Source organism: Amblyraja radiata, chromosome 5 (assembly GCF_010909765.2).
Source record: "Amblyraja radiata isolate CabotCenter1 chromosome 5, sAmbRad1.1.pri, whole genome shotgun sequence".
Classification (NCBI taxonomy): domain Eukaryota; kingdom Metazoa; phylum Chordata; class Chondrichthyes; order Rajiformes; family Rajidae; genus Amblyraja; species Amblyraja radiata.
In genome coordinates this window covers 32754998-33043355 of record NC_045960.1, presented here as the reverse complement: position 1 = coordinate 33043355, position 288358 = coordinate 32754998, and the positions used below count along the sequence as shown (strand labels likewise).

The following is a 288358-nucleotide window of genomic DNA, read 5'->3' as shown; positions in this document are numbered from 1 at the left end:
AGCCCGAGGGCGGGGGGAATGGGAGGAGACAGCTCGAGGGTTAAGGAAGGGGAGGAGACAGCAAGGGCTAGCAAAACTGGGAGAATTCAACAGTTCATGCCATCCGGACGCAAGCAACCCAGGCGGAATATGAGGTGCTGTTCCTCCAATTTCCAGGTGTTGCTCACTCTGGCAATGGAGGAGACCCAGGACAGAGAGGTCGGATTGGGAATGGGAGGGGGAGTTGAAGTGCTGAGCCACCGGGAGTTCAGGTAGGTTATTGCGGACTGAGCGGAGGTGTTCGGCGAAACGATCGCCCAACCTCCGCTTAGTCTCGCCGATGTAAATCAGCTGACATCTAGAGCAGCGGATGCAGTAGATGAGGTTGGAGGAGATGCAGGTGAACCTTTGTCGCACCTGGAACGACTGCTTGGGTCCTTGAATGGAGTCGAGGGGGGAGGTGAAGGGACAGGTGTTGCATTTCTTGCGGTTGCAACGGAAAGTGCCCGGGGTGGGGGTGGTACGGGAGGGAAGGGAAGAATTGACAAGGGAGTTGCAGAGGGAGCGGTCTTTGCGGAAGGCAGACATAGGGGGAGGTGGGAAGATGTGGCGAGGGGTGGGGTCACGTTGGAGGTGGCGGAAATGGCGGAGGATTATGTGTTGTATTTGCCGGCTGGTGGGGTGAAAGGTGAGGACTAGGGGGACTCTGCCCTTGTTGCGAGTGCGGGGATGGGGAGAGAGAGCAGTGTTGCGGGATATGGATGAGACCCTGGTGCGAGCCTCATCTATGGTGGCGGAGGGGAATCCCCGTTCCCTGAAGAACGAGGACATTTCCGATGCCCTGGTGTGGAACGTCTCATCCTGGGAGCAGATGCGGCGTAGGCGGAGGAATTGGGAGTAGGGGATGGAGTCTTTACAGGGTGGGAAGACGTGTAGTCCAGATAGCCATGTGAGTCAGTTGGTTTGTAGTGTATGTCGGTCAGAAGTCTGTCCCCTGCGATGGAGATGGTGAGGTCAAGGAATGGTAGGGAAGTGTCGGAAATGGTCCAGGTGTATTGGAGTGCCGGATGGAAGTTGGTGGTGAAGTGGATGAAGTCAGTGTGTGGGTGCAGGAGGTGGCCCCAAAGCAGTCGTCAATGTAACGGAGGTAGAGGTCGGGGACTGGGCCCTGGTACGTCTCGAACAAGGATTGTTCAACGTACCCGACAAAGAGGCAGGCGTAGCTGGGGCCCATGCGTGTGCCCATAGCTACGCCTTGTGTTTGGAGGAAATGGGAGGAGTCAAACGTAAAGTTGTTGAGGGTGAGGACCAACTCCGCTAGGTGGAGGAGGGTGTCAGTGGCTGGGTATAGGTTGCTCCTCTGGTCGAGGAAGAACCGGAGGGCTTTGAGGCCATCGTGGTGGGGGATGGAGGTGTAGAGTGACTGGACATCCATGGTGAAGATGAGGGGGTGATGGACTAGAGAGTGGAATGCGCGGAGGCGGCGGGGGGTGTCTGAGGTGTCTAGGACATAGGTGGGAAGGGATTTGACCAAGGGGGATAGGATGGAGTCAAGGTATGTGGAGATGAGTTCGGTGGGGCACGAACAAGCAGAGACAATGGGTCTGCCGGGAGAGCCGGGTTTGTGGATTTTGGGGAGAAGGTAAAAACGGGCCGTGCGGGGCTGGGGAACGATGAGGTTGGAAGCTTGGTCGGGCAGGGCGTGGGAATTGATGAAGTCGGTGATGGTGCTAGATATGGTGGCCTGGTGCTCATCAGTGGGGTCATGGTCCAAGGGTAAATAGGAGGAGGTGTCCGAGAGTTGGCGCGTGGCCTCAGCTTTGTAGAGATCGACGCGCCAGACTACCACGGCACCTCCCTTGTCAGCTGGTTTGATAACCCAATCTGGGTTTTTGAGGAGTGATTCGATGGCAGTGCGTTCAGGGGGGGAGAGATTGGAGTGAGACAGGGGAGTGGAGAAGTTGAGGCGGTTGACGTCGCGGCGGCAGTTCTGGATAAAGCGTTCCAGAGCCGGGAGGTGCCGTGGTAGTCTGGCGCGTCGATCTCTACAAAGCTGAGGCCACGCGCCAACTCTCGGACACCTCCTCCTATTTACCCTTGGACCATGACCCCACTGACGAGCACCAGGCCACCATATCTAGCACCATCACCGACTTCATCAATTCCCACGCCCTGCCCGACCAAGCTTCCAACCTCATCGTTCCCCAGCCCCGCACGGCCCGTTTTTACCTTCTCCCCAAAATCCACAAACCCGGCTCTCCCGGCAGACCCATTGTCTCTGCTTGTTCGTGCCCCACCGAACTCATCTCCACATACCTTGCCTCCATACTATCCCCCTTGGTCAAATCCCTTCCCACCTATGTTCTAGACACCTCAGACACCCTCCGCCGCCTCCGCGCATTCCACTCTCTAGGCCCTCACCCCCTCATCTTCACCATGGATGTCCAGTCACTCTACACCTCCATCCCCCAACGATGGCCTCAAAGCCCTCCGGTTCTTCCTCGACCAGAGGAGCAACCTATACCCAGCCACTGACACCCTCCTCCGCCTAGCGGAGTTGGTCCTCACCCTCAACAACTTTACGTTTGACTCCTCTCATTTCCTCCAAACACAAGGCGTAGCTATGGGCACACGCATGGGCCCCAGCTACGCCTGCCTCTTTGTCGGGTACGTTGAACAATCCTTGTTCGAGACGTACCAGGGCCCTATCCCCGACCTCTACCTCCGTTACATTGACGACTGCTTTGGGGCCACCTCCTGCACCCACACACTGACTTCATCCACTTCACCACCAACTTCCATCCGGCACTCCAATACACCTGGACCATTTCCGACACTTCCCTACCATTCCTTGACCTCACCATCTCCATCGCAGGGGACAGACTTCTGACCGACATACACTACAAACCAACTGACTCACATGGCTATCTGGACTACACGTCTTCCCACCCTGCCCCCTGTAAAGACTCCATCCCCTACTCCCAATTCCTCCGCCTACGCCGCATCTGCTCCCAGGATGAGACGTTCCACACCAGGGCATCGGAAATGTCCTCGTTCTTCAGGGAACGGGGATTCCCCTCCGCCACCATAGATGAGGCTCGCACCAGGGTCTCATCCATATCCCGCAACACTGCTCTCTCTCCCCATCCCCGCACTCGCAACAAGGGCAGAGTCCCCCTAGTCCTCACCTTTCACCCCACCAGCCGGCAAATACAACACATAATCCTCCGCCATTTCCGCCACCTCCAACGTGACCCCACCACTCGCCACATCTTCCCATCTCCCCCTATGTCTGCCTTCCGCAAAGACCGCTCCCTCCGCAACTCCCTTGTCAATTCTTCCCTTCCCTCCCGTACCACCCCCTCCCCGGGCACTTTCCGTTGCAACCGCAAGAAATGCAACACCTGTCTCTTCACCTCCCCCCTCGACTCCATTCAAGGACCCAAGCAGTCGTTCCAGGTGCGACAAAGGTTCACCTGCATCTCCTCCAACCTCATCTACTGCATCCGCTGCTCTAGATGTCAGCTGATTTACATCGGCGAGACTAAGCGGAGGTTGGGCGATCGTTTCGCCGAACACCTCCGCTCAGTCCGCAATAACCTACCTGAACTCCCGGTGGCTCAGCACTTCAACTCCCCCTCCCATTCCCAATCCGACCTCTCTGTCCTGGGTCTCCTCCATTGCCAGAGTGAGCAACACCGGAAATTGGAGGAACAGCACCTCATATTCCGCCTGGGTTGCTTGCGTCCCGATGGCATGAACGTTGAATTCTCCCAGTTTTGCTAGCCCTTGCTGTCTCCTCCCCTTCCTTAACCCTCGAGCTGTCTCCTCCCATCCCCCCGCCCTCGGGCTCCTCCTCCTCCCTTTTTCCTTCCTTCTCTTCCCCCACCCCCTATCAGTCTGAAGAAGGGTTTCGGCCCGAAACGTCGCCCATTTCCTTCGCTCCATAGATGCTGCTGCACCCGCTGAGTTTCTCCAGCATTTGTATGTCTGTATGGTGTTGGTACATTCTCCCCATGACCTGTATGGGTTTTCTCATGGAGCTCTAGTTTCCTCCCACATTCCTAAGACATACAAGTTTGTAGGCTGATTGGCTGAATATGATTGTAAATTTCCCCTAGTTTGTGTAGGATAGTGTTAGTGCGCGGGAATCGCTGGTCGGCACGGATTCGTTGGGCCGAAGGGCCTGTTTCCTCGTTCTATCTCTAAACTAAACTAAACTAAACAGTTCTGTCGGACTACCGTAGTTCCCAAAGATGGTTTTCAAAGAGTGATTAGGGATGGGCAATAAATGTTAGCCTGGACAGTAATGTGCACATCCCAAAAATAAATTAGAAAATCTCTTTGCAATTCCCTTTTTCACAAAGTGGCAGAAGCCGTGTCTTTGAATAATATTGAGACAGCTAGATAACTATTTGATAAGCAAAGGTCTTAAATGTGCTGGGCCAGACCTCATAAAAAGTTGAGGCTAAAACTAAATGGTGGAGTCGGCTACTTGGCCTACTCCCATTCCAAATTTGTATCTTTTATATTTGTGCAAATGTACCGCTCCACGTAGTTTACATCATCCTACTCTCTGTTCTCCTGTTTGTAATAAGCACCAATCCTCTTCCCCAAGCTGGTATACACTAGTTGGCCTTTGATGTCTTCCACTTTAGCAATGTCATGCTTTTAAAATTCTCATCCCTGTTTTCAAATCCTTCACAATCTCTGGAAACTTTTCCATCCTCTTCAATGTCTGAAGGGGATGGGGAGAATGAATGTGACCTTACTTGGTTGTACCAAGGACACTGGCCCACAGTAGAAATAGTTAGAATCTCTCCATGGAGTTACCATTGACACACGGCTGTGCCAGACAACGAGAAGAAAGATAGACACAAAATGCTGGAGTAACTCAGCGGGACAGGCAGCATCTCTGGTGAGAAGGAATGGGTGACGTTTCGGGTCAAGACCTGAGAAGGAGGTGTGAGGATTATGTGTCTGGGCTCAAAGTAAACATTCCATCTTACTGCAGTCAATTAGCCTCCGAAAGGGTGTTTAAATACAGCAGGAAGTAGAAAATTTGACAGAAACTACACATCATGTCCATAGAGAAATATAGAAATATTCACCAGGAATGGACAATAATAACCATATATCGAAGAAGAGTCCCGACCTGAAACGTTACCTTTTCATGTTCTCCAGAGATGCTGCCTGGCCTACTGAGTTACTCCAGCACTTTGTGTCTTTTTTTTGTAAACCAGCATCTGCAGTTCCCTGGACCTACAATTTAAGTGCATCGGCAATGTGTTTGACAGGCTAGATCGACTGTGAAATTATCCCACACTTGGAATGGTGTGCTTCCTGTATGCAATCTTTCACAAAACATTTCACTTGCAAAGCAAGACTCAAGAGAAACAAACAAGCAAAGCAAAAGTATATTTTATTTATTTTGCCAAAAGGTTTGACCCTCTTAATGCATAGAAAAGGAATTGTGGACCTGAAATTACTTTTCTCACAGCAGATGTAAAGAATACAGGTGTTAAACACAAACAATACATAGTGAAACCAAAATGTCCTGAGCAACTTAATGGCAAAGTTTTAACAGGACAATTTAACCTATGAATAATTTGTATTCAATAATAAAGCAATGGAGACAGTTTGTTTCACAAACACCATGATTGCAAACACCCTAACTCGAAAGATTTCATTTTGAGACAAAATCCATTGTAAAGAATATAAAATATTTTAAAAGATTAAAATTGAGAACATGTACAAATAAACGTTTTTGTAAAGGCTAGTGTATTTGCCAATATGCTTTGTATTTAGAAATATCGCGTAATATAATTTATATTCAACTGAATCAAGCTCACGGCTGCACACACATATCTCCATTTTTGCATGCTTAATTGTACACACACACTCTCACTCACTAATTTTATTTCGCTCCACATTAACATAAAGCCCTCCCTTTAATTCATTTGTGCATGCAAGCATACAGTGCAGACAGAAAGTGATTAAATAACTTCAACGTTCCCTTTGTATCATATAATGACTGAACAATGATACCTGGCACTGAGCACCATTTCCCCGAATTCACACAATACTACATATTTGTTCAATTCGCAGATGAGATGGCTTGGAATTATGGCTGGAGACACAAGAGACTCCGGCACTGGGATCTTGGGGGAAAATATTTGACTCCAAACCTTTCTTCTGCACTGAGAGAGTGGAATGGTGATAACCCGTTCAAAGAAGGAGCAAGTTGGACAATACTTGGCACGTTATGGCTGAAGATAGACACAAAATGCTGGAATAACTTACCGGGACAGGGGGCATCTCTGGATGGAAGGAATGGGTGATGATTCAGGTCAAGACCCTTCTTCAGACTATAGACCAGGTATAGATGAATGCAGGTGAGGATGGGTGGATGGGTGGCTGGGGTCAGGTATGGGAAAGAATGGTGGAGATAACAACAGAAGCTGGGATGTGATAGACAGAGGTAACCAGGGACTGCAGGTGCTCAAATCCGATGGGAAAAGAAGAGAGAGTTTGGGACCAAATAAGGGAGGAGGTGAAACGCGGATGGGAAATGTGGATAAGGAGCCTGGTGAAAGGAGTGTGGGGGTGATAGGCAGATGATGTGCATGAGGAAGAAATTGGGCGAGGCATGGAAGCATATGCTGAGAGAGAACATTCTTGAGCGGTTGCCCAGAGCTATATGGATAGAACTTGGAAATAGGAAGAGCATGATTACACTGATGGTACGGTATTGTAGGCCTCCCAATAGTCAATGTGAATTAGAGGAACAGATGTGTACGGAGATTACAGATGGTTGTAAAAATAATAGGATGGTTTTAGAGAGAGATATTGACTTCCTTTATAATGAAGGAGCTGGTTATCAACTTCAGGAAGCAGGGTGGAGTACGTGCCCCTATCAGCATCAATGGTGCCAAAGTGGAAATGATGGAGAGCTTTAGGTTCCTTGGCGTGAATATTACCAATGATCTGCCGTGGTCCAAACATATTTTGAAGTGGAGGAAGAAGGCACATCGACGCCTTTACTACCTCAGGAGATTGATGAAATTTGGCAGATCTCCATTGAACTCTTACAAAGTTCTACGAATGCACCATAGAAGGCATATAGTCAGGTTGCGTCATGGCTTAGTTTGGGCACAGCTCCGTCCTTAACTGCAAGAAGTTAAAGAAATTTGTGAAAGTAGCCCAATCTATCACACTGACCAGACTCCCCACCATCAACTCCATCTAGATATCATACTGCTTCAAGGATGCAGGCAAAACAAAGACTTTTCCCAACCCTGTCATTTATTTTTCTCCGCACTTCTATCGGGCGGAAGAGACAGAAGCTTGCACCACCAGATTCAGGAACAGCTTCTTCCCTTGTGTTATCAGACTTCTGAACTGTCCTTCTATAACCTAGGGTACAGTCAGATACTCCTCTACCTCATTGCAGACATTGGGATTTATCTTTTTTCACCACAATGGTGAGAACCATATGGCCTAAGAGAGACACAAAATGCTGGAGTAACTCAGCAGGACAGGCAGCATCTCTGGAGAGAAGGAATGGGTGACGTTTCGGGTCGAGACCCTTCTTCAGACCACTCTCCTTCACTACCTATTGTATTTGTATTTGGCTTGATTCTATTTGGGTGTAGTATTATTCGATTTGATTGCGTGCAAAACAAAGCTTTTCATTGTATCTTGGTGCACATGACAATAATAAACCTAAGCCTAAAACTAAATCTTGATCAACTACATTGCATCGGACTTGATCAGAATGAAATAGACACAAGCTCGCAGAGGTCCAGTAGGAGAGTCTGTTTGCAGGTAAGGGGGTCGCGAACAAAAGTGAGAGGATTTCAAAAGTAGGATAGCAAGAGTACAGGGGCAGCATGTTCCTGTTGGAGTGGAGGACAAGGCTGGCAAGTTTTGGGGACCCTTCGTAACGAGAGATGTTCAAGCTCTGGTCAGGAAAAAGATGACATATTTTAGGCAGGTTTAGGTTCAAGTCATTCGCTCCATCAGTTTAAGAGGTGTAGGAGTCCACGTAAAGGAAGCTATCAGGAGGGCAAAAAGAGGCATGAAATGGGGCTGGCAGGCAAGATAAAAGAAACTCCCAAGAGATTCTACGGGTATATTAAGAATAAAAGTGTGACGAGGGAGAGTATGGGTCCTATATAGTTCAGCAGGGCTGTCTTTGTGCAGAAGCTCAAGAAATGGGGGAGATATTAAATGAATATTTCTCATCTGTTTTTTATTGAGAAGATTATGAAAACTAAGGAATCGAGGCATAGCAGTTGTAGTGTCTTCGATTATTTACAAGGAGATATTAGTGACTTAAGGTGGACAAATTCCCATGGCTTGATCAAGACATCTGTGAGTATAGGTAGACACAAAATGCTGCAGTAACTCAGCGGGCAGCAGCATCTCTGGAGAGAAGGAATGGGTGATGTTTCGGGTCGAAACCCTTCGTCAGACTGTGAGTACAGATGCATGGTTCCATGGAACCATGTGAGTCAGGTGGATGGTGTGGTAACGAAGGCTTTTGGCATGCTTGCCTTTATTTGGAAGAGTATTGATGCTGCTGGTCAAGTCATTCATGAGCCTTATTTCATTGGAGCATAGGAGGCTGAGTGGTGACCTTATTGATGTTACAAGATCATGGGAGGCATGGATAAAGAGAATGCTCACCTCTTTTCCCCAGGGTAGACGATTCTAAAACTAAAGGCTATAGGATTAAGGCAAGAGAGGAGGAACTTAAGAGGGACCTCAGGGGCACCTGGAGTACACTGACAGAGGAAGCTATAGAAACAGATAGAGTTATGAGGACATCTAGGCAGATATATGAATAGCAAGGGTTAGAGGGCTATGAGCAATCTGAATGCAAATGGGGCTAGCCCAATATGCTGACTTGGTTGGCATGGACAAGGTGAGCTGAAGGGCCTTTTTCAATGCTGTACAGCTCCATGATGGTTTGTGTGAGGGTCCAGAAGGGTAGGGGGACTGAGGAGGGCACAGATTATCTAAAATTAGAGAATGTAGTTCATACCATTGCGTTGTTGGCTACCAAGACTACCTGATGGCATGAACACTGCGTTCTCTAATTTTAGGTAACCTGCCCTCTCCACACCCCCTCCTCAGTCCCTCTATCCACTCAGATCCTTCCACACGTACCTTGCCCTTGCCCCCTCTCACCCATAGAATATTGACCCACTCCCCTCACCCACACCATATGCCCATCAACTCCACACACCTCCCATTGAGTGTGCAGGAAGGGACTGCAGATGCTGGTTTATACCAATGATAGACACAAAGTGCTGGAGTAACTCAATGGGTCAGGCAGCATCTTTGGAGAAAAAGGACGGGTTGAAGAAGGGTTCTGACCGGAAACGTCACCCATCCTTTTTCTCCAGAGATGCTGCCTGACCTGTTGAGTTACTCCAGCACTCTGTGTCCACCTACACCTCTCATTGACCCCCCCCCCCCCCCCATTCCAACCAAATCCCCTTTCCTGTTCCAATCTTTCCACCCCATCTCCCATATTTGATCCCATACTCCATCAGTATGGATATCAATACTCCATCAAGCATTCCCATCAGATTCCATCATCTGCAATCCTTTGGTTACCTCCACCTATCAGGTCTCTGTTGTTATCCCCACCCTTCTCTCCCCCTTCCTGACTCTATCCACCCCTCCTCACCTGGTGTCTGTCATCTTTAGCCTGCCAGCTCCCCACCACCACCTTAACACTGTAATCTTCCCTTCACCCTTTCAATCCTGAGGAAGGGTCTGGACGTGGAAAGGTCATTTCCCTCATCGGAAGATTGACAGACACAAAATGCTGGAGTAACTCAGCAGGACAGGCAGCATCTCTGGAGAGAAGGGATGGGTAACGTTTCGGGACTAGGCCCTTCTTCAGACTGGTCTCCCATTCCTTCTCTCCAGAGATGCTGCCTGTCCCGCTGAGTTACTCCAGCATGTTGTGTCTATCTTCGGTTTAAACCAGCATCTGCAGTTCCTTCCTACAACATCCCTCCTCGGAAATGCAGCTGTCTGATTATCAGCGGGATAATGCACGGCGTGAACTAGCTGATCCGGGTGCAATCTCGCCCCCTGTGCATTCACAAAGGAGTCGCAATCTGATGATTACCTTCAGGAGAGAGATCCAAGCTCCCAAAGAGCAAAATAACACACAAGAGTTACATTTCAAAAGTACACGTTGTTTTTTTCTTTCAGCCAATGTTTAACACCAGACAAGCAAGACAAGGGGAGAGACGGCATCAAATGATAAACACTGGGAATAGTAACTAAAGACTAAAGACCAAATAGATACTTGTCTCCTACTCCCCATAAATCTTCGGGTTGGTGTTGGCCCCTTGTCAAAGGCGAGTGTGACAGAAATTGCATTGGGAAGTTCAGACGGCATTAGATTCGAATTTCAGGATGAAATTTGCTGCCTTTGCAAACATTCACGTGCATTATTCGTTTTATTTTTGCATTTCGCATAAACTCCCTGGGTTAAGGGGGGGTCACCGCCAAGGAGAATGTTTGTTGGACTCTTGAACCACTGCTGTGTAGATGATGTGTAGACATTCTCTCACTAAATGCCAGGGCAGAGGGCGGGGGAGTTGTGTTTCATGTCACCTGCTTGGGCAAGTATCTCGAAGCGGTCGGGCTGGAATCTTGCCCGGACTGATCTGACCCCCGGCGAGTAAGATTCAGCATTATCATGAAGATATATTACATTCATATCTCTTCCGAGTATAAATTGCACTTTACGTTGGGTTTACACCTCTGAGAAAGCACAGTGCGGAATCCGTGCTTGGTGCTATTCTGTCAGGGGCTAGGCCATTCTCACGTTACGAGCTGACGCAAGAGGTAACCCGAGCGAAGGGGTCGTGGTTGAGCACGATATAACAAGTGAAAGATCAAGAGTTTAACCGAGTTCCCACGGGTATGACAAGTTTGCCGTTTACTTGTCATTTCTGCGATGTTCCCAGTTCGTCTCCCGAGTTACTCTTGAGCCAATCCTGATTGAAGTTTTGTTTTAATAAGCAACAGTGTTATGTTTAATAAGCAACAGTGTTAAAGAAGACCTCTCCATCCTGTGGCTTTGTTTTAAAGATATAAATCAGAGTGGCCGCATCTATTGATGTGACCTACAAAGGGAAAATGTGCACCATCCAGTGCCAGAGCAGTTATACTTATGATTTGTTTGAAACACACAGGTTTGATATGTTTTAATTGAATTTACTGCCATGTCTACACACTGCGGGGAGACGGGAGATTAAATCTTTGAATGTGGACTGATGTGCACATCAGATTGTTGTGAGACGGAGCTCAAGGTTCGCCTCCTGAGTTGCTTTGGTGCCCAGGCGTGAGTTGAGATGGAGAGAGGTTGGGGGGGGGGGGGGGGGACGCCCCCTCATCCGCCACCCCAAGAACAAGACGTACCTTGCACACCATCAGCTTCTGCCCCTACGGGGAGCGTGTTCCTCTGGAGTTGGAACGGGGCTGGGCTGGAGTTGCTGCTGGCTGTGGGTCTCTGGGATCTCCGTGCTTGCAGTGGGCCTGGGGGTCGGTGTCCCGTTGGTCCTGACGTCTCCGGCCACCCTCTGGACAGGAGCTGAGACTGGGAACTACCGCCCTTGCCCCCTCCCTCTGCAACTGCAAACAACCACACTCTTCTGCTCATCTGCAAGGGCGGTACAGTTCCCAGTCTCAGCTCCTGTACAGGGGGGTGGCCGGAGACGTCAGGACCAACAGGAACCCGCTCCCCGATGGGCCGCTACGGCGACAAGTGGCAGTTCGCCCACAGCCCGAACTGCGCCCCCTCATCCGCAACCCGGGTTCCTCTGGAGTTGGAGCGGGGCTGGGCTGGAGTTGCTGTTGGCTGTGGGTCTCTGGGTTCTCCGTGCTTGCAGTGGGCCTGGTGGGCCTGGGGGTCGATGTCCCATTGGTCCTGACGTTTCCGGTGACTGGCACGATTCTGCTGGCATCGCCGACGTGAAGACAGTGCAAAGCCCCCGCGCCGGTGCAATGAGCGGGGAGCTGGAGAGGGGAGGAAAGGGGTCACACACATGGCCGGGAAGCAGAGGGGTGTAGGTGGGGGTGGTGACAGATAGGGCCAACAATGAGTGGACAAAGACAGAAACACCGACGTGCAAAGGAGACCTACAACAGTGCATGATCTCTCTCGCGTTATGGCAGGTGACTGTCGCTGGGAAACTGAAGGGAGCGACAATCTGCTGCTGCCTGCCCGCTGAGTTAAAGAGTTCCCAGTTAAAGAGTAGACTCACGATACACTAAGGTAAACGCACGGGCCACTACGTTCTTAAATCGAGTTAAAATGTTTCAATTATTAACCACAAGAGTAAAATTGACTCGTGGAAAATTTCAAACATGTTTGATTTTTTGCAAGAGTCGACAAGTTACACGAGAACCTGCCATTAGCGCCACGATGCACTACGTTGCGTCCACGAATGTCGTACGTTAATCGTACGTTATTACCACGAGGTTTAACTCGGGTTACCTCTTGTGTCAGCTCGTAACGTGAGAATGGCATTTTCTCGTGTCAGCACAGGTATCAATGGTCTGTATTTGGCTCTTCACAAAGCAACGCAAAGTGAGGTCCTGGTGATTGATTTACTGGGGATCCTGAGCTGAAAGGTCCTTTTTGAATACCCGTAAATGTCTTAATAACCTCCAGACGCCGACGTAGTTTTCCGTCAGCTGGTCGCGCTGGTGTCCCGGCGCTTCTGTGGACTCGCTCCCATTCTCCCTGGGCTCTGTCTCGGCATCTCCCTGAAGTTCAAACTCCTGGGCGGCCCCTGCGGGAGATGCTGTCTCTACCACCTCGTCCCCTTTGATCAGTTCTTCCAAGTCGTCGTACTTGGCCTGCTGCCTGGTGTCGAAGTATTTGGCCGCGCAGTAGGTGACGGAGCCCACCGTGTTGACCACCACGCCGGCGATGAACAGGGAGGTGGGCTCCACCTCTTTGAAAGCCAGCATGCCCACCGTGATGGTGGCGATGCTCTTCACCACGCCGACGAAGCTGGTGGTGACGGCCGAGTTGATGTAGGTGCAGTGCAGGGTGGTGAAGTTCATCAGGCAGCCGATCAGGATGCAAGAGGCGAAGGTGCAGCCGACCGCAGGATCCTGCCAGCCCGGGTACGACCAGACGTGGATGACATCCATGCTGGCGAAGCTGCATAGTAGCAGGATGGGCGAGGCGGTGACGGCGATGGTGTACTGGGCGGTCAGGGGCCCGTGGGCGTGCTCACCGCTAGTCTTCTGTATCACCACCAGGTAGGCAGCGTGAACCAGCACCGCCAACACCCCGGTCACGTAGCCGATGGGCTCTCCCGTGAGATCACCGGCCCCTAGGGGAAACGACAGGCTGGTGAGGGAAAAATATCCAATAGACTCCGGCCTTTGTGTAGGGAGGAACTGCAGATGCTGCTTTAAACCGAAGACAAGACACAAAATACTGGAGTATCTCAGCGGGTCAGGCAGCATCTCTGGAGAAAGGGAATAGGGTCGAGACCCTTCTTCTGAAGATTGGGTTCCGACCAAAATGTCACCTATTCCTTTACTTCTGAAGAAGGGTCTAGACTTGAAACGTCACGTATTCCTTCTCTCCAGAGATGCTGCCTGACCCGGTAAGTTACTCCAGTATTTTGTGTCTATCCAACTTCTGGCCTTGGTTCCAACCCTCGACAGTGTCCCCCCTGTAACCTGCCACGTTGCTCCGCCCCTCTTCTCTCCCAGCCCACCCCCTACAATCAGTCTGAAGAAGGGTCCCGACCCGAAATGTCACCTATCCATGTTCACCAAAGATGCTGCCTGATCCGCTAGGTTATTCCAGCACCGCTCACAATAAATGTCACCGGCTGCATTTCAGCGCACTGGTGTCTCAGTGCGGAACATGCATAGCGAGAAGAGACACAAAATGCTGGAGTAGCTCAGCGGGGCAGGCAGCATCTCTGGAGAAAAGGAATAGGTGACGTTTTGGGTCGGAACCCTTCTCTCTCCAGGGTCTGAAGAAGGGTTCCGACCCGAAACGTCGCGTATTCCTTTTCCCCAGAGAGAGATGCTGCCTGTCCCACTGAACTACTCCAGCATTCTTGTGTCTATCTTCGGTGTAAAACAGCATCTGCAGTTGCTTCCCACACACGCATGGCGAGGAACTGCAGATGCTGGAATCTCAAGCACATCACAGTGCAAGAGGAACTCAGCGGGTGGGGTCAGGCAGCATCTATGGAGGATGTTGGTGTTCCCCATTTTCATCCACAGATCCTCCCGGACCCGCCGAGTTCCTTCAACACCTAATGTTTTGCGCAAGATGTTACGGTTTAGTCATGAATAAATAAAGAGACGAACTATTCAACCAGTCGAACCAGTAACTGGGGCAGTGTTTAATTTATCTAAGCTTACTTTAGAGATATATCATGGAAATTGGCCCTTCGGCCCACCAAGTCCACATTGACCATGGATCGATCATCCGTTCATACTTGTTCTATGTTATTCCACTTTCTCACCCACTCCCAACACACTAGGGGCAATATACAGAGACCAATTAACCTACAAACTCACGCATCTTTGGGATGTGAGAGGACCGGGAGGAAATCCACGCGTTCACAGGGAAAACGTGCAAACTTCACACAGACAGCAGCCGAGATCAGGGTCGAACCCGAGTTTCTGACGCCGTGAGCCCTACCAGCCGCACCACTGTAATAATGAGCGTCAAATGGATAGATGTGTCTATATATAATGTCGATTTCTCTCCGTTTTAGTCCTGGATGTCTCTGGGAATGTGTTCATGCAACTAGAGATGTTCTCCAAAGATGCTGCCTCGTCCGCTGAGTTACTCCAGCACTTTGTGTTCTTTTTTGTAAACCAGCATCTGCAGGTCACTGATTCTACTAGTTGAACTATTCGATCTAGTTGGTTAGTCTGATTTATTTGATATGTCCCGTTACCCTGGAGCAATGCAAGAATGTCTATCCAAAGTTTTGGCGCAACTCTCGCGATTGCAAATTAACCTTCTCTAACGCTCACTTTCATGAATAAACTGAACGACACGCGTCTTCTGCAAAGTCAACGGCGAGAGAATAGACACGGAATGCTGGAGTAACAGCGGGACAGGCAGCATCTCTGGATAGAAGGAATGGGTGACGTTTCGGGTCGATACCCTTCTTCAGATTGAGGGAGACAGAGATAAGGAAGTGCAAGAGATCAAAAGAGATGCAGATCAAGGAAAATGTAGAATAGACCACTGTTAGCTAGGAGAAAGTGGCAACAAACAACAGATATACCATGTAATCAGGTGACAGTCAGACCGGTCGGAGAACTGGGAATGGGGAGGGATGGAGAGAGGGAAAGCAAGGGTTATTTGAAGTTGGAGAAGTTAATATTCATACCGCTAGGGTGTAAGCCAGGGAGGGTGGGGGAGATTGCCACAAGGTTACTGACCTGCCAGCGCGGCTCCGCAGGTAGTGAGCAGGACCGCTGCACTGACGCCGATGGAGGGAACGCCATTCTTGAGAAGGCAAACTCCGATGATGAGAGTGACGAGGGGTAGGCAGCGCTTGAAGACAATGTACATGGGGAGGCTGAGTCCCCGGAGTGACCACAGTGTCAAGCAAGACTGCAGGGTGGAGAGCAGCGTGACGCTAGCGAAGACCTTGGCCAGGCTCAGGCTGAAAGGCGGCATATCTATCTTGCCCAGTCTTCTGAGAACCTCCAGGGTCAGGGCGGCCGTGCTGCTGGTCAGACACTGGACTAGAGTCAAAAAGATAAAATCGTACCGAGAAATCAGAATTTTCAGCAGAATGTTCAAAGATCCGGAAAACACTCCATGGGCAACAGCCACCGAGATCCCCAGAGTCCGGCCTTTACAGGGCGGCATGATGCTTCGGCTGTGAAACCAATTTGGAAAAGGGGCTCTCTCGGCAGTAGTTAGCCTTTGGGTACCGATCGCCACGGACACTGAGCTCTGGCGCCGCCTACCTTCTCTCTGCCTCCATTCATTCAACTAAAGGCGGGGGCGGGAGGATTTACCGGACTGGGGTTGAAACTGAGCTGGGGTTGAACACTTTATTAATGACCGCCCATTCAAAAATGCTGCAAAGTCAAATGCAAACGATCCGGAGTGCTGACGCGTGGAAACTAGTTGCATGTGCACTTTTCCCCCCATTTATTTAATTAAGTGAGTAGCATTTTTTTCCTCTGCATTTCGTTTCGTCGCTGTATGGTACGACTAGCGGTGAGTCACTGCCCAAGGGTCGCCTGTCAACTAAATGCAGAAATCATTCACCACTCTTAAAACCCCCGTCCATAAAAAAAATCGACGCAGAATTCGATGTTTGGTTGAAATAAAACATAGCTCTAAGTGCACAAGATGTCAGGCGCTGGTCAGAATCCAGCCTCTGACAACTGGTTAGCATAAATGATTATCTCACATTAGCTGAGTAGATTTTCTCCACGCGAAGATAACACTCTGCGGGGCGTTAAACAGGGGTCTGAGCCGCACAGACTGGAGGCGCGTTAGAGCAGATTCTCCTGCAATCGGACATTAGTGCCGCTTATTTCCATCAACTTCTGTATTTTGTAACAAAACGTTGAAGTAGTACAAAGCGCTGTATGTTATAAACGTTCTCCCAAATGTGTACATATATGTATAATTGATTTATAGAATGAATGAAGGATTTTGTATAAGCATCATGTAGAGAAATATGGAGGAAGGAACTGCAGATGCTGGTTTAGACACAAATGCTGGAGTAACTGACCCGCTGAGTTACTCCAGCATTTTGTGTCTACTATTATGCAGAGAAATCTACCCAACACAATATCTGACTTCGATCACTAGATGAAGGAAAAAAAGTGAAATGTACACATTTAAGAATGATTTTGCACATGATTTGGAATCCAGAAATTACATTATTGGAGTCAAATATCCCTTTACTCAAATTGTTTTTTTTATTTTGGCGGTGACTATCTATCTCAGTTCCTTTAAGTGAGAGCCCATGTTACCACATTTGCTAACCTACCGTCGCAGCTTCTGGATGAACAGATAGAAGGGAAGATCTGCACTGCGAATTCATCATCAGCTCTCATTAGATTTCCACGTTGCTTCCTGACGTATGCGTTGGACATTAACGGAGTGGTGATGTTAATGGTCACTGCCTCTGCCGAGCTTTATTTCTTAGCATCATTAATCACCAAGGCAATTTGGCTAGTCTTGCCTCTGCTGATTCTTAAGGAAGGCTATCAAATTATTAGCATTGCGCACCCAGACTCCATGGCCGCAGCTTCCCCGCTTCAAACCACCTTCGCTTCTCCTGAGAAACTTTTCAAAATGCCACAATTTTCAAGCAAATTCCCAAATGTAACCCGAATATTTATTCTGTAACAACGGCTTGGTACTCATTTGTGGGTGTAGTACTTATTAAGGGCAGCCCTGAAACTAGAATTGTTATGGTGCAGAAGCTTATTTAACCCATAGAGTGCATGGTAGTTCCAAGGAGAAAATCTCTCAACCCTTTGAGTAAATCTCCATTGCATTTATCGGACCCTCACAAGCTTCCTGAAGTGCAGAAGACACTTCTTGACTAGTACGGGTGTCAGGGGTTATGGGGAGAAGGCAGGAGAATGGGATTGAGAGGGAGAGATAAACCAGCCAAGATTGAATGGCAGAGTAGACTTGATGGGCTGAATGGCCTAATTCTGCTCCTATAACTTATGAATTCATGAAATTAGAGTTGAAAGCAATATAGTAGTGTAGTTGTGATCTAATGTTGTTTATACAAATTCACCGATGCCTGGGTGAGGGTGTCTGATGTTTAATAATAATAATAATACATTTTATTTATGGGCGCCTTTCAAGAGTCTCAAGGACACCTTACAAAAATTTAGCAAGTAGAGGAAAAACATGTAAGCGGAATGAAATAAATAGTAGAGACATGACTAGTACACAAATTAAAGACAGAATTCAATTCAAAACACAATATGAGGCAATTCAAGCACATATGAAAAGGGAGGGGGACGTGGGGCTAAGGATAGGCAGAGGTGAAGAGGTTTAAAGACCCAAAACACCCAATGACCCCAGGTTACATCACTGATGATGTGTTCAAGAGACGTATACATCAAGAGATGTCTTTTTTATCAATCAGTGTACTGGCTAAACCAGTGGCGTCCAGGAATAGACTGGGTGACAACCAAGAATAGGGTGGTGACGACTGGAGGGACAGTGGACAGCTCGGAAAGAGGGCAACCGGGGCGGGGCGGGTTGGCAGCCCAAACCGCATCCTTTGAGAGGAGGAGACCCAATCAAGCTACAGATAAACTCATGAAAAAATATCCCCAGGGGTGCCTGAGAGAGGGGGGGGGGGGGGGTTGGATGAGCACCCCAACTTGACGGATCAAAGGCTAACGACTAATGGCAATGGACAACCGACTATGTGTATGAAATGCAGATGTGGTAAGGTCTGCAAAAACAGCCGATGCCTGAAGATTCACCAGACCCGGATGAAGTGTTTGGAGGGACTGGGAGTGTCACATTGCACAGGTATTTTACCTGGAGAGACGCAGGAGGAGCCGGGCCCGGAAGCACCCCATAGAGCCTGAAGCCTCCAAGTGGCACAACTAGTCCCTCAGAACAGACCTCCAGAGAAGGTTGGAGTCAAATGGCCTCAGGCCTGCAAGACGGCAGTCTGGCATCAGTTCGACGAGGACGTCGACAAGGTGCTAGAAGCAACAGTGAAGGGAGGCGTGGACCGACAATCATCATCAGCCTAGCTGTGGAAAGGTTTGGAGCAGTGGAGAAGAAACCGGCCAGAACACCTTTCACCATGAACCAACGAGCAACAAAGATCCACAAGATCTGACAGGAGCTGAAGTCCCTCAAGAAGCAAAGAGGCCAGCGAAGAGCAACGTCCCCCCTTGGTTGAACTGCAAACCACTCTGAGGAAACATAGAAACATAGAAATTAGGTGCAGGAGTAGGCCATTCGGCCCTTCGAGCCTGCACCACCATTCAATATGACCATGGCTGATCATCCAACTCAGTATCCCGTACCTGCCTTCTCTCCATACCCTCTGATCCCCTTAGCCACAAGGGCCACATCTAACTCCCTCTTAAATATAGCCAATGAACTGGCCTCGACTACCCTCTGTGGCAGGGAGTTCCAGAGATTCACCACTCTCTGTGTGAAAAAAGTTCTTCTCATCTCGGTTTTAAAGGATTTCCCCCTTATCCTTAAGCTGTGACCCCTTGTCCTGGACTTCCCCAACATCGGGAGCAATCTTCCTGCATCTAGCCTGTCCAACCCCTTAAGAATTTTGTAAGTTTCTATAAGATCCCCTCTCAATCTCCTAAATTCTAGAGAGTATAAACCAAGTCTATCCAGTCTTTCTTCATAAGACAGTCCTGACATCCCAGGAATCAGTCTGGTGAACCTTCTCTGCACTCCCTCTATGGCAATAATGTCCTTCCTCAGATTTGGAGACCAAAACTGTACGCAATACTCCAGGTGTGGTCTCACCAAGACCCTGTACAACTGCAGTAGAACCTCCCTGCTCCTATACTCAAATCCTTTTGCTATGAAAGCTAACATACCATTCGCTTTCTTCACTGCCTGCTGCACCTGCATGCCCACTTTCAATGACTGGTGTACCATGACACCCAGGTCTCGCTGCATCTCCCCTTTTCCTAGTCGGCCACCATTTAGATAATAGTCTGCTTTCCTGTTTTTGCCACCAAAATGGATAACCTCACATTTATCCACATTATACTGCATCTGCCAAACATTTGCCCACTCACCCAGCCTATCCAAGTCACCTTGCAGTCTCCTAGCATCCTCCTCACAGCTAACACTGCCCCCCAGCTTAGTGTCATCTGCAAACTTGGAGATATTGCCTTCAATTCCCTCATCCAGATCATTAATATATATTGTAAATAGCTGGGGTCCCAGCACTGAGCCTTGCGGTACCCCACTAGTCACTGCCTGCCATTGTGAAAAGGACCCGTTTACTCCTACTCTTTGCTTCCTGTTTGCCAGCCAGTTCTCTATCCACATCAATACTGAACCCCCAATGCCGTGTGCTTTAAGTTTGTACACTAATCTCTTATGTGGGACCTTGTCGAAAGCCTTCTGGAAGTCCAGATACACCACATCCACTGGTTCTCCCCTATCCACGCTACTAGTTACATCCTCGAAAAATTCTATAAGATTCGTCAGACATGATTTACCTTTTGTAAATCCATGCTGACTTTGTCCAATGATTTCACCACTTTCCAAATGTGCTGCTATCCCATCTTTAATAACTGATTCTAGCAGTTTCCCCACTACCGATGTTAGACTAACTGGTCTGTAATTCCCCGTTTTCTCTCTCCCTCCCTTCTTAAAAAGTGGGGTTACGTTTGCTACCCGCCAATCCTCAGGAACTACTCCAGAATCTAAAGAGTTTTGAAAGATTATTACTAATGCATCCACTATTTCTGGAGCTACTTCCTTAAGTACTCTGGGATGCAGCCTATCTGGCCCTGGGGATTTATCGGCCTTTAATCGATTTAATTTACCCAACACCACTTCCCGGCTAACCTGGATTTCACTCAATTCCTCCAACTCCTTTGACCCGCGGTCCCCTGCTATTTCCGGCAGATTATTTATGTCTTCCTTAGTGAAGATGGAACCAAAGTAGTTATTCAATTGGTCCGCCATATCCTTGTTCCCCATGATCAACTCACCCGTTTCTGACTGCAAGGGACCTACATTTGTTTTAACTAATCTCTTTCTTTTCACATATCTTCACAGGAAGAAGCTGATGACCCTCCGTAGAGCTGAGTGGACGCCGGAAGGAAAGAGCCAGGAAGCGAGCATCCTTCATAGCCAACCCCTTCGGCTTCACCAAACAACTGCTAGGAATTTGGCTTGGTCTAAGGAGGAGATTGACCGGCACATCCAGACGACCTACAGTGACCCCATCAGGCAGCAGGAGCTGGGCCAGTGCAACATCCTGATAAAACCACCTCCACCCATCAAGGAGTTTGATAGTAGAGAGCCACTCCTGAAAGAGGTCCAGGATGTTGTGAAGAGAGCATGATCTGGCTCAGCCCCTGACCCGAGCAGAGTCCCCTACAGGGTCTACAAGAACTGCCCCTTGTTACTAAACGGCTGTGGAAGATCCTGAAAGTCATCTAGAGGAGAGGGAAAGTGGAGCAACAGTGGCAATTCGCTGAAGGAGCATGGATCTCAAAGGAAGATTCCAAGAAGATCGATCAGTTCAGGATCATCTCCTTGCTAAGCGTTGAAGGCAAGATCTTCTTCAGCATAGTGGCGAGGCGGCTGACCAACTTCCTCTCCAACAATGGCTACATCGACAGCTCAGTACAAAAGGGAGGCTTATCTGGAGTGCCGGGGTGTCTAGAGCACACGGGAGTGGTGACCCAGCTCATCAGAGAAGCCAGGGAGAACAAGGGAAACCTGACAGTGCTCTGGCTTGACCTGGCCAACGCCTACGGCTCCATCCCGCACAAGCTGATCCAGACAGTCATGGCCAAGCATCATGTGCCGGGACAAGTGGCAGATCTCATCCTGGACTATTACAACCAGTTCAGCATGAGAGTCTCATCAGGGTCAGTAACATCAGAGTGGCACAGACTGGAGGTTGGGATCATCACAGGCTGTACCATTTCTGTGATCCTTTTTGCCTTGGCGATGAACATGATCGTCAAGTCTGCTGAGCCAGAGTGCTGGGGCCCTCGGACCAAGTCAGGAGTGCGCCAACCACCAATCAGAGCCTTCATGGACGACCTGGCTGTCACCACTGAGTTAGTGCCAGGAGGTAGGTGGATTCTGCAGGGGTTGGGGAAACTGATTGGATGGGCAAGGATGAGGTTTAAGCCAGGAAAATCAAGGTCACTGGTGCTGAAGAAGGGCAAAGTCATGGACAGGTTCTGCATCAGCATCGAAGGGACACCAATCCCAACTGTCTCTGAAAGGCCAGTGAAGAGTCTTGGCAAGGTGTTTAACAGCAGCCTGAAGGAAACAACATCTGTCCAGGCAACCTGTCAGGAGATGGAGAGTTGGTTGAAAGCGGTGGACCGGTCGGGGCTTCCCGGCAAGTTCAAGGCATGGATTCACCAGCATGGTATCCTGCCAAGGATACTCTGGCCACTGCTTGTCTACGAAGTCCCAATCTCCATCGTAGAGAGATTGGAGAGGAAAGTCAGCAGCTTTCTCAGGAGGTGGCTGGGACTGCCCAGGAGTCTTAGCAGCATCGCCCTTTACGGAAATAACATCAAGCTGCAGCTGCCCCTGAAGTCCCTGGAGGAGGAGTTTAAGGTGACTCAGGCCAGAGAGGTGATGCTGTACAGGGACTCCAGCGACCCCAAGGTGGCTCAAGCAGGGGTGGAGGTGAAAACTGGGAGGAAGTGGAGAGCCGGCGAAGCCGTACTGCAAGCAGAGTCCCGGATACGCCACAAAGTCCTGGTGGGAGCAGTGACTCGGGGAAGAGCAGGCCTGGGAATCTTCCCAACTCCCCAGTTTGACACGGCCATTGGGAAGGAGAGGCGCAGGCTGGTCCAGGAGGAAGTGAGGGCAGTGGTGGAGGAGGAGAGGTGTACCAGAGCAGTTAGATTGGGGCAGCAGGGGGCCTGGACAAGGTGGGAGCAGGCCATGGACCGAAAAGTCACATGGACTGAGCTCTGCCAGGCTGAACCACAACGCATCAACTTCCTGGTTCAGTCAGTGGATGATGTCCTGCCCAGCCCATCGATCCTCTTCATCTGGGGCAAAGCGGAATCTCCAGATTACCCGCAATGCTCAGGCAAGGGGACGTTGGAACACATCCTGAGCTGCTGCCCAAAGACTCTTGGGCAGGGCCGGTACACATGGCGTCACGACCAGGTTCTTAAACCCATTGCAGAAGCCATCAGCATGGGAGTCAGCAGCTGCAGACGAGCACGGCCCACCACCCAGATGATCACCTTCGTGAAGGCCGGAGTGCAGCTGCCAAGAACCACAGCAGCCAGGAATCCGTCAGGAATCCTGGCGACTGTGCAGGACTGGCAGCTTTCCGTAGACCTGGTGAAACAGCTGACGTTCCCACAGCACATTGCCTCGACTATCCTGAGGCCAGACATCCTCCTGGTCTCAGAGGCGACCAAAAACATCGACTTGTTGGAACTGACAGTGTCGTGGGAGGACCGTCTGGAAGAGGCCCACGAGAGGAAGATGGCCAAGGCAAGGTGTATGCCCATCGAGGTTGGCTGCAGAAATTTTGCAGGGCCTTGAATGCATTCGGCATCAATGGAATGGAGAGAAGAGCCATCAAGAGCACCACAGAGGCAGCGGAGAAAACCTCGAGATGGCTCTGGATCAGGAGGAGGTCCATGGGAAAGAGTGAATGCCACCTGAACACAAGTTGTGGTTTGATCAACCACGGCTCGGTCGCCTGGGTGAGGGTGTCTGATGTTGAAAGAGATGAAACACCCAATGACCCCAGGTTACATCACTGATGATGTGTTCAGGACCATCAAGAGATGTATTTTTATCAATCTCACTTGTAGTCCATTTATTTTATTCTTTTATTCTTATGGTCCATTTGTAGAGGTCTATTTCTGAAACCTCGAATCCCATTTGATTTGCTAACTGTTAACTCAACATGCCCCATTTCCAAGGAAATGTGTATATAGGAGACACGGGAAACTGTAGATGCTGGAAACCTGAGCAAAACACAAAGTGCTGGAGTAACTCAATGGGTCAGACAGCATCTGGGGAGGGAATGGAAAATAGATGATTCAGTCTGGTATATACACACAATTCCTGCATGTTCTTTAAAACTGTTCTATCTATATACTCTCATTTTGTTTTCTGCCAAAATGTTTCACTTCTGCAAACAGCCTGCTGTTGCTGTCAGCCTGTGTTATCTCGCAATAATCCAATACAACATTTCTATTGAGTTTTATTTCTTGATGCATGTTGCACATTGTCAAAGGCTAGACAAAGGCTACAATGCAACAGGATGGATTGGACGCTCTACTGGGGCAGTTCAGACAGGAATGAGACAACCTTTTGGCGAAGATACTATCTCACACTGGGAACACTCAATTAGCATCAGTGGAGAAACAGAATTAGTTACAGATCAATGATCCCTCGTTGGAACCTTTCTGATGAATGATCGTCAAACAGAACTATCCCTCGGCATAGCTGCTGCTTGACCTGCTGGGGATGGTTCAGCATTATTCTGTTTTACAATTGTCTTTTCAGCTGGGTCATTACCTAGTTTCTAAAATGTTAATACCTGTACTACTCAAGTCCATGTCTTACTTAGTTTAGTTTAGAACATTACAGCACAAGAACAGGCTGATTCTAGCGTGTCCAAACCCTTAACAATCTATGTGCCGATTCAAAAGTCCCTTAAATGCCATTATTGTAGCTGCCTCCACAACCACGCCTGACATCGCATTCCAGGGACTCAGTACCTTCTGTGTAAAAAAATGGCCCCGTTCAGCTCCTTTAAACTTTGCTCCTCTCACCTTAAAGCTATGCTCTCTAGTATTTGATTTTTACATTCAAGGAAAAAGGTTCTGACTGGCTACCCTATCTATGCCGCACAGAATTTTATATACTTCTATCAGGTCTCTCCACGACAATAGACAATAGGTGCAGGAGTAGGCCATTTGGCCCTTCGAGCCAGCACCGCCATTCAATGTGATCATGGCAGATCATCCCCAAGTAGTACCCCGTTCCTGCCTTCTCCCCATACCCCCTGACTCCACTATTTTTAAGACCCCAATCTAGCTCTCTTGAAAGCATCCAGAGAACCCATCTCCACTGCCCTCTGAGGCAGAGAATTTCAGACTCACCACTCTCTGTGAGAAAAAGTGTTTCCTCGTCTCCGTTCTAAATGGCTTACTCCTTATTCTTAAACTGTGGCCCCTGATTCTGGACTCCCCCAACATCGGGAACATGTTTCCTGCCTCTAGCCTGTCCAAACCCTTAACAATCTTATATGTTTCAATGAGATATCCTCTCATCCTTCTAAACTCCAGAGTGTACAAGCCCAGCTGCTCCATTCTCTCAGCATATGACAGTCCCGCCATACCGGGAAATAACCTTGTAAACCTACGCTGCACTCCCTCAATAGCAAGAATGTCCTTCCTCAAATTAGGAACGACCTCCAGTGTTCCAGTGAAAACAACCCAAATCTGTCCAAATTCTTCCTGGAGCTAATACTCACTAATCTAGGCAAAATTTTGGTAAACCTCCTCTGCACCCTTTCCAAAGCCTCCACATCCTCTCCTTAATGGGGTGACCAGAACTGCACACAAGACTCCAAATGCAGCCTATTCAGTCCTATAAAGCTGCATCACTACTTCCTGACTTTTGTACTCAATGCCGTACTATAGACCTTCTTTACAACTCTATCTACTTGCACTTGCACTTTCAAGGAGTTATGCACTTGGACCCCAAGATCCCTCTGTACAACAATGCAGTTAAGGGTCATGCCATTTATTGCATCTTTTCCCTTTGCATTTGATCTCAATGAAGACCAGTATCCTGTGTGCAACACTTCACGTTCGGATTCAATCCATCTGCCATTTCTCCACCCATTTCTGTAGCTGATGTATATCCCGCTGCATACCTTGAAAGCCTTCCTCACAGTCCATGACCCTAGAAATATTGGTGTCATTTGCAAACTTACTAACCAACCCATCTACATTTGCATCCAAGTCATTAATAAATACCACAAAGAGCAGAGGTACTAGCACAGATCCCCACGGAACTTCAGTTAACAAACCGTCACTTTGAGGCATTCTTCAAGATGCAACATGTGTAAAACTCAAAAACTTTTATATTTAATATTTTGAAGTGTTATCTTTAATCAACTGGTGAGAGGGTGATAGTCGACGTTTGCTGTTACAATTGGATTTTATTTAGAGATATAGCGCCAAAACAGGCCCTTCGGCCCACCGAGTCCGTGCCGATCAGCGATCCCTGCATATAAACACTATCCTCAGGACAATTTTTACATTTCCAAAGACGTACATACCTGTACGTCTTTCAAGTGTGGGAGGACACCAAAGATCTCGGAGAAACCCCACATGGTCGCAGGGAGAACACACAAACTCCGTACAGACGCACCTGTAGTCGGGATGAAACTCGGGTCTCCAGTGCTGCAAGCGCTGTAAGGCAGCAACTCTATCGCCGGTGGCTAGGATTGGTGCTGAGGACATCCGTGTTTGTAATATGTATGGATGACTGGAACGTGGGTGGCAAGGTCAGTAAATTTTTGGGTGACGCAAAGGTTGGCAGCATTGTTGATGGTCTTAGTGCTGCAGAGAAATATCAATGCGTTGGTGAAATGGGTTGACTAAGATTGAATCAAATGTAAGATTACATATTTTGGGAGCACAATGAGGCTTGGACATGCACCATGAACAGTAAGGTCTTAGTGAAAAACTCAGAAGTGAGGGACCTTGGAGTGCAAGTCTATAGATCTGTGAAGAAGGCAACATGGATTGATAACGTGAATGGGAAGACAAACGGGATACTGGTCTTCATTGGTGGGGTCTACCCACAGGCAGGTCATGCTCCAACTTTATAAAATCTTGAGGTGGAGTATTGCATTTAGTTCTGGTCAATAAGGCACAGGATGGGTGCTGGAGAGGGTGCAGAGGAGATTCATCAGCATGTTGCCTGGGATGGAGCACATCAATTATGAGGGGACGCAAGGGAAACCAGGTCTGTTCTTCCTGACTGCAGGAGGTTAAGAGAAGAGATGTAGAAAATTGCAAAGGGTACACACAGGTACGCTCCAAGAAACTTTTCCCCTAATCAGAGGTAGCTAAAATAGGGAACATAGGTTTAGTGGGGAGATATAGAGACCTTTCTTCACCATGACAGTAGCAAGTACCAATAATGCAATGTCTGAGAGAATGGTTGGAGCTGGATGCCAAGGTGGATAGTTCTGTCCTCCACCATGCACTGACATGAAACCTGCTGGAATCAAGTCTCCTTCTGCATCAAACTCCTCCAGAAACCACCCCTCTATGGTCAGATCCTCCTTCCATCAAGTTACAGCACAGTAGCGGAATCGAGAACCAGAGGACATAGGTTTAAGGTGAGGGAGAAACTATTTAATAGGAACATTTTCCTATTAGGGGTAACCTTTACTACACATAGGATGGTGGGTGTATGGAACGAGCTGCCAGAGGAGGAAGTTGAGGCAGGTACTATCCAGGGCCAGATTTAGATGAAGAGTGGGTGTATTCCACGTGAGGCCCCTCCCAATCCCTCACCCCCACGACGCGAGGAAGATGGAAGAGTCCACCAGATTGACACAGATGTGCAGCCGAGCGTGGCCAATGAGATAAGGGCTGGAAAGCTGCGCTTTTTATTTATTGCTAGTGCTAGTGTCGAGTTATCGGTTTAAAACACTATTATTCTGAAATTGAGGGCAAGGCGAATTACTGAGGTGTTGTTTAGAGACTACAGTGCGTTGTGACAGCATATGTAAGAAAGGCCTATGACAGTGTCAAAAATATTATACACCAGGCCCGTACAAAGCTTTTCAAAAAGGGGAGCGGCATGGCAGGATTACAAAAATGTTATGTGAAATAAGTGCACGCAGTGCATATCACAAGCGCAAAGCGCAAAGACACTTGCGGCCCTGAAGCGGGCACTGGAAACTCTGGGGTTTTAGATGCTCCCTGGTGCATTTTTTGCACCAAATTTATGACCAATATTTCAGAAATAATTTTGGTTGAGTCAAAAGAGTAATGAGTGGTTGGAATGGGATGATTGGGGTCATTGTTGTATACATTTTTTTAAATCAAGAATTGAAGCTGTCCTTGGTTTAATAATCAAGATGTACTGTAAAATGTTATGTAAAATGTTATAAAGGAGCATGCAAACATTGCAAATGTAATACTGTAAATTTTTGCAGTAAATAAAACCTTTTTTTAGAAAATGTTTCTGTGTTGATTTGATTGCCTGTTACTGTTCGACTGTGTTAGTGTGTGCACATTAAAAATGATGCAAAATGAAAGTCGAAAACTATGGAATACATATTTTTCAGTATTATCAAGGAAAAGAAAGCAGTTCCAATTGTTTGATATTATTCATATGGAGAAAATATAATTGCTCTAAAACCTACCTTCATTTTGCAATCTCACTAAAGATAATCCCCCTTTCCCTCTCCCCCTCTCTCTCCCCCCTTTGTCCCAACCCCCCCTTTTCCCCACTCACATCCCCCCCTCTCTTTCCCTCCCCCTCTCTCTCCCTCCCACGCAGCGAGGCTCCGACTCCGCGATGCAGACACCGCAGCCCGCCACCCGGCCCGGAGAAACGGGCACTCCCGCAACGCAACATACCACTACTTACCTAGGATCTTTGGTAAACACGAGGCATCGAGGTGATTGTATGGAGTGCAAATGGAGATCTGAACCCGCCCGGGCCCACTGCGCACGTGCGGAGAGACAGCGTCAGGTGCGGATGGTCGCAATTTTTTCCCCCACAACTTCCAGCGGGCCGGAACCAGAATTTCCGTCAAAGTGGAAACGCTGATAGCGCTCCAATTATTTTTTTCTCAGGATTTTTTTTACTCTGGGAACAAAACACCTTGGCCGGAGGCTCCCTAGATTTTGAGGCCCTAGGCTTCAGCCTATAGGTAAATCCGGCCCTGCCGAGGCCCCCCTAGATCTCGAGGCCCTATGCTTAAGCTTGTGAAGCTTATACGTAAATCCGGCCCTGGTACTATCGCAACGTTTAAGAAACATTTAGACAGGCACATGAATAGGACAGGTTTAGAAGGATATGGGCCAGACGGCGTAGATGGGAGACATTGGCCGGTGTGGGCAAGTTAGGCCAAAGGGCATGTTTCCACACCGTAAGGCTCTATGACACAGGAAGCTAGTTGACCTATTAATCCCTTGTTGGCTTTCTGAAAAATCTCTGCAAGCACAATCTGTTCAATCCTATTCTCCAGCACTACAATTATTTAGTACCAATCCAATTCCCTCACATTGCCCTGGTTCTTTTACCAGGTGTGTGCCCATTTTCTTGATGCTTCAGGCACCTTGTCCAGAACCTCCACGATTTTAAACACCTCAACGAAATTAAAATATAAATTTTGCAGTTCAATGACAGTTCTAACATCTTGCACTAATAACTATTTCACAGTCCTGACTGGAATCCTCTTCCCACAAGTCCAAAATAAAACAAGCTCAAAATGCAAGTTATACAGAGCACATTACCAGACCTAGATCATATTTCTATTGTGTTTTCGTCTTTGCAATTAATATTCAAAGCTGCTGTGATTTTTTTTTTTAAATTCGTATTCATATTGTGCTATTCAAATCCACTTCCTTTCGTTACAATTGTACATGCCAAATCTTGTAATAGCTGATTCCAGCTTTACTGGAATGGTTCTATTATAACGAGTTTTGATATCATTATCTTACTTAGACCAGTGCTCCTAATTGTCCAGGTTAGAAAAGATTACGGTCTCTACTGACAAAGAAATGTCATCCAAGTTAATGTTTGGTGAACATGCAGTTCAATTGGGTCTACTTCCTGCATGAAAAGGCCGAGCTCTCCTAATGGTTAATTTCCATTGCAACCTAAAACATCCCCAAATGGACAGACTAAGGAATGGGTGCAGGATGTAAAAGACATTAGGCATGTTGCCTGGGATGGAGCACATCAATTATGAGGGGACGCCAGGGAAACCAGGTCTGTCCTCCTTGACTGGAGGAGGTTAAGAGGAGACATGTATAAAATTGCAAAGGGTACGATCCAAGAAACTTTTCAGAGGTAGCTCAAATAGGGAACATAGGTTTAGTGGGAAGATATAGAAACCTTCTTCACCATGATAGTGGCAAGTACCAATAATGCACTGTCTGGGAGAATGGTTGGAGCTGGATGACTAATATTTAAGAAGGTTTAAGTCCAAGTGCTGGGCAATGGGACTAAAGTGTGTGTGGGGGGGGGGGGGCACTAGTCAGCGTGGATTAGTTGGGCTGAATGGCTTTATTTCATACTGTACAACTCAATGATGATATAAATTAATCAATCTATTCATTGCAATCGATCTTAAATTCCGTTTCTTCACACAATTCATGTTCACATTTATTGTCACATGCACCGATTAAGGTACAGTGATATTTGAGTCACCATACAAGTAAAAAAAGAATGCAATACACAATAATTTTAACATAAACATCCACCACTGTGGAATCAACATTCCTCACTGTGATGGAAGGCAATAAAGTTCAGTCATCTTCCTCCCTTGTTCACCCGTGGTGGTCAGGGCCTTGAACCCTCAGCACTGCCTCTGCTGACGGTCCGCTGTTCAACCCCTCGCATTGGGATAATGGCGACTCCAGCATCGGGACAGAACGGAAACACATGGAGCTCCCGAGTCGGCCTTTTTCATACCGGAGACCGTGGCTTCACGGTGTTAAATTCCACAAGTCCCCGCGGTCGGAGAACTTCCACGGCGATCCTCGGCAAAAGATCGCAGCTCCGCGATGATAAGTCCGCGCCGCGCTTGTGGCTTGAAGCTCCAGGCCGGTCTCCAGGAAAGGCCGCACTGATCCAGTTGTTAGGCCGCGGGGAGGGGATGGAGACGTGACACGGAGAAAGATCACATGTCCATCGAGGTAAGTGACTGAAAACGGTTTCCCCCTATCCCTACTCCTCCCCCACATAAAAACATACCGAGAAACATTAAAACATACATTTTGGACACACTAAAAATAACAAAAAAGTCGAAATAACACACAGGCTGCTGGCGAGGCTGCCATCTCGGCGCCACCCGATGACGAATATTTCTAAATAAACGAAAAAAAGCTTGAGTTTTGACTGGATACTGTGGGGTGCGGATGACCAAATCTTAAGCAATTTGTGGGGCAAAAGCTAAGAATATGAGAGATAGATAAACTGAGAGATGCCATTTAAATGCAAAACCTAGCTCCATGCTGCCTCCTTTGGCTAAACATCTATCTTTATAATTACACCTCAGAATTGCCTCAATGTATTTTCCATTTTGAAGATACTTTATAAATGTGAATTGTTGTTTCTAATAATTAGAAAAATATGGACAAGTTAGTCTGAAAATGTGAGTCACCTTGATTCTTATTAACATATATCCACTTCACGTCAGTGTTAACGATGACAACATCTGTAAATGGAACGGGACAGGACAAAATCATTTCTGAATAACAAAAAGTTCTTGTTGAGGCAAGAGTTTAAATTAAGATTTCTTTTCTCCATTCAATCATAATGAAAAAGTGTTGATAAAATCCCAGATCATAACAATTCCAAATCAATTTCTATTGAACATCAGACAAAGTGCTTGAAGAACTCAGTGACAGGCAGCATCTATGGAGGTATGGACAGACAACATTTCAGATCGAGAACCTTCTTCAGACTGAGACAGATGACGTTTTGGTCGGGACCTTTCTTCAAACTGAGCAGATTCTTGTGTCCCCATTTTCTATTAAAGCTAATCTTGAATCGCAACCCCACGTCCCTCCATGCATCAAAGCCTGAAAGGAATCCGGTCACAGTAATCTTAAGGCAGTGTGTTATCTTCACCGTCTGGATCAAGTCCCAAAGAAAAAAGAATAACAATTTTACCCTTGGTTGACCCAAGCATTAGGGAGAAATATACAAATTGAAGTACAAAATATATGTTCAGATTGCCATATACTTTCAAAAATTTAGCAATGGCTGGCCACTAATAAATTCACACAAGAAATAAATAGATTAACTAACAATGTTGAATTTTATCCACCATTTCCTCAAATACTCTGAATGATGGGCAGATTAAATGGAAATTTGTAGATCACATTGCTTAATCTTTATAGTAATTTAAATTACAAGGTATTAAAATGCAAGAAAAAATATATTTCTTCTAAGTGCTACTCAGCACATGCCCGAGACATCAAACTGTACATTTAGCTGAATATATATTATATTACTTTAGAACTTTTCAAATTCACTAAATAGCTAATGCCCTCTCTGAGTTTCAAACAACTGCATACAAAGAAATACATCAAACAGTACTTTTGGGAAACAGAACATGATGTCCAGTGATGCCAAATTTAATGATCAACTGAGAGGCAAGATGGAATATAGATCTTCACGGTCTCATCCCACGCACAATCAGCAACCTGCAAGTGCGAGAGAACTCCCAGTTAGACGTTTTTCTAACGATTGGCATTACCAATCAAAGAATGGTTAATAAAAGAACAAATCAAACTATGATGATGGCAACAACAAACTGAAATTTGAGATGTATCATGTCCAGTTGGAGTTATTCATAAATAAAACAGAAAATAGACCGGAAAAAATTGACAAATTAGTTACTTATGAATCTAATTGCCATGAGCTCTACTGGATCAGCACAATAGCAGCAAATATCACCAACACTGATTTCATGCTGATTTATATCCTTGCACAAACAAACAGAAGGATGCAACAGACTGACTTTAAAAAGAAAAGGTAGACAAAAATGCTGGAGAAACTCAGCGGGTGAGGCAACATTTATGGAGCGAAGGAAATAGGCGACGTTTCGGGTCGAGACCCTTCTTCAGACTGTCTGAAGCAATGAAAACAGTTGTGAATGAGAAGGATTAATGTAATTGAGCAAGCCTTTGATCACATTAAATCCAGCCATGTTCCTTGCCTGATATATACATATGTTGATTGCGATCAATATTTTCCTTGCTTACTATCTTGTGAATCCCATTACTGTATTAAACATGCTATAAAATGGAAATTATTGCAGGAGGCCACAGCCAGATATATCAGAGTGGCAGTGGGAGGAAAATTAAAGTTGCAGGCAACAGTATGCCCAGATTCACCCCTGTGAATCACAGCTGCCCCACAAAGTGCTTCACTCCTCTTGTTTTTTTTTCTCCATACTAAGGAAACCAAGTTGTGGATATAAAATGCAGTACACTAGATTGGAAGAATGAATCACTGCCTCAATTCAGCCCCGGGACATTAGGAAGAGGAAAAACTAAAATAGGTGCAGCATCCCCTGTATTGCATGGGGAAGTGCCTCAATGAAGGAGTGGTTAACGAGGACAGAAGAGGGGGTGAGGAGGATATGAAGAGAATGATCCCTTCCGAAAAATGAAGGAGTAGGTGAGGGGGAGGATGTTTCTGAAGGTGGAATCTTGTTGATGATGGATCTTTGGAAGGATGATCTGCTAAATGCAGAGCCTGGTGGGGCAGAAGTTGAAGAATGGGGAAACTCTTATCATCCATCTTGGAGAGCTAGTGACAACGGAGGTGAGGGGGAAGGAAGAGGAGATGGGGGGGGGTCAAAGAGTTCTCTCATCTATGGCAGCGAGGAAGCCACTGTGCAGGGAAAAGGAAAGATACCAAAGAGGCACATGTATGGAAAGCGTCATCACTGGAGATTGAGGAAGTGGGAAGATGTAATGGAGTTCTTACAGGGGAGGGGACAAGGGAGAAGTATATTCAAGATAGCTGTGGAAGTTCTGTGGGCTTGTAATGGAAGTTTTCCCTAAACTATCCCTTGAAATGGGAGACAGAGAGATCCAGGACGGGAAAAATTAGAGTTGTGAAGCTGAGAACAGGGTAGTCATTAGCAACCAAACCATGGCATTTTAATTTATGTGCACATGCACGCAGGAATATTGACGCAATTGCAAGTGTACCAGAAAGAAGTTGAGGGAGAGAGGACAAATAAGAGTAAAGCAAATACTGTTCCACATATCCCATATAAAGGCGGCACGGTTGCGCAACGGTAGAGTTGCTGCCTTACAGCGCTTGCAGCGCCAGAGACCCGGGATCGATCCCGACTACGGTACTGTCTGTACATTGGCTGGTACGTTCTCCCCGTGACCGTGTGGGTTTTCTCCGGGATCTTCGGTTTCCTCCCACACTCCAAAGGCGTACAGGTTTATCAAGAACAGTCTAAAGAAATTCCACATCACATCGAGCAACTGGCAACACATTGTACTGCACAGGCGCTCCTGGAGGAAATCCGTGCAGGAAGGAGCTGCACGTCACAAATTTCTGCCGTGTCACAGAAACAAAGTGACAGCACTGTAATGGATGAGAAGGGAATGGAGGGTTATGGTATGAGTGCAGGCAGGTGGGACTAAGGGAAAAAAGTTGTTCGGCACGGACTTGTAGGGCCGAGATGGCCTGTTTCCGTGCTGTAATTGTTATATGGTTAAGGAGGCCTGACAACTACCAACCACTGCCAGTCTCCACTGCCCACGTTGTACCAATGTGTGTGGATCGCAGATCAGCCTCTACAGACCACAGACACAAGTAGACGACCCTATGGAGAGGACAGTCATACTCATTTCGACTGACAGCCGATGATGATATAAAGACAAGACACAGCTTGAGCCTAAACGTGTTCCGTGAGTGACATGTTAAATGAAAGACATATAATTAAAAATTTTATTTGAACATATTGTCCATCTGTACATTTTCATTTGAGGGATCCTTTGAATTGGAGGCCTTTAGTCCATTTATAAGCATGCATCAGTGTATAGGCATTATGAAGTATACATCCAAAGCATCTAACAATCTGCAAGTTAACACTTCTTGAAACCTGAACATTCACTCACCCAAATCTAATCTTTCATTCGGACATTAGTAGATTGGAATCAGTCTGGTGCTAACTTCCTTCTAAACATTAGCCCAAATTAATATCTGAATTGGAACATTATGTATCTATTTCATGTAAATTGAGTACCACTCTGCTGATTTTATGATAACGAGCAATTTCCTTCTATCACAAAATATGTTTCAGCAGGGTGACACACTCCTGCACCCAATTCTAGTCCAGTGACACAATGAATGCAAAACATAACAAGAAATAACCTGGGAAAATATTTAAAACATTCAATTATTACAACCAGGCAACTCCTAATCTACATTCCTAATAATTTCCCAGCTATATCACAAACGCTCTGTTTTTCTTCATTTATCATTTTACTGCCTTACAAAATGTGCCAGTGGAATCTAACCACCTACACTTATCTTAATCATGTTTGTTCATTTTGATAAGTCTGCAGTGACTGTTGCCAACAGTTAGTTCTCCATTAATTCATTCAGGAGCACTACAACAGATCCATTAACTGATTTAATTCTGCTTCCACGGCTGCTGTCTCCAATTCATCAGCGTTCTTTATCCTCAGCCCCTAGGGAGCTTTCACAGCACTCTTGGGACAATCTGATTTAAAAAATCAGCTCTAGATTATGGAGCTAATTCACTAACTTTGTGTTCTTTCCTCGTGTTGAAGAACAGGAAAAGGCTTTAAAAACAAAAAGTGCTGGAGTAACATAGAGTGCAGGTACTATCATAACATTTATGAGAAATTTGGAGAAGTACATGGATAGGATAGGTTTAGAGGGTTATGGGCAAAGCGTAGGCAGGTGAGACTAGTGCAGATGGGGAATGTTGGTCAGCATGGGCAAGGTGGGCCGAAGGGTCTATTTCCAGACTGTATGACTAGAACTGAGAGGGTCAGGCAGTATCTCTGAAGAATATGTGTAGGAAGGAATTGCAGATGCTGGTTTGCACCCAAGAGAAACACAAAATGCTGGAGTAACTCTGAGGTACAGACAGCATCGCTGGAGAGAAGGAATAGGTGACGTTTCGGGTCAAAACGCTTTCTTCAGACTGGACCCGAAACGTCACCCATTCCTTCTCTCCAGAGATGCTGCCTGTCCCGCTGAGTTACTCCAGCATTTTGTGTCTACCTCTGGATAATATGGATAGGCCACAATTTATGTCGGGACTCCTATTCAGACTGATTGTGGTAGTGGGAAGAAAACTGGGAGAGAGGCGGGGGACAGGACAAAGCTTGGTAAGTGATAGGTGGATACACGTGAGGGCGGGGTTTGATAGGCAGATGGATGGACAAAGGCCAGAGATGAAATGACAAAAAGTGTGAGATAAGGATAGGAGAGGCGTTACAATTCTGTTTTCTGTGCACACAGACTTCACTTCCAACTAGGCACAACGTTTGATGTGATTGTTATTCCTGTCATGTTGTCAAGCAAATACTCAAGTGTATCTACAATTTCTTTGTGGTAATAGCGATAACATCTTACACACAATTGTACATCAACATTAACGTGCAAACAGCCCAACACCTATTGAGGTCTTTGTATTCACTATGAGACCGTTCAGGTGATGCATGACTAGATATAGCTTTCCAGAATTGAGCAGCTGTTCCAAATTGTAGAGATTGTTTATTTCAAGCAGTCAACTATATTTTCTAAAGCTCATTATTAAGTGACGTTTTGTAAAGTATATCGTTAATGGCTTTATTTTTTCAGTTTCCTCCTGTGAAAGCTTAGTCCCTTGCTCAAATAGTAAATGCCCAACATGTGCCTTGTGAGCTAATAACGACAGGTTGAGTATCGAAGGCATCACAGCCAACAACTGTTGTGCTATGCTCCATGATATTCCACTAGGAACATGATGGAAGCACATCTGGGGTGGAAACCATGAATCATTCTCCCACTGCCCCGGAGTATCGCTCCAATTGGCCAAACCACACGGGCAAATCCAAATCGTCGTGTAGCCCACCAAGATATGACGGAAACCAAATTTAACTGTGAAGTCACAGAAGGCACTCAAGCTGAAAATATGTGCTGCTTTCTTTCGGCTCAATATGTTGTTTCCCTTCAACATTTTGGCTCTGCTATTTGTTTCAAACCAGGGACCTGGAGCTTGTTTATGGGTTTTAGATTAATTCATTCTGATCACCATAGAAGCAGTTAGTCACGTACCTGACCAGGGATATGCATGCTGAAATCAAGCCCACATACAAACTCTGTGTGGTGCTCCAGTGTTTCAAGCACTGAGTCAGGCTTGGAAAGGTCCCAAAACCTATGAATGAAAACAAATAAACGCAATTAAAGTAATTGAATGGACTTAAAACTGTTTTTCAAAGTTATGACGCAGTTAGTATTCCATCGAACAATCTGATTCATGTGACATGCAACTGGACTGCAACTATTGAATAAACTGATATAATGGGTGCAACTGGTAGAGCTGCTGCCTCCCTGTGCCAGACACCCAGGTTAGATCCTGACATTGTGTGGAGTTTAAATGTTCCCCCTGTGTCCGTGTGGGTTTCCTCCAGGTGCTCCGGTTTCCTCCCACAACCCAAAGACATGGGGGCTTGTAGGTTCATTGGCATCTGTAAAATTGCCCCGAGTGCACAGTGAAAGAGAAAGTGGTATAACATAGAACTAGTGTGAACAGGTAATTGATGGTCGACTTGGGACAGTGGGCTGAAGGCTCGGTTTCCATGCTGTATATCTAAGGCTCCGTACATGGCAGCCGCGCCAACAGCACGTCTCATCTTTTTCTTCTTTTGTTCTTTTGGTCAGTGTTTACTTGTATGTTTTTAGTGTATCTTTATTTTTTGTATTATGTGTGTGTGTGGGGGGGGGGGGGGGGGGGGGGGGAGGGGACTTTTTAAATGCGACATTTTCATCTGGCGGTCCTTTAGTTAGGGATCGACTGCGGGAGCTCAAACTGCAGGAGCTGTGACCGTCCTGATCGTGGGAGCTTCGATCGCCCCAATGTGGGAGCTTCGATCGCCCCAATGTGGGAGCTTCGATCGCCGACTGCGGGAGCTTCGCTCGCCCCGACCGTGGACGTTTCGATTGTCCCGACGGCGGAGGAAAAGGAGGAAAGAAAGTTTTGCCTTCCATCGCAGTGGGGATGCGAGTTGGATGCGCTGCCTGCACTGGTGAGGACTCGAAGGTACACGTGACGTCAGCAGATATATTTAAGGCAGGGATAGATGCATTTTTGACTAGTACAGGTGTCAGAGAATATGGCAGGAGAATGGGGTTAGGAGGGAGAGACAGATCAGCCATGATTGAATGGCGGAGTAGACTTGATGGGCCTGAATGGCCTAATTCTATTCCTATCAATTATGATCTTATGAATACACCTTTTTTTAAATCAATGTAAATTTACAGCTGTATTTCCAGATTTTCTAAAAAAATCTAAAGATATAAATTGTCCTGATGGGAATTTAATTTGCATGCTCAAGAGTATCTTAAGGACTCTAGAAGCAAGAGGGTTTTGGAACACAGATACTATAAAGAGCCACCTCCCAGCTGATGATACTGCAACCATTTTAGATATTTTTCCAAAATCTTTGCAGAAAGTATGTTCACAATTCATTTCTATTCTGATAAAAAATGTAATATAATAATAAAACGAATGATTAGCGGATGCAGTTGGATCTGTAACATTCACAACCATGAACACATTAAGCATAATTTTAGACTTTCTTGTAGTGTACTTTCAAGCTAATAAAATAACTATTACACAGCTGGCAAGGAATTGTTAATTAGTATACCAAGCCCATTTACTTCCATTTCCACAATATTGCCTGACTTGATCCTTGCCTCAGTTCAGCAGCTGCTAAAGTACACAATCATCATTTTGTTATTTCTAGATTTAACCATTTTAATGCAAAACGGTCTGGCTTGATTGATTCTACCCTTTGCAGACTTGATGTCATTCAAAGTTACTGCCCATGCTAAATCATGGTATATATATATATATATCACCCTGGTGTTCATTGATAAGTGGCTAATCAATACCCAAGTTATGGCATTCAAATCTCTCATCATTGTTTCTCTGCAATCTCCTCTAAATATTTTAGATGAATGCCCTGATCAGCCGGGCAAGTGGGCTGAAGAATGGATAATGGAGTTTAATGCAGGTAAGTGCAAGGTGTTGCAATTTGGGATGTCAAACCATGTTGGGGCCTTCATTGTGAATGGTAGGCCACTGAGGTGTGTTGTAGAGCAGCAGGAGTACAGGTCCATAGTTCCCTGAAAATGACTGAAGGTAGATAGGATGGGGAAATAAGGCTTTTGGTACATTGGTTCTGAGTGTAGAAGTTGGGACGTTATGTTATAGTTATACAAGGCGTGGTAAGATATTAGGTGAATTCTGGAGGCTGAAGGTTGATGTTAAAGAGGTGTACAAAATCATGAGGGGGAATAGATGAGGTGAACATACAGATTTTAATCCAGGGTGGGGTAATTAAGAACTAGAGGACATATGTTAAGGTAAGAGGGGAAAGGGAGGAACATTTTTTTCACTCAGAGGGTTATGGGTATATGGAATGAGGTGCCAGAGGAGAGAGTTGATGCAGATACTCTGAACCACATTTAAAAGACACTTGTACATATACCTGGGCAGAGAGGTTTAGAGGGATATGTGCAAACGTGGGCGAAAAAGACGAGCTTAGATCGGCCATTTTGATCAACATGGCCAAGTTGAGCCGAAGGGGCCATTTCCGGTGCTGCAGGACTCTATGACTTCAATTGTCCTTTTTCGATTATCTCTAAATTTAACTGCTCTATAATTGCAGTCAGACACTCAACTTATAGCCCAGAGCTCTGGTATGTTTTCCCACAAACCTCTTCTTTTCACTTCTTCTACAATAAGATGCTTCAAAAAAACAATGGTTTACACCAAGCTTTTGGTCATTTTACCAAATATCTATTGTGGGGTTTATGTCAAATTTTATCTAATAATGTTCCAGGTAAACTGATCTGGATATTTTGCTATGTTAAAATAAACACAAGCTGTTTTGCACTTTACATTTGTTTACTTGAACAGATGTGGGGTCTTCCTCAAATATCTAGATTCAAACCGATCCCAAGATATCCAAGGTAGCCAAAAATGCAGGAGAAACTCAGCAGGTGAGGCAGCATCTATGGAGCGAAGGAATAGGTGACGTTTCGGGTCGAGACCCTTCTTCAGATATCCAAAGCATCCTCAAACATTAGCTTCAGATTTCAGGGTATAACATGAATCCGATAATCCAGCACTGTTGAGTCTTTGGCAAGTTTTAAACCCCATTGGATATTAGGCACATTTCCATTTCACATTTTTTTAATACTACACCTGAAACATCTAAAACGTATTTTATATTTTCTTGTGGACCCAGTGAGTTTAAAGGAAGCAGAAAATATTCAAGAATTTTCTACCCTCTTTCCCATCGCAATCCAACTTACTTACTTGTAGGAGGGGGAGGGGGGGGGGGGGGGGGGGGGGGGACAAGTTCTAGAGCCCATCCCTGGCTCCTGAAGTACATCCTGACTCTGACTACATTCCAGACTCCCAGCTCAGGCCACGCACGCTGCTGTTAGTTTAGTTTATTGTCACCTGCACCGGGTACAGTGAAAAGCTTTTGTTGCGTGCTAACCAGCCAGCGGAAAGAGAATACATGATTACAATCAAGCCATTCACAGTATACAGATACATGATAAGGGAATAACGTTTAGTGCAAAGTAAAGCTAGTAAAGTCCAATCAAAGATAGTTTTCTAGTGGAAACAAAGAACTGCAGATGCTGGTTAATACTCAAAATGATACTAAGTGCTGGAGTAACTCAGCAGGTCTGGAGAACATGGATAGGTGACGTTTCAGCCCCTGACCTTTATTCAGATTGGAGAAGGATCTCGCCCCAAAATGTCACTGATCCATGTTCTCCAGAGATGCTGCCTGACCCGCTGCGTTACACCAGCAATTTGTGTCGTTTCATGCTGCTTTCTAGTTCTCCAAGCTCACATTCGTGAGTAATGAGTGAAACAGATGCTATTTCATTAGGATTCCTGAACAACTAGATGCCAGATTATTCGAGTTTACCTATCACTGCCTCCACTGAACTGAAACTAAAATAGTAATGTTTATCATTTAACAGTGCAATAAGCTTTGGGACTTTATGAACAAGAACTGGAATACAAAATGTTGACATGTTATGAGATTCATTGCCTTTTTCTCTTTGTGCATCTGGCTAATTTATTTTCCTTCCTCCATTGATTTATTTCCGTATTGAACACAGCCAGCTGGATAAGCACTTTTTTTCAATTGAGTTAAGTACAAGAGCATATTATGGATTTTCTTACATGGAGTAGGTCCAAAAATCCACAATTTGCTGTGCAGCATAGGACAAGACAGCTTTTCAGAGCTCCCCAAGTGAAAATTTTACAACCATGAGATATTTAAGCACCTGTCACCACTGAATATTGAATGTTCTATGCTGAAGAATTTAACTCATGCACCCCAGCTGACTGGAACCATCATCAAAATGTGTAAAGACGCTTTGGTCTTAAGCATTATTAAGTTTTTATCAGTTCTTTTCTTCAAAATTATCAATTAAAAGTTAACTGCACTGAAAAATATAAATAAATCCTTGCACTCTGCATATTAATTAATTCAGCCTATGTGATATCAAGGAAGACAGAGTATTGAATACAGTGTGTACTGACATCTTGTGTTCTGGAGCCAGCTCCACTCAGCCCAATCTGTTCTACAGTTGCAATACTGGCACCCACCCTACTAAGTGGATAATTGCCCAGGTATATGCCCTGTTCACAAAAAGGAGGAAGACATTTAACCCAGCTAATTACCAGTGAAACAGTCAACTCTCAATCTTTTACATGAGGGTTCGGAGATAGAGTATGGAAACAGACCCTTCAGACCACCAAGTCCGCGCCGACCAACGATCACCCCGTACACTAACACTATCCCACACACTAGGGACAATTTACAATTTTACCCAAGCCAATTAACCTGCATCTTTGAAGTGTGGGAGGAACCCAGAGTACCAGGAGAAAACCCACAGGCAGAACATACAAACTCCGTACAGACATCACACGTAGTCAGGGTCGAACCTGGGCCTCTGGCACTGTAAGGCAGCAGCTCTACCGCTGCTCCACCCTTTGCAAAGTAATGAAGGCTGTTGTTAATGGTGCAATCAAGCAGCAGGGGTGCAGCAATAATGAGACTACGAGAGCAGGTCAGAGGCTAGAAATCCTACAACGAGTAAATCGCACCCTGACTCACCTCACTAAGCATTTAGTCCGTCACCCATAAGTACACCATTTACAAAGCGTACAGCAGTAGCTCTCCCCCGCTGATCTGATAGCATCTCCCAAACTCATGAGCTCTCCCATGCAGGAGGACATGGGGAGCAGGTGTACAGGAACATCACCACCCGCAGGTTTCCCTTGAAGTCAAACACCACCCTGACTTGCAAATCTCTCTCTGCTGGGAAAGGTTCAGGAAGGCAATGACCACGATCTTCTCAAGGTTAATTTGGATTACGCAAGGAATGCTGGCCTTGCCAGCAACATTCAGATCCATGAATTACAATTAAAACATGATTGAGAGGAATTTCTTTTGAATGATTGAATACTTTATTGTCACAAGTCACAGTTAATTTCTTTGCAAGGTATGCAAATAGTTGCCACATAGAGGGCGCTTACTAATTTACAAAGTAACCCTGCGATAGGCCCTCGTTTGTTCTCCCTCCCCCCTCCCTCACGGCGGTCCCGCCACGCTGGCAAAGAAAACGTTTTTGCAAGAAAAGTATCAGAACCTTTTGCTGCATCTCATGCCCATGCGTGACCTGCACCTGACATTGTAATGGTCTTGCTTGTACAGGCGGCCACATCGGGAACACCGGATACAGCACATGAAGTAAGACGAGGTGCACGTGAACATCGACAAGACCAATCGTAGACTTGGCAACCATTTCACTGAACATTTGTGATCGGCCTGCCGAGGCCTGCTGGATCTACCAGTTGCTAACTTTTTAAACTCCTCTTCCCATTCCCATACTGACCTTTATGCCCTGGACACCCTCTATTGCAAGAGTGAGGCTACAGGCAAACTTGAGGAACAACACCTCATATTTTGCTTTGGTAGCGTGCAACACAACGATATGAACACCAACATCCCCAATTTTAGGTAACTGTAAAACCTTCCACCTCTCCCATCCTCCCACACATTCTCCCTTCTTCCCCCTCCCCCCCCCCACCCCCCACCCTCTCTTGTGCCCTACCTAGACTCACACCTATTTCTCACCTCCCTCTCTGCTTCTGCTTACATTCCTTCCTCAAGCTTCACAATTCGCAACCCTTCAATCCCTCTGTCTCACACCTATCATAGGGTCTATCTGTATACTGTGAATGTTTAGATTGTAATCACGTATTGTCTTTCGGCCGACTGGTTAGCACGCAATGAAAGCTTTTCATTGTACCTCGGCACATGTGACAATAAACTAAACTGAACTGAAGAACATGGAAACAAGCTCTTTGGTCCAACATGCCCCACTTGACAAACCTGCCTGCTTTTGGCCCATTTCACTCTAAACTTATCCCATCCATGTACCTGTCTAAATGTTTCTTAAATGTTGCAATAGTACCAGCCTCAACTACATCCTCCGGCAGCTCATTCCATACACCCACCACTCTTTGTGTGAAAAAGTTACCCCAAAGATTCTTATTAAATTCCACCCCCCCCCCCCCCCATCATCTTAAATCTATTGGTTCTGGAGGCCCAGGACACTAAGGTCAGTAAGGGAATGATGGGGAGTTAAAATGGGCCTCCTCCACTATCAGAGTGCCTAACTTTGGTGTAAACCAGCATCTGCAGGTCCTTCTTACACTAAACATTGGTGAATTTGAAACTCTAGGTAAAATGTTGGAAATGAGTGTGCTTGTGTACAATGGTGCATGGTCATAATGGGAATGATGGATGAACAGGCCATATAGGAATAGGATTAGTGCTGCTAAATTCCAGATTCAGTAAATAATGTAAAGAATGAAAATCAATATACAACTAAAAGAATGGAAGTTAAACAAAATTTAATTTATTAAGATCAATTTTTTAAAATCGGTTTGCACAAAATAAAACATGAATTTGAAACAAAGGTAGACACAAAATGCTGGAGTAACTCAGCGTCTCTCTCTTCTTCAGATTGAGGAAGGGTCTCGACCCGAAACGTCAACATTCCTTCTCTCCAGAGATGCTGCCTGGCCCGCTGAGTTACTCCATCATGTTGTGTCTACCTTCAATTTAAACCAGCATCTGCAGTTCTTTCCTACATATTAATTTGAAACGGTTGCATGGGTTTATGCTAATCTACCAGCACCGTGAAGGTGCTTTAAAATATCAAACAATAATATACTGCATCCAGTACTGCCTCTCTTTATGAGGCTACCATTTAAAAACTGATGTGGAAAAAATGACTAAGTTAAATATTTGGCATTGGTTTTACACAATATCTATTTGCTCTCACCCATGTCCCTGTCCTGGATATCATGATGTCGTAATTCACTCTAAATGTACCATTTTTCTCCCTTCAATTTCCCTCTTCCACAAGTTCCTTCTGAAACACACTGATCTTCTAAGAAGGTGATGTGAAATGCCTCTGAAACCCGTGAAATTTAATAAGAAATACAAGTAATTCTTCAGCAGATCAATTACAATAGTGAAACAAACATACATGTCCATAATAGGAGTTGATGACTTGCTCTCTTAAGTCTGCCCCACCATTCAATATAATCATATGGATCTCACTGAAACTTTTGATAGACACAGCATGCTGGAGTAACTCAGCAGGTCAGGCAGCACTTCTGGAGAGAAAAAAAATGGTTGGTTTCGGGTTGGGACCTTTCAACTCCACATTCCCATCCATTTGTAGTATCAATTTTATCCCTTTTTTATTGTATCCATTTAACTCAACTTAAAACTAGGTAAAAATAACGAACTGCAAATGCTGATTAATGCACAAAATGACACAAAGTGCTAGAGCAACTCCCGCAGGTCCGGCGGGATCTCTGGAGAACATGGATAGGTGACGCTTCGGGTCGGGACCCTTCTTCAGATCTGTATAGTTACTCCAGCACTTTGTGTCGTGTTCCCTTAAAGCTAGGTGCCGATGCCATTGGTCTGCGAGCTATTCTTCACCGGCTGCAACACCGTCCAGTTGATGCAGCTACTGTTGCGGCTCACATAGTAGTCCCTGGCCGACAGTGCTTTCTCAAGGCCGCCACAACTGACAGGACCCATTCGGTCACTGTGGGGCTCCCTCCGGAGATGCTGCCAAGTACTCATTCAGTTATTCCATTGTTGTGCTTTAGTTTTTTTTGCACTACTTCAGATTGTACAAACAATCTTTGTACCATTCTGCAATTTTGCATTTGTCATTGTGTTTATTGTTGTATCTACCATTACTATGTATACTGTGTACTCTAGAGATTCTTGCAAACAGAATTTCTATGCACCTGGTAATATGACAATAATCTAAAGTGAAACTGAATCAGATGTTGGAGTAGATTGCTCCTGCTGTTTACAGGTACAAGAATGATTTAAGAATAATGATGCCAAACTGAATTCAGATTTATAATCCAAGTTTATTTGCTAAGAAATATTTGGAGCAGAAAATGTAGAAATAATGAGATCATAATGCTAACATTAATGATGTGTTGTCAATTTAAGATGGCTGCTAGAGTGCATAACACATCTTGTAGCATAGCTTGTTGCAATTCCTACTCTGCATGTCAGCACTTCTGTGTTTCTACATGTTTTACATCTAGCTTCACCACTTAGATGCCAAACTTCTACAATATTTGTTTTTTTAGGGTCACAGTCCCAGTCACGTTCATATTATCATAAATTTAAGCTATGCCTCAGAGTCATCAAAGCATAATTCCATGTAGAATATCAAGATTGCATACATATAAATCATCAAACAACAATCATAAATGATTTCAGGAAGCTAAACCATGCAAAGAATAGTCTTTAGAAGATAAAACTCTGAAGCATTTCAAAGGGTATGTGGAAGCTGGAAGTTATGTTAATTTCATACTCTTTTCCTAATCTTTAGTAATTGTCTAAATTAAATTTCTGACCTGAATGAGGCTATATAGGTGGAGCTGAGAAATAAAAAGGGAATTTTCACCTTGTTGGCCCCAAAATAACTAATAGGAATTAGAAGAACAAATACCCCGGGAGATTGCAGGCAGCTGAAGGACTAATAAGGTTGTCATAGTAGGGGATTCTAACTTTCCCAATATAAACTGCAACTGTCATAGTGCCACAGCCTTAGACAGGGTGGAATTTATCAAATGTTTTCACAAAGGTTTCCTCAGCCAATAAGGGCCGTACAAGGGAGAGGGCAAAGCTTGATTTACTCTTAGGAAATTATGAAAGGCAAGTGACTGAAGTGACTTTTGGCACCAGGGACCACTTCTATTAGCCCTAAAATAGTCGAGGTTAGTTTAGTTCAGAGATACAGCACAGAGGCCCACCGAGACCACGCTGACCAGAGATCCTGGGACACTAACGCTATCCTATACACACTAGAGACAATTTACAAATTTACCAAGCCAATTAGCCTACGCTATAGTTATGGATAAAACAGGGCAGGTCCACAAGTTAAAATTCTAAATTGGACCAAGGCCAACTTTGGTGGTATTAGACAGGAAATTGCTAAAGGTACACAAAAAAGCTGGAGAAACTCAGCGGGTGCAGCAGCATCTATGGAGCGAAGGAAATAGGCAAAGTTTCGGGCCGAAACCCTTCTTCAGACTATTGGGGGGTGGGGGGGGGCGGGAAGAAGATAAGAAAAAGGAGGCAGCCCGAAGGATGGGGGATGGGAGGAGACAGCAGGAGGGCTGAGGAAGGGGAGGAGACAGCAAGGACTAACAAAATTGGGAGAATTCAATGTTCATGCCCCCAGGATGCAGACTCCCCAAGCGGAATATGAGGTGCCGTTCCTCCAATTTCCGGTGTTGCTCGCTCTGGCCATGGCGGAGACCCAGGACAGAGAGGTTGGATACAGAGTGGGAGGGGGAGTTGAAGTGCTGAGCCACCGTGAGGTCAGGTTGGTTATTGCGGACCGAGCGGAGGTGTTCGGCGAAACGATCGCCCAGCCTCCGCTTGGTCTCACCGATATAGATCTGCTGACATCTAGAGCAGCGGATGCAATAGATGAGGTTGGAGGAGATGCAGGTAAACCTCTGTCGCACCTGGTAGGAAATTGCTAAAGTTGATTGGAGAAGGTTGATTGGGGTTAAAGGGTCCAGAATCTGGGATGCATTCACAAGTGTGATGACAGAAGTTCAGCGCTTGCATGTTTGTGTTAGAGTGAAGGGCAAGGCAGGTTGGAGAAAGCACGTTTGGATAACAAGAAAAATTGAGGCTCTGGTCAGGAAAAAGGAAGCAGCATTGGACAGGTATAGGCAGCTGGGATTAAGTTTACCACCAGAGGATATTTGGGAACTAAGGAGCATGCTTACAAAGGAAATTAAGAAGGACAAAACATTGGCGGGAGCTAGCTGTGGCAGACAATAAGAAGGAAAATCCAAAGAGATTTTATGTTCATTAAGTGAAATAGGGTAACTGTAGAGAGAACAGGACCTGACCTACTGAGTTACTTCAGCGATGTGTTTTGACCATTAGGACATGGATCAGATAACTATTTATCTTTATCCAAATGGTATATTATTCTTGCATACATCACAGTTCCTAAATCAGTCCATTTGGAAGATGTTGATTGTGCACAAATCATTCTTTATTAATCTTGTTCCCAACATAACAGAACAAAGTACAGTCTAATCATGCCCACCACTGCCAGCCACTCCAATTGTTCAGTTATTCAGAAGACTGACTCAAGATTACAAGATTACACTGTGAAAATTGCTCCTTTGTCAGAGTAGAACCTAAGATACCAAATATTTCAATGGAGATTTATAAGGACATAAAATGTATGTCACTTTAAAATGTTAATTATTGATGTTTTTAGTTAACTTCATTTTTATGTAATACAATTTTTTATTTTAATTATCTATTCCAACATCTTTCAAATATTTGTAATGTTGGAAACAGTTAAAACCTATCAACGTCACTCCAGCTTTAACATCTGAAAACGCCTGTTCCCACCTTTTCTGGCTATCAAAGGCATCGTGGAGGCAAGTTTTCTCTTTGAGCTACCCAAGGCTCTGCTGCCATCTTGACCATAGAGGGCCAGTGAGATTACTGATGCCCATCCAAACTGGCCAGTGTGGACACAGATGCAGAGAGAGATTCTGGACCAGAGCATTCCAGCCCAATATATAATGTTCCCATAACCTTTGACATCCTTACTAATCAAGAAACTATCAATTTACACTTTAAAATTACCCAATTATATTCTTTGAACCTGTTATTGACCCATTAAAAAGCCAACCACTTTGTTTTGCCTGGGGTCACTCATTGATCAGAGCAGGTAAGGATGAGACATTTCCTTCATAGATATTATTACTGAGACTAGCCTTTGATTCCAAATCTATTTACTTGAATCCAAATTCTCCAATTGCCATGGTGGGATTCAAACTAGTCTCCAGATCATATGATTTGGAGATCAAATGATTAAGGGTGGCGCAGCGGTGGCGCTACTGCCTTACAGCGCCAGAGACCCCGGTTCGATCCTGACTACGGGTGCTTGTCTGTACGGAGGTTGTACGTTCTCCCCGTGAGCGTGAGGGTTTTCTCTGAGATCTTCGGTTTCCTCCCACACTCCAAAGATGTGCAGGTTTGTAGGTTAATTGGCTTGATGTAAATGTAAAAATTGTCCCTAGTGTGTGTGTGGTAGTGTTAATGTACGGGGATCGCTGGTCGGCACGGACTCGGTGGGCCAAAGAGCCTGTTTCCGCGCTGTATTTCTAAAACTAAAAACTAAAATCAAAAGGTCAGGCATTGGAATAATAGTCCTGTAACTTAACTGCTGTGCTGGGGTCAAGGAAAGAGCGTTCACGTCGCGGCCCTGTTTCAACCAATCTTTCCACCACCACGCACAAGACGCACAAGAAGCGCAAGACAGACACCATTGTGCAGATGCCGAGAAGTGTGTTCAGCTCTGGCTGAACAACTTCTAATCTTGTGTGTGGACTCGATAAGAAGAAGACTGCTGTGCTGAGGTATCCTTAGATTCCATCCATGAAAATCACAAAGGAGCAAAATATTGATCGCAACAATGTCCTGGAAAACCTTTCGAAATTTAGTTTTAACTTGAGATGTTCATCAAAAAATCACATTCATAAACAAAGAAGCAAATACTAACTAAAGCCGATGAACGGTATTCAACAAATTGCCATTGCTTTCACTGAAGAGGACTGAATTGGGATTAGAGTGAGGGAACAAGAAAATAGATGAAGAAAAAAACGAATGTCACTTACCTGACGCTGAAATCATATGAGCAGGATGCTAATATGTTTGCATGGAAGGGTGAAAACTGCAAAGGGAAAAACTACTATTAGTGTAATGTTGCAATATTTCTGAAATTTCTGACCATATACTGACATCTAAAATTTATGTGCAGAATTTTATCCTGCAATATTTAAGCTTTTTACATCTAAAATTCTTAATTTGTTGATATTTCTGCTGTACCCTTTCCTCTATTTAGTTTAGTTTAGAGATACAGCGCGGAAACAGGCCCTTTCTGCACACTGTGTCCGCACCGACCTGCATTCCCCACACATTAATACTATCCTATACCCACTAGGGACAATTTTTACATTTACCAAGCCAATTAGCCTACATACCTGTCCGTCTTTATAGTGTGGGAGGAAACCGAAGATCACGGAGAAAACCCACACAGGTCACGGGGAGAACATACAAACTCCGTACAGACAGCACCCATAGTCGGGATCGAACCCGGATCTCCGGCGCTGCATTCGCAGCAACTCTACCACTGCACTACCATGCCGTAATATATATAAAATGTTACAGTTCACAACATTCATACATTGAACATGATTACCATGTTCTATAAACCACTGGAGAGAAAAATTACTTTGAAAAATGTTCCATTACAATCCATGAAAAATGCATTCACGCTTTGAAATTCCTTATCACTTACTTTCTTCCCTCGAGCCATATCCAAGATCCATCACTCTCTCTGTGAAAGTAGCAACGCTTAGCCATAATTGGAAGTGATGCCTATATATCCTGGAATTGTACACTGGTACCTCACTAAACACACACAATGTAATAATACAAACAAGAATGCTTGTGGAACTGGTGTTGAAGGGGCAAATTATTGCATTACCAATTGCATGATGCATCATTGTTAGAGCTAATGTCCCAAAAGCATCACAGTTTGCACTTGCTCAGCTGGGAGCCTAGTGCTAACACCTGCCTTCCCCACTGTGCTGTGCAGGATGGCGTGGCAAATCCCTGCCCTCTGCTGTGCTTCTGCAGCAATGAATCACCTATGGCTCAGTGCAAAAAAGCGGCTGACAGGTTTAGGGGAGATGGCAGGCACCCACCACCCTTTATGTGGAAAAGGTTACCCCTCAGATTCCTATTAAATCCTTTCCCCTTCATCTTAAACCTATGTCCTCTTGTCCTCGATTCAACTACTCTGGGCAAGAGACTTTGGCATCTACCCGATCTATTCCTCTCATGATTATTTCCATGATTTCATTACTTGAAAGGAACCTCTGCCTCATCTCCCTATGTTTGCCTGCACAGCACTCCCCTGCAATGGCTCTCAATGTTGAACTGCTGTCTGCCTGCCCAATACCAGCTCCACACCAACCATGTGATTCATTGCTGTGGGAGCACTAACAGTAAGCGGGGGTTCACACCAAGTTCTCAACAAAGAAACCTGTATTAGCTGGCAATGCAGGAATTTGTGCTGGGGTCCTGGCACTGGAGGGGAATAACAGAGGGAGATCAGGAGTGTGCACTGGGATCTCAGCACACCGCAAGTCAATGTCTTTTTAAAGAACAGGGAATTCACAGTACGAGTGTTCACACTGGAACAGCACTTGCAGCGCTGGAGACCTGGGTTCGATCCTGACTACGGGTGCCCTCTGAACGGAGTTTGGATGTTCTCCCTGTGACCTGCGTCGGTTTTCTCCGAAATCTTCGGTTTCCTCCCACAGTCCTGGTAGAAGTGTGTAGGCTTGACCCTAGTGTGTGTGTGTAGGCTTGTGTCAATGTGCAGGGATTGCTGGTCCATGTGGACTCGATGGGCCGAAGGACCTATTTCCGCGCTGTATCTCTAAACTACCTGGTAAACTACACTGGCAGACCAAGAGCACTGTAACGCCTCAGCATACTGTGGAATCGTGTAAAATACATTTCTGGCACAAATGTTCTTGATATTCCATTATGATTAACAACTTCATTAATTAACACAAATTGAACTCTTACGTTCCATTATTTTTTAAATTTTCAAATATGCTCACCTAATTTGCCTTTAAATTTCCTTGTGTAGATAATAGGCATATTTTATTCTATTGCTGGAGTTCAGTCACATCATTAAGACAGGATGAGGGGACCATTTCTTAGCATTTGACATAATATGCGTCAGTCTTGCAATGTGTAAACAGGCTCTTTGGCCCAACTTGCCCATGCCGACCAACATGTCCCATATACAGTAATCCCACCTGCCTCCGTTTGGTCCATATCTCTCTAAACCTATCCTATCCATGTACCTGTCTAAATGTTTCTTAAACGTTGAGATAGTACCTGCCTCAACCACCACCAACAGTAACTCGATCCATACCACCCACCACGCTTTGTGTAAAAACGTTACTCCTAAGGATAACAGCTGTGGTGCAACTTTTCCTTTTTTTTTTAAAGAATGGAGTTTCTAGACTATGGTTCTGGACAACATCAGGGTTAAGACCCAACATTATGAGAAACTAAAAACGATTGCTAGATGATTTCCACTCTATCTCGCTCCAGATGATAATGATAAATCAATAGCAATAACGTGTTGATTTTAAAAAGCTATTGATCATAAATTTCCAGTTAAAATGACAGAGAAATTTGGATGTAAGGGGAGAGGAAAACAAGAACTGACCCAACCATACAGCTCATTCTCATCTTCTATCCAGAAGGCACAAGATGACTTAAATTTACACATCAAGGCTCACAACTCTAGAATATCAAGTTCATAACTTTGTAAGACTTAGTAACTTGATATTCTGAGCTGAAAAGTGTGCTGTGTAAGTTTAAGTCATCTTGCATATTCCAGATAGAAGATGAGAAAGAGGTCTATGGTTGGGTCTCATGAGAATTGGAACAAAGATGTCAAGTGGAAAAGTTGTCTTTTATTCTTGGGACAAACTTGTGCTATTTGGAGTTACGAGATGTGTAGGAAAGAACTACAGATGCTGGTTTAAATCGAAGATAGACACAAAATGCTGGAGTAACTCAGTGGGACAGGCAGCTTCTCCGGTGACAAGGAGTGGGTGACGTTTCGGGTTGAGACACCCATTCCTTCTCTAACCCTAAGCTACAGTCTTGGAACTATAAAATATATAAACATTGTTCGCAAAAGGAGACCTAAAGAGACTGCAAATGCTGGCACCTGGAAAAAAAACAATGCTGGAAGAACTCAACAGGTCAATAAGCATCTGTGGAGAGTTACAATGCCCTCCATAATGTTTGGGCCCAAGACCCATCATTTATTTAATAAAATCTGACAATGTGCACTTTAAGCACATGTGATTTTTTCTATCAAAAATCTCAAATTGTGGAGTACAGAAGCAAATAAATAAATGATGGGTCTTTGTCCCAAACATTATGAAGGGCACTATATGCAGGATATTTGCTTCCAGTAAAACTCTTTCTGTTCATGTGTATAATTTCAAAATAAATAATAGTCTAAAGCAACCCATAGTGTACAAAAGGATCAACCTCTTAAGGGCCTGTCCCACGAGCATGTGACCAAACCGGTAGCGGGGGCCGCGCGGAGGTCTAGTGATCCCCGTACAGGGCCGGTCCCACCAGCATGCGCCTGCATGCTGCGAGCGCGACCAAACAGGAACGGGGGCCGCGTGGAGGTCGAGTGAGTGACGTGAAGTTCGAGCGAAGTCCGCGGGAAGTTCGCTTGTGACGTATGGCGTCAAGATGCTGTGTACTGCGTTGAAACGCTACGCACGCCCGTCGAGGCGGTGCGTATGGCGTCAAGGCGGCTGCGGGCCGGCTGGCCGTTGCCACACGGAATATTTGAACACGGTCAGTTTTTCGGAGCCCAGCGCGATGTCGGGACCAGCTCCGCACAACTCCATATGGCTCCGGCGATCGAAGTGGGACCGGCCCCGCGAGGCCGTACGGCTCAAGCGACCACGTTAGGTCGCGCTTGCCGCATGGAGTCGCATGCTCGTGGGACAGGCCCTTTAATGTTTACAAAATAGAAACGGGTGACAATCTGCAATGAGAAAACAAGTCATAATATCAGCATCGTACCCTTCAAATAGGGTCTCGACCCGAAACGTCACCTATTCCTCCATTGATGCTGCCTCACCCGCTGAGATTCTCCAGCATTTTTGTCTACATTTAAATAATCCAAATCTCTTTAACTGCTGATTCTCAAATCACTGTACACATAATTACATTAAAAAACACCCGTAGAAAATTCATTCATCAGTGACAACTTATCGTGGTTCACCCGAGTATGCTGAACAAAAATAAATGTACTTACTTTGACTCTTCGTATGGCATAGGAATGGCCAGCAAGGTGATGTACTGGCTGCCGGATATTTCTTAGGTCCCAACACCGTAAAGTGCAATCAACTGCTCCAGTAACAATCAAGTTCTGGGTTAAACAGAATATTCATATTCTTTAGACCAATTTTACATTACTATCTTGACTAACAATTTTGGCAACTAGCAAAGTACAATTGGTTTATTTAATTAAATGGACTCTACAATCTTACCTGATCATATTTATTCCAGTCACAGGTCAAGATCTCTGCTTGGTGAGCAGGAATTATTATTCTGGCTCCTCCTGTATTTATATCCCAGATTCGGAGAGTATGATCACCTAAGATTATAAATTCATAAATTATGGGAGAATTAGGTCATTCTACCCATCAAGTTTATTCCGCCATTCAATCATGGCTGATCTATCTTTCTCTCTCCACCCCATTCTCCTGCCTTAACCCCTGACATTCAAACTAATCAAGACTCTGTCAATCTCTGCCTTACAAAATATACAAATATACAGTGTTTTTTCATTTTACTTCCAATCAAATCAAAATTAGATTTAGGTTCAGGTTTATTATTGGCACTTGTACCGAGGTACAGCAAAAAGCTTTGTTTGCATGCTATCCAATCAGATCAGATAATACCATCCATACAATCAGGTCAAACTCAAGAACAATAGGTAGAGCAAAGGGTCAACATAGTGTAGAATATAGTTCACAGCATTTTAGTGCACCGGTTACATGCACAAAGTCCAATATTTGCAATGAGGTAGAGGTGAATTGGGCAGTACCCTAGCTATTGAAGTACCGTTCAGAAGCCCGATAACTGAGGAAAGAAGCTGTTCCTGAGTCTGATGGTGAGTGCTCTCAAACCTCTGTACCTTCTGCCTGATGGGAGCAGGGAGGAGGCATGACTGGGGAGGGACAAGTTTGAAGCATTTGACGAATTGCCATTCCCAATGGCAACATCTTTAAACTCATCCTTAGCCTGTTCACTGTTAATTTTTTTTTCACTATTTGGCTATGACCCATGTATTCTCGTGGGTGGCACTGAACAGGATAAACAAACAAAAGTAAAGTGCAGAAGATGTCTGTGCAAATAGAGATAGCACTACAGCTGACAAATTCTACATTCATACCAAGAAAGACAAGTCTGACTTGGAATTTTTCAACAAGAATTATTGATTCTGAGAATCTTACAACTACAGATGCTGGAAATCTCAAATAAAGACAGGACATGCTGGAAACATACAGATTACGCCCAGTCTGCAAGAAGAGCAACAGTTGTCATTTCAGTTCTGGGATCCTTCTCAGCGCTGGGGTAGAGAGACAACATGCCAGTTTTAGGCAGCAATGGGAGGAATGGGTAAAGGGAAATAAAAGGAAATGTGTTTAAATATAAGACCTCCACAGCTGATGACAGAAGAATTCTCTCGATAATAAAGAAAAAATCCCAAACACCTGTCCGACAGATCAGAAACACTCTTCATGAGTCAGATGTGGATTTGTCAATGATCACTGTTCGCAGAGACTTCATGAACAGAAATAGAGAGGCTACACTGAAAGATGCACACCGCTGGTTAGCTGCAAAAATAGGATGGCCGGGTTACAGTTTGCCAAGAAATACTTAAAAGAGCAACCACACTTCTGGAAATAGGTCTTGTGGACAGATGAGACGAAGATTAACTTATATCAAAGTGATGGCAAGAGCAAAGTATGGAGGAGAGAAGGAACTGCCCAAGATCCAAAGTATATCACCTCATCTGTGAAACACAGTGGTGGGGGTGTTATGGCCTGGGCATGTATGGCTGCTGATGGTAGTAGCAAAATGAATTCTGAAGTGTATAGACACATCCTATCTGCTCAAGTTTAAACACCTCCAAGACCAAGGAGCTGATTATTGACTTCAGGAGGTCACATAATGGAGAATACGCCCCAATCTCCATCTACGGGGACAGTGTGGAGCGAGTGTCCAGCTTTAAGTTTCTGGGCACTCACATTTCAGAGGACCTCACATGGTCCACCAACACCGCTGCGTTGGTCAAGAAGGCACAGCAATGACTGTTCTTCCTGAGGACATTAAAAAAGACTGGTCTGCCCCAACAGCTGCTGACAACTTTCTACCGCTGCACCACAGAGAGCATATTAACGTATGGCATCTCTGTGTGGTATCTCAGTTGCACGGAGAGGAGAGCTCTTCAGCGCGTCGTCCACAGAGCGCAGAAGATTATTGGGACACAGCTACCAGCCTTGGAGGGCATCTACCACACACGGTGCCTCAGGAAGGCCGTCAGTATCCATAAAGACTCCTCACACCCTTGTAATGGACTGTTCGAACTACTTCCCTCCGGCAGACGTTACAAGGCCTTCTACGCCCGAACCTCCAGACTCAGGAACAGCTTAATTCCCAGAGCTATAGCGGCTCTGAACCAGCCCTGCTGAGTGCCCCCCACCCCCCCTGGACTGTCTCCTTCGGATGGTCACGTCGCACAGACACATCTGCACTTTAGTCTGTTGAACAGTTTTGACTATTTTACAGTTCTTTTTACAATCCATGTTCTCGGGGTATCTAAATCTAAATTTTATTAGTTATTTATGTTATGACATCGGATGGAAGCTGCATACCAAATCTCGTTGCTCTTATGTTCAATGACAATAAAAGATATTATTATTATTAAAACTTATTGGCTGGCGGTTCATTCCACAGCAAGACAATGATCCCAAACATACTGCTAAAGCAACAAAGGAGTTTTTCAAAGCTAAAAAATGGTCAATTCTTGAGAGGCCAAGTCAATCACCCGATCTGAACCCAGTTGAGCACGACTTTTATGCAACAAAATACTAAACGTGACTACTTTCATTTACATAACATTGCTGTGTCCCAAATATTATGGTGCCCTGAAATTGGGGTCTATGCATAAACACCGCTGTAATTTCTACATGGTGATGTGCACTTTAACCACATGTTATTTTTTCTATTACAAATCTCAAATTGTGGAGTACAGAGGCAAATAAATAAATGATGGGACTTTGTCCCAAGCATTATGGAGGATGTCCTCTGGCCCTTGATTCGCCTACTCTGGGCAAGAGATGTTTATATCTCACCTTTACAACTCAGTATTAAATTTTCTAACTTTTGGTAGCTCACTCTTTCTGCCTGTAATGGAATACCCATTTCGAACTGTGATCATTTTGGCTCAGTTTTTCTTTTTTGTTCACAAGTTATAGGAGCAGAATTAGACCATTCGGCCCATCGAGTCTACTCCGCTATTCAATCATGGCCGATCTCTGCCTCCTAATTCAATTTTCCTGCCTTCTCACCATAACCCTTGACACCGGTTCTAATCAAGAAAGTGTCTATCAATCAAGAATTTGTCTATTTGGCTGGACATGTCCAATGGATTTACCAATAGCACTACATCACACAGACAATTAAGCTTAATTTGAACGCAAGTATATTTAATTGCCATATTAACTCGTGTAAGGAACTGCAGATGCTGGTTTAAACCGAAGATAGACACAAAAAGCTGGAGTAACTGAGCGGGACAGGCAGCATCTTTGGAGAGAATGAATGAGTGACGTTTTGGGTCGTTTGAAGAAGGGTCTCGACCCGAAACATCAACCATTCCTTCTCTCCAGAGATGCTGCCTGTCCTGCTGAGTTACTCCAGCATTTTGTTTCTACCTTCAATTTAAACCAACATCTGCAGTTCTTTCCTACCTATTAATTTGAAACGGTTGCATGGGTTTATGCTAATCTACCAGCATCGTGAAGGTACTTTAAAATATCGAACAATAATATACTGCATCCAGTACTGCCTCTTTGTGAGGCTACCATTTAAAAACTGATGTGGAAAAAATGACAAAGTTCAATATTTGGCATTGGTTTTACATAATATCTATTTGCTCTCACCCTTGTCCCTGTCCTAGATATCATGTCGCAATTCACTCTAAATGTACCATTTTTCTCCCTTCAATTTCCCTCTTCCACAAGTTCCTTCTGAAACACACTGATCTCCTAAGAAGGTGATGTGAAATTCCTCTGAAACCCGTGAAGTTTAATAAGAAATACAAGTAATTCTTCAGCAGATCAATTACAATAGATTAAACAAACATACATGTCCATATTAGGAGTTGATGACTTGCTCTCTTAAGTCTGCCTCACCATTCAATATATGGATCTCACTGAAACTTTTGATAGACACAACGTGCTGGAGTAACTCAGCAGGACAGGCAGCATCTCTGGAGAGAAGGAATGGGTGACGTTTTGGGTCATTTGAAGAAGGGCCTCGACCCGAAACGTCACTTCTCTCCAGAGATGCTGCCTGTCCCGCTGAGTTGCTCCCGTTTTTTGTGTCTATCTTTGCCATATTAACCCATCTGGTTTCACCCTTGAGATATTCCTATTCTAACCCTAGCCAATCCCTCTCTAATACCTAAAACAAACTTCCTAAATGTCAAATCAAATACAACTGCAGATGTTGGAAATCTCAAATAGAAATAGGAAATGCTGAAAAAACACAGCAGGTCTAGATAGCAAATGCAGATGAAGAATCAGTCTGTGTTTTATGTCTATGGCCAATGTCAGAACTGAGAAAATGGACAGATAAAATGTAAAAACAAGGAAGTGCAGATGCTGGTTTATACAAGGTGCTGGAATAATTCAGCAGGTCAGGCAGCATCTCTGGGGGAATAGGATAGGGACAGTGGACTGAAAATATTTAACGGGCAGCTCATCAAAGGACTCTGACACTGCCTGGCTTTAGGTTTCTCCAATGTACTATCAAATTATCCCATCACTGAACACTTAAAGATAGTTTTCTATCAGTGCTAAAGGGTACAAAACTCCCGTTAGGATTTTGCTTCTGTAAATCTCTGGATGTGGTAGATCAAACACAAAAGGATAGATATTAGTTTGGTGATAAATTGCCAAGAGGTTTGACAATTCATTCAGGCCAAGGAAAGATCCATTTATGAGGATAGTGAAAACAAAATGTTGGTGACATTTTGTGATAGAGTGAGAATTGAAGGAACCATTACAAGATAAATTACTTTAGAAACAGAAAACAACAAAGTTAGAGATTAAAGATAAACACAAATGCTGAAGTAACTCTTCAAATAAGCAGCATCTCTGGAGAGAATGGATAGGTGATATTTCAGGTCAGAACACTTCTTCAATCTGAAGTCTGATGAAGGGTTCCAAGCCAAAACCTTTTCTCCACTGATGCTGCCTGACTAGCCGAGTTACTCCAGAACTTTGTGTCTATCTTTGGTATTAACCAGCAGCTGCACTTCCTTCTCAGAGTTTGGGATTAACCTGCAAAAGTCCAATCATAGGTCCCACCTTTCTTGTACTTTTTCACACATCAATCTCTTAACCTGCGCAGTGAAACCGAGTGTCATTCCTTGGATGCTATCCCATCTACACGTCTGACATCAATATGTTGCTCATTGGTGCGTACATGTTGCATTTGTCAAGGCTACATTGCGTATGAGATCTTTATCACCAATTCAGAGGGAGCTTGGCAGCATTGTACATTCAAGAGAGCTGCAGTTGTAGATCAACTTCCTTGGCATGGCTATACAGTAAATAAAGGTCCTGAAATGAATCTAATCCGCAGGGTGAATTTTGTTATTCCTTCCATTGTTTCACAATGTTTATCCAGTTTAAACTTCTCCCCTCCTCTATTGCTCTTTCAGATATGTGAACACGTCATCTATATCACAAGATTGTCAACGAGATTAAGAAATGCTAATTTATAAAGGAGTACAAAATATTTGAGGGTCCAATCAACTGACAGGGGCTTACAGCTCCTAACAGTGCATTTATCAGATATCTCAAGAAAAAAAATATTCTGGGAAAACAGCTTTTCACCTAAGTTTCATCTGGAAACAATAATTTAACATATGCCTACATGTGCTGCAAGATGTGCACTTGTTATGAAAAGCTACTGGTGGCAGCTTTGATTGTAGCTGTGAGGAGAAAAAATACACTACACACACTGTCAAAGCTGAACCAATGACCAATGACCCAAGTGGTGCAATAACGAACACATCAGTACTCCAATCTGCTTTTTAACCATTTACATGCTGGTAGACAATCAAGGAGGGGGAGGGCATTGGCAGAATGCATTTTAGAACTTGCCATTTTCAGAAAATACTGAAGGATATTCTTGATTTTCAATAGAAGGCAATTCAAATTGAAGGAGGGTGATTTATTGATGCAATGATGATGTTATTGCTATAATTGAGGTAAGCGCTGGTAAGGGAGAATACAAGAAACAGATTCACGATAACTATGAGTGTAAACAGCAATTGCTGGTTTAGTCAAAAGGACACAGAGTGGTGGAGTAACTCAATGGGTCTCTGGAGAATATAGATAGGTGACGTTTCAGGTCAGTGCCCTTCTTCAGACTGTTGCCTGTTCTGTCTGAAAGGTCTCGACCCAAAACAGTATCCATCCGTGTTCTCTAGAGATGCTGGCTGACCCACTGAGTAACTCCAGCATTTTGTGTCCTCAGAGTAACTATGACTTTAATTTATATATCTAACGAAATGCAAAAGGTCAAAGAGCAACAGGCAGCATTGTAGCAGAGACACTGCACAAATGTTAACTTCAGCCCATCCACACGTGTTGGCACTGGGTGGATGGGAATGGATCTAATGTCCCATTTAGTGAAGACATTTCAAAATTAACTCTTTTTATTGTGCAAGCACTATCATTATAATCTCAAAGATTTAAGTTATCCAGCAAAGCCTAATTAGTTGTGGTCTATCAGAAAGTGTCAGTACATTCATTTTCATTTAATGATTATGGCTCAATTATGTTTTATTGTCACGTACGCACTGCAGGACGTACTCAGAATGTCACCAGAATATGCACCTAAGATAGCAATGACATGGCAACCTGACGGAAGAAGGAAAAGAGGCCGACCAAAATTCACATGGAGGGCGAACATTCCAGAAGGATTTGGAAGCCCGGGACGCAAATGGTGGAAGACGTCGCACATAACCGAACAGAATGGCAAAAGCTTGCTGTGCAACGCACTCAGTGTGGGAGGAACTAAGTCTAAGTCTAAGTGCACTGCACAGTGAAATTCTTTTTGCATATATCACACATGCACGAGTCACCATATTTTGGTATCATTTATAATAATCCCACGTGCTTCATCTCAAGTTAAATCTGTCATTTTACTTTTCAAGTCCTCCTGCCTGTTCTGCTATTCAGTGGGGCGGAACATTTGTAGCCCGTCTTCCCTGGACCATGATGTTTATTACTACTACAGGATTCTGGTTCACAAGTACATAAAAACATGGGCTGCAACATGGCACAGCTGGTAGAGCTGCTGCTCCACAACGCCAGCAAGCAAGGTTCAATCCTTACCTCGGGTGCTGTGTGGAGTTTGCATGTTCTGCTGGTTGCTCTGGTTTCTTCGCACACCACAAAGATATGCAGGTTACTGGGTTAATTGGCCACTGTAAATTGCTGCTAGTGTGTCGGTATAAACCACCAACTGTAGTTCCTTCCTGCAAATATTTATTGCTGCGCATAATGGCATGATACACATAAAGCTGCAAAAGGTGAAGGGCCTGTCCCACTTTCACGACCTAATTCACAACCTTTTTTACTCGTGGACATTTTTCATCAGGCTAGAAAAACGCCCCGACCTACTTGATGCCACGAGTACCTACAACTAGCATCACGACCTACCTACGACCTACCTACGACCTCGTGACAACCATGCTGCGAGTATGAGTCAAGGGCAAACTCGGCAAAGGTCGTGAATTAGGTCGTGAAAGTGGGACAGGCCCTTAACTTTCTGCATAATAAACATATTTCTAGTGACATGCAGGCACTTTTGTATTTGAAGCTATTTCATGAGATGAAACGTCAGGGTGTTGGAAAAATTGAACGTGACCAGACACAAAGTAAAATATATTTAAGGAGAGATGTCTCTTCAAATTTAGATTCAAATTTCATTCTTCTACCATATTCTTCAGGTGAAATTCAAAAGAGAAAATCGTGAGCATTGAAACAGACTTTAAACAGGCGTCAGGCTGTGAATGGAAAACAGATTTACAAATGGATTAATACTATGCTTAAGGGAATAATATTATTCCCTTAAGCGCGGTCACTGATTCAAATGTCAGATGGAAATTGTGATGATCCTCAGAACTTACAGACGCAATTCGACATAATTTTTTTAAGCACGTATAAAAAAAGGTAGATATATTTCATACCAACAGAATACACTTAGCTTCGACAGCTGCAGGCTAAAAAACGAGTGGACTACCAAATAGGTTACTCAGTAGAACAAGGAACAGCAATGTTGACATACCAACAAAAGACACAAAATGCTGGAGTAACTCGGCAGGTCAGGCAACATCCTTGGATAACATGGATGGGTATCATTTGGAGACAGGATCGTTCTTCAGACCCACTTGCTCCAGCCAGGGCAGTCTGCAGGTCCCCTATAACTGAGCAACTTTTTCACAAAGAGGGTGGTGGGTATATGGAATGAGCTGCCAGAGGGGTTTGTTGAGGCAGATACTATAACAACATTTAAAAGACTTTTGGACAGGTACATGGATAAGAAAAGTTTAGAGGGAAATGGGCCAAATATGAACAGGTGGGATGTGTAGATGGAGCATGTGTGGGATAGAACTACAGACGTGTCGGAAAGAACTGCAGATGCTGGTTTAAATCGAAGGTAGACAAGAGTCTCGACCCGAAAGGTCACCCATTCCTTCTCTCCTGAGATGCTGCCTGTCCCGCTGAGTTACTCCAGCATTTTGTGTCTACCATGGAATTACAGATGCTGGTTTGACCGAAGATAGACACAAAATGATGGAGTAACTAAGCAGGACAGGCAGCATCTCTGGAGAGAGGCATGGGTGACATTTTGGGTCGAGACCCTTCTTTAGACGTGGGTTTCGACGCAAAACAGCACCCATTCCTTGTCTCTAGTGAAGTTGGGGCATCTTAGTTGGCATGGGCAAGTTGGGCCAAAGGGCCCGTTTCCATGCTGTATAACTCTATGGCTCTATGAGACACAAGGAACTGCAGATGCTGGAAGCTTGTGCAAAAAGCAAATTGCTGGAGGAAATCAGCAGGTCAGGCAGCAACTGTGGAGTGAAATGTACAGACGTTTTCAGGTTGGGACCCATCTTCAGGACTGGATTCATAGCTTGGCCTCAGATAGACAATAATCGATAACCATATGAAGGTGTAGTTTCTGGTGGTCAAGCCTTGTTTGAAAACCATGCAAAAAATAAAATAAGAAAAGGGTTCAACCCAAAACCTCACCTATCAAGAGTCTGAAGAAGTGTCCTGACCTGAAACATCACCTGTCCATTTTCTCCACAGTTCCTGTCTGACCTGCTGGGTTACTCCCATCACTTTGTGTCTTAAATGAAACCATGCAGCTTGACTCTGGAAGATTGTTTTAATAAATCAACATTAACACCAGACAAGTCCATGTTCGAACAGTAGCTGAAATTAAATTTACTGAGTATCACCTGTTTCGAATGATTAATTAATAAGGGAAATAAAACTTAAGAGCTAGGGTTGATCGTTACTAATTCATTCATCACACCAACACAGAATTAAAGCATTACTCGTGATATTTTAGATTAAGCAGTTTACAGAATCTATTTAACAAAGCGTGAAAGCTGAAACTTAATCCGATAGAAAAGGTACATCATCAGGAGCATGATGAAAAGCAGATGGGAGTGAAATTCATGACCTGGGGCAAACTCTGACAATTTGCAAAGACAATTCTCCTGTATCCTCAGCTTTGATGCCACTCAGAGTTCAACTATATCTTTATAACATATGTTTTTCCACAGTGCACAATGGATTAAGGGGCAGGCAGTTACAGGTCATGTTACAATCAAGCCCTTAAGACGCACATCCACACTTTTGTCTCCTCTTCATTAATAAATAATACTATAAACTGTGACAAGAGGCTGATTATTATTTTTTAAACATAGAACCATAGAAAATAGGTGCAGGAGTAGGCCATTCGGCCCCAAGCCATCAGCGACATTCTATATGATCATGGCTGATCATCCAAAAATCAGTATGCCATTCCTGCTTTCTCCCCATAGCCATTGATTCATGTAGCCCTAAGAGCTAAATCTAACTCTTTCTTGAAAACATCCAGTGAATTGGCCTCCGCTGCCTTCTGTGGCAGAGAATTCAACAGATACACAACTCTCTGGGTGAAAAAGCTTTTCCTCATCTCAGTCCTAAATGGCCTACCCCTTATTCATAAAATCACCATAACACGTACAGTTCCAGTCAGATTTGTCTAAAATTGTCCAATAGTCTACCCCAGTTACAATACAATAATACAATACAATACCATTTATTTGTCATTTGAACCTCACGAGGTTCAAACGAAATTTGGTTTCTGCAGCCATACAAGAAAAGAACCAAGACACACATCAACACAATTCACACAAACATCCATCACAGTTAACCTCCTCACTGTGATGGAAGGCAAAGTCTTGTCTCTCCCCTGCTCTCCATTCTTCTCCCGATGTCAAAGTCAAAGCCCCCGGCGGGCGCTAGCAAGTCCGCAGCCATTTAAAGCCACGCCGGGCGATGTAGGGCCCTGCTCCGTGTATTGATGTTGGAGCCCCCGCCGGGCGCTAACAAGTCCGCGGCCATTTAAAGCCACGCCGGGCGATGTAAGGCCCTGCTCCTTGTATTGATGTTGGAGCCCCCGCCGGGCGCTAACAAGTCCGCGGCCATTTAAAGCCACGCCGGGCGATGTAAGGCCCTGCTCCTTGTATTGATGTTGGAGCCCCTGGCGGGCGCTAACAAGTCCGCGGCAATTTAAAGACGCGCCGGGCGATGTAAGGCCCCGCTCCAGGTCACTCTCAACCCCGCAATTCGAGCGGGAGAAGTCGCCGTTGCCGGTGCCCCGCAAAGCGGTCTCCCAGCGGGGACCCGCGAGCTCCCGGTGTCACCATCCACTGGAGTCGGGTCGCAGCCGCGCGCCACCGCAGCTCTCCACGCTCCGAACTCCTCACGCTCCGAACCCGGCCAGCTCCACGATGGTAGGTCCGCAGCTCCGCAGGCTCCGTGACTTGAGCCCCCAGGTCGTTCCGGTTGGAGGCCGCTCCACGGTGCTAGGCCCCAACGACAACGGAGACCCGACAGAGAAATGGTCGGGTCTCCGTGCAGGGAAGAGATTTAAAAGTTCCCCCCACCCACCCCCCACACATACACATTTAAAAGCCCACTACAAACTATACCCTTAACGGGACAAAAAAAACAAAAAAAACAGACAGACTGCAGAGGCCGCTGCGACGTCGGTCGCGCCACCCACAACAACAAGTGATATTAACTACTAACTAGTATTATCAGCGGCAATTAATAGATGGTGTAGAATATGTAGGAAATTCATTAATACTGCTGGACTATTTCTGTCCAATAACTTCCATAAATATACATACAATAAACTTGTACCATGTAACGTGATACCTTCTCACATTCAATCAGATTTGAAAAATAAAGCATTGGGAAATTACGATAAAATATGGGTAGATAATCCTCAGATGCAAAACTGCCGGAAAAGATCTCAAGGTCTAATACATCATTGTAGAAAAACATCCAAATGTTGCAGTGGTAGAGTTGCTGTTTTACAGCGCCAGAGACCTGGGTTCAACCCTGATAACAGGTGCTGTTTGTATGGAATTTGTACATTCTCCCTGTGACCACATGGGTGCTCCAGTTTCCTCCCACACTCCAGAGACGTGCAGGTTTGTAGGTTAATTGGCTTTGGTAAAATTTAAAATTATCCCTAGTGTGTCGGATAGTGCTGGTTTTCGGGGTGATCACTGGTCGACATGGATTCAATGGGCCCAATGGCCAGTTTCCACAATGTATCGCTAAAGTCTAAAGCAAAGTCTAGTCTAATCCAATAACCATTGGGCTAGAGTTTTATCATCAGGAGGGCAAAAGAATAATAAAAGAGTTCATAAGTTCATCAGTTCTAGGAGCAGAATTAGGCCATTCAGTCCATCAAATCTACTCCGCTATTCAATTATAGGTGATCTACCTTTCCTTCTCAACCCCATTATCCTGCCTTCTCCCCATAACCCCTGACACCTGTATTAATCAAGAATCTATCAATCTCCACCTTAAAAATATCCATTGATTTGGCTAGAAATTCCTCCTCATCTCCTTTCTAAAGATACTTCCTTTTACTCTGAGACTATGCTCTCTGGTCCTGGACTCTCCCACTAGTGGAAACATCTTCTCCACTTCCACTCTATCCAGGCCTTTCACTATTCGAGAATGGGGAATAAGAGAAAGGGGAGATCGAGAAGGGTTTAAGAAGGAACTGCAGATGCTGGAAAATCGAAGGTAGACAAAAAAGCTGGAGAAACTCAGCGGGTGCAGCAGCATCTATGGAACGAAGGAAATAGGCAACGTTTCGAGCCGAAACCCTTCTTCAGACGGATCGAGAAAGGTATTTGAAGCCTTTGTGAATATTAGGAAGGATGACCGTTTTGCGATTTAGAAACATTAAGGAAATCATGAAAGTGTGCTTTGAAGGACTGCTGGAGTTCAATACGAAAGCTAAAGATATAATTGTTGGGGTTTGGGAGGGCTGGCAGGAGATACTTCCCACAAGGATGCACCGATTTAGAGTGGCCTCAGTTATAATATACGTAATCTCCAGTACATCCAAGATCCACTTGCACCATGCACAATTTAATTTACATTACCTCTAATCAAGAAGATCTATACGTTTTCAATCTATGGACAATTTGTCAGGCCACATATTTTTGCCAAAAAGTATTTTGTTTCGTTTAGTTTAGAGAGACAGCGCGGGAACAGGCCGATCCTCGCACATTAACACTATCCTACACACAATAGGGACAATTTACATTTATACCAAGCCAACTAACTTACAAACCTGTACATCTTTGGAGTGTGGGAGGAAACCAAAGATCTCGGAGAAAAACCCATGTGGTCACGGGGAGAACGTACTGCAAACGCTGTAAGGCAGCGACTCTACCGCTGCATCACCATGCCCCCCTAAATATTTTATTTCTAAAATATATTTAAATTCCAAAAGTTTAAAGGAAGTTAGAGTTGCAGAGAACCTCATCTTTATCACACTTATATACGTCATTGGAAAACCCTGACTTTGCAGAAGAATTTCAAATGCCTTAAAATCCATATTCATTTAATCATCCTTTCCTTTCAAGAAATCAAAGCAAATATGAGGTTGATTGTATTCTTGTATGCTTGTATTCACTGGAGTTTAGAAGGATGCGGGGGGGGCTAATTGAAACATATACAATTATAAAAGGACTGGACAAGCTAGATGCAGGAAAAATGTTCCCAATGTTGGGTGAGTCCAGAACTAGGGGCCACAGTCTTAGAATAAAGGGGAGGCCATTTAAGACTGAAGTGAGAAAAAAACTTTTTCACCCAGAGTTGTGAATTTGTGGAATTCCCTGCCACAGAGGGCAGTGGAGGCCAAATCACTGGATGGATTTAAGAGAGAGTTAGATAGAGCTCTAGGGGCTAGTGGAATCAAGGGTTATTGATTGGGGACGATCAGCCATGATTGCAATTAATGGCGGTGCAAGCTCGAAGGGCCGAATGGCCTCCTCCTGCACCTATTTTCTATGTCTATGTTTGTATGATTAATTTTAACAAACTCATAACAATTAATATTTTGTTATTCAAAAATACTTCAGAGAAGCCTGACAGATGGATAATCTAAAGCTTGTTCATACTCACAAAAATATTTGTCTGAAACAAAGAATGCACATTTGAGATAGATATTTGTTTCTGAAACAGCAACTCTGCAAACCTGGCGCCATCATGTGGTATAAGCCAAGCAATGCATCCCAAAAGCAAAGTTGTGAGATTTAGCAACTTACATTTGTTATTCACCATCAAGTCAATTGAATTTTGAGTGTAGAGGCCTTTATCCTGCCTGGATAAAAGATCAGTTCCTATTCCTCAAGCTTCCGATGTGTAACATAACAGGAACAGCACTTATTTCCTGTCTGGGCATATTGAAGTGGTGTGGCCTCAATATTGAATTAAATCATTTCAGAATAACCTGCTTTTCATATTAGTGCCATGTCTAGCCAGATCCAATGCGTTCATCCACATTAACTCAGTCTTTCTCTCTCCACCGATGTTTAGTCATTTCTTGGGTCTCTCTGCACTCTCTTTTGATTCAGATTTCCAGCAACAGCTCGATTCAGCTACTGTTCAAACATATTGTTATTGTTTTTAATTCAATAACCATGTTATCTATTAACTAGATGGCTTAGAAAGCATTGACGGTCCTGGTTTTAACCCAATGACAGAGATTGAGTCTCTCTACCTCACTCTCTCTGCAACTTCCAATGAAGGGTCAGCGACTTGAAACATCAATGCCATCGATTGCTCTTACAGAAAGCATATGGACAGCAGACACTATCTTTCCCATCCCACCATCAGTCCAAACCAGTTATATAATTCCATACAACGCCTCCACTGGTACTTGTGAATAGACACAAAATGCTGGAGTAACTCAGCGGGACAGGAAGTGATTCTGGAGAGAAGGAATGGGTGACGTTTCTGTCTGCGCTCAGCGGCTCCGCCATTGCGGCTGCCAGTGCGGGCCTCCTTGCGTCACTGCGCCTGGGCGCCGCGGCCATGGGCCCGGGAGGTACCGGAGATGACGGAAGTGCAGGCCGGTTGATTATGGGGGAAAAAAATACGCCTGCGGGCCGGATGATTTCAGGCTACGGGCCACATCCGCCCAGAGGCCATAGGTTGCCAACCCCTGCTCTACATAATGCTGCATGATCTGCTCAGTATTTCTATCCTCTGTTGCTTTTTGATATTAATTAATGTTCGGGCTCTAATCATGTTTAAAATAGCATCAAAAGCCTATTCTTGTTAAACCTATAGTGCATTGGTGTGCAAAAGGATTACGGCATTAAAAAAAGTAAAGAATTCAAGGATGTAATAAAAATTAGATTATGTTCAAACAGTTTTGTCTCCTTGAAACCCAAAGAAATGTAACCAACTTTGAACACAGCTACATTGGCGAATAATTTCCCATTTTAAATAAAATCTGCAAGTAAAAAGTTTAATTCTAAATAAGTAGTAGATCTTCTTCAGAGTCTGAAGAAGGATCCCGACCAGAAACATCACCTATCCCTGTCCTCCTAAAATGCTGTCTAACCCGCTGAGTTACTCCAGCACTTTGTTTTAGCTGATCTTCATTATTGATACTAGCACATTGTATTGCAGTGACATTACACATGATTTATACTACACAAAATTACTGCAACTACAACTTACATATAATTTATATTATAATATCATATTTCAACAGATAAACACTTTCTTTAAACATTTCCAAACATATTTCCAGAGGGGTGAAGTGTTGGGATCCGGAATCTGAGTTGCATATCATATAAATATTTAAATATATATACGTAATGAACAAAGATGTACCTGCAGCTGAGGCAAAGCAGCCTGGTATATGCGGTGACCAGATCGTACTGTAAATCACACTTTCATGTCCCCGAAATGTAGAAAGAGAATCTTTTACCAATGGGTCCCACTACAGAGAATAAAAGCACTGATCAATTTCTCCATACCAGACATAACTAAGGCAAATGTACAATTCCCACACTCTATATATGTACAATGTCAGAGAATCTGAGGCTAGAGTTCAAATGAAAGGCCTTTATTTGGTAAAATGAGTTTAGCAATTGTTTTTGGACCATTTTGAAACGAGAATGACAGGAAATCCATGTGTGATAAACAACTTTAGAAATGGAAGCTTCTTTAAAATGTATAATGACGGTCCACAACAAATCTTCAAAGAAAGGTATTGAACAGATCTTTCAGCCAAACGGCTGTCTTGTTTAATAAAGCAACTATTAGCTTTGGAAAGAAACATAGAAAATAAGTGCAGGAGTAGGCCATTCGGCCCTTCGAGCCAACAACGCCATTCAATATGATCATCGCTGAGCATCCAAAATCAGTATCCCGTTCCTGCTTTTTCCCCATATCCCTTGATACCGTTAGCCCTAAGAGCTAAATCTTGAAAACATCTAGTGAATTGGCCCCCACTGCCTTCTGTGGCAAAGAATTCCACAGATTCACAACTGGGTGAAAATGTTTTTCCTCATCTCAGTACAAGACAAATTCTAGTTATAGGCAGTAAAGCTTATTTTACCAATTTATTTGCTGTAGCTAGAATTCATCTTGTACTAAATATAAGCTTCTTTTACCAACTATGTTTAGGAAGAAATCTAATGTCTGTGTTCAGGATTGTGGTGAATCGTACATCACTTTCGGTTATGTTGCTTTTTCGTTGTTCCATCTCAAATAAAGCCACATAATGGTCCAAAGCCAATGCTTTCTGAAATCAAGAGGAGTTCATGTGGTAGCACATGGCACAATCCTATTACCTGCTAACTGAGTGTAGGTTCCTTTATATTATATAGGTTTAAATTTATTATTGTCACATATATTGAAATATGGTGAAAACCTTTTAGTTTAGTTTATACAGCACGATAACAGGCCCTTCGGCCCAACGAATCTGCGCCAACCAGCGATTCCCGTACACTAGCACAATCCTATGCACTTGCTGAAATTTACAGAAGCTAATTAACCTATAAACCTGTACATCTTTGGAATGTCGGAGGAACACGGAGTACCTGGAGAAAACACATGCGGTCACGGGGAGAACACACAATCTCCATACAGACGGCACCCGTAGTTAGGCTCAAACTCAGGTCTCTGTAGGAGAGCAATTCTACTGCTGTGCCACCGTGCCGAATATTATGCAAACAGATTAGATAATACTACACATGAATATAAGTATAAAAGGTAGAGCAAAGAGTACAGAATATAGTATCTCGACATTAAAGTGTAACAGCTCCATAGGAAAAAGTCCAACATCTGAAATGAGGTGGGTTGGTAAATCGGGACTGCCCTGGCTTATAGAATCTTACTAGACTAAGTGGGACCCGTTGGGCCCCAGCATCACACGGGATGGCTGGTCCCCCAACGTAATATTCCAACTCTCCACCAATTCCAATATTGGTGGCCAGTGGGAGGGGGGGATTTCTGAGGCACTAGTATGGGTGTTGTGCGCTGAAGGGACTGTTTTCCAGAGGGCTAGTATGGACATCAAGCAGGGTGCAAGGGAACCAAATTCAAGTGCAGTTTCATACCATTTCAAGCAGGGTGCAAGGCCACTAAAGAAAGCGAGTCGTGACCTCACCCTCCCATATCTTGCAGAGACTGAGTCACTTCCGGGTTTTATTGTACCTCCCCCCTCCCAGCAGAAGGGGCGTGGCTTTCATGGCATGAATGACAGGAGAGAGAATCTCAACATTTTTTAAACACTAATAACTCTTTTAATTTTCATCGATGGGAAAAGTCCTCGGCACCTGATGAGCGGAGGGGGACTCTGAGTAAGATGGCCAAATATCACATCCGTACGTAGTAGTGCTTTTTCTAAAATCAATATAAAGTGCAAACAGGAAGTGGTCAAGATTAGACTTTTAATTATATAGAAGGCAAGGCAGCTCTAATTGGGCAAGGCAGCTCTAATTGGGCAAGGCAGCTCTAATTGGGCAAGGCAGCTCTAATTGGGCAAGGCAGCTCTAGTTAGGCAAGGCAGCTCTAATTAGGCAAGGCAGCTCTAATTAGGCAAGGCAGCTCTAATTAGGCAAGGCAGCTCTAATTGGGCAAGGCAGCTCTAGTTAGGCAAGGCAGCTCTAATTAGGCAAGGCAGCTCTAATTAGGCAAGGCAACTCTAATTAGGCAAGGCAGCTCGCTTTAGCACTTTCAAAACCAAAGGCAAGGCAGCTTGCTTTAGCACTTTCAAAACCAAAGGCAAGGCAGCTCGCTTTAGCACTTTCAAAACCAAAGGCAAGGCAACTCGCTTTAGCACTTTCAAAACCAAAGGCAACACAGCTTGCTTTAGCACTTTCAAAACCAAAGGCAACACAGCTTGCTTTAGCACTTTCAAAACCAAAGGCAACACAGCTTTAGCACTTTCAAATCAAAACACACTTTTGCATTTCCAAACTACATTTTCAAACCACATTAAGGGCACTGACAGGTCAGTAAAACCACTCACAGTTTAGTAAACATGTGTTCAGTGTTATTCACAGCTAAGACTGAGAATTGTGACCTCTCGCTCCCCCATCTTGCAGAGAACTGAGGCACCTCCACACTTCCAGGTTTTATAGTCCCTCCGGAAGGGGCGTGAACTTCAGGAGAGAGAATCTCAACATTTTTAAAACACTAATAACTTCTTTTTTTTAATCAATGGCAAAAATCCGCTTGTCCTGCGCAGCGGAGGGGGACTTTGAGTAAGATGGCCAAAAATCACAGCCATAAGTGGCAGCGTTTTTTCTAAAATCAATATACAGAGCAACAGGAAGTGGTCAAGATCATACTTTTAGTAATATAGATTGTAACAAGATCAAATTGTTGAGGTCCTTCTGCAGTTGTACATGGCTCTGGTGAGACCACACTTGGAATATTGCGTGCAGTTTTGGTCTCCTAATTTGAGGAAGGACAATCTTGCTATTGAGGGACTGCAGCATAGGTTCACCAGGTTAATTTCCGGGATGGCGGGACTGACATGATGAAATAATGGGTCAACTGGGCTTGTATTCACTGGAATTTACAAGGATGAGAAGGGATCTTATAGAAACATTAAAAATTCTTAAGGAATTGAGAGTAGGGAATAGCACCTTTGCAAGAAGCAGGGTGGGATGAAGTGTAGACCAGATAACTGTGAGAGTCCATAGGTTTGTAGTGGACGTCAGTCGATAGTCTGCCCCGTGATGGAGACATGGATCAAAAAAGTTGAGAAGTCTAAAGAGGTAATTGAGTTACTCCAGCACTTTGTGTCCATTAAAGTCGGAATGGGTATCAAGGAGAGGGGTGGGGGGGTAGGAACAGTGGTCGTGGTGGGATTAGAACGTGGAGGTGCTGGTATACCCATTAACCTCCTGCCCTTGCTTGCAGCAATGGTCATGACTTGAAGTTCTGTAGTATCTTGTAAAAAGCAGACAATTCCTTTTTGCCTTTTCTATTCTGCAGAAATGAACCCCTAAACAGCTAAAACATTTCCAGTAAATTAGTTTTGCAATGTCCGACTCTTCATGTACAATGAAATTATAAAATTTGATGCTCAACAAATTCAAAACTAGATTGCAACTAATCATTCCACTGGCACTCTGTTGATGGTAGTCTTTTTTTTAAATCAAGGCAACTTCAGTTAGATGATCAAACTTTGTGAGATAGTTTCCTAAATGCAGAGGACACCAACATCAATCACCCATCCTCACTAGTTCTATGTTATCTCACTTTCTTATCCACTTCCTACATATTAGGATCAATATTAGAGGCCAATTAACCTACAAACCCACAAGTCTTTGGGATGTTGGAGGAAGTCGGAGCACCCGGACGAAACCTAAATGTCACAGGGAGAACAAATAAACCACACAGACAGCACCCGAGGTCAAGATCGACCTGGGTCTCAGGTGCAGTCAGTCAGCAGCTCTACCCCAGCGGCGCCATTGGGCCAGAGTTTGTATGTTTTCCCTGTGACAGCTTGGGTTTCCTCCAGATGCTCCGGTGGTGTCCTCTGAAACTAAAACCAATGTCAAGATCTTTTGACAATTCAAACTGCTACAAGGCCCATAAGGCTGTGCATGGGCAAAGTCTCTGCCTGCATTACCCGAGGCTTAAGGGCCTGTCCCACCTGCATGCGATTGCATGCGTTTGGCGTGACCAAACGGAGGCGGAGTTCACGCGAAGTTCGCGCTAAGTTCGCGCGTGACGTCATTTGCGTCATACTTACCAATCAGGTGGGCAGGAGGCGGGCCGACTGAATTTGGGCGTCGCACGGCGTCGGGCGGTGACGTCATAACGCAATGCCACGTCGGGCGGTGAATGTCATCGCGCAATGCCACGCGCTAGGCGTACGCCGTCAAGACGCTGCGTACGACTGCAATGTGCCTGCGTGCCGACAGGACGTTGGCGCGCGAAGATTTCGGACACTGACAGATTTTCGGAGCCCCGCGCGATGTCGGGACCAGCCCCGCACAACTCCGCTTTTCTAAGTGGGACCGGCCCCGCGCGGCCATACGGTGCCTGTACGCATCAAGCGACCACGAGGTCGCGTAAGTGGGACAGGCCCTATACTCTCTGCTCGTCCACCTCGCACAACTGTAGCAGCAAAGACTCATGGTTACTGAGAGTCAAGCAACCACAAGAGGTCACCGCAGCTCAGGGCTACCACTGGGTGGGGGGAGCTCATGAGCTGGTTCAGTCCATCTGTCTGAATGCGTGTCAATTATTGTGGGCACTCCTCTCTCCGACAAAGTATGGCTTTATTACATTTGTTTTTGAAGAGTTACTTGAATGTAATTTTCATTTTTAGTATGTTCAAAATAAAAACCCTGGAAGAAAATCAACATTTCCCCATTTTTAGCAGAATAAAAAAATCAGGATATACTTACTACTTTGATAGTTTGATCCCACGATCCAGAAACAACCAGATGTTCTCCTCGTGTTTGACTCCAATCCACGCAGTAAACCTGCGACAGCAGAGGGGAAAAAACCCTCCAAATTGTTAAATAAGCAAAATGAAAGAATTAGTAAGTGTGTCAGCGGTTATGGGTCCAGTGGGTTTCCTTCACGTGCTCCAGTGTCTATTTGCTACTGGATATATTCAGTGTATACAGAATTTTCTGTTTTATTTCAGGTTGACTACATCTGTGTTTTTTTGCTTTTGAGAAAAAAACACCGATCAGAATGGCCTCAACAGCAACAACACAGGTGGAAAGAGCAGCAATCAAAGAAGATGATCATTCTGTGCCCTTTGATCATAGAGGATATGCCACTATTATATTATGAGAACTTGAGAGATGAATTCACAAAAGTTATTTGGGAAATTAGTTTACCAATGGATAAATAATGATAAACTGAAAATATTTCCCAATACAATGCACATTTCATTTTGCATAGAATTATTTTTAATGTTCTGAAAGAATAACAGCAGAGAAAACAGGTTCAAAATTCACTGCACTTAGAAGGTTGTAAATATGAAATGTTTTATTTGAAAGGTAAAACATATAGCTGTAGGTGAGTTAACCTACATCTGCTGTTGGCAACAGAGAGAGTTTTACTGGCCGTCTAAAGCTGTTCTTCAAGTGAATAAAGTTTCCACTATACTGCACTTAGCCAGGATTAAGGTCAAGGAGCCAGGTTTCCAACAAAATACTACCTGGGCCACATTAGAACATGTCCTAGCCCTTGTGAACAGCAATTTCAAAACAACAGTAGATGTGCCTCATTGGCAAGGACAGAGGACTGGTTAGGTACTGGTAGAAGCAATTGTTTAGGTACTGATTTAAGTCATTTTCAGAATGGCAAATTATTACTAGTGTGATACTGTGGGGATCAGGACTGGACCCTCCGTTTTCAATATTTCTATTAATGATTTGGATAATAAGATAAAAGACTAACATCCCAGTTGCCTGATAATACAGCTAGGCGAGAAGGTAAGTTTGAGGATACAAAGAGTCTGGAGAGAGATAAAGCCAGCTTAAGCTGTGAGCAACAATTTATAAATATGAAGTATAAAAAGAGGTTATTGACATAGGAAAAATATTAAAGGATAACACGGTGAGAAACTAGTAAATTGAGAGTGATCCGAGAAATACGAGTTCATGATGTGCAGGTTTGCAAGTATTAAAGGCAGTAAAATGTACTCTTTGGTGGTCGGAATGCAAAAGCAAGGAACTCTTGCTCGGTTTGCCCAGGGATTTGGCAAATCCACATCTGGAGTAGAGGGTAAAGTTTTGGTCTCCATTTCTGAAGAATAATTCTGTGTTTTTGGAAGTTTTTAAAAATGTTTCAGTGCAGTACAAATTTACTGGATTGATGTCTAGGATTAGGGAATTTATCAGAAGAAAAGAAACTGAGGAAGGTTGGCCAAAATTTGTTGGGGTTTTGGAGAGTGAGATGTGACTTCACTGAGAAATGCATGATCCAAGAGGAATTGTTGGGGATGAATCAAGGAACTGTTTCCTCCAGCTGGAGAGACTTGAACAAAGGAGCATGTTATCATGATAGGGATCAGCCATTTGGAAATGCAACGAGGAAAAAGCTCCTTTAAGCAGAGGAGCAATAATCTGCAGAATTTTCTGCAGGGGTCTGAAGAAGGGTCCAGTCCGAAACGTCACCCATCCCTCTTCTCCAGAGATGCTGCTTGACTCGCTAAGTTACTCCAGCACTTTGTATTTATCTGCAATAATTTTATCACTGTTATGGTTATTCAATCATTGAATATATTCAAGATTTTGATAAATAGATTTCTGTGCACCAAGTTTATCGGTTAGGCATATGGACTTAAGCTATGGAATCAGCCGCAGTTTTATGAAGGTCAAGGCAGGCTCACAAGGGCCAAATGACCAACTCATGGTTCACTGTCTTCCTGCGAATATTTGTTTACCATTTCCTCCCATCCAAAATGACCTACATATTCTTGTTGTTTCTTTTCATTAACAAAACCTCAATTCACACTAATACATTACCACAAACTGTAATCTTGTAAAACAACTTGTACATCATCTGATCACGCCTTACGAAAATACAAATACGTTACACCAACTGGTTCCAATTTAACTAGTGTGCCATGTACGTTCTCAGAAAGCTAATAGATTTGTCATACACAACTAGCCTTTCATAAGGCTGGCAGCCTCATTATATTGTGATTTTTCACTTTCCACTTTCCCTTATCATGTCCTAAATAACAGATTGTAGTAGTTTCCCTATTACTAACAATCCCAGTTTTTTCTCCTTTCTTTCTTGCCAGCTTCGAAGCCACAAGAACCACATTAAAATCTAGTGAATTCTGCACAATCAAAATAAATGTATCTATAACACCTGCAGCTATCTATTATAAAACCTCAAGAAATGGCCATTAAAGTTAAATAACCGAAGAGTATCTTTTCCTTTTATTTTACCAACTGAATATTTCTTCCTGATTCTCATCAGTCTCATGATCCTTACAATGTACCTTATCTTCATGTCTCCTCATGGAATGACAGGATGCAAAATACTTATTTGATAGAACAAAGAATCCCTCCCCTGTGAACTACACCATCAATATCTTGGAAGGGCTCATGCTAAATTTCAGTCACCTTCAGTAACCTGTCTTTTCTTCTTTCTTCTTTACTTTACAATTCTAATTTCTCTCTCTCTCAACTTATGGGTCGACTTTTGCCGAGTTTTCAAACTTTCCAAATTCTCAGTGTTAATACCATCTGAGTACCAACATTGTTTGCCTATTCTAATCTAATACCTTGTCTTCGCCAGTTGACCACATTGAATACTTACTGCAAGTGGAGCTCTTATTCCAAGAGAAGACACGAAATGCTGGAGTAGCTCAGCGGGTCAAACAGTATCTCGGGATAGGTGACGTTTCAGGTCAGACAGAGTTCTTATTCCTGATGGGAATGTATATTAAAGATGGACACAAAATGCTGGAGTAACTCAGGGGACAGGCAGCATCTCTGGAGAGAAGGAATGGGTGATATTTCGGGTCGAAACCCTTCACTGGGCATTATGAGAGTAGTCATCGCTTTATTTCCACGGGTACTAACGGTGATAGACTCTTCTTCATGAGTCCAGAATGTTTGAACACTTCACCCAGCTTTAATTAATTACTATTTAAAAGAGCGAAGCAGCAATCCCGAACTTAACTCAGTTACAATATCGAAGATAGACACAAAATGCTGGAGTAACTCAGTGGGACAGACAGCATCTCTGGAGACAAGGAATGGGTGACGTTCCGAGTCGAGACCCTTCTTCAGACTGATGTCAGGAGAGTGGGCGGAACAAAGATAGAATGTAGTCGGAGACTGGTGGGAAAACTGTGAAGGGGGAGGGGATGGAGAAAGAGGGAAAGCAAGGGCTACTTGAAGTTAGAGAAGTCAATGTTCATACCGCTGGGGTGTAAGCAGCCCAAGTGAAATATGAGGTTCTGTTCCTCCAATTTGCGCTGGGCCTCACTCTGATAATGGAGGAGACCCAGGACAGAAAGGTCTGTGTGGGAATGTGAGGGGGAGTTAAAATGTTCAGCATCCGGGAGATCAGGTTGGTTTAGGTGGACTGAGCGGAGGTGTTCAGCGAAACGATCGCTGAGCCTGCGCTTGGTCTCGCTGATATACAAGAGTCCACACCTGGAACAGCGGATACAGTAGATGAAGTTGGAGGAGGTGCAAGTGATCCTCTGCCTCACCTGAAAAGACTGTCTTGGACAGAGTCGAGGGGGGAGGTTTAGGGAAAGGTGTTCCATCTCCTGCGGTCGCAGGGGAAAGTACCTGGGGAGGGGGTAGTTTGGGTGGGAAGGGACGAGTTGACCAGGGAGTTGCAGAGGGAACGGTCTCTGCGGAAAGCAGAAAGGGGTGGAGATAGGAAGATGTGACTAGTTGTGGGATCCCGTTGGAGATGGCAAAAATGTCGGAGGATTATATGCTGTATGTGATGGCTGATGGGGTGAAAGGTGAGGACAAGGGGGACTCTGTCATTGTTACGAATGGGGGAGGGGAAGCAAGAGCAGAGCTGCATGATATCGAGGAGAGCCTAGTGAGAGCCTCATATATATTGGAAGAGGGAAACCCCCGTTCCCTAAAGAATGAGGACATCTCTGATGATCTGGTGTGGAACACCTCATCCTTGGCACTGATGCGGTGTAGAGGGAGGAATTGGGATTAGGGGATAGAGTCTTTACAGGAAGCAGGGTTGGAAGGAGTGTAGCCTCGATTACAGGAAGCAGGGTGGGAAGAAGAATAGTCTAGATTACAGGAAGCAGGGTGGGAAAAAGAGTAGTCTAGATAGCCATGGGAGTCAGTGGGTTTGTAATAGGTCAGTCGATAGTCTGGCTCCTGTGATGCAGATGGTTTCTGCAGTTCTTGCCTACACATTTTGTCAGTTACAATATCCCCTTTTTTGCTTTAATTGGGGAGATTTTATATTCTGTTCATCTTTTTAATACTTTTCATTTATCCTGTTTTCTTCCCCCTTATTGTGTTCTGTTTAACTCCCTCACTATTTCTCTTTCATTTGAACCTACATTCCCTTATTTCTTTTGTCATTGTCTACTATTTTTCTCTTTGTATTTCTTTCATTGGTTCACAAACTCAACAATTGGACATGGGCATCCCTTGCGGTCTCCTATTTGACAATACTTTGTTAACAAATCCACATGCAGCAAATTTCAGCATAATGGAATGATTATGACTATTTCACGTCAATCAAAGCCAAACCAGCCGTTACAACAATTTCTGGCTCGCTTAAGTGAAACCATTTCAAACGTCCCTACATCGAGAGAGGTCAGGAATAAATAGTAGTAGTATATATTTTATTTCGAACATGTAAAACAAAAAAATTTAAAAACAAAGCTATACACAACCCATTGAATAACTTCTCATAAACAACACAAATTAAACCGTACATATTCAAAAAGGAGTAGGAGAAAGTATACATTTATTTATTCCTACCCCTTCTCCGCTACTCATCAATTCATTCACAAACTTTATCTCATCTACATACATACATATACATAATTGTGATGTGGAAGGAAAATGATACATGGTTTTCAAATGTTTTTACAAATAAAGAACTGAAAAGTGTGGCGTGCAAAAGTATTCAGCCCCCTTTACTCTGATACCCCTAAATAAAATCCAGTGCAACCAATTGCCTTCAGAAGTCACCTAATTAGTAAATAGAGTCCATTTGTGTGTAATCTAATCTCAGTATAAATACAGCTGTTTTGTGAAGGCCTCAGAGGTTTGTTAGAGAACATTAGTGAACAAACAGCATCATGAAGCCCAAGGAACACACCAGACAGGTCAGGGATAAAGTTGTGGAGAAGTTTAAAGCAGGGTTAGGTTATAAAAAAATATCCCAAGCTTTGAACATCTCACGGAGCACTGTTCAATCCATCATCCGAAAATGGAAAGAGTATGGCACAACTGCAAACCTACCAAGACATGGCCGTCCACCTAAACTGACAGGCCGGGCAAGGAGAGCATTGATCAGGGAAGCAGCCAAGAGGCCCATGGTAACTCTGGAGGAGCTGCAGAGATCCACAGCTCAGGTGGGAGAATCTGTCCACAGGACAACTATTAGTCGTGCACTCCACAAATCGGGCCTTTATGGAAGTGTGGCAAGAAGAAAGCCATTGTTGAAAAAAAGCCATAAGAAGTCCCGTTTGCAGTTTGCCACAAGCCATGTAGGGGACACAGCAAACATGTGGAGGAAGGTGCTCTGGTCAGATGAGACCAAAATTGAAGTTTTTGGCCTAAATGCAAAACGCTATGTGTGGCGGAAAACTAACACAGCACATCACCCTGAACACACCATCCCCACTGTGAAACATGGTGGTGGCAGCATCATGCTGTGGGGATGCTTGTCTTCAGCAGGGACAGGGAAGCTGGTCAGAGTTGATGGGAAGATGGATGGAGTCAAATACAGGGCAATCTTGGAAGAAAACCTGTTAGAGTCTGCAAAAGACTTGAGACTGGGGCAGAGGTTCACCTTCCAGCAGGACAACGACCATAAACATACAGCCAGAGCTACAATGGAATGGTTTCGATCAAAGCATATTCAGGTGTTAGAATGGCCCAGTCAAAGTCCAGACCTAAATCCAATTGAGAACCTCTGGCAAGAATTGAAAATTTCTGTTCACAGATGCTCTCCATCCAATCTGACTGAGCTTGAGCTATTTTGCAAAGAAGAATGGGCAAAAATTTCAGTCTCTAGATGTGCAAAGCTGGTAGAGACATACCCCAAAAGACTTGCAGCTGTAATTGCAGCGAAAGGTGGTTCTACAAAGTATTGACTCAGGGGGGCTGAATACTTTTGCACGCCACACTTTTCAGTATTTTATTTGTAAAAAAATTTGAAAACCATGTATCATTTTCCTTCCACTTCACAATTATGCACCACTTTGTGTTGGTCTATCACATAAAATCCCAATAAAATACATTTACGTTTGTGGTTGTAATGTGACAAAATGTGGAAAAGTTCAAGGGGTATGAAAACTTTTGCAAGCCACTGTATATTTACAAATATATATATTTACTCATATAATGTATATATATATATATATATATATATATATATATATATATATATACACATATACACATATACATTTACATATATACCAGGCACGTGCCGTCAGGGTAGGGAAGGTAGGCACTGCCTACCCTGACTAAAATTATAAAATGGTGATTACTAAATATAAATAGTAAAGGCATGGGAGAATTATGCCTATCTAACAGATCGATCTCTTAGGTAGGCATAATTCTCTGTGCCTTTCAACCGCAGCACTTGTAACCCTTGAAGGTCTGTGCAGCCCACGTGCCGTCAGCGCTGCTTCAAGCTGTCATTTTCAAGCGGGACTGAAAGCAGCTGAAATTCTGCCTTTGTAGCACTGCGCAGGCGCAGCGACAGTTTCTTGGCGGGATTTTCAAATTTGGATTGTCATTATTTTAAGTGTATCTTAGGAAACAAAGAGAGAAGAATGGAGTTTGTGTACCGATAATGTGGTAAGTACATTTGTTGGTGCTTTATGTTTTTAAATACCGTATTTCCCGGGGTGTGGGGAGGGCGGGGGGGAGAGTTCCTTTCACAGCGTTTGGGGAGTCTGGATCGGGGTAAAGTTGTGGGGAGGGCACGAATGTTGTGAAGGAGGGGGACGGGATCAAGCCACTTGCGACGCTCCTTGCACGGAGCCACTGCATTGGGACCGGGGGGGGGGGGGAGAAGTAGTTCGGGTGGCTGTGAGCAGCCGCCGGGCCGGACAGCGGAACTGGCCGTCACCTCAGCTCCTTCTGCCGGCCCCCGCTCACCTCTGGCAGCTCTCTGTCTAAAAACCTCTCTCCAGCCGCTCGCTGGCCGCACTCATGTCAGCCGCTTCCCGCAAATTCTTAAATTCAGACAGCGGGATTGAGGTTACTCAGCTGTGGGAATTTAAGGATTTGCGGGAAGCGGCTGACATGAGCGAAGTCGGCGAGCCGCAGGTGAAAGGTGTTCAGACGGAGAGCACTGCCAAAGGTGAGCGGGCCGGCAGAAGGCGCCGAAGTGGCGGCCAGTTCTGCTGTCGGGTCCCGGCGGTCGCTCGCAGCTACCCAAGCTACCTCTATCCCCGGCTACAATGCGGTGGCTCCGCGCCCGGAGCGCCGCAGCAGCGGTGAGTGAGTGAGTTACTGGCATTATCTCCGACCCCCTCCTTCTCAACACTCCTGTTCTCCCCGCAACTTTACCCCTGGCCAGACTCTCCACACGCTGTGAAAGGAACTCTCCCCCCAATTGGTCCCTCGAACAAGTGTTGTCATTCAATAAGATGACAACTGATTCAACTTTGCTCCCGTTTTTCCCACCATCTCTCCACCTGCCATCACCCTTCACCCCCCACCCATTCAGTAATTCAGAATAAAGGAGACTTGGAAGCCTTGGGCAAATTGAATTGTTACTGTCTTTATTTTTATTTTTTATTTTTATGGAGAGAACAATCTGCTCTGGCACGGTTTAATTAAAAAAAAAGCCAACTGACTGCCTACCCTGAGTATTCACTCACGGCACGTGCCTGATATATACATATACACACACACATATATATATATGTACCGTTAAAAGTCTCGACTTGTGTGTCTGTCTGTCTGTGATTTTCAGGAGCTACGCCAAAACGATACACAATAGCGCAACATATTTTGCGGAATCTTACTCAGCTTTTTCCCGTCGTCGGTCTAATCAGGTTTTCTTCAGATTTGAAGTTTAATTTCACGTTATTGATATCACAAGGTTTAAAAAAAAGCTGACTTTAACGTGTGTGTGTGTGTGTGTGTGTGTGTGTGTGTGTGTGTGTGTGTGTGTGTGTGTGTGTGTGTGCATATATATAAACTTAACCATCATCACAGCCCTTCCTCATTCTTATACCTCTGGAAAATATATTATTTTTGCGCTTCTTAAACTGTGTAATGTTCGACATCCAAATAGTTCCACAATTTAACCCCACAGATTGAAATACACATACTCTTCATAGTTGTACGAACACAAAGTTTCTTTAAATTAAATTTTTCTTTCAAATTATAACCACCCTCACTGTTAAAGAACATGTTTTGTATATTACCTGGGAGTAAATCATTACTTGCTTTGTACATTATTTGGGCGATTTTAAATTCTACTATATAGGGTAGCTACACATAACCTATAGGGTAGGCTACACAGAACCTTTTAGCCAGAGAATTCCGGTTAAGACAACAATTCATTCAAACTGGAAGTTCACCAGATCTACTTCAAAAATTTCACGTTTACCTCTTGAGTATGTTCTTTGAAGACTTGTAGGGGTTCAGAAGGGCCTGCTGTGTCCCATATCTGCAGCGATCCATCACCACTACCAGTGACCAGGACATGTTCATTGTTCTCGCTCCACGTAACATCAAAAAGACTATCATTCCAGTCAAAACTAAACAGAAGGATAATTTATTTACATCTGGCTCTATAAAGATCATTTTATTTCTTTGTGAGAGTTCTGAATAGCAGGGTTAATGCACTCAGAAGGACTGATTATCTATATTACTAAAAGTCTGATCTTGACCACTTCCTGCTGTTCTGTATATTGATTTTAGAAAAAACGCTGCCACTTACGGCTGTGATTTTTGGCCATCTTACTCAGAGTCCCCCTCCGCTGCGCAGGACAAGAGGATTTTTCCCATTGATGAAAAATAAAAGAGTTATTAGTGTTTAAAAAATGTTGAGATTCTCTCTCCTGAAGACCACGCCCCTTCCGGAGGGACAATAAAACTCGGAAGTGTTGAGTACCTCAGTCAGTCTCTGCAAGATGTGGGAGCGAGAGGGTCACGTCTCTCAGTCTGAGCTGTGAATAACACTGAACACATGTCTACTAAAGTGTGATTGGTTTTACTGACCTGTTAGTGCCCTTTATGTGGTTTGAAAATATAGTTTGGAAATGCTAAAGCTGTGTTGCTTTTGGTTTGGAAATGCTAAAGCCGTGTTGCCTTTGGTTTGGAAATGCGAAAGCTGTGTTGCCTTTGGTTTGGAAATGCTAAAGCTGTGTTGCCTTTGGTTTGGAAATGCTAAAGCTGTGTTACCTTTGGTTTGGAAATGCTAAAGCTGAGTTGCCTTTGGTTTGGAAATGCTAAAGCTGTGTTGCTTTTGGTTTGGAAATGCTAAAGTTGTGTTGCCTAATTAAAGTTGCGTTACCTAATTAAAGTTGCCTTGCCTAATTAAAGTTGGGGGACCAGCCCTCCCGTGTGATGCTGGGACCCAACGGGTCCCACTTAGTCTAGTACAAGATAAATTCTCAAATAATACAAATATTTATACCTATGACAAACGGGTACAAAAAAAATGCAAAGTTGCAGGAAATCTTGTTTAACTAAGAAAGTAAGGGACTTTTCAAAATGAATATATGTCACAAAATGGAAAATCAAGGATAAAATTGTGTTGTAACTTGGGAAACCCATTTCTTTAAGGATGAACTTTATGAAGAGAAAGGTGAATCTAATTGATCCAAGCAGTTTTGTAACAGTTTCTTCTAATGTAATTCACTCAGCCTCCCAACTCCTTGATAGCTCCAGGAGCGAAAGTATCTCCTAAACCCATGGCTCAAAGTACGTTTCGCCTTCATCTTCTGATTTAGTGAAAACACAACTAGCAAAATGCACAAGAAGCAAGAATGCCTCAAGGCAGGAATGTTAGATTTCCATATCAAGCCTAGAATGTTATGGAAAAATTATTAAACATTTTTAAGTAATAGTTACTCATGTCTACGTTACACATTACATTAGAATTACATTACAGCAAGTTTGAAAATCTTGTCAAATCTCTGATTGTCCAGGTATGGTCTAACATTTTTAAAAATCCATTAAATGTTGCTTTCTTGATAGCCAGTTAGTTCATTTTATCTTGCAATAAATACTTGGTAAGGATCCCAATGTGTTACAACTGTTTTGATTGTGCCAGACTGGCAGATTTTCCCGATGTTATTCCTATCGCTACCCCACTTTTACTTCCCTGTTTTTTTTTAATGTTACTCGAAGGTTTTATATAATTTCCAGTAAACCTGAAAAGTTTAAAGGGGGCATGGGAAATGGGACCCCAGTGAATTGTAGGGGAGCACAGGAAAAGTTAGTTTCAAGTGTGAGGAAACGTACACTTAATCATGATTAAACTGGATTTCAAGGTGAGAACGTGAATCTCAGTGAAATGCAGGAAACATGACCCAAGTAAATTTCAAAGGAGTGCAGGTACCATCATCCAGTGAGTCAGATGACAAAATAACTGAACCTCTGAACATTCAGATAACAGATTATCAGAGTTTTACTGTGGTTGGCATTACAATTATAATATTCATCACTTGCCTTTTGATAAAAACTAGGCCGTAATGAAGAAAAGCCAACATTAACTTTACATAAAGCAGAAACCCAAATGTTATCATTTTATTGTCCCTGCCAACATTTAGGACATTATGGAAACTTTCAATTTGCAGTACCTCCTGAATATGTGAATTCCAGTTTCCGTCTGTTCCAACACCACTAATGTTCCACATCCTGAAAAGTAGTGCATGCAAAATAGTCAAGTACAGGCAACCACTGGAGCACCACAAATGAAACATGCAGGCAACCCCCATATTGTGAGGTTGCACTCCTAGAAAACAAATGAGAACCATAACACAAAGCTGCATCATCGCTGAACATATCACAAAATGCAAGTTGAAAAAAAAAATGTTTATTTTTTGAATTTATCTATTTATCTATGTATCCATCAATCTACCTGTTTATCTATCTATTTATTTGCCTATACATTTATTTATTCCGTTATTTACTTACCTAACTACCTACCTACCTATCTATGTTACACAAATCCAGTGTGAGCTAAATTTATTCCCTTTCTTAATTTTTTGGGGTATGCAAATTCTACAAGAGTAAATTTCTGTAACACAGGGGTCACCTGTATTTATTACTACTGTATTAAAAAGCCACATTCAACTTATACGAGGATCTGAGATTTTTAAGTACTACAAAAATTTCTATACCTCAATTTCGCAATAATTTCAAGCTACAGTTGTTTGCATCATGCAGCCAAACTGCAATGAGTTTGTTAATAATCTGATAGCGACAGAATTGTAATAATTGTAATTTTTCTACATAAATATTGCAAAAAGGTATGCACATTTAAAAAAATAAGGCAATATTCAATCCAGTTTACCACACTGTATCAGGTTAAAACTTTGTATGGTTCCCCGAACCAAACGCCAATGATTTACCTCTGGCAGCCACATGGCCTGAACATGAGCAAGCAGCTCTTTTATGTCTAACCAAAACCAAAAGGATTTTTTTCCATATTATTAATTTATATGGCTTTTAAAAGAATTATGAGATGCATTTTCTAATATCAATAGTTCAAAACCTGACAATTCCAACACAATCATTTACACTTATTTCAGAATGGGAATTTTACGTAATGATATCCCCAAATAAATAATTGTTCAAATAGTAAAGAAAAAGTAAACTAAATTTAGAAATATAGAACGATTATACCTAAAAATGTACTTAATTTATAATTAATTCATTTAATTTGCTGAAACTAAACATTCACATGGGGCAAGCAATTGAGGTCCGCAAACTTGTTCCATCATTCAGTTAGATAATGAAACTCAAGTTTGTATCATATCCTCACATACCTGCGCAAATAAAAATCAATCAATTGCAATCTTCAATGCTGCAACTGACCCGTTATTTATAACCTTCTTGTAAAGGCAAACTTTCAATTCTGCTACCCTGTATGAAGAGAGCTTCCTATCAATCATGAAAGGCCTAGCTCTAATCTTACTAAGCCCACTCACTATGTCATTCCTGTGAGAAACTAGAACTATCTACGTAACCTGTCTTGATAAATTATCTTTTAGAATTGGTTAACATTCTGGGGAGCTTGAGGGATAAGGCTCATTTAGGTAAAAGAAACCAGAAGACAAGGAAGGGAAGTATTTTGAATAGGGATGGCTGAAAACAAGACATTCAAACAATCTAAAGCAAGTATTGAGGACACAGAGATAGTCATAAATCTGGTCCATTAATCCTGAAGACACAATTTCGAAAACAATAATTGTTGCCACTTGTGAGCACGATCAAGCTAACTCCTTCTAGCACATTCTCTGAGGAGAAAGGGAGTTGTGTTCCGACCAAATTTTATCCTGCATATATCATAAAAAGATTAGTAATATAACGGGAAAACACTATTTTCATTTTGGATTTCAAGCATCTATGCTTTTCTGCCTTCTATCTAAAATTTTAAAAATGACCAATATGATGCACACCTAAAGTCAGGTAGATTATATAAATTCAAGTCTTCCATTTCTCGTTTTGTGATTCCACTTCTATACTGTGATTCTTTACTAGTGAGTGCAGCGTAGGTTTACAAGGTTAATTCTCGGGATGGCGGGACTGTCGTATGCTGAGAGAATGGAGCGGCTAGGCTTATACACTCTGGAGTTTAGAAGGATGAGAGGAAATCTTATTGAAACATGTTCAGATTCAGATTCAATTTTAATTGTCATTGTCAGTGTACAGTACAGAGACAACAAAATGCATTTAGCATCTCCCTGGAAGAGCGACATAGCAAATGATTTGAATAAATAATAATAAGTGATAATAAGTGTCCGGGGGGTGGGGGGGTGATTGGCAGTCACCGAGGTACGTTGTTGAGTAGAGTGACAGCCGCAGGGAAGAAGCTGTTCCTGGACCTGCTGGTTCGGCAACGGAGAGACCTGTAGCGCCTCCCGGATGGTAGGAGGGTAAACAGTCCATGGTTGGGGTGAGAGCAGTCCTTGGCGATGCTGAGCGCCCTCCGCAGACAACGCTTGCTTTGGACAGACTCAATGGAGGGGAGCGAGGAACCGGTGATGCGTTGGGCAATTTTCACCACCCTCTGCAATGCCTTCCGGTCGGAGACAGAGCAGTTGCCATACCATACTGTGATGCAGTTGGTAAGGATGCTCTCGATGGTGCAGCGGTAGAAGTTCACCAGGATCTGAGGAGACAGATGGACCTTCTTCAGTCTCCCGATGTTGGGGGAGTCCAGAACCAGGGGCCACAGTTTAAGAATAAGGGGTAAGCCATTTAGAACGGAGACAAGGAAACACTTTTTCTCACAGAGAGTTGTGAGTCTGTGGAATTCTCTGCCTCAGAGGGCGGTGGAGGCCAGTTCTCTGGATACTTTCAAGATAGAGCTAGATAGGGCTCTTGAAGATAGCGGAGTCAGGGGATATGGGGAGAAAGCAGGAATGGGGTACTGATTGGGATGATCAGCCATGATCACATTGAATGGCAGTGCTGGCTCGAAGGGCCGAATGGCCTACTCCTGCACCTATTGTCTACTGTCTATTGTGATCAGATTTGAGATTTCAGTCACGTGCAACAAAAAAGTCCCTAATGTGTAGGAAGGAACTGCAGATGCTGCTTTAAACCGAAGATAGACACAAAATGCTGGAGTAACTCAGCGGGACAGGCAGCATCTCTGGAGAGAAGGAATGGGTGACGTCTCAGGTCGAGATCCTTCTTCAGACTGAGAGTCAGGGGAGGGGGAGATCAAGGAAAATGTAGAATAGATAAACCGAGATAAAATTTAACCAGGGAAAGTTAGACTGTTCGAAGAACTGGGAAGAGGTGCTGTTCTTCCAATTTACGCTGGGCCTCACTCTGACAATGGAGGCCCAGGACAGAAAGGTCAGTATGGGAATGGGAGGGGGAGTTAATGCGTTTAGCAAACAGGAGATCAAATAGGTTTAGGCAGACTGAGCAGGTGTTTAGCGAAACGATCGCTGAACCTGCATTTGGTCCACACCTGGAACAGCGTATATGGTTAATCGAGGTTGGAGGAGGTGCAAGTGAACCTCTGCCTTACCTGAAAAGACTGGTGGGGTCCTTGAACGGAGTCGAGGGAGGAGGTGTTGGGACAGGTAAAAGTACCAAATATGATCCCTGCAGGATTCGGCTTTGGACCAACACCAACCATTGCTAAACACAAAGTGCTGGCATAACAGTGGGTCAAGCAGCATCTCTGGAGGAAAAGGATGAGTGATGTTTCTGTTTGGGACCCATCTTCAGGCCCAACCCAAAATGTCACCCATCCTTTTTCTCCAGAGATGCAGCCTGACCTACTGAGTTACTCCAGCACCTTGTTACTATCTTTGGTATAAACTAGCATCTGCAGTTCTTTGCTTCTTCCTTCAGCTGCTCAAAATAAACAGAAAACTATTAATATTTTGAGTGAAAATAAATCCCATTTTAATGCCTGTCTAATGATAATCATTGTTGCATGCTTTATTTCACAGCACTAAGCTATGGATGGTAAATGTTGCAATCTGACAGGCGCTGTCCATCAAACCTTCATACAACAGATTAATTATAGCAAAAGCATTAACATACTTATTCGGACATCTGATACATACACAAAGGCAAGAATAATAGATGATGACATGTGTCAGAGATGTGTTTGTAATAAGGACTGAAACAGGCCGTTTGGGCCAAATGGTCCTTTTCAGTGCTGTTTAAACGCTGCATCCACAGACACAATGTCTGTGTAATAATCAAGTTTGATATTCCTACTGCGCATGCCCAGGTCATTGGTCACTAGCTATAAACATTGTTGGGTGCGGATCTGCAGTGTGTTATCTTTGGTTATCAGACCTTAATTTCAGTGAGTGCTTTGTGCTTCGTGCTGCTCCGTGGGGTCGGGGTCCATGGTCGGGGTCGGGTCTCCGGCGCCGTGGGTGCTGCCGAGCCGACGCTGGGCCGTCCCCATCCCCAGTTGTCCCGTCCCCATCCGGAGGCGGCTGGAGGTGGCGGGCCGGGCTCGCAGCCGGCGCGGGGGGGCTCAGTGCTGGCTCCAGCCCAGCTCCGCTTCCTGGGGGGTCGGGGACCGCCAGTGGCGCCTCTCTCCCTGTCCAGTGGCAGTCGGTTTGCCCCCTCGGTGGAGGGCATGAATCATTACAAGTAGTCATTACAACTACACTGGAGCTCTTCGTGTAGTCTTCCGGCATCAAAGACCCTGCTGTCTTTAAACGCTGCATCCAGACACAATGTCTGTGTAATAAGCGAGTTCGATATTCCTACCGCGCATGCCCAGGTCATAGTTCACTCGCTATAAACATTGTCAGGTGTTGTGAATCAGTCGGAGAGGTTTGGTGGCGGTGGGGATCAAGCGGCGGCCACCGGTGGGAACGCATACGGCGGGCCACGGAACATTTCCTGAGAAGGGTCTCGACCAGGAACATCACCCATTCCTTTTCTCCGGGGATGCTGCCTATCCAGCCGAGCCGCCGCAGCACCCCGCGTGCACCCCCGCCGACAGCCCGCACTTGGCCCCCGCTGGCGCGTTTGGCTGGTGGCCACTGAGTGGGGTGGGGGACCCGGCCGGCCAAACCCCCCAGGCGCCGACAGAGGCTGAGCGCCGGCCATCGACGGGGGTGCGCCCGGGGTGCTGCCACTGCTCAGCTGGACGGGCAGCATCCCCGGAGAAAAGGAATGGGTTCCTCGGGAGGAGGAGCCGGGCCGGGCTGGAGCAAGCGCCTCCTCTCCCCTCCCACCCCCCGCCCCAACCACGGGCCTGTGGGCCACCGCTCTGGGGTCACCCTGGAAGTCTCTGACCGCCCCCCTGGGCGAGGACGGGATACCCGGGGGGGTCCAGCGGCGGCTTGGCAGCATCCGCGGCACCGGGGACACGGGCTCGATGCAGGCTGCGGATGAGGCGCGGGTCTGTGCAGCCTCGCATCCCCGTTCCTCAGATTAAATATATTTTTACAGATAAATCATCAATAAAGATAAGAATTTAGTTTTTGCAGCCAGCGCTTCGTTAGCTTTTTCTTTATAACGAGTGACCTTTAACAAATCCCATGATTCCTTGCTTTTTTTGGAATACCGAACTCGCTTATTGACAACCAAGATTATTTCTTAAAATATCATATGGGATAGATAAACTGTACCTGACCACACTGAGCACAGAAACAGGCATTTCGGCCCAACTTGTCCGTGCTGACCCATTCACGAGTCCCACCTACCCGCGTTTGGCCCATATCTCTCTAAACCATTCTTATGCATGTACCTGTCAAGATGTCTTATAAATAGTTATGTAAAATACCAATAAATCCAAAACAAGAATAATCCTTACATAAATTAATCGAACTGACTAGATAAACTGTTTGGGGGGCTGTATATACAACTTCATTTTGCATGAGTTTCTTGTTCTTAAAGCAAAATGCCAAACTTAATCACAAACGATCTCTTGTGTGTCGGCCACGGTACCTGCGATTCCGTAGTACTGGGAGGTAGCGCAGGCCACTCTGGAGGGGAAATAGGGAGATATTTCTACTGCGTAACCGTGCCGGGCTGGCACCCGGAAGGTTTTAATCAATGCAGCGTCCGTCATTCTTCATTGTTGAGCAGTGAGAGAGAGAGAGCGAGCACTATGCAACCTGCAGCACTGCCCGCGATCCACGTCTGCTGCAACGCACTCTCGCGACTTAGTTGTAAACAAAGATTATAGCTCCTCTAGGTATATTTGGTCGTAAACACGCAACAGAACGCGGGCCCAGATCCAGCGGCGCGTGGCCGCTGCTGTAGAACGCGGACCCAGATCCGGCGGCGCGCGGCTTCGACAGAACGCGGCCGCTGCTGTAGAACGCGGGCCCAGATCCGGCGGCGCGCGGTCGCTGCTGAAGAACGCGAACGTGAACGCGGACCCAGATCCGGCGGCGCGCGGCTCCGACAGAACGCGAGCCCAGATACGGCGGCGCGCGGCTCCGACAGAACGCGAGCCCAGATACGGCGGCGTGCGGCCGCTGCTGCCGAACGCTAATCAGTGCTGGCGGTCGCACGGCGAGGGGTAGGGTCGGGTTGCTTTCATGTAATTGGTGTTAACATTGTAAAATTAAAAGAACCTTTGCATGAAAGGCAGCAACAAACTGTTCATTTGGACTGTTGTCTGGAAAAGGTCTTCTCTCCAGCGCCTGACCCGCTGAGTTGCTCCAACATTTTAGTGTCTCTTCGGTGTAAACCAGCATCTGCAGTTCTTTCCTACACAGTGCTCATTTAAGGGGCTGTCCCACTGCGGCGACCTAATTGGCGAGTTTAGGAGAGTTTGAAAAAGTGTCATGTTGAAGACCTCCTTTGACTATGTTGAAGACTAGCTTCGATTAGCTTTCGGAAAATTGGACACCGAATAGTGGAGAGTGAAGACGATCTCCTTCGACCTCCCTTCAACCATGTTGAAGACTATCTACGACTGCCTTAGATTACCTTTGACTACACTCGATTACCTACGAATAACATGCCGACCTACTACGGCCTACCTCAACTAAACCTACGAGTAAAAAAATATAGATTTTTTCCATGGCGACCTTTTTTTACTCGCGGGCATTTTTCAACATGTTGAAAAATATGCCGCGACCGAGCTGTGGTCTTGAGTACGCGGGGACTACTGTCGAGCATGAAGGAGACCTCAAGGACCTCCTAGGAACTCGTGTCGTCAATGCTACGAGTATGAGTCGAGGGCAAACTCTTCTGAACTCGAGGATTAGGTTGCCGCAGTGGGACAGCCCCTTTAGTGTGTGTAATCACTATCAGCTATATTAGACGTAAGAAAAACAGGATGTTTACAAGCAAAGGCATTTAATAATAGGGAAAATAAGCAAGATTTAACTAATGCTTGCAAACCTCTGCTTGCTATTTCCAAAGTTTGGCTCAGGATCGTTCACATTTTAACATTTACTGAACCTAATTTGTAATCTATAAATACCTCCACGGCATGTCATACCATACCAATGTAGTGGAATCTTTCTCATCCCCACCGCCCCCCCACCCCAAAAAAAATATTCTACATATAATAATCAACTACAAACAGGTCATGGTTCTTGGCATGCATATCGATATATTCACACAATATTTACAATATGTCAGCCTAATGATTTCTTGCCAAATGAGCCAAATGGTTTAGTGATGACAACATGGCACCTAGTCTAATTGATTAATTGAAAGATACAGCATGAAAACAAGACGCTCAGTCCGAGTCCACCCCGACCATCAATAATAATAATAATAATATCTTTTATTGTCATTGCACGTCAGTGCAACGAGATTTAGTATGCAGCTCCAACCGATGAAAAAGAAAAGTAAAATAAATAAATAAGCTGTGTGTCGTGACCATCCGAGGGAGACAGTCCAGGAGAGGTGGGGAGCACTCAGCAGGGCCGGTTCAGAGCCGCTATAGCTCTTGGAATAAAGCTGTTCCTGAGTCTGGAGGTTCGGGCGTAGAAGGCCTTGTAACGTCTGCCGGAGGGAAGTAGTTCAAACAGTCCGTTACAGGGGTGTGATGAGTCTTTATGGATGCTGACGGCCTTCCTGATGCCCTCCAAGGCTGGTAGCTCTGTCCCAATGATCCTCTGCGCTCTGTGGACGACGAGCTGAAGAGCTCTCCTCTCCGCCTCCGTGCAGCTGAGATACCACACAGAGATGCCATTCGTTAATATGCTCTCTGTGGTGCAGCGGTAGAACGTTGTCAGCAGCTGTTGGGGCAGACCAGTCTTTTTTAATGTCCTCAGGAAGAACAGTCGTTGCTGTGCCTTCTTGCCCAGCGCAGCGGTGTTGGTGGACCATGTGAGGTCCTCTGAAATGTGAGTGCCCAGAAACTTAAAGCTGGACACTCTCTCCACACTTTCCCCGTAAATGGAGATTGGGGCGTATTCTCCATTATGGGACCTCCTGAAGTCAATAATCAGCTCCTTGGTCTTGGAGGTGTTTAGTGACAAGTTGTTACGTGTGCACCAGTCCGCCAGGTTCTGCACCTCCGCCCTGTATTTTATTTCACCACCGTTGGTGATCAGCCCAATCACTGTTGTGTCGTCTGCAAACTTCACGATGGTGTTGGTGTCGAATGCAGGAACACAGTCGTGAGTGAAGAGGGAGTAGAGCATGGGGCATAGTACACAGCCCTGTGGTGTGCCGGTGCTCAGAGTGATAGTGGAGGACAGGTGCGGGCCCAGTCTCACTGCCTGTGGTCGCTCCGTCAGAAAGTTCAGGATCCAATCGCATATCGGCGAGCTGAGGCCTAGCTGGTGGGGTTTTGTGGTGAGCTTGGTGGGGATGACCGTATTGAATGCAGAGCTATAGTCAACGAAGAGCATCCTCACGTACGTGCCCTGTCTGTCCAGGTGAGTCAGGACAGTGTGAAGAGCCAGGGAGATGGCATCCTCTGTTGATCTATTTGCCCTGTATGCAAATTGATGAGAGTCCAGTGAGGCAGGGATGCTGGATTTGATATGGGAGAGGACCAGCCTTTCGAAGCACTTCATTGGGATTGGAGTTAGGGCAACCGGGCGGTAGTCGTTCAGGTTGGTGACTTTGGACTTTTTCGGCACCGGCACTGTGGTGGCTGTTTTCAGGCACTTGGGGACCGTTGCCAGAGATAGAGATAGATTGAAGATTCTCGTGAATACCTCCGCCAGCTGTACAGCACAGTCCTTTAGTACCCTTCCCTGTACTCCATCCGGGCCTGCAGCCTTGCGTGGATTGATCCTACGCAGAGCGCACTGTACCTTCTGAGTGCTCAGTGTTAAGGCCGCCATGGCTGGGGTTATTCCACTCCTGGTGGTGTTGCCAGTTTCGAACCGGGCAAAGAAGGTGTTCAGTTCGTTGGCTAGTGTGATATCACCGTGGGGGCAGGCGGGGCTGCTCTTGTAGTCAGTGATGTCCCTGACACCCTGCCACATGCTTCTGGTGTCCGCGGCATTTAAGTGTTCTTCTACCCTTTGCCTGTGGATGTCTTTGGCCTTTTTTATGCCTTTGTTCAGGTTCGACCTGGCCGCACTGTAGGCAGAAGTGTCCCTGGATTTAAAGGCATTGTTGCGTGCCCTTAGCAGATCCTGAACCTCCTTGTTCATCCAGGGTTTCCGGTTTGGGAACATCTTTATTTGCTTGTCCACTGTGACAGTCTCCACACAGCAGTTGATGTAGGAGAGCACAGTGGACTGTGTACTCCTACAAGTCTACCTCTGTACCACTGGTAGCCTGTTGTTGAAACAGGTCCCAGTCGGTGCGATCAAAGCAGTCCTGGAGTTGTAGAGTGGCGTCCTCGGGCCATATTTTGACCGTCCTTATTGCAGGTTTGGTCTTGCGGATGAGGGGTTTGTATGATGGCAGTAGAAACAGTGAGAGGTGATCGGATTGCCCCAGGGATGGGCAGGGGAGAGCTCTGTAAGCGTCCTTGATGTTGGTGTACACTTTATCCAGTGTGTTTGAGCCCCTGGTAGGGCACTGCACATGCTGGTGGAATTTGCGGAGTGTGGCTCGTGGGTCGACCTGGTTAAAGTCCCCTGCAACAATGAAGGCACCGTCGGGGATGAGCATCCTGCTGCTTACTGATGGCCGAGTGCAGCTGTGCTAGTGCTAGGTTAGCATTAGCCTGTGGTGGGATGTATATGGCCATGATGATAACCACAGTAAACTCCCGAGGCAGGTAAAACGGCCTACATTTAAGCAGTAGGTATTCCAGGTCAGGGGAACAGTAGCTCTCTATTGCAGTGTGGTTGGTACACCAGTCATTGTTGATGTAGATGCAGAGCCCACCACCCTTGCTCTTATCGGAGTCCTTTGTTCTATCAGCACTATGCAGTGACTGGTTGGTTAGGTCCACAGCCCCATCGGGAACCAGCGCGCTGAGCCAGGTCTCTGTGAAGATCAGCACACAGCAGTCTTTCAGGGATCGCTGGGTGTTGAACCAGAGCCTTACCTCATCCAGCTTGTTGGTGAGTGACCGGACATTTGCGAGAAAGACGCTTGGTAGCGATGGTCTTTGTGGAGCCCTCCGTAGCCTGTCCTGCACCCCCGCTCGCTTTCCACGCTTCTGCTTTCGCTCCCGGCGCTTGCTCCGTCTCCTACCCTCCGGAGTGGTGATCCAGGGGGCTGTTCTGCTCAGCTCCATCGGGATTTTGGTAAGGGTACTGTAGTACTCACAAGCCAGTTTCTCGCAGCCACGTCCGATGTTGAGCAGTTCCGTGCGGCTCCATGTGCGACCCGTCGGGATTGCGATGCGGGTCCTGGATTTCCTCGTCCTGGAGGTGATTTTTTTCCTATGGTTTCTGGGGTTACTGGGGTTTCTAAGGGCTCTAGGGGTTCTGAGATCTTTAATTACCAGGTGCCGGGCTGCTCCGAGTTAACTTGGACTTGGGAGCGCAAAGCCGCTGCGTCTGAACGCGCCGCCATATTTTCCATATTTTCCAAGCACCCGTTCACACTAGTTCTATGTTATCCCAATTTTGCATCCATTCCTCACACATTTGGGGTAATTTACAGAAGCCAATTAACTTACAAACACGTCTTTGGGCTGTGGGAGTAAACCGGAGCACCTGGAGGAAACTCTCACAAGTCACAGGGAGAATGTGCAAACCCTATTCAGACAGCACCCGAGATTTGGATCAAACCCGGATATCTGACGCTATGAGGCAGCAGGCCCTGGAGTTTAGCGCTAGAAGGATACCATACTGTGACATTCCCCCGCTGAGCCTTGCAATGGCCGCACAAAACTTTGCTGCATCATACAGCATGGGTCTGCAGCTTGGAACTCGCCAATTGGTAACATTTGCTTGCAATGTTCTCCAAACGCTGGAAGGGGCAGAATAAACACAACGCTATTTGTGTTTGAACAAAGTGCACCATTTCCAAGTTAATAATCTTCCAGCAGAGTTCAACATGTGACTCAGTTTGCATCTCTGGGAACAGACGCCAGAATCCTTTGTAACACAGCAGGTCGGAATGAACTTGAACTTGCATCCCCTTCCAGGTCTTACAAACAGAACAGAAAATGCTGATAATACTCAGTTGGTCGGGTAGCAACTGTAACAAATGAAGTAGAGCTAACATTTTAGTTTGGAGACCAGTTCGAGATGAATTCAGTGGAATATTCTGACAGAGGTTCCTAACCTGAAAGAATTACTGTTTCTCTTCCCACAGACACGGCCTGACCTGAGTATTACCACCTATTCCTGTTTTTTTAGATATGACTTTGACATTCTGCTCGGGTAACCATCTGTCAGGATCTACCGGCTTCTACTGCCAAGCCTTCAGTTCAATTCAATTCAGTTTAGTTTATTGTCACCTTTAACGGCCTGTCCCACGATGCGAGTCACCCAAGAGCTCTCCCGAGTTTAAAAAAAAATCAAACTCGTGGTACCGCATCACGAGTATTTTTTTACTCTTGGAGATTTTTCACACTGTTGAAAAAACTTCACGAGTTTCCGCGTTTCCCGAGTACCTGCCGTTAGCATTACGAGCCGCTACGAGACATCCACGAGCTCCAACGTACCTGCTACGTACATTCTACGTACTTACCACGAGTTTGATTTTTTTTTTAACTCGGGAGAGCTCTTGGGTAAACTCGCATCATGGGACAGGCCCTTTACTGAAGTACAGCGAAAAGGTTTTGTTGCATACTATCCAGTCAGCAGAAAGACAATACATGATTACAATCGTGCCATTTACAGTGTATAATAAATGTTGCTGTAGGCGTAGAGATTTAACAGTGTGGAGCGATTGTAATATGTGATTGTAGATCTGCTTCTGTGGTTAGCACGCAAATAGTGCCTGGGATGGGCGCCACCTGGGATGGGCACCACTTGGGAAGTGACATTTCCTGGACACTCCATTCAGACCATTGTCTGGTTAATTGGCTGCTATATATTGCCCCGAGTGTAGGATGCAAAAGTGTGGCAATGTCGAACTAATGTACGGGTGATCGTTGGTCGGCATAAAATCAGTGGGCCAAATGGCCTGTTTCCACACTATATCTCTAAACTAAGCTAAACTAAACTAATCATATACGTGCGCGATATTCTGTCAAAGACCTTCTCCTGATCCAAAATGATGAGGCAATTTCTTTTCTGATGCAGGGGGGAATAGTCAGTGTCTCTTTATCATCTTCTGTGCGTGCTAGTGTCAACTCTCTTTCAGACTGTATCTTCAACAGTAACAATGACAGTATTGAACTGGAAGGTGAATATGAAAGGTTTGTGAACATAATCTTTTTAATCGATCACAAGACTAGTAATAATAATAATATAATAATAATAATAATAATATCTTTTATTGTCATTGCACTTCAGTGCAACGAGATTTAGTATGCAGCTTCCAACCGATGTAAAAGAAAAGTAAAATAATTAAATAAGCTGTGTGACGTGACCATCCGAGGGAGACAGTCCAGGGGGGGTGGGGAGCATTCAGCAGGGCCGGTTCAGAGCCACTATAGCTCTGGGAATAAAGCTGTTTTTGAGTCTGGAGGTTCGGGCGTAGAAGGCCTTGTAACGTCTGCCGGAGGGAAGTAGTTCGAACAGTCCGTTACAAGGGTGTGAGGAGTCTTTATGGATGCTGACGGCCTTCCTGAGGCACCGTGTGTGGTAGATGCCCTTCAAGGCTGGTAGCTGTGTCCCAATAATCCTCTGCGCTCTGTGGACGACGCGCTGAAGAGCTCTCTTCTCCGCCTCCGTGCAGCTGAGATACCACACAGAGATGCCATACGTTAATATGCTCTCTGTGGTGCAGCGGTAGAACGTTGTCAGCAGCTGTTGGGGCAGACCAGTGGATATTATTTAAATTTCATACTTAAAAATAGATAAAGAGACCCACATTAATATTCTTACAGGCTTTTCCACTGAACGAGTTACTGCTACAGCATGGAAAAGCAGCAACCAAACTGTGCACAGCAAGTTCCCAGAAACAACAACCCAATAGGTCATATGTATTTAGTGACATTGATTGCATTGAAAATCTTTGCCAGAGGTCTAGGGAGAATCTAGCTTATCACTTTGCCTTCGACACAGTGTTAAGGCAGTTTACATCCATCTAAAAATAGAAAGATTTTTAAACTGAATCCAAAACATGATATCTCTGACATTATAATAAATCTCTGACTACCATTTACTTATTTACTAATTGTCTAATATACCACGACGATCAAGATCTTCAGTGTAAACCAGCATCTGCAGTTCCTTCCTAAACATAGTAGCACGATCTGCATCCTTTAAGAAGAATGAGAGACTCCAGCACTTCACTAGATGTAAACAGTCCTTTACATTTTATTTTAGTTAAATACTGAAGTTGAATCACAAAATATCTACTCGTCATGGGTTTATTAACAGAAATTGATTCCAGTTCCTTTACAACAAAATAAAGCTTTCAAGCCGCCTATACATAGTTGCCAATTGAGACAACTAGGAGCGGCCAATGAAGAAACCCCCAAGTGATATGTAATCATAAGCAATATGAAGAGAATGAACACGCTGTGATTTAACTCTGGCAACTTCCATTAGACACAATTATGCCTGGTAATGTAACAAAGAAAACTAATAAGAAAGTAGAAATAATGATCAAAGAAATGATGGAGGTGGCTCCTAATTTTTCACATGATTTTAAATGAAGACAGCACTTTCTTCTCATTATAACACAAGAAATAGAGTAGAACTTCTGTGTCAATATTCTGAACATGGAGAGGATAAATATATTTTCACAAACTACTGGAGCGGCATGGTGGAGCAGCGGTGGAGTTGCTGTCTTAAGCCCCTGTCGCACTTAGGAGACCTAAACAGCAATCTCTGGTGACCTTGCCCGCCACCCAAAAAAAAAAATCAAGGTCGAGGTGACCTGCAACCTCCTACCACCTCCCACACATATGTTGAAACCCTTCCTCGACTATGAAGAAAACCGGCTTCGACTAGACCTGCGACTAAAAAAATGATCTATTTTTAAAACGGCAACCTATTTTTAGTTGAGGCCGGTTTTAAACACGATGAAAAAATAGCAGCAACCTAGATGAAGCCTCGACCACGCAGAAACCACTTTCGACCATTACGGAGAGTGGCCAAAACCTCCGGTGACCTCATGGAAACCTTGGGTTGTGGGCAAGGTCACCAGAGGTTGCTGTTTCGGTCTCCTAAGTGGGACAGGGGCTTTAAGGGTCTCCCACTTTCACGACTTAATTCACGATCACTGACGACCTTAAACGATCTAAAAAATCAAGGTTGCGGTAACCTACGACCTCCTATGATTATGTCTACGGCCTCCTACGACTATGTTGAAGACCTCCCACAACTATGTTGAAGACCTCCCACGGCTATGAAGAAGACCTCCTTCGACCATGTACGTTTTACTGCTGTTTGCAGTAGCCCTTTTGCTTCAGCAGCCTTTTAAGAAAGGCAGAAGGGGAAGAGCAAGGGTGAAGAGGAAGCACAAGAAGAGGTCTCAATAGGTGAATGGAGATGGTGTGATGGACTGTCCCAGTACACCAGCACTATCACCTCATGTGGCATCACCTCCTGACACTCCTCCTCTTGGGTGGGCAACACCTGCATGGCCGGCTTTTTTGAGGGCTGTGCCCTCCCCCTGCTCTGCTGTCTTTTTGGTGCCATCTCTAAAACACAAGTCTCCTCTCCAAAAAACTCTCCAGCTATGAATGAACATGTCTTGGAGTGACAGAGGTCACGGTTTTTTTCTACAGACCTTTTTTTCCCACCCCAGAGCTATTATCTTAGAATGCCTCTGACCACCTACGACTAGCATCATGACCTACCTACGAGTAAAAAGTATCAATTTTTTCTATGCTGACCTTTTTTTTACTCGTGGACATATTTTAATCATGCTAGAAAAAACGCCCCAACCTACTTGATGCCACGAGTACCTACGACTAGCATCACGGCCTGCTACGACCTACCTACAACCTCGTGATGACCATGCTGCGAGTATGAGTCAAGGGCAAACCTGGCAGAGGTCAGAGGAAAGTGGGACAGGCCCTTAACTGCACCCGTGACCCCAGTTCAATCCTGACTACGGGTGCTGTCTGTACATAGTTTGTACGTTCTCCCCGTGACCTGCGTGGGTTTTCTCCGGGATCTCCAGTTTCCCCCCACACTCCAAAGACGTAGAGGTTTGTAGGTTAATGAGTTTGGTGTAATTGTAAATTGTCCCCAGTGTGTGTTGATAGCGTTAATGTGCGGGGATCGCTGGTTGGCACGGACTCTGGACTGTTTCTGTGCTGTATCTCTAAACTAAACTAAACTATGGTACTGCAATAATAGCTGCAAAGTGGAAGTGCAGAATTGTACATTGATCACAAGTAGAAACAAGAAACTGCAGATGCCGGTTACAAAAAAAAAGACACAAAGTGCTGGAGTATGTCAGCAGGTCAGGCAGCATCTCAGGAGAACATGGATTGGCGATGTTTTAGGTCAAGAGCTTTCTTCAGTCTGAAGATGGGTCTCGACCCAAACCGTCACCTATCCATGTTTTCGTGAGATGCTCCCTGACCCCCTGAGCTACTCAGGCACTCTATGTCTTCTTTTGTACTTTGATAATGAAAGCTATGTATCTTTTAGTGTCTTAATGCCTTAAATGACTAAATCTGTCACAACTTGTCAAAATTTGAAAGGTTCTTTTGTACAGAAAACTCATGTCTCTGGCATGTCTAATGGATACAATGAAATTTGTTAACTCCATTCACAACATAACATAAGAGGAGAGCAATGTGATGTACGTATTGTCTCTGCTCTTTGGACATAGTTATTGTACCTGCTGATCAATGTGAGGGTCGACCCATTCATAAAGGATCTTTTAAACAACTTTTTTTTTCTGAGGCGTCTCTCTTAAGTATACTTCCATTTTATTAAAAACATTTAGAATTGATGATGTTTCCGTGATGAAACAATTGCTTGTTAATTTCTTACATCTGCATTATCGATCAATGTATATACTACATGCTGAACATGATTTTGTGTTTAAGAAGGAACTGCAGATGCTGGAAAATCGAAGGTACACAAAAATGCTGGAGAAACTCAGCGGGTGCAGCAGCATCTATGGAGCGAAGGAAATAGGCAACGTTGCCTATTTCCTTCATTTATTTCCTTCGCTCCATAGATGCTGCTGCACCCGCTGAGTTTCTCCAGCATTTTTGTGTACCTATGGTTTTGCGTTTCCTGTGCTTAGTGATTTAGATTTAGATTTAGTGATATAGTGATTTAGATTTAGTGATATAGCCAAATGTTTAGAATCCAATGAATAAATGCAATGGTATACTAAGCATTAAAAAAATAAAATGATACATCTTTAATTTTTAGACATACTCAGTATTTTTATTTATTTCAGAGCAGAGGCTGAAGGGCACTAATCTGCCCCACTGACACTGATTTGCAGCTTTAGTAGATATTTAGGAAAACAGCATGGAAACAGGCTCGGGCTTTCTGAGTCCATGCCAACCACTGATCACCCATACACTAGTTCTGCGTTATCCCACTTTCGCATCCGATACACTCGTGGCAATTTACAGAGGTCAATTAACCTACAAATCTGCACGTCTTTGGAATGTGGGAGGAAACCAAAGCACCTGAAGAAAACCCCTGTAGCCACAGGGAGAACGTGCAAACTCCACACAGACAACGCCTGTAGTCCGGAAGTGGCGGCGCTGTTGAACGGCTGCGGCTCGCCTGCAGTCCGTCTGTCTTTACTTGTTTTTGTTGTTTTTTTGTCTTGTTTTAGTTAAATATTTGGTTATTAGGTTGTGTTATGTGTGGGGGGGGGGGGGGGGGGGGGCTGAAACATGGTTTTCTGTCTCTCCCTTCGGGGGAATGCGACTCTTCTGTCGTATCCCCCCTTCTCTGCCTCCGTCTGTGCTGAGGCCTAATGGTGGAGCTGGCGGCCTCCAACCTGCGACCGACCTCGAGGCTCCGGAGGCAGAGCCAGCCAGGACTCACCAACACGAGGCTGGTCGAATTCGGAGCTGTGGCGGCGTTCGGGCGCACATGTGGCAGCGGCACGACTCGGGGCTGAGACGTGGCTCCGGCGAGGGCGGCCCGGTGCGGGGCTGAGACGATGCTCCGGTGGCTGAGGCGGCGTTCCGGCGGCGGCGACATGAATCCGGGGCTCGGCCACGGGCCAGTGGACGACATCGTCGGGAGCTCGCAGGTCACAGGCTGGTGCCTGTTTTCCGGAGCTCCTGCGGCAACAGCTGCGTCCGCTGGACTGGAGGGCGGCAGCTTCGACCACCCCGGGCCGCGGAGCTTGAACCGGCCCGTTCGCGGAGCTTGGTGAGCCGCGGGACTGACTTACCATCGCCCGGTGGGGTAACAACATATCGCCTCAGTGCAGAGGGAGAACAAGGAGGGAAGAGACAGTAACCCTAAGACCTTTGCCTCCATCACAGTGAGGAGATGCCTGGTGAACTCACTGTGGTGGATGTTAATTTGTGTTTATTGTGTGTTTTGTTGTTTATTATTATATGTACGGCTGCAGGCAACGACATTTCGTTCAGACCGAAAGGTCTGAATGACAAATAAAGGATCTAATCTAATCTAATCTAAAAAGGATCGAACCTGGGTCTCCGGTGCTGTGAGGGAGCAACTCTACCACTGCACCACTGAGCCGCTCTAGGAGAGAAGAGAACCAGCACTGCTGTTTATTCATGATTGCTGATCAGTTCCTGATGGAAAGTTAGCATGTACTAACATGGATGATAATAGCACTGAGTTCCAAATGGAGGCCTTCCCTTCTATGTGTAGTTACCTCGAGGATGCCAAAGAACGAAGCCTGGAAAAGTTGAAGAGTTTGAGGGGAAGGAATGCATTCTTTAATAATAGGTTTTCCTCATTCCACACGTTATCATAAACTACTTCCCAAGTCAGTCAACCTGCTCTGACTTGCTACCAATGATGTTCCAAAAAGCAAAGAAGCAGGAGTTCAGTGCAGCAGCTACTCTAGGCTTGATTTTCCCAAATCATGGTCTATACTTTACATGAGGAGAAGCCATTGACCTGAAATCAGTTTGTCTCTCCTGCTGCATGACCTCCCAAGTACTTATAGTATTTTGTTGTTTGTTTTTATTTCAGATTTTCAGGATCTGTAGTATTTTGTTGTAGTTTATTGCAATCCACAAGAATCTATGCAACACACATAACTGACAGAAACGTGTAGGAAGGAACTGCAGGTGCTGGTTTACACTGAAGACAGACACAAAATGCTGGGTTAACTCAGCGGGACCGGCAGCATCTCTGGAGATGCCATGCCTTCTCTTCAGAGATGCTGCCTGTCCCTCTGAGTTACTCCAGCATTTGTGTTTAACTGACAATGACCACTGATACAATATGATATGACAATGTTATATTTTCCAGGTTGCTGCTTTAAGGATGAATATGAGAACAAGTTTTAAGTTAACTTTATGAGGTATTGGGGAGGATGCTCCTCAAATTGCGGAGCATTCTGGACAATACAGCTCACCCCCTCCATGACACACTGGTCAACCTGAGGACTATCTTCAGCAACAAACTGATTCTACCAAGATGCAGGACAGAGGGCCACAGGAGATCCTTCCCTGTGGCTATCAAACTGTACAACTCCTCCCTCTTCTGTCATGGGGTAGACTGAGACTGACTCCCCTCTTCCCCAATCTTAGCACATCCCCAATCCTTTCCACTCATCACTTTAATTTCATGTTTCATGTATTTTGTGTTTATATGACTGTTGGCAGATCAATTTCCCTCTTGGGATAAATAAAGTTCTATCATATTGAAAGTATGTGGGATTTATGAAAAGTTATCAGTGAATCAAATTATTCATCTGCTTTCAGGTTGCCCAATATGATTTATTTGTCTAATGTGTAAAATGTGTCAGCAATCTTTCTCAGCATCACATCTGTCAACAATTCCCTCCTCATTAACCTTTCTAAAAACTACAGATTAACAATCTCACTATTATATGTAAACAAAATTAATGCAGTCAGCATGTGTCGACAACTGTACAGACACAGTCTGGCGTTCAAAGTCAGCTTTAATCATCAGTCATAATGGTGCAGTACAATACGTTGTTAGTTCATCTCTACCACTGGTGTCATTACGTAATATGGGAAGTGAGTGTTAATATAAAGTGTACAGTAAGGTGGAGTTAGTGGTAGTACATTACTCTGATTGGTTCACATGCAATAACCAATCTACATCCTTCCCCGTTGAGAAAAAGAGAACAGATGTTAAAACACATGCGGTTAAACATACACGCCGTACCTGTCAGGCGGTCTGCTAACCCGACCCGAACGCATATGGACAAACCCTTCCCCCTCCATTCCTGAAGAATTAGTAGGGGTGAGTGGTGGAGAACCCGAGAAGGAGAACGCAGCCGGGGAGCGTGTAGTGGAAAGGCTGGGCGAGCATGCAGGACTAGGCGCACTGGGGGACGAGGGATTCGAACAAAGTGGAGAATGCATGCCGGGGTCAGGGGGTCTGGGACGAACAACAGCAGCAGGTGTCTTGATAACCAACGGCAGTGCATGAGGACCGGGAGGAGCTGGTTGCGGTTCGTTCACGGGCAGAAGATGTTGACGGCTGCGCCAATACAGAACACCATCGACGTTGACAAGGTAGGAACCCAGTCGGGTATGTCCAACTGCCGTCTGCAGGTGAACCACTTGACCTTGCAGTAACGGTTTAAGTTGTTTGCTCGACCTGTCATAGGAGCGCTTCTGGATCATGTTTCACCTGAATGCGCTTCTGGACCGCAGCTGGTTTTAGCACCTGTGGCTTCAGCTGTTGCTGGGCGATGTGGAGCTGGGGCCTTGTCGTGCGAGACATCAGGCGCTGGGCGGGAGAGCCTAGAACACCTAGAACCTGGAAATGGTTCTCAGGTTTAACAGATCCAGGTAGACGTCGGAATTGGCAAGATGCAAACATTCCATTAGCTGTTTAGCGCTCCTGACAGCACGCTCAGTGAGGCCGTTGGATTGAAGGTATTCAGGGCTGCTGGTGACATGCTGAAAGTTCCAGTGTCTGGCAAAGTTTCTAAATGCCTGGCTGGTGAATTGTCTTCCGTTGTCAGTTTGCGGTCGAACCGGTACACCGAATACAGAAAAATGTCCCTGAAGCTTCTGTATCACCATCTCAGACGTAATGGTAGGCAGCAGATCAAGTTCAAACCAATTGGAATAGGAATCAACTGGGACTAGATAGTGTTTACCTTGCCATTCAAAAATATCCGCAGTGAGGGATGTCCAAGGTAGTGCTGGGGTGGGTTGTTGCAGCAGAAGAGCAATCTAACCAAGACCTCAACGGTGGAACAGGCGGAGGATGATGGCTGACTTTAGTGGAGCATCACAACGGCTGGGAAAGCGGATGAAGGCTGCAGCAGAAAAGGGTCCCCGATCGTCTTGGACTCCATGCCACTGGATCCTGACCCAGATCTGTCAAGGACCGTGTGGTGGCTGTCTGTCCACCAGTCTCCCCATGTTAAACAAAGTGAGGCACGGCATCCTAATGAGGACAGTCATACTCGTTTCGAGTGACCGCCGATGATGATGACTAGAGCCAGGATTTTGCCATAAATGCCATGTGCCTTTTCATGCCGTTTTTGATGATTTCACCAGGATAATGCCTTTTTCACGATCGATTGGCTAAATCAGCCTTTTTTTGCCGTTTGCTAAAAGGTTGTGCTATATTCTCTAGCTGTACCGTGATTACAATGGTGTTTTCTATGTTAACACCTTAATATTAATAAGTTATTATTAACGTGTTAACATAGTATAACTTACAAGAAAACTTCCACCACCGGGGCGAAACCGAGGACGCTACCGTCGGTCATTCATTCGATCGTGCCACTGCCCGCTGGTTCAGTCTTTTCCAAGATCTATTTAAGAAAGTACTGCAGATGCTGGAAAAATCAAAGGTAGACAAAAAATGTTGAAGTAACTCAGCGGGTGAGGCAGCATCTATGGAGAGAAGGAATAGGCGATGTTTCGGGTTGAGACACTTCTTCAGACTGATGTGGGGGTGGGGGCGGGAAAAAGAAAGGAAGAGGCGGAGACAGTAGGACTAGAAGGAGAGCTGGGAAGGGGAAGGGGGAGGAGGGAGAAGACAAGAGCTATCTAAAATTAGAGAAATCAATGTTGTAACCTGTCAAAGAGGATTCTCCTAAACCTGTCAAAGAGGATTCTCCTAAACGGCATGTCAAAGAGGATTCTCCTAAACTTCTACAGGCGCATGGTAGAGAGCATTCGGACTGGTTGCATCGTGGCCTGGTTCGGCAACTTGAACGTCCCAGGAGCGATAAAGACTACAAAAAGTTGTGACCATTGCCCAGTCCATAACCGGTTTTGACCTCCCCACCGTCGAAGGGATCTATCGTACACGCTGCCTCAAAAAGACAGCCAAAATCATTAAAGACCCACACCATCCTAGCCACACACTCATCTCACCACTGCCATTGGGAAGAAGGTACAGGAGCCTGAAAACTGTAACGTCCAGGTTCAGGAACAGCTTCTTCCCTAGTTAAACACAACAACGAATAAGCTCTGAGCTCTGAACTGCAAAAGACTATTAATATTGCACTATATTTGTTATTTATTGAACCTTTTTTTCTCTTCCCCCATTATGTACTATGTTTACATATTCACATATTCTGTTGTGCTGCAGCAATTAAGAATTTCAGTCCCATCCGGGACATATGACAATAAAACACTCTTGACTTGACCTGACATTTTGTGTATAATCATTATACCTTGGCTTCACCAAATAAATACATCATTAAAGCCTGACTTAGCCAAGGGAGAACCCACGTTCTATCCTGATATCTCAATGACCTGATCTCAGCCAATTCATAAGTACAGGAGCAGAATGTACACCACCTTTCAATCATGGCTGATCTACCTCTCCCTCTTAACCCCATTCTCCCCATAGAAGGCAGAAGACCTGCCTTCTCCCCATAACCCTGACACCCGAACCATCATATCCTTAGTCCTAGCATACCCTAAAATTCGCATTGATGGCCAGGTTAGTCGGATGGGGAAATAACAAACAATCCCCATAATTGAACACACCCTGTCTAACCGCACACAGAATAAATGATTATTATGTTTTAAAAGTGTCTCCTCCTGAATCGTGTCTCACCAGGAAGCCACACGGTAGCGGGGAGAGGAGGAGAGTGCGGAAGGCCATTGGGAGGCGGAGCGAGGCTCGTCATCGTTTCAAATATAATTTCAAAGGAGTCCTCTGGGAATGTAGTCGAAACTCTGAAAAGGGCGGGAGCTATTGTAAATAGCCCGTGTAAATATTGACATTTCTGGTTGAGTTGCAATTGGAACGTCAGACGTCTTTGTCGGTTTCCAAATACTGGCATGCAATGTTACCCAACCGAAACCACTTCATACTTAAACAAAACTCTTGCAAGGGTAACAAACTAAAAATTGCAATAAAGAAACAAGTCTGAAGTATGACGCGAATGTATAAAACATTCCACTAGAGAATAGTTGGAGGCGGCTTATTTGCAAAGTTCTTGTGCCCTGTGATTTTCCCACGCCCCCTGCTGTACTGCAAGCGACCATTAGGTTGCATCAAGTCCTATTTTGGTAATCGGAAGGCCCCTAAAACTAGACTGAGAACTGACTCGCCTGCGCTTGTCAGTGGCACACACACACACAGTCCGGAGCAGATGAAGTGCTGCATAAACATCGCCGACTTGGACTCCAGCGCTCGGTTGCTAACTTTGAAATTTGTGCTTGGGTTTTTTTTTTAATTTTGCAAATTAATGCAACTGATTTGTATTCCCGGAAAGAGCGGAGGATGCTGAGGAGGAACTGAGGAACGATCCTTTTTTGTTAAAAAAGTCTCTCATGTGGGCCAGAGGAAGCCGGATCGGTAGACTCGCTGTGTTGTTGCAGTCAGAGGCTGTTCCCTCGGCGGCTCAGCTCGCAACATGAATGCAGACAGGGACAGCTCCTCGGCGGCGGCGGTGGTAGCCCCGGCTCCCGCTGAAGGAGTCTCTGGGACAATGCTCTCCCCGGCCTCCAGCAACGTCCCAGCCGGCACTTACTGGCAGGACCACACGGCGGTCGCCACCTCGCCCGCCTTGGTGCCCGTAGCCCGTCTCAAGAACCGGCCGACCACCGTGGTGTATGTGGTGAACGAGGCGGCCCCGCTGCAGGTCGCCGAGAGCCTGGCGCTGCAGTGCCTGAGAGAGGCATGCGAGGGAGTCAGCGCCGACCTGCAGACCTTGCCTTTCGAGAAGCTGGACTTCGGGGAGACCGCCGTCCTCGACTATTTTTACAACGCAGGTAAGGCGAGTGAGAGCGGAGAGCTGCCGGCGCTACACGCTCTATACGTGAAGCTTGCTGGCAGCTCTCTGTCTCTGTCTCTCTCTGTCACCACAGCCTCCTCGCATAGTCCAGTGGAAGTTCACGGGCAAGAACATGTTCAGAACACCATGGTGACCCTTTAACATTACCCACAGGGTCATGCCATTCACCTAGCCGATACCACTGATACAGTAAGCAGCGTGAGATCAAACTCTTGCACGGACTATCGCCACGTTTAAGAAACATGTAGACAGGCACGTGGATTGGACAGGTTTAGAGAGATATGGGCCAAAAGCAGGCAGGTGGGACTAGTGTAGGTGGGATATGTAGGGCGGAGTATGTTCCTCCATCCGAGAGAGGACAGTTTAACTCCCTCAGTAATGCGCTGTTGCGTTAGCTGTGATTTTTAAAAAATGTATTACTCTCCAGAGAAGTGCATTAAAGCCGCAACTTTCACTGCCTTTTCGACGAAAGTGTTAAAAAGTAAGTTGGATTCACTTAAAACTCGTCGGATCGACTGTTACTCGACTGGCGCTGATATGTTGAGACTCCGAACCAGTGTGTGTTTTAACTTGTTTGGCACAGGGCCGCCTGTCTAAACGACACCAAGCGATTGATGTCAAGGGCTTAAACGTGTTTCCACACACTCGCCTTTTTTTCAGAAAATTGCAGCAACAGCGATGATGAAATTGGAGAATGAAACGCGACAGGTTGGAGTTGAATGAAGTAGGCGAAGCAGAGAGAAATCACGAGAAAAAGACTCGCTCGGCTCAATGTATTAATAATAGTTTAAAAAACTGTCCAGCCCAGTCCCACCTTCACCCAGTAAATTAACAGCGAGACTGCAATAAATTCGGTAACATTGTGTTCCTGTCTTCTGTATTTGTTCTGGAGATTGATGAAACTGGCAGAAGTAATTGGTTCTAGGCTGGTGTATGAAGCTATAGCTGGATTTTTTGTGCCCTTGATCCAGATTTAAGACAATTTTGCTCTGTATCTAAGATTCTTGCAGAGGCAGCACAAACTAATTCAGGGAGATTCGGTTATAGGCTGAGAGATTAAAGGATAGACACAAAATGCAGCGGGTCGGGCGGCATTTCTGGACAAAAGGAATAGGTGACATTTCGGGTCGAGACCCTTCTTCAGACTGAGTCAGGGGAAAGAGGAACAAGAGATATAGACTGTACTAAGGACAAATTAACGGAAGATATCCCTATATCTCCCTTTTCCTTGACTGTCAGTCTGAAGAAGACCAGTCGACCCGAAATATCACCTATTCCTTTTCTCCAGAGATGCTGCCTGATCCGCTGATTTACTCCAGCCTTTTGTGTCTGTCTTCGGTTTAAACCAGCATCTGCAGTTCCTCCCTGTACAAGGTATGTGCCGTTTTGTGTGTGTTAGGTGATGTCCAGTTAGATTAACAATCACACAAGTTTCCACACACACACTTACTTCAGCAAATAGCGACCAAGGCAGTGCAGACAGTGATGGGGGGGAATTGATGAGGTTATGAGACACATTGGAATTGAAGCAAGTGAATCATGGAAAATTAATAACTAGGAAGACATCCATTTGGCCCATGGAGTCTGAACCAGTTGGAATGGAACTTGTCAGCTTACTCTTCCGTCTTTAGTCAGTGGGTGATGAGTGTGGAATTAATTGCCACAGAAGGTTGTGGAGGCCAAATCGATGGATATTTTTAAGATGGAGATAGACTCTTGATTAGTATGGGTGTCAGGGGTTATGGGGAGAAGGCAGGAGAATGGTGTTGAGAGGGAGCGATAGATCAACCATGATTGAATGGCAGAGTAGACTTGATGGGCCAAATGACCTAATTCTGCTCCTATCCCGTATGAACGTATGAACATCCTTAGCGCTGCAAGACACAGCTGCTCAAGTGAACATGAAACAAATTCTGAAACATAATGAAAATTCTACTTGGATGAAAACATGTTTCCTTATTCCCCCTCTAACCTTATGGCCAATTCCTTTTAATTCAATTGCCTCTGCTTTTAAACCCATTGCTAAAGAAACAGGGTTCTTCGTTCTCCCTTTAACTAGAGCCCTCATAATATTATATCCTTCTATTAAATCTCCTCTCAGTTCTGTAGCCAGAGGGTGGTGATTCTGTAGAATTTATTGCCACAGACAGCTGTGGAGGCCAAGATATTGGGTGTTTTTTAAAGCAGACGTTGATAGGTTCTTGATTATGAAAGGGTGCCAAAGGTTATGGGGAGATGACAGGAGTATAGGGTTGAGAGGGGAAAATAGATCATCCATGATTACATAGTATAGTAGACTCGATGGGCTGAATGGCCTAATTCTGCTTCTATGTCTTATAGTCTTATCCTCTGTTTCAAAATAAATAACATATTCATTCTTTATGCTGCTGCAAGTAAGAATTTCATTTTTCTGTTTTTAGTACATATAATAATGAAACACTCTTGGCTCTCTTTCCTCATAACTACAACATAATATATTTTAAATAGTCTCTGCACACTCTCCAATGCAATCACATATTTCATGTAATGTGGTGATCACAGCTACGTATAGTACTCTAGCTGTGGCCCATATAATATTTTAGCCAGTTCTAACAGTCTCACTGCTTCAATATTCTATGGCTGGTCTCATAAAGGTAAGCATTGTTAACTTTCTTGTTGACCTATCTTCTACCTTTAAGCATCAGTGGACATGTGCTCCAAGGTCTATTTGCTCTTACAAACCACCTAATTGAGATGAGAAAAACATTTTTCACACACAGAGTGGTGAATCTCTGGAACTCTCTGCCACAGAAGGTAGTTGAGGCCAGTTCATTGGCTATATTTAAGAGGGAGTTAGATGTGGCCCTTGTGGCTAAAGGGATCAGGGGGTATGGAGAGAAGGCAGGTACAGGATACTGAGTTGGATGATCAGCCATGATCATATTGAATGGTGGTGCAGGCTCAAAGGGCCGAATGGCTACTCCTGCACCTATTTTCTATGTTTCTATGTAATATCCTTTTATTTGCTGTACATTTCCATGCCACATTGCAGTTCCTCAAATGCATGACCTCATATCTCTGGATTAAATTTCATTTACCACCAATGTGCATGGCTGATCGAACCCTTATTATTTCATACAATCCTAAGCATTCCATGGCTGACATTTGTATCATCTGAAAACGGTGTATATATTCCCTTCATTTCAGTTCAAATCAGTTATTTAATAAAAAGCAAGGGGTCAAATGTTGAACCCCACTGGTAAAAGTGTTCAAGTCACAATCTCCATTCAACCATTATCAAGTTGAGTTTATTGCCATATTCACGGGTAGAGTGAGATACAATGAAAATCTTACTTGCAGCAGCATCACAGGCACCTGGAATCAAACAACATACAAAAACATAAAGCATGTATATTTTAAATAAATTACCCATACATTCTTGACTGCTTGACTTGACTTAAGCTGATCTTTTTTGCCATCTTTCACTGAACCAATTTTAGATATAATTTCACAGTCATCCTTGGATCCCAATGAGTTTTGCTTTTTGGAAGAGCGTGCCTGTGGGACTTTGTCAGAAGGTGATATCAAACACTCTGCCCTCACCATCCCTCCTTGTTACCTCCTCAGAATATCCAATAAAGTCATTCAGCCAGGGCCCCCCATTAACAAATCCATGCTGATTTCCCCAGATCATTCTGTGAAGACTTATAATGTTCATTTGAATGGATTCCAATAACCTGCCATGACCAAGTTAAATTAACTGGCCTTTAGTTACTTGATTTATACTTTTCCTATCCTCTGACACTACTCCTGCAACCTGGGACAATTAAACGACTGTATCAGACCCATTGCAGTCTGAAGAAGGGTTCAGACCCGAAACGTCACCTATTCATTTTCTCCAGAGATGCTGCCTTATCTGCTGAATTACTCCAGCATTTTGTGTCTGTCTTCAGTATAAACCATCATCTGCAGTTCCTTCCTACACATTTCCACTGCAGTTTCTCCCTTTCTGCTTTTAAGTGGTGGAGGTTTATCTTATTGCTAGTGCCTTATGTGTAAAGTTAAAATTGTGAGAAATTCAGTTTTACTTTTTAATTGCATGTGATCATAAGGAGATTCAATGGGGATTATTTGCAAGTTTTCAAATTGCCCATCTCTCCATATGTTCCTTTTTTTTTTTTTTTGTATTATATTTTTTAATGACCACACAGCCAGGCTGGTGGAATTTGTTCTCAGTACAGCTCGATACAGGTTCCAACATTTCATCAAACATTCAACTCGTAACGTAGATATACATACAAACAGACACATTTCATAATACATAAGGGCCACGCTTATTCGTATTTCCTCACCGTACGGAGTTTAAAAAGTTAATTGCGGTAGGAATGAAACTGTTTTTGAAACGGGTTGTTTTGGAGGCAATTGACCTGTAACGCCTCCCAGAGGGCAGTAGCTGAAATGCATAGTGTGCAGGGTGAGTGGGGTCAGTGATGATCTTGCGGGCTTTGTGAAGTGTCCGTTTATGGTAGAGTGATTCAAGTGATGGAAGGGGTAAGCCAATAATTTTGGAAGCTCTGTTTATAATGCGTTGTAGTTTCTTCCGGGAGAGTGAGTCGAGGCTGCCGAACCAAACTGTGATAGATGAAGTGAGGATGCTTTCAATAATGGCTGTATAGAAGCAGAGCATCAGATGAGGCCTTACTCTGAACTTCCTAAGCTGCCGAAGATGGAAAAGTCTTTGCTGGGCTTTTCCATAAATGTGGTCTGCGTTTGTCCTCCATTTGAGATTGTTGCTGATGTGGGTGCCAAGGAGTTTGAAAGTGTCAGTGATGATGATGGATTCACCGTTGATGAGCACAGGAGTTTTGGGGGGTGGCTGGCGTCTGAGGTCGATGATGAGTTCTTTTGTTTTTGATGAATTGAGTGAGAGGTCATGGTCTGTGCACCAGGTCACTGCTTGGTTGATCTGTGCACGGTATTCAGTTTCTTGGTTATTGGTGATGAAACCTATGATTGTTGAGTCGTCGGCGTATTTGTACAAGTTGACAGAGCTGTGGTGGGATGTGAGCTGGTTTGTGTAAAGAGAGAAAAGCCAGGGTGAAAGAACACAGCCTTGGGGTGTGCCTGTACTGAGGAACAGAGGGGAGGATGTATTATTGTTGATCCTCACCCTCTGTTTCCTGTTCCAGAGAAAGCTGTGAATCCAGTAACAAATGCATGGATCAATGTTCATGTCCAGTAATTTATTAAACAGTATAGCCGGGTTTATTGTATTGAATGCCGAGCTGAAATCCATGAACAGGATGCGGGCATATGTGTTTGCGGACTCCAGGTGGTTCAGGATGTGATGAGTTGCTAAGTTGACGGTGTCCTCAACTGACCTGTTGGCTCTGTAGGCGAATTGGTATGGGTCCATGAGTGGAGTGGTGACAGTTTTCAGGTGATTGAGTATGATGCGCTCAAATGATTTCATGACTGCCGATGTCAAGGCAATGGGTCTGTAGTCATTGAGGCTGGAGATGGTCTTGGTCTTGGGAACCGGGATGATATTGGTGTTTTGGGAGCATATGTACACTTAAACCACTGAAATAGTGGAGGGAGGAGATTTGAATCACCCTTAGCCGATAGCCAGAAAACATGCATTCTGTGCAGGGACACATAATTATTTCCTATCGACCCAATTCAATAGCAATATCACTCCTAAAACAACCAGTTGCTCATGCTCTCCTTTTGACTGTTCACATCCACTGTGATTTAAGTTCACTTGTCTACCCTGAAAGTTGGGCACCCGCATGTAGAATTAATTCCTGTATTTAGCCCATACTCAACAATTGTGTAGTGGAGGATGGGAGGGGTCGTGTGTGGGGAATAGTTACGGGAAGGGAGACCATGTTTTCCAGGGAGATCTGGAAAGATAAATATTTTTTTGTGTTAGGTTGGCAATTTACTCCTTTTAAATAATAAGTTTGAAACATACATAAAGCCACAAAGCAGGCAATAACCACTGAACTGCTTTTCTCTTTACAGGAATAGCTTTGTATAATACAGTCAAGTTATATTTTATTCAGTTCATTAGATATTTGTACGTTTCAACATTTGTATATGTTGTTCAATTAAAATGTTGTCCAAAGTATTTGGACTGAATTTATTCTCTAAATTAAAATTGTGTGGATGTACATTGCAGTTGGCATCTAATTAAAAGTGGCTAATGATTTTGGGAGGAGCTGGATCAAGAATGAATATGAAATTAGACTGTCATAATCTTTTTCCCAGAGTGGAAAGATCAAAGACTAGAGGACATAGGTTTAAGTTTTAGGTTTTAGTTTAGTTTAGAGATACAGCGGGGAAACAGGCCCTTCGGCCCATTGAGTCCGTGCTGACCAGCGATCCCCACACACTAACGCTGTCCTGCACACTCTAGGTAACACGTACAATTTTTTTGACCAAGCCAATTAACCCACAAACTTGTACGTCTTTGGGGTGTGAGAGAAAACCAGAGCTGTAAGGTAGCAACTCTACCGCAATGCCTCCGTGCTGCCCGGAGCGAGGGGCAAAGTTTAAAAGTGATGTGTGGGTGAAGTATTTCACACAAGGGGTGGTAATTCCCAGCGCTGGTGGTGGAGTCTGATAAAATAGTGGTATTTGAGAGGCTTTTAAATATGGAGCGAATGCTGAAATATGGATCGTGCAGGCAGATTAGTTTATCTTGGCTTCATGTTCGACACAAACATTGTGGTTGAAGGGCCTGTTCCAGTGCTGTACTGTTCTATGTTTTATGCATATAATTAAGGAGGATTTTTAAATCGACACAGCTGAACAAGCAGCCAGCGTAACTGAACAAACACAGAGATAAGTGTTGAACCTTCACTTTGTACCCAAGGAAAAAAATAATTGTCTCAAATAACCTGGATAGTTTCCACACCATTTTATGTTACACATGAATAGATGGAATGCCGGATGAGAAAGATTGAAACTAGTTGGGATTTCCTTAGACTCTTAACTTTCATGAAACAATTTTCTGATGTAAACTAAATGGGATGAATGGAAAGATGGTGTAGGTAAATGGTTTTTAGCGGACTTTGTTTTTAAGTTGTCTTAAGTTTGCCACGGAGAGAGTGATCATTGAATGTTTAGCAACGCAAAGGTCAAGTTTATTTTTCTTTCCCCTGATTATAGTTTGAAGAAGGGTCTCGACCCGAAACGTCATCCATTCCTTCTCTCCAGTGATGCTGCCTGTCCCACTGAGATCCTCCAGCATTTTGTGTCTACCTTCGATTTAAACCAGCATCTGCAGTTCTTTCCAACACATAAGATTGAAAGTAGTTCTATATATAGTTATGTGGTAAATTGTTCATGTCTTGTTGCAATGAAAGCTAGATCTTTGTTCCGTTGAACGATGGAGCTGATAGCATGTGTCATTTTATTATTGTACTTTATGGACAAGTTGCATTTTTTTAAATGCATACTTATTTTCTGAGGTATATGTCTCAATTTGTAACTGTTGTTAATCCACAATCATCCTTTAAATGATTTTGAAAATTTGTGTTATGCAGTTGATTTGGTGTGGTGAAGTAATACATAGTAATATAGGTGGGGTTGTGGATAATGAAGTAGATTTTCAAAGTCTACAGAGAGATTTATGCCAGTTGGAAGAGTGGGCTGAAAGATGGCAGATGGAGTTTAATGCTGATAAGTGTGAGGTGCTACATCTTGGCAGGACAAATCAAAATAGGACGTACATGGTAAATGGTAGAGAATTGAAGAATGCAGGTGAACAGAGGGATCTGGGAATAACTGTGCACAGTTCCCTGAAAGTGGAATCTCATGTAGATAGGGTGGTAAAGAAAGCTTTTGGTGTGCTGGCCTTTATAAATCAGAGCATTGAGTATAGAAGTTGGGATGTGATGTTAAAATTGTACAAGGCATTGGTGAGGCCAATTCTGGAGTATGGTGTACAATTTTGGTCGTCTAATTATAGGAAGGATGTCAACAAAATAGAGAGAGTACAGAGGAGATTTACTAGAATGTTGCCTGGGTTTCAGCAACTAAGTTACAGAGAAAGGTTGAACAAGTTAGGGCTTTATTCTTTGGAGCGCAGAAGGTTAAGGGGGGACTTGATAGAGGTCTTTAAAATGATGAGAGGGATAGACAGAGTTGACATGGATAAGCTTTTCCCACTGAGAGTAGGGAAGATTCAAACAAGGGGACATGACTTGAGAATGAAGGGACAGAAGTTTAGGGGTAACATGAGGGGGAACTTCTTTACTCAGAGAGTGGTGGCTGTGTGGAATGAGCTTCCAGTGAAGGCGGTGGAGGCAGGTTCGTTTTTATCATTTAAAAATAAATTGGATAGTTATATGGACGGGAAAGGAATGGAGGGTTATGGTCTGAACGCAGGTGTATGGGACTAGGGGAGAATACGTGTTCGGCGCGGACTAGAAGGGTCGAGATGGCCTGTTTCCGTGCTGTAATTGTTATATGGTTATATGGTTATCTGTTTATTTTTCTACTTAAGTTTTTTATGGTTGTCACCTTTTGTTTAACATTCAAAGTATTTTACTGAAAAGGCAGTAAAGGCTAAAAAAGAACAATCAACTACATTCATTTTCAAACAAGTTAATGCCCAGAGGAATACGATACAATTGCAAAAGCTTGCAATTATACAACAAAAACAGGAGTTGCTGGAAGCGCTGAGAAATGACTGAAACTGATGGAAGCATTAACTCGTGTCTGTGGGTTTTGTGTGGGAAATGGCCACGCATGGTGCCAGAGCCCCTGTTTGCTTTCTTTCTTGCCTGTGTGTGCTTGTGCAGCTGGGATCTGTGACACGTTGCTTCAATTGTAGGGCTCCTTTTGACACAGAGAAATCTGTTTACTGATCAGACATTTTATTCTTCATGGTCAGGCAGTTAAGATGGTATGCATTTTTAACATTAATAAGGAAGGTTTTAAAATTATACTCTTTTAGTTGTATGATGATTGATTTGTTTTTGACAGTATTTGGAAATAATAATGTTCATCTGATTGGAGCTGTGTGTGGTTAATACTTTACGCATGCCGTTTGTTTTAAAAATCAATAGTTTGACTGGCTTGACTTCAAAACCTCTTGAGACTTTGACCCACATTACCTGCCAATAGCTCATTTGCTAATATGTACCTACCTTGAGAAAACCTGTACCTGGAGTAGAAAGAAGGAACTGCAGACACTGGTTTACACCAAAGGCTACAAAGTGCTGGAGTAACTCAGTGGGTCAGGCAGCATCTCTGGAGAACATGGATAGATGACGTTTCAGGTCGGGACCTTTCTTCAGACCCGAAACGTCACCTTTCCATGTTCTCCTGAAATGCTGCCTGACCCACTGAGTTACTCCAGCATCTTCTGTTCTGTCTCTAAAGCTACTTGTTAAACTCGCATTTTGGTCTGACAATGCGTCTTCAATCTGAAACTTTAAATCTGTCTCTCTTCTCACAGATGCAGCCTGAGTATTTTCAGTGTTACTTTTTAATATCCAGAATTTGTTTTTCATTCATTGTATCTACAATTAACGTAACTATCATGGCACAAGGCACATTTATTTCAGTTTGAATCATAATGCAGTTATCTGGTCCATTTTTGTGTTGGTGTAAAATTGTTTTGGGTATACCTCAAAGCTGTGGTGTCACTGAACTCATTTGCTCTCAATTTGTTTTCAACTTAATCTATAACTTTATCTTTCTCCACTGCTCTACCTCGTGTTGCCCTTCACCTCCCTCTTTCTTATAGACACAAAGTGCTGGAGTAACTCAGGCAGCATCTCTGGAGAATAAGGATGGGTGATGTTTTGGGTCGGGGCCCTTCTTCAGACTGGTCAGACATCTCCCATTCTTTTTCTTCAGTGATGCTGCCTGACCCGCTGAGTTATTCCAGCACTCTGTGTCCATCTTCGGTATAAAGTAGCATCTGCAGTCCTTTTCCACACCCTCTTCCTTAAGCTGTTCCTTCGGCCATTCCAGGTCTGAGCTGGCTGAATGGTCCTATGTACGATTCACAGATATTACCACTGGTGAATTGGATGGAGCTTGACTGGGTGGGTAAGATTTGGGATTATATATATTCTCCATTTGATATTTATCCATGGCCTCTGCATATTCCTGCTTAGAGATTCGAGATACTGCATCTGCATTTTTAGAGATCTTGTACCAGGGATTCCCATGAATCAATTATGCTTTTTTAACCAGGTTTTTGACTCACTAAAGAGGGCAGAGATCACTGCTCCTCAGCAAAGCATGGGCTTGGTACCAGGTTTGAAATCCCCTTTGAGAACTCCTTTCCTTGGACAGTGGAAGTTGTGCAGCCAGGTGCACCGGAGGCGAAGGTGAGTCTCCTTGATATCTGCCTTCACTGATATGGAAAGTTTAGTTTAGGTTTAGAGATACAGTGCAGAAACAGGCCCTTCGGCCCACCCAGTTTAGCTATCCCTGCACACTAACACTATCCTACACATTAGGGCCAATTTACAATTATACCAAGCCAATTAACCTACAAACTTGTACGTCTTTGAAGATACTAGAGATCCCAGAGAAAACCCACTTGGGTCACAAGGAGAACGTACAAACTCCGTACAGACAAGCACCCTTAGTCAGGATCAAACCCGGGTCTCTAGAGCTGTAAGGCAGCAACTCTACCACTGCACTACCGTGCCACACTAGGATCTATGTTCTCCAGATCTTTTCATGGATCTAGATTGTTGGCCAATGAAGTTGCTGTAATTACAGGGAACTTCATCACAAAAAAAAAATCCTCCACAATTATCACCTACCAGTGATCGATGATCTCCTGAAATCAGAATTCTGCCCGTCATGATGTCCAATGGGCATGAACGTTACTGCTGGAAAAATCCAGGAAATTGTAGAGGGGAGCATCAACTACTGCACATTGGCTTTTTCAACCTCACAAAAGCCCTTGACTTCATCAATAAGCCAGGGATTGTGGGGATTCTTTCCCAAATATGCTGCCCTCAGAAATGTACTATTATTATTCTGTACCTGCACTGTTAGATGAAACACAGCTGAGATCCTAACTTTTGTGATTTAGTCTTGCTGCAAAATGGAGCCAGACCGCTTTTCAATCTCTATTGCTGTTGTTCTATACCAACCAGCTCCATGCTGCACTGGAATAAGGCTTGTTGAGTGAACAGTTATTTTTTGTTTTCATCCTTTGTTGCCTCCTTTACTAGTGGAGATGGGACATGTTGGTCGGCGTGGGCAAGTTGGGCCAAAGGGCCAATTTCCACCCCATATGACTCTATGACTATTTACCCTTATGACCTAAAGAGATAACCGTGTTGCACTAATTCTGGTCTCCAACACTTCCCTGATTCTCTTTTCTACATCACTGGTGGTTGTGCTTGGCGCTAAAGGCATGAAGTATGAAACTAAACCTATGAGACTGCCCTGAGTGTAGTTGTAGCTTCTGGCTAAATGAAACTAAATATCTTATGGTGCTTGGTGTTAAATTTCATTTGATTAAGTTGATCATTGATGATTGAATGGAAGTTTTTTTTATTGCTTCCGTGTATCATCTTACTTCAGCATGGATGATCTGTGTGCTGTACCTCTATTTCTATTACTCTACTTGTAAATAAAGGCAAAACTCGCATTGCCTGTGGGGGTCTGACAGTGATAACTGTTACCAAAATATCCCAACAGCACATATACATCAGTAGAGGAATGATTATTTGTCAGGTTATTAATGTCTTTGTTTTTAAACAGAAGTACTGTTCCACTGCTGCCATTAGAGACGGTCCAGAGGTGGTTTATTAGAATAATTCCTCCTATGTTGCAAAACATACTTGGCCAATAAAGTATTATTGTATTGTAATCCCGGGGGTGGAAGATTGCAACTTTCATGTGATCCACCTTGTTTCGACTAATGCAATTAACTTGACGTGCACAAATGGAAGATCAAATAGAACAAGTTGTCCAACAACTTTAGGCTGTGCACGCCACACGGAAGAAGAAGAAGAAGTATTGTAATCCTGGGGATGATTGGGTTAACATATGAGGAGCGTTTGATGGCTCTGGATCTGTACTTGCTGGATTTTAGGATGAGGGGGGGGGGGGGGGGGGGGTCTCATTGAAACCTACCAAATAATAAAAGGTCTAGATAGAGTCTAGAACCAGAGGGCATAGCCTCGGATTAACCTTTAGTGGCATCAGACGTACCTTTAGAATGATGAGGAGGAATTTCTTTAGCCAGAGGGTGGTAAATCTGTGAAATTCATTGCCATGGAAGGCGTTGGAGGCCAAAGTATTGGGTATTTTTAATGCAGAGATGGATAGGTTCTTGATTGGGAAGGTTATCAAAATTACGGGGAGAAGGTAGGAGAATGGGGTTGAGAGGGAAAAATAGATCAGCCATGAAAAATACAGTAGACTGGATTGGCTGAATGGCCCAATTCTGTTCCTGTAACTTATGATCTTATGACATGATCTTGTGGTTTTGAGTGGTTTCATAAACCAGAGATTGGTATTGATAAACCATTAAAAGTAATCTATCCTGGTGTCTGCCTGGCTGAGAAATCAAACAGTATACATTAATTTTTATATATTGAGTGTTTTGCATCATGCTGGTTTGGAATTTCATGTATGCAATCTAGTACAGGATTGTTATTCAAATGCATCTTTGCAAAGGTGTGAAGACTAAACCTGAAATAGAACCCATGAAATGAAGTACAAAATGAAAATAAGATCATATCTTCCCACATGCAAGATTTCACATAACATTTCAGCGATTAATATTCACTTCTCACAAACCACATCAGGCCGTAAAAAATATGTTGATTTCACACTAAAGGCAGTTGATCCGACTACATCTTTGAGTCTAACACCCACTTATCAATATTGAAAGGTTAATCAAACACAGTCAAATTGTGCTCGGTAGGACTGATGTGAAACCAGCAGAGTCTGCAAATGAAACTATCTTCCACCACCAATTGGTCTGTCTTCTTTCGTGTCCACCATCTATGTTTCAAATGTTGGGCCAGGCTCTTGCACAGTGGACAGCCTTCTCATTTGCCACCGCTGGATCTTCCAGGCAGCATTGTTCACCAAGAAGTGGGCATCTTAGTAGGTGTGGCATGGGTTGTACAGATGTTCCTCATTCACATTCTGTGTCTGCCGCATCTGCAAAGCCCCATTTGCTCATATTGGTCTTGCATTGGCCCATCCATGTACGAAGCCAATTGAGGGACCTCCAGATCTTCCAGTCACACCAGTGATCAGGTGGTAGCTGTTCCTTGGTTGGGATTGGCATCTTTACGTGGTGGTGGTTTTCACTGCGTTTCTTTTCCCACGAGGCTAGTCGTTAAATTGTTCTGTAAAATAAACGTATTCACTTCCTTGGGGTTGGAGATTGCAACCTTCACGTGGTCCGCCCTGTTTCGACGAATGAAATACATGACTTCATAAGTCATAGGGGTAGAATCAAGCCATTTGGCCCATCGAATCTACTCTGCCATTCAATTACGGCTGATCTATCTTTCCTTCGCAACCCCATTCTCCTGCCTTCTCCCCATAATCCTTGACGTCACAACGAATCAAGAATCTGTCAATCTCCGCCTTAAAAATACATAATGACTTGGCCTCCGCAGCCGTCTGTGGCAATGAATTCCGCAGATTCACCACCCTTTAACTAAAGAAATTCCTCCTTTCAAAAGGAACTTTGTATTTTTTAGATCCAACAGTAAAACTGCACTGTGACTAGAATGTAAGTTAATAGCCAGACATGCCAGTTACCCAAATATTGCAGTCATAATGTCCCATTATGTTTTCATTTACTACTTGGCCATGAGTAGAAAAATGTGGTTTTTAAATCAATCCTTACATTATTAAAACTGTGATACTGCAAAAATGTCTACTTGGGTGAAATGAGAATGTGCTTAGGTTTATATGCACCATTAGCATTTTCAATGTAATCATTCGTGAGTGGGAAGAGAACGTACGATGACTGCTGAGAGCTGTACTGTGGGCAGAACATTAATTTCAACCAATTAGCAATGCTAATGTAAAGTTATTTGGCATTTATGAAATTGAACAACAATTAAGGATACATAAAAATAAGAATTAAAAATTAAGTCATGCCTGGCAGTGTTGGAGCTGAATATTTAAGAAAGGGTAAAAAGAGTCTTAAAACCTATTAAGTGAAATAAATACTCTAGACATGATCAAGTGTTTGCCAGTGGCTCTGCAATTTCGTCCCTAGCTTCCCAAAGTATCTGAGGAAACACAAAGATATTTGTATCATCAGTAGCCATGGGGCAGGTACCAGAATACTGGAGCATGGCTGAGTGTTGTGCCTCTATGTAAAAAAGGCTGCAAGGAAAAACCGGTGAACTTCAGAACAGTGAGCTTTCCATCAATGGTGGGTAATTTATTTGCGGGGATTATGGGAGATAGGAAGTACATGCATTTGGAAAGAACTGATGTGGGATAGTCAGTATTTGACTGAGTTATTTGAAGTGGCCAAAGAAGATCAATGAGGCCAATGCGGTCGATGTTGTCTACGTGGACTTTTGCAAAGTCTTTGACAAGGTACCTCCTGGTCGGGTGGTCTGGAAAGTTAGATGACATGGGATCTAAGATGTTATATTTTGGAAGGACAAACTAGGGCAGTAAATGGTATGGCCCTGGGGAGTGTTGTAGAATAAAGAGACCTGGGGTTGCAGTTAATGTGTAAGAAGGAACTGCAGATGCTGGTTTAAACTGAAGATAGACACAAAAAGCTGGAGTAACCCAGTGGGACAGGCAGCATCTCTGGAGAGAGGAATGGGTGAAGAAGGGTCTCGACCCAAAACGTCACCCATTCCTTCTCTCCAGAGATGCTGCCTGTCCCACGGTGTTACTCCAGCTTTTTGTGTCCATCTGGAGTTGCAGGTACATGCTTCCATGAAGATGGTGACACCGATGGACTGGGTGGTGGAGAAGGTATTTGAAATGCTTGCTTCATCTGTCAGGGTAGAGTGCAGGAGTTAGGATGTCATTATACAGCTGTAAAATACATTGATAAGGTCACAGTATACAGAGTCCTGCATGCATTTCTGGTCTCCCAGCTATAGGAAGAATGTAATTAAACTAGAAACGATGCAAGAAAGATTTACAAAGATGATACCAGACCTGGTAGGTTTGAGTTGTAAGGAGAGGTCAATAGGTCAAAAGCCACAGTTTTTCCTCTTGGTTCTTCTTGGTTTCTTAGTCCTCCAAAATATTCCAAATGGAATTTAAACTGGAGGTGGTGGAGGGAGGACTTAAGCCAGAATGGTTATTGGGAAGAAAGAGCTACCTTAAATTTAGTTGCATCTGGTTGGGTAACTATAGTAGGGTGGAGATTATTCCATGCTTTAATTGTGCGGGGGAAGAACGAATTGCTGTATACATCTGTCTTGGTAGCTGGAACCACAAATTGGATCGAATGCCCTCGTCTGCTCCTAATTGGTTTGGGTTTGGTGTTGGTCTTGTAGTCTATGTCGAGCTGACCATTTAACATCTGGTCAGGCGAATGAGGACATGGGAGGAAGATGAGAGGGAAAAGATTTAAAAGTGACTGCTTTGCAGACCATTTCCATTCAGTCCGCAACTAATGTTTTCAAGAGAGAGTTAGATTTAGCTCTTAAGGCCAAGGGAATCCAGGATATGGGGAAAAAGCAGGAAGGGGGTACTGATTTTGGATGATCAGCCATGATCATATTGAATGGCGGTGCTAGCTTGAAGGGCCAAATGGCCTACTCCTGTATCTATTTTCTATGTTTCTACGACCTTGACCTGTCGCTTTAGTCCTCCCTCCCAATCTGACCTCGTCATCTCTGACCTCGGTATGTTCCAACATTGTGTTCCAAACAAAACTCTACATACATTTTTCTTCTTATGTTCAAGAACAAATGAGAGTCTTTTACTCTTTAATTAAAATAAATATTTTGTTCTTTAACATTTTTTTTAAAATTCTTTATTTAATATTTCATACATTATTTAATATAAAATATTCTTTATATTATATTTTGCTTTATTTAAAATAGTTGCTCTTTATTTAAATTTTTTATTATTATGTTCAAGAACAAAAGAGCATCTTTTGAGTATGGGAAGCATCTCATCTTGTGTCTGTCACCACGTAGATGTCTAGTCTCAATATTTATTGCCAACTTTTTCTGTTCTTTCTCCGCAATTTGCTGCTGACTTTGCTCTGTGGTTCCGGCATATTTTGTTTTGGATTTCAAGAAACTCCCTGTAACCACCTAACAGTCCCCATTCATCTATTGTGTAGGAAGGAACTACAGATGCTGGCTTCAACCGAAGATGGACACAAAAAGCTGGAGCAGCTCAGCGGGACAGGCAGCATTTCTGGAGAAAAAGGAATGGTGCCGCTTCTTCTGAAGAAGGGTCTCGACCCGTAATGTCAGCCATTACTTCTCTCCAGAGATGCTGCCTGCCGCGCTGAGTTACTCCAGCTTTTTGTGTCTACCTCCCATTTATCTACTAATCTGACAGCTCAGAATGCACGGACATCTCCTTTGTTCTCTCCTCCACCATAAGACATCCATGTTTTCTCACTTCTCTAGTTCTGCTGAAGCTTCATTGAAATAACAAGTTAACTCCATCCACAGATGTACACGTTTTTCAAAGAGCCGGCACAAAAAGAATGGGCAGAATGTTCTCCTTATGTCCAGTTCCAATCTCTCCTTCTATAAGTAAAATATAATTACAACTCAGAATATTTACAATCTGTTTCTAAATTCAAGAATTATTTTAAAATTTTTAAAATTATATTACCCCAAATTATTCCAGCCCTTTAACAGAAGCTATCAAATGAGAAAGATCAGAACAAGTAACTTCAGATACTGGTTCACACAACAGGACACATGGTGGTGGAGTATTTCAGTGGGTCAGGCAGTGTCTCTAGAGAACATAGATAGGTGACGTTTCAGGTTGGGACCTTTCTTCAGACTGATTGTATGGGTGTGGGGGAAGAAAGCTGGGAGAGAGGAGAGGCAGGACAAAGCCTGGCAAGTAGTAAGTGGAGGAAGGAACTGCAGATGCTGGTTTTATTCAAAAATAGACACAAACTGCTGGGGTAACTCAGTGGGACAGGCGGTGAGAGAAGGAATGGGTGACGTTTTGGGTCAAGACCTTTCTCAGTCGACACAGGCAAGAGGGATTTTTTGATTGGCAGATGTTTAGAACAAAAGCCCGAGATTGAAGCAGAAGATGTGAGACAGGATTGAAAAGTTGTAAACTGTGACGTCAGAGATGAAATGAGAAAGGTATTATGCTCCTCCTTCGATATAGCTGCATGCGCTGCAGCATTTTTCTACACGATGTCCTCCAATACATTTTGTTGCATACTTTAGTGTTTGTTGTTAGGCTGCACATTGAGAGGATGTCCTCATCATAGATACACTTTGCACATGCATGGAAGGAGCCTGGTTCAACAGTACCCTATGGCCCCTGAAATCAGTAAAGGTTATCAAGGAATAAATCACATTGTTAGTTCCTTCCCAACACAATTGCACGCTTCTCTACAATGATTGAAAATGAAAATCATAAGATCCTCCAACTGCTGTGCATAGCGATCCAAAAGCTTTATCCATTTATTTGTTAATTTATTTGAAGGTCACTGTCACCCGTCCCACTCACTCCCTCCACAATCATTTACACTTGTTGGCATCACATTTAATTTACCTCTGTTCCAGGTGTATTTATTTAACTACTTTTGAATTTTTCTGAAGGCCCGAAATGTCAACTATTCCTTTTCTCCAGAGACGCTGCCTGACCCGCTGAATTACTCCAGCATTTTGCGTCTATCTTTGACATGTTCTATCTGTATTCTTGCTCAATAATCTTTATCTTAGTCCATTCTCCTGCATTCTCCCCATAACCTCTGACACCCGTACTAATCCATAATCTATTTATCTCGGCCTTAAAAATATCCACTGACTTGGCCTCCACAGCCTTCAGTGGCAAAGAAATATAGAAATGTAGAAATAGGTGCAGGAGTAGGCCGTTCGTTCCTTCCAGCCACTTCCCTTGATTTCCATTGCTTACAGCTTAGCTCCTAAAAAGTAATTACTTTTTGTTATTTGCATCTGAAGGGTTAAGCAATCTTTCTGCTGCCTTGCTGCATGGTGAGCGGTTAGCAACCTCCACGGTGTCAATGACTAACCCCACCCAGGGTGTGGCATCCATACATGTCTAGCATCACATCCGTTTCTCACATGCCAGCCTCATAACAACGATACTGTTACTGGTACAATGTTTTTTAACCTGCACTAAACGTATGATCTATTTCTGTTGAATCTGACAATGATTGTTCCCAGCACAAGTTGTGTCGTTTGTAAATGAGGTGTGGAATAAAGTTGTGAATATAAAGCATAGGGAAGTCTTCGGACAAAATGTTGTCATTGAATATTAAAGTTGAAACATCACAGTGCAGAGATGGTAAGAGCTGGTATGTGCTTTATAATGCAGCCAGTAAGTCGGCATGGCGGCACAGTGGTGCAGCGGTAGAGTTGCTGCCTTACAGCATCAGAGACCTGGGTTCGATCCTGACTACGGGAGCTGAATGTATGGTTTGTATGTTCTACCTGTGACTGCCTGGGTTTTCTCTGGGTGCTCTGGTTTCCTCCCACACAAGCCCATTAACCTACAGGTCCTAAATTGTCCCTAGTGTGTAGGATAGTGCTGGTGTACATGGTGATCACTGGTTGACGCTGACTCGGTGGGCCAAATGGCCTGTTTCCACACTTTATCTTTAAAATCTAAAAATGTAAAGTCAAAAGGCTCTGGATTGGCAACTGATAGTGTTGTGGCGGCTCCCAAGGGTCGTGCCATCATACTGTCGAACCCCTCGGCACGGGAGTGGTTCAGTCCGGAGGCGGCCTTTAGCCAGAGGGTTTAAAGGCAGGGGTTTGGGTGCCATCGTTCTCTTGTTTGGTCTTCCCTACAACCGGGAGGAACATAATAAAAGGTGCCTCTCAAAACACTGGACTTCGTGCTTCCTTTTGAGACCCACGCACTACAGTGTTTTATTTAAAGGTAATAGAAAATATTTTGCAGACAATGGTCCCTGGCTAGCCAGCATTGACTGAGAGGGGAGAGACAGTAAGAACAATAACTGCGATCACCCTACTGCGCATTGTGGATCATGATCAACTTTGATCTGTGGATTGTCATCCTGATCAGGATTTAGAGCAGACTAATGAGGAGGTCCTATGACATTTCCACCTTCACCAAGCTGGATGACCTTGTGTAGCACAGTGAAGATAGACACAAAATGCTGCAGTAACTCAGCGGGACATGCAACTTCTCTGGAGAGAAGGAATGGGTGACGTTTCGGCTTGAGATCCTTCTTCTGTGATTGGGAGTCAGGGGAGAGGGAGACATAGAGATAAGGAAGGGTAAGGTGTGAAAATGAAGTTCAAGGAAAATACCAAGGAATCAGTTTAAATAAGTTCAAAGACTAGATCATGATTAGCTGGGAGAAGATGACAACAAAACATTTAGAGATGAAATTTAATTAGGACAGTCAGACTGGTCACAGAACTAGGAAGGGGGAGAGATAGAGAGAGAGAGAGAGAGAGAGAGAGAGGGAGGGAAAGCAAGGGTTGCTTGAAGTTAGAGAAGTCAATATTCATACTGCTCTGGTGTGAGCTGCCCAAGTGAAATATGAAGTAATACCCCTGGGTACTGGGTGGTGAGGAACAGCTTTTCAATTAATGTAGAAACAAGGAACTGCAGATACTGGTTTACACAAAAGGGTACAAAGTACTGGAGTAAACCGGGCATTTTTAAGTAACCCCTATAACCCCCTCCCCTTTCTCCTCCTCTCCTGTGCCCCAACTGGACGTACTTATTTCTTCCCTGCCCCATCTCCTACATTCCTTCCTCTGACTTTACAATTTGCAACTGTAGTCTGTCCTTACCTTCTCCATCTGGTTTGGCTCAGCCACCAAGCATGACATCCGGAGGCTGCAGCGCATCGTTCGATCAACCGAGAAGGTTGTTGACTGCAACCTTCCCCCCCCCCCATCAATGAACTGTACACTGCAAAGGCCATGAAGCGAGTGGGTAAGATCATCTCTGACCCATCTTACCCTGGCCACAAACTCTTTGAAGCATTACCCTCTGGAAGGCGACTCCGGACTGTCAAAGCCGCCACAACCAGACGTAAAAACAGCATTTTCCCACGAGCAGTAGCTTTACTCAACAGCCAAAAGTATGTAGTTTCCTTTTGCTCTGGTATTTAATTTCATTTTTCACATGTTTAAATTATAATGTTTTATTCTTAATTGTCTACTGTATATCGTGTTGTTACTTGCGAGCAAAGCACCAAGACAAATTCCTTGTATGTATCCATACTTGACTAATAAAATGCATTCAATTCAATTCAATTTAATCAATCAATCTGTCTCGCAGCTGCCCATCTGCCTGTCACAAACACCCCTCGCCTGTGACAACCTACTACCTGCCATGCTTTATCCTGTCTCTCGTTTTTACCAGATTTATTTTCCTCCCTGCCCACCCCCTCCATAATCTGTCTGAAGAATGCTCCCAAACTCAAACGTCTCCTATCTGTGTTTACCAGAGATGCTGCCTGACCCCTGACCCGATGAGTTAGTCCAGCACTTTGTGTCCTTTCTTCAATGTGTAGGCTTTGTGCATGAACATTTAAGCGTTGGGATTTATGACTGGGTTTAACGTACGCATAATGCTGCTCGTGCATCAGAATAATACTGTAAAACTACCCTTTTCAATCACTTTGGCCTCAGAAGAGCATTGGCAAGATATGGTCTCATTTTGAGTATGGAACAGGAAACTTTCAGAATGCAGCTTCTGTGTAAATTGTGAGCATTAAGCTGCAGGTTAAGAATTCTCTATTTTTGGAATCAACCACGCTTGAAGTAAAGGTACGGCACAAGGAACCACAGATGCTGGTTTACAAAAAAATAAATAAGGTGCTAGATTAACTCAGCGGGTCAGGCAACATCTGTGGAGGGCATGGACTGGCAATGTTTTGGGTCGGGGCCCTTCTTCTGACTCAGAAGAATGGTCCCAAACTGAAACGTTTTTCTGTCCATGTCCTGCACAGATGCTGCCTGATCCACTGAGTTATTCCAGCACTTTCTGTTTTTTACTCGTGCTTGAAGCAATCTGTTCTGACTAAAGTAGATATATTGTTTTTGATTATAGTGCCGAAAAAGATGTCAGAAAACAAGCTTTCTTTAGTATTGTGGAAGAAAACCATTCTCCTCCTGTCGGGGAATCTTACCATGTTGGCAACTCATACCTCCATCTATTATGGTGAAGTGGGGATGCAATGTCACCAAAGGAAGATGAGTTAGTTATGTCTTGTAGATTAAATGGCTCTTTTCCAACACAGATCTAACTTCCTATGAAAGTCATGCAGAGGAAAATAACCTAAGAAAGTTATTAAGTTTAGTTTAGAGATATAGCACGGAAACATGCCCTTCAGACCACTGAATCGGCATGGGCCAGCGATCGCCACAGACTGACACTATCCAACATGCACTAGGGTCAATTTACAATTTTTTACCAAGCCAATTAGCCTACAAACCTGAGGTGGACACAAAATGCTGGAGTAACTCAGTGGGACAGGCAGCATCTCTGGAGAGAAGGAATGGGTGACATTTCGGGTCGAGACCCTTCTTCAGACTAGTTAGGGAAAGGGAAATGTGAGATATAGATGAAGATGTCAAGAGATAAAGAACAATGTATGAAAGATATGCAAAAAAGTAAAGATGATAAAGGAAACAGGCCATTGTTAGCTGTTTGTTGGGTAAAAATGAGAAGCTGGTGCATCTGGGGTGGGGGAGGGATAGAGAGAGAGGGAATGCCAGGGTTATTTGAAGTTTGAGAAATCAAATTCATAATACTGGGCTGTAAGCTGCCCAAGCGACCTACAAACCTGTACATCTTTGGAGCATAGATGCACCTGCAACTTCTGAATTGCAAGCATCTTTAGAATTGCATACAGCCAAACAGCAGACAAGTATCATCATGCTCACATGTATAAAGTATGGATGAGATTTTATCATCATGCTCTTTGCTGTTCTTCAGTGGCGTCAAGATACAGTCAAGGAATCAGAGGCAACAGTGGAGCTTGAGTATATTGTGATAATGTGAGCCTCTGACTGCAGAGCTGGCCTTCGTCCTCGAACCACACAATCCACCAAGATTCTGCCTTCGCTGTTGGTTTGGGGCCAACATGGGGCATGAAGATTACATGAGCTTGTGTTTGAGAGTGCCAGCGGGTGAGCCCACATGCACTGTCACTGTTAGAAACAAAGACAACAGTGATGTCTAATTTGACAGGCCCCTTGTTTCTGGGTCTGGAAGTTATGGAGTGAACCCTGAGCAGAGAAGTGTAGGTTGACATTCCAGTGTGGTTGTGAGAGAGTGTAAAACCATCAGAGGTACCTTCTTTATGGCAAAATTATTGAAAGATACCGCATGAAAATAAGTCCTTCAATCCATTGAGTCTATGCTGACCATTGATTATCAGTTCATACAAGTTCTATGTTATCCCACTTTCTCAACTACTCCCTGCAAAATAGGGACAATTTACAGTCACACTCACATGTCTTCGGGATGTGGGAGGAGCCAGAGGACTCGCTTGATCTTATTGAGGTGAGTGAGTATAAAATCATGAGAGGAATAGATCGGGTAGAGTCTCTACCCTGGGGTAGGGGAATTGAGAACCAGAGGATATAGGTTTAAGGTGAAGGGGAAAAGATTCAATAGGAACCTGAGGGGTACCTTTTTCACACAAAGCATGGTGAGTGCATCGAATGAGCTGCCAGCGGAGATAGGTATTATAGCAACACTTAAGAAACATTTAGACAGGTACATGGATAAGACGGGTTTAGAGGGATATTGGCCAAACGCAGGTAGGTGGGACTAGTACATATAGATGGGATATGTTAACTGGTGTGGGCAAGTATGGGCAAGGAAAAAAAGCTGAAAAGTGGAGGGGCAGGACAGAACATGGCCAGTTGGATATACAAATCTTTGAACGAAGGGCAAAAGACGGGTATAATTTCATTTATTTTCATGTCTGGCCCTTAAAAAAGAAAAACTCCAGCATGTTGTATCTCTCCTTTCAGCACAAGATCATAGAGATGGCATGAAGTATATTAACTCGACTTCCATCTATGCAATCTGTCCCAATTGGATATTTCTCATTGTCTGAGAACAGCTGGATGTGATGATCTAGGATCTTGGATCACTAGCATCTGTACCGATAGGATCAGTATTCAGGACCTTGCATTCAGGCACTCGACAGTTGGGTGGTGGAAAGCAGAACTCTCACAATATTGAAAAGTCTTGTGGCTGTGACTGTGGATTGAAGCCGACAGATGCAAAAGTTCTTTATTAGTTTTGTTTATTGGCATGTGTACCGAGGTACAATGGAATGCTTTTGCTGTGTGCTAACCAGTCAGCAGAAAGACAATACATGATTACAACATATAATCCTCCAACAGGATCCCACTACTGGCCACATCTTCCCATCTTCCCCCCTTTCTGCTTTCCGCAGAGACCGTTCCCTCTGCAACTCCCTGGTCAACTCGTCCCTTCCTTCCCCAGGTACTTTCCCCTGTTACCGCAGGAGATGCAACACCTGTCCCTTTACCTCCCCCCTCAACTCCATCCAAGGACCCTGACAGTCTTTTCAGGTGAGGCAGAGGTTCACTTGCACCTCCTCCAACCTCATCTACTGTATCCGCTGTTCCAGGTGTCAACTTCTTTACATCGACGAGACCAAGCGCAGGCTCGGCGATCGTTTAGTTGAACACCTTAACCTACCTGATCTCCCGGTTGCTCAGCACTTTAACCCCCCCCCCCCCCATTCCCAATCTGACCTTTCTGTCCTGGGTCTCCTCCATTCGCAGAGTGAGGCCCAGCACAAATTGGAGGAACAGCTCCTCATATTTTGCTTGGGTAGCTTACACCCCAGCCGTATGAACATTGACTCCTCCAACTTCAAATAGCCCTTGCTTTCCCTCTCTCTCCATCCCCCTCCCCTTCCCAGTTCTCCCACCAGTGTTACTGTCTCCGACTACATTCTATCTCTGTCCCGCCCACTCCCCTGACAGGGTCTCGACCCGAAACATCACCCATTCCTCTCTCCTGAGATACAGCCTGTCCCGCTGAGTTACTCCAGCTTTTTGTGTCTACTTGATTACAATTGATCCGTTCACAGTGTGCAGGTACATGATAAGGGAATAACATTCAGTGCAAGGTAAAGCCAGCAAACTCTGATCAAAGATAGTCCGAGGGTCACTAATGAGGTCGATAGTTGAGGTAGATTTTTTCGACACAAGCAGCTCTTCTGGTGAATCTATTTTTCTCTTTCCCGATACTTAACTCGTGTTTTATAGTTTTCAAAAAAGTCAACAATAAACGATTAACCACCATTCCAATAGCTATAATCACCTCTAGTTTCCCTCTCCCATGACTCAGTTTGAAGAAAGGTCTCGACCCGAGACATCGCCTATTCTTTTTCTCGAGAGATTCTGCCTGACCCACTGAGTTACTCCAGCATTTTGTTTCGCTCTTCACCATAATTACCTAAGAGGAGTTAGGTAATTATGGCGAAGAATTATGGTGAATGTGGGCAGGTAACTTTGTAGATTTACACTCTTCTATTGGGATCACATCCCACTGACAGAACTCCATTGAACATTCAAATGTTGGTGGTGGACACAAGAGACTGCAGATGCTGGAAACTGAAGTATTAAAAGCAATGCCTCTGGAGGAACTCAGCGGGTCAAGCAACATCTGCAAGGGGGGAAAGAGCAGTTGATATTTCAGGTTGAGACCCGACATCAGAACTGAGTGCACTTTCCATCTGGCTCCATCCGTCCATCATCCTTAACCCCTCCTCAGTCACATACTGGCAGTGAAATGTTGAAACGAGGAACTGCAGATGCATGTTTACAAAAGAAGACTTATAGTGCTGGAGTAATTCAGCGGGTCAGGCAGCTTCTCTGAAGAACTTGGACTGGCGACGTTTTGTCGGCTTCTTCAGACTGATTGTAGGAGAGGGGGGGGCAGAAGAAAGCTGGAAGAGAGGAAGGGCAAGGCAACACCTGGCAGGTAATAGGTTGATACAGGTGAGGGTTTTTATTTAAATAGCAGACAAAGGCCAGAGACGAAACGATAGAAGGTATGAGACAAAAGGATTGAAGAGTAGCTAGAAGAATGGGATGGGGTGGAGAGAAAATGGTGCGAGTCCTCGTGGGGCACATGGGAGGAGGGGTGGATTTGGGAGGAGGAAGGGAGGAGGAAGGGAGAGGGGGAGGATTTTGTAGTTACATAAAATTGTAGAATTCCCAAGTGGATTATGTTCCAAGTTCCTCCAGGTTGCATGTGGCCTCACCCTGGATCTATTGGATCTCCCGGTTTCCAACCATTTTAACTTCTCTTCCCATTAGAAGCAAGACCAAGCTTAAACTTGGCGACCGCTTCGTCGAACACCTGCGCTCGGCCCTGCCAAGGCGTACGGGATCTCCTGTTTGCTAATCATTTTAACTCCTCTTCCCATCCCCATGTATGTCTTTCTGTCCTGAGCCTCCTCCATTACCAGTGCCTGATCTCATCATGAGAGGCTCAGTGAGGATGATTAACGTGAACATTGATATTGCTGTTCACTGCATAGTTACATAGTACAGAATCATAATGTCCTCCCACATTCAATTACTGGTTTTGATGATCAGTGGAAGTTACATTATGAACAGATTTGTTTTTATGACTGGTTCTCATTTGAATTAACAAAATTTAATTTAATTAAGTAGCTCCCCATATTCCATAACTGCTCAAAGATGTCCCCAGCAAGAAATATCAAGATCAGTACTTGAATGATTAATGCGTAGAAAGTTAAGACCAAGTGCCAGTATCCTGTGCTGAATGAGTCTAGATTCTATGTGTGAACTTTCAAAATGATGATCCTGGGGCAGATTTGTGAGGAGCCTCTATCTTCAGCACAAGTGCCTGACTTATGCAACATCCAAATGCACATGCCTAACAGGAATTTGAATTAAAAACTTGCTTAGCATTTAATCATCTCCAAATCAGGTTTGAAGTAACAGCAGATAAACACAAAATGCTGGAGTAACTCAGCGGGACTCGCACCATCTCTGGCGACAAGGAATGGGTGACATTTCGGGTCAAGACCCTTCTTCAGACAGTCTGAAGAAAGGTCTCGACCCGTCCCGAAATGTCACCCTTTCTTTCTCTCCAGAGATGCTGCTTGTCCCACTGAGTTACTTCAGCATTTTGTGTCTATCTTCGGTTGAAACCAGCATCTGCAGTTCCTTCCTACACATGAAGTAACAGCAGAATATGTTCCCAGACCTTCCGTTTTAAATGGTGAAAAATGTTGACTGGAAAAGTTTAGAAAGCTGATGACATGTCCATGGGACAGGCGCTGGGTGCCGTGAGAGAATTCTTTGAGTAACAATAATAAATATTGATGTCGGGTGAGTTCCTACTTTGGATTTCTTTAGGAACTAATCTAGTGGTATTAATCGGAAATCCTTCACTGCCTCTAATATTGTGCAGTACTCTTTCATTAAATAATCTCAATAGAATGCAGCTCTAAAGTTGATTTGGGTTGCATTAACCTAGATTGTTTATGCTCCAAGTAATAAGAGCTGTTTTCTGCTGTTCAATCTCTTTGCTTGACATTGTCAGGTATATCATACGATCGTTAGGGTATAATATCCTATGTTAAATAGGTGTAATGTGAGGGGGGGGAGATTTAATAGGAACATGCGGGGTAACTTTTTCACGCGAAGGGTGGTGGGTGTATGGAACGCGCTGCCAGAGGAGGTCGTTGAAGCTGGGACTATCGCAATGTATAAGAAACATGTAGACAAGTACATCGATAGGACAGGTTTGGAGGGATATGGACCAAATGCAGGCAGGTGGGACTAGAGTAGATCGGATGCTGTAAGACCCTATGACTCTATGCGTGCGATAGAACTTTTTTAAAAACTTGTTTGACTGTTGCCTCTGGTTACGCAATGCGGCCAAAAAATGTCTCACTTTATGTGTATCTAGTTGGAATATTTGCTTGCAGCACTCTTTAAAATTGCATCTGGGAATGATGGTGATTTTTATTGAATAATGATGAGAATGATGGGTCTTTATCGCATTCGACCAAATAATCAAATGTCCAGTATTTGAAGCCCCGAATCTGCTCTGTGTTCTGTGCGATTGAGTATTTTCTTCCCCCATACATAACTACTTGTTCGATGAAGGCTGGTGAGAGCTCGTAACTGCCAAAGCTCCATTACATGCAGCTGTGCTGATTCATCTCTGAGTAGAATAAAAACAAGAATGTGTGAAATCAAAGCAATCTTTCATGCTAATACAGAAAGAGGCTCTCTCAGGCAACTGGATGGAAGAAAAATCAGAGCAAGATTAATTTTCTACTGTCTATGACGGTGACATTTAGAGCTCCCATTGTCTTCAAAATCCTTCCAGTGGCGCAGAATAATTCTTCCCATGGGTTCTAAATGAACTATGCATATAGTAGAGCTGGAACTCTGCCAAGGTTATGCATCTTTTCCTAGTCGGTGAATTAATTTTTAAACTGTTAATCGGGACATTATTGAATTTGTCATTTGTTGCTTGCAGATATCGCAGTGGTGGAGATGAATGATGCTTTCCGCCAACCTTCCCTGTTTTACCATCTTGGAGTGAGGGAGAGTTTCAGCATGGCAAATAATATAATTTTATATCGTGATACAAATTCAGACACACTTCAGTCCCTGCAGGTAAAGCTACTTGGAACTCACTCATATCTTCCAGTGCATTTTGTTGTAGATAATAAAGTACAAAATTGGATTCTCTAGCGTGCTTAATAAATATGTGTTAGGCTTTGTTTATATATTAAAATAGTGGCAACATTCAAATTGAGCTGAATGACTAGTTAAACATTCTAGTACAGGTGCACAACCTTTTATCCGAAAGCCTTGGGACCAGACACTTCTCGGATTTCGGAATTTTTCGGATTTCCGAATGGAAGATTTTTAGCGTAGATTAGGTAGGTAGCGCAGGCGGCTTGAAAAGTCTGGAGCGGCTGCCTCCTCCCCGGAGACCGGGGAATCATTGTAAATCATTGCTTAAATGTTAGTCAGTTAGTTTGGAGGGATTTTATGTGGTGGGGGAACTTTAATTCTTAGTCCCCTACCTGGTCGGAGAGGCGGGGAGCGGGCAATGCCTTACCGGGTCGCCGAGCAGTAAGCTCCGGAGCGCTGTGGCCGCCGACTCCCAACATCGCGGAGCTGGGGGCTGCGGGCGTCCGGCCGCGGGCGGCGCCGGTTGGAGCTCCGACCCCGGCAACTCTACCCCTGGCTGCGCGGCGCTCCAAATCCAGCGCCGCCCGCGACCGGACGCCCGTAGCCCCAGCTCCGCGATGTTGGGAGTCCGCGGCGTCGCAGCGCTGGGATACCAGCGGGGAGCGGGCAATGCCATACCGGGTCGCCGTGCGGTAAGCTCCGGAGCGCTGTGGCCGCCGACACACAACATCGCGGAGCTGGGGCTGCGGGCGTCCGGTTTGGAGCTCCACGCAGCCAGGGGTAGAGTTGCCGGGGTCGGAGCTACAACCGGTGCCGCCCGCGGCCGGACGCCCGCAGCCGCAGCTGGGAGTCGGCGGCCACAGCCTCCGGAGCTTACTGCACGGCGACCCGGTAAGGCATTGCCCGCTCCCCGCCTCTCCGACCAGGTAGGGGACTAAGAATTAAAGTTTCCCCCTTCACCCCCCCCCCCCCCCCTTCACATAATAGCCCTCCAAACTAACTGACTAACATTTAAGCAATGATTTACAGATGTTTAAGTGTCTCCCCGGTCTCCGGGGAGGAGGCAGCCGCTACAGTAGTACAGACCTGGGTTGACCGTGGGTCGTTTCGGGTCAAGTTTGGCGCCAAACGCGAGCTTTGGTGTGCAGACGACATCCTGGAAAAAATGTCCGGTTTTCGGAGTTTTTCGGTTTCCGGAACTCCGGATAAAAGGTTGTGCACCTGTATTAACAAAAATAATGAGTTGGATTGCTTGGGTCACTATTATACCCTATTAAATAACATTTAATAGATCCTTATAAAACGGTTACCATTAAGCAATGATACTATGATATTTAACAATAAGGTGCCAAATTTACCTTGTGTAGAAAGGAACTGCAGATGCTGGTTTACACAGAAGATAGGCACAAAATGCTGGAATAACTCAGCGGGTCAGGCAGTATCTGGAGAAACGGAATAGGAGACGTTTTGTGTCGAAATCCTTCTTCAGATTGATTCACCTTGTTGTGTTGAATTAGTTAATCAGATACCATTGGACTCAGGGCCCTGTTGTAAAATGTAACTGCTTTTAGAAAGTACCATTAAGGAGTTATGTGATTTTTACAATGCAGTCGCTGAACTTGTCTGTAAAGTCCTGCAAGTAGTATGAGAGGAATGTGGCAGTGCATCTGCTCGTTTTCAATAGGTAATTGTATTGAAAATAGCACTAACTTAGCCATGTAAAATAATAGTCTTGAGGCAAACATTTTTACGAAGCCAGAAAAGGTGAGGAAAAATATAAGGAAAATGTTTGAAAACCATACTTGGTCAGTTGGTCAGAGGGGGAGTTAAAGTGTTTGGCAACTGGGAGATCACGTGGACAAAGGTGGACTGAGTGCAGTTGTTCAACGAAAGATCGTCCTAATTGCGCTTGGTCTCGTTGAGATTTAGGAGTCCACACTGAGAACATGGAATACAGTAGATGAGGTTGGAGGAGGTGCAAGTGAACCTCTGTCTCACCACCTATGTCTGCAGGAAGTGGGTCCAGCTGCAGTTCCTCTCAAACCAGCTGGATCAGTTGGAGCAGCAGTTGGACGCTCTGTGGAACATAGAGACAGAGAGGTTTATAGACAATAATTTCACAGAAGATAGACACAAAAAGGTGTTCAGTGGGACAGGCAGACCCTTCTTCAGACGCGTCTCGACCCGAAACGTCACCTATTCCTTCTTTCCAGAGATGCTGCCTGTCCTGCTGAGTTACTTCAGCTCTTTGTGTCGATCTTCGGTTTAAACTAACATCTGCAGTTCCTTCCTACACATAATTTCACAGAGGTTAAGATTCAACCAGATAGATGCATGATTGCCAGGAGAGGCAGGTAGGTAGTGCTTGAGTCTCCTGTTACTTTTTCCCTCTCAAATAAGCATAATGTTTTGAATGTAATCATGAGGATGGTCCTTCAGGGGAAAATTAAAGCGACAATGGCAACAGATCCAGTTCTGTTTTAACAGCACAGTAGGGCTAGATCGGGTCAAACAATAGTGCTAGGGGACTCTATAGTCAGGGGGTATACGCCAGTGTTTCTGTGGCTGCAAGTGAGGCACCAGAATAGTGTCATAGGGTTAAAAAAAAAAAGGAACTGCAGATGCTGGTTTACAAAAATAGACACAAAGTGCAGGAGTAACTCCGCGGGTCAGGCAGTGTCTCTGGATAAAATGGATAGTTGATGTTCCGGGTCGGGAACCTTGTTCAGACTGATTCAGATGAACTGGGTGTGGTGTACATAGGATTGCCAACTGTCCCGTATTAGCTGGGACATCCCGTATATTGGGCTAAATTGGTTTGTCCCATATGGGACCGCCCTTGTCCCATATTTGACTGCTACTACTCGGGTCGAGGGGACTGTCGGGACTCGCCCATGGCCCCGTCGGTCAGCAGCCCGGCCAGCTGTCCGACCTTTGGACCTTCGCTTACCGCCGACACCACCACCCCTCCTTCTCATGGCCGATCATCGGTTCATGAGTTGGATGGGGTGCTGGACGTTGCGTGCGACGTCGCGCGCAATGTCCGGCGCTCGGGACAAAACTTTGCAGCTGGCCCACCGGCTGGGCTCTGTGTGCAGTCCAGCACCCGGGCCAACTCATCATTCACCCAGCCACGGCCGAGTCGGTCAACGAATTGCCATCGGGAATTTGTCCCTATTTGACCATTTACTTATATGACCATTTGTCCCGCATTTGTTGATATTGGGTCTCGTAAAGAGCATTAAGCCAAATGTCTGCAAGGTGGGATGGAATCTATCACATGGTATTGAGAATGGCAAGAGGGGTAATAGTTTGGGCCTTGACAAATTTTTGCATCCTTTCTAACCATGAGCTCCCAGAGCACTGTAAAGTTGCCAATGTTGTTCCTTTGATGGAGCTGCGGATGGTGAATTAGACTGTTAATGGATATAGCAGGATACAAATCAGTTACAGATAAGGGCAAGTAAATGGCAGATGGAGTTTAATCCAAGCAAGTCTGATGTGATGTACTTTGGGAGGAAATTATAGAATTAATGGAAGAAACTTGCACTGCACTGGTGTACGAGGTAACCTGGAATTCAAGTCCAGTTTCCTGAAATTAGCAAAACAAATAGAGAGGGTAGTAAAAGAGCCATATGGTACGCATGCCTTCTTCGGCTGAATATTGAGTATGAGTCAGGAGGTCAAGTTGCATCTCTATAAAATTTTGCTTAAGGCACATTTAGAGTATTATGTGCAGTTCTGGATACCCGTTACAGAAAGGATTTAAGGAGCTTTGGAGAGTGTGCAGAAGAAGTTTACCAGGATGCTGCCTGGATTAGAGGGTATTAGCTGCAAGGAGAGGATGGATAATGTTGGATTGTTTTCTCCGGAGCGTCAGAAGCTGAGGAGAAACCTGATAGACGTATATAAAATAATGAGAGATATAGATAGGGTAGACAGTCAGAATCTTTTTCCCAGGTTGGAAATGCCCACCAGCAGAGGGCATAGCTAAAGGATGAGAGGGGGAAAGTTTAATGAAGATGTGTGGCGCAATCTCTTTTTGCACAGAGAATGGCGAGGGCCTGGAACGCATTGCCGGTAGTGGTGGAGGCAGCAGATGTGATAGTGGCATTAAAGAGGCTTTTCAATAGGCACACGAACACACAATGAATGAAGGGATATGGATCACATACAGGCAAGAAGAGATTACTGTAGTTATATTTGGCATCATGTTCAGCACAGATGCTGAGACCCGGGTTCGATCCTCACTACGGGCGCTGCCTGATTGGAGTTTGTACGTTCTCCCCATGACCTGCGTGGCTTTTCTCCGGGATCTCCGGTTTCCTCCCACACTCCAAAGAAGTACAGGTTTGGAGGCTAATTGGCTTTGGTAAAAATTGTAAATTGTCACTGGTGTTCATAGGGTAATGTTAGTGTATGGGGTGATCGCTGGTCGGTGCGAACTTGGTGGGCCAAAGGTCCTGTTCCTGCATTGTATCTCTAAACTAAACTACACTAAACAGGCATTGTGGTCTGAAGGGCCTGGTCTTGTGCTGCACTGTTCTATGAGAAAAAAACATTTTTATGCTGATGTGCTTGGAATCTGGAAGATGCAGTTTGCAGGTCAGATTGAGGGAGGGTCTATTGTGTACTGGTAGAATAATTTTGATAAATATTTGGTGGTGAAAAATGTGCAAGCCTACAGCTATGAGGCAAGGGTGCAAAATCACCAAATTGCTCTGCTGGGAAGCTGACAGAGACGTAATGAGATGAATGACCTTCTCTCTGCTGTAAACCTGATTCTGACCAGAAAATGCCATCTGTTTCTTCCGTCACATTTAAAAGTTAATATTCTATGAAATGTTGCTCATATCACCTGGATACTTTCCAGCCACATTTCCAAGAAATAGATCTCACTTTTTTTGGCTGAATAGAAGCATGAAATCGAATTATCGATCGTTTGCTTGGAAGATTCAAAGTGCTTGAGGTCCGGATACTTATTTTCTGAAGAGTAATCTTTGTTGCCATTGCTGGAAAATGTAGACTGCCTAAGACACCTTGAGCACTCCCATTCATTTTGTTAAACATCTGGAACAAGAACATGGAACCTCTGAAATATTTTAAATTTAAATATGACCCCCAGCCAGACATGGCTTAAGCCTTGGAATCGAGTTTGAAGTGGAAAGGTTTTAATTCAGAGGAGGTTATTAACAAATCGGGCAAAATTATAATACCTCTTGTTCATAGGAAACAAGATATTTGATATTTGAAACAAGATATCAGACAATAATCCTGTGTTTTAGCAATGCAACAAAGGGGGAACAATAGCCTTCGGACTCTTGGAAGTCTTCAACATATCAAGATCCACTTTCAACAGACGGGATTAATCACATTACAGTAAACACCTCGTTATTACAGTCCTCTTCATAACTGATTTTGGTTATAGTTAACTGTCTCTTTAAGAATACAGGCTGCTAGTTACACTGTGGAGGCTGTTGAAATTGACAAGACATTGACATTAACAAGGCATAGAAATTGACAAGGCATAGAAATTGACAAGGCATAGAAATTGACAAGGCATAGAAATTGACAAGGCATAGAAATTGACAAGGCATAGAAATTGACAAGGCATAGAAATTGACAAGGCATAGAAATTGACAAGGCATAGAAATTGACAAGGCATAGAAATTGACAAGGCATAGAAATTGACAAGGCATAGAGATTGACAAGGCATAGAGATTGACAAGGCATTGAAATTGACAAGGCATTGAAATTGACAAGGCATTGAAATTGACAAGCAATTGTTCGGATCCACACTTAACTCTATTAAATAATGTACCAAACGGCCATTAGAACAAAAATACATTTTTGGTTGTTAAAAATAACTTTATATTTAAAAACAATTTGTTGTTTCACAAAATGACCGCTAGCAGTTTGGAGTGAATCCCAACCATAAAAAATGTTTTATGCTAATATTAGCTGATTTGTTTTTTTTTACAGGAGATCATATGTCAAAAGAAAAACGTAAGTGCAAATTTGGCGTGACTTATTTAAATAGTTGCTTGATGGTGCACCCTTTAACTCTGATATTTCAGTGCTATTTTCAAGTACTGGTTGTAGTGAAATTAATGACATGCTGGGCTTAATTTTCAATAAGAATCTTTATATTATGATATCAAAACATTATTACAGAACTATTCAAAAATAACGCTTAGGAACGGGAAGTAAAATTACCCAAGGTTTATAATATAGCTGTAATAATATATAATATAATACAGTCTTTACAGCATTGCAAAGGTTTAAGTTACTGCAGAAAATGAGTAAGAATCTAGCTGAAAATGTGTGTCTTTTAGATACTATTAAATTCAAAATTAAAGGTTAATATGCTGGAGTTTAGTCTTTGCTGTTCTGGTGTTGAGCATCACCTTGGCTGCATGTAGGAACACAGATATGTTGAGGACTACGCATTGATATGAGATTGTGACTGATTTTCTAAGACTAAAATACAGCAGGTGAGACAACAGTTGTCGCACCCGGGCCTCTCCCTCTTCTCCCCTCTCTCATCAGGCAAAAGGTATAGAAGTGTGAAAATGCACACCTTCAAATTCAGGGACAATCTCTTCCTAGTTGTTATTAGGCAATTGAACCATCCTATCAACTACTAGGGAGCAGTCCTGAGCTACTATCTATCTCTGGAGACGCTCAGACTATCTTTGACTTTGCAGCACTTTATTTTGCACTTAACGTTATTCATGTTATTCCCTTTAACATGTATCTGTACACTGGATGCCTCGATGGTAATCATGTATTGTCTTTCCGATGACTGGTTAGCATGCAATAAAAGCTTTTCACTGTACATCGGTACATGTGGCAATAAACAAAACTATACGCAAGTGAAAATTGTAGAAATTGCAGATACTGAAAATCCGAAATAGAAATAGATAATGTTGGAAACACTCAACAAGTCAGTGAGTATCGGTAAAAAAGGGAAATCAATTAATATTTAGTGTACTGTTTCACTTTCCACAGATTTCTCTGACCAAGGCTTCATCTTCCCTTGAATCCCACAGATTAGCTGTCATTTTAGTCCTTGTCAAAAGTCTTAGGGGAGCAATGTAAGAAGGAACTGCAGATGCTGGATTACACCGAAGATAGACACAGAAACACGGGAATAATCCAGGGGGCCAGGCAGCATAGAAACATAGAAAATATGTGCTTAGTAGGTTATTCGGCCCTTCGAGCCAACAATGCCATTCAATATGATCATGGCTGATCATCCAAATTCAGTACCACATTCCTGCATTCTCCCCATATCCCTTGATTCCACTAGCCCTAAGAATTATATCTAACTCTTGAAAATATCCAGTGAATTGGCCTCCACTGCCTTCTGTGGCAGAGAATTCCACAGATTCACAACTCTCTGGGTGAAAACGTTTTTCCTTATCTCAGTCCTAAATTACCTATCCCTTATTCTTAATCTGTGACCCCTGGCTCTGGACTCCCCCAACACCAGGAACATTTTTCCTGCATCTAGCCTGTCCAATCCCTTAAGAATTTTATGTTTCTATAAGATCCATCTCTGGGTAGAGGGAATGGGTGACGTTTCGAGGACGAGGTCCTTCATCAGACTTCACCCATTCCTTCTATCCAGAGATGCTGCCTGTCCCATTTTAGGGGAACAGTCGTGTTTCAGATTAATATAGGAACAGAAAAACAATGTATAAATCTGCCCCAGTGATGAATTTATCTCCAAATTGGTTTGCTCTTTCTGAAATGAAAATAAGCAATTAAAAGAGCATTTCAAATTTAGGAAAATTAACTCCTATTATTGGTGAACCAAAAGTTATTTTCTGTTGAAAGCTTGGAGACTTGAAACATTAACTCTCCACGGAAGCTTAATGGCCAGCTGTGAACATTTCCAGAATTTCGTGTTTCAGTTTAAAAATGTGGTTTAATTTTCAAAAATAGCTTCTGACGCTCAGTTATTTTTAGACTAGGGTATGAAACAAATGTTTTAAAAATTCACCAACTAATCTTCAATTTCAAAGAATGACTGCATTTAAACTGAAGACAAAATGAATTCATGACATTTGTGAATAGTTTTTAAATCCAATTCACATACTTAATACACTCAAAGACAAAAATGAAAGTTACTATATAAAGTAGAGTCATTTATTTTCCTTTTCTTTCTGATCCTGAAAGCTAATTGTATAGGCTATCTGTCTATCCTTGTGCCTGGTTCGACTGCTAAGTTGGGCAAAGATAATTTAATCGAGGGAAGTTTGAGGTGGTGTCTTTGGGAAGTTGCAACAAGGCTCAGTAAATGAGGTTACAAACAATTCATTTGAGTAGCATTGTTGTAACATGGCATGCCAGGTTTATAAGAGCATGCCAAGTGCTGCATCAGAGACTAACTTCCTGTTTATTTGACATGCCTGATCAGATTAGAATAGATGTCTGCTTCAAGGTCATATTCTGAATGAAGAAAAAGTAAGATGGCATCCTGATCTTTGATAGTTGACCTTCCTATGTTCAATTAAATTAGATTTTACAAAATGGAAAAATGTGAGATATTGTTGCTTTACATTAACTGACATTCTTATAGTAATGTTTTTAATAAAAGTAATTTTTGGAATTGTTCTGCTGAATCACATATGTTTTGAATCCAGTTGATAAATAACATGTTTGTCATAGTATTAATTAATATCTTGTTTTATTTTTAACAGGGCATTATATACAGTTATTCATGTTTAATACTGTTGTGCTTCCCAGAAATAGTGTCAATATCTGGCTTCCTTTAATATTATTTCATGAGATAATTATCACAAACCCTCTTATAATCCATAATTAAGGCTATTGGCCTCACAATATTCACCTGTGCTTTCAGATAGTTTGGAAACAATCTAGTCTATATGTTGAAAAAAACTCTTTTGTAAGTAAGGCTAATTGCATAGCTTACAAATGCATATTTTTAAAGACCTCAAATGTTCCATACTGAATCCAGAGTTTGCATTTAATATGAGGCAGACATAAGAAGACATTTTGCTGATTTTTTTATTTTATTCATTACTACAAACGAATTCTGACAATTGTAATTGTCTTCGCTGCTTGATGCTTGCATACATTGTGCAAAAGCATCTAACCTGGCAGGCTGAGATCTTCTTCAGTGATCCTGTTAAACACTGCAGTAGATTGCTAATTTGTGAGGCAGGCTTGGCAGTAATTTGCTCAACCTTTGTCATATCTCCATTGCCCACCTCAGAGGAAGACAGATGCAGTGATGCATTTCCCTGATAGTATTTCAGCAGCCTCTTCGTGAAAGCCCACATTGCACTTTTCAATAGAGATTTTTTTTGCATCTAGAATGTCAATATATGGTTATGTGGAAATAACGTTGTCAGCGGCAAACCGTGGCGGCACTTGTGTACTGTCTAGGTGAGGTCTGCTCTCTGATTCTATCGGGTTATATGGAAAACAAAACATTTCACTGCACCTAGGTACATGTGACAATAAAGTATCACTGAATTTAAATGAGAGGGAATTTGGAAAAAGTAGTCATGCTAGTAAAACACAGCAAAATAATTGAGAATATGTTGGTGACAATGGTGTAACAATGCCTTTTGTTACAGACATCGTGTGGAAACTACAGCTTTATACCATACATGGTGACTCCACACAACAAGGTATACTGTTGTGAGAGCAGCTACATGAAGGGCTTGAGTGAGCTAATGCAGCCCAACTTTGAGTTATTGCTTGGCCCTATCTGCATGCCACTAGTGGATCGCCTTGTTCAGTTGCTGAAAGCTGCACACAACAGCTGCTGGTAGGTGTTTCTTTACATATACATCATGTTTCTGCACTTTAAAAAAAGTGTCATCAAGCAGGCCTCTGTTTTTGCTGCATTGGTTTTCACATGTTCCCATGATTGGCTCTCTGTAGTTAATGTGCTTATCTGTGGAATGATTTTCCTCAATGTACCAATGTGATCATCCGGTGCCATTATATTCTACATTTGTTCTAAAGCTCTGAGTACTGAGCTCTGAGGTGGAGGAAAGGGCACTGAGATGAGAAATATAGTAGAGTTGTTGATGGTTTTGGTACTGATTTGGGTTTCCCTTCATTGGTGTTTGATTGTTGTAATCTAAAGGTGCAGTAGAGGAGAGCTGTATGCAAGTTTCATTTTAACCCTCCACTCCTCCCCCTGCCCACCTCATCTTCTGGGTCACTTAGCTGCCCGCACAAAGATGGCAAATAACATTTATATTTTCCAAGAAGATGGGTTGCGATGAAGGTGCATGAGGATTGCTGGAGGAGTATGAGCTCTTTTGCATTTGCAATCACTTCTCAGAAAAAAACCACATTATTAATTCCTCTACCCTTTCAATCTACTTCTCCGCCTACAGTTTTCCATTACCATCCATTATCCTGGAGTGTACTGAGCACAGATGAACCCATCTTTTCACATCTAGCAATAGAATCAGTTCATTCTAATTTCTACCATTGCAAAGAGTGGAAACCCTCCTCAAAGTCACAAACCATATTTCTTATGTTAGACACAAAATGCTGAAGGAACTCAGCGGGTCAGGAAGCTTATCTGGAGAAAAGAAATAGGTGACGTTTTGGTTCGGAGCCCTTCATATTTCGCAGTCTGAAGAAGGGTTCCGACCTGAAAAGTCACCTTTTCCTTTTCTCCAGAGATGCTGCCAGCATTTTGTGTTTATCTTCAGTATAAACCAGCATCTGCAGTTTCTTCCTACTCACAATATTCCTTCTGTGGTAAACTATCCCTTGAGGCCTTTCTCAACCTTAGCGCGCCCTTTGACACACTTGATCAATCCATCCACCTGCTTTTTTGTCCAACTGGGTGGAGTTGGTCCTGTTTAGTTTCATTCCTATTCATCAATTTGTGGCAATGACATTTCCTCTCCCATGTCATCACTCCCAAGGATTTATATTTAACCTATTTCTAACCAAGCACTACCGTACATGAAATAATTTAAGGACACAACGTCATATTCCACCTGTCATTTGTCTTGGATTTGGCTCGGTCGCCCTGTTTACCTGATGAACAATACCAGGCGAGAAGAAGTTCCCTAAGCTGAATAGTCAGAGCATCTGTCGAAATATTCAATTGAGATACATTATTTTTCATTTTGTGTTATGTTCTGCTTTCTGGTTTCCAAAGAGAAATGCAATAGCTTCCATTTCCAGGTAAATGTCACTTTACTCCAGATATTTAGCAGGAAATTTACTCCAGAAATTTAGCAAGTGGAACTGTTGTTGGTACCCTGTTGTGGCATCAATCTAGTGTACTCAGAATTTCAGCACACCTCTCTCAACCCCCTTTGTAAACCTGGCTCCTTGTTCACTGCTATCATCTGAGAAAACTACCTGAAGCTGAGCCAGAGGTGAGAATGGAACTGAACTTCGATACACATGTTATCTACTGCGATGCCTATTTGAATACTGGAACTTATTATTTTAAAGTTGATCAGGATAAGAGCTGCATTTTATCAGACATCAAGTCTAATTTCAGTCCTGCTGATCTTCCTGTTTGGGTTTTCCCCCTCAACAACTCAATGCCTGTCACGGCACCCCTGAACAGAAGCGTATTGTGACGCTCATCCAAGGGACGAAAATCCCGCCTAAACTTCTTTTTGTTTAGTTAACTGCTTCCCTTTCCTCTGGCTCAGCTCCAGATAGATCCCTCAGATGATAGTAGTGAACAAGGAGCCAAGTTTATGAAGGGGGATGAAAGAGGTGTGCTGACATTTTGGGTGCATTAGATTGTTGCCAGAGTGCACTGCAGATGAACCTGCCAACGGCCTCTGCCTGTTTAATCTTGGTACAATTGTTTATGACGTTTTCTTAATTTCAGAACATAGTCAGGGTATTGTTGAACAACTATAAATATTGCTTCTACATTTCCTTCATCTACGTTATTGCACCAACTATTTAAAATGTCAGGTTGTCATTAGGCTGCGTTGACTGTTTTCTTCCAAGTCCATTGTTTGAAAATCCCTTTTTATTTGAATTCATAATTGCGAGCATGTGGGAGGATAAAATTTCAGCCAGGGCACATTCATATCAAAAACAACTCAAAGGTCTTTACACAGTTCTTTTAAACTTTTAAAACATGGTGGGGGAGTCAAAAGTTTAGTTTAGACATACAGAGCGAAAACAGGCCCTTTGACCCACCGAGTCTGGGCCGACCAGTGATTCCTGCACACTAACACTATCCAACACACATGAGGGACAATTTACAATTTTTATCAAGCCAATTAACCTACAAACCTGTACGTCTTTGGAGTGTGGAAGGATACTGGAGCACCCGGGAAAAATCCACGCACGTCACGGAGAGAACGTACGAACTCCGTACAGACAACCACCCGTAGGCAGGATTGAAACCGGGTATCTGGTGCTGTAAGGCAGCAACTCTACCGCTACTCTTTGTTGTCAGTTCTTTGTTGAATGCAAAGCACTTGGGGATGTCGGAAGGTTACGATGGGTATTGTAGATGCATGACATTGATTTTTTTTATACTTATCCAGTTCTAAGATGTCTTGCAGTTCTAAGATATTGCTGTATTCGTAAGCAAGCTGAAAAAGAAAAACAAAAACTGGATGCTGGAATTCAGAAATAAAAATAGGAAATATTGAAAATATGCAGCAATTGAGACAACATAAACAGAGAGAGAAACAAGAGCTAATGTTTCAGGTTGAAATGACCATTGAGCACATAGAACTGTTTTGATTAGCCAGCCACACTCATTGATAGCAAAGTTTTTTTTGATTGATGTGTTGATTTGGCCAGAATAACAAGAACTGCTAATCCAGTTACTTAAATGCAAGAGATCCTTCAATATGGGAATGAGTAATTGTGATCATGAATTGTTTGTTGAATTTGCTGAAAATAGCTGGTGTATTGGTGTTGCCATCTTTGAATGCTTGAAAGGAAAGCCATCCAGATTTCACTTTCCTCACTCTTGTCCATTTGGCTCCTCCTTGATGATTTACCATTACAGTATAGGGCTTGGATGAGGATGGGATTGGGCTCAACAGAGCAGTGACTTGATGTCATGCTTGGATGGCCTGTTCTCATGCCTTGCTAAGCTGGCACATGAAAAATAACCACTCTGATTCCAGGCCTGAAATGTGGCAGCAAGGCCAAGCATCATTCATCAGGAAACCAGAAGGTTGGTGGGGATGAGTGAGAGGTTGGAGGAGGAAGTGCCAATTCAAGAGTATTTGAAACTTCCTTTGCTCCCAGCAGGAATAAAGAACAAAACAGGTTATATTTCACTGCGCTATTAAAGGACTCATGCTGGTTAGTTACAGGATCCCTTTTCAAAAAGGAGATTATGTCCCCACTGAAACGCCCATCCCGTAACTGAAATGTCGCCATTCTCCCTTGATTTAGCTGTGATCTTTCTGACATTTTTTTACAGAAGAAATATGTTGACATTTAAGACACCGTGACGGTGTTACATCAAAGCTGCAGAAAGTATCAGCACGTCAGCCACAAATTGCAAAAGATCTTCATCAAACATCAGAGGATTAGAGGCAGTAGTTGAAGGGAGGTGGTCAGGCAGGTAGTACAGGATTCTCCCGTGGCTATCTCTCTCTCTCTCAAACAAGGAAACAGTTGTGGATAGACACAGGAGTAACTCAGCGGGACAACCATCGTCTCTAGAGAGAAGGAATAGATGAGGTTTCGGGTCGAGAAGCTTCTTCAGTCTGAAGAAGGGTTTTGAACCAAAACATCGCCCATTTCTTCTCTCCAGAGATGCTACTTGTCCCTCTGAGTTACTCCAACATTTTGTGTCTATCTTCGTTGTAAACCAGCAACTGCAGTTGTGAATTTGTGGAATTCCCTGCCACAGAGGGCAGTGGAAGCCAAATCACTGGATGGATTGAAGAGAGAGTTAGATAGAGCTCTAGGGGCTGGTGGAATCAAGGGATATGGGGAGAAGGCAGGCACGGGTTATTGATTGTGGACGATCAGCCATGGTCACAATGAATGGCGGTGCTGGCTGGAAGGGCCAAATGGGCTACTCCTGCACCTATTTTCTATGTTTCTCTGCAGTTCCTTCATAAACCGTAGGGGATACTATTGTGGCTGATGGCCTCTTGGGGGCAAATAGTAGCTGCAGACAGGACAGTGGCCATATATCTGCTCCGTTGAATAGCACACCCGGGTTAAATCTGGGGAGCGCAACAGTGATAGATGACTCTATAGCCAGGGGTGTGTTGCCTCATGGTGCCAGGGTCAAGGATGTCCCAGTGCCCACAGAGGGGAGAGCAAGCAGCCAGAGGTCGTGGCCCCTATTGGTACCAATAACTTAGATAGAAAGGGAGATGAGATCCTGTTAAGAGAATTTAAGGAATTAGGTATTAGGATAAAAACTCAGAACATCCAGGGTTGTAATCACAGGATTAGGACACATGCCACGTGCTGGTGAAGCGAGGAATCTAAAATACCTTCACACGGTTAAACTCTGAGACAACAAAAACTAGGCATGTAGATGCCAGTGTATCATTGGAGCTATCAAGTGGGCACCGTCTTTCATGAGTGTTTCATTGAGTTAGGCCCACAACATCTCAGGTAGGCTCAACAGTTAGTTCTTGCGTCCCATAATTACCCCCACCCCCCCCCCCCCCCCCCCCCCCCAATACCTGCTCTCACATCATGTTCAGCACAGGCATTGTTAATCATTAATCCTTCATTTTCACTGTTCTGTGAACCTGCATGCTGTTCAAATGTCAAGTGTGTTTATTTGTCATAAGCACCAGATATGAACTGGAAAATGAAATACTTACTTGCTGCAGCTTAGCAGGCACATTCATTCTGTCACATTAACTGCAGTATGATAATGAATGGTTGTGGATATACTTTGCTTGGAGCAACATCTACTCAGGAAAATGCCCATCTAAATGTCTTGAACGGGAAATGTGTTTCAATGTTTAGATTAAAAATCTGTTCATCATAGTTTTTTTATCGTGTATGACATTTGAAAGTCAATGTTGAAATGTGAGGATATCTTCAAACGACAAGTAAGTGAAAGAATTGCCACCCAAAATGATCATTGTCTGCTTGTGATTTACAGTCAGTACTTCAGGGAAACCATCTTGAATGACATCCGGAAGGCCCGTGAGCTTTACTGTGGTAAAGAATTGGCTGCCGAGCTTGGAAGAATAAGGAAACGCCTGGACAATGTTGAAGTTCTCGCTGCTGACATTATCATTAATTTGCTTATCTCCTACCGTGATATTCAGGTACATGTTACGCAAGGAATACACCAACTTTTCATGGCCATTTATCTTTCAGGTGTCAGGGGTTGTGGGGAGTAGGCAAGGGAATGGGGTTGAGAGGGAAAGATAGATCAGCCATGATTGAATGGCGGAGTAGACTTGATGGGCCGAATGGCCTCATTCTGCTCCTAGAGCTTATGATCTTAATATCTAAGGCAATACTTTCAAATACTTTTCAATAAAATCAGACTTTCATGAGCATTTGCTGCATTTTAAATAAGCTCCACAACCTTGTCTGAAAGTTTACATTAATTGTTTTATCTTCTGAGAAAAAAAAATGTAAATAAGAGGTAGAAATGAGTACCTTGTCTATTATCTACACCAAAACCAGGATGGGAGAGTACAGCTTCAGGTTGTGGTGTCTCACTACTGTCTGGCAGCCAGTGACTTCTGATTGAGAGAAACAACTGGCTGAAACACATATTGTGACTCCTGACAATGCAAATTTAAGAGGCTTTTTGATAGGCACATGGATATGCAAGGATATGGACTTTGTGCAGGCAGAGGGGATTAGTTTAACTAGCATCATGTTGGGCATGGACATTGTGGGATGAAAGGGCCTGTTCCTGTGCTGTACAGGTCACTGGCATTGTGAGGTAGCAGCTTTAACCAGCTGTGCACAGTGGTGCCCCCGACGCAATGGGAAATAGGAGTGGGATTATGGATCAGCCATAATCTCAATGAATTACAAAGAACAGGTTGGCAGGGAGCAACATCATAGAATATGGAACATGGAACATAGAACAGTACAGCACAGGAACAGGCCCTTCAGCCCACAATGTCCATGCCCAACATGATGCAAGTTAAACTAATCCCCCTCTGCCTGCACGATATCCTTCCATTCCTTGAATATCCATGTGCCTATCTAAAAGCCTCTTAAATGCCCCTATCGTATTTGCTTTCACCGCCACCCTTGGCAGCATGTTTCAGGCACCCATCGCTCTCGTGAAAATAACTTGCCCCGCAAATCTCCTTTAAATTTTGCCCCTCTTACCTCAAAGTCATATCCCCCTTGTCATTGACGTTCTAATATTTCTCTGCAAGAGAAGAAGTTCCCAGAAAAAATAGACACAAAAACAGCTAGATATTTCTGTAAAGGAACATAACCAATCTGCTTTTAAAACATCTCTTATTTTAAATTAATAGCTTAGCATTATATACTCCAGATGAAGAACGATTTAAACAGGAGGTGCATGAAATATTAGAGCCCAAACTACTGTAGCAGAAAGTACACTCCAGTACCTTTTCCCAAAGTAATTTTGACTTGATGTTTAGTTTAGTTTAGAGATACAGAGTGGAAACGGGCCTTTTGACACACCGAGACCGCACCGACCAGCCATCCCCGCACATTAACTCTACCCTAATCACACCAGGGACAATTTTACATTTATACCAAGCCAATTAATCTACAAACCCGTGCGCCTTTGGAGTGTGTGAGGAAACCGAAGATCTCAGAGAAAACCCACGCAGGTCACGGGGAGAACGTACAAACTCCGTACAGACAGCACCCTTGTCCAGGATCGAACCCGGGTCACCGGCGCACTACTGTAGCTCTACTGCTGCGCCACCCTGCCACCCAAGCATTTTCTGCTTCAACGAGGCGAAATGAATGTGATGCAAAAAGAGAAATAGTATTTGGGTAAAAATGGGGAAGTAATCTATTCCAATTCTGTGGGCACGGTTGAGGTTACACACTTGCAGGTTGCATTTCACTGGTCACAGGTATGAGCTTTACTGATGACTGCGATCGAGTTCTTGATACAGAAATACTATAAATGACAGTATAAATACTATAAATACTATAAATACTATAAATACTACACACTATATACTAAATGCTATAACCTTCAGTCTAAAAGCTTGCATTTGTAATATCACAATGCACTGAGCCACTAATATAATATTATATTAGCTTTGCATCTGATTTTCTCTCCATAAGGACTATGATGCCATTGTAACATTGGTGGAGACTTTGGAAAGACTTCCAACCTGTGATCTGGTGGACAATCTTCACATCAAGTTTCATTATGCCTTTGCGCTGAATCGGTAAGGCAAACCTTTAAAACTTGCTAACATAGTTCTGTGATTTCAAGGAGATTATATTTTTAAAGGAGTTTGTTACTGAATTCTCATTAGTTTTAGTTTTATAGGAACTGTTCATTTTTTATTTGATAGTGACCTTCTCTGCCGATAGGTGGTAATTTGTTATTCTAAGAATGTTTTCTCAGTCTTTCACTGCACCATAGATCTTATACAGTGTACTTGCAGGTAGAGCAGACAAACCAGTGAAAGGAAAGCATTTTGCTTCTCTGCTATAGAATGATAATAAAATAACTATCTTGGAAATCTTGTGAGAGTACATTTCAAGATTTCTGCGTCTTTTAAGATGTCCGGTGAAAACATACTTTAAAGTGAGTAAGTAACTATTAACAATTTAAGCTACGTGGATCTGTTTCAATTAACAGCAATAAAAATGTAGAAACATTGAACTGCAGATGCTTTGTTTTAATCCCAAAGATAGACACAAAGTGCTGGAGTAACTCAGCGGGGTCAGGCAGCATCTCTGGAGGGAAAGGATAGATGACGTATCAGGTTGGGACCCTTCTTGAGACTGTCTGAAGAAGAAGGGTCCCAACCTGAAACGTCACCTATCCTTTACCTACAGAGATGCTGCCTGGCCCGCTGAGTTACTCCAGAACTTTGTGTCTATCTTTGGCAATATCAATGCCTTGGATAAGAGCACCAAGCACAATCTATTCACAATTGCTGATGCTACAAAGCCGGGTGGCAGCATGAAAGTTTGAGGAGGATGTAGAAACATCAAGGGGATACAGTACAGATAGGCCAAATGACTAGTTGTTCTACCATGCATAATCCCTTGTAGGTTATGCAGAGTGAAATATTTGAGGTCCCCTCACTGGGCTCAGACTGCAATGTGCTGCAATTTAGGTATTCCTGCTCTAAATAAGTACAATTGTTGTTTAACATTGTTGTGGCCCCAGTGTAGTCTATGCAATCTGTCCTTGTGATGTTACACTTTGCATCTTGATCTCATCACGGTGATATATTCTCTGTAACTAGGATATAGTTCAAGTTTCCGCTCACATTTATTGTCACATGCACCAATTGAGTTACCATACAGCCATACAAGTAAAAAGAACACAGCACCCGATAGAGTTTAACATAAACATCCATCACAGTGGAATCAGCGTTCCTCATTGTGATGGATGGCGATAAAGTTCAGTCAATCTTCCTCCTTTGTTCACCTGCGGTCGAGGCTTTGAATCCTCCGCAGTCGCCACTACGGACGGCCCGATGTACAAGCCCTTTCGTCGGGATGATCGAAACTCCGACGTTGGGACGGATCAGAGCACACTCCGTGGCTTGGTTCCCGAATCGGCCGATTCTTACCGGAGACCGCGGCTTCATGATGTTAAAGACCACGGGCCAGCGGTCGGAGCACTTCTTCTGGCGATCCCCGGCAAGGGATCCAAGGCTCCATGATGGTAAGTCTGAGCCGCGCCCGCGGCTAGAAGCTCCGAAGACCGCTGCAGTCAGCAGGCCCCCGCGGTCGGAGCTCCAACACTGGCGACACTTGGCAAAGGATCCCGGGCTCCACGATGGTAAGTCCGCACCGCGCCTGCTGCTGAAGCTCCAGGTCCGTCTCTGGTCTGGAAAGGCTGCACCAAACCAGTTGTTAGGCTGCGGGGGGGGGGGGGGGGGGGGGTCGAAGAAGCGACAAGGAGAAAAGTCGCATCTCCGTCGAGGTAAGTGACTGAAAACGGCTTCCCCCTATTACCCCCCACCACCCTCCACATAAGATATACCGAGAAACATTAAATCATTCATTTAGACGTACTAAAAACAACAACAAAAAGTCGAAAGGACAGATGGGCTGCTGGCGAGACTGCCGCTCGCGACGCCACCTGATGATGTAGTTATCTTTTCATGAAAGTTTACATAAATCCTCCTTCTAGTTGCATATTTTACCTATCCCTGTGTAGACTATATCTACTCTCTGTTTCTATCCCTTTGTTCTACCCATTTGGCTGGATTGTATTTACGTATGGCATTATCTGATTTGGTTGGATAGCATGCAAAACAAAGTTTTCTACGGTGTCTCAGTACATGTGACAATAATAAAACATAAACCTAAAAATGATTCTATTGTTTTTTTTTGCCTAATAGTCTTTTGTGATTCATATGACAGTACAAGAACTGAGTCAAGAGCAACAGCAGTAAAGCTGCAGGATTCATTTAAACTAATGTATCGAATTCTACTGGAGACTGGCCAATGTGATCGTGAAGCACAAGTCGTCTGATGACTGATGCTATACACTGGGAGGATAATGTTTGATTATGATTTAGTTTCAAACTTCAGCACAGTATTTTATCCCGTATTACAGCAATTGTTTTATTCATATCGTGTTTTACTGATGAATTTAGTTTAATTAGGGATAGCCAGCACATCTCTTGTGCAGACACACCCGTGTATGAATAATCTTGGCTTTCTCAGTAAGTGAACATCACCGAGATATTTATCCAGCGCTGAATGAATTGTTGGATGTTTCCTGTAATCTGATTTATGATGCCAGTGTTAATTTGGGTCAAAATATTTCAAGGCTAGGTGCCCCAAATAGAACATTTCGGGCTGTGAGTATTCGATTTCACAACTGTTTTATTTCAGAAAACTATCCCCGTAACATGGTGCCAGTAACCTTTCCAGTACTTGGCATTAGTTTAGTTTTTTTAGTTTAGAGATACAGCGTGAAAACAGGCTCTTCGGCCCACCGAGTCCGCACTGATCACCCTGCACACCAGAGACAATTGTACAGAAGCCAATTAACCTACAAACGTCTTTGGAATGTCGGAGGAAACCGGAGCACCCGGAAAAATCCCACGCGGTCACGGGGAGAACATAATAATAATAATAATGGATGGGATTTATATAGCGCCTTTCTAATACTCAAGGCGCTTTACATCGCATTATTCATTCACTCCTCAGTCACACTCGGTGGTGGTAAGCTGACGGAAGCGTGGCTGCCAATCTGCGCCTACGGCCCCTCCGACCACCACCAATCACTCACACACATTCACACACATTCACACACAGGCAAAGGTGGGTGAAGTGTCTTGCCCAAGGACACAACGACAGTATGCACTCCAAGCGGGATTCGAACCGGCTACCTTCCGGTTGCCAGCCGAACACTTAGCCCATTGTGCCATCTGTCGTCCTCTCTGTGCAAACTCTGTACAGACAGCACCCGTTGTCAGGATCGAACCCAGGTCTTTGGCGCTGTGAGGCAGCAGCTCTCCTGCTGTGCCACCCAGAGTGTTGAGTGCTGAATGCTGTTGAGTTTTAATCAGGAGATTAGTCCATTCAGCAACATCATATGTGATCCCTCTACCTCAGCGTCATTTTCCTGCCATATGCCATATCCTCTCAGATAATAAAAAACAATCTCAATTTTGCAAGAAATCAGTGACTGCTGAGGTAGAGAGCTCCAAAAATTTACCACACATTGAATGAAGAGAATTCTCCTCATTTCATTCCTAAATAGCTGCCCCAACTATCTAGACTATTTTGATCAATTTTTAAATGAAGCAAAACAGAAGTAAAAAAGTAATCACCAGTGCCAATATTAGATATGTAATCACCTGGTTATCTTTAAATTAATTTAACCCCATTGTTATTTCACAAATATTACCTGCAAGAAACAATGGGATTGAAACGCCGACAAGTGAATTTCAATATCATACACTAAAAATTAACTGCACTTAATTTTTCATCCTCATTTGAAATGAATAGGCAGGGATGCAAATGTTAATTAAAGATGCTAGGTATCATAAATAGAAATGTTCGAAACTCAGCAGATCAGGCAGTAACTGTGGAGATAGAAAGGAGGTTGATGATTTGGATGTGAACTGAGTTATGATGAAAGGTCTCCACGGATGTTGCTTGACATGATACATGGCAATTCATTTATATCATTATTTATGTTAATGTTCATGACATTTGCTCCAGCTTACACTGATCAGTTGGCCCCCTTGCTTCCTGCAGTAATTTACTTCTGTGTGAAACATCTAGAAGATCTAATACCTATCCATACTCTTGCATGAGTTTGAATTGGTGGGTCGATGGCAGATAGAGTTAGCAGCTTCAAATTCCTAGGCATTAACATCTCAGATGACTAAGCCTGTGCCCAGCAACTCTACCGCCGTGCCCCGTGCGGCACGGTGGCGCAGCGGTAGAGTTGCTGCCTTACAGCGAATGCAGCACTAGAGACCAGAATTTGATCCTAACTGTGGGTGCTGTCTGCATGGAGTTTGTACGTTCTCCCCGTGACTTGCATGGGTTTTCTCCGAGATCTTCTGTTTCCTCCCACACTCCAAAGACGTACAGGTATGTAGGATAATTGACTTGGTATAAGTGTAAATTGTCCGGAGTGGGTGTAGGATCGCTGGGCCGCGCAGACACGGTGAACCGAAGTGACTGTTTCCCTGCTGTATCTCTAAACTAAACTAAATAGATGCAATCATGAAAAAGGCATGCTTGCATCTCTAGTTTCTTGGAGGTTTAGAGATTTGATATGCCACCGAATACTCTAACAAATTTCTACAGATGCACTGTAGAAAGTATCCTGGCTGGCTGCATCACGTCCTGGTACAGCAATTCCAACGCATAGACCACAAGCGGCCACAGAGATTTGGGGACTCAGCCCATACATCACACACAAAGCTCGTCCCACCAACAAAAGCATCCACCTGAGGCACTGCTCCAGGAAGGTGGCATCTTTCTATAAGGATCCCCTTTATCTAGGCCATGCCCTTTTCTTGCTGCTATCTTTGGGAAGGAGGTACGGATGCCTGATGTAGCACACCACCAGATCACCAGGATTAGGAACAGCTACTTTCCTACAACAATCAGGTTCTTGAACCCACCTGCCCTCATCCTACTTTGGCAAGTGAACACGACAACCACTTCTTCACTATCATGGATTGTTTTATAATTGTATTTGGCATTAACGTCTTGTTTTTTTGCATGGTCTTTGTTCTTTTCTCCGTCATTCAGTATCTGTGTAATTTATGTTTAATTTGCGTTTTTGTGTGTTGTCTGATTCTGTGTGCCTGTGATGCTGCTAAAAACACAATTGTCATTGTACATGTCAGTGCTTATGCATTTGACAATAGATTCGACTTGACTTGAGTGACATCTATCCCAACTGCAGTATTAAATGCAAGAAAAAAATGTTTTTTCACCTTTTACACATCTCACTTTTGTCAGTACTGGCATTCTGAAGGGTGGTACTTCTGTTATAAAGCATGACTACGTTTTTGTAGCACATTAGCAGACCATTATCCTAATGGAATCATATTTGTGTGGTGCAGTGGTAGAGTTGCTGACGCGCAGTACCAAAGGCCTGGGTTCCTTCTTGACCACAGAAGCTGTCTCTCCCGAGTTTGTTTATTCTCCCTGTGAGCACTTGGGTTTCCTCTGGGTGCTCCGGTTTCCTCCCGCACTTCAACGAAGGGCAGGTTTTGTAGGTTAATTGATTTCTGTAAATTGTAAATTGTACCTAGTGTGTAGGATAGTGCTAGTGTACGGGGTGATCGCTGGTCGATGTGGTCTCGGTAGGCCGAAGGGTCTGTTTCCACTCCAAATCTCTAAACTCTACTGTTCTATGGCCTACACTAAGTTTCTCCCACTCTTCATAAGTCTTAGCATAATGCTGCTCTTCCTCTTCCATTTGTGTTTTCTTTTTTTTTCATTCTTGCAGGACTATAAGTCTAGAACCTGCTTAATTTTCCAATAGCATTAGCCAATCATCTCCACAGAAATTCTGCAAATTTTCAATATCTTGATCTGTGAACAATTTCTGAACCTTCAACAGCTTAAGTTTTAAAGTAAAACTACATCAAACTATTAATCTTAGAAGATAGAATGATGCCTGATAAGCCCCCTGTTTGTTGATTCTATTGTATAAGTAAAACTTAATCAGCCAATGATGCACAATGTAAAAGAAGTAATTTATGCAGAGAAAAATAATATTTTAAAAAGTCAGGTTCTTTAAAAGATCAAATGTAAATAACAAACTAAAGCTAGCTGCATATTAGAGTGCCTAAGTGATCATGCAAATACTTACAGACCTGGGCTTGTTCAGCAACATTCCATTGACTAATTATTTCTTTAAAACTTCCCTTTGCCATTGATTCTGGAGGAAGAGTTTGTGGTGAGTCATAAATGTGGGATTTGTGTAATTTAACCTCTTCCTTTCTCTCTCTTCCTCTTCAATCTTTGAACTCAATCAGACCACAGTCTCCCCCACTCTAATTGCTACGCATTGTCGTCGACACTAGCCCCCTTCTGCTAGTTTGCTGAGTTAACTAAAGGGCCTCTCCCACTTGGTGATTTTTTTCGACGACTGCCGGCGTCATTGACTGACGTATCAGAGTCGCCGAAAGATTTTGAACATTTCAAAATCCAGCGGCGACAAAAAAAATGTTGCGATACTGAGGAAACACCGCGCGTCAACATGTCCTCACGCTGCGACCTTTTCGTGACCTGATACGTCAGTCAATTATGCCGGCAATCGCCGAAAAAATAGAAATCTGAGGGGTAACTTTTTTTACGTAAAGGATGGTGGGTGTATGGAACAAGCTGCTGGTGGAGGTAGTTGAAGCAGGTACGATTGCAACTTTTAAGAAACATTTAGACAGGTACATGGATAGGAAAAGTTTTAGAGGGATATGGGCCAAACACAGGCAGGTGAGATGAGTGTAGATGGATTGGACAAATTGGGCCAAAGGGCTTGTTTCCACACTGTATGACTCTATATCATGTTGGTTGGCTTGCTGGCTTCCAGGCAAAACACAGTGGATGAAAATGATGAGGATGTCTTAGAATGTTATAACATTAACATTATAATGTTATAACATTATAATGTATTATAATGTATTATAAATTTTGCCCATTGATGTCATACTGACTCCCACGGATTAATGCTATTGTAGAGTCATAGAGCCACAGAGTGATACAGTGCGAAAACAGGCCCTTCGGCCCAACTTGCCCACACCGGCTAACATGTACCATCTACATTAGACACACCTGCCCTTGTTTGATCCATATCCCTCCAAAACAGTCCTAACCATGTACCTATCTAACCGTTTCTTAAACATTGCGATACTCCCTGCCTCAAATACCTCCTCTGGCAGCTCGTTCCATACACCCACCACCCTTTGTGTGAAAAGGTTACCCCTCAGATTCCTATTAAATCGTTTCCCCTTCACCTTAAACCTATGCCCTCTGGTCCTCGATTGACCTACTCTGGGCAAGAGACTCTGTGCATTACCCGATCTATTCGTCTCATGATTTTATACATCTCGATAAGATCATCCCTCATTCTGCGCTCCAAGGAATTGAGTCCTAGCCTGCTCAACCTCTCCTTATAGCTCAGACCCTCTAGTCCTAGCAACATTGCAGCGGCACCTAGTGGTGGGGTGGGGAAGTCAGAACCCTCGTCATTGGTCGGCATGGTCACGTGACCGTGGGGGTTCGTTCACGGGCTTTTAGCCAGTTATTCAGCGCTCCTCCATGTTAGCTATGTCAGGCATGCGGTTTTCACGAGTTTTAGTTCCGTTTTTTTTGCGAATAAAAATGACTTTGCTCAACCTGCCTGGTCTCGCTTCAACATCCTCGTAAATCTTCTCTGTATCCTTTCCAGCTTGACAACATCTTTCCAAAAATGTGGTGTCCAGAACTGAACGCAATACTCTAAATGCGTCCTCACCAATGTCTTATACAACTGCAACATGAGCTCCCAACTTCTATACTCTATACATTAGTATATTTCTACACTAATTATATACTATTCTATACTGTACTATTCTAAACTATTCTATACTATACATTAGTATACCTCCTTATTTCCTTGTACCCTGCGACCTACTCTCTTTCATACCTGCCAATATCCCTTTGACTTTATCCTAAAACTAAGGATGATTTACAATAGCCAGTGAACACTGTGTCTCTGGGATGTGTATTTGTTGTATCTGGTGGCAGGCAGTGCAGTCACAGGGTAAACATGTAAACACAGCTGTCTTTGCAAAGACAGCACCTGAGTTCAGGATCCAACCCAGGACCTTGAGTTGTGGTTCAATTCTCCTCATCTGGACAAAGACAATCTTTGGTTGTTTCACCTTTTGCAGAAGCACCACATTCCTGAATTCAGAACAGAAAAATGCATAAACTTAAGCCCCCGTCCCACTTTCCTGAGTTACTCACGACTTCTCCCCAGTTTTCCCCTTGCTTCAAACTCGGAGAATGTCCGTAGCGAGTCCGTAGGAGGCCGTAGGCTTCCGTAGATATTTCGTAGCGGCTCGTAATGCCAGCCGTAGGTACTCGGGGCATCAGGTAAGTTGGGAGGTTTTTTCAGCATGTTGAAAAATGTCCACGAGTAAAAAAAATAGCCCCGAGTACCTATAGCTGGGTATACCGTAATTATCCGAGTTTGAATCAAGGGGAAAACGCGGGAGAATTTGTGAGAAAACTCGGGAGAGATCGTGTACAGTACACGATCTGAAGAAGGGTCTCGACCTGAAATGTCACCTATTTCCTTCTCTCCATAGATGCTGCCTCACCCGCTGAGTTTCTCCAGCATTTTTTGTCTACCCTAATCAATCAATTTTCTATTGCTGCTGCAGACTCTTTTAACCCAAAGTCTTCAAACCTAATGACAAAACCATCAGGTGGCACCTTGATAGGAAAAGTTGGAAGGGGCGTTTGTGGGCACTGGGCCTGTATTCGCTGGAGTTTGGAGGACCTCATTGAAAAGTACAGAATAATGAAAGGCTAGGATAGAGTGGATGTGGAGAGAATGTTTCCACTAGGACTAGACATTATAGCCTCAGAATTAAATGATGTTCTTTTAGGAAGGAGATGAGGAAGAATTTCTTTAGTCAGAGGGTGGTGAATCTGTGGAATTCTTTGCCACAGAAGGCTGTGGAGGCAAGGTCAGTGGATATATTCAAGGCAGAGATAGATAGATTCTTGATTAGAGCAGGTGTTGAGGGTTAATGGGAGAAGGCAGGAGAATGGGGTTAGGAGGGAAAGATAGATCAGCCATGATTTGATGGCAGAGTAGACTTGATAGGCCGAATGGCTTAATTCTACTCCTATCTCATGACCTTATGATCTTATGAAGTGTACACCAGAGATTCCCAGCAGTTGGTAGTTTGAACACTGCTTGACTTAATATATTTACCTGGATCAGGGGCAGTTCAGAGCTTCTAGAATGCGGACCAGACTTTGAACTTTTCTTTGTAAACGGCAACTGTGCATTTGTGGGTTGTGCAGTAGAATTTCACTTTGCTGTGCATATATGACAATAAAGAACCACTGAACCACTGCATATAAACCCCGTACACTAACGCTATCCTACACACACTATGGACGATTTATAATTTTACCAAGCCAATTTGCCTACAAACCTGTATGTCTTTGGAGTGGGAGGAAACCGGAGATCCTGGAGAAAACCCATGCAGGTCACGGGGAGAACGTACAAACTCCGTACAGACAGCACTCGTAGTCAGGATCGAACCCGGGTCTCTGGCGCTGTAAGGCAGCAACTCTACCGTTGCGCCACCGTGGCACCCATTATACAGTAGTATTATACATCAAGGTGTTACAGGTTGCATGGTGAACTGGTGGCCGATGAAATTTAATTATACCAAATGCGAGGTGTTACATTTTGTTGGTAAGAATGAGAAGAGGCAATATAAGCAAAGCAGCACAATTCCAAGCGGAGTACAAGCGGAGTACAAGCAGAGTACAAGAAGGAGGAGATCTGGGGACATTTACACCGCTGAATGTGACGGGGCATGTTGAGAAAGCGAGGTGTAGAAATAGAGGTAAAGAGTTCAAAAGCAATGAAGTCATAATGAGCCTTTATCATGCATCAGCCTCAACCGCAATATTGTGTCCAGTTCCAGTTACATAATAAATAATGGAAGGAAAAACGTTCAGTGGAGTTAGTCCCTGGTGAGATAGGCGTTTACAGTCCGAATGGCCTCTGGGAAGAAACTCCTTCTCAACCTCTCTGTTCTCACTGCATGGCAACGGAGGCGTTTGCCTGACCGTAGCAGCTGGAACAGTCCGTTGCAGGGGTGGAAGGGCTCTCTCATGATATTGTTGGCTCTGGAGTTGCACCTCCTGATGTATAGTTCCTGCAGGGGGGCAAGTGAAGTTCCCATAGTGCGTTCGGCCGAACGCACTACTCTCTGCAGAGCCTTCTTGTCCTTGGCAGAGCAATTCCCAAACCAGATGGTAATTTTCCCGGACAAGATGCTTTCCACCGCCGCTGCGTAGAAGCACTGGAGGATCCTCGGAGACACTCTGAATTTCCTCAATTGCCATGAGGTGGTAAAGGCGCTGCCTTGCCTTACTCACGAGTGCTGAGGCGTGTGATGCCCATGTCATATCCTCGGAGATGTGGACTCCCAGATATTTAAAACAGTTCACCCTATCCACAGGATCCCCATTTATCCTCAATGGAGTGTACGTCCTCGGATGCATCATTGGCAGCTATTTTCATGTCTCGCTAATGATGACATGTGGTTTTAAGTCACTGAGATATAATAATAATAATAACTTTATTTATAAAGCACTTTAAACAACTGCAGTTGCCACAAAGTTCTGTACATGAGAACTCATGGACAAAAAGCTATTACAAACCATTAAAAACCGTAAAACGAAGGACTATAAAAAACACACTAAAAATTAAAAGGCATTAAAAGCACTAAGAACAGGAGCAATGCCTCAGCCAGTGTCGAAAGCCAAAGTATAAAAATGTGTTTTTAGGGAGGATTTGAAGATGGACAGTGAGGGGGCCTGTCTGATGTGCAGCGGCAAGGTGTTCGAGAGTGCCGGAGCAGCAACAGAAAAGGCTCTATCCCCTCTGAGCTTCCGCTTAGACCTTGGTACCTCAAGGAGCAGCTGATCAGCTGACCTGAGGCACCGGGCAGGAGCATATAGGTGGAGCAGCTCAGAGAGGTAAGGCGGGGCGAGCTGTCAATATGTAATGAGTCTTTCTGTTGAGTTCCTATAAGACACTCAAGAATTTGGTTTGGCCATGCAAAACAGATGTTGCAAAGCGATACCACTTGCTTCCTGTTTTGTAATATGTGTCCTATTCAGATTTTTTATACTTGTCAATTAATGTATCCTTTGTCAATGGCTAGACAGTCTTACTCTTATATAGTCCTTTCAGAAGATCATAGTCTTTCCTTGAAGAAAGTAATCATTGGATTGATAGTAAATTGAAGCTACACGCTTAAAATGTTTTGATATTGCTCATGGTTTGCAATGTTGTACCAACTCAAATGTTTTAGTTTAGTTCAGAGATACAGTGCGGAAACAGACCCTTCGGCCCACCATGTCCGCGCCGACCAGCGATCCTCGTACACTAACACTATCGTACACACACCAGGGACAATTCACAATTTTACCAAGCCAATTAGCCTACAAGCCTGTACTTCTTTGGAGTGTGGGAGGAAACGGGAGATTGCAGATAAAACCCACGCAAGTCACGGGTAGAATGTACAAATTCTGTACAGACAGCATCCATGGTCGGGATCGAACCCGGGTCTCTGGCGTTGTAAGGCAGTGACTCTATTGCTATGCCACCGTGCTACCCTTTTCGAAGGGAAATGTTAGCGTTTCACAAAACATTGACAAAGTTACAGCATTAAAGTAAATTCCCTGTGAGGACATTTACTTTGAGCTTTATGACCATTTTACTGAGTTTGGGTAGCTGTGTAAATTATTAATGATGGTGCACATTGGTGCAGTTAATTTAGTTATAAAATAAACTGCTGAAATTGGAAGTAAAAACAAAAACAATAGAAATAAATTCTCAGCAGTATGACCACACCTCCAACTTTCGTTCAAGTGCAAATTTTGAAATACTACCCACGCATTCTTGCATGTAATTAATACATGCAATTATAAAATGCTTACCTCCGGGAAACACGTCTATCATCTTCAAGGCCAAACTCAAATAGTTACAACAATTCTCTGCTTTTAGAGGTGTATAAAATCTGGAGGAATTGAAGGAGTCTTTTTCCCTGAGTAGGGGAATGAAGAACTATAGACCATAGATTTAAAGTGATAGGGTAAAGATTTAATAGCAAATATTTAATAGAGTAGGTTAGCATAAGATGAGCGTATGACTGGGCCTCTACTCGCTGGAGTTTGGAAGGTTGAGGGGGGGGCCTCATTGAAACTTACACAATAATGAAATGCACAGATAGAGTGGATGTGGAGAGGATGTTTACACTGGTGGGAGAGTCTAGGACCAGAGGTCATAGCCTCAGAATTAAATGGCGCTCTTTTAGAAAGGAAGTGAGCAGGAACTTCTTTAGTCAGAGGGTAGTTAATCTGTGGAACTAATTGCACAGATGGAGGCCAAGACAGTGGATTTTTTTAAGGCAGAGATAGACAAATTCCTGATTAGAACGCGTGTCAAGGGTTATGGGGAAAGGGCAGGAAAATGGGATTTGGAGGCAGAGATCAGCCATGATTGAATGGTGGAGTAGACTCGATGGGCAGAATGGCCTAATTCTACTCCTATAACTTGTGAACGTAGTTGAGGCAGGTAAAATAAAATAATTTAAAAGACATTCAGACAGGTACATGTCAAGAACCATTAGTTTAAAGGGGAAAGATTTAATAGGAACCTGAGGGGCAACTTTTTCATTCAGATGGAACAAGCCATGAGAGGAGGTATTTGAGGCAGCTACTATATCAGTGTGGGAATTGGAAGGGGAATTAAAATGTTTGGCAACCGGGAGATCAGGTAGGTCCAGGCAGATTGGGTGAAGGTGTTCAGCGAAACGATCGCCCAGTCTACGTTTGATCTCGCCGATGTATAAGACTTCACATCGTGAACAACAGATACAGTAGATGAGGTTGGAGGAGGTGCAAGTGAACCTCTGCCTAACCTGAAAGGACTGTCGGGGTCCCTGGACGGAGTCGAGGGAGGAGGCATAACGACAGGTGTTGCATCTCCTGTGGTTGCAGGCGAAAGTACCTGGGGGTGGGGGGTGGTTTGGGTGGGAAGGGATGAGTTAACCAGGGAGTTGCGGAGGGAACGGTCTCTGCGGAGGGCTGAAAGGGGTGGAGATGGGAAGATGTGACTAGTGATGGAATCTTGTTGGAGGTGGCGAAAATGTTGGAGGATTATGTGTTGTATGCGACGACTGATGGGGTGAAAGATAAGGACTAGGGGGACTGACCCTGTGCGACTAGGGGGAGGGGGAGCAAGGGTGGAGCTGTGGGGTACAGAGGAGACGTGTGAGGGCCTCATCTATGATGGGAGATGGGAACCCCCGTTCCCTAAAGAATGAGGACATCTCGGATGTCCTGGTATGGAACACCTCATCTCAGGCACAGATGCGGCATTGACGGAGGAACTGGGAGTAGGGGATAGTGAAGCCTATGGGCCAAATGAGGGGTAAAAGGGACTAGCCTAGAGGGGGCGTCTTGGTCAACATGGGCGTGTTGGGCCGAAGGGCCTGGTTCCGTGCTATATGGCTCCATGACTGCGAGCAGGTAGAATTGATTTAGACTGGCATCATGGTAGGCGCAGACATGATGGGCTGAAGGGACTGTCTCTGTGATGTAATGTTCTATGTTCCGTATAATTGTATGTGTTAGTAGCAAACCCATTCTCAATGTGTGGGTGAGATGCCTCCGTGTGCCACTGTAGCCTATGAGGTTATGCTACTCCCACAGAGTCTCCAGGTAGGGAGTGCTAGAATCCCGACCTGCAACAATTAAGGCTCGATGATCTTACAGAGGTGTACAAAATCATGAGAGCAGGTAGATCAGGGTGCACAGGGTCTCTTGCCCAGAGTTGGGGACATAGGTTTAAGGTAAGATTTATATAGGAACCTGAGGGTAACTTTTTCATGCAAAGGAATAGTTGAGGCAGGGTATATCGCAAAGTTTAAGAAACATTTAGACAGGTACATGGATAGGACTGGTTTAGAGGAATATGGACTAAATGCTGGCAGGTGGGACCAGTATTGATTCCCAGGTTCTTCCATTGAACAAACACCTTATCTAAAGTAGACGGTTTAAACGAGGGATTATTTGCAATAGGAAGAAGGAGAGATATATTTCTCAATTTAAGACTGAATTTCATCTGTTTCCAGATACGGATAGTACTATGTATTATTGGATTTTGCTCATACGTTGGATGTATTGGAGATAGGAGGATCGAGCCTATACTAAAAGGCAAACAAACTTCCCTTTCCATTTTTAACCAATTTACATGTTGACATGTATCGTCCAAGCAGAAAGTTATATTTTTAATATTAGTTGCCCAGTAGTGAATAAAGAAAATTAGGTAGAGCTAATCCTCCATTTTCTTTGGATTTGCACAAATGTCTTTTGTGTAATCTGTGGGTTTTGTAGTCCCAAATAAAGTTAGTGACAATAGAGTCAATTTAAAAAAAAAGCTTTTAGGGCGATATATCGGTATTGATTGAAATAAATATAAAGGTTGCGGAAGGAAAATCATCTTTATGGCATTTAATCTACCAATAAGGGAGATAGGAAGTGTTTTCCAAAAATGGATGTATGCATACAGTTTAGTGATTAATGGTAGAAAGTTTATTTTAAACAGAGAGGAATACTTTCTAGTCACGTAAATTCCAAGATATCTGAACTTTTCAGTAACAATTCTGAAAGGAAATTGTTGGAGTTGAGAAGGGTCTTGTTCTTTTATTGGCATGATTTCACTTTTATTCCAATTTATTCTGTATTCAGAAAAAGAACCAAGTTGTTCTATAATGTTTAGAACATTTGGAATACTAACTTGGGGATTAGTAATGTATAAAAGTACATAATCTGCATTTAATGAGATTTTATTGGAGGTATATTTGGTATTATATCCATAAATGCCTGAATGGTACCTGATACTCTCGGCAAGAGGTTCTCTGGCTAAAGCAAATAACATTGGAGAAAAAGCACATCCTTGTCTGTTATCCCTAGGTAAGTAAACTTTAGGTGAAAGCATTTGATTTGTCAGTATTCTAGCTGTCGGATTAGTGTATAAAAGCTTCACCCATAAAGTAAAGTTTTCTCCCAATTGAAATTTTTCCAACACTGTGAAAAGATAAGACTATTCCACTTGGTCGAAAGCTTTTTCTGCATCTAGAGAAATAATTGTTAGATCTTCATTTGGCTTTCTCTGTGAATATATTATGTTAAACAAACGTCTCAAATTATAAAACGAGTGTCGCTTCGGTATAAACCCAGTTTGATCTGGATGTATTAGTTTACCGATAACTAAGCTTAATCTACGAGCCAATGTCTTAGTTAGTATCTTCTGATCCGTATTTAAAAGGGCTATGGCCCTATAGGATCCAGGCACCTCGAGATTTTTTATCTTTTTTTGGATTTAATGTAATAGTTGATTCAGCAGGAGTTTGTGGTAAAGTCTGTTCTTTAAATGCTTGAATATAAAGGGCTTGTAAGCGTGGATAAAATTTGTTACTAAACCCGTATGGGCCAGGGGTTTTTCCACTTTTCAATGATTTAATAGTCTCTACGATGCCTGTTGTTGTTGTTATCTCTGCACCTAATTCATCCCGTCCCCCCTCATTAAGAAATGGAAGATTGCAATTCTCAAGAAAGCTTTTCATCTTTGCAGGATCGACTGTTGTTTGTTGATGAATATAGTGTTTGGTAGAATTGTAAGAATCTTTCATTAATATCTTTAGGCAATATAAGCAAATCTCCTTTTTCTGATCTAATGTTGTGTATTGTACGGTCATTCTCTAATTTGCGGAGTTGACGTGCTAGTAGCTTGTGTGGTTTATCACCAAATTCAATTTTTTTGTTTGTTTAGTATATTGAAATACCCTAATAATTTTTGCAGGGAGAATCTGGTTTAATTTAAATTTTAATGCAGCTATCTTATTATGTTTTGCAAAGGTTGGGTCAGCTGCGTTTTCTAGGTCTAACTGTTTTGTCTGTTTTTCTAATTCCAATTGTTCAGTCTTATTTTTCTTGTTTTGAAAAGCTTGGTATGCGATAATACAGCCTCTAACATAGGCTTTAAAAGTTTCCCACAGCAAAGATGGAGAAAGACCGGGGTGTCGTTTGTCTCTAAAATGTTTTCATCTGTAGCTTCAGATAGTCACAATAACTTGCCTCAGCTAGTATTTGTGGATTAAATCTCCAAAACGGTTGTTTATTATACATTCCTTCCAATTTTACTGAAAAAGTGAGAGGACAGTGATCCAAAATAATAATAATGGTGTGATATTTTGGGTTGTAGGTAAAAGGAATAAGTTTGGCATCAACCAAGAAATAGTTAATTTGTGTATAAACTTTATGAACACCTGAATAAAAAGAGTATTCTCTTCCAGACGAATTGGCAATCCTTCATATGTCTCTTATGTTTGTATTGTTTATATAGGTGTTTAAAACATCACTCGATTTTGATGTACTTTTCCTTTGAAGTGAAGATTTATCCAAGTATTGATCTAATACACAATTTAAATCTCCCCTAATTATCAAATTATGCTGACCAGAGTGGGAAATTGTATTAAATATTTTATTAAAAAATTGAGGATTATCGAAATTAGGAGCATAAATATTCACCATGGTCATGGAGTTGAATACAATTCCCCGGATATTATAATGTACCTGCCTTCCTTATCAGCTATAGTGGATTTGTGTTTGAATGGTATACCTTTACGAATTAGAATTGCTGTTCCTCGTGCTTTGGAAGAAAACGTAGAGTGATATAATTAATAGATTTTAAATGGGCTAATACTTTACCCCTTTTAATTGGCTCTTTAACGCCCCTAACATTCCAACTACAAAATGTGATTCCTCCTATTTTCCTAGCTACACCATCTTACATTTTAAAGCTTACATGGTCTCTTTTGATTTAAATGGTCCAACACATTATTTGAAATATTTCCTTTAAATGCTGGGTGGGTGAGCCCTATCACCTTTTCCCCTAGCCCCCAGAGATAACTCCAAAAAAAATGTGCATTAGTAAAGATAGATAAGATATTTAGTAATATTTAGTAATGGTGGTTGAGTTAGTGAAAGCTTCCGTAAGATAGATAATATTAAATAACTCCGCACCTTAAGGACTTAATAAAAACTAAACAGAACATACCTTAAAAATGTTTAACAATATTTAAATCCGTCAGGGAATCACCATTCCCAAGAAGTTAAGTATCTTGGTGGGCTCTAACTAAGTAGTTGAATATTGAGAAGTTTAACTAACATACGACACTTATTACTTAACTTTCTATTAATACTGTTTTGTCATATTAACCGACTCCAAGTCAGTAGATTTATAACAACTTATTGATTACAAACACAGTCTCACACACTCATTTAACTAGGTATTCACACTCAGTTATTCATAAGGTTAGGTATTCATAAAGCATTTTGCAATGGACTATTGCATTTTAAAGTTACAATTAATGTCTTTGAGTCTGTAAGTTCATTTTACAATTTTCTTTGTATCCTGCGTTGAACTCTTTGTGATTGTACAAGAGGTTGGAAATGCACGGGTCGAAGATTATCGTACGGCATCTGGCTGATCTCATTCCAAAGGAATTATCACATTCCTAAACACCTCGCTGTCTTATTTTTGCAGGGCTCTTCCAGATTACTTTGTGTTTATTGATTAAAGATAGCCACCCTTCTTTACCACGTTCACCACCACTGCAGCAGTTCCACATAAAATCTATTTAGAGTGCTATTGTGATGTATAATATTTTTAATATTATAGACAGGCATTCTGATGTTTCAGTCTAGACTTTCAAAGGAAACTTTTATTGAACCTGGATCTTAGCAGACATTTCCCCAATCAGAAAATTGACTCACTTAGCTTAGCTTCTGATTGCATATTTCCATCAAAACCACTGTAATTCTCCAATCACCTGCCTATAATTTCATGGATTGTTATTTTTCTTTTCAGGCGAAATCGTGCAGGAGACCGACAAAGTGCCATTGCTATATTACTGCCAATGGTGCAGTCAGAGGAGCAGGTTCCGTCTGACATATATTGCCTTTTGGGAAGGATCTACAAAGACATGTTTCTGGACTCTGTCTTCCAAGACACCGAAAGCCGAGATAATGGAGTTCTCTGGTGAGCACCCACCCCCCACTACTCGCAACACAAATGTACCATGCTTGAATGCAGTTTGGGCAAAATGAACATAAGAACAGCCCAGTTCATTTTGTTTTACTCCATAGAAAGATGGAGGAAAGAGCCATTATTATTTTAGGGCGTGAAAGATAAGGGTAGTCAAGAAGTAGGGATGGCATAAAAAACCTATCGTGTAAAATGAAGTTTATGTGCACCACTCCATAGAAGGTTATTGGAAAACGGTCTGCGGAATGTCATTGGATGCATGATGCTTCTCCATCTGAATGGCACGCTAATGCATGGAGGCATCTGGACATGCACGGTAGCAGACAGCAGCACTTGAAGTAGCTGCCGGCCTTCATAATAAATGTGAGATCCACCTTGGGGATACTGAGAGATGGGAAATGTACAACACGGGAGGCCATGTTGCAACAAAAAAAAAGTGTCTGGAGAAACTCAGCGAGTCAAGCAGCATCTGCGGAGGGAAATAGATAGTTGACGTTTCGGTTCAAGACCCTTCATCTAGACATTATCTATTTAGCTCTATGGATGCTGACTGACCCACTGAGTTCCACCAGCTGCTCTCCTTTTTTTGCCACGGATTCCAACAGCTACAGCCCAGCTGGTAGAACTGACACCTCACTGGGCCAGTGACCCTGGCCTCAGGTGCTGTCTATGTGGAGTTTGCACGTTCTTGTGATCACATGGGTTTTCTCCAGGTCCTCTCACATCCCAAAGATGTGTGGGTTTCTAGGCTAATTGACTTCAGTAAAATTGCTTACAATATGTGTAGGGATTGGATCAGCAAGTGGGATAACAGAACTAGTGTGAACAGTGTAGGAAGGTACTGCACATGCTGGTTTAAGTCGAAGATAGACACAAAATGTTTTGGGTCGAGACCTTGACCTGAAACGTCACCCATTCCTTCTCTCCAGTGATGCTGCCTGTCGCGCTGAGTGACATTTTGTGTCTATCCGTTGTGTAAATGGTGGTTGATGTGGACTTGGTGTTTGAAGGGACTGATATATATCATTGCAAAATGATATATAAATCAGGAGCAATGATACCCATGGATTGAATAGGTACTGGTAGATTTTTGAAAGGATTTATTTAATGTGTAGAAGGATAAGCATATTTATCGTGCTCTCATTATCCTACCTTTTGCTTCCATTAGATTGAACATGTTAGATTAAATAATATCAGAGGTTATACTTGAGCACTAACTGAGGGCTTGATGGATTGATGAGTAGACAAGCTTGTGCTCATGTTTCCTCATTAGTTCTAAGTGTTTATTGATAGGCATCGGGTGCTTAAAGGCTTAATGGGACTGTCACGTTGCCGGCAGTCGCCTGAAAAACCGGCAACTGGAACGGCGACTGTCAGAGTGGAACACGCACACATACACACACACACACACACACACACACACACACACACACACACACACACACACACACACAAACACATCGCTTCCTTCACCAGCCCGTTATGCAGGCGGGGGACAGGGCAAGCGGGGGGAGCGCCGTCTAAAAAATGAACACGGTGCAAAGCCAAGGTGAAACAGACACACATCACGATGAACAGGAAGGTTGGCCCTGCAAAAAGACGGCTAAAGCACAGTGTACGGTATGTCCTTTAAAAGAGGGGGTGGAGAGGGGAGAGAGGGGGGGAGAAGTAGTGGACACAACTTTTCAGAAGCCAGAGATACACGGCTGTGAAGCTCAGCGGACATTAACATTACCGGTCGGTTATTCTTGGTTCTGAAAACTACTGCTTACCTTTTTTCAGCACCGGCTACAACCTACGAGAACCTTCGACCTCCTGGCAACCCATTAGGACCTCCTGGCGACCCACCTACGGCTCGTTATAATTCTCGTTACTCTCCATGACGGCTTCATTCTAGTCGCCGCTAATTTTACAACATGTTGAAAAATTCACGGCGACCATAATGAGGCCGTGACTAGTTCCCAGAATGTGGGAACTCCTCACGACCATGAAGGCGACTCCCCGGCAACCACCCGCGAACATGTGGCAACCATGTGGCGACTGCATAGTCTCTTGCAGTCGCCTACGTGGGACAGGCCCATAAGGATCTCTCTGCATTTATGGGATTTTATGAATATTCATATTCTACTGGTGCTGAGACTTAGGTGGAAGTTCAACCCTAGCTGGATATAGAAATTCTCTGAAATTCATGTCTAGTTTAGTTTAGTTTATTGTCATGTGTACCGACATACAGTGAAAAGCTTTATGTTGTGTGCTATCCAGTCAGCGGAAAGACAATATGTGATTACAATCGAGCCGTCCACAGTGTACAGATACAAGATAAAGGGAATAACATAGAGTGCAAGATATAGTCCATTGAAGATTTAAAGATAGTCTGAGGATCTCCAATGAGACAGGTGGTACCTCAGGATCACTCTCTAGTTGATAGGATGATACAGTGGCCTAATGACAGCAGGTAAGAAACTGTCCCTGAATCTGGAGGTATACATTTTCACACTTCTGTACCTCTTGCCAGATGGGAGAGAGGAGAAGAGGGAGTGACTGGGATGAGACTCATCCTTAATTATGGCGGTGGCCTTACCGGGGCAGCGTGAAGCGTAGGCGGAGTCAATGGAAGTGCGATGGTCGGGGCTGCGTCCACAATACTCTACAATTTGCAAGCATAGTTGGCACTCTAGACGACAGATGAATTTGTAGAGAATTGGAATTCTTTTCAAAGCCTAAATTAGTTTGGAGCAAATAATTCTTAACCACAGACTCTATTGGCATTTTTCAAGTTGTATCTATGCACATTTACTAACAATCGGCGAGAGATTAAATGCTGAGAGGTTTTTTTCTGAAGTTGATTTACTATGTCAAACTCTTTTAACATTTGAACATCTGTTTAAGGTACGGGAAGGCTTTTGAATCCGAGCCAACGATACATTCTGGGATAAATTTAGCTGTACTTCTCCTCGCAGCAGGGCACCAGTTTGACACATCCTTTGAATTACACAAAACGGGTAATTAGTTTTGCTTTCTGTGTGTATAGATTTTTTAATAAGTTATTTAAGAACACTGCAGCTGGTCATGATTGAACATTGAAAATGTTGGTTCTCATTGGATCTGTTTTTCTCTTTAAGGAGCATTATCTTGGTATACACAATACTCTCACTCCCCCCCCCCCCTCAAATCACAACCATCTTTCTCCCCCACAACCTCCACCCACCATCCCCCCCCCACCTTCCGCTCCCCATTCCCTCCCATGCACCACACCTGGACTCACACCTATTTATCACCTCCACCCACCATCCTCCCCCCCCCCCACCTTCCGCTCCCCATTCCCTCCCATGCACCACACCTGGACTCACACCTATTTATCACCTCCACCCTCCATCCCACCCCCTCGCCACTTTCATCCCTTTGCCTTCACAATCCACAGCTCTCCACACCTGGCTCAAACCTTCCTTATCTCCGGCCTTTGTTCCAACCATCTGCATATCAACCCCCCCCCCCACCCCCCCGCATCAAACCCTCCCCTGGCCTGTGTCGACCTATTCCCTGCCTTGCTTTGTCCTGCCTCTTTCCCACCCTCACTATTAGTGTGAAGAACGGTCTCAGCCAAAACCTCACCTCTCCATGTTCTCGAGAGATGTGACCTGACCTGCTGAGTTACTCCAGCACTTTGTGTCCTTTAGCTAGTGCAATACATTTCTTTATCAAAGTACGAGTAATACTGAGTGGTCATGGAGTCATGGAGCACAGAACCAGGCCCTTCCTGCCAATGCTGACTGAGTTGCCCCATCTACACCAGCCCCACCTGCCCATATCCTTCTAAACCCTTCCTATCCATGTACCCGACCAAATGTTATCTCCTGCCTCAACTACCTCATTGGGCAGCTCCTTCTATATATCCACCACCCTCTATGTAAACGCAGAGAGCATATTAAACCTTTCAGCACCTAATGCTTATCTTTAAACACTCAAAACCAAAGAGGAAACATGAGCATGTGCTTGCCCACCCAGCCAATCAATTGATTCATCTGTGTTCCACTTCAACTGTGTAAATAGGGAGAGGAAGTTTGACGCTGTGCTTGAGTGTTGGCCTTCTGATCTTGATTTTAAATTTGTTCTCAAAATGATGCACTTTGAATACGTCTGAAGAAGGGTCCCACCTGAAAGCTTGCCTATCCATGTCCTCCGGACCCACTGAGTTTAGTTTAAAAACCCAGAGTGGACACAGGCCCTTTGGCCCATCAAGTCCACGCAGCCCAACCATCAGAGGAAGGAATGTGGGTGGAGGGGGAGCGGAGATATAGGTGCGAGTCCAGGTGGGGCACAGGAGAGGGGAGAAGAAAAGGGGGGTGTGGGGGGGGGGGGGGAGAAGGAGGGGGGGGGGGGTGGTTGTATTGGTCAACTGCATGTGGAGCTGTGAGGCAGCTCCTTCACAAGCAGTGCCTCTGTGCCATCCTGTGTTCTTTGTCAGCAGGTCTCAAAATCTTCTGATAGTCAGCTCACAAGGATTGAAATGCTTGGAGCTTGTCTTAATGCAGGTTGTGTTGCTGCATTTCTGTTCAGCTGCCGGAGAGCCCACTGATTGTACACATCTCTGCAGAGAGTGTTATTGTGTAATGGTCCGTGCAGATGTCCGTGCCGGAAGATGGGCCCAAGCTGATGTGTTGCTGGAGTTTAGTTCAGAGAAACAGCGTGGAAACAGGCCCTTCGTCCCACTAAGCCCGTGCCGACCAGCAATCCCCGTACACTAGCACTGTCCTGCACTCATGAGGGATAATTTACAATCTTTACCGAAGCCAATTAACCTACAAACCTGCACGTCTTTGGAGTGTGGGAGGAAACCGGAGCACTCGGGGTAAAAACCCATGCAGGTCACGGGGAGAACGTACAAACTCTGTACAGACAGCACCTGCAGTCAGGATCGAACCCGGGTCTCTGGCGCTGTCAGGCAGCAACTCTACCATTGCGCCACCGTGCCGCCCTGTGATTTAAATGGACAGAACAACATCATGAAACAGAGCCAGAATTATTTTTCTCATATTATCAAAAGCGCTGAGCTGAGCAGGTGCTACTGAGCAGAATTCCTGAGTACATGCAGCAGTACGGCGCAGAAACAGGCCCTTCGGCCCACATTATGCCAAACGTAACGCCAAGTTAGGATACTTGGGACAAGAGCTGAGTGCCAGAGTACACCAAGAAGATATCCTGAGGGATTAGTGGGCCAAGCAAAGCACTTCCTTTCCCTTCCATCTTCTCCCTGATCTGCACCATCGCTATCCCCCAATCCCGCTCAGAAACATTTCAATAACCTATCCCCAGAGTCAATGAAAAATGAGTTTCAGCAGAATGCAAAATGCATCTGCAGAACTAAAAATAAGTTTTCTCAACCACAAACCCCGGAAACGAGAGCTTGTGAAGATTGACAGACTTTCTTGTTTGCTCTTGAATCAGCAGAAAATATGTTCAGTTTGTTCCACTGTTGAGCGTGTCAAATTGTACTACTACATGTGTTAAGAGAAGAGGGCAGGAGAATTAATCTGAACGGGGATGAAGTACGACACAGGTGTTAGTGCAAAACAGATGGGGGACTTTTGTTTCCATTGAAACCAGTGAAAAATCAAGGAAAATTGGACACAGTTTATCATGGTTGATCTGCTGCTGTCTGCCTCCTGCCATTGCCAAGGTTTAATTTCACCCCAATAAGTTCATAGGTTTTGTAGCAGAATTATGCCATTTAGCCCATCAAGTCTACGCTGACATTCAATCATGGCTGATTTATCTTTCTCTCTCAACCCCTTTCTCCTGCCTTCTCCCCATAACCCCTGTCACCCGTGCTACTCAAGAATCTGTCAATGTGTGCCTTACAAATATCCATTGATTTGGCTTCCACAGCCATCTATGACAATGATTTGATCAACTCCGCTGCATGTTGCTTATCGGGAGGTATAGATTTATAGAAGTATGGATTAGTTGCAAGGCAGATGGAGGCCATTTGGCCCATCATGTCTGCACAGGTGTTGTTCCAGAGCAAATCACTAGCTCCTATCACTAGCTCCTTCGGACTTTATTCCTTGGAGTACAGAAAGCTTAAGAGTGATCGATAAAATCATGAGGGGAACAGATAGGATAAACACATTTTGCCCAGAATATGAGAATCAATACCCAGAGGACAAAAGTTTAAGGTGAGAGAGGAAAGATTTAATAGGAAGCCGATGAGCAGCTTTTTCACACAGGGACATGGAATGAGCTGCCAGAGGAGGTAGTTGAGGCAGGTACTATCACAACATTTAAAACTAATTTGGACAGGTGCATTGATAGGATTAGAGGGATATGGGTCAAACGCAAGCAGGTTGGACCAGTGTAGATGGGGCATCTTGGCCGGCACGGTCAAGTTGGGCCGAAAGGCCTGTTTCTGTGCCGTATGACTCAATGACTATAACCCCACTGTGTTTTATTCATTATATATTTGTTCAATTTCCTCTTGAAAGCCACAATTGAATGTGCCAACATCATCAGCAGGTTGCAAATTCCAGGATCCAATCCAGCAAAAAAGAGTAGTTCTTCATTTCACTTTTAATTCTCTTCCCCTTTATTTTCCAGCAGTAACTTCTTCTATTAAAGTAATTATTTTTTTAATTTTCTATTCAACTGAAGGTTAACTGCCACTCAGTGTCCACTTGGTTTAGACTCCACACAATTTTAAATATCTCTATTAATCTGCCTCTCAGCCATCCCCAGAGAGAACAGTTCCAGATCATCAAATCTGTTCTTGAAATTGTGATCACTCATGCCTGGAACTATTCTCATTCATTTTTTTTTGGACCCTGTCTAATGCCCTCACCTCTTTGTTATAAATTCTGGTGACCATAATTGAACGCAATAATCCAGATGAGGCTGGACCTGTGATTTTTGACCATTCAGCGTGACTGTCCTGCTTTAATATTATTTGTCTCTAATTATAATTAAAACCCAGGATAGACACAAATTGTTGGAGTAACTCAGCGGGTCTGACAGTGTCTCTTGAGAAAAAGGATGGGTGACGTTTCGGGTCGGGATCCTTCTTCGGACTGAAATTAGAGGGGAGGCATCTGAAGAAGGGTCCCAGTCTGTGGATCCCTTTAATAAGTGAATTGAGATTTAACATGTGTTCCATATTCAACTAAAGCAGGGGGCAGTGGGCACTGTGTTATCTGTTCCGCTTAAAATATTGGTTACAGCGCTTGCCATCATGTCCAATGGAGGGTAGGCCAAATAGAAGATTTTAATGCAAATTGCATATGTGCACATGTTTAAGTACACATGTGTTTCAGTCTGTAGTGAACTAAAACTATTGTGCAGCAAATGCAAAAAGATTGCATTGGAATTTTTTACCATGCCTTGCATTTTAGACTATTTTATGCTTTGAATCCTGGCACTATTTGAGTCTCTTCAGAATATTAGGGCTCAGAGTAACTTACCATGTAACCCTTGCGATTGGATCAAAGGTAGTTATAAAGCAATGGATCATATTTGTTATTGATATGACAATTTTGCTTTTTGGATAACTAGCGAATATTGTTGTAATTAAATATTAGGATTTCATTTCTATGGTCATCTTGTGGTTTGAAATTTCTTCTAATGCCACACATTGATGGCAATATCCCACATAAAGCTAAGGGGGAAATGAAATGTTATCTTTGTGACTGCTGCCAGTATTACAAATTACAGACTCTTTGTTTGAAAAGGGTCAAGTGGTCATAAATTTAAAGTAGAAAATTTGATCACATATATTCTCGCAAAGAAACCTCTTTTGAAATATATTGTCATTGTCTTTCCATTTTGACCACAAAGCTGTAATAAATCAGGCATGTGTTTCCTCTAAATTGGGCAAGTGATCATCAAAATGTGATTTAAGAAATTGGTGGCATGGTGGCGCAGCAGTAGAGTTGCGGCCCCTTTTACAGTGCTAGAGACCCGAGTTCGGTCCTGACTACGGGCGCTGTCCGTACGTTGTTTGTACTTTCTCCCTGTGACCACGTGGGTTTCCTCCGGATGCTCCGGCTTCCCCTCACATTCCAACAAAGTGCATGTTTGTAGGTTAATTGGCTTCAGTAAAAAATGTCCCTAGTGCGCAGGATAGTGTTAGTGTACCGGCAGATCACTGGTCGGCACCGAAGGGCCTGTTTCCGTGCTGCATATCTAAAGTCTAAGTAAAATTGTTCAGCATTTAAATTGACATCCTCCAAGTGAACTGCTTGAGTTGAACTTTGAAATGTGTGGCTACACTGAAAGAATCAAAAGACTTCAAATATTCATGTCCCTCCAATTTTGCTTAAGGGGAGTTCCTTTACTGTAACACAATGTGCCTAATTTCTGTATTTGATGTTAACATCAGTGATACTTTTATTTATGCAGGTGTGAAACTCAGCAGCCTACTGGGGAAGAAGGGAAACTTGGAAAAAATCCAGAGTTACTGGGATGTGGGCTTTTACCTTGGTGCCAGCATGTTAGCAAATGATCCTCTCCGAGTTATTATGGCTTCTGAGAAGCTCTTTAAACTCAAGGCGCCTGCCTGGTAAGTTTAGATGCCTGCAGAATTAGAATAATAGGCCTGTTTTGTAAGGATTCTCATAAATATAAGACATAGGAGCAGAATTAGGCCATTCTGTCCATCGAGTCTGCTCCTCCATTTGATCATGGCGGATCTATTTTTCCCTCTCAACCCCATTCCCTTGCCTTTTCCCCGTAAACGTTGATGCCCTTACTAATCAAGAACCTATCCATCGCTGCTTTAAGATGCATAATGACGCCCTCCACAGCTGTCTGTGGCAATGAATTCCACAACTTCCTCACCTTCTGGCGAAATACTTCATCCCCATTATAAAGTCCTTTTGTTCTGAGGCTGTGCCTTCTGGTCCATGACTCTTCCACTACTGGAAACATTGGGCCCCGATTGGGCCCACTGTGAAATGATGAGGCTCAGTAAGTGAGTGTGGAGTTACGGTGCAGGGGGATGTAATTGAGGCTTTCTCATTGACTTGTTCATGACTGTACCCTTGAGAAGTCCCGAGGTAGAGTGTGGTTGAAGCAGTTACTGCAACTGTACAAGTGGCAATCTGCACTTCAGTTTGCAGTTCAGTTCTGCTTCATTTTAGTTTAATGTCACTTGTACAGTGAAAAGCTTTTGTTGCATGCTAACCAGCCAACGGAAAGACAATACATGATTACAATCGAGCCATTCACAGTGTACAGATACATGATACAGGGAATAACGTTTAGTGCAAGGTAAAGCCCGTAAGCACAATTAAACTGTACAGGATCAGACTAATATTGATAAGTACAATTCTATTACCATGCCTTTATTAACATTTAGGCTGTTTATCAAGGTGCGGGCAGATGAGACATACATGCATAGATTTAAAAATAAATATCCAAATCTTATGGGAAAGAAATATCCATAACACAGTGCAAAGTGTATCAAAATGTGATGAATGGAATTGAGGCAAAAGGGATATGGTTGCTGCAAGTTTCTAATCTGTCTGCATTAAACATGGCAGCTGGTGAGTTGGGACTCAGTGTCATTAAAGAAGAGTGGTTTGGTCAGAACAGGTACCACTGAATAGAGTGCCACAGCCTGCCAGCCACCAGGCAGAAGCTACAGTGGTCAGCCGTACACTGGCTTCAGTGGAGATCAGGAACTGGGTCTGACAGGTTTAGGAACACCACACAACCCTGTTATTGCTGTTGGGACAAAACCTGTGGAAATACTTAACAATAGAAAGAAGGAGGTGGCCAAATTATAGAAACGGGAGAAAAGAGTAAGTAGGAACAGCTGATATTGTTTTAAATCGAAGATAGACACAAAAAGCTGGAGTAACTCAGCGTGACAGGCAGCATCTCTGGAGAGAAGGAATGGGTGATGTTTTGTCTTTAGAGAGAAGAAATATTTTGTTTGTATCTTTAGATAGAAGAAATATTGTCTTTAGATCTAAATTCAGTTCAGCTTAGTTTATTGTCACGTGTACAGAGGTACAGTGAAAAGCCTTTGTTGCGAAAAGTCACCCATTCCTTCTCTCCAGAGATGCTGCCTGTCCCGCTGTGTTACTCCAGCTTTTTGTGTCTATCTTTGCCATAAACCTATATGAGTTAGTCTGTGAATGGAACTTTAAAATAATCTGTTAGCATTTATCTTTTCCGATCAGTTTTTGATTGCGTTTTTCTGTACTTGTAGGTATTTGAAATCTGTTGTACAAACTATCCACATATATCAACGGTTTAAGAAACAGACTCCAGAGCAGCCGTTCGAGAGTCAGGACCTGATGGACTTCTGGATGGACTTCATTGTCGAAGCCACCAATGAAGCTTTGTCTTTGGTTCGATTTCCAGTATGTAATTTTACTGAGAGTTTTATTTTTTACTGAAGCACAAATGCGTTCTAGTGTGTATACCTGCATTCCCTAAGTACAGTGTAGGAAGGAACTGCAGATGCTGGTTTAAACCGAAGATAGACACAAAAGGCTGGAGCAACACAGCGGGTCAGGCAACATCTCTGGAGAGAAGGAATGGTGACATTTTGGGTCGAGACCCTTCTTCAGACTGAAATACTCCAGCATTTTGTGTGCATCTTCCCTTAGTACAGTATATATGAACCACACTTTTATATTAAAGCCTTCTAGAGTCTGCAGCTTTCTAATGCCATAGGTATCAGAAGCACTCAACTGGTGACCTCCAAACTTAACTCCACTGAAGTCTGTGGAGGCCAAGTCTATGTATATTTTTACGGCAGAGATTGATAGATTCTTAAAGGGTCTCGACCCGAATCATCACCCATGCCTTCTCTCCAGAGATGCTGCCTAATCCGCTGAGTTAATCCAGCATTTTGTGTCTACCATTGATAGATTCTTGATTAGTATTGGTGCTGGGGTTATGTGGGAAAAGGGAAGAGAATGCGATTGAGAGAGAAGGGTAGAACAAGCACGATTGAATGGTGGAGCAGACATGATGGGCCGAATGGCCTAATCCTGCTCCTGTAACTTTTGAACTAATGAAGCATGCAGAATGTGGAGGAAATCAACGACATTGAGTGCCCAGATTTGTACTAAAAATGCAGTGGCCAAAAGTGTATAAAATTCTTCTATTTATTCATTTTTTGAAATCTGCCCATTGGTAGCAAGATTAGCAATTATTATTCACACCAATGGTTATGTCAAGTCATTCCCGATAGGGTGCTAAATCAGTGCAGGTTGCCTGACTGATGCATATGATGCCTGATTTTCAATCCGTTCAAATCCATGACATGCCAGATGCATGACAAAGCTGCCCCAGCATTTTGGTTACTGATCGTGGATAGCAATGTCATCCAAGATTCAATTAATGAGTTAATGCATGTTATTATATGATAAAACTCTGCAGGATGCCGAGAAAATTAGCATGATGTGTTTGTGTTTTGGTAAATGAGTAGCAGGGCATTCACACCAATTCTCGCACATCTATGTCTATTGATGGAGAACAAACTGGTGATTCAGATATTTTGCAGGTCTGTTTGAATGGTGAGACTGGGTAATGATACTAGTTCATGAATACTCATGCGTGCAGAAAAAGGTGTTCACAGTACTTTTAAACTCTTGAACATGGTACTATTTAAACATACGGAAAAGATTCCCATATTTTTACGTTTGATTTGCTAGGTTTTAATTTTGGAGCCAACCAAAGTCTTCCAGCCTGCTTATTTATCCATAAACAATGAGGCAGAAGAGAAGACTGTGTCTATTTGGCATGTATCACCCAGTGATAAGGTAATATGTTGCGCTTGGCACAAAGGAATTGAATGAATGAATTTATCGCTGTTCATTAAATTCTACCTATAACGTGTGTTTGTACATCTTGTTTCTTTCTTCCCGCATGGGGAATCACAGAATGCCATATATGAGTGGAACTTCAATGCTACTTCAATCAGGGGTGTGAGGTAAGTAACTGACTGATGTCAATGCCCAGTGAGCTACAGTGTTATGAATTGAATTGAATTGAATTGAATCCTTTATTATGGTGGCGAATGTCATGCAGTTTAGTTGAATTTAGTTTAGTTTACCGAGGTATAGTGAAAAACATTTGTTCCGTGCTAATCATGTATTGTCAGTGGAAAGACAACACATGATTACAATCTAGCCATCCGCAGGGTGCAGATATGTAAACAACATAATAATTAAATGCCACTATTGTAAAATACCTTTTTTTTAAAATAAATGTTGATAATATATTATCATGTAGAACCATTGTTAGGAATATGCATTAATTAATTCATTTGCATATGTTGCTCAAGAATCAAGAGTCAAGACTATTTAATTGTCAAATTCCCAACAATAGAACAATGAAATTTTTACTTGCAGCAGCATAACAGGCCTAAAAATATTCATCCAGTCCCCTCAAGTATATATGGCTACATAGTATACGATCCTAAAGATAAAATGCAGCAAATTGATACAGCTCGTCTGGCTTCACAATTAACAACTCGTCAATCCTTTTGTCTCACTCCCTCGGTTTTAATCTCCGGCCTTTGTTCCATCCATCTGCTTATCAAAACCCTCTCTTGCCTGTGTCCACCTATCATCTGCCACATTTGGCACTGCCTCTCCTCTCCCAGTATTTCTTCCCCTCCCTCCCCCATCCCCATAATGAGTCTGAAGAGAGATCCTGACCCGAAACATCTCCTATCCATGTTCTCCAGAGATGCTACCTGACCCGCTGAGTTACTCCAGTGCTTTGTGTACTTTTTTGTAAACTAGCATCTGCAGTTCCTTGTTTCTGCATTTCGTCTCAGCTTCTTCATTAGTTCCCACCAAGTCGGTGATCTCTACCATTCAGATAGAGAGACATCGGCAGAGAGCCTATGGAAATGCCAGCACCTGCAAATTCCCCTCCATATCAATCTTTGTACTTCTCCGGGATATTCAAAATTCATAAAGTGATGATAATGTAATTTTGTCTCTATCCTTATATTTGTGAATGTTTTTTTTAATGATTTTCATTAATCCAGCTAAGATAAAACAAGCAAAAAGCAACCAAATGTATTAATTTTTTTGTGGAAGGCTTCTAAGAATAATAGATAAACACTCAATACACTAGCAGGTATACATGCAAGAGTAAGATTTGGGCTGCCTCTTCCTAGGGAAATAATCAATAGAGATCCCATTTTGATTAAACATATTCATTGCACTTTCCTCCTCTCAGTTAGGCCACACTGTTAACACAGAGAGTGGAAGGAGAAATGAGAGAACTGCAGAATAACATTTTTATAATGGATGAGTTACTAGAGTGTGGATGAGTCTTGTGTGAACCACAGGTCGTTCAAAAATGAAAGAGAGTGCAATTTAAGTAGGTGTGTGTGTGATCTGTGATCTAAGTTGTGTGTTCTGAAGATTAAGGTAAAATGGACGACTGAATATTGACCTACTGAAGTAGCCTTAAAATTGTCCTTTTTTCTGTTTCAGTGTTTCCAAATGTGATGAACGCTGTTGCTTCTTGTATGTTCTGCATAATACAGATGACTTTCAGATATACTTTTGCACAGAGCTTCATTGCAAAAGGTGTGTATATTCAGTTCCATGAAGTCCCAGATCCTTATCCACAAATCATGTGCAAACTAACTGACTAAATAACTAACTGAACACGTGTGTTGATCTCAGCTGATTTTCTCCTTTCCTGTCTTGAGGTTAGAAGTTAACACTGCAGGGAGTAATCACTATATATAATTGTATGAAATGTTGTGCCATTCAGGCTCAATAATTATGTTTTTGTGTAAAAGTAAAATTCTACTTTTCAGTGAGCTACTGGTTTAATAATTTGGAGTCCCTCATTTGCAGGAGTGAATCTTTATTGTCTGTCCAAATCTATCTAAACTATGCTACTGGAAAGTTAAAACAGAAGTGGACTTGTTAATATATTTTTAAGCTTCCATTTTAATTACATTCCCCGTTTCATCCACAGGAGATTAAGAACTATTGGAAGAAAACTGGACAATTAGTTTATTGTTGACTAGTCAGAATTTGCAGTTAAATCCTTCTGAGAAATTAATATGGAAAAAATAGATTGTTTTCCAATAAATCTAAAGATGAATGCTGTCAAAGGCTTTGAACTTTTCATGAGATTAAAATTACTTATCTTATATGGTCAACATTTTAACAATGCAGACCAAATATAGTCAGGGAGCAACATGTTAATGTTTTCTGTTTAATTGGGGAAAAACTGTTTTATTGGCAGTAAAATTACTGTTTTGTAACTACAAGTTCAATGAGAATGTAAAGAGAAACTGTATGATATTGTTTCGAAAAACATAATTTAGCTTCATCCAGCATCACTGGCCAGGTACGTTTAAATACATCTGAGTTTGACACAGCGTAATATTTTGCCAAAAAAAAAATGTTTGCTGAACAGCAAAATTATTTTGTTTCAGTAACATATTCATAAGCTGTTTAGTGGTATCTTGTTTTCAACGTGATGTGATGTGATGCGTAATGAAAAGTGTAGGTGGCAAATTGCAGAATGATGTGTTATTGCAAGGAAGGGATAAAGCAAAATACTTTGGCTGCTGGAAATATGAAATAAAATAAATTGCTGAGCAAGTTAGGCAACAGGCACGGAGAGGAAAGCAGATTTAATCACAGGTTGATTGGAACTGTTATTGCTAGGCAGGATTTCATTTTGCACAATAACAGATTTATGGGCGATTGGAAGAACATTGAAATTACAGATTATACATTGAAGATTTGAATCAATTTGACCATAATCTTGGTGGTGTGATTGCTTTTCAGATTCTGTGAAATGGTGAACTGTATAACAGATGAGGTGGGGAAAGGTGCTGAAGAAGGAGACTCCGAGGGAGATGCATTGGAGGTAAGGCAGATGTTTTATTTGAAATACATCAGAAAATGCCCAATATATTCACCTGCAACTGTGGAGTGAGAAACAAATTAGCATTTCAGGATTTCGTAATGATAATGCGAATATATCAGACCTTTGCACTGCCTATTGATACTCAATTGAATGCACAAAGATACCTTTTCGGTCCATCACGTCTGCCCAGCTCTTTGAAGGCTCACGACCCTGATAGATAGTTACATTGAGAAAGTAGTTGAAAAGGTCAAGTACATGGTGGTCCCACTGATTCCAACAATAGGAGTCCTAAAAGCAGCTTTGATGTTGTAACTCCAAATGTTGCATGGCCCAACCAGTGCAAGTGAGGAATCCCCAATGGCATCAGCCGGCTGTGGTTCCTGTCGTTGTGGAATAGATGCCAGCGAGGGGAGGATAGGAGTTGACCATCGGGAGAGATGAAAGCCGAGAGATTGGGTTGGCAGTGGTGGAGGAAAGCTGGCAATGGGGATAGATGGGGAGGGGCTGGGTAGTGAGTGGGTGGCGCAGCGGTAGAGTTGCTGCCTTACAGCACCATACACCCGGGTTTGATCCTAACTACATGTGCTGTCCGTAAGGAGTTTGTACGTTCTCCCTGTGACCTTGTGGATTTTCTCCTGGCTTCTGTCATTTCTGTCATTCAGTCCCACATGATTCATCTATTAGAAGTACTCATCGGTAATGATGAACATTAATACTAAAGGACAGCACGGTGGCGAAGCGATAGAAATGCTGCCTTACTGCGCCAGAGACCCAGGTTCGATCCTGACTATGTGTGCTGTCTGTACGAAGTTTGTACGTTCTCCCCATGACCTGTGAGGGTTTTCTCTGGGTGCTCCAGTTTCCTCCCACATTCCAAAGACGTACAGGTTTGTAGGTTAATTGGCTTCTGTAAATTTCTTATTGTCCCGGGTGTGTAGGATAGCGCTAGTGTACAGGATGATCGCTGGAGTCGGTGGGCCGAAGGGCCTGTTTCCAAGCTGCATCTCTAAAGTCTAAAGAGAGAGCTGAGACAGGGGGTTGTCTGCTTGCCCACAGACCCTTAAACAGGATGAATCCCCTCAACTCTCTCCCCATCCCTTCCACCTATATCCATCTCCCTGGCTTTACATTTCACTATCCTTCACTCCATATCTGATCGCTTTTGTCTCCTTTTCATCTACCCATCTGCCAATTAAAATCCCTCGCCTGTATCAACTTTTATATGTATCCACCTATCAGTTGCCAGGCTTTGTCCTGCCCACCACCTCATTTCCAGCTTTCTCCCCCCCCTAATATTGATCACGCTGAAGATGGGTCCTGACCCCGAAACGTTGCCTATCCATTCCCTCCAGAGATGCCGCAGTTACTCCAACACTTTGTGCTTTAGCTCAATTCCACCTGGTTTTCAGAGAGGAATCTGAGAAAATCACTCCTGATCTGTCAGCATTTTCCTTTTGGATTTCTTAACCCTGAGGAAATCCAATCAACACCAATTAATTTTAGCTGAGGCTTGCAACAGGACCCATTCCAGGTAATGTGTAGGAAAGAACTCCAGGTGCTGGTTTAAATAAAAGGTGGACACAAAATTATCAGGAAGTCTGTAATGAATTGGTAGTGAACATTACCTGAAATGGAAGGTAGACACAAAATTCTGGAGTAACTGAGCGGAACAGGCAGCATCTCTGGAGAGAAGGAATGGGTGACGTTTCGGGCCGGGACCCTTCTTAAGAAGCGGATTGTATTAAATTACTTAGCAGCCTGGTCTGAAGCCCCTTGCCGTTTTTTTTCGCATGCTTGCAGGGAAAGAGCTTGAAGGCTTTTCCAGCAAGTAACGAATTATGTATAGAAAATACAGCTACCCATGCCATGATGGCTGGACAATTGTCCCTGGATATGTTTATCACTGAGATATTCACATTCATTGCCTCCTGAGGACTGACGGGCTCATCCATTTGTTAAATTGCTCATCCAGTGCTCTGTATCCTGCCTGATCTCATATGTCCTGAATCCTGTCCACTGCCCTGAGTTAACGGTTAAACTGCATGTGAGACCTTTCTGGACCCGGGTTGTCATGGTGGCGCAGCGGTAGAGTTGCTGCCTCACAGTGCCAGAGACCCGGGTTCGATCCCGACTACAGGTGCCGGCTGTACGGAGTTTGTACGTTCTCCCCGTGACCGTGTGGGTTTTTTCCAGGATCTCCACTTTCCTCCCACGCTCCAAAGACGTACAGGTTTGTAGGCTAATTGGCTTGGTATAATAGTAAATTGTCTCTGGTGTGTGTAGGATAATGTTAGTGTGTGGGGATCGCACTCAATGGGCCGAAGGGCCTGTTTCCACCCTGTATCTCTAAACTAAACTAATCTAAAACATTTCTGCATGCAATTAACCATTTATTGTCTCCATGTTCTCTTAACACTTTCAGTATGTGTTCAGTTGAACTGACTTATCGTCCTTCACTAACAAACAGTGCCATGTTGGCAGTGGGTGCATTACTCTCATTTAACCGCAACCACAGCTCTGTCTAATCCTTTACTTTTAGAATGGAAGACCAGTAGTGCCAATTAATGAAGGTGTATGTTCCTGGCATATATTAACCAGCTCTCAGCACTGCAGAAGGGATTAGTTGTATTGTGTGGCAAGACCTTCCACCGACTGGGCTTGCTACTGGTTTGGCCTTGGAGTTAAATTGTATGGAGTTATAAACCCAACATTATTAGTTTAAAGGTAGACACAAAATGCTGGAGTAACTCAGAGGGACAGGCAGCATCTCTGGAGAGAAGGAATGGGTGACGTTTTGGGTCGAGATCCTATTCCGTTATTAGTTTAGTTCATAAATACAGCGTGGAAACAGGCCCTTCAGCCCACTGAGTCCGCGCAGACCAGCGATAATAATAATAATAATAATAAATTTTATTTATTGGGCGCCTTTCAGACATCTCAAGGACACCTTACATAGGTTAACAGGAAATATAAACATATAATCAGAATAAAATAAATAATAAAGACATCACAGAAACACAAATTAAAAACAGAATTCAGTCCAAAAACTAAAATCAAAAACACAATGTGAAGAGAGAGCAGCGGCAGCTAAAGCGCGCCAGCGTCCACTCTCCCTTCACGGCTGCCATCTTGGACAAAGACTAACAGGATTACATTACAGACAAAAAAATCATCCCCCCACAGTGGATACCACTGTGGGGGAAGGCACAATGTCCAGTCCCCACCCCAAGTTCACCCCAAAGTCAGGCCTATTGAGGCCACCACAGTTGCCTCTACGGCGGCCCGATGTTCCTGGCCGTTCTCACCGGGTGGTCTTGCCCCGGCGTCGGGAGAGTCCTCTCAGCGGCTGGGCCACCTGGAGCGGCCGCTTCCTAGCTGGGGACCGCGGCTTCCGAAGCCGACAAGGCCGCGCCGGTTTGGAGCTCCCAGGCTCCCGATGTTGAAGTCGGCGCCGCCCTCTCCGCTCCGCAGACCCGCAGCCCGGGGGTGATGAACTCGGCGGTCACAGCTCACCGGAGCTCCAGCGCATCGATCCAGCGCGGCGACCCAGGCAAGGCATCGCCCGCTCCGCTCCGCGATAGCGCTCCAGCGCTGTCCCGCCACCGAGGCCGAGGTGCTGGGTGGTCCCCGCCAGGAAACGGCGCTCCACGCCCGCTGGTAGGCCACGAGGACGGGTTGACGGGGCAGCCCGGAGAAAAAGCTGCCTCACCGACCAGGTAGGGACCTAGAAGTAAAATTAACCCCTACCCCCCACATTAAAAAGTGCATTTCTCCAACGGACGAAACACAGAACTTACTAAAAACTTTAAAAAAGCGAATTAAAACGGACGGCTGCTGGTTAGCAGCCATTCCCCAAGATCACCCCATACACTAGCATTATCCTACACGCTAGGGACAATTTACAATTATACCGAAGCCAATTAACCTACAAGCCTGTATGTCTTTGGAGTGTGGGTGGAAACCGGAGATCCCAGAGAAAACCCACGCAGGTCATGGGGAGAACATACAAACTCCGTACAGACAGCACCCATGATTAGGAACAAACTCGGGTCTCAGTTGCTGAAAGGCAGCAATTCTACTACTACACCACCGTGTTTCAGGATTTACTTCAGGATCTCGATTTGAAAGCTCATTCCTGTCATTTTGTCCTCCAAATACATATAAAGGCATCTGATAAGGCATGTGTTCTTCTTGTTGCACACCAATTATTCCTCAGTCAGTGAGATTTCCATCAACTAAGTCTGGACTTTGTTCGAGTGAATAGTCCTCTCATAAATTTGATCTAAACTGGAATGACATTTGCCCTATTTTCTGACATTGGTTAATCATGAGGTATCTGAAAAAGGTCTGTGACCCGAAACATTAACTCCGTTTCTCTTTCCACACGGTACTGGCTGATCTGCTGACTATTTCAGTTTTTATTTTATAATCTTGAGGTGTTATTATTTTTACAGTTTTCTTTTCACTGTTATTCACAGCGATTTAATATAGAACTATAGAAAATAGGTGCAGGAGTAGGCCATTCGGCCCTTCGAGCCAGCAACGCCATTCAATATGGTCATGGCTGATCATCCAAAATCAGGACCCCCGTTCTGGCTTTTTGCCCATATCCCTTGATTCCCTTAGCCTCAAGAGCTAAATCTCTCTTGAATTGGCCTCCACTGCTTTCTGTGGCAGAGAATTCCACAGATTCACAACTCTCTGTGTGAAAAAGTTTTTCCTCATCTCAGTCCGAAATGGCCTAGCCCTTATTCTTAAACTGTGACCCCTGGTTCTGGACTCCCCCAAAATCAGGAACATTTTTCCTGAACCAGCCTGTCCAATCCCCTAAGAATTTTATGTTTCTATAAGAATCCCTCTCATCCTTCTAAATTCCAGCAAATACAAGCTCAGTCGACCCATTCTTTCATCATACGCCAGTCCCGCCATCCCAGGAATTAACCTGGTGAACCTACGTGACACTCCCTCAATAGCAATAATGTCCTTCCTCAAATTAGGAGACCAAAATTGGACACAATACTCCAGAAGCGGTCTCACCAGGGCCCTGTACAACTGCAGTAGGACCTCCTTGCTCCTAAACTCAAATCCTCCTGCAATGAAAGCCAACATGCCATTAGCTTTCTTCACTGCCTGCTGTACCTGCATGCTTACTTTCATACTTACTTACGTACAAGCACACCCAGGTCTCTTTGCATCTCCCTTTCTCCTAATCTGACACTATTCAGATAATAAATTCCTGTTCTTGCCACCAAAGTGGATAACCTCACATTTATCCACATTATACTGCATCTGCCCACTCACCCAACCTATGCAAGTCACCCTGTAGCCTCATAGCATCTTCCTCGCAGCTCACAGCTCAGAGATGTTACATTTATTTCCCTCATCCAAATCGTTAATATATATTGTAAACAACTGGGGTCCCAGCACCGAGCCTTGCGGCACCCCACTAGTCACTGCCTGCCATTCTGAAAAGGACCCGTTAATTCCTACTGTTTGCTTCCTGTCTGCCAACCAGTTCTCTATCCATGTCAACACCCTACCCCCAATACCATGTGCTCTAATTTTGCACAATAATCTCTTATGTGGCACCTTGTCAAAAGCTTTTTGAAAGTCCAGATACACCACATCCACTGGCTCTCCCCTAAACATACTGCTTGTTAGATCCTCAAAGAATTCCAAAAGATTTCTCCTGCATAAATCCATGCTGATTTTGACTGATCCCATCACTGTTTTCCAAATGCGTTGCTATAACATCTTTATAACCGATTCCAGCATCTTCCCCACTACCGATGTAAGGCTAACTGGTCTATAATTCCCCGTTTTCTCTCTCCCTCCTTTCTTAAAAAGTGGAGTTACATTGGCTACCCTCCAGTCCACAGGAACTGATCCAGAGTTGGGAGAACATTGAAAAATGATCACCAATGCATCCACGATATCTAGGGCCACCTCTTTGAGTTCTCTGGGATGCAGACCATCAGGCCCTGGGAATTTATCTGCCTTCAGTCCCACCAGTTTACCTAACACCATTTTCTTCTTCTTGTGTTTGAGGCAGCAGAGTTTATGTAGCCAGTTCAATGTCCTGTTGTCGAGGGCCGTGAGGTCTACCTCTCCACCATGGGGGCGGAGGACAGCGATGTCGAAAATGACGTGCTGCGCTGTTTGCTGGTCTGCTCCACACATGCAGGCTGCTGATGAATGCAGCCCCCAGCGATGTATGTTGGCGTTGAACCGGCCGACTCCAGGAAAGGCCGTTCCAATCCATGCTGTTAAGCCGAAAGTTTGGAATTTGAGAGATTTTCAACTGTCCAAGCTACTCATTCAGGCTAATACTTCCATGAGTTAACTTCAGAAAATAAAATAAAAGGGAATAAAATATGCTTGACATTTGTGAGAAAAGGCATCAAATTTGGTTATATCACTAATCATAGAGGAAATAAAAGATGACGAATGAGGGGGAGAAAAATTATATGTTAACTGGTTTTGTAGAATTGCCAATAAATGTGCTTAACGTGCTGAGCTGTGAGAGAAGAGGTGGTCTATTATTCGCAACAGCATGGTTCTTGATTTACTCTTTTTTCTAAATCTTGTACTTTATCTTTCATCCACAGGCCCTTCAAAACCATTCAAGTAGCTCAAATAGCTGTTCATACTCATTAGTCAGGCAAACATTCATGAATGGATTCCCAATTATCTGTCACTACAAATAGAGATGCTAAAGGAAGTCTTGAAACACATGCACTCAACTAACATGGGGGGGGGGGGGCAAACTGTTCACAGCAGCATGACACAGAAAGTCATTCGAGTGAGAGAGGAAAAGAGAAATGTAGGTATCATAGGGGGATAGCATAGTCAGGGAATTAGACAATGTTTTCTGCAGCAAAGTCAGAGTCTTGAAAGCTGCATCGCTTGCTTGGTGTCAGAGTTAAGGACATTAGTTTAGTTTCATTTATTGTCACGTATACCAAGGTACATTGAAAAGCTTTTGTTGCGTGCTAACCAGTCAGCGGAAAGACAATACATGATTACAATCGAGACATTTACGGTGTACAGATACATGATAAAGGGAATAACGTGAATAATGTTTAGTGCAAGATAAAGCCAGTAAAGTCTGATCAAAGATAGCCCGAGGGTCTCCACTAGAAATGTGTTTTGATTCACTGGACACTGGCAAGGAGACTGTGGTCTTTTGGGATGGGCTACAACTTGAACTTGTGATGCATATAATCTCTTGCCCAACATAGGTGAATCGAGGACCAGAGGACATAGGTTTAAGGTGAAGGGGAAAAGATTTAATAGGAATCTGAGGGGTAACTTTGTCACACAAATGGTGGTGGGTGTATGGAACAAGTTGCCAGAGGAGATAGTTGAGGCAGGGACTATCCTAACATTTAAGAAGCAGGTAAACAGGTACATGGATAGGACAGGCTTGGAGGGATATGGACCAATTGCTGGCAGGTGGGACATGTTGGCCGGTGTGGGCAAGTTGGGCTGAAGGGCCTGTTTCCACACTGTAATACTCTATGACTCTAACTGTGTAGGCAACAGTTTGTTGGTGAATGGCATAACCATGAATATTGATAGGGCTTGAAACTAATTAGGAGAGGGAAGTGTTCCAAGAATGGTTTAATAAATCAGGAAGAAATGAAGAGCAGTGATGCAGGATGACAATTAGAATGTGATAAACCTGGGCGGAAGATGCAAATATGCAAAGTAGAACACATCTAGAGTTGCAAATAACTGTTTAAAATAATCAAAGCTTAATATTCTTTATTTGGATGCAGGTAACATTTGCAACTACGATGAGTTGATAGCATAGATAGTAGACAATGATTATGATGTAACGTGTGTGCAGAGTGAGCGGGGGTGGATGCGCAGTGTTTTAGGTTATACACGTCCCAGAGGCAAAAAGAGATATGATGATGCTGCTGATGATACTTTATGGTCACTTGTACCTAGCGAGAGAGACGCCACAAAGGCGCTGACAAAGTTACAAATAGTACTCACCCCTCCCCCTCCATCCCCACTCCGGGCCACAGAAGGCTGTGGAGGCCAAGTCGGTGGATATTTTTAAGGCAGAGATAGATGGATTCTTGATTAGTAGAATCCAAGGGGAGGGAAAGAAGAATGGAGGACCCGTCGTGGGGGGACTGTTGGGGGAGGGGGGGGGGGGGGGGTGCGGGAGAAAATGGGGAGCCGGCGTGCTTTGTAACTTTGTCAACGCCGTAGGTGGCTGCTATTTGTATACATTGTGTAAGCAAGCAAAGAATCTCAATGTGCTTCGTCACATGTGACAATAAAGTATTCCTACTCCTTCCTAGTACGGGTGTCAGCAGTTATGGGGAGAAGGCAAGAGAATGGGGTTTGGAGGGAGAGATAGATCACCCATGATTGAATGGCGGAGCAGACTTGATGGGCTAAATGGCCTAATTCTACTCCTATCAATTATGACCGTATCATCTTATGACTCTTCAAGGCTGCGACCCGTCCTAGTCCTCAGCCTGACCTGACCTTGAGGCTCTGATCCCGACCCGTCCTCTTTCCCCCCCACAGACATTACACTAGCAGCCTCCCACAGGGTGCCTTGTCAATCATGGAAAGTACCAGAGCAGGGATGAGACGTGATATAAAGACAATGGATAGTTTTGTGGAATCGTTTTGGGTTGAAATGACCAAGAGCTTGGATGGGAATGGTCCGTGCACCCCGAAAATATGACCTCTCAATAGGTCAGAGCATAACTTGGGAAATATCAAGGACATGTTTGAAGCGATCAGCAATTATCATGAGAGAGATTTGAATCTACATATTGATTGAACAAACTAAACTGGCAAGGTTATCATGAAAGAAGAGCTTGTGGAATGCGTCAGAGTAGCACATTGCAAAACCAATCTGGGAGTGGGCTATTTTAAATGTGGTCTTGTCTAAAGAGGAAGGGAATAAGGGATCTTGTGGTCAAAGATCCCTGAGGGGATACTGGCCGCAAATATTTTTTAAAATCCCGAATGCATCTTGAGAATAAACACCATCGATCCAAAACAAGTGTCGTTTTTCAATTGAAATAAGGGCAATTCTAATGTGGAGTAGGAGGAGTTGTCCAAGCTAACGAGCTAAGAAACAGGTCAGTGGATGAGCAGAGGCAGATATTCAAAAAAACAGTCTGTAATGCCCAGCAACTTCAGCCCAGTCAAAGAGAGGGACCCCATGAGACAGTGGCACAATCTGTGGTTATCGAAGCAGGGAAAGGATATTGTTGAATTGAAACCACGGGTGCACAAAGTGCTAAAGGCTTGCGGTAGAAACAAGGAACTGGAGATGCTAGCTTATACAAAAGAAAGACACAAACAAACTCTGAAGAAGGGTCCTGATCTTAAACGTCACCCATCCTTTTTCTCCAGAGATGCTGCCTGACCCGCTGCGATACTCCTGCACTCTGTGTCTATCCTATCTTTATGTGTTCTTGTATGTAACTTCGAACACATCTAACATAATTCCCCATGACTACAATCTTATGAAAATATCTCAATTTTTAAAAGTCTTACTTCAGAATTGTACTTCACTGTATCAGGAGAAATCCACTGTGTTTTTCGTGAACACCATGACATGTTTTGATAGCATTGCTGTTGTGTGATTTGCAGTATTCTAAATAGCATTCTGACAAGTTATTGTCTTACATACAAGGCTAAATGTATCTACTGGCTTTTGGATCCTACACCCTGTGATTAAACCTAGAAACCCATTAGCTTTGCTTTATGGCCTTGGCTGGGTTCTGAGTTTGTAGCCTTGTCCTTCTGCTCAGTCTGAGCTTAATAACATCAATTCAGAACGCATTTACTGCCGTTAACTTTTTGCCAAGTGCCAATCTCATTGCACTGACAGTCCATGCACTGACACAGTATTCCAAATGTCTATTTTTGATAGATTGCTCCTTTGGACTCGCACAGCTTCACATTTACTTTTGCTTCTTTAAAAGTACAAACCAACTATTTTGATTCGTTGTAAATTTGCTTATAAGTCCATATTCAGATATTTCATGAACCAAACGAACAAGACTCCACTGAACTCAATTGCTCACAAATTCCATCTATCGGGAAAAAAACTGATCCCAACTCCAGCTGTGTTCTTCTATCCACTTTTTGTTTAATTCTCTTTGAAATACTCCCAGTTCATCTTCACTAATGATCTCCTGCATGCTTGGCCAGCAACCTATTTCTGGCAATCATGCCTCAACGCATCAGACAAGATTATGTGTTTGCAACCAAGAGCAGGATTTAGATCCACAGCCATCTGACTCAGGCACACGGTTGCTGATAATTGAGCCAAGTAAATGTTTTTTTCAGGAAGATTGTATTTTGTCTAAATTTGTATCCATGAACTCAGACTTTATTTATGTACATATGTACAGTCATACAACATGCCCCATCTGCACTAGACCCACCTGTGTGCATTTGGCCCATATTCCTCCAAATCTATCCTATCCATGTACCTGTCTAAATGAATCCTAAACATTGTGATAGTGCCTGCCTCAACTACTTTCTCTGGCTGCTTGTTCCATGCACCTACTACCCTTTGTGTAAAAAAAAATAGTTGCCCCTCAGGTTCCTATTAAATCTTTCTACCCTCACTTTAAACCTATGTCCTCTGGTACTCGATTACCCTACTCTGAGCAAGAGACTGCATTTACCCTAATTCCTCTCATGATCTTGTGCCCCTCTACAAGATCACCCCTCATCCTCCTGAATGTCTGAGTCTGCTCAACCTCTCCCTATAGCTGAGGCCCTCATGTCTGGCAACATCATCGTAAATATTTTCTGCACCCTTTGCAGCTTCCTATAACAGGGTGACCAAAACTGAACACAATACTCTAAGTGTGGCCTCACCAATGTCTTATAGAACTGTAACATGACCTCCCAACTTCTATACTGAATACTCTGACTGATCAAGGCCAAGTACTGAAAGCCTTCTTGACCACCCTATCTACTTGTGATGCAACTTTCAAGGAACTATGTACCTGCACTCTTCAACACTCCCCAGAGCCCTGCCATTCACTGTGTAGGTCCTGCCCTGGTTTGACTTCCCAAAATGCAACATCTCACACTTATCTGTGTAACTACATCTCCATGAACCATTTCTCAGCCCACCTGCCCAAGCAATCAAGATCCTGCTGCAATTTTTGACAACTCATCTACCATACTACCACTTTAGTGGCATCTGCAAACTTAAGATCCACTAATGCATGCTTAGAAGTGGAGGAAAAAGTCCCCAAATACTTATGTCCAGTATGGGATTACTTTGTTAATTTATTTCCAGTTATTGAGCCCAATTGACGTTTGTGAAAATTGATGTAAATGGGACAGTAGGGTGGAATATTGGGGCTTCTCATGAATCATCAAATAAGGACCAGTTTATGGAAGCCTACCATAGTAGATTGAAGCATCTCCCTGCAACACATTGTTAGCCTCTTTCCTACATTAATTAGGGTCCTAATGGCAAGAAAAGAAAATGCTACAACTACACTACAGGTTAAACAACATTTTATGTCAGAGATAGAAGGATTCTTGATTAGTACAGGTGTCAGAGGTTATGGGGAGAATGCAGGAGAACGGGGTTAGGAGGGAGAGATAGATCAGCCATGGTTGAATGGCGGAATAGGCTTGATAGGACAAATGGTCTATTTCTACTGTTCCTTATGACCTTATTTTAGGAAGAGACACATAACAAGCATTTCAGATCAAGTACACTTCACCAGAACTGGAAAAGTGAGGAAGCAAGCACGTTAAGTTGCAGAGAAATGGCAGGTGGAATTTAGCTTTGAAACCATGAGCCAATGCAGTTTTGAGAGAACTAATCTGACTAGGACATACACAATGAATAGTATGAACCTTAGGATTATTTATGAGAAGAGAATCCTAGAACAGGTCAACGAATCCTTGGAGGCAACAATATAGGTAGATAATGTGGTGAGGAGGGCCATTAAATATGCGAGCAGAGGTTTTGATACAAATATATGTTCGATCGACTCTTTGCCTACTATGCATTGAATGCAAAACATAGAATTTCACTGTACCAAGTGCATGTAACAATAACGAACCAATCAATGCTATTGGAAGGATGCAACTGTATTGGAGATGTTGTCTTATAGGAGGGGTTGAATTATAAGAAGTGACTGGATATGGTGGGTTTGTTATGCTTTGAATGGAGAAGGCTGATTGAGGTATATAAAGCTGTAAGTGTAGCTCGTGAGATATTTCCCCTTAGCAAAAATGTGTACAATCAATGGGCGCAGGTTTAAGGTGAGGGATAGGAGATGTGGAGAGGATTTAAGGATGAATTTTTTCACCCAGAGTGTGGATGGAATCTCCGTTTTCCAGCATTTTGACCTTAGCTTTAGCGTTTCAAGCATTCATCTAAATACCTAAATGTTGTGCGTGAAGGGGTGGCAGAGGCGGGTTCTCTCACAACATTTGAGAAGTCTTCAGATGAGTGGTTGAAACGCTAAGGTTCTGGACAACATGTTGAAAACAAAATTAGTGTCGAGAGATAGTCAAGGACATGAAGGGCCAAAGAGCCTGTATTCCTGCTGCATAACTGTGACATGCACTGGAAATCCAATCAGGTAACTACTGTGCCAAAGGGGATTAAAGATAAACAGTTGTTTTTTGTATATGGAAACCGTAGAAACAGGAGCATTGTTTGCTGCAGCTGGCTCAGCCTAACCTTGTCTTGGCAACACTGCCTATGCCCCGCTGAGCACCACTATGCTGTTATCACAGCTGTTCGAGGCTATTGCCATTCACATTGTGACTGCTTTATTGGATGTGTCCCAGACTTCAATAGCAGCCGCAATTGACTTAACAGTTTAGTTTAGTTTGTCAGGTGTACCGAGGTACAGTGAAAAGCTTTTGTTGTGTGCTAATCAGTCAGTGGAAAGACAATACAAGATTACAATCGACCCATCCACAGTTACAGATACATGTTAAAGGGAATAACGTTTCGTGCAAGATAAAGTCCAGTAAAGTCTGATCAAAAATAGTCCGAGGGACTCCAATGAGGTAGGTAGTAGCTCAAGACTGCTCTTGAGTTGTTGGTAGGATGGTTCAATACCTGTCATTCAGTTGATGTTCCGAACATAGCACAGATTGGTTTCCAGATTCACATTTGCTACTATTAAGTTAATTAATGTCGTCTATTATTATTATTACTCTGGAATATACCCTAGCAATGTTTTTATTGTGTTCCCATTATTAATGTACACCACAAGAAGTAAGTTAGAAAGGGCAGTGAGCATTTGGCATTGGCAGTGCCTGCACTTGTAAGGCTTCATACACAGATGTACAAGGAATAGAGGGATGTGAATTATATGCAGGCAGATATGATTAATTTATCTTCACATCAGGTTTAGCACAGACATTGTGGGCCGAAGGACCCAGTCCTTTGCTATAGTTAGTTCAATGTTCTTGCATGCTATTCATCCTAATTAAACAAATGGAATAGGTATTGTTGTTAATGAATACCATAAAACATTTTATTATTATTATTATTATTTTGATAAATGGTCTAAAAATATATTGGAAAATCTGCGTAATGGAGATATCCATAGATTGAGTCTTTTGTAACCTGCCGAGGCTTTGTATATGTTGATGTAGGTCATCAAGCTGTACAAGCAAAGTTAAATTCAACTTGGAGGAAAATGTAAACTGAGAATGCTTACGTTCATTTTCTTGTGCCTACAGTACGACTATGAATATGATGAGAATGGTGAGAAGGTCATACTGGGCAAAGGTACATTTGGAGTTGTCTACGCAGGTAGAGACTTGAGCAATCAGGTCAGAATTGCCATCAAAGAAATCCCGGAGAGAGACAGCAGGCAAGTAACTGACTCGAGAGAGGAAACAATTGCCCACGGATAACGGCATGAATGAAGAGTGTGGAGTATCTTTCAATTTAATGTTTGGTATAGGTTTCTTGTGATGACTGATGTGCTGGTAATGCTGTTAACAGCATGACAATAAGGTGGAAGGTTTGTCTCTGAGGGGCATCCAAAATATCGCTGTATGACGTGCAAATTATCGAATTTCAGTTTAGTTTATTGCCACGTGTACCGAGGTACAGTGAAAAGCTTTTGTTGCCTGCTATCCAGTCAGCAGAAAGACAATACATTATTACAATTGAGCCATTTACAATGTTTCAATACATGATAAGGGAATAACGATTAGTGCAAGGTAAAACTGGCAAGGCTGCTGGCCCTGACAATATTCCACCTGAAGCCCTGAAAGTAGACATAGACTCATCAACAGACATGCTCTATGGATTTTTTGGGATAATTTGGGCAGAGGGATACATCCAAAAAAAGGTGACGTAAGAAAATGTGACAACTACCGAGGGATCACCCTACTTTCTGTACCCAGTAAAATTCTCAACCGGGTCATCCTCAACCGTCTTCAGGAAGCTGTAGACAAGAGGCTACGGGACCAGCAAGCAGGATTCAGGAAGGATCGCTCATGCACAGACCACATAGCAACATTACGCATCATCATTGAACAGTCTATTGAATGGAACACATCCCTGTACAATAAACTTCATCGACTTTGAGAAAGCGTTTGACAGCTTAGACAGGACCACACTATGGCGCCTAATGGACCACTATGGAATTCCCACCAAGATCATAAACTTAATCAAGAACCCGTATGATGGAACCTCATGCAGTTATGCATGCTGGCCAGCTCTCTCAGAGCTTTATTGTCAGAACGGGCGTCAAGCAGGGATGTCTATTGTCAACATTCATGTTCCTCCTGGCAATTGACTGGATCATGATGGAAACAACTGAAGGGAAAAGAAATGGAATTCAGTGGACAATGTGGGAGCAGCTAGATGATCTTGACTTTGCAGAGGACATAGCTCTCCTTTCACACACATACAGATACAAATGCAGGAGAAGACGGACAGACTCTCACAAGCTGCAACTAAACTTGGTCTTACACCCAATATAGCAAAGACACAGGTGATGAGGATCCACTGCAAAACCAGCCACCCTATCCTTATGCACAGCACTGCTCTAGAGGAGTTAGAAACATTCACATACCTAGACAATGTTGTAGACATCACTGGAGCGGCAGAGGCAGACATAAAAAGTAGAATCAATAAGGCTAGGGTGGTGTTAAACATGCTCAGGTAGATCTGGAGCTCAAAACACATCTCAATCAACACCAAAATACGCATCTTTAACTCAAATGTGAAACAGGTGATGCTGTATGGATCAGAGACATGGAAAACAACAAAACACACTACAAACAGGCTGCAAACATTCATTTACACCTGCCTTAGGAGAATACTTAACATCTGGTGGAGAGACATAAGCAATATGGACCTGTGTAAAAGAACAAGCCGGGAGACAACTGACTTACAAATTCGAAGGAGAAAATGGAGTTGGATTAGACACACCCTCAGGAAACCTGCCACAAACATCACCCGGTAAGCCCTGAAATGGAACCCCCAAGGAAAAAGATAAAGAGGTCGCCCCAGGAACAGCTGGAGAAGAGGTGTCCAGACAGAAATGTCTGAGAGTGAGCTCAACTGGGGAGATCTCAAAAGAACTCACAACAACCTAGTGATGTGGAGGGCATTTGTCAAAGGCCTATGCTCCCTCAAGGAGCAAAGGGAAGAAGAAGAAGAAGAAGAAGAAGAAGAAGAAGAAGAAGAAGAAGAAGAAGAAGAAGAAGAAGAAGAAGAAGCAGAAGAAGAGAGAAGAAGAAGAAGAAATATCAAAAAGAGCTATACTACTACGCCGAATACTATCCTCCGCGCATAATCACCGCCTAACTCATCATCAGCCTCGCATCCTCCTCCCGCCCTACTCTCCTCATCCTCTCCTATCCTCCGCCTCCCCTCAGCTCCGCCTCCTCTCCTCCTCCTCCTCCTCCTCCTCCTCCTCCTCCTCCTCCTCCTCCCCTCCCTCCTCCCTCCTCCCCTCCCTCCTCCTCCTCCTCCTCCTCCTCCTCCTCCTCCTCCTCTCCTCTCCTCCTCCTCCTCCTCCTCCTCCTCCTCCTCCTCCTCCCCCCTCCCTCCTCCTCCCCTCCTCCTCCTCCTCCGCCTCCTCCTCCTCCTCCTCTCCTCCTCCTCCTATCCTTCCACGGTACCCTTCCTAGTAGCTCAGCACTGCTCTCTGGTTGTGGTACGTAGTGTTGGTCAGGGCCGTGCCACAGCAATATCCAACAATGCACATTGCTCATCACACTGAATGACCCTGAGGAGGGTGCAGAGCCAAGTCTGAACCAGAAGAGAGGTTGGGTAGGGGGTCAAAGATTAGATTATGACCTGGGATGGATTGGAGGCTGAATCTTTAGACTTTAGAGATACATCGTGGAATCAGGCTCTTCGGCCCACCGAGTCCGCACCAACCAGCGATCATCCCGCACACTAGCACTATCCTGCAGACTAGGGGCAATTTACAGTTTTAAAGAAGCCAATTAACCTACAAACCTCTATGTCTTTGGAGTGTGGGAGGAAACTATAGCACCCAGAGAAAACCCATACGGTCACAGGGAGACCGTACAAACTCTGCATCGACAGCGCCCGTAGTCGGGATCAAACTTGGGTCTCTGGTGCTGAGAGACGGTAACTCTTACCCCGGCACCACTGTGCCGCCCAGTCAGAGATCAAATTAGGGCCTGGATAAGAGATGAGAGTCGTGGCAAGATTGATGAACGAGAACAACCCACAACCCTCCCCCAACCTTCCTCATATCTCTGCAAATTAATTTGAGTAGCCATCGGGCTCCCTTTTAAACAATACACTTTCACCCACCTCCACTAACACATCATGACGGCTATTTTTGATCCAAACCATTCACTGTGTAAAAAGGCTTTTCACTCATGTTACTTTGGTTATTTTCATCACATTCAGTATATGTGCCTCTTAGTTCTTGATTTCTCTGCCCAAAAAAAAGTTTCTGGCTATCTATGTCCTTCATGGTTTGAAATGGGTCCAGCAGATCCCCTCCAGAGCTACTCTGTTCCAAGGAGAAAGCTCCCAGCATCTCCCAGATATCCTAATGCATAAAGCTCTCGTATGCTAGAAATAGAAACATAGAAAATAGGTGCAGGACTAGGCCATTCGGCCCTTCGAGCCTGCACCGCCATTCAATATGATCATGGCTGATCATCCAACTCCGTATCCTGTACCTGCCTTCTCTCCATACCCCCTGATTCCTTTAGCCACAAGGGCCACATCTAACTCCCTCTTAAATATAGCCAGTGAACTGGCCTCAACTACATTCTGTGGCAGAGAATTCCAGAGATTCACCACTCTCTGTGTAAAAAATGTTTTTCTCACCGCAGCCCTAAAAGATTTCCCCTTTATCCTTACACTGTGATCCTTTGTTCTGGACTTCCCCAACATCGGGAACAATCTTCCTAATCTTTTGTGTCATTAAAATTTGGTGTTTCCATTAAACGCATGGGCGCCTGTTTCCAACACTTCTTTTAAACAAAGTGTTTCTTTTTCATGTTCACTCAGCTGTCATAATCTTCAACAAAGTGGACCCATTCATAGACCAGCAAGTCTCAATGCACCTCAAAGACAATTAAATACTTCTGCAAAATAATACAAGTTGAAGCCAGCTGCAACATGCAAATATAGTGGGGTAAAGCAACACAAACAGCAGTGAGATCAAGAGTCACGTCACAAGTGTTTTATTGTGTAGGAAGGAACTGCAGATGCTGGTTTAAACCGAAGATAGACACAAAAAGCTCAAGTAACTCAGCGGGACAAACAGCATCTCTAGAGAAAAGGGACGTGACGTTATTGTCATATGTCCCCGATAGAACCATGAAATTCTTACTTGCAGACAGAATATGTAAACATACATATGTAAACAAACAAACATACATACAGTACATACTCAGTATTGGCTGAGGAATAAGTATTTGGCAGGACACATGGACGAACATTTGACTGTATTTCAAAAGCTGCCCTGTAATCTTTTATATCCTTCAGAGGCCAAACAACCCCTGGTTTCATTTTTTGTCAAGTGGTAACACTTCTGTCAGCGTGATGTTTCACTGAAGTGTCGGCTTAGATTACACTCAATTGACTGGAGTGAGAATTGTAGCCATGACTTTCTGACAGCAAGGGTGGATGTTATGGTGTGGCAAGTCTAGAGCCAAAGGGCTGTGATGAAGGAGTTTACGAACAAGAGTTACAATGGATTTTGTTTAAAGCATTATTTTCTTTGTAATGGCTTGACCAGCAGATTCCATTTTAAGCAAATTTCTTTCTTCTTCCTAGTCGGTCCCTCAGAATGGAGGATGACTTTCAAGGATGATTGGGTTAACATATGAGGAGTGTTTGATGGCTCTGGGCGTGTACTCACTGGAGTTTAGAAGCATGAGGGGGATTAGATTGAAACTTACTGAATAATGAAAGGCCTGGATAGAGAGGATGTGGAGAGGATGATTCCATAGTGGGAGAGTCCAGGACCAGAGAGCAAACTAAAAGGACGTACTTTTTAGTACGTGAGATGAAGAGGAATTTCTTTAGCTAGATGGTGGTGAATCTGTGGAATCTATTGCCACAGACGGCTATGGAGGCCAAATCATTGCGTGTTTTTAAAACGGAGATTGATAAATTCTTGATTAGTAAGGGCGTCAAAGATTATGAGGAGAAGGCAGGATGATGGGGTTGAGTGGGAAAAATAGATCAGCCATGATGAAAAGTATGCTCAGTGGCCCGAATGGCCTAATTCTGCTTCTATGTCTTATGATCTTCTGACTTGCTTCCACTCTTGTTGTGTTGATTTGAAGGTGGCTAGTGACGCCAATGTAGAAATCCCAGATGAGACAGGGGATGTAGGTGCATTTATCCTTGCGATGAATTTGGAGGATTTTGCAGACATCATTGGTATTATTTTTGTCCAGAGCATTGAGATGTTTGTTATAGTAAGTCCAGGTTTCAGAAGTATATAACAGCAAGAATGATAGCTTGTATGCTGCTAGATAGCCAAGACAAAGGTGTGGCGGCTCCCAAGGGTCGTGCCACCATAGTGTCGAACCCCTCGGCACAGGAGTGGTTCAGTCCGGAGGCGGCCCTTAGCCGGAGGCTTTAAAGGCAGGGGTTTGGGTGCCATCTTCCTCTCGTTTGGTCTTCCCTACAACCGGGAGGAACAGAATAAAAAGTGCCTCTCAAAACACGACTTCGTGCTTCATTCTGAGACCCACGCACTACAAAGGTACATTTTCATGGGCAAACAAATTTGTTCCAAACCTCCCTCCTGATTGTTCAAGTTCAAGTGAATTTATTGTCATGTGTCCCTGTATAGTGCAATGAAATTCTTGCTTTGCTTCAGCACACAGAACATAGTAGGCATTTGGACCCTCTGCGTCAGGGCTCTCTTGATGGAGTCAAAGGCTTTTAGTGAGGTTGAAGAAGCCCATGTGTGATGGTTCTTGCTGCTCTCTGCATTTTACATTGTGTTGTCGCACAGAAAAAGTCTTGTCCACCATGCCCCTGCACATTGGAATCTATTGGTGCCCGGAATGACTTTGAGCCCCACCGCGGGGCATGGACTTAACATCGTAGCTGATCCCTTGCTTGGGATCGCTCCAACCGCGGCCTGCGGACGTTACATCGAGAGCTCGCAGTCTCAGGAGAGGCCGAGTCGGGAGCTCAAACGACGCAGAGGTTCGACACCCCGAACCGGGGTCCAAGCTGACATCCCCCGTTGCGGAAGCTGAGAGCCCTGACGCGGAGGGTCCAAATGCTGATGGCATTGGGAGTCAAGATCGTTCCATCAACGGAGGGCTCGAGGCCCACGGCCGAGGGAGAACAAAGAAGGGAAGAGATTGAACTTTTTTTCGTCTTCCATCACAGTGAGGAATGTGGAGGAGTCACTGTGGTGGATGTTTATGTTAAAATGTATTTTGTGTGTTCCATTGCTTTTCATTTGTATGACTGACTTGGCAAATGAAATTCCTCGTATGTTGCAAAACATACTTGGCTAATAAAGTATTATTGTATTGTTTTGTACAGAGTGGTTCAGGGAGCAGGTCTTAAGCCCCAGTCAGAGCCTCTTAAAGTGGACCATGATGTTAACAAGGTCGTAGTGAAAATCCTTTGCTGGCTACACTGACATAACAAATTTGTAATAAGGACTCAGAGATAAATGCTGACAGATCTGCCAAATCCTATTAAACGTTGGAGCATGCTTGAGGGGTTGAAGAGCCTATTCTTGCTCATATATTGTATGTTTGTGTGTATTGAAGGCTCAAATTTGTGGCTGCTTAATGATGCAATCCACTTAAAAACAGGATCAAAATTCACAAGAAAATGGTGCTTTATTGAAACCAAAAAACTAGGGCTTTCTGGACTGTCTCTACATAAGAATTGTTTAATGATCATTTTAGTTTAGAGAAGGTTTGTTTGCATTCTGTTCAAAGTGGGCTGTTCTGAATCCTGGATCACCAGCATCATATGCATTGTAGAGAAATGTTGGATTTATAAAATAAAAAGTTTGATCTTTTTAAGTTAGAAAATTAAGTGAGGGAAACATTATTTATATTTATTATTATGCCTCTCAAAATGTTTTCAGATATTCCCAGCCCCTCCATGAAGAAATTGCACTTCATAAGCACCTCAAACACAAGAACATTGTGCAATACCTGGGCTCCATTAGTGAAAACAGCTTCATTAAGATCTTTATGGAGCAGGTTCCTGGAGGTAGGTTTGTTTGCATTCTCTTTAAAATGAGCTGTTCTGAATCCCTGATCACCAGGGTCATTTCAGAAAATGTTGGATTACATTAAAGAAAAAGTTTGATCGTTATTCAAACTGAGGTGGATGAAACATTAAACGATACCTTAGGACATTTTTTTAAATGATATCGCCAATATTTTGATGTTTGGAAGAGGCTGGTGCTTTGACTCGTGACAGATATCTGTGACTTCTGCCATGTACGTGCTTTAGATCTGTAGTTGTTAGATTGTGGCTTCATGTCATGGGATTCCTAGTCTCGTGGTCTACACACTGTACTGCCACCATATAATTAGATTTAGAAATTATCAATGAATATTACTTTAGTCTAGACTCTAGAGGTCTAATTCTAGAATTTATATGTTTAAAATAGGACTGATGTTGTAATACAACACTTTTAATGGATCCCCTTCTTCTCTTGACTGCAATCATTCATTGGCAGTGTTACTAGGAGAGTAGGGTGAATGCTCTGGAAGTCCTACTTAACTTAAATAAAACATAGAAACATAGAAAATAGGTGCAGGAGTAGGAGTAGGCCATTCGGCCCTACGAGTCAGCACTGCCATTCAATATGATCATGGCTGACCATCCAAAATCTGTACCCCGTTCCTGCTTTCTCCCCATACCCCTTGATTCCATCAGCCCAAAGAGCTATATCGAACTTCACTGAAAACATCCAATGAAGTGGCCTCCACCAACTGACAACCGAGTAAGCATGAGGTGCCTTTCAGCTGTTTATTAGACTGTTGTGTGTGCAAACTCAGTTTTCCTTAAATCAGACTAACACCACTTCAGAAGCATTTATATTATTAGTAAAGCACTTTAAATGCTCTTGACGTATTGTTTACTCTTATTTTGTGGCAACGAAAACTCAGTTTGCACACAGAACGGCCCTATAAACAGCTGATATGCTAGCTCATGCTTATTTAGTTGTGGGTAACGTTTTGGGTTGAATCCCTTCCGAAGAAGGGTCTTGACCCAAAACCTCACCTATTCCTTTTCTCCAAAGATGCTGTCTGACCCCTTGATTTCATACAGCCTTTTGTGTCTGTCTTCGGTTTAAAGCAGCATCTGCAGTTCTTCCACTCATACTTATTTAGTTAGGTTGCTTAAGGAAAACCAGTGAAGTAAGTAAGTGAGTAATTTTTATATATTAAATCAAATCACGTTGAAGCCAAAGTGCTTTACAGAGTAGATCTCCTGGAGCACTCAGCCCTGCCCTCCTAGAAGAAGCGCTAATGATTCCTTGCCTCCAAGAGAAGTAGGGATTCCATTAACACAATAGCATTACAACACCATTCCCTATATCATAAGGACAGCACAAGGCAGCATACATTAATACGATACGATAGAACTTTATTCTTATAGAAACATATAACATTATTACGGGATTGGACACGCAGGATGCAGGAAACATGTTCCCGATGCTGGGGGAGTCCAGAACCAGGGGCCACAGTTTAAGAATGTGGTGTAAGCCATTTATAACTGAAATGAGGAAAAACCTTTTCACACAGAGAGTTGTGAAAAGGCAGTGGAGGCCAATTCACTGGATGCATTCAAAAGAGACTTAGATAGAGCTCTTAGGGCTAAGGGAATCAAGGGATTATGGGGAGAAGGCAGGAACGATGTACTGATTGTGGATGAACAGCCATGATCACATTGAATGGCGGTGCTGGCTTGAAGGGCCGAATGGCCTCCTCCTGCACCTATTGTCTATGTATCTATGTAACTTGAATGAGTAGTTGGATCATCCCACAGTTCCAGGCATCCGTTTGATCCTGACCTGATGTGATGGTTTTGCATGTTCACCCTTTGACCACCAGTGTTGCCTCGTGCTCCGGTTTCTTCCCGCGTTCCAAAGACCTGCTTGTGTAGATTATCCCTCGTGCAGCTGGGTGGGAGGTAAATCAGTGTTGATGGGCGGGTAAGGGAGAATGGGTCGCAAGGGAATAAGTGGGGGAATAGGATTGATGGGAGTGCTCTGAAAGCCGGCATAGATTCAATGAGTAAAATGGTCTCTGTTGCAAAAATAAGCAGCATTGTAGATCGGCAGACGTGGTGCATGGCATGTCATGTTTAATCATAAAGAGTTGAACAGTCTGCTTTTAATTTCCATGTATGTTCTCCTGTTTGCCTTTGTAATTTCAGCTGAATATTTTCTGATGCCGAAGAAATAGCTCATCCCGTTTAAGCACATATTTTAGCTGTTGCATAAGAACTTTCGGTCAAATTCGAGTAAATGATTGAACGAAGCTCTAACGAAGTTCACGTATAAATAATTATTTTTCATTGATGATTCTTTTTTTGCCTTTTTATAAATGAACAGGTAGTCTTTCCGCTCTCTTACGATCCAAATGGGGTCCTTTGAAGGATAACGAACAGACCATTGGCTTTTACACCAAACAGATCCTTGAAGGACTGGAATACCTTCATGACAATCAAATAGCGCATCGAGACATTAAGGTATTGATTATCCAGAAAATCCATCACTGAGTTTCCATTCTAATTCATTCTGATTCTTCATTCCCCTACTCTGGGTGAAAGAATCTGTGCATTTACCCTGTCCATTCCTCTCACGATCTTATACACCTCTAGATCACCCCTCGTCCTCCTGCATTCCAAGGAATGAAGTCCTTCACTGCTCACCCTCTCCAGGTAGCTCAGGAACTCTGGTCGTGGCAACATCCTTGTAAATCTTCTCTGCACCCTTGCAAGCTTAACAACATCTTTCCTATAAAAGGATGGCCAAAACTGAATGCAATATTCTAAATGTGGCCTAACCAGTGTATGTTTCAACTGTAACATGCCTCCAAAACCTCCCAAATTCTGTACTGGATACTCTGACTGATGAAGACATCTGTATCGAAAGCCACCTTAACCACCCTATCTACCTGTGATGCCACTATCAAGGAACTACTGTATGTACAAGTACCTGCACACCTAGATCCCTCTGCTCCACAACACTCCACAGACCCCTGCCTTTCACTATGTAGGTTCTGCACTGGTTAGACTTCCCAAAATGCAACACCTTGCACTTATCTGTATAAGCATATCTGCATTAACCATTCCTCAGCCTACCTGCCCAACCGATCAAGGTCTTGTTGCAACTTTTGATTACCATCTTCACTATCTACAATACCACCCACTTTAGTGTCATCTGCAAACTTGCAAATCATGCCTTGTATATTCTCAGCCAAATCATTGCTATAGAGGACAAATAGCAATGGGCCCAGCACCGATCCCTGAGGCACACCACCAGTCACAGGCCTCCGCCTACTATGGCAGTCAGCTGTCATGTCACCTGAAGCTGGATGTTTGCATCAACCCATGATCAATGCAGTCACAAGGGTCCTCTTTCTTGTCATCACTGCCAGAGCCTAACCTGTCAGAGCACCTTTCATAGTTAAAATCACCCACACCGACACTGCTATAGAGGCTAAAGCCTTTTGAAGTGTTTACAGATGAAGCATTGACTCTTTATTCATTCAATCTGCAAGAAAATGTTGAATGTCTTGTCTTGTTTGGCCTGGCAGGAAGGCAAGAATATTTCCCTTTCAGACAAATTCGCCTTTTAAAAGCAAATTCAGCCATTGGTTGTGTTGCTGAAATAGCCTGTTGTTTTTGTTTCTGAATGTGCAGTTAATGTGCATTACACTTCTCCTTTCTTTGTTCAATTGCAAGTATAGAACAGCACTTTGTGTCCTTTTCCTTTGGAAAATTGCTCAGGGCTGCCCAAATTCCTTCATCTTCAGACCTTTGCCAGCTTTGGAGATGTGAGTTTGTCCAACCTGGCTACACATGTACTTGGATCCCCTTCAGTATTTCCTTGTTTGTTTGTGCTTAATCCCCAGCCTCATCCTTTGTTTCCTATAAACTGTTTTTACTTTATGTTCATTTATCCTGCTTCCCCATATGGGGAGTTTAACATTGGCCTCATCTAGCAGTAATCCCACACTTCCTACATTGTAAATATGCATCTGTGTCTAGTTGAAAAATAACATATTTATTGTAAAAGGAATGAAATATTTTTCAAAATAACCTTGAAAACGAAATGATTTTAGTTATAAATGTATAGAAATCCTGTCAATTATCTGCCAATTCTAAAGTCACAAGCACCATATATTTAACGATCATTTTAAGCAATTTGTTTATTTAAACATATAAGGTGGCACCAATGCTGGTAAATTCTTCCTTGCCATTTTTAACTTTTCCTTTTCGCAGTTCAGTCTAGTTTAGTTTAGAAATACAGCGTGGAAACAGGCCCTTCAGCCCACCGGGTCCGTGCCGACTAGCGATCCCCGCTATATCCTACGCACCAGGGACAATTTACAATATCACCAAAGCCAATTAACCCAAAAGGCTATCCATTTTTGGAGTGTGGAAGGAAAACGGAGCACTCAGGGAAAACCCGCACGGTCAAAGGGTTACAAAGTCTGTACAGACAGCACCTGAGATCAGGATCGAACCCGGGTGTCTGCCGCTGTAAGGCAGCAATTCTACCGCTGTGCCACCTTGCCCCCCTTTTTCCTTTTTTAAATGAGCTAATTTTGTGAATCTTCTCGACTATCAGTAGATAGGGCTAGTTTTAAACAAAAACACAAATTCTGGAAACATCCAGTAGGTCAGGTAGCATCTGTGGAAAGAGAAGCAGTCAACATTAATCTGCTTTCAGAGTGAGAGGTTAGAGGGTGCGATTTAAATGCTTTGCACACTCTGTACCTTCTTTAAGAAAATCTCTCCATAAGGTCCACACACACTTCTAACTGTGTAGTAACTTTTTTCTACCCTTATTCTTTATCCTGTTCTTTTATAGCTTGCTGGACATTGCAAATCAGACTTTAAAAACATCAAAATGAAAAAGCTATTTAAAATTAGACTTTCTGAATCTAAATCCAAAGTGTGGGAAATGATATATAAATTAATCTTACTTGACATCCAAAAATTGTCAATAAAATTGTCAGGTTTAAGGTGAAGGGGGAAAGATTTAATAGGAATCTGAGAGGTAAGTTTTTCACACAATGGGCGGTGGGTGTATGGAACAAGTTGCCAGAGGAGGTAGTTGAGGCAGGGAATATTGCGACTCTTAAGAAACAATTAGACAGGTATATGGACAGGACAAGTTTAGAGGGATGTGGGCAAAATGCAGGCTGGTGGGACTAGTCTAAGTGGGATATGTTGGGCCGAAGGGCCTGTTTCCATGCTGTATGACTCTATGACCCTTTACCACAGGTTTGTGTGAGGATCGTTTAATAATTGCCAGATGTCTTTTACGCAACAGGTTGGCTGCTACACTAACAGAACATATTTGAGAAATGCACAGATATTCCTCCCATTATTAACAAAACATTAACTGATTATTCCCCCAGGGCGATAATGTGCTGATCAACACCTATAGTGGGATCTTGAAAATTTCCGACTTTGGAACCTCAAAAAGACTGGCAGGAATCAATCCCAGTGCTGAAACATTCACAGGTATGTAGCGATGAAGCATTTGTGGTTAGGAAGCTTTAGTGGTTACGGTGTTTTTATGAAGCATGGCTGGTGTAATTTTGAAGAAAGGTCATGCAGTGGCTGCTTTTAAAATATGAGTGAGTGGGCAGAACAAATGAGGGAGTGGGCAAGCAAAGCATTCATTTAGAAACTGCAGGTGAAGGTGAAATGCCGTGGGGGGGGAGGGGGGGGGGGGTTCCAATATTAGTTTACACCACATAATTGAGATGCTATCTGTGCCATTTACTTCATCACCATCCTTCGTGTATCTTAACTGTAAAAACTGCAGTTTTATGAAATCATTCATCACCAAAATTAATAATTTTCATACGTTGACACCTCACTGTAGTGCTGCTGATGAAGCTGAGCTGCGGCTTGAAGATTTCAGAGGGTTTTTTTGGCGGTTGCCAAGGAGTCAGAAACGTAATAGGACAGAATGTGATAGTTGCAGCAATCAGCCGGTGTGAGTCTTGCTGCCTGTGTTGACAACAGCAGTAATGTCAGGAATGTGCCTGATAATGTCAGCTGCATTCACCTCATAAAATGCAGTTTTGGACACAATACCGATGAGTCATTATTTCAGAAGTCATAAAAGCATGAGACAAATTGGTAGCTGTTTAAAATGGACATGTCGCGGGGGAGAAGCAGAAGGATTTTGTTCAACAATGCTATCAGATATGGAAGAAGTGCATGCTCAGAGAGTGGAATCTCATTGCAGGCAATCTGGCCATAGCCCAAAACCTGGCCTTACTGATGAAGATATTGGCTGCAAGGATATGTCAAAAGAGTTTAGTTAGTTTGAATTGAGTATATTGTCACGTGTACCGAGGTACAATGAAAAGCTTTTGTGGCGTGCTAACCAGTCAGCGGAAAGACATGAATACAATCGAGCCATCCACAGTGTACAGATATACTGATAAAGGGAATAACGTTGGAGAATAACATAAGAGATTGTATTCGATTGTTTGCTTCACGGGGGAAATTTCACGTAGTTAAATCATTGCAGGCAACAGCTGAAACACAGATGATTTTTCCTGTTGATCTGATAGTCACACTTCCATTAATCTTTCATATAACTTGGTTATTCAAAGTCAAATCAGTCATTGTCACTTAATAACACGTCTGTGGACAGCAAAATAGAGTGGGTGAGAATTTCAGTTGTGCAGCACTTATCATTTAATTATCATTTATCCTGAATTGTTCAGGAGCATCAGTAAGCCGGATGAGCTGATGTAGTTTGCAAATAATAAGTCGGGTTGGTGATGTGACCATACCAGTAAGGAATTAATTTGCCTTCACCCCTGGAATTGTTGCATGGAGAAATATTGCGAGTTGCAGCATTTATGTGCTCTGGGTGTGCCCGTGAGAGACTTTCTCCAATTTGCAAAGACGAACACGGATTTCCCACATGGGGTGTTGTTCGAATGACATTTCATGTGCTAATTAAAATTGTTATGAGCATTAAAGAACCAGGACCTTGAGAAACTCGGTTCTCAAGACTTTGGACTATCCTTGATTGGACTTTGCTGGCTTTACCTTGCACTAAACGTTCTTCCCTTATCATGTAAATATTATACACTGTAAATGGCTCGATTGTAATCATGGATTGTCTTTCTGCTGACTGGATAGCACGCAACCAAAGCGTTTCACTGTACCTAAACTGTCCTGTAAGCCTGCACCTCCATTCCATATGCTCATGTTGATCTGTCCCAACCCTCATCTTCTCTCCTGTGCTAGTTCCCCACTGGCCCTCACTTCCCAAATCTCTCAAACATGTATCTGCTTTCACTTTATATGGGCCCAGTGATGTTGCCTCCACAAATCTCAGTGATTCACTGCCTTCTGCAAATAGTAGCTCTTACATACCTCAGTTACCTATAACCGCCCCAAATCGTGCACAAAAGAACACAAAGTCCTGACGTAACTCTGCAGATCGGGCAACACCTCTGGAGAACATGGATAGGTGACATTTCGGGTCGGGACCCAAATCTTGTGTTTTCCCCCGAAGTGGTTTTGTGAATATCAGAGAGTGATTGTCATGCAAAAACTGAACGAGATTAAGTGGGCGTGTGCAGCTTCTTTATAATTTCCCTCCATCCTATCATTGCTCCAATGCACCCTCTAGAGTAATAGCACGCAATTTACATGTGTATGCAGCTGGGATACTGAAATAATGTAATGTGTGAAAGCTGGTGAATATCAGCAAATCGTACATGTATGCAGCTGCATTGTTGCCATTGGTGGACACAGAAGCAGCCATTGCCCACATCAGAAAAGATTATCCAAAAGTATACATTTTTTTGGACATTTCCAGCAATTGCCTTTTGTGCATCCATTGTTTAGATTTTTTTTGTTCTGTATTACAGCCAACCATAGTATTGTGAGCACACAAACCAGCACACATACAAATTATGTGCAGGAGTGTGCCTCTTATCCCTGCACGGCCATTTAAATGCCTCAGAGCTAATCTAATAGTAAACCAAAGTCTGCATTCTTGTCAACTCACAAGAAGATAGACACAAAATGCTAGAGTAACTCAGCGGGACAGGCAGCATCTCTGGAAAGAAGGAATGGGTGACGTTTCGGGTCGAGACCCTTCTTCACACAGTTACCTTATCCCACTTGCTCATCAAGCCTTAAAAACATTCAAAGACTCTACTTGCACTATCATTTCAAGAAGAGAATTCTAAAGAATCATGACCCTCTGAGAGAAAAAAATCTCTTCAATATTAATCCCCTTATTTTCTAACAATGATTTCTATTTCTAAAATGTGATGGAAACAGGATGGAAAGCAAGGAAATAGTTGATATATTGTAAACCATGAACCAAAGTAAACTGCTTATATATTCATATACAAACTGTGGGATTTCAAGTTAAGTTTATTGTCATAGGCATGAGTGCAGTGAGGTCCTGGTACGATGAAAAATCTTGCTTGCAGCAGCATCAGAGGCACATAGATTCACAAAAACAAATCGCACATAAATTATACATCAATTACCCATATTCTAAAAGAAGATTGGGAAAACAACAAGACATCATTGCAAAAACATAATTAGGAAAGAAAACATTATAAATGTTGGTGTGATATATTTGATATATTCACAAATCTATTTCAGATTAAAATGGAACCTAATACTAAAAAGATTATATTTGGAGTAATGGGAGATGGGAACAAATTATATCCCAAAATTCATTCTTTAATTATGGGTTAATAACAGCAAAAAAATTCATACTTAAATTTTGGAAAAATGCTACTATACCAACGCTTAAAATGTGGATTAGTAATATGTTGGACACAGCACACCTGGAAGAAATGAGACTCCTCCTAATAGATAAACAACCAATTCTTAACGAGTTGGTCTCCATTTATTGATTTCTTGGATTCATGTTGTGCAACAGTATCGTAAAAATTAATGGTGTCAGGTATGGGTGAAAGATGATCAATAATATAAAAACTCATCTCCTTGCGGCGATTTGATAATCTCCCTCCTGCTTTCTTTTCTTGCTTATTTCTTTTCCCCACTATCTCTTTTTCCTCCTTTTTATTCACACACACACTAGACTTTCCTCTATTCTTTACTATCTCTTTCTTTCTTATTTCTCTCTTTAAAATTTTTTTTTTTTTTAAATGAAGTTGTACAGAGAATGTATTATGTTAACATAATTTTGGGAACCTGTAAAAAGGTACCATTGTATTGTACTTCTAATAAAATAAAAAATAAAAAAAAATAAAAGAAAACAAGTCCATAGTAGTGTAAGGGGGCAATGCATAGTATGCCATTATCAAGATAGGATTACTGTTGTACAGATAGACACAAAGTGCTGGAGTAACTCAGCGGGTCAGGCAGCATCTCCGGATAAAAAGGATAGGTGACAAACACTTTGTGTCTATCTTTGGTATAAACCAGCAATTGCAGTTCGTTGTTTCTATGTTTTTACCATTGTGTAGGTTGTTTCACAAACCGGAAAGTTGTAGGAAAGTAGCTGTGCCTGAATTTAGTGGTGTGGGACATCAGGCTTCTGTAACTCCTGCCCATTAATAGCAGTGAGAAGAGGGCATGACCCGGATGGTGGGGATTCATGATGATAATGCCATCTTCTCGAGGCAGCTCCTCAAGTAGAATTGTAGATACTTTTGATGAAGGAAAGGGATGTGCCACGATGAACTAGGTTGAGTCTAACACTCTGCAGCCTCTTGCGTCCTTTGTGTTGGAATTGCCATATCAGGCTGTGATGCAACCAGTCAGGATACAGTGCATCTGTAAAGGTTTGTTGAGTATACGGGAACGTGCTGAATCTCATTAAACTTGTGAGACAGAGGCGTGGGGCACCTATGTGATTGCATCTATATGCTGGGCCCAGGACAAGTCATCTGGGATGTTCACGCTCAGAAATCTGAAGCTGCTAACTCTCTCCATCACTCACCCATCAATATAAACTCGTGACATGCCTGGAAAATGTCGCCTAAGTGGGACAGGCCTTTATGTTTGTCTTTAGAAGAATTCTTTGTCTCCATTTGTTACTTTTTATATTGATTAAGTTCAGATTCTTGATTAGTACAGGTGTCAGAGGTTATGGGGGAAGGCAGGAGAATGGGGTTAGGAGGGAGAGATAGATCAGCCATGATTGAATGATGGAGTAGACTTGATGGGCTGAATGGCCTAATTTTACTCCTATCCCTTATGACCTTATGAAATTCAAAAATGTAGCCACATTTCTACACCCAATTTACGGAATGTTCTGGGGTGAAGGGGGAGGGATCAGTGTTCTGTGGAAGTATATGAAATGTTCACTGTGTCTTCGGTCAAGATGAATTTTACAGTCAGGGACATTTGTACTGCTGTACTTAAATAATAACATTACTATTTCATGTTGTTAAACAAGATGATTCTCTCATTGGAACATTGGGTATCTTGCTTTAAAAAAAATGTTTCTCAGCATTCAGGGCACAGCGTGAAACATTTGCAATGTAAATCCATTTAGCAAGTATATTCAAAGAATTATTAGCCTCCAGTTGGCATTGCAAAATTTCTCACAGGCTACATTGTTGATTGCTTTGACGATAGGCACAAAATGCTGGAGTAACTCAGCAGGTCAGGCAGCATCTCTGGAGAAAAGGATTAGGTGACGTTTCGGGTCGAGACCCTTCATCAGACTGCTGATTGCTAATTACTTTAACTTTAGCAGGGTTTGGTGAACATCCTTTAGGATGCATTTTCACTCACCCTGACCAGAAACCTCGCTGTCATTTTAAAATAAACTGTTGCTGAATGGAGACAGCCTTAAACATTGTGAAGTCCAACTTCTGCAAGAGTTGCCTGGACACTGTGCCAACTCATGTGATTGGCCCAGTAAATACACAATCTAGCAAAGATCTAACAATTCGTATTTTTGGTGAAATTTTATTTCATCGCATGTAAAAATCTAACATTAGATTTTCCAGGTAACTCCATCACACAACAATTATCGAGATATGAAGTCAAATTTGCTCACCCCTTGGAGAAACATCAGGGCCGTTCTGAAGAGATTTTGAAATAGCAGATCATATGGGGGAAATGAAGTAGATATGTAATAAAAGCACTGAAAAATATAGGCCTGCAGATAATGAAATATGGATTTGGAGGAATATAGCAAAAGAGTACAAAGCAAGGGATTGAGGTAAAAGGAATACTGAAAATATTGTTGTGTGGGATAGAAAATGAGGCTGAAATATCAACAAGTTGGGAAGCAAGGATTGACAAAGCCCAATGGGGGGAGTAGTGTACAGTAGTAAGGGTGGGCTGGGTCTATTTTAGCTGGCAGTGAGGGAAATAGATCAGCCATGAGTGAATGGCGGAGTAGGCGGATTGGGCCAAATAGCCTACTTCTGCTCCTATGACTTATGAACGTACGACTTTATGAGCTAACATTTTGCTTTGCTTTTTAAGAGTTCAGAGGGCAGGTGAAGCGGATTGTGGATGCTGATAAAATTCCCAGCAAAGGGTGGGCAATGTGAAAGGTGGGAGCGGCAAACATTGGGAGACTTGTGGAAACATTGGAGATGCTGTTTGATGTAAATAGAATACATGGATACTCTCTAATTGGGGGTGGAGAAGAAGGAGCTCCCTCAATGAGCTGGATGGGGATAAGGAAGGATTGGTTCAATGGCTCTTTATTGTCACATATTCACAGCACAGTGAAATTCTATTGCACAACCACAAATGCACGGTCACCACAATTTTGGCGCCGTTTAAAAATAAAAGGAAAAATAGATATATTTGCTTATTTTTGCATATTATTACTTAAGGGGCGGTAGAATCAAATGGTTGGTCATTGTTCAGAGTGGGGAAAGTCTAAATATTTGATAGTGTAAACTACAAAGAGGCAGGCATAGCTGGGGCCCATTCGGATGCCCATGGCTATGCCTCTACAAAGAGATAGGCCCATATTTGAGGAGTGAGTATTCTACTGTGAACCAGGGCAAGGATTACTCAAGGACAATGATTACTCTTGTGGAAGAAATGGAACTGAGGTATGAAGACTAGACCTCAGAGTGTGTGATGCAGTCGGACGGTGTGATGTCCAAAGTTCTGGAGACAATTAAACTATTAACAGACAATACAGTTTCTTGGACTACATGCGAAATCCCCTCAAAGTTTCTGTGAATCTATCCAACTGCTCAGTCACGGGGTCAAGTGGGAAGTTGTAATTTTGACAGGACTATAACATTGGAGAAGCACAGACCCTCTTCCCATTAATATGGCAGGTACATGCCCTTCCAAAAGCCAAGAGGACTAATATCTCCCGATCATTCTGCATTTAATTAAAAACAAAATACCATTGTGGCTTTTTTAACATGGCCGGTGTCTTGGAAATGTAGGCCAATCTACAATGACACATGGTGCTGTAAACATGCAACTGCATGCAGACAGCAGTTGGATTTCTGGCATTAGCCTACAGGATATTTTACAAGGCGTTGGGGAGAGGAAATGGGGTGGGCGGGGATATGCTTGGGCGACATGGAGGAATTAATCAGATTCCAAGTGAAGCATGACCAAGTGTGGGAAGTGAAGATTAGACTGTTATGTAATGTTCGATCTGTCATGTAATTCTTATCTTTGGCATCAGCTAGAAGCGCGAGACTCTTTTTAATAGACACAAAAAGCTGGAGTAACTCAGCTGGGTCAGGCCGCATCTCTAGAGAAGAGGAATAGATGGCTTCTTGGGTTGAGACGTATCTTCAGACACAAGACGGGTCTTGACCCGAAATGTCACCTATTCCTCTTCTCCAGAGACGCTGCCTGACCCACAGAGTTACTCCAGCTTTTTGAGTCTATCTTCGGCATCTGCTGCTCCTTCCCACACACACACTCTTTTTACTATGTGCTTGAGAGAGATGGCGAGGGAAGACAGGGTATTTATAAGTTGCCAGATAGTCACGAAAGCCTGCGGAGAAACAAACCCACTACTTCTCACCCAGAGTGATCTTCACGTGACTCCAGTTCACACAACTGGGTTGTTCTTGAGTGTGTGTAAGTGATAGTTTTATAATGAATGCTTTTGTCTCAAGCCAGCTGGTGAGGAGCAACAGAGGAGGCCACACCACTGCTCTTCCCATCCTAGAACAAATGTAGAGGGAAATAAGCCCAAGCAAAACCTTTATGCGTCAGCTTAAATTAATTTTTTTACTTTACTGTTCAGGAACACTTCAGTACATGGCACCTGAAATAATAGACAAAGGACCACGAGGTTATGGGAAACCTGCCGACATCTGGTCACTGGGGTGTACAATTATTGAGATGGCCACAGGGAAACCTCCATTTTACGAACTGGGGGAACCTCAGGCTGCGATGTTTAAGGTAAGCTGTTGGATTTATGAAGTGAAATGTAGGATAAGGAACGAATAGTCCAAACTTGTGCAAAGCAGAAATGTTGCTACGAGGTACACAGAAGATGCCAGAATCACAGAAGAGGCCACTCGATATTGGCAATGAGAATGAACAAGTTTATCCCCTCCAGCTCCAGCCTCCTTTCAGAACTAAACAAACTCACAACTGCACAATGGCGTACGGCAGAGTTGCTGCCTCACAGCGCCAGAGACCCGGATTCGATCCTTACTACGGGTGCTGTCTGTAGGGGGTTTCTATGTTCCCCTGTGACCGTGTGGGTTTTCTCTGGGTACTCCGGTTTCCTCGTACAATCCAAAGATGTACAGTTTTTAGGCTAATTAGCTTGGTAAAATTGTAAATTGTCCCTACTGTGTGTAGGATAGTGTTAGTGTGCGGGCATCGCTGGTCGGCGTGGACTTGGTGGGCCGAATGGCCTGTTTCCATGCTGTGTCACTAAATTAAACTAAACTAAACAGGGTGGCACAGTGGTACAGCGGTAGAACTGCTGTCTCACAGCGCCAGAGACCCTACTTCGATCCTGACCACGGGTGCTGTTTGTGTGGAGTTTGTACGTTCTCCCTGTGACCGTGTGGGTTTCTCCGGGTGCTCTGGTTTCCTCCCACATTCCAAAGACATGCAGGTTTGTAGGTTAATGGGCTTCTGTAAATTGTCCCTCATGTATAGGATGCGAAAATGAGATAACATAGAACTAGTCCGCATGGTCTGGCTGGACTGCAGGGCCTGTTCCACCTCTGCATCTCTAAGCTCGAAAGAAGTAAAAGGGATATTAGCCATTTAAATTATATATAAAAACCAAAGTCGCAGACGCTGGCAATAGGTAAAATGGTGAAACTATACCGGGAAAGTGTATTGTTTGTTTACTTTTCGTTACTTTTCGTTCAGGATGATGGCTGACCCACTGAGCTACTCCAGCAGACACTGCCTGACCTACTGAGCTACTCCAGCAGATGCTGCTTGACTCCAGTACTGCTTTTGTAAACCAGCATCTGCAGTTCCTTGTTTCTTCACAAGTTCGGTACTTTACTGGCATCTGCCTGGAGTCCCTCTAGTTTTGCTTGTGCTTGCTATTCTGTGGCCTGGCAGCAGCTATTCCTATTAGTGTAGCTCACAGCACCCCTCTCCGTTTAAGATGTAGAAACAAGGAACTGCGGATGCTGGTTTACAAAAAAGGACACAAAGTGCTGGAGTAGCTCAGCAGGTCAAGCAGCATCTCTGGAGTACATAGATCGGTGATGCCGTGGGTTGGGATCCTCATTCAGACTCCATTTAATAGTGCTTGTGTTTCTCTCGAATTGTAGACAAACATTGTCAAGTAGCTGTCCCATGAGCAGCAATTTAACCTTGTGGAGGCACAAGAGACTGCACATGCTGGAATCTGTCACAAAGAAAAGAGGAGTCAGACAGAACTCAGCAGGTCAGGCAGTATCTGTGGAGGAAAATGAACAGTCAACGTTTTGGGTCGAGATCCTTCATCTAAACCTAATTATGCCCCACACCACCTCCCATCTCTTTATATACATTTGATCTTGATATAAGCTACTTTCCCTCTATTCTTTACTCTGGGTGAAGAACTGGGTAATGCATTGGTAACATTGATAAACACTTTCCAGTGGCCCATTCACCTACTAGTTTTGATGTCTTTCCACTGACTTCCATCAATCATCAGGTTTAGTTAAGTTTAGAGATACAGCGCGGAAACAGGCCTTTCTGCCCACCGGGTCTGCGCCGACCAGCGATCCCCACATATTAACATAATGCTTCACACTCTAGGGACATTTTTTACATTTACCAAGTCAATTAACCTACAAACCTGTATGTCTTTGGAGTGTGGGAGGAAACCGAAGATCTCTGAGAAAACCCACGCCAAGCGTCATGGGGAGAACATACAAACTCCGTACAGATAGCACCCATAGTCGGCATCGAACCCGGGCCTCTGGTGCTGCAAGCGCTGTAAGGCAGCAACTCTACCGCTACTGTGCAGCCCTTCAACATAAAGGTCTCCAACATATGTTTTCCGGAAAACAAGAAGAAATTGCTTCCATCTTGCATGCCGTTATTTTATAACTCGCTTTTCTTTTCTGTAGGTTGGAATGTTTAAAATTCATCCAGAGATTCCACAATCCATGTCACCGGAAGCCAAAGAATTCATTCTTCGTTGCTTTGAACCAGAACCAGATGCGCGTGCTACTGCTGCAGAGTTGCTATCAGATGCATTCCTGAAGGTCTCCAGCAAGAAGAGAAAGACCGCATTAAAACAACAAGGTAAACAAATCAGAAACACCAGGCTAATGTTGTCGTACCATTCTCACAGTTCAGATTGTAAACTTGCTTTTTTTTTTCAAACCTTCTTTTCGTAAGATGTGGAAATAAGGGGTGGAAAGCTCAGTAGTGCAGCGGTAGTTGCTGCCTTACAGCTCCAGAGACCGGGTTTGATCCTGACTACAGGTGCTATTTGTACGGAGTTTGTACGTTCTTCTTGTGACCGAGTGGATTTTCTCTGGGTGCTGCTGTTTCCTCCCACGCTCCAAAGACATACAGTTTTGTAGGTTAATTGGCTTTGATAAGATTGTGCAGGACAATGTTGGTGTACGCAGTAATCTCTGGTCGGCTCAGACTTGGTGAGGCAAAAGGTCTTGTTTTCACAAAGTATCTCTAAAGCCTAAAGTCTAAAAAGAAGTGGTTGCAAGTAAGTGGTGCCCCTACTGGGAAAGTAGGAGAACATAGAACTTGGTTTATTTAACTTGATTTATTCTGTGTACACTTCTATTTTCAGTCTGCAAGAAGCCCTTAATTAATTTGGATGTATTCTCAGTACAAGCTGTCCTCTAGATTCAGAAGTTATGCAAAATGTTACTTGGGGCGTGTGGAATGAAACATCCTGTTCCTCAATATGAACACCGTTACTTCCATTGACATTATAAAGCACATTGCCATTTCTGATTTTTTTTTGGCTTTTTTTAAAGAGATGCCAAGTGAGGTCATTTTTGCCAGAACCATCTCACTGATTTGTCTGCTGTGAAAAATGCACCCTTTACTAACAAAAAATTGTTTTAATTTGTTTGTCATTGTGAATGTTTTAGCCCATGAAATCAATGGTTCAATTGTTCCTTTATTGTGACGTGTAGCAGGTACAGTCAGAGTCTTCCAGTGGGGAAACCGGCCCAACCTGCCCACACCAGTCAACATGTCCCATCTATAATCCTACCTGCCTGTGTTTGGGAACTAAGGGTGAACCATTGGGGCAAAAAAAGTTACTTTATAACTTTGGCAGTGCCTTCTACGTATGCCTAGGTGTGCAAAACAAAGCATCTCGCTGTGACTTGTCATGGGTGACAATAAAAGTATTTAATCTCATGTAAAAGTATTTCTCATCAGGTTGGAGTTGTGTCATCCCAGAACATGAAGAATGGAGCCGATTATTACTAAACACCAGGAGACATGGGGGCAGTTAAAATACATTGAGAGTCATTGAACGTTTTAAAGGGCAGCAGCATAAATATGAACATGTGTGGCTTCTCTTAGCATCTCCTGAGATTCTATTTTCTTACTGCTCCATTTATTTCCAACACAGATTATCTTCGCAGCATCTCCCTTCCAGTTCCAGTTGTTGTGGAGGAATTGAGTAGCGGCAGTGAATTTGGCTCAGTTTCGCCAGACTCTGACATGAAGCAGGAACCTTTCTTGTTCAAAATGAGGGCAAAATCCTGCATTGAAAAGGAGAGCAAACCAACAAGACAATTGTTTCTCAGGTAAATACAATACCAGCTATTCTTACAAACCCATTTGGATTCACTTCAATGTTGCTGATCTTATTTGTCAGGAAGTGAGGATACAATTGTCTTTTCTCAAGATAATTTTTCTTTTTATTCTTAGGTTCTGTTGTTTTCACTACAGTTTTTGTAAGCTAAATGTATCATGTACGTGCACTAACATTTGTATTATATATATGAATAACTGTGGACAAAAAATTCACGCAGTTTTGGTAGAACCCTATATTTTGTATGCAGCCCAGCTGCACGGTTCTGCACGGCAGTAGTGCAGGGACCACACAGTGGCACAGCGGTAGAGTTGCAGCCCTACAGCGCCAGAGACCCGGGTTCGATCCTGACTGCGGGTGCTTATCTGTACAGATATTATACGTTCTCCTCGTGACCTGCGTGGGTTTTCTCCGGATGCTCAGGTTTCCTCTCACACTACCAGGTTTGTAGGTTAATTGGCTTAGTATAATTGTAAATTGTCCCTAGTGTGTGTAGGATAGTGTTAATGCTGGTCGGCATGGACTTGGTGGGCTGAAGGGCCTGTTTCCACGCTGTATCTCTAAACTAAACTAAAGCTAATGTTACAATTTATTGAGGAGAAGGAAGTGGAGAGTCATTCAGTGATGTAATTTTCTGTAACTCAACCTCCTTTGTTCACCTTGTTCCATGTGCACTCTGACCTTATTCATCAGTTGAGTCTGTGTTCGTTGATCTCATTTGCCTATTTCCTAATGCTCACTGACATCATTCGCCTTTTGCTTCTGTGTTCTCTCTGTCTCGAAGGGAGCATAAAAAGTCAGTATGAAGCATTGCATACTCTCTAGAGGAGCAATTTTATGTTTGGCTGGTTTAAATGGTTTAACCTGCGACTCTCTGTCGCTGGGTGTTATAAATTGCATTCTTAAATAATTTATTTCTTGCGCAAAGCACAAAAGTGCTGGAGCAATTCAGCGGGTCAGGCAGCATCTCTGGAGAACATGGATAGATGACGTTTCGGGTCGGGACTGAAGAAGGGTTCTCCAGTGATGCTGCCTCACCTGCTGAGTTACTCCAACACCTTGTGTTAATTAATCCATGTTTTCTGAATAAATTGGAATTAAAATCTTTCATTTGAAGTAAAACAAATCATTTTAAATTATCTCTGATTTCCATTTCAGTGCTGAGTGATAGATAAACAGTAGGCAAAGGTGACTAATTTAATTCACAGTTTATATTAGAGGTTGGATTAATAAACTAACAATTCAGACTCGTGGGCTAATAAATTAAATATCTGAATTCAGATCCCACCAGAACAGTTGTGGAATTTAAATTCAGTTAATAATCAGGAATTTGGGATAGCATCAACAACTATCCTTATCAAGGGTGACCATGAAAACCACTGGAGTTAAACTGATTACTATAGTTTAGCGAATACGTCACGGAAACAGGCCCTTCAGCCCACGGAGTCCGTGACGTGTAGCGATCTACACACACTAACGCTATCCTACACACATTAGGGACAATTTACAATTGTACCAAGCCAATTAACCTACAAACCTGTATGCCTCACAGCGCCAGAGATCCAGGTTTGATCCTGACCTAGGTTGCTGTCTGTGTGAATTTTTTACATTCTCCCTGTGTGACCGCATGGGTATTCTCCGGGTGGTCCGGTTTTCTCCCACATCCCAAGGATGTGCAGCTCTGTCGGTTAACTGGCCCCTAATTTGTAGCGAATGGGATAACATGGAACTAATGTGAACGGGTGGTCGCGTGGACTCGGTGGACCGAAGGGACTGTTTTTTCATGCTGTTACTCTAAACTAAACCAAACTGAAATCCATTCTAGTCACTAAAAGGAGCATAATGCATCATTATTTATTTCTTAACGTAAAATAATAAATTGTACAAGAAGCAAGTGAGTTTGTGCCTTCTGCTGATCCAGTGTGAGGGAAATGAATGCTGCTGGTACTGCTCTATTGCCAGTCTACGAACTCAGCTGAACTTGTCAGCCGGCCTTATTTAAATGTCGACAGTGTTCTGTAGGCACTTAATGGGCAGTCGACTGGAAGTCGCCAACCTGGGAAGCCAATAGGTTAGCACTGTTCAGCAGACAGCTGATTATTTTTCTTTTTCGGTGTCTCCAGAAAGAGCATTGAAAATTGGCAGGAGACATTTATGAGCTTGTTGGAATTGGTCCTTTTAACTTGAATTCTTGTTTCCAAGTTTTCATGATGCAGGAATTAATTTCTTGGCTAATGCTGAGACTTGGCATTGCTCTCAGTAAATTGTTGATATTTTTTCAGTCTATGAGATCCTGTAATTGGAGGGCTAGAGAGGAATTACTGTGCAGACTGAAAACAGCAGGAGCTGTGTATTGGCGCACACTATACATTCTCAGCTGGATGATGAATGCTGACAATTTCTGTAGGGACCAGGGTGCCGGGAAGCAGTTGGCAGAGGCCAAACACATCATTAACTCTTGAATTATGTTTTGATTACAAATATCCACCATGCAGAAAGTTCCCATGAGTGAGGTCTGTCAAGAGCATTTCATATCAAGTTTCATGCGATGATTTTTGCTTTTTATGCTGGTGTCTTCCCGTTTCTTCAAACTGGTTATCTTTATTTGTTTCCACCTGCAGTATCCCCGATGACCATTTTGAAGATCACAGTGCACCACCGTCTCCTGAGGAGAAGGACGCCGGGTTCTTCATGCTGAAGAAAGACAGCGAGAGGAGAGCCACTTTACACCGGATACTCTCAGAGGACCAGGACAAAGTTGTGAGGAACCTGCTTGAATCTCTGATGCAGGTAAACACCCATTTCCATGAACTACGGAGAAAGCTTTATATTTCAAATTATTTTCACCCTAAAACTTGGATATTCCATGCCAAAAGTTAGGGGGGGAAAATCAGATACATAATTATAGCTCCATCCACTTCGTACACCAATCAAAAAAAATACACACACAAAGTGCTGGAGTAACTCAGTGGGTCAGGCGGCATCTTGGGAAACATGGAAAGGCAATGTTTTGGGTCAGAACCCTTCTTCAATCTCACTCCCACCACCCTTCTTCACACTTCTTACTCCCACCACCCTTCCCTGTACCCCTTTGGAAGTTCCGTTGGCAATGGTAATTAATGTATTACTTTATCCCCACACAAAATCAGCCAGGGTCATTGAGAAGTGTGTAGAGGATTATGTCAAAAATTGTTTCAATATCCCTAATCTTTTCGGGGGAATAGACTGGCTGGTCTGTTTTTTTTAACATATGTTGACCCTTCACTTCAAGCTAAAAGAGTTGTCACCTCCACTTTAGAAGATTTTTCACGATTCTCCAAACTAAAAGTTTTGTCACGAATCTCCAAACTACTTTTTTACCCCATCAAATATCATCGTAACCCATTCCTTGAATTTTCGCATGCCATTCTCATTGGATGCATGATGATCATGCTTCCAGCAAGAAACTCTGTGGAGAACATATCTCCAATCGGAATAAATTGGAAGCTGACTGATTTTCGTAGTGGTGAAACATGATATTTTGTTTAAATCATGAATATCTTGAGCTCTTTTGCTGGAAGTTTTATTCAGGTAACGAAAACTAAAGGAAAGATAGACTATTTCAGATCACAGTCCTCTTACTCAAGAGCAGCAATGTCTCTAAAGCCCTATTAAGTGGCCAAGAGTATTGTAGGATAAAAAGAAACACATGTTGGAAAAATATGCAGATAATTAAAACTTAACACTCTAAGAACATGTAAGAACTATAACAATATAACAACTTAAAGGAATAAAAGGAACCCTATTTCTAAAATACTGACAATACCCTTCTGTGGAAAAAGACACAGAGTTAATGTTTCAGTTTGAAGGCCGTTTGTCAGAACCCTATTTTATTAATGGTGAGATTGTGGAACCTAAACATTTAATAGGACCCTGATTGTATTATCTGATTCTTTGGATAGCATGCAAAACAAAGCTTTTCATTGTACCTCAGCAAACGTGACAATAATAAACCTAAACCTAAGATGGCGGAGCAGGCTTGAGGGGTCCAGGAGCCTATCACTCCACCATTTCCATAGGAGCAAGAGTAGGTCATTCGGTGCATGAACCTGCTCCTCCATTCTATAGGATTTTTAGCTGATCTTCTTTCTCAAAACCATTTTCTTGTCCTCAGCCCGAGGAAGCATCTTTCCCACTTCCACCTTGTCAAACACTGTCAGAATTGCATACTTTTCAGAGATCAACTTCCATTCTTCAAAACTAGGGAAGAGAGGCTTAACCTACTCTATATCTGCTCATATGACAAACCTGCCATTCCAGGAATTAGTCTGGTGAACGTTTATATGCACAAAAGGCATAGACAGCAGTTCGCTGATGTGTTATTTTAAGAACTGACATTCCTAATGAATTCTGTCCAAGTAATGTTCCTGAGAGTTGAATATTAGACAAGAGCTGGGAACTTTGCCAGGTCATCACACGCGGGACATCAATATCACTGCTGTTCCATATGTTTGTCGTATGCTTCTAATTCAAACAGGATAAACTGATAGCAACAGTGCTTGTAGTGGAATAACAACTGTAATAAAAACCATTATACAATGGGCCACGGTCACTTCATACTCTCTTTTGTTATTTCTTAACAGAACAGGTTAAGTTACCCTGAACACAAATCAATTGATCTCTGTTCCCATACAATAAATAAGTTTAGTTTAGTTTAGAGATACAGCATGGAAACAGGCCTTTCGACCCTTCGAGTCTGTGACAACCATCAATCCCCACACACTAACACAATCCGACACACACTAGGGACAATTTAACCAAGCCAATTTACCATAAAACCTGTACATCTTTTAAGTGTGGGAGGAAACCGAAGCCCCCCGAGAAAACCCTGCAGATCACGGGGAGAATGTACAAAATCCGTGGGCAGTGGTAGAGTTGCTGCCTTACAGTGCTTGCATCGCAGGAGACCCGGGTTTGATCCCGACCACGGTTACTGTCTGTGCGGAGTTTGTACGTTCTGCCCGTGACCACGTGGGTTTTCTCCGAGATCTTTGGTTTTCTCCCACACTCCAATGACGTACAGGTTTGTTGGTAAATTGGCTTGGTAAATGTAAAAAAATTGTCCCAAGTGTATGTAGGATAGTATTAATATGCAGGGATCGCTGGTCGGCGTGGACCCGGTTTGTACGAAGGGCCTGTTTCCGCACTGTATCTCTAAATTAAACTAAAGTAAACTCTGTACAGACAGCACCTGTTGTCAGGATAGAACCCGGGTGTTTGGCGCTGTAAGGCAGCAACTCTACCACTGCGTCATCATGCTGCCCTATTTATAACACCACTATTTGAAATCACCAAAAATTTGGAAGAAATTAATCTCTAATGGTTTTCTTTTTTACTCTCTGAGGGCAGTCGTTTTAACTACAACTTCTTCTCCACATTGAATGGTTTGATATATATTGTCATCATTGCCAACAGTGAGGAATTTATTTTATATTACCCCATTTGGAAGCACATTTGAGAATTATCTCAAAGTGAAAGCCAACCCTAAGGAGATGCCGGAGTAGGAAATGGTTTAACTCAGCTTGTATATATAGAGAAATTGTTATTTGTGGACCAAAAACAGTCAAGCTCTTCGCATACACCACAAAAACAAGGCCTGTGTAGTCTATCAGGTACAGTCTTTTCCCTGACTGGATAGTACGCATCAAAAAGCTTTACACTGTACTTCAGTGCATATGACATTAATAAATTAAACTTCACCCCAACTTGTCCATGCCAATCAGATGCGCCGGTATATCTCGAAACCTTTCCTATGCGTATTAAACTGGCCTGTTGTAAAAAAATATTGATTTTAAATCATCCATCACTGCAATTGTTGCTTCAGTTTTGCCTATAGCTGTCTGTACAATTTGATTATGCAAAGTATCCACCATAGATGCTGCCTCACCCGCTGAGTTTCTCCAGCATTTTTGTCTACCTTTGATTTTTCCAGCATCTGCAGTTCTTTCTTAAACATTAAATACTTTTACTCTCTGTTCAGCTTTCAGCCACGAGGTGCACCAAAATTCAACTCTGACTGTTTCACTGCCCCTTGAACTTTGGTGTCTTGTGTACACTTAGTCATCTTTGACTTTGCATAGCACCTCATCGTTTATAAGCATTGTAAGCAGCAGTGCCTTGGCATTGATCGTCAGGTCACCTTCCTTACAGATGCATACAAATAAACAAACGTGGTGTTGAGAGTAAAAGAAACAAATGACCCACTGACTCTGTTGCAAAATATCACAGTCCAACTGCGATAGATAATCCCCTTGCTTTCTCCCCACCAACATTCCCTGGATGACATGAGAAATTGAGACTGGTCAGGAAAAAGGAGGCATGGGGTCAGGTAAAGGCAGTTGGGATCAAGTGTACAGTGCATTCAGAAAGAACTCAGACACCTTCACTTTTTCCACATTTTGTTACGTTACAGCCATTCTAAAATTGATTAAATTCATTTTTTTTAATTATCAATCTACACAGAATACCCCATAATAAAAAAAGTGAAACAGGTGTTTAAACATTTTTGCAAAGTAATTAAAAATAAATAACTGAAATATTACATTTACATAAGTATTCAGACCCTTTATGCAGTACTTTGTTGAGGCACCTTGGGCAGCGATTACAGCCTCAAGTCTTCTTGGGTATGACGCTACAAGCTTGGCACATCTGTATTTGGGCAATTTCCATTCTTCTCTGCAGATCCTCTCAAGCTCTGTCTGGTTGGATGGGGAGCGTCGTTACACAGCTATTTTCAGGTCCCTCTAGAGATATTCGATCGGGTTCAAGTTCGGGCTCTGGCTGCGCCACTTAAGGACATTCGCAGGCTTATCATGAAACCACTCCTGCGTTGTCTTGGCTGTGTGCTTAGGGTCATTGTCCTTTTGGAAGGTAAACCTCCGCCCCAATCTGAGGTCGTAAACGCTTTGGAGCAGGTTTTCATCAAGGATCTCTCTGTACTTTGCTCCGTTCATCTTTCCCTCGATCCTGACTAGTCTCCTGCCACTGAAAAACATCCCCACAGCATGATGCTGCCACCACCATGCTTCACCATAGATATGGTATTGGCCAGGTGATGAGCGGTGCCTGGTTTCCTCCAGACGTGATACTTGGCATTCAGGCCAATGAATTCAATCTTGGTTTCATCAGACCAGAGAATCTTGTTTAGGTGCTTTTTGGCAAACTCCAAGCGGGCTGTCATGTGCCTTTTACCGAGGAATGCCTTCTGTCTGGCCACTACCATAAAGGCCTGATTGGTGGAGTGCTGCAGATATAATTGTCCTTCTGAAAGTTTCTCCCATCTCCACACAGGAACTCTGGAGCTCTGTCAGAGTGACCATCGGGTTCTTGGTCACCTCCCTGACCAAGACTCTTCTCCCCCGATTGCTCAGATTGTCCGGGCGGCCAGCTCTATGAAGAGTCCTGTTGTTTCCAAAGTTCTTCCATTAAAGAGCCAACTGTGGTCTTTGGGACCTACAATGCTGCAGAAATTGTTTTATACCCTTCCCCATATTTGTGTCAACACAATCCTGTCTCGGAGGTCTACGGACAATTCCTTCGTCTTCATGGCTTGGTTTTTGCTCTGACATGCGCTGTCAACTGCGGGACATTATATAGACAGGTGTGTGCCTTTCCAAATCATGTCCAATCAATTTAATTTACCACTGGTGGACTCCAATCAGTTGCAGAAACATTTCAAGGATAATCAATGGAAATAAGATGCACCGAAGCTCAATTTTGAATGTCATAGCATAGGATCTGAATACTTATGTAAATGTGATATTTCAGTTATTTATTTTTCATTACTTTGCAAACATTTCTAAACACCTGTTTTCGCCTTTATATAGTGAGGTATTGTGTGTAGATTGATGAAAAAAATAATAATTTAATCCATTTTAGAATAAGGCTGTAACGTAACAAAATGTGGAAAACGTGAAGAGGTCTGAATACTTTCAGAATGCAATGTATTCCTGGAGAAGTTTGGCGGATTAAGGAGCACAATTTAGAAAGAAATCCGGAGGCTAAAAAGGGGACAAATAAGCTTATAAGTACATAAGGGAATAAGGATAATTAGAGAGAGAATAGGGCCTCTCAGGAGTCAAAGTAGTTGCCCATGTGTGGAATTGCAGGAGACGAGCAAGGTCCTCAATAAATATTTCTTCTCTGTTTTTACCGTGAAGACTAGGGAACTTGAGAAAGTTAATGGAGATGTCTTGAGGGGACAGTCCATGTAACAGTCGAGGATGTGCTGTATGTCCTAAGATGTGTGAATGTAAATGGATCTCCAGGGTCTGATCAGATCTAATTGAGGACACTGGGAAGCTTGGGAAGAAATTGCGGGAGCCCTTGCTGAAATATATAAATAATCCTGAGACATGGCGGAAGATTGGTGGATGGCTAATGTTGTACCTCTATTTTAGATGGGCAGCAAAGAAAAACATAGAAATTATAGATTGGTACGGCTAACATCTGGGAAAATTACTGGAGAGGATTCTGAGGGAGATGTACAAACTTGCATTTGGATAGGGAAGGGTTTATTAGGTATAGTCAGTTGGCTTTTGTATGTGGGATGTCATGTCTCACAAATGTATTTGAGTTTTCAAAGAAGTAACCAAGAGGGTTGACCATGTCAGGGTGATAGATGTAGTCTATATGGATTTGAGCAAAGCCTTTGATAAAGCTCCACATGGCAGGCTTCTCTGAAAGAAGGGTTTTGGCCCGAAACGTTGCCTATTTCCTTCGCTCCATTGATGCTGCTGCACCCACTGTGTTTCTCCAGCATTTTTGTGTACCTTTGATTTTCCAGCATCTGCAGTTCCTTCTTAAATTCTCTGAAAGGTTAATTGCTTGGGATCCTGAGAGAGATAGCTAACTGGATACAGAATTGGCTTCAGGGAGGGAAACAAAGATTGTGGTAGAAGGTCTGGAGGCCTGTGACTGGTGATGTGTCTCAGGGCCGAGGAATGGCAAATTGAGTTAAATTTGCATAGGTGTGAGCTGTTGAATTTTGGGAAGTGGAACCACAGCAGGAACTTCACAGTGAATGGTAGAGCCCTGGAGAGTGCTACAAAGCAGAGAGACAGACCCAGGATTAGAAGTACATAGTTCCCTGAAAGTGCATTGTAGGTAGATAGGGTGATGAAGAATAATGCTGGCACCTTGGCCTTCATCTGTCAGGGTATTGAGTATAGAAGTTGGAACATTATGTTACAGTTGAACAAGACATTGGCAAGGCTACACAGACTATTGTGTTCAGTTTTGGTCACCATGCTGGAGGAAAGATGCCATTAAGCTGGGAAGGGTGCAGAGAAGATCTACGAGAATGTTGTCAGGACTCACGGACCTGAGCTGTGGGGAGAGGTTGGGCAGGCTAAGACTTTATTCAGTAGGAGCGCAGGAGGCTGAAGGGTGTTCTTCTAAAGGTGGAAAATATCATGCGAGGAATAGATAAGATGAATACAGAGTCTCTTCCCCAGGATAGTGGAATCAAGAACTAGAGGGCATAAGTTTAAGGTGAGAGGGGAAAGATTTAATAGGAATCTGAGGTGAGTTTTTTTATAGAACCTGAGGAGCAACTGGGTGTAAGGATCGATATGCCAGTGGAAGTAGCTGAGGCAGTTTTAAAAACAAAGTTAAAAGACATTGGACAGATACATAGATAGGAAAGGTTTAGAGGGATTTGGGACAAACATGGCAAAAGGCACTAGCTAGGATGGGGTATCATGGTCTGCATGGACGAGTTCAGCCCAAGAGCCTGTTTCTGTACTATATGACACTATGACTTAATCTCCCGGGAGAGATAAAACCAACCAAAACACTTTGCTGTTTCAGGAGGAAAATAAATCCAGGAAATACTTTTATAAAGCAAGTACATTTAGAACAATTTCCAGGTGAGCAGTGGCAGTAAGAAAAAATACCTATGCTCTACCAATATTCTGTAAAATGTATCATCCGACATAGCTAGGAACCTGCTCATCTCCATTCCAGAAAATTCATTTTCAGTGCTTGAGGGAAATAATAATTTTTGTAGAAATAAAGTAAATGACCTCCATTCTGTTTCAATGCTTACATATTTTGAATGTCTGGCCACACCCTTGCTCTTTTCTTTAGTTCTTTCCAAACAACATCTCAAGATAATCTACAAAACATTGTCCAATCCATCATTATCATATAAAAAACTCAAGCGAATATCCTCTGTCAAATATTTCTAAAATGAAAAAGCCCGTTTCTCCAAGCTGGTAAAGCTTCTTACGGACATTGAGTCGTCAGCTCTTCTCGGAAACCTTTTCCAAGAATGTCAATATAATTCAAAGAGTGAAACGATCAAAGTGTACTTGGTAATCTGGATGAAACCTAACTGAGATCTTATCTTAAGGACAATATTTTTCAATACATCCGAATATTTAATTGAAACTTAATGAGAAACAAAATAAAAGCAGGAATACGCCATAAAACCCATTGTTACGACTCCCGAATGCAAGTACTTCAAAGCCACGTAACACAAGTCAAAAACCAGGTTCAGGTTCAAAAAACAGTTTTAATAATTCATTTGAACACAAAACTCAAACCTGATATAAACAACCCAGTCAGGGATATGGATAAACCGACAAACAATTTAACAATGCTCCAGCCAACCACACCATGGGCCGTCGAACCGGAGATTCCAAAACTTGCCCAAAGAGATACAACCCTGAAACCAAAATACATGTAAACTCTAAGGTCAGCCCTTATCCGTCCCAATACAATATCTATCAACAAGGAATGGTGAAAATACACAAAGTTCTATGCCATGTGGTCAGGCTGCCTCGGCCCCCACCAACAGACTGCTTCAGTCAGAGTCCACGACGAAGAGCGAGAATTCTGGGAAGCTCTGGTCTTTATACTCCAGATGAGTCACCCGTCACCTGACGCAGCTGGGCCAATCGGGTACAGGAGCCTTTAACCCCTCGATTCCAGACTCACAGCCACGAGGCCTGTACTTGGGATAGAAACAGAGAGGTAAGTACATAGCATTCACCAGGGGGGGGGGGAAATGCCTAACACCCCCAGCCAAAGATACTGAATAAGTTTCTGAAAATGAACTAAAAAAAACACCACCAAATTTCAGCAACTATTCAGTAACACAGACATCACTGGCGCGACAATGCATCAGCCAATACATCATCCTTGCCACGGATATGCCAGTCAAATGAGACAACCGCAAGGGAAGCGTCTCCAAAGCCTCAGAGTTACTCAGCTTTCCCTGCGTTACTGCCACAGACAACCGTGCCTCCCCCACATCACCACCCGTGTCAGGGGGCAGCACCACTGCAGCCAAAACATGCTTAGAAGGACTTAGCTCCGACCCATCAACCTCCACAGGCTCCTTCCTGTCGAACCAGTCCTTCATCCTAGACTGAGCAGAGGCAAGATTACCCATTGCCAGTTCGCATGCCCTCCTCAGTCTAGAGCGAAAAGTACAGACGTGGTCTAAAATACTACGTTTTGTATCCTCCTGCAACCATTTCTCCTTCAGGACCCTCAACGGACCACGTACAGTATGCGCGAACACCAGGTCAGCAGGACTGAACCCTAAAGACTCCTGCACGACCTCACGCACCGCAAACATAACTAGATGAACCCCCTCATCCCAGTCTTTTTCAAACTCCAGGCAGTAAGTCCTCAACATAGATTTCAAAGTCTGGTGAAACCTCTCGAGAGCTCCCTGGCTCTCAGGATGATACGCACTGGAGTAACAATGCTTAATATCTAACTTGTTGCCCACTCTTGTCCGAGGTAGAGGGCCCACACAATCAACTAGAATCCGCTCAAACGGCTCACCGACCACAGGGATTGGATATAAAGGCGCAGGAACAATCGATTGGTTCGGCTTTCCTGCCACCTGGCAAATGTGACAACACCTGCAGTGCTGTTTCACGTCCTTTTTCAACCCTGGCCCAAAAAAATTCCGTAAGATGCGGTCATACGTCTTATTGACCCCCAAATGTCCACCCAGAGGACCATCATGAGCCAAACAGAGTATCTCGTCCCTATACCGACGAGGCATCACAATCTGATCAACCACGCTCCAATCATCATGCCCAGATATATCCAAGGGAGACCACTTTCGCATCAGTAAGCCATCCCTTAGAAAATACCCTTTTGCTGTGGAATCCATTTCCCCCTCAGGCACTGCGCAGTCGCACAGATCAGATAAACCTGGATCACTCTTTTGCTCCTCAACCAGCCGGTCACGTGACAGTGACACCGGCACATTTCCAGACACTATCCCATCTTGAGATGGAGAAACACCCTTCACAACACAGGATCTATCATCCTGATCCCCAAAAATGCTCTCACTCAGGTCCACCACATCCTCAAACTTCGCCTGGCTCTTAGCCATAGCCCTCGTGACAGCACAAGCAGCGAAGACCTTTGGATGCTGCATAGCCAATCTATCAGGACTCTGCACCATCGGAACAGCCGTCACCTCAGGAGTGACTAAAACTCTACCTCCTGCCAAGTCATTCCCCAAAATCACAGAAACTCCCCCACCGGGAAAACACGGCCGTAACCCAACAGTTACCCGGCCTGAAACCAACTCGGACTCGAGACGCACGGTATGCAAAGGCACTACCATGTCATCCATCCCGAATCCTACCACTGGGACACTTGACCCAACCGATGATTCCCCAGAAAACGGCAGTACACCATCCAATATAAAGGACTGAGTAGCACCAGTATCACGCAAGATGGATACTGGAACTCTATCACCCCCATCCTCTAGAGAAACAAAACCATTCATGATGAACGCAGAATAATTCCTACACTCATCAGACTCAGGCACCTCAGGTACGACAGGTGCCTTCTGTGCACCCACCAAAGCCACAGGCTTTGCATTTTTCTGCTTCAAAACGGGACACGACTTTAACATGTGCCCTCTCCTTCTACAATAGTAGCACACAGGACCTTCATCAGTCCTTACATTTCCGTCAACCTTATCAGCTCGGACCTCCCCCTGTATCAACGTGCTGCATTTTGCAGGCACAGAAACAGCTTTGACACTGACACCGGCGACACCACCACGATCAACCGGCCGTGCACCAATACTATAGGATCGCCCAACAAAATCAGATTTATGAGTCAATACATACTCATCTGCCAATACCGCAGCCTTAGACACCTCATTCACCTTCTGCTCATTAAGGTAAGTAGTAACCCTCTCAGGGAGACAGTTCTTAAAGTCTTCCATAATTATCAAGGCCCGCAGTAGCTCAAAATCCTTCACTCCTTGAGAAGCGCACCACCTGTCAAAAAGTGCCTCCTTCTCCCTAGCAAACTCCACATAAGTCTGACTATCAAACTTCCTAAAGCGCCGGAACTTCTGCCGGTACGCCTCTGGAACTAATTCATAAGCCCTTAGTACTGTAGACTTCACACACTCATAGTCCAGACCGCTTTCAACAGATAAAGACGAGTACACCTCCCGTGCTTTACCCACAAAGACACACTGCAATAGCAAGGTCCACACGTCCCTAGGCCACTTCAAGGACAAAGCCACCCGTTCAAACACTGTGAAATACTTGTCCACATCCTCCTCACGAAATGGGGGAACCAGGCGGATGTTCTTGCTCATATCAAACTCCCGTTCCCTAGAAGAAACCCGGGAATTATCTATTTCTTTTGCCCGCAGCCGAAATTCAGCCCTTTTGGTTTCCTCCTCAAGCTCAAGCCGTTTCATTTCAAGAGCATGCATGAGCTCTTTCTCTTTTAACAAAGAGGCAATTCTCTGTGACTCAAGCTCCATCTCCTTCAGTTTAATAATGGCCTCCATGTTCTGACCAGGCTGAACAGAAGGTGGGGGACTGTCTGTACCACCAGGCAAAACCCCAGCCTCCACCAACGCAGCCCACAACTCCGATTTAATGGAGTGTTTCTTTGAATGCTTGTCAATAGTCACGGCATAGTTCTCAGCCAGCAAAATCAAATGCTCTTTCGTACATCTATCAAACAACTCCCGACTAGGAGCCTCAACAAATTCTTTCACCTTAAATTCCATTTCTAAAGTAGCCCCAAAACACCAGCTAAAACCTGGGCACTAATGCTACCACAAACAGGGAAGAAAAAATTCCCTCTCAACACACAGACTTCCTCAGTCCAGAAGCCTACCAAAAATACCCCCTAAAAACGTCTAGGGTCCTCAAAACTTAGGACGAGCCCCCATTTTGTTACGACTCCCGAATGCAAGTACTTCAAAGCCACGTAACACAAGTCAAAAACCAGGTTCAGGTTCAAAAAACAGTTTTAATAATTCATTTGAACACAAAACTCAAACCTGATATAAACAACCCAGTCAGGGATATGGATAAACCGACAAACAATTTAACAATGCTCCAGCCAACCACACCATGGGCCGTCGAACCGGAGATTCCAAAACTTGCCCAAAGAGATACAACCCTGAAACCAAAATACATGTAAACTCTAAGGTCAGCCCTTATCCGTCCCAATACAATATCTATCAACAAGGAATGGTGAAAATACACAAAGTTCTATGCCATGTGGTCAGGCTGCCTCGGCCCCCACCAACAGACTGCTTCAGTCAGAGTCCACGACGAAGAGCGAGAATTCTGGGAAGCTCTGGTCTTTATACTCCAGATGAGTCACCCGTCACCTGACGCAGCTGGGCCAATCGGGTACAGGAGCCTTTAACCCCTCGATTCCAGACTCACAGCCACGAGGCCTGTACTTGGGATAGAAACAGAGAGGTAAGTACATAGCATTCACCAGGGGGGGGGGAAATGCCTAACACCCATCAAGCCCAATCCACTGTTCAATAAATTAATTAGCCCAACGTGATCAGTCTGAAGAAGGGTCTTCACCCGGAACGTCAACTACCCACGTTCTACGTAGATGCTGCCTGACCCGATGAGTTACTCCAGCACTTTGTGTCCTTTTGTGTACTAATCATCTGCAGTTTTTTTGTTTCTATACCTTGAGCCTTTCCCGTTTTGCTACCGATCCTCAAGAGGAACATTTGCTGTTGCTTTGCCTTACTGATGAGAAATCTCAACATATTCATATATTTTTCACCCAGGTCTTTTTCCAACAACAATCAAAAGCTTTGAACCCACTGTGGTATTACTTTGATGTTATGTTTGCTCTCATACATTTCCTGATATATTTGTTGTATGGCTTGTGCTACCTGCAGCCAAGTTCCCTCCATATGTCTGTACAAGATATATTCCATCCATAGAAATTCTGTTATTAACAAGATCAAACATGTACTTGAAGAATACTTAAATGTGTTTAGGCTGAAAGTCACTTGCTGTGGCTTACATATTAAGGTGCTTCATTGGACCCCAACACTAACAACACCTCTTGCACTTTATTCACAAAGTGCCATGGGGGTCAATATAGATTAACTGTCACTGGCATCATTGAGAGCTTAAAGGGCCTGTCCCACCAGCATGCCCTTTAGTGGTCGTTTGAGGCGTGTGGCCTCGCGGGGCCGGTCCCACTTCGATCGGCGGAGGCGTATGGAGTTGTGCGGGGCTGGTCCCGACATCGCGCGGGGCTCCGAAAATCTTGCACTGTCCGAAAATCCCACGCGACAACGGCCTGTTGGCCCGTAGCCGCATTGAGGCCGTACGCAGCGCCTCGATGGGCGTACGCAACGTCTCGACGTCATACGCAGCGTCTTGACGTCGTACGCAGCGTCTTGACGGAGTACGCCTTGCTTGATGACGTCACCGCCCGGCATGCCGTTGCGCGATGACGTCACCGCCCGACGCCGTGCGACATCCAAATTCAGTCGGCCCGCCTCCTGCCCAGCTGATTGGTGAGTTTGACGTAAATTACGTCAAGTGCGAACTTTGCGCGAACTTTGCGCGTACTTAGCGCGAACTTAGCACGAACTCCGCTTCCGTTTGGTCGCGCTAGACGCATGCAATCGCATGCTGGTGGGACAGGCCCTTAACACATTCTCAGTGCAAATGGTGGCTGCAATTAGTAGAACCTAGGAGCACAACATAAACTCTACCTTCCAGTATCTTAACATAATTTAATAGTTGGCTGTATGCTCCTGCTAGAAAATCTACAAATAAAATACCCTGCAAAATATCTTTCTAATCCTAGATTTGCCTTGTAATAAATGTCTTCAACCTTGAGTACATTTGTTTTGTGCTTTGCAAAATGCTTGATAAATGAAAACACAGCGTCATGTTTATGAGTTTCCAAAGGATACCAATGAAAAATCCACACAAGCGCAGAAATTATATTTGTCCACATGAATTACAAATCTTGAGTCCATAATCGCCCCACCTTCGTCATAACATTAAACCCACCACCATCACCATTCAAGGAGATACACCATGTACCCAAGCTTATGATGTTTAAGTATAGGATAGTAAGACCAAGGGATATGTAGTCCCAAAGGTACTGTATGTGGCATACAGATATTTAAATTAATTAAGATCATTGCTAAAAAGCATTGTAATGTGTCTGAAGAATGAACGATGCGATTATAATGAGTGAAGTCGTGCTTGAAAAGACGCCATCATTCAGCAATGTCTGAGTCAAAGATCAGAGGGCTCGGGTGGTGACAAGAATTAGCCATAACGTAGATAACTGAGGCACAAAATAATTAAAGAAAATAAAACCCGATAAACTTAGCGGGGTAGGTCCGAGTCACGTTCTGACACCATGTAACTATGTGACTCAACCACACGTTAAGATACAACACATTTTGATTAAAGCACATACAGCATAGGATCTACAGTACATTTCAGCTCCGAGCTGCTACATCTACGACTAGTTTCTTACTATTATAAAACACGAACTAGGCGGGGCTACTACTAACAAGCACTATGATTGGCTATCATGCAATAGCCAATCTACAATTCTTTTAGCCCAAAGAGCTAAATCTAACTCTCTTGAAAACATCTGTGGCAGAGAATTCCAGATTCATAACTTTATGGGTGAGGAAGTTTTTCCTCATCTCAGTCCTAATTGGCCTTCCCCTTACTCTTAAACTGTGACCCCTGGTTCTGGGGTCCCCAACATCGGGAACATTTTTCCTGCATCTAGCCTATCTAATCCTTTAAGAATTGTATATGTTTCTATAAGATCCCATCTCATCCTAAATTCCAGTGAATACAAGACCAGTCAACCCATTCTTTCAACATATGTCAGTCCCGCCATTCTGGGAATTAACCTGGTGAACTGACGCTGCACTCCCTCGATAACAATAATGTCCTTCCTCAAAATTAGGAGACCAAAATTGTACACAATACTCCAGGTGCGCTCTCACCAGGACCCTGTACAACTGCAGTAGGACCTCCTTGTGCTTAAACTCAAATCCTCTTGCAATGAAGACCAACATGCCATTAGCTTTCTTCACTGCCTGCTGTACCTGCATGCTTACTTTCAGTGACTGATGTACAGCACACCCAGGTCTCATTGCACCTCCCCTTTTCCTAATCTGACACCATTCAGATAATCTGCCTACCTGTTCTTGCCACCAAAGTGGATAACCTCACATTTATCCACATTATACTGCATCTGCCATGCATCTGCCCACTCACCCAACCTATCCAAGTCACCCTGCAGCATCGTAACATCCTCATCGCAGCTCACACTGCCACCCAGCTTTGTGTCATCCACAAACTTGGAAGTGTCACAATTAATTCCCTCGTCTAAATCATTAATGTATATTATAAATAACTGGGGTCCCAGCACCGAGCCTTGCGGCTACTGACTAGTCACTGCCTGCCATTCTGAAAATGACCCGTAAATTCCTACTGTTTGCTTCCTGTCTGCCAACCAGTTCTCTATCCATACCCTACCTCCTATACCATGTGCTCTAATTTTGTACACACATCTCTTGTATGGAAACTTGTCAAAGGCTTTTTGAAAGTCCAGATACAGCACATCCACTGGCTCACCCTTATCCATTCTACTTGCTACCTTCTCAAAAAATTCCAGAAGATTAGTCAAGTATGATCTCCCCTTCATAAATCCATGCTGACTTTAACCGATCCTGTCACTGCTTTCCAAATGCGCTGCGATAACATCTTTAACACGGACAGAGTGCAGAAAATCCTCAAGGGCGAAGGTGAACAGCCGGAAGTGGTAGTGCATGTCGGCACAAATGATGTCGGAAAGAAAGGGAAAGAAGAGAGCTCGGAAAAATGCTGAAAAGCAGGACCTCCAGGGTTGTTATCTCCGGTTTGCTTCCAGTTCCTCGTGCTGGCGAGAGCAGGAACAGGGAGATACGGGACCTGAACGTGTGGCTGAGGAACTGGTGCACGGGGCAGGGATTTAGATTCTTAGATCACTGGGATCTGTTTTCGGGTAAGGGGGGACTGTACAAAAGGGATGGATTGCATCTTAACAGGTGGGGGACCAGCATTCTGGCAGGCAGGTTTGCCACTGCTACACGGGTGGTTTTAAACTGAATAAGTGGGGTGGGGTGTCGAATGGGATAGTTGAGGATGGAGTTAAAGGGAAAGGGTTTCTTAAATGTGTGAGCGTAGAGACAGAGGGGTGTAAAATTAGGGTAGAAGCAATAGGTAGCAAGGTGAAATGTGGCAGGCAGACAAATCCAGGGCAAAAATCAAAAAGGGCCACTTTTCAACATAATAGTATAAGGGGTAAGAGTGTTGTAAAAACAAGCCTGAAGGCTTTGTGTCTCAATGCAAGGAGCATTCGTAATAAGGTGGATGAGTTGAATGTGCAGATAGCTATTAATGACTATGATATAGTTGGGATCACGGAGACATGGCTCCAGGGTGACAAAGGCTGGGAGCTGAACATCCAGGGATATTCAATATTCAGGAGGGATAGACAGAAAGGGAAAGGAGGTGGGGTAGCGTTGCTGGTTAGAGAGCAGATTAACGCAATAGAAAGGAAGGACATTAGCTTGGAGGATGTGGAATCGATATAGGTAGAGCTGCGAAACACTAAGGGGCAGAAAACTCTAGTGGGAGTTGTGTACAGGCCACCTAACAGTAGTAGTGGAGTTGGGGATGGCATCAAACAGGAAATTAGAAATGCGTGCAACAAAAGTAAAACAGTTATAATGGGTGACTTCAATCTACATATAGATTGGGTGAATCAAATTGGCAAGGGTGCTGAAGAAGAGGATTTCTTGGAATGTATGCGGGATAGGTTTCTAAACCAACATGTAGAGGAACCAACGAGAGAGCAGGCTATTCTAGATTGGGTATTGAGTAATGAGGAAGGGTTAGTTAGCAGTCTTGTTGTGCGTGGCCCCTTGGGCAAGAGTGACCATAATATGGTTGAGTTCTCCATTAGGATGGAGAGTGACATTGTTAAGTCAGAAACAAGGGTCCTGAACTTAAAGAAAGGTAGCTTTGAGGGTATGAGACGTGAATTGGCCAAGCTAGACTGGCAATTGATTCTTAATGGGTTGACGGTGGATATGCAATGGAAGGCATTTAAAGACTGCATGGATGAACTACAACAATTGTTCATCCCAGTTTGGCAAAAAAATAAATCAGGGAAGGTAGTGCATCCGTGGATAACAAGGGAAATCAGGGATAGTATCAAAACAAAAGATGAAGCGTACAAATTAGCCAGATAAAGCAGCCTACCAGAGGACTGGAGAAATTCAGAGTCCAGCAGAGGAGGACAAAGGGCTTAATTAGGAAAGGGAAAATAGATTATGAAAGAAAACTGGCAGGGAACATAAAAACTGACTGCAAAAGCTTTTATAGATATGTGAAGAGAAAAAGATTAGTTAAAACAAATGTAGGTCCCTTGCAGTCAGAAACAGGTGAATTGATCATGGGGAACAAGGACATGGCAGACCAATTGAATAACTACTTTGGTTCTGTCTTCACTAAGGAAGACATAAATAATCTGCCGGAAATAGCAGGGGACCGGGGGTCAAATGAGATGGAGGAACTGAGTGATATCCAGGTTAGCCGGGAAGTGGTGTTAGGTAAATTAAATGGATTAAAGGCCGATAAATCCCCAGGGCCAGATAGGCTGCATCCCAGAGTACTTAAGGAAGTAGCCCCAGAAATAGTGGATGCATTAGTGATAATTTTTCAAAACTCTTTAGATTCTGGAGTAGTTCCTGAGGATTGGAGGGTAGCTAATGTAACCCCACTTTTTAAAAAAGGGAGGGAGAGAGAAAACGGGGAATTACAGACCAGTTAGTCTAATGTCGGTAGTGGGAAAACTGCTAGAATCAGTTATTAAAGATGGGATAGCAGCACATTTGGAAAGTGGTGAAATCATTGGACAAAGTCAGCATGGATTTATGAAAGGTAAATCATGTCTGACGAATCTTATAGAATTTTTCGAGGATGTAACTAGTAGAGTGGATAAGGGAGAACCAGTGGATGTGTTATATCTGGACTTTCAGAAGGCTTTCGACAAGGTCCCACATAAGAGATTAGTATACAAACTTAAAGCACACGGTATTGGGGGTTCAGTATTGATGTGGATAGAGAACTGGCTGGCAGACAGGAAGCAAAGAGTAGGAGTAAACGGGTCCTTTTCACAATGGCAGGCAGTGACTAGTGGGGTACCGCAAGGCTCAGTGCTGGGACTCCAGCTATTTACGATATATATTCATGATTTGGACGAGGGAATTGAATGCAACATCTCCAAGTTTGCGGATGACACGAAGCTGGGGGGCAGTGTTAGCTGTGAGGAGGATGCTAGGAGGCTGCAAGGTGACTTGGATAGGCTGGGTGAGTGGGCAAATGCATGGCAGATGCAGTATAATGTGGATAAATGTGAGGTTATCCACTTTGGTGGCAAAAACAGGAAAGTAGATTATTATCTGAATGGTGGCCGATTAGGAAAGGGGGAGATGCAACGAGACCTGTGTGTCATGGTACACCAGTCATTAAAAGTAGGCATGCAGGTGCAGCAGGCAGTGAAGAAGGCGAATGGTATGTTAGCATTCATAGCAAAAGGATTTGAGTATAGGAGCAGGGAGGTTCTACTGCAGTTGTACATGGTCTTGGTGAGACCACACCTGGAGTATTGCGTACAGTTTTGGTCTCCTAATCTGAGGAAAGACATTCTTGCCATAGAGGGAGTACAGAGAAGGTTCACCAGACTGATTACTGGGATGTCAGGACTTTCATATGAAGAAAGACTGGATAGACTCAGCTTGTACTCGCTAGAATTTAGAAGATTGAGGGGGGATCTTATAGAAACTTACAAAATTCTTAAGGGGTTGGACAGGCTAGATGCAGGAAGATTGTTTCCGATGTTGGGGAAGTCCAAAACAAGGGGTCACAGTTTAAGGATAAGGGGGAAATCTTTTAGGACCGAGATGAGGAAAACTTTTTTCACACAGAGAGTGGTGAATCTCTGGAATTCTCTGCCACAGAAGGTAGTCGAGGCCAGTTTGTTGGCTGTATTTAAGAGGGAGTTAGAAGTGGCCCTTGTGGCTAAAGGGATCAGGGGGTATGGAGAGAAGGCAGGTACAGGATACTGAGTTGGATGATCAGCCATGATCATATTGAATGGCGGTGCAGGCTCGAAGGGCCGAATGGCCTACTCCTGCACCTATTTTCTATGTTTCTAAAAGACTCAAGCAACTTCCCCACTACCAATGTAAGGCTAACTGGTCTATAATTCCCCGTTTTCTCTCTCCCTCCTTTCTTAAAAAGTGGGGTTACATTGGCTACCCTCCAGTCCCCAGGAACTGATCCAGAGTTGAGAGAACATTGGAAAATGATCACCAATGCATCCACGATTTCTAGGACCACCACCATGATGTACTCTGGGATGCAGACCATCAGGCCCTGAGGATTTATCTGTCTTCAGTCCCAACAGTTTATCAAACACCATTTCCTGACTAATATGAATTCCCTTCAGTTCCTCCCTCCCACTAGATCCTTGGTCCCATAGTATCAGACCACCAGGGGCGCCGGGGGAGATGGTCGCCCTGCCGGCAGTCTGTTAGCTTTTTCATATTTTTAAACATTTTTTAGCGTTTGTTGAAAGTGTATTTTAATGTTGCTCGGTTTGTTTTGTGTGGGAGGAGGGGGGAGGGATCGGGGGAAACTTTTTTTACGGTTCCTACCTTCCCGGAGATGTGATCTTTTTTCGGATCACATTCTCCGGGATCTGCGGCCTTCGATTTGATGGAGCTGGAAGCCTCCAAGGACTGTCGTGAGTCCCACCGCGGGGCGCAGACTTACCATCGGAGCGGATCCCTTGCCTGGGATCGCGACCACTGCGGAATTAACACCAAGGGTCGCAGTCTAGGGTGAAGCTAGTCGGGAGCTCCAATGCCGCAGAAGGTTCGTCCAGCCCCGAAGCAAGGTTCGATCGCCCGGCGCGGGGGAGCTGACATTCCCCCCGATGCGGGAACAGATCGCCTCGACGCGGAGGGCCGAATGCCGCCGGCTACGGGAGTCAAGACCATCCCGTCAACGGGGGCTCAAGGCCCACGACCGAGGAAGAAGTAAGGGAAGAGACTTGAACTTTATTTTGCCTTCCATCACAGTGAGGAATGTGTAGGGGTCACTGTGGTGGATGTTCATGTTAAAATGTGTTTTTGAGAATTCTGTTGCTTTTAATTGTATGACTGACTTGGCCAGTGAAATTCCTCGTATGTTGCAAAACATACTTGGCGAATAAATTCTGATTCTGATTCTGATTTCTGGGAGATTGTTTGTGTCTTCCTCAGTGAAGACAGAACCAAAGTACTCGTTTAACTGTTCTGCCATTTCTTTGTTTCCTATTATAAATTCACCTGTCTCTGATTGTAAGGGACCTACATTTGTCAACACTAATCTTTTCCTTTTTACATATCTAAATAAACTTTTAGGGTCCATTTTTATATTTCCCCCAAGCTTTCTTTCATGTTTTTTTATTTTCCCCCTCTTAATTGACCCCTTTGTCCACCTCTGTTGAGTTCTAAATTTCTCCCAGTCCTCAGGTTTGCTGCTTCCTCTGGCCAATTTATATGCTCTTTCCTTGGATTTAATAATATCCTTGATTTCCCTCGTTAGCCACTGTTGAGCCAGACAGACATGACCAATTTTTGGAGTTCATCTATGTGGTCTGTAAATTTTTACCATTGCATCTCCACCGTCAATCTTTAATTTTGATTTTATTTCAGATTTTCGGGGTCTGTAGGTTTTGATTTTCATTTATTTTCGGTAGTAAAACCCAATTAGAGAGAGTTGACACAGTCATAGTTCCAAGCTTCAGCTGTCTGAAACGTTATCTTGATGCTATCCATTTGTGAACAATGTTTGGCCCAACTCGCCCACACCGACAACAATGTCCCAGCTACACTAGTCCAACTGGCCTACACTTGATCCACATCCCTCCAAACCTGTCCTATCCATGTACCTGTCTAACTGTTTCTTAACTGAAGGGATAGTTCCAGCCTCAACTACCTCCTCTGGCAGCTTATTCCATACACCCACCACCCTTTGTGTGAAAAAGGTAACCCATTGGATTCCTATTAAATCTTTTCCCCTTCACCTTGAACCTATGTCCTCTGGTCCTCCATTCCCCTACTCTGGGCAAAAGACTCTGTGCACCTACCCAATCTATTCCTCTCATGATTTTGTATACCTCTATAAGATCTCCCCTCATTCTCCTGTACTCCATGGAATAGAGACCCAGCCGATTCAACCTCTCCCTATACCTCACATCCTCTAGTCCTGGCAACATCCTTGTAAATCTTTTCTGAACCCTTTCAAGCTTGACAATATATTTCCTATAACATGGTGCCCAGAACTGAACACAATATTCTAAATGCGGTCTCACCAATGTCTTATACAAGTGCAACATGACCTCCCAACTTCTATACTCAATACTCTGACTGATGAAGGCCAAAGTGCAAAAAGCCTTTTTGACCACCTTATCTACCTGCGACTCGACCTTCAAGGTACCATGCACCTGTACTCCTAGATCCCTCTGCTCTACAACACGACCCAGAGGCCTACCATTTACTGTGTAGGTCCTGCCCTTATTCGACGTCCCAAAATGCAACACCTCACACTTCTCTGTATTAAATTCCATCAACCATTCCTCTACCCACCAAACCAATCGATTGTCCATCGATTAATCCGTAGGAAATTAGAATAGCCATCACCAAGGGCATGCAATATCCCCCAAGCACTTTTTCTGTGAATAGTCCACCCAGGAGTAGTGGAACAGGAAAATCTGCCTCTATGAATGCAAAGATTCACTTGTTCAGTTTAAAAAGCTAATCAATACATGTTTTCTTCATTTGTAGGGTTCTGAAGAACCAAAACTGAAATCTGAACATATCGGTACCCTTGTTGTTAGTTTAAGGGAATTTGTGAGATCAACTGATCGCAAAATCATCTCAGCCACCCTTTCTAGGCTGAAGTTGGAGTTGGACTTTGACAACCAGGCAATCAACCAAATTCAGGTGGTGCTGTTTGGTTTCCAAGAAGCTGTAAGTTGAAATTTATCTATTTTAATGTGAAATTGCTTCTAGAAAATGTCTACACGTCTGCTGGTTATGAAATAATTTTGATCTGTCTCAGCCTGATTAGTTGTTGGCATGGGTTTACAGAATTCTGCCAAGTGTACCACTGTTAAACCAAGGTCCCAGAACGGCTGGTCATATAAATGAATGATCCTGTGATGGTATTATTGAGCATGCTTTTCCATGATAATGATCAAGTGCTTAAGTATATAGTTCGATGAAATCAAGGTTTATGCAGTTTTTAAAGTGGGGTATACTAATATTCCTGTTAAATCCATGCAACTTATTAGTATGTGACTTGCTGCTTGCCTGTGCAAGGAACACCACACTCAGTGAAGTATTAGACTGCAATAGACATTAGGTGCAGGAGTAGGACATTTGGCCCTTCAAGCCAGCACCGCCATTCAATGTGATCATGGCTGATCATCCACAATCAGTACCCCGTTCCTGCCTTCTCCCCATATTCCTTGACTCCGCTATTTTTAAGAGCCCTATCTAGCTCTCTCTTGAAAGCATCCAGAGAACCTGCCTCCACCGCCCTCTGAGGCAGAGAATTCCACAGACTCACCACTCTCTGTGAGAAAAAGTGTTTCCTCGTCTCCGTTCTAAATGGCTTAATATTCTTAAACTGTGGCTCCTGGTTCTGGATTCCTCCAACATCGGCAACATGTTTCCTGCCTCTAGCGTGTCCAAACCTTAACAATCTGTGCATTGACTCGGCATAATTCTGCATAATCAGTCATATTACTTGGCCAATCCATGACAATGTTCTGGATTGGCCAAATAATTCTGGAGTTCTGGGTAAAACAGAAATGGACAGAGAAACTATATTCTAATTTTGTTTCAGATTTCCACCATCTTCAGATTTTGATTTTCATTTATTCTGGATAAAGGACCTAATTGAGTGATCTGACAGAAATACATTTCCAAGCTTCAGCGTCGTAATTGTGTTACCTACATGTCTGAAACATTCAGTGTTCTACTTCCTCGGAATAACAGAAATAACATTCATAATAAGAACATTTGGGCAAAAACTATTATTTGTTATTAAATATGAATTTAGATTATTGTTATAGATTATTCCTTCAGATGCACTTGACTTTTCTTGATAGTTAATGGGTGATAATGGGGTCACACATCCATTCACATCAAGGGGGAAAAAAACTAACGTGAATGTTACATTTTCAAACAACGTCATCAGTCACTTCTATGAAATTTTTTCTTTATCATTTAAATTCAATTTCTGTATTTTCGTTTAAAGCTTCCAAATGTTGCATATTGAAATTATTTGTTGTATTTCCATTATTGAATTTCTAGAATTTGTCCTCCTTCATTTGAAAACAAATATACACGTTGCATGTCGAACGATTGGGAATGAAACAAATCTTCAGCATTGACCATCAGCTGAGAAAGTTCTATGTTTTCACTATCTAAGGTTTTCATTGTATTTCCTCAGTCTGAAGCAAATGATGCAAAATTGCCACAGGATAGCACCATCATTAACATTGGGGCCGAACTACATCCAGATCCACAAATGTAGTTGACTCAAAAACGCCCACTGAAATGGCCTTGCATTCCATTCAGTTCGAGGGCACTTCAGGATAGGCAAAAATGCTGGCCATTACAGTAATGTTGAGATTCCCACCAAAAGAATAAATGAAGCAAATTCTAGGTTTTTCTATTTGCTGCTTTATAGGTTCAGTTTTTTTTAATGGTCATCTTGTTGTGATCAAAAGGATTTAGAGCAGATATTAACAAGCTTGTTTTCTTTTATTCTGTGATACAAGGTAAATAAGGTCCTGAGAACACACAATATTAAGCCTCACTGGATGTTTGCTTTGGATAACATAATTCGCAAAGCTGTGCAGACAGCTATTACTATTCTTGTACCTGGTGAGTCATTACAGTCCCAGCAGGTGTCTGGGCTATTTAAGAATCGTTCTCTTTCAGGTTTTCGTAAATCTACCCCTATGAATTAAGCTAATTGGTATTTCCACCATCACCAGCTGCTGTCACAAACAATCCATAATGATCTTTGTGTCATTTTTTAAAAAGTTGCCTCATTGTATGGATTAATTGATTTAGCGGAAATATGAATTGTATTAATACTTAAAAGGTTATTTAGTAATGTTTAAATTGATTGCACAGCAGAAGCATTGTTTCAAACTCTTAAACTCAGATGTAAAAGTGGCCGATTTCAGATGATACTTGTAATATGACCCCGATTTCCTGAAGTTATCCATTTCACACTACTGATATCATCCATTCATATTATGAAAGCAACCTTTTTTTAGTTACAATGGCACAACATGTTGGCCATTATGGAATGCTTAAATGTGTGCTCTTTTCATGGGGAGAGGAGATCCAAAAAGGAAGAGTTTCCTAGATTTCTGCTGTTCATTTATGTTTTCCTTGATAATTGCCGCCACTGAGTTCTGATACTATCCTTTTAAATTTTGGAACAGTGCAAACATGGCCTTATGGAGACCAAAATTGTGGACATCATCATCACCATCAAAATGCTAATATAAGTTCATAAGTTCTAGGAGCAGAATTAGGCCATTCGGCCCATCACGTCTACTTCGCCATTCAATCATGGCTGATCTATCGTTCCCTCTCAACCCCATTTTTCTGCCTTTGCCCCATAACCCCTGCCACTCTTACTGATCAAATGTCTCTGGCTGCAAAAGTGGGCCACCGAAACACTCATGCAGATGAAATCTCCCTAACATTGAAGTTTAAATTGAATATTAAAATGGGTTTAATCAAGTATTTTCAATTGTTCTTGCTAGAAATTCTCCAGTCATTTTCCCAATTTTCATAACTTTAAAACATTGATCAATTTCATTAAACGGGAGAGAGTGCAGAGAAGATTGACAGTGATGTTGCCAGGACCTGTGGGCCTGAGTTATAGGGAAATATTGGGCAGGCTCGGACATTATTCTTTGTAGCGCAGGAGGATGAGGGATGATCTCAGAGAGGTGTATAAGGTAATGAGGGGAAAAGATAGGGTGGGTGCACAGAGCCTTTTACCAAGAGTTGGGGAATCAAGAACCAGAGGACATAATTTTAAGGTAAGAGGGGAAAGATTTAATAGGAACGTGAAGGACAACTTTTTCACAACTTTGGTGGGTATGTGGAACGAACTACCAGAGGGGGTATTTGAGGCAGGTACTAAAACAACATTTAAAAAACATTTGGACAGGTACATGGATAGGAAAGATTTAGAGGGATATGGCCAAATGCAGACAGGTGGGACTAGTGTAGATGAGGCATTTTGGTCAGGATGGGCAAGTTGGGCAGAAGGGCCTGTTTCCATCCTGTATGAACATATACCATATGTATACTTATGATATGCATATAATGAATATATGTGTGAATATGAATGATTCAATTCATATATACATCAAATATGCAATTGATATTGTATATCAATATAGATGAATATCTGGTAGACACAAAATGCTGGAGCAACTCATCGGGACAGGCAGCATCACTGGAGAGAAGGAATGGGTGGCATTTCTGGTCGAAACCCTTCTTCAGACAGTTCTTTCCTGCAGATGAATATCTATATCTATATTCATACAGATACACACACACACATTACTACATTTTAATTTTGTCTTGCATAAAGGAGCTATAATTTAATCTAATTTTGATTGGAACTGAGCAGATCAGAAGCACAACTTGTTGATTTTTAAATATATATTTCAGCCTGTCATTTGTCAGACAAAGATTATCAGGTGACGTATGTTTTTTTAATACCTCACACAGAACTGAGACCACATTTCAGCCTTGCCTCTGGGAGTGATGCAGCAGACCAAGATGAAGCCGATGTTGAGGATGATGATGATGATGATATTCACAATGAACCGGCCCGCTGTGAAATCCAGCAGCCAATTGCTGTTAACGAGGACAGAATACTAACTTCAGGTGTGAGCACCCTGAGTTCAACAATGTCGCATGATTCTCAGTATCTACACAGATCTTTGACTGTGCAATTGGGAAGACTTAAATTGGAAACCAGCAGGTAAAAAAAATCGACTTCAAATGTTTTAATAAGCAGTTGATTTAAATTGTATCCGTTGTATTTACACACATGAAACAAAAATTGTTGGAAATATTCAATGCATCAGACAGCATCTTTGGCGAGAGCAGAGTTACCGTTTCCGTACAATGACTTTTAACTGTTTATAAGACCAAGTGGGGCCCATTGGGTCCTGTCACAAGGGAGGCCTGGTTCCCCAAAGCAACCGGTTCCCCTAACGCAATATTCGACCACTCACACATAGCCTCCACGGGAGGCCTGGTCCCCCAACGCAACCCGTTCCCCAACACAATATTCCACCACACCCATAGCCCCCAACTGTGCAGGGATGGCGCATTTCTCTTTATTTTAAACTTTAAAAAAAATGCAATTGTTCCTGCTAGGGCTGCCAGGGCTCAGCGTCCTGGGATTGCAACATTGTAGCGGGCAGGGCTACAACCCCATTGTGACGTCATAGCTGTAACTGCCAGTGCAGATGGAAGCAATTTTTCTCAGTGGGATTTTGTAAAGTTAAAAATGTGAATAACTTGTAAAATATAACATCAATCTGAAAGAAACTTGATTAAAAAAACACACCACAAGACAATTGTGAGTAAGGTGGTGCAAAAATTGTAGCGCTATTGGGTACCGTTTGGCGTAATTTCAGGATCTCATTCACTCACTCAGACGCAGACATCCAAACAAACAAGATGAGAGTTTTAATAATATACTAGACCAAGTGCAGACCCGTTGGGTCTGTGCCCCCAACGCATCCAAGCCGTACCCGTAGCCCCCACGGGAGGCGTGGTCCTCCAACTCAACCCGTTGCCAAAGGTAAGATTTGAGAACTCCTCAGCAAAGATCATAGCCTCCCCTAGAGTTGAAAAAAAATCCCTATAGCACCTCCCCAATTGACCCTTCCCCTCCTGTCCTGCCAGGAGCTATGATGGCAACATTGTTGCAAATGTCGGGTGCACTTGCTGTGAGATGCCATTGAGCTGAAAAGTTCAGAGTGTTCCTACCAGTGTTCCTGTCTTGCAACTTTGTATCGAAGTGTGTTGGAAGCTGTGAGGAATGATTTTAACAGTAAAAACCATTTAAATTCAAAGTATTTTTAAACATTTTCAGTAATGTCGAGAAATAAAGCATGAAATTTTCAGATAAGTCGTTTTGGACTTGACGGGAAGGGGGGGTGTGGGGAGGGGTGGTCGTCGCAGTCGCAGCTCGCACTCTGCTCGCCCCACACCTTCAGCTTTCGGCCTCACTCAGTGGGTCCCGGTCCGGCTCCAGCTTCACTCACTGGCTCCCGGTTCCACTCAGCTGCTCCCAACTCGTCATGCTGGTCTCCGCAGAAGCAGCCCGCACGCTGCTCACACCCCGCATTCGCTCAACACTCTCTGCTTATTCCGCTCCTTCAGCTTTATTCTCCTCGCCGCCGGTGATTGACAGCGGGTGCTGGACGGGGCGGATTTTACGATTTTTAAACCTTCGTAACTTTTGTACTATTACACTGATCGGAACAAAACTTGTTGCACTTGCAGCACAGGAGAATGGCAAGTAAGGTGGCGAAAAATTGTAGTGCTATCGGGTACCGTTTTTGCACAAATTTAAAAATAACACAAACCGGAAGAGGACAAGATGAGAGTTTTATAAGTATATACTAGACCAAGTGGGACCCGTTGGGTCCCTGTCACATGGGAGCCCTGGTCCCCCAACGCAACCCGTTCCCCATCGCAATATTCCACCACTCACCCATAGCCCCCATGGGAGGCCTGGTCCCCCAACGCAACCCGTTCCCCAACGCAATATTCCACCACTCACCCATAGCCGACAACTGCGTTGGGTCTGCTCATTTCGCCTTATGCACCCTGCCTCATTTTTAAACTTTAAAAAAATGCATTTGCACTTGCTAGCTAGCAGAACTCAGTGTACTGTGACTTTAAAAAAAAAAGGCATTTGCACTTGCTAGGGCTAGCAGGACTCAGTGTACTTGGATAGCAACAATGTTGCGAGCAGGGCTACAATCCCATTGTGATGTCACAGCCGTCACAGGGAAAAAACAGTTATTTTCCAAGTCTCTTCCGATTTTTGAACATTTTGATTAATAACTCGAGAAAAAGAACATTCATTTTTCATATAAGGCAATTTTTGACAACGGGATAAATCTCTACCAGAATATGTAAAAAATTAATGGCTAGAGCGTCATTTTCTCAAGAAGATGTGATTGAGAACACACACACACACACACACACACACACACACACACACACACACACACACACACACACACACACACACACACACACACACACACACACAGAGTTTTATAGTTATAAGGATAGATTTAAAAGTGTGTGCTCACTACATGGTTTATCCCAAATATGTACTCCTGCAGTGGATAATAGATCAGAGAGTCATAGAGTCGTTGAATCATACAGCATGGAAACAGGATTTTTCAGCCCAACTGTCCCATCTAAGCTTACCCCATTTTCCTGCATTTGGCCCATATCCCCCATCAATGTACCTGTCCAAATGTCTAGGAAGGAACTGCAGATACTTGTTTAAATCGAAGATAGACATGGGTGACGTTTCGGGTCAAGACCCTTCTTCAGACTGGTTGGCGATAAGAGAAATGAGAGATATAGACAATGATGTAGAGAGATAAAGAACAATGAATAAACGATATGCAAAAAAGTAACAATGATAAAGGAAACAGGCCATTGTTAACTTTTTGTTAGGTGAAAACGAGAAGCTAGTGCGACTGGGTGGGAGAGGGATAGAGAGAGTGGGAATGCCGGGGCTACCTAAAGTTAGAGAAATCAATATTCATTCCACTGGGCTGTTAGCTGCTCAAGCCAAATATGAGGTGCTGTTCCTCCAATTTGCGTTTAGCCTCACTCTGACAATGGAGGAGACCTAGCACAGAAAAAATCAGTGCGGTTATGGGAAGGATAATTAAAGTGTTTAGCAACCGGGAGATCAGGTAGGTTCGTATACCTGCCTCAACTACTTCCTCTGGCAACTTATTCCATATATATCCACCATCCTCTTTTTCACAAAAAGAATAACTTCAGTTCCCTTTAACAAAATTGATCTGCACCAGGATAAAATTTGTATTTATTGCATATGTGGCTTTTAAAACTTTGAAATGTAATCTGCAAACCAGTGGAAAGAATGAGTTAAACATGGGATTTCAAATTGTGGTCCATTGGAACTGCATTTTATAAAGACTTGCTAATGTTTTTACATTAATTTAAATAGACTTTTAGAAGAGCTCATTCAGAAAGAGAAGGACTATCAGATTCTTCTTCATCAATCCATTGAAGACAAGGAGCAGGAAATTAATTTGCTCAAATTGAAGTCACAACCAATAGGTAATCTTTGAGTAAAATGGTCTTCCATAAGAACATTATTTTATTACATGTTCTTTGTATGTATATCATGTCTATGCCTCTCCTTTTTGATTGTTGGTTTCTATTTGGTTACAAAAAGGGTAAATGAAATTTGTTTGGCTCCAAAGTGATGTAGCTGAGGAGACCAAAGTCAGGTTTAGAATTCCTCTCTCATTAATAGTAGATGCCAAGCCAGGTTTCCTGAATGCAACATGTCTGGTCCACTTGGGATTCATCAACTGCTTTCTCTAATCAACACAAAGAAGGAAGCAGAATTTAAGTTTGATGTGGAACCAGGAGAATGTGTCACAATAGCTGAAAATTACTTCTCTATAGTGGCACCTAATCAATTCTCAATGCCTCACTATTTGACTAAATATGCACCCATTGCTCAAACCATATTATCTAAATGGTCATATTGCACTGAGCAGCTCTGGCTGCACTCTGTATATTGACAGAGGGCAGTCGGAATGCAAATACATTAATTGTGTCAGTTCTCAGTTAGCCTTCCCAGTTTGTTACAATGGGATTTGGGGGTGGTGGGGGGGACACAATCCTCTCCTATTTCCACATAGTAGGTGATGTGTGACCATCAAGAATAGAATGGAAAAACTGTGAATTTCCTCATTCCCTTTCTACGTGAACCAACTAGCTGAATATTGAAAGCACACCATTGGCTCTACTTCCTTAGAAGGCTTAGGAAAGTTGGCATGTCCCCTACTACAGATGCAACGTAGAACGCATTTTATCAAGATGCATTACAGCTTGGTTTGGGAACAGCTCCATCCAAGACCGCAAGAAATTGCAGTGAATTGTGGACGCAGCCCAGACCATCACACAAACCAACCTCGACTCAATTTTTACCTCACACGGCCTTGGCAAGGCCAGCAGCATAATCAAGGGTGAGTCGCATTCTGGCGACTCTCTCTTTTCCCCTCTCCCATATGCCAAAAGGTATAGAAGTGTGAAAATGCACACCACCAGGTTCAGGGAGTTTCTTCTCAGCTGTTATCAGGCAACTGACATCATAGCCCAAACATATAGCAGTGCTGAACTACTATCTACCTCGTTGATGACCCTCGGACTATCCTTGATCGGGCTTTGCTAGCTATACTGTGCACTAAACATTATTCCTTTATCATGTATCTATACACTGTAAATGGATCGATTGTAATCATGTATTGTCTTTTTGCTGACTGGTTAGCATGCAACAAAAGCGTTTTACTGTACCTGGACACGTGACAATAAACTGAACTGGACAGGCAGCAGCAACCCCTCCATTGAGAGCCTTCATACAGACAGACGGTCAATGTACATCACTACATATTTAGTTTGCTTTAGTACCAGAGTTTATTGACACTTATTGTATATCTTAGGGGCTTAATTCTCACATTGGTCGAACAAACTGTTAAAAAATGTTTAAGATCTCAGAGTACTAAGTAATTCTGCCAGATATATTAGGAAGATATTAAAGAGAAGAAGTGGATTATATGCAGGATAATCCACATTGCCTCTTTAATATTGCAAGGTTTTCCCTTACATATTTCATTTAAAAAATGCATTTCTTGATTAAGCTAAAGCTGGCCTTCATTCTATAAAGAAATATTGTGATCTTCCTTGATGCGCTTCCTTCTCTTGCTTTTCTTTGTAGACTTACCGATTCTTTCTGTATGTCACTACAATTCTTCGCCAGTAAACTCTGGAGACCCTGAACTTATTAGCTGGTTGAAAGAACATGGAGCCGATGAAGATACCGTAGATAAGGTAAGAAAGATCTTCAAGTCGCTGGTTTATGAAGTACATTACACATCTGTATTGAAAGATGATAACAAAGGAAAGAGTGGAGGCAGAAGTCATGCATTTCTAAATTAATATTTAATGTGTATCTTCACAGAATATTATGATACAGATTTAGAATCATAAAATGGTTGCACCAGCGAAGGAAGCCTTATGGCCCATCCTGTCTGCACAGCCTCTCCACTACAATTTTCTAGTCCCAGCCACAGGTCCTTCTTCTGTAGCCTTGAACATTTTCTTAACCACATAGGACATGGGACAGTATAGCACAGGATTTGGCCCTTCTTCTGTAATCATGCTTATTTTTCTTAACCACATAGAACATAGAACAGTACAGCATAGGAAAAGGCAGAAAAGGCCCACAATGTCTGTGCCAAAGATGATGCCAAGAACAACTCTTATCTGCCTGCATATAATCCACATTCTTCCATTCCCTGCATATTGATGTGCCTATTCCAAAGCCTCATAAATACCGCTATTGTATCCAGGGGGTGGACAACCCGGGGGGGGGGGGCCAGAGGGGACACGTCACCCCCATGTTTTGAGAGGTGGGACACCCCCCCCATGTTTTTGTGATCCCGATTTTAAAATCTCCGCTTTCCGCGAGGCAGTGGGGTGGGACTGATGTTCGAGGGCGCGATGATTGGAGGAGGGAGGAGTGGGGGGGGGTGGTACTGAGGATAGAGCGCGGCGATTGGAGGAGGGAGACGTGGCACAGACATGCGCCTCATCCGCAGGCAGGATCGATCCTGGCCGGGACTCTGGCGCTGTCCCGAGTGCCCCCCCCCCCACAGGTGGCCAGAGGTCGGCAGTCAGACGCAAGCTGTACCCCCAGGCCCACAGCCAGCGCAGAGAAACAGCGCTAAACCAAGCTCAACTCTGCCTGTCCCGCCAGGTGGACTTGCGGGAAATATGGCCAGCATGGAGAAGCAGCGCTGGTGTCCCGTCAGTCCAGAAAGGGCTGTTGGTTAACCGGTGATACAGGCAGAGTTGAGCTGCATTTAGCACTGGATTGAGCCTCCAAAGTCTCGCGCGTGTGTGTGAGTGTGCGCATGCGCGCGGCCGCCAAAAAATTGTGTCCCCCGTCCCCTCCATGTTTTGATATTGAGTTCCGCTCTTGATTGTATCTGCCTCTATAATTATCCAATTCCTTCTTGAAGGGTATTGTGGAACCCACCATCACTATATTTGCAGGCAGTGCATTCCAAAGTCCGATCATATGCTACGTAAATAAAGGTTTTCCTCATATCACTTTTAATTCTCCTCCCCTTTAATTTATACCAGTGATGTTTAGTCCTCGACACCTTCACCAACAGCAACATCCTTCCAGGATCTACTCCATTTATATATTTCTATCAAATCTCCGCTCAACTCTTTCTTCTCCAAAGACAGTCCCAGGCTCTCTAATCTTCTTGTAACTCATCCCAGAAAACATTTTCATAAAACTATCCTGGACTTTTCAAACATTTTCCCATTCTTCCTATAATATGGCAAACATTGTTGGTGCGGAAGTAGAGGTGGTCGAAAGCTTTAAGTTCCTTGGAATAAATATCACCAGAAATTTGTCCTGGACTAGCCACATTGAAGCAATGGCCAAGAAAGAACACCATTGGCTCTACTTCCTCAGAAGATTTCTCATGTCCTCAAGAACCCTCACCAACATCTGCAGATGCGCTGTTGGAAGCATCTTATCGGGATGCATCACAGCCTGATTTGGGAACAGCTCCATCCAAGACCGCAAGAAATTGCAGAGAGCTGTGGGCGTAGCACAAACAATCACACAAACCAGTCCCCCTTCCATTGACAACATCTACGCCACACTGCCTCAGCAAGGCCACCAGCATAATCTTACCTCAGTCGCTTCCTCTTCTCCCCTCCCCCATCACCCATGAGGTACAGAAGTTTGAAAGCGCATATTTTAAGATTCAGGAACAGTTTCTTCCCGGCTGTTATTAGGCAACTGAATGGTTCTCTCATCAACTAGAATGCGGTCCTGACCTCCCATCTACCTCATTGGAGACCTTTCTTGAATCAGACTCTATTGGACTTCAATATTATATCTTTGCACTAAATGTTGTACCCTATATCCTTTATCTGTGCAATGTGAACATCTTGATTTTATTCATGTACAGTAATTTCTTTGACTGGATAGCCCACAAACAAAGCTTTTCAGTACCATGACAATAATAATAAACTAAAATAAACTAAACAATATGGCAGTCGTTTATAAAGATTCAGCATGACCTCCCCGCTTTTATACCTTGTACCACTATGGGAAAAAGTCCAATATTTTGGATGCTTATTAACCACTAACTAAATGCTTAGATTTAAATTGCTTGCTAGTATTATTGGAAAATTACAGACATTTTCTTCACCCAGGGAATATGAAACCTACTGTCTAAAAGGGTGGTGCAGTGCTAAGAAATATTTCAGTTTTTCTTGTGCGCTCTACAATACAATACAATACAATACAATTTATTGTCATTTGAGCCTCAGTGAGGCTCAAACGAAATTCTGTTTCCACAGCCATACAAACAAAGACAATTCCTAGACATACACACAATTTAGTTCACACGAACATCCATCACAGTGGACCCACTGTGATGGAAGGCAAAGTCTTTTCTCTCCCCTGTTCTCCATGACTCTCCCGATGTCGAAGCCCCAGGCAGGCGATGATAAGTCCCACGGCCATTTTAGGCCGTGCCGGGCGATTTACGGCCCCACTCCCGGTCTAGAAGTCTCGAAGTTGGAGCCCCCGGCGGGCGCTGGAATGTCCCACGGCCATGAAGCCGCGCCGGGTGATGTACGGCCCCGCTCCAGGTCGTTCCAACCCCGCGACACGGGCTGGAGAAGTCGCGTTGCGGGAGCTCCGGGAAGCGGTCTCTCCCCCCGGACCTGCGAGCTCCCGATGTCCCAGTCCACCGGACCTGCGGCTGCGTTGCTGGAGCCTCCGAGCCCCAGGAGTCGAGTCGCAGCAGCGAGTCACCACCGCTCCCCACGCTCCGAGGCCGGCCAGCCCCACGATGGTGAGTAGTCCGCAGCTCCACAGCTCCGCAGTCTCCCGAGCCCCCGGGTCGTTCAGGCTGGAGGCCGCTCCACGGTGCTAGGCCCCAACGACAACGGAGACCCGACAGGGAAAAGGTCGGGTCTCCCAGACAGGGAAGAGATTTTAAACGGTTTCCCCCGCCCCCCACATATACACATTTAAAACCAGTATTGAAAAACACCAACACTACATTTAACTAGACAAAAAATAAAAAAAAGACAGACAGGCTGTAGGGGCCGCTGCAACGGGTGAGTCGCGCCGCCAACACTCTAACTAGCACTTCTAACAGTTGTACCGAAACATCAATCTCCTTTGCTTCATTTTGCCAGTTTTAACCATTTTAACCCCACCCCCCCCCCGCTCCCCACCGATGTTGAGCGTCTACCACTCTCAACAATCAACGAATGTCATGAAATGCTCCCCACCTATTGGCACAAAGGACTTCTTAACATCTTGTCCTGTGTATTTGATTCTGCCAGTTGTAACCATTCCATCAATCCAGTAATTTCTCCTTGAAATTACAAAGGCTGCCTTACTTTGGCAACATTAGTTACATACACATTGAAATAACTATTGCTTAGGAAATGGATTCTCTCAGAATTGCCAAAGGAGGGTGCCAAGTGAGATTATTATCAGTATTCATATGATTATTTTATGATAACCACCGCCTCAAATCTACCATTCAAGTGAAACACACTTACTTTGGAATGTAAGAATCTGTTCTCAGGTGCTATAAATACTTATTTATTATTAAATGTAATTGTTAATGGAGATATTCCAAATTTGTAATTCAAATATATAATATGTTCAAGATAAGTTGCCTTATTATGATCATGACATTTATTTTATTTCTTATTTAACTCAGTTTGTGGCAGATGATTATAATCTGCTGGATGTTCTTAACTACATGACAAGAGATGATCTGAAATGCTTGAGGATAAGGTAATTGATTTATTTTACTCTGTTTAATTAGCAGGGGCAATGCGTGGGAATAGTAAAGTCAGGGAGGTAAAGCAAGGAATATAGGTGCAATTACATGAAAAATCACTTCCACTGCACAGCATGAACATTGTTTAATACAACCTATTACTGGAAAGTGTAAAATTAAAGTCAAGCCAAATTTATGTATAAGTACAGTGAGGTACAGGTACAATGAAAATCGTGCTTACAGCAACATCACATCATTCAAGCATCATAGTCCTATACCATTGGATTATCCAAAGAGGAGCATTTTCCATCAACTAGTCAATATTTCTTCCTTATCTACTACACCAGAAATCTATTTTTCTTTCACATGTGATTGAAGAGTGAGAATACCGCATGATCTACAAATAACTACCATTGGTCTTCACCTCAAAATTTAACAAAATAATCCATCCTCTATTTTGTCAAACCACCACTCTATTCCTGCTGTAATTTTTCGAACCCAATCCTCAAGTACATTTGCCTTGAAATGCTAGTACACCGTATGGATGTGCTAATTTGGCATTGCAATACTATTTCAGGCAATGGCCTGCCACTGTTAATTTCAATTGCACTAATATATGAGAGTTGCAAAATGTGCTTTTTGGGATTCTGACTGGGATTGGAGGTGGGCAAGAGGACTGGCGGTCAGAAGGTGAGACTCAGGACCTGGAGACGAATTGAAGCAAGGGAAGTGTCTAGGATGGGTGGCACAAAGGCATAGTGGAAGAGTTGCTGCCTTACAGCACCAGAGACCCGAGTTCGATCCTGACACCAGGTGCTGTCTGTACAGAGTTTGTACGTTCTCCCTGTGACCAAGTGGGTTTTCTCCGGGTGCTCCGGTTTCCTCGCACACTCCAAAGACGACAGATTTGTCGATTAATTCGCTTCAGTAAAAAATTGTAAATCGTCCCTAGTGTGCTGGATAATGTTAATGTAAGGGTGATCGCTAGTCGGCACGGATACGGTGGGCCGAAGTCTAAAGAAAAAAATGGGCCAAGGGGAACTGTTCTCATGGATGCATTAGAAAAGCATGTGGTATATTTATATAAGGACTCTGTGGTTCGTACACAGAAATCTTTAGATGCAATATTTTATTAGCATATTTTCTCTGGAACATACTACAATTGAAGGCCAATGAGCATCTGACTGATCCATGATTGTTTTTCCTTTCCCAGGGGTGGAATACTTTGCAAATTGTGGAAAGCGATCAATGAGAACAGAAAAAAAAAAATCTACTTCCCCACTAGGTCACATGCAAAGAACCTGTAATGGGACACACAAAAGCATCTCTCAATGAGATACTAGCACTTTAAAATAAACTTGATAATGTAAATATGTGGGTTGTTTATGAGTCTGCTGCAATTATCGCTATATACCTGAATGCTGACAAATGTGTGTGTTACCAATTAGCTGGCCGTTATTATTCAAAATAATCATATTTGATAAATAAATTAAATTGGTATTTAAGGAATCATTTTCCAACATTTAATGTTCACTAGTGGGCACTCGAGAACATATAATGGATGCTTGTAAAGCAGGCTGTATATAATTGTCCAGTCATTGCCTAAAAGATCTGCAAACATCCTGAAACTACAAAGTATGTGCATTCCCAATAGGTGAGACTATATTTGGGGCTCTATTTTTGACTTTCTTTTAAAAATGGGGGAAAACAATTGTGCACTAAATTCTGTTTTTATACTTTTTGTGTACTTATTGGATGATATTTTGCTGAACTACTGTTATGTATGTTGTGCAGAACTGCACACATTGTAACTTTTTGACTATGTCTAGAATGCAGCTCACTGTCAAGTCGTCTTAACATTTTTCTGCAGTTGAACAATCTAAATTACTGTAGTAAATTTTGTAAATGTACAAAGATTATATGAAATTGTCCAATTTTTGTAATATAAATTAAATAGCTTTATATTGTATATGTGCCGTTAGTCTGTTTCGTTTTGAAAGATGTTGAAACATGTTTAAATCATCTTTCTGTGATTCAGTTTATTACTGATTGTGCAACAAATAGCTTGTTTTAAAGCTAAAAAAAAATTGACAGCCACTTTTAGAAATAAATTAAAGTAAATTACAAACACATTTTGTATTATTGCATGGCCATTGTTTCTATTTGGTAAAGTTGCCAAATTACAGAATTGTTACAGCTTAGGAAGTTACCATTTGGCCTAGAGTATCTCTACCGGAGCAACTCAGTTGTCCCACTCCACCACCCTTTCTTCATTGTTCTGAAAATTATTTTCATTCACAAATTTATCCTTCTTCCTTCAGAATGCCATGCTTAAATCTGCCGCCACACTTGAATCTCCTTCCATTCAAACCCATGGCAGTACATTTCAGACATGAACCACTCACTGTGCGGATATTTAAAAAAATTCTCATGTTACTTTTGGGTCATTTGACAATCGTCTTAATCCAATGTACCCTGGTTCTTGAGTCTTTAGGCAACCTCCTCTGTATATACCTTACCTGATTTTAAATATCTCCATCAGATGCCCCTCAATCTGCTCTTGTTCTGAGGAAAACAACCCCAGGTTTACTTTGTTTTAGACTTCAGAGATACAACGTTGGCCCGCTGTGTCTGCGCCAACCAGCGATCACCCATCCTACACATTAGGAACAATTTACAATTTACTGAAGCCAATTAACCAACACACCTGTACATTTTTGAAGTGTGGAAGGAAACCAGAGCACCCGGAGAAAACCCACGCAGTCACAGGGAGAATGTACAAACAACCGAGGTTATGGGGAGAAGGCAGGAGAATTGGGTTGGGGGATGGGCCGAATGGCCTAATTCTATTCCTCTCACTTATGATCTTATGATCTTTTAACACCCGTATTCAGGAACAAGCATGAGTTTCTGGCACTGTAAGGCAGCAACTCTACCGCTGCACCTTTGTGCTGCCAATTCTCTTCAGAATGTTCTCTTCAGTCCACATAATTAAACTCCCACCTTTGAATCATTTTGGTAGGTTCTGCACCCTGTCAAAATCATCACCATCTTTTCTAAAATATGAGACCCACAGCACATAACATTCCAATTGTTGCTGAGCCAGTGTTTTTTAAAGGGATATCATTACTGCTTTACTCTTGTACTCTGTTTGCAGGATCTGCCTTTTTAACATCCAGATTCCCTTCTGTATTTTTTTTATCACTTTCTCAATTTACCATGTGACTTTCAATGAACAATGCCCATTTATTTCCAATTATTTCTGTTCTGGTATCTATCTTCTATCTTTACATAACTAAAACTCTGATCTTGTGCTCTTCTGGTTTTGCGGTTTTTTCTATTTGCGCAAAAACTGTACACGATAGCGCCACAATTTTGTGCCACCTTCCTCACCAGTCTCCTGTGCTACAAGGGCAACGTTTTGTTCTGATCGATGGTATATTTTAAAAGTTATTAAAGTTTTAAAATGTTAACAACCGCACATACGCAGATTGGTCTCCTCTCCTGTCAGTCGCCGCCACACAGATTGGTCTCCTCTCCTGTCAGTCGCCGAGACGGTGACACCCTTCCAGCACCATTGCCGCACTGATTGGCCAGGTCCGCTGTCAGTCACGGGTGGCGCACGACGAGGAGTATATAAAGGTGAAGGAGCGGAATGAGCATCACGAATGCTCCGCCGGCTGGAGCTGCGTCTACGGGCGCCTACGTGGTGCCGAGTGGGTGAGTGGCCGAGCCCACTTCACAGCCTCCGTGGTACCCAGCCGCGGGCGCCGTCGACCGTTTCACCCGACCCGGGCTTCTTCCCGCGAGGCCCCGGCCGGGTTTCTATGCGGCGATCCAGGAGGCATCGTGACGATGGGGCTGCAGAAGTGGGACCTCGCGGCGGTGGGGCTGCGGCAGCTGTGGGGCCTCGTGGCGGTGGGGCCTCGTGGCGGTGGGGCCTCGCAGCGGTGGGACCACGGCGGCGGTGGTGGGGCCTAGCTGAATTTCAAAATCCGCAGAGAAATCTATCTCCTTTTTTTCATTTTTTTCCTGTCTCATGTCTGGTGGGGGAGGAGGGGGAATAGAGGGAGAGGAGGGGGGAGTGGGGAAATAGAGGGAGAGGATGGCAGTGGGGGAGGTGAGGAGGGATAGGGGGGGAGATGGGGGGATGTGAGGAGTGGGTGAGGTAGGGGATAGAGTGATAGGAGGGTGGTAGGGAGGGGAGTGGAGTTATGGAGGGAGGGAGTGACAGGGTAGGGGAGGGAGGAAGAGGTGAGGGAGGGATTGGGGAGGGGAGGAGGAGAGGGGAAAGATCCTGGGGAGGTGAGGGAGTGGAGGGATTGAGGGAGAGGAGGTGGTAGGGAGTGGGGAATAGAGAGGAGGGCGGTGCGGGAGGTGAGGAGGGATAGTGGGGGGGATAGGGGGAGGTGAGGAGTGGTGGGGGATAGAGGGATAAGGGGGCAGGGAGGAGAGGGAGGGAGGGAGTGACTGAGGGTAGGGAAAATTAGAGGGAGGGAGAGGTGAGGGAGGGATTGGGGTTGGGGAGGAGGAGAGGGGAAAGAAGAGGGAGGGTGAAGAGGAGGGGAAGGAAGGGGATGAGGTGAAATGAGATGCACCTGCACAGTTGGGGGCTATGTGTCAGTGGTGGAATATTGCGTTGGGGGAACGGGTGAGTGGTGGAATATTGCGTTTGGGAAGCAGACACAACGGGTCTGCACATAGTCTAGTCCCTTTTAAAATTATGCAGGTTTATATTTTTTTCTCTTCTGACCAAAATGTGACACTTCATATTTCTCAGCACTTAATTTAAGTTGCCACCTAGCTGCCCACTACATGTATATATTCTTTATGTATTATTTTATTTCTCACAGTTCACTATGCTTCCAGATTTTGATTACCTCCAGTGTTGGAAATAATGTCATATGCACTGAAGTCTGAATTAGTAATATATATCAAAACCAGTGCTGCTGGTACTAACAGTTGGGAAACTCCACCGCACACTTCACTTCAGCCTAAAAACAATCTTCCATCACTATTCTATATTTCCTGTATACATATTGATACAGTGTGGAAAAAGGCTCTTCGGCCCAACTTACCTCGGTAGTCATGAAATGCTTTGAGAGGCTGGTGAAGAAACACATCTGCGCCTTCCTCCCCCGGAACATGGACCCGTTGCAGTTCGCATACCGTCCGAACAGATCCACGGACGATGCGGTCTCCCAGGTCTTGTACTCCGCTCTCTCCCATCTGGACAGCCAGAAGGGGGGCTACGTGAGGATGCTGTTCATAGACTACAGTTCAGCCTTCAACACGATAGTCCCCACCAGACTGGCCGGGAAGCTAATGGAATTGGGGCTCAACACCTCCCTGTGTGCCTGGGTCCTGGACTTTCTCACCGCCAGGCCCCAGGTAGTCAAGATGGGAGGGAATACATCGAAGTCCCTCACCCTGAGCACAGGATCGCCCCAGGGTTGCGTCCTCAGCCCCCTATTGTACTCCCTGTACACACATGACTGTGTGGCTAGGTTCAGCTCCAACTCAATAATTAAGTTTGCTGATGACACTGTGGTGGTGGGCCTGATCTCAGACAACGACGAGAAGGCCTACCGGGAGGAGGTGGCTGGTCTAGCACTCTGGTGCCAGGATAACAGCCTCCTCTTGAACATCAAAAAAACGAAGGAGCTGATCATGGACTTTGGGAGGGCACATCATCCGAGGACGTACACTCCATTGAGGATAAATGGGGATCCTGTGGATAGGGTGAACTGTTTTAAATATCTGGGAGTCCACATCTCCGAGGATATGACATGGGCATCACACGCCTCAGCACTCGTGAGTAAGGCAAGGCAGCACCTTTACCACCTCAGGCAATTGAGGAAATTCAGAGTGTCTCCGAGGATCCTCCAGCAGCGGTGGTGGAAAGCATCTTGTCCGGGAACATTACCATCTGGTTTGGGAATTGCTCTGCCAAGGACAAGAAGGCTCTGCAGAGAGTAGTGCGTTCGGCTGAACGCACTATGGGAACTTCACTTGCCCCCCTGCAGGAACTATACATCAGGAGGTGCAACTCCAGAGCCAACAATATCATGAGAGACCCCTTCCACCCCTGCAACGGACTGTTCCAGCTGCTACGGTCAGGCAAACGCCTCCGTTGCCATACGGTGCGAACGGAGAGGTTGAGAAGGAGTTTCTTTCCAGAGGCCATTCGGACTGTAAACGCCTATCTCACCAAGGACTAACTCTGCTGAACGTTTTTCCTTCCATTATTTATTATGTAAAAGAATATGTGTGTTATGATTATGTTTATAGTTTGTTTGGTTGTTTGGTCGTTTGTCTTTTGCCCAAATGTCCGCGAGCATTGCCACTTTCATTTCACTGCATATCTCGTATGTGTATGTGACAAATAAACTTGACTTGACTTGACTTGCCCACACTGGCCAACAATGTCCCAGCTACACTAGTCCCACTTGCCTGCGCTTGGTCCATATCCCTCCAAACCTGTCCTATCCATGTACCTGTCTAACTGTTTCTTAAACAATGGGATAATCCCAGCCTCAACGACCTCCTCTGGCAGCTTATTCCGTACACCCACCATCCTTCATGTGAAAAAGTTATTCCTCGGATTCCTATTAAATCTTTCCCCTTCACCTTGAACCTATGTCTCTGGTCCTCGATTCTCCTACTCTGGGCAAGAGACACTGTGCATCTACCTGCTCTATTCCTTTCATGATAAGACAATAGACAATAGGTGCAGGAGTAAGCCATTCAGCCCTTCAAGCCATTCCATGTGATCATGGCTGATCATCCACAATCAGTACCCCATTCCTGCCTTCTCCCCATATCCCCTGACTCCGCTATCTTCAAGACAACCGGCCTTCACCGCCCTCTGAGCCAGAGAATTCCACACTCACAACTGTGAAAAAGTGTTTCCTCATCTCCGTTCTAAATGGCTTACCCCTTATCCTTAAACTGTGGCTCCTGGTTCTGGACTCCCCCAACATCGGGAACATGTTTCCTGCCTCTAGTGTATCCAAACCCTCAATAATCTTATATGTTTCAATAAGAACACCTCTCATCCTTCTAAATTCCAGAGTATACAAGTATATTCCAGAGTATAAATTCCAGAGTACACATTTTGTACAACTCTATAAGATTACCCCTCATCCTCCTGCGCTCCATGGAATAGAGACACAATCTACTCAACCTCTCCCTACAAATCACATCCTCGAGTCCTGGCAACATCCTCGTAAATCTTTTCTGAACCCTTTCCAGCTTGACAACATCTTTCCTATAAAATGGTGCCCAGAACTGAACACAATATTCTAAATGCGGTCTCACCAACATCTTATACAACTGCCCCTCCCCCCACATAAAACAATCCGGAGAACATTTACACAGACTTTTAAAACGCAATAAAAAATTAAAAAAAACGAAGAAACAGACAGACTGTTGGCGGGCCAGCCAATCGTGCCATGCCCCTGTTGGAACCACCTTCACTATCTGCAAAAGCACTCACTTTTGTATCATCAGCAAACTTGATAATCTTGCTCCATATGTTCTAATCAAAATCATTGATGTAGATGACAAAGTCACGGGCCCAGCACCGAACCCTGAGGCACACCACTAGTCACAGGCCTCCAGTCCGAGAAGCAACCTTCCACCATCACCCTCTGCTTCCTTCTATGGAGCCAATTTGCTATCCATTCAGTTATCTCTCCTTGGATCCCATGCTATGTAACCTTCCAGAGCAGCCTACCATGCGGAACCTTGTTGAATGCCTTACTGAAATCCATGTATACAATATCTACAGATCTGCCCTCATCGACCTTTTTGGTCACGTCTTCAAAAAAATCAATCAGATTTGTGAAACACGCAGTCCCATGTACAAAACCATGCTGTCTATCCCTAATCAGCCCTTGCCCATCCAAATGCCCGTATAACCTATCCCTCAGAATACTCTCTAGTAACTTCCCAACTACAGATGTTAAGCTCACTGGCCTATAGTTCCCAGCATTTTCCCTCCAGCTCTTTTTGAAAAGAGGTACAACATTTGCCACCCTCCAGTCTTCTAGCACATCTCCTGTATTTGTTTGTAAATTTTAACTAGGGCTCCCGCAATTTCATCTCTAGTTTCCCGCAATTGCCTCGGATATATCTGATCAGGCCCTGGAGATTTGTCTACCTTTGTACACGACAGTATCTTCAGTACTTCTTTGACGGTAATACTGACTGCCCTCAAAACACTTCCATTGACTGCCCCAATTTCCTCCGTCTTACTGTCTTTCTCCTCGGTAAATACAGAGGAGAAATACACATTGAGGACCTTGCCCATCTCCTGTGGCTCCACACAGAGGTGACCACTTTGATTCCTGAGAGGTCCCACTCTCTCTCTAGTTACCCTTTCCCCCCTTATGTATTAATAAAATCATTTGGGATTGTCCTTAATGCTAACCGCCAGAGCTATCTCCTGGCCCCTTTTTGCCCTTCTGATCTCCTTTTTCAGTTTACATGTGGCACAGCCTATTTTTTTTTTTTATCTTGATAACAAGCCTATTATGTGGCATCTTACATTTATTTCCCTGTTACTTTATCAAAAAAGTCAATATGTTGGTTTGACACATTTTACCTTCAGCAACAAATCTATTCAGACTTTCTTTAATTAATCTACACTTCATCAAATCACAACTAATTATGTTCTGGTTATTGATTCATGAACTTTTCCTGCCACTGATATTTGATTGATTGGTCTGGAATCATAGAGTAAAACACATTTTAAACAACAGTCCAACATTTGCCATTTCCAATTTTCCTGAATTCACTTTGTAATTTTTGATCTGCATCCTCCACACCATCCAGTATATAAATTTCTTAGGATGAATTCCAAACAAACAGTTAATTAAAGAAATAAAATAGTGCACTTCATTCTATTTGTAGTTTTCTAATATATTCCAAATGTATCCTGACCACAATATCATATGTTATTTATCTGTACTACTCTTTCTTACCTGTAGATGTTGTGAATACACAATAGAAGGTTCAAAGTACAAAACAGGAACATTTGAATAAATAAACAACTTCAAAAAAACTGATGCATACAAAAAGCTGATCCATAATAAATGACATTGTAATGGAAATAAGCTCTTGAAACCACATAACTCTTCAGATTATAAACTGTTGACATCTTTCTGTCTGTTTTCAAATTAAGCACCCAATGTGCAAGGTGCAGAGGGTGAAATAAAAGTAAGTTTTGCATTGTGTAGATTTCCTTGTCAAGCGAATGTGCTTGCGGGGAAACTCTACATTTCACAAAGCATTTCACAAAGAAATTGGTGATGCTGTTGTAAAATTAATATTGGTCTTTGTTGTAACAAATGAGGAGTGTTTGATGGCTTTGGGCCTGTACTCGTTGGAGTTTAGAGGGGGACATATCATTGGATACTGAATAATGAAAGTCCTTGGGAGAGTGGATGTGGAGAGGATGTTTCCAGTAGTAGGAGAATCTAGGACCAAAGGGTACAGCATCAGAATAAAAGAACATACCTTTAGAATGGTGATGAAGAAGAATTTATTTAGCCAGGTGAATCCATGGAATTAATTACCACAGATGGCGTTGGAGGCCAAGTCATTGGGTATTTTTAAAGCGGAGATTGATAGGTTCTTGATCAGTAAGGGTGTCAAAAGTTATGGGGATAAGGCGGGAGAGAAAAATAGATTAGCCATGTTGTTTTGGTCTTGTTGCATGCTGATGTGGACACCATTGTTTTCTGAGGAGTCGCAAATAAAGTTGAGTATTGGGTAATCATGAGCAGACACCTCCATTCTGACCTTATGATAGAAGAAAGCAATTGAACATATCTAGCGAAAGGATAATAGATGCCAAACAACCCAACTTCTTTTGTGTGAGATGTGATTCAGGTAGGAGAGATATTTCCCCTTGATTCTTGCTGACTTCATCTTTAAAAGTGCTCCTTAATACTCAATGAGGTTAAAAGTTTATTTCTTGCTTTAGCATTTGTGGTATTAACATAATCCTATGCTACATGAATATGCATCAGTTGGTCAGATGTCATGTAAGCAGAACATAATGTGATCAAACCCCTATGCATCCGGCCAGAAGTGGCAGGCTTGTCTATGAAATACTTCCACCTCTAGGACAGAACATGTGATTTAAGGTTACAAAATCCATTTTCTTCCATTCCTATCAAATATTATGTATGATGTTGTCGAGGTTGCATTTGGATTACAGTGTTCGGTTTTGGTCCCCTGCAATAGACGTCATTAAGCAGGAAAGAGTGCAGATAAGCTTTACAAGGATGCTGCCAAGTCTCCACAGCCTGTTATAGGAAGAGATTGGGCAAGCTCGGGCTTCATTGCTTAGAATGCAGGAGTCTGAGGGGTGATCTTATAGAGATGTATAAAATCATGAGGGGAATGGATAGCGTGAATGCATAGTCTTTTACTCAGGGCAGGGGAGAGGGACAAAATTAATAGGAACTTGAGGGGCAACGTGTTTAGTTTATTATTATTGTCACATGTACCAAGGTACAATGTAAAGTTTTTTGACATGATTTTGACATAATCTTTTGTACTTGATTACAATCAGGCCGTCAATAGTACACAGATACAGGATAAAGGGTATACCATTCAGTTCAAGATAAAGTCCAGTAAAGTCCGACTAAAGATAGTTCAAAGGTCTTCAAGGGATAGACCTTCGAAGGGTCAGGACTGCTCTCGAGTTGATGAGAGGATGGTTCAGTTGACTGATAACAGCTGGGAAGAAACTGTCCCTGAATCTCGATGTATGCATTTTCAAACATCTGTACCTCTTGCCTGATGGGAGAGGGGGGAAGACGGAGTGACCAGGGTCAAACTGGTCCTTGATCATGCTGGTGGCCTTGCCAAGGCAGCATTGTGTAGATACTGTAGATATATGAAAGGGAGGTAGGTTTGCGTGATGGTCTGGGCTACATACACAACTCTCTGTAATTTCACGTTGGTCTTGGATGGAGCTGTTCACGTTGGTCTTGGATGGAGCTGTTCCCGCTGTGATGCATACCAATAAAATGCTTTCTGCGGCGCATCTGTAAACATTGGTGAGAGTTGTTGGGGACATGCCAAAACTCCAAAACTTTCTAAGAAAGAAGAGGCATTAATTAGTGTGCTTTCTTGGCCATTGCTTCGATGTGGCCATCCAGGTCAAATTGCTGGTGATATATATTCTTAAGTACTTGAAGCTTTCAACCATCACTACTTCAGCACCATCAATGTATACCGGAGGTATGTGTGCTGCTTCACTTCCTGAAGTCGATCACAATCTCCTTTGTCTTGCTGGCATTGAGTGAGAGGTTGTTGCCTTAGCACCAGGTTACGACGTTCTCATCTCCTTTCACTCAGAGGGTGATATGTATATGGAACAAGATGCCAGAGGATGTACCATAACAGCATTTAAAATACACTTGAACAGGTACATGGTTAGGAATTGGTTAAAGGGATATAGTCAAGTCAAGTCAAGTTTATTCGTCACATCCACATACGAGATGTGCAGTGAAATGAAAAGTGGCAATGCTCGCGGACTTTGTGCAAAAAAACAAACAAACAAACAACCAAACAAACTATAAACACAATCATAAACACACACATATTCTTTTACATATTAAATATTGGAAGGAAAAATGTTCAGTAAAGTTAGTCCCTGGTGAGATAGGAGTTTACAGTCCGAATGGCCTCTGGGAAGAAACTCCTTCTCAACCTCTCCGTTCTCACTGCATGGCAACGGAGGCGTTTGCCTGACCATAGCAGCTGGAACAGTCCATTGCATGGGTGGAAGGGGTCTCCCATGATTTTATATAGGTCAAACATGTAGATTAGATGGGACATCCTGGTTGGCATGGACGAGTTAATCAGATGGGCCTGTTTTCATGCTTTACGGCTCTATGGTCCCATGTGCAGATTGGGGTAGTATGAGTGTAGTGTAAAAATAAATGTGCAACAAGGTCAGCCTGCAAACAAGCTAAATGCACAGACACAGCTGGAAAAAAAATGGTTGCAGAATGTATGGAAAAGCAATTGCTGGGTTGCAATTCACTTCAATACATCTGACACTCTTGAGCATCTAGTAGCTCTCCTACATCAAATATTAGCTGCAGTACTTAAAGTGAACTTGTTGCTAGCCTGGGATGGCAGGAAATTATTCCCCCCTCTAGTTTGCTTGGGTGTATTGGCTTTTCAGCCCCACATCAGCCATGTCATTATATCGCATTTCTCTGCCAATGATAAATGATCACATACTGGCAGTGGACTGGAAAGCCTGAATAGCAAACAGATCTGGGGCCTCCCAGTCATATCCTGTAGCTTGGGTTATAGAATTAGTCACAATTCAATGTCAAAATTAGAAATAGCTGCAAAAGACACACATGATCCTTGGATAGTTTGCTGCATAAACAGGTAACATTTTCAAAATAAATATCCCAGTATTTCTTTATCCCAGTATATCTCTTCCAAGAGAGAGTTAGATTTAGCTCTTGGGGCTAAGGGAATCAAGGGATATGGGGAAAATGCCAGAATGGGGTACTGATTTTGGATGATCAGTCATGATCATATTGAATGGCTGGCTCGAAGGGCCGAATGGCCTATTCCTGCACCTATTTTTTATGTTTCTAGTACAATTCACAAAAATGTCCCTAATTTACAGGCTTCATTCATGTATGGAATCAAATTTTGAATCATTAAACTTCTGCAATACTTAGGACAAAGCCAAACTAAACTGCTTACCTTACCAGATTAATTTATGAAGGAGTACATCAATGTCAAAGGCCTTCAAATTTGATCAAACCTGTAGCATCAAGGTGGGAGTGATGCACAAATTGCACCCATCTGCTAGCATTGTCTGAGGCACCATGTAATTTTTAGGCGACATGTTGATCAATATTGTAAACAGCAAGCTATTCACCCATCATCAGCTAACATTGAGGGTTGGATATTGTGTGCCAGATGCAATTTCTGGAGGATTCCAGCATCTACTGATGGATGGTTAGGCTGACTGGATATGCGCTTGGGCAGATGGAAGGTGAGGAGACAAAGGGACAAAGTAAACAAGTGGCTGGCCTAAACCAAAGTTCACAGCTGCCTACCATAGAGTCATAGAGTGATACAGTGTGGAAACAGGCCCTTCGGCCCAACTAGCCCACACCGGCCAACATGTTCCAGCTACACTAGTCCCACCTGCCTGCCTTTGGTTTATATCCCTCCAAACCTGTCCTATCCATGTGCCTAACTGTTTCTTAAACCTCCCAACTTCTATACTCATTACTCTGACTGATGAAGGCCAAAGTGCCAAAAGCCTTTTTGACCACCTTAACTACCTGCGACTCAACCTTCAAGGAACCATGCACCTGCACTCCTAGATCCCTCTGCTCTACAACACTCCCCAGAGCCTAACCATTCACTGTGTAGATGCTGCCCATGTTAGACTTCCCAAAATGCAACACCACATATTTCTCTGTATTAAATTCCATTAACCATTCCTCAGCCCATCTGACCAATCGATCAAGATCCTGCTGCAATTTTTCACAACCATCCTCACTATCTGCAAAACCACCCACTTTTGTATCATCAGCAAACTTGTTAATCTTGCCCTGTATGTTCTCATCCAAATCATTGATGTAGATGACAAACAGTAACAGGCCCAGCACAGAACCCTGAGGTACACCATTAGTCACTGGGTGTGCCAGAGTACCAGTGGGCAGAGAATCTTACAATATTAATCTCTGCTGTTGGTGGGAAGATGTTGCAAAGCAAGAGAATAGAAAATGTTTCCAATACTGGAAATACATAAAAATCTTAACATTAATCAAAATAATAATACCATTCCTTTACTATCTTCTAGGATCCTTCCCAGTTCCAATTTTGTTAACTACAATCCTCCAACCCTCAGCTACTCTCCAACTTGTACTCTCCAACTATGTGTGGAAACTTGGTTTCCCTAGAACTCACATCTGACTGTATATTCTATTGGGCAGCAATTCTATGTCCTTCATTTGGTGCATTCACAGCTTCAAACATTATTTTTTGCCCTTTCAGGCACCAATGTCACAACTTTCAACGATTTTGAGTTCTCATACTTCTTTGAACCTTTCAACCCCTTCCCTCATCTCTTCCCCTGAGTTTCACCCCTGCTGTGTTTTTATTCTCCCTTTTGAGCTTCCATTCTCGGGTCACTGAGGATTGTTCTTTTGATGGCTTGGCTTCATCCCTATATTCCTATCACAATGGATTTTTAAGCGTGGCATCTTGTTATGCCTTTTGCAAACTGCCTTTGCCTCTGCACTCCACTCCAGACTGGATCCATTTCCCCATCACTAGAATCTCTGATCTGCCTGGACCCCTGCTCTGAGTTTGCCCTCTCTAAGTCCATTCATTGCTAACAGCTGATGTATTCTTGGTTGCCTTAATTGTCCCACTGTGCTTCCTCAATTTACTTTTGCCCATGACAAACTTGCAGCACAAATCTTGATCTCCAACATTGTCATTAAATCTGTGGGCCTTGAGTTTTCAGTTTTTGTCCACATTTCTAAAAAGATATGCTTGCCGCTGAAGGAAAGCAGGGAAGATTCATCAAATTGGTTCTTGGGGTGTTAGTTTTTCCATGTGAGGAAAGATTGAATAAACAAGGCTTGTATTCTACGGAGTTTAGAAGAATGAGAAATTGTCTCATTGAAACTTGTATAAATCTTTGAAGGCTCGATCAGTTGAGACGAGAATTTCTCTCTCAGCTGTGAATGAATATCCATTGGACATAATATCAGAATAAGAAGTAAGCCATTTAGGACTGAAATGAAATGTATTCACACAACCAGTTGTTGGTGTTTGTGATTCTTCACTCTGGATGCTAAGCCACTGAGTTCATTAATAAAAGAGAGTGATACATTTCTGGATATTGAGGGGAGGGGGGAGCGGATATTGGGGTAATGTAGGAAAATGGATCTGAGGTAGCAGATCATGCATAAGTCCTGCTGAATGGTGAAGCAGGCTCAAAGGGACAGATGGCACCTTTTGCTTCTAAGTCTTGCACACATGATAGGGCAGTGTTGTTATTGTTTGGTGAACTGATCTCTAATCTCAGACGTTGAATGTCAGTTCTCTGACACTGGCTCAAAGCTTCCTCTGGAACTTGACCCTACTAATGAACATCAGACAATTGTCTCCCAGGCATCATTGACTTCATCTTATGGAATCATGGAGTCTCACAGCACCTAAATAGGCCCTTCAGCCCACTTAGCCTACCAATAAACAGGCATTTCCAATAAACCCAATTTATTTTCCCCACATTCTCATCACTTCCTTCCAGTTTCTACCACTCACCTCCCATACTGGGAGCCAATAAAGCAACTTACAGCATCAATTAACCTAGCAATGAGCATAGAGACACATTTTCATGGAAGGCACATTAATAACAACCCAGAAATAAAACCTTGGCTTTTTCTTTGGCAGCTAGCTCGATGATTTGAGAGCACACTGTGGCCCCAATTGAGGGATTTTTGACGATAAGGAAGCAAAAGCCTTTTGGCACCACAAAAATAATTTGACAGGTCATCAGATGTATTCAGACAGACAGGGAGATTTATTGGTCTGGCCATTAATTGCATTTAATTACAGATTTTACTGAAAACCAAATAATTGAACTTCACACAATAAAGAATGTGATACAAAAACAATCGGGCTGTGTTTGGAAAGAAATTCCGATTGCATTCCAGCTGTATTCTCAGACCTGCACCGTCGGCCCGTGAAAAATCTTCCTTTGTGTCTCTGAGCAAACAAAGGGTGGGGTCGTTTGCAGTCAACCGATGATGGCTGTAAGATAAGTAAAATCTCTTGTAAAAGAGATTTTTAATCTCAATGAGACTTCTCCTGGTTAAATAAAGGTTAAATAAAAAAATAAAATAAAAATAACCAAATAATAAATATTTTATTGCTTAAAACTAATCTTGCAAGCTAAAGGGAATTCTTTGCTTTTCTTTGTTCGGCAGGCATAATATATCCACTTAATTATATCCACATAGATTTGTAAACATTTCGGATCCTGTTTTGAAATAATCTATTTAGGCCAAGACGTGAACCACTTGGTATATAATTGTTTTAATACTGATAATAGAACAATGGATTTATTACGTAATTTCGCCAACTCCAACGGGATCCCTCACCAAGTCACATCTTCCCTTCTCCACCCCTTTCCGCTTTCCACAGAGATCGTTCCCTCCACATCTCCTGGGTTCACTCTCCCGCAGGAGATTTAACACCTGCCCCTTTACCTCCCCCCTCAACTCCATCCAAGGACCTCAACAGTCTTTTCAGGAGAGGCAGAGGTTCACTTGCACCTCCTCCAACCTCATCTACTGTATCCGCTGTTCCAGGTGTCAACTCCTGTATGTCGGCGAGACCAAGCGCAGCTTGGCGATCGTTTCGTTGAACACCTCCGCTCAGTCCGCCTAAATCTACCTGATCTCCTGGTTGATCAGCACTTTAACTCCCCCTCCCATTCCCAATCTGACCTTTCTGTCCTGGGCCTCCTCCATTGTCAGAGTGAGGCCCAGCGCAAATTGGAGGAACAGCACCTCATATTTTGCTTAGACAGCTTACTATCTAGCGGTATGAATATTGATTTCTCCAATTTCAAGCATAGACACATAGAAACATAGAAATTAGGTGCAGGAGTAGGCCATTCGGCCCTTCGAGCCTGCACCGCCATTCAATATGATCATGGCTGATCATCCAACTCAGTATCCCGTACCTGCCTTCTCTCCATACCCTCTGATCCCCTTAGCCACAAGGGCCACATCTAACTCCCTCTTAAATATAGCCAATGAACTGGCCTCGACTACCCTCTGTGGCAGAGAGTTCCAGAGATTCACCACTCTCTGTGTGAAAAAAGTTCTTCTCATCTCGGTTTTAAAGGATTTCCCCCTTATCCTTAAGCTGTGACCCCTTGTCCTGGACTTCCCCAACATCGGGAGCAATCTTCCTGCATCTAGCCTGTCCAACCCCTTAAGAATTTTGTAAGTTTCTATAAGATTCCCCCTCAATCTTCTAAATTCTAGCGAGTACAAGCTGAGTCTATCCAGTCTTTCTTCATATGAAAGTCCTGACATCCCAGGAATCAGTCTGGTGAACCTTCTCTGTACTCCCTCTATGGCAAGAATGTCTTTCCTCAGATTAGGAGACCAAAACTGTACGCAATACTCCAGGTGTGGTCTCACCAAGACCCTGTACAACTGCAGTAGAACCTCCCTGCTCCTATACTCAAATCCTTTTGCTATGAAAGCTAACATACCATTCGCTTTCTTCACTGCCTGCTGCACCTGCATGCCTACTTTCAATGACTGGTGTACCATGACACCCAGGTCTCGCTGCATCTCCCCTTTTCCTAGTCGGCCACCATTTAGATAATAGTCTGCTTTCCTGTTTTTGCCACCAAAATGGATAACCTCACATTTATCCACATTATACTGCATCTGCCAAACATTTGCCCACTCACCCAGCCTATCCAAGTCACCTTGCAGTCTCCTAGCATCCTCCTCACAGCTAACACTGCCCCCCAGCTTAGTGTCATCCGCAAACTTGGAGATATTGCCTTCAATTCCCTCATCCAGATCATTAATATATATTGTAAATAGCTGGGGTCCCAGCACTGAGCCTTGCGGTACCCCACTAGTCACTGCCCGCCATTGTGAAAAGGACCCGTTTACTCCTACTCTTTGCTTCCTGTTTGCCAGCCAGTTCTCTATCCACATCAATACTGAACCTCCAATGCCGTGTGCTTTAAGTTTGTATACTAATCTCTTATGTGGGACCTTGTCGAAAGCCTTCTGGAAGTCCAGATACACCACATCCACTGGTTCTCCCCTATCCACGCTACTAGTTACATCCTCGAAAAATTCTATAAGATTCGTCAGACATGATTTACCTTTTGTAAATCCATGCTGACTTTGTCCAATGATTTCACCACTTTCCAAATGTGCTGCTATCCCATCTTTAATAACTGACTCTAGTAGTTTCCCCACAACAGATGTTAGACTAACTGGTCTGTAATTCCCCGTTTTCTCTCTCCCTCCCTTCTTAAAAAGTGGGGTTACGTTTGCTACCCGCCAATCCTCAGGAACTACTCCAGAATCTAAAGAGTTTTGAAAGATTATTACTAATGCATCCACTATTTCTGGAGCTACTTCCTTAAGTACTCTGGGATGCAGCCTATCTGGCCCTGGGGATTTATCGGCCTTTAATCCATTCAATTTACCCAACACCACTTCCCGGCTAACCTGGATTTCACTCAATTCCTCCAACTCCTTTGACCCGCGGTCCCCTGCTATTTCCGGCAGATTATTTATGTCTTCCTTAGTGAAGACGGAACCAAAGTAGTTATTCAATTGGTCTGCCATATCCTTGTTCCCCATGATCAACTCACCTGTTTCTGACTGCAAGGGACCTACATTTGTTTTAACTAATCTCTTTCTTTTCACATATCTATAAAAACTTTTGCAGTCAGTTTTTATGTTCCCTGCCAGTTTTCTTTCATAATCTATTTTTCCTTTCCTAATTAAGCCCTTTGTCCTCTTCTGCTGGTCTCTGAATTTCTCCCAGTCCTCCGGTATGCTGCTTTTTCTGGCTAATTTGTACGCATCATCCTTCGCTTTGATACTATCCCTGATTTCCCTTGTTATCCACGGATCTACTACCTTTCCTGATTTATTCTTTTGCCAAACTGGGATGAACAATTTTTGTAGTTCATCCATGCAGTCTTTAAATGTCTTCCATTGCATATCCACCGTCAACCCTTTTAGAATTAATTGCCAGTCAATCTTGGCCAATTCACGTCTCATACCCTCAAAGTTACCTTTCTTTAAGTTCAGAACCATTGTTTCTGAATTAACAATGTCACTCTCCATCCTAATGAAGAACTCAACCATATTATGGTCACTCTTGCCCAAGGGGGCACGTACAACAAGACTGCTAACTAACCCTTCCTCATTACTCAATACCCAGTCTAAAATAGCCTGCTCTCTCGTTGGTTCCTCTACATGTTGATTTAGATAACTATCCCGCATTCATTCCAAGAAATCCGCTTTCTCAGCACCCCTGCCAATTTGATTCACCCAATCTATATGTAGATTGAAGTCACCCATTATAACGGTTTTGCCTTTGTTGCACGCATTTCTAATTTCCTGTTTGATACCATCTCCAACTTCACTACTACTATTAGGTGGCCTGTACACAACACCCACCAGCGTTTTCTGCCCCTTAGTGTTTCGCAGCTCTACCCATACCGATTCCACATCCTCCAAACTAATGTCCTTCCTTTCCAACCCTTGCATTCCCTCTCCCTCCCCTCACCCTAGTTGTCCTGCTAGTTTCACTGTTCATATCCCTTTGTTATCACCTCCTCCACAGCCAACAATGGACCATTGTGGGCTCCTTAGCCATTGGTTCAAAGGTTCAAAGGTTCAAAGGTTATTTATTGGTCACATACACCTAGGTGTAGTGAAATGCTTCTTGCCAATGCAGCACATAAAGAAAGAATACAGACATAACATTAATAAGAGATTTAAACATAAAGAACATCCCCCCACAATGGCTCCCACCATGAGGGAAGGCACATTGGTGCCGGATGATATGTTCTGTACCTTTTCATACCTCTAGTTTCCCTCCTCCCTTGAGTCCCAGTCTGAAGAAGGGTCTTGACCCCATATGTCATCTATTCCTTTTCTTCAGAGATGCTGCCTGAGTTACTCCAGCATTTCATGTCTATCTTCGGTGTAAACTAGCATCTGCAGTTCCTTCCTACACAATGAATTTATTGATTGGTTTGTTCAGTTTATTTGTCACCTTTGATTAGAAGGTTGTATTTTCAAGCATATACTGTAACCCAGTTTAGTTCTACTGTAGGTAGACACAAAATGCTGTAGTAACTCAGCGGTACAGGCAGCATATCTGGAGAGAAGGAATGGGTGACGTTTCAGGTCGAGACTCATCTTCAGACTGATGTCAGCGGAGTGGACGGGACAAAGATAGAATATAGTCGGAGACAGTAGTGGGAGAACTGGGAAGGTGGTGGGAATGGAGAGAGAGGGAAAGCAAGGGCTATTTGAAGTTAAAGAAGTCAATGTTCATACCGCTGGGGTGTAAACTACCCAGGCGAAATATGAGGTGCTGTTCCTCCAATTTGCGCTGGGCCTCACTCTGACAATGGAGGAGGCCAAGGACAGAAATGTCAGATTGGGAATGAGAGGGGGAGTTAAAGTGCTGAGACCAGGTAGGTTAAGGGGGACTGTGCGGAGGTGTTCAGCGAAACGTCGGGGTCCTAAGATGCAGTCGAGGGGGGAGATAAAGGAACAGGTGTTGCATCTCCTGCAGTTGCTAGGGAAAGTACCTGGGGAGGGGTTAGTTTGGGTGGGAAGGGACGAGTTGACCAGGAAGTTGCGGAGGGCACGGAAAGCAGAAAGTGGTGGAGATGGGAACATGTGGCCAGTAGTGGGATCTCGTTGGAGGTGGCGAATGTGTTGGAGGATTATATGCTGTATGCGACGGCTGATGGGGTGGAAGGTGAAGACAAGGGGGACTCTGTCCTTGTTGCGAATGGGGGAAGGAGCAAGAGCGGAGCTGCGGGATATCGAGAAGACCCTAGTGAGAGCCTCATCTATGATGGAAGAGGGTAACCCCTGTTTCCTAAAGAATCAGAACATCTCTGATGATCAGTGCCGTAGGTGGCTGCTATTTGTATACATTGTTTATGCGAGCAAAGAATCTCACTGTGTCTAGACTCATGTGACAATAAAGTATTCCTATTCCTTTTCCTATCTAGTATGGAAAACCTCATCCTGGGCGCAGATGCGGCATAGACGGAGGAATTGGGAGTAGGTGATAGAGTCTTTACAGGAAGCAGGCTGGGAAGAAGTGTACTATGGGAGTCAGTAGGTTTGTAGTAAATGTTGGTCAATAGTCTGTCTCCTGTGACGGAGACGGTGAGATCCAGAAACGGTAGGGTGATGTCGGAGATTGTCCAAGTGAATTTGAGTGCAGGATGAAATTCGTCGTGAAGTTGATGAAGTCAGTGAGTTCTGCATGGGTGCGGGATGCAGCACTGATGCAGTCGTCAATGTAGCGGAGGTAGAGTTCGGGGATAGGGCCAGTGTACACCTGGAACAGTGATTGTTCGACGTACCCTACAAAGAGGCAGGCATAGCTGGGGTCCGTGCGAGTGCCCATAGCTACGCCTTGGATTTGGAGGAAGTGTGAAGTCGAAGGAGAAGTTGTTGAGGGTAAAAACCAGCTGCTAGGCAGACGAGAGTATTAGTAGATGGAAATTGGCTGGTTCTGCGGTCGAGGTGAAACGGAGGGATTTAAGACCTTCCTGGAGGGGGATAGAGGTGTAGAGTGACTGGACATCCATGGTAAAGATGAGGGAGTGGGGGCCATGAAAATATACGTCATTGAAGCACAGGCTCGGCGATCGTTTCGCAGAACACCTCCACTTAATTTGATTTGATTCAATTTATTGTCATTGCACTTTTCAGTGCAACAAAATGGTTTAGCCTGCAGTCATAACATAGAATAAATAACAAACACTCAACACAGTTTAAAGTCCCAAAGTCATTGTCTCTTCCCTCCTTGCTCTCCCTCTGCGCTGAGGCAATCCAAGCCTCTGATGTTGTGATCCCGCCGGGTGATGGTAGGTAAGTCTCGCGGCTGAATCCGTGCTCCGCAAAAGGGCCGGTTCAAACTCCGCGGCCCGGGGCGGTCGAAGCTGCTGAAGCTGCCGCCCTCCAGTCCAGCGGATGCAGCTGTAGTTGCGGGAGCTCCGGAAAACAGAACTCGAGCTCCCGATGATGTCGTCCACTGGTCCGCGGCCAAGCCTCCGAGGCTCCAAAGTCGGGTCGGAAGTTGGGTCGCACCGCAACCACAGCCCCGAAGTCGGCCAGCCGCGCGTTGGTAAGTCCTGGCTCTGCCTCCGCAGCCTTGAGGTCGGTCGCAGTTGGAGGCCACCAGCTCCGCGATAGGCCTCAGCGCAGACGGACACGGAGACGGGGGTACGGCAGGAAAGGTCGCATCCCCCCCGAAGGAAGAGTCAAAAAACACACCACACCCACCCCCCACACATACACAACTAAATAAACCGAAATAAACTGTAAAAACGGGACAAGAGAAAACAAAAAACAGAAAAGACAAACGGACTGCAGGCGAGCCGCAGCTGCAAGGCAGCGCCTTAACCTACCGGATCTCCCAGTTGCTCAGCACTTTAAGTCCCCGTCCCATTCCGATTCTGACATTTCTGTCCTGGGCCTCCTCCATTGTCAGAGTTAGGCCCAGTGCAAATTGGAGGAACAGCACCTCATATTTCACTTGGGTAGCTTACACTCCAACGGTATGAACATTGACTTCTCTAACTTCAAATAACCCTTGCTTTCCCTCTCTCTCCATCCCCTCCCCGTCCCCAGTTGTCCCACCAGTCTTACTGTCTCCGACTACATTCTATCTCTGTACCGCACACTCCCCTGACAAATCCAAAGATTCCATGCGCTTTTCGGAATACCTTATTGGCGACGTTTCAGATTAAACAGATGAGTAGCTTCCAGGCATGCTTCCTGACCTGCTGAGTTACTCCATTTTTTTGTGTCTTTCGGAGGAAACGTACTGCTAGAGTTCTTACTTACCAATGCAGCCACACCAAAATAATAAGACTGCGGATTAGGAGTCATAAAATCATTACGCTTTTTCTTATACACTTCGGACCTATCTGAAAATGGACATGCTTAAATAATGGCACCATCGTTTAAGAAAATTTGCTAACAACATCAACATTACAGAGAAAAAAAAACTAAATGACACTCACATCAGTTTCTCAGTCAGTGAATTTCTGACCATTTCTAAAACCAGCCATTGGAGTAAAATTACATCTGAACACTGCCAGGAACAAAATGCCAGGTTGGAGAGTACAGGCACTGTAATTAGTTGGCTGCAGTGATGGAAATGTTGGGGGGGGTAGAATCAGAGTAGTTAAATATGGATTTTTTTTCAAATCAAACATGGATAATTGTTACAACGAGTCACATTCCACCGGCCATGATACGAAGACGATTTGTTAACTACCACTATTAGTACTTGTTAACAGCCAGCAGTTAACACGTTTGATACAATGTATCATCAATACATCGATCCATATTCCTCAGTAAATGTAATTGTGTTTTGACCAAGTATTAATGACGCCGCGTTCCTTTGAATAAGATTCACGGGAGAATTTCTTAACTCATTGTCATTGAGGGCACCGGACCGCGAGCACGGGCCTCTTCTGGTGTGCAGGTAAAGTCATTCACCCACGTTATTTTATTATTCTCTCTCTCTCTCTCCCCTCTATCTCTCCCTCCATCCCTCCTTCTCTCTCCCTCTCCCGCTGTGTCTCTCTGTCATTCGCTCTCTCCCTCCCTTCCTCTCACTCCTGCTCCCCATCTCGTCTCTCTCTCGCTCTTTCACTCCCTCTCTCGCCTATGCATTCTCGGAATTATTTGCCGTTTTGCGGAAACGGCTGCATCTGCGGTTCTTTCTTGTTGGGGGGGGGAAGCCCCGGCCCCGGCCCTGGCCCTGGCCGGCTCCTGGTCTGTTCGCCTGGCCCGCTGAGTTCCTCCAGCACTCTGTGTTTTTTGTTTGGTTCTGGAGTTGAAGGTGGACACAGGGGGCTGGGGTGGCTCAGCAGGACGGGCGGCAGCTCTGGGGAGTGGGTGGTGTTTCGGGTCGAGAACCTTCTTCAGGTAATCATAAGTACTCTCACCGACGAGAGTTCAATTCAGTCTGAAGAAGGGTCTTCCTGTCTGTCGCTGCCTGTCCTGCTGAGTTACTCCAGCTTTATGTCCATCTTCAATTTCAGAGTTAAATAAAAAACACAGAGTGCTGGAGGAACTCAGCAGGCTAGGCGGCATTTGTGGAGGGAGTTGTTTCGGGCCAGGGTTCTTCTTCAATAGGAAGGAACTGCAGATCAAAGATACTGGAGCGGATACTACTATCTTTGCTGCAGGTCAGGCATAACATTCTTCCGATTTAAATCGGAATTCTGATTTTATTGTTTTCCTATTTGTCAATTTGTGCCCGATGTATTTGGCAGCCAATCAACCGCTGTCTCACACACAGTCTCCAGGGGGGAGAGAGAAAAAGAGAGAGAAAAAGAGAAAGAGAGAGAGAAAAAGAGAAAGAGAGAGAGAGAAAAAAAGAGAAAGAGAGAGAGCGAAAGAGAGAGAAAGAGAGAGCGCTATGACACATGATACACAATAAACTGAATTACATATACACAATAAAAAGTTATGCATTCTTGTACTTTTAACATGGGTATGACCGCACTTTTTAAAAAATCCCCCCTCCCTCCCTCCCTCCCAACCTCAGCCTGTCTGTGTAGCGCTTCTGCCCGTCGGGAGGTTCTAACAGACAGCAGAGTAAATAATGCAAATCTTTCTTTTCATTTAAAAGGTAATACCTTTGTTTTGATACCTGTCAGATATATATAAGGTCTATTAAAGTATAAATTTAAATAATACATTATTCACCATGCACTTCTTGGACGTCTATGGTACCAGAAGAGCATGTATACCTGCCTCAATGAATACTTTCCAGCGGCACTTACATCCACTGTAACAACGTGCCTGGAAAGGTTGGTTATGGGTCCAATCAACGCATCAGAAATGACCTGGATCCCATTTAATTTGCCACAACAGGTCAACAGCAGATGCTTTCTTACCAGATTTCCATTCTGCTTTGGACCATCTGTATAACAGGACTATGTCGGTCAAGCTGCTGTTTGTGGCCCACAGGTCGCCATTTACAGTAAATACGCCCAGGAAGCTGAAGCTTTTAACTTTATCCACTATTATTCAATCAATGAAGACGAAGTTCATGGATCCCCGGCTTTCTTCTACTGAAGTTAATTCCTTGGTAATGGTGAGAACAAGATTGTTGTTCTGTCACAATTCAATCAGATTATCTGTAGTCTGTAGTCTCCCCCCTGTAAATCTGTCATTGTTACTCATTATTAGTCCAACAATGGTGGTATAATTGACAAATTAAAATATTAAGGAAAATGATTGATAATGACATCTCCCACTACTAACCATCAACCTTGAAACTGTGTGCTTGGTCCCCTCCTCTGTTTACACCCATGACTATGTGGCAGAGCATGACACCAAAGCAATTTATAAATTTGTTAATGACACCACTGAATCACGGGTGGTGATGAGTCAACGAGCAAAAAAGAGATAGCACACCTTGTGGAGTGGTGCTGCAACAACAATCTTTTGCTCAACATCAATAAAATCAAAGAACTAATTGGGTATGAAGGAACTGCAAATGTTGGTTTAAACCGAAGATAGACACAAAAAACTGGCGTAAATGAGCGGGACAGGCAGCATCACTGGAGAGAAAGAATTGGTGATGTTTCGGGTCGAGAACCTTCTTCAGACTGAAAGTCACGGGAAAGGGAAATGAGAGATATCGACGATGATGTAGAGAGATATAGAACAATGAGTGAAAGATATGCAAAATAGTAATGACGATAAAGGAAACAGGCCATTGTTAGCTGTTTGTTGGGTGAAAACGAGAAGCTGGTGCGACGGCAGGGGGAGGAATGGAGACAGAGGGAATGCCGGGGTTACTTGAAGTTAGATAAATCAATATTCATACCACTGCCCAAGCGAAATATGAGATGCTGTCCCTCCAATTTTCGTTTAGCCTCACTCTGACAATGAAGGAGGCCTAGGACAGAAAAGCCAGTGTGGGAATGGGAAGGAGAATTAAAGTGTTTAACAACCGGGACATCAGGTAGCTACAGGCAGACTGAGTGAAGGTATTCAGCGAAACGATCGCTCAGTCGACGTTTGGTCTCGCCAATATTTAAGAGTCCACATCTTGAACAACGGATACAGTAGATGAGGTTGGAGAATGTGCAAGTGAACCTCTGCCTAACCTGAAAAGGCCGTTGGGGTCCCTGGACAGAGTCGAGGGAGGAGGTATAGGGACAGGTGTTGCGTCTCCTGCGGTTGCAGGGGAAGGTTGTAACAGATGTCAGTCGATAGTTTATCTC

At 43.6% G+C, this 288358-nt stretch overlaps 3 protein-coding genes across 4 annotated transcripts; 1 reads left to right on the top strand and 2 right to left on the bottom strand.

Annotated features, from left to right (window-relative positions):
• Positions 1 to 12474: 12474 nt before the first annotated feature.
• slc35d3 (solute carrier family 35 member D3) lies at positions 12475 to 16289 on the bottom strand. The gene is made up of 2 exons (XM_033020451.1): positions 15454 to 16289; positions 12475 to 13361 (listed from the first exon to the last, which is right to left on the bottom strand). The coding sequence occupies exons 1-2, from the start codon at positions 15887 to 15889 to the stop codon at positions 12625 to 12627; spliced, it is 1173 nt and encodes a 390-aa protein (XP_032876342.1). The 5' UTR covers positions 15890 to 16289; the 3' UTR covers positions 12475 to 12624.
• A 14736-nt stretch (positions 16290 to 31025) lies between these two features.
• On the bottom strand, positions 31026 to 91086 carry pex7 (peroxisomal biogenesis factor 7). Of its 2 annotated transcripts, XM_033020973.1 has the most exons (11): positions 90731 to 91086; positions 84922 to 84979; positions 82722 to 82872; positions 73850 to 73927; positions 68805 to 68913; positions 53544 to 53650; positions 53309 to 53422; positions 49044 to 49099; positions 36785 to 36884; positions 32057 to 32163; positions 31026 to 31588 (listed from the first exon to the last, which is right to left on the bottom strand). In XM_033020973.1, exons 1-10 carry the CDS (start codon positions 90852 to 90854, stop codon positions 32095 to 32097), a joined length of 966 nt encoding a protein of 321 aa, XP_032876864.1. In that variant the 5' UTR covers positions 90855 to 91086; the 3' UTR covers positions 31026 to 31588; positions 32057 to 32094. The 2 variants fall into 2 exon arrangements, with proteins under 2 accessions (XP_032876864.1, XP_032876863.1); XM_033020972.1 differs by having other exon boundaries at positions 31026 to 32163.
• A 16678-nt stretch (positions 91087 to 107764) lies between these two features.
• On the top strand, positions 107765 to 264238 carry map3k5 (mitogen-activated protein kinase kinase kinase 5). The gene is made up of 29 exons (XM_033020971.1): positions 107765 to 108542; positions 136232 to 136371; positions 142378 to 142401; positions 146007 to 146200; positions 151484 to 151652; positions 153628 to 153734; positions 171701 to 171871; positions 174767 to 174879; positions 180266 to 180425; positions 182082 to 182235; positions 183538 to 183645; positions 183766 to 183815; positions 185338 to 185433; positions 186658 to 186739; positions 200468 to 200601; positions 207319 to 207446; positions 209806 to 209942; positions 212846 to 212951; positions 220651 to 220808; positions 222944 to 223121; positions 224431 to 224608; positions 227238 to 227406; positions 248861 to 249046; positions 250867 to 250972; positions 252854 to 253109; positions 256368 to 256480; positions 258150 to 258262; positions 262207 to 262283; positions 263483 to 264238. Exons 1-29 carry the CDS (start codon positions 108185 to 108187, stop codon positions 263574 to 263576), a joined length of 4059 nt encoding a protein of 1352 aa, XP_032876862.1. The 5' UTR covers positions 107765 to 108184; the 3' UTR covers positions 263577 to 264238.
• The last annotated feature ends 24120 nt before the right edge of the window (positions 264239 to 288358 follow it).

What these genes read in the sequence shown, in the direction of transcription:
- slc35d3 (XM_033020451.1), bottom strand. Translation starts at nt 15,889, where the DNA reads ATGCCGCCCTGTAAAGGCCGGACTCTGGGGATCTCGGTGGCTGTTGCC. An exon ending in CTGCGGAGCCGCGCTGGCAG is followed by an intron (nt 13,362 to 15,453) that starts GTCAGTAACCTT and finishes CGTTTCCCCTAG; the next exon opens with GGGCCGGTGATCTCACGGGA.
- pex7 (XM_033020972.1), bottom strand. Translation starts at nt 90,854, where the DNA reads ATGACGGACGCTGCATTGATTAAAACCTTCCGGGTGCCAGCCCGGCAC. An exon ending in CCAGTACTACGGAATCGCAG is followed by an intron (nt 84,980 to 90,730) that starts GTACCGTGGCCG and finishes ACTACTTTTCAG; the next exon opens with GATGTGGAACATTAGTGGTG. An exon ending in TCAAAGAACATACTCAAGAG is followed by an intron (nt 73,928 to 82,721) that starts GTAAACGTGAAA and finishes CTGCTGTCGCAG; the next exon opens with GTTTACTGCGTGGATTGGAG.
- map3k5 (XM_033020971.1), top strand. Translation starts at nt 108,185, where the DNA reads ATGAATGCAGACAGGGACAGCTCCTCGGCGGCGGCGGTGGTAGCCCCG. An exon ending in CTCAGGCTGCGATGTTTAAG is followed by an intron (nt 220,809 to 222,943) that starts GTAAGCTGTTGG and finishes TCTTTTCTGTAG; the next exon opens with GTTGGAATGTTTAAAATTCA. An exon ending in TGCTTGAATCTCTGATGCAG is followed by an intron (nt 227,407 to 248,860) that starts GTAAACACCCAT and finishes CTTCATTTGTAG; the next exon opens with GGTTCTGAAGAACCAAAACT.